We start from the raw sequence: 288,358 nt of genomic DNA on the forward strand, positions 1-288,358 counted from the left end.
AAATGGAGCCTTCAATAGGCCATTCTATCTTTTTATCAAACCAACAGGTTCTAGGTGATGTAAGAATAATGAATTCTATGATATGAGCCCCCAAACCACAGTTGTTTAACTATTAATGAATTCCTTAGTCAATGGTAATGATGTGTGTTATACCATGGAGGTGACAAAGGCAATCTATCGATCACAAATAGCCATGCTAGCAGAAGCTTCATGGGTAAGAAAGGAAAAATCACTCTCCAGGATATGCAACTATTCTTAGGAAGGCAAGTTACTGCCCCTCCCATAATGAGTGGTCCAAGATGACCAACCTGGATGGCTGGTGCCCCCAGGAAGCAGAGCCACATAAGGGCTCAGTGCTGACTTCTTCTGTTTTGGAAGGTTGGGCACTCAGAAGCAGTGACCAGATCAAACATGGTGACAAGAAGTCTATGTTTTTGTTCTCATATATTACCTCTATTTCTGTTCCCATAGCTACTTGGTGTATGGGCCATCTGTGCAAGCATAGAGCTGAGCAGGGAAGAAGGCTCACTGACAGTCAAAGCATAGGCCATCTTGGCCACCTCTTAGTTGGCTTTCCACACAGCGGATGCACTCTGGGGGCCATTGCCCTGAGGTTCAAGTAGCTTTTAATACTTGAATAATAATAATAATAGCAATTCTCATAGGTCCATCATGCAATTTCCCTTCAGGTGATCTTGGCACCAATCTCCCATTCACATTTAAAATTTACCAAGTCTCTGGTCAGTTGACTAATTCATTGGCTACCATCTAGGAATCAGCATATTCCAGGGAAATTCAGGTTCTCTCTTTTTCTTTCATGCCAAGTGGCCAATCAGATGTAGTGTCCAAAGTTCTGTTCATTGGGAGATTTCCCCCGACTTACGGAGCCACCCAATACAAATACTTACTTAAACTGGCCCGTATCCCCCTCTCTTCTCATCAGTTACTCACAGGGATTCCCCATGAGGCCAGAGGTACAGTTTGAGGGAAAGGTGGGAAGTAATAGAAAGCCTGAGTCATCTGCTTTTGCAGGGAAGAGAAATGATGAGAATAGAACTGGGGTTGTGAGGGGATAACAAATAACAGTTCACCCACATATGTGCAAGTTCTCTACCCTTAAGTTTACACAGAATGATTCTTCAGCAAGTTTCCTCTTTATGTGAGAAAAATCCTTATAGATATAACAGCATCCATATCATAAGCCAATAAGGCAATAAAGGAATATCTCAGTATTCTACATATACATATTTCTGACATCGTATTTCATAGTTCTTCTTAAATGAGGTAAAGAAAAAATACGTACAATATCTATGTTTAATTGACTTTTGCCATAAAGTTTATATTGACATGCACAGTTCTGATAAATTCCTTAAGTATGTACTTTTAAAAACAAGTTCTATGTGTTATGCTTTCTTTGTCAGTGAGGGGTAAAATCAGATCAATTCTATAAAATCAGTTTTATACAAGCATTATTATAACTGTTGAAATCCCAAGATGGAGTCTTTTTAAAAATATGTTTTTATTGATTTCAGATAGGAATGGAGAAGAAGAAAGAGACAGAAATATCAATGATACCATAGAATCATTGTAGGCTACCTACTGGATGCCCCATACTGGGAATTGAGCCCACAACCTGGGCATGAGCTCTGACCAGGAATCAAACTGTGACCTCCTGGTTCATAGGTTGATGCTCAACCACTGAGTCACGCTGTCCAGGCCCTATGATGGAGTCTTTAAAATAAAATGTGCTTAAACTAACCTTTATAATAGAAGTCAGGAAGGGAAGCTCAAAAGGATATCTAATGGCTGCTAATGTTGAATTTCCTCCTCTGGGTATCAGTTACATGGGAGACCACAAGCTGTGCACTTCTAATAGATGTACTATTCTATTAATATATGTATGCATATTATACTTCAATAAGAAGAAAAAATGCAATATATTTTATATAATGATAAAATTCTAAAGTTTCCACAAAACTAGATTAGAAAATTTTGTGAAATGCTACACAATTAATGCATTTTTCCAGCTAAACAGTCAGCTCATCAAAATAGTTTATTCAAGGCTTAGTATGAAAGGAATTGCATTAGATATAAACTGTAGCCTTGTGGGAAGGGGAACATATCTACACAAAACAAATACTTACTGAGCATACACTAGTCTAGGCACCTGTTTGCTTACATGAGTGAGCAAAACAAGCAGAACTCCTGTTTTTGTGGAACTGATGCCCAGTCCGTCAGCCACCCAATTAACAACAAACAATAGGTAAATTGCATGATACGCTAGAAGGTGATAAGAGCTACTCACAAAAATAGAGCAGGGTAGGGAGAAAGGAAGTGCTAAAGGGCAAGCTTGCAATTTTAAATAGCATGTTCAGGTAGGCATCACCAAGAGGATGATACCTTCAGCAAGTTTTGAAGGAGAAGATATTAGCCAGGCGTATAGCTCGGGAGGAGAATCCAGCAGAGGGAGCTGGGAGGCAGAAGAGGACCTGACAAAATCAGGCAAAGAAGCCAGTGTGATTAGGATGAGGTGAACAAAAGGAAAAGAAACTGATGCGAGCTCAGGGAGCTGATGAAGGGAAAATAATTGTAGCTGTTGCAAGATTTGGGTTTTTATTTTCAGTGAAATGGAGCACCATTGCAGGAACTTGAGTAAGGGAATGGTGTCAGCTGACTTACATTTTGAAAATATCTGTCTGAATTTTGACCATTGAGGAGGAAGAGTGATAGGCAGGAGGCCAATCAGGAGGTTACTGCACTAATCTAGATGAAGAGTGATGGTGTCTGGGACCAGGCTGGCAACAGTAGACATGTCCAGGTTTGGATATAACTCTTTTATATTTTTTATTTTATTTGTTTATTGATTATGTTATCACATAATTGTCCACATTCCCCCCCCCCCCCCTTTTCCCATTCCAAACCCCTCCCCATGTATGGATATATCTTGAAGATAGAGCTAACAGGATTTGAATATGCCCAGCTGGTGTGACCCAGTAGTTGAACATTAACCCATGAAACAAGAGGTCGTAGTTTGATTCCCAGTCAGGGCACACGCCTGGGTTGGGGGCTTGATCCCTTGTAGGGGGTTTGCAGGAGACAGCATTCCTATATTTCTCTTTCATTGATGCTTCTATCTCTCTATCCTCCTTCTTTCCTCTGTCTCTAAAATCAATAAAAACATATTTTTAAAGATTTTAAAAAGAATTTAATATAACATTCAAGAAAAAAGAGGAGTGCAACACGATTTTGAGGTTTGAAGCCTGAACCAGGGTGGAGCTGTCATCCATCCAGATGAGGAAGGCTGCCCAGAGAGCAGGATTAGGGAGGAAGATCAGAAGTTCAGTGTTGTGCACAGTAGGTTTGAGATGCCCATTAGACATGCACATGGAGAGATCAAGTGGCCATTAAGTATGGATGAGTTTGGAGTCCAGGATAAATGTGTGGATGCAAATGCAGCAATTATATTTATAAGATTGAATGAGATAACCAAGAAGAGAGCATAATACAGTGACAAGAACCAAGGAGCACTCCAAGAGAAGAACTGAGCAAGACAGAAAGAAGGAACAGCCAGTTCTGTCCTAGGGTATTCCCAGCTCGCAACAGGGCTAGTTGACTTAACACTGCTTACCATTGTAATAATAACCTCCAGGAAAATTAAGTCTAAGGACATTTTCCAGTTTCTATGCCAAGCCATGATCATGAGTACCTGGCACACAGGAAGAGCTTCCTAATCATTGCAAATTGTTGAATGAATTATTTCAGGGCTCTGGAGACAGCCCAAAATCTCCTGAGGCTTGAGCCCTTATAAGAGAGACTTGGAAGTATAAGTACATTTAGACTTTTTCTTGTTTATAGCCACCAGGCATATTGGGGGAAGATGGATCAAGATGGATCATATTGAGATTAAGCTGGAAGCTAGTAGGGTATTTCACCCCTTTCCCCAAAATATCTATTCTTCCACCCTGATAAACTCTATCTGGATCAATTCTTTGTGGTCCTTAAACATCTATTCTGCTGTAATCAAACATTCTTGCACCCCAAAGCTTCTGTCTTGTTAGTCCTTCAGTCTGGACCATTTCCCCTTTGAACAGTCTATTACCTCCCTTCTCTAACAATTTGCTTAAGTCATCTCTTCAGAGAAGCCTACTACCACCCTTTGACCTCAAATTGCACTAGTCTTCCACTTATCTTTCTCCTTATACCCCTGACCATACCTGCTGTTATATTATCATATTTGTTTGTTTAGTTCATGGACTTAACGTACCCCTCCTAAAATTTACAAACACACACACACACACACACACACACACACACACACACACAGTATGCTATACTTAGAATGAGAAAACAATTATGGCTAAATGAGGTCAGAAGGGTACATGGAGTCCTGGTCCAATAGGATTAGAGTCTTTATAAGAACAAACACGAGAGAGCCAGTTCTCTCTCTCTGCCCTGCAAGCACACTCCAAGAAACCAAATCAGCCAACGCTTGATCTTATACTTATCTATCTCTGGAACTTTAAGAAATAAATTTCTGTTGTGTAAGCAGCCCAGGCTGGTATTTTGTTATGGCAGCCTGAGTTGATTAATACAGTTGGTTACCTTCTGCCTTTCCTACTAAAACAGTGTCTTTAGAACAGGGAATTTTTCATTCTTTACCTCCATTATATAGATCTAGAACACAGCCTCACCCATTGCAGGCAACTCATTAAAGGTCAATGAATAAATCATCACTCTCAGATATGGTTGAGATGCCACTGAATTAAATAATTATTTTTGTTACCCACCACGTGAAAGGACCTATGCTCAGCATGAGTCAAGGTAAAAATACGTGGTCCCCAGTCCACAAAAAAACCTGCAGTCTGATTGCTCTGAGTCAGGCTGCTCTGCGTGACTGACAGTTCACTTCCGAAAGCTCTAAATTCTGTTTCTTGCTAGGCTCCTGAGAGAGAACAGAGTTCTGCATAAAAACAACCCTCATTTTAGCAGAGATTCCAGGGTGTTTTCAGTGAGAGTCATCTCCAGGCAAACAGAGTGGATTTTCAAAGTAAATTTAGCTTCTCATCTGGGATGAATAGTCTGTATTTTGTCTTCTAAACTGTACCCAGCAATCCTTTCCTCAACCGAGGCCCTTGAAGTGTAGAGGAAATGGGATTTCTGAGCAAACCAGTTTTAGGATGGAAGTTTATTTAATAGACACTTGTAGGAAAGGGTCTGGAGAGAAGCACTCACTCCCTTGTCAGAAGATTCCCAATTCAGGATATTATATCCTTGGTTAAACACTGACTTTGAAAAGTCCCCAAAGTACACACACACACACACACACACACACACACACACCAGAATTAATACATTCAGACTGAAACCAGCTAACAGAATGGCACATTGTGTAGAGGTTGATCTTTATTGTGACCGAACTCCATTGATTTTGGCCATGAGAGCCAAAACTAGCTATTTGTATGGGGAAAGGAAATGATATTATGGGTATACAAAGTTATAAAGAAACCAAAAAAAAAAAAAAAAAAAAAAAAAAAAAAAAAAAGAGAAGAAGAAGAAGAAGAAGAAGAAGAAGAAGAAGAAGAAGAAGAAGAAGAAGAAGAAGATAAGCAATAAGAAAAGCTTTCAGAGTTTACAGCTCAGTCCCCTGTTAGGAGATAAAAGGGTTTTATTTCTGTCTCAAGTGTAGGCCTAGGCAAACCAAGACTTGCTCTTTGTGGTGGCTTATGAGTAGGGTAAATGGAAAAAGGAAAATTCCTGGCAAGCCCTGGGTTGGAGATGGGACAAAACAACCTCAATAAGTATAATGTATTTCCTTCTTTCCTGAATCCATACTAACTTGCCCAGTAAAACTTTCTTTAGCCCTTTACTGATTCCAAAACTTATTTTAATTCTTGCCTTTCACTTCTTATTTCCTCTCCCACAGATGGTACTGGGTAAAACATAAGCCTGTAAAAGTAAAGCTTAAAAGACTTTCTTTTCTTTTTTTGGCTTTAAAATGTTTCACATGACTACATGATAGTCCCACCTCATCCACCCACACTTACATCTTCCCTCTTCCTGGCATTAATAGGTATAAAAACATTCAGTTAGGCAGAAAATTGAGAAAATGGAACTTCATCTATCATTTTGTTGCCTCCTAAAGAAATTTTTAAAATATTGAAGAGGCTCAATTGTATCATAGATGCAATAGAGAAAGCACATTAATTCCACTCTTCCTTTTCCCCTTCTCCTAAAATGCAGCTCTAAAACCTGGACAAAATTTGTGGAGCATCTGCGGACTTGAAAAGTAAATGGTAGCAGGTAGATTGGAGATGACAAAATGAACTTGAGGTTGCCTGAAACCCAGAGTGGGTGCTGAGGCACAGGTGAAGAGACCTGCAGAAGAATTTCTCTAATTCTCACTCAAAAAATGGGAAAGGGAATTCCTAACACTGGAGAGACCAGAGCAAGCATGGCAAACTCATTTATTTAAATGAGGCATGTGGCCCACCGGCCATAAGTTTGACATGCTTAGATTAGAGGAAACCATTATTCTAATTTTTTTTTAAATTTTCTTAATTCTCTCATTCACTTTTAGTCCTCAAGGAATACTCAGTGGTGGCGATACCAAGAGCATGCAAGGGCCAAAACTTTCAGGAAGGGGAACATTCCTCTCCACTTGGAGTTCTGTGGTCTGTCTCTATATTCTTTCATCACACTTGTCTGTCTCTTGTGTTCACTCATCACACTTTCAAAATGTCTAGAATATACTCCGAAGGTATGAAGCATATAAAGAACCAGGAAGTCCACAACTCATTTAGGAAAAGACAATTAAGAGATACCAAAACCAAGATGACATAGATGTTGGAATTATCAGACAAAGGCTTAGTAAAGTGATGGTAAACATTCTCCACCACTTAAAGAATTTTCTTGTATAAATGGGATGATAGGTGACTTTAGCCAAGAAATAGAATAAATAAAGAAGAATCATTTGAAAGGTCTGAACTGAAAAATGTAACAACTTAAAGATAAAAACTCAGTGGATAGTTTCAATAGCAAAAGAGGTTAACAGAAGAAAATTTAACTTAAAGATAATTTAGTAGAAATTATCCATTTTGAATAACAAAGAAAAATGTATAAAGGCTAACATTTGAAACCTCAAAGTCTCAGGAGAGTAAAAAGAGTGTGATGCAGAAAAGATATTAGAAGAAGTAGCAGTAAAAACTTCTCAAATTTAACAAGTAAAATAAACTTACAGTAACCTATCTCCAAAGAAAGATAATGCCCAATAAATCCACTCTTAGACACATTATAATCAAACTGTTAGAAATTAAAGACAATAAAAATATTGAAAGAAATCAGAGAAAAATAATACCTTACTTCCAGGGAAACAATGATTTGAATGAATACAGATTTCTCAACAGAAATCATGGAAAAGAAAATGAAACCATATTTTGAAGCACAGAAGGAAAAGAATTTTCAATTCAGAATTCTATAACCAGTGAAAATATTCTTCAGGAATTAAGGGAGGAGGGGAGACAACTGCTAAGGGGATTTCTTCAGACAAGTGAAATGACTCCAAAGGAAACATATAACATCACTAATGAAGGAAAAGCAACAGATCCAAGAAGTATCTTTTAAAATATTCTATTATTCTTTTATTGAATACTTTAAAACATGCTTACTGGTTAAAAGTAAAAAATATAACATTTTCTGCCTTTCAATGTACATAAGACAACTACAACACAAAACAGGGAGGAAAAGTGTTCCATATGGTGGACAGGTTTCTCTATTCTACTTTAAGTAGTAAATTATTGATTCTAAGTAAATTTTGAAAAGTACATGCATTTAAATATATGAGATTCAGAAAAGCAGTGCTTAGAAGGAAATTTATAGCACTAAATCCTTAGATTAGAAAAAAATGGTTTCATATCAACCATCTAAGTTTCCAATTCATGAGATTAAAGAAGAGAAAAATAAACCCAAAGCAATCAGAAAGAAAAGAAATAATAAAGATAACAGCACATATCAATAAAATTTAAAAACAGAAAAACAATTGAAAAGTCAATGAAATCTAAACTTAGTTCTTTAAAATAAGACACACACACACACACACACACACACACCTCTAACAAGTTGAAACAAAGACATTATCAAAGTTATCACTACAGACTCTAGAGACATTGAAAAGATAATTAAGAAATACTATGAGCAAATCTACATTTATAAATAATTATAAAAGTGGGCCAATTCAAAGAAAAACAACATCAACACTAGATCACCTAAGTAGTTCTATAACTATTAAAAAAAAACCTAATTTCCAGCTTAAAACATTCCAAAAAGAAAATCTATAGGTGCTGATGGTTTCACTGGTGAATTCTACCAAATATTTATAGAAGAAATTATACCAACTATACAAAATCTCTGCCAGAAAATAGAAGAAGTACTACTAATACTTGCAGAATTGCTCTCACATAAGAAACCAATGATAGTGTAAGAAAAAAAACAACAACAACTACAAGTCAATATTTCTCATGAAAATAGTGTAAAAATCCTCAACAAAATAAAATTTAGTAATGTTTAAAAAGAATAATATATACCATGCCAAATGGAATTTATCCTTCGAAGTCAACTCTAGTGCAGTATTGAATATCAGTCAATTCAAGTCACCATGTTAACAATCTAAAAAGTGAAAAACCCATGATACCAAGAACAGATTCATAAAAGAAAAAATTAATAAACTTTTTCTCTGCAAAATACATTAAGAGCATAAAAAGATAAGCTACAAATTGAGAGAAAATATTTGCAAATCATATTTCCAGCACAGAACTTTACCCAGAATATATAAAGAATCTTCAAACATTAACAATAAGAAAATAATCTGCCCGGCCAGTGTAGCTCAATGGTTGAGCATTGACCTATGAATTAGGAGGTCATGGTTTGATTCCCAGTCAGGGCACATGCCCAGGCTTTGGGCTGAGACAGTTGATCAATGATTCTCTCTCATCATTGATATTTTTATCTGTCTTTCCTTTCCTCTCTGAAATCAATAAAAATATGTATTTGAAATTAAAAAAAAAAGAATCTATTTTTTAAGTTGGTAAAGACTTGACTAGATACTTTATCAAAGAGAATGTATGAATGGCAAATAAGCCCACAACAAGATGCTCAGCTTCATTAGCTATGAAGGAAATGCAAATGTAAACCACAATTACACATCTATTAGAATGACTAACATACAAATTGCTGAAATACCAAGTGCTGGTGGCAAGGATGCTGAGCAACTGGAACTCTCATATTTTGCTGGTGAAAATGCAAAATGATACAAGCACTCTGGAAAATGTTTGGAACTGTTGTATAAAGCCAAATATATTTACACCCCTCAGATTCTGGAATTCTGACCCTAGATATTTATCATAGAGAAATAAATATGTTTTCAGAAAAACAACCTTTGTACGTCATTATTTACATAGTGAGCCAACCATAATCACAAAAAATTGGAAACAACCCAAATGTCCTTTAGCTGGTGAGCAAATAAACAAATTGTGGCACATCTAGATAATGAACTACTACTCAACAATACAATGAAAGGACTGAGTCATGTAACAACTTGGATGAACCTTAGCGGCATTAAGCTGAGTAGAAGGAGGCAGTCTCAAAGGTTACATACTGAATGATTCTACTTATAAAATACTCAAAAGGACAAGTCATAGGGATAGAAAACAGATAAATGGTTACTGACCTTTTAGAGATGGGAGTTGGAAGGAGAGTGTGATGACAAAGGGATAACCTGAGTGAGTTTTCAGGTTGATAGAACTCTTTGTACCTTAATCCTGGTGGCGGTTATATGAATTTATAAATGTGTTAAAACGTAACAGAACTATACATACAAAAAAGTTCGATTCTACTCTGTTATTTAAAAAAAAAAAAAATCAGACTAGAAAAAGCACCAAAGATTACACAGGCAGAACATCATCATTTTACTCAATTTTTCTTTTCCATTTATCTGGGATAGAAAACAGTGCAGGCAATGTACTTTCAGATTTAATATTCTACATGTTTGTTCAGTCCCAACGTCCATCAAAGCATGCTTGCAACTTGAGTCATCTAGTGCAGATCCGGATCAGATAGCTTGGGGAAAGGACAGGCTATCAGAAAGTTAATGACTTGGACTGACGCCAGCGTTTCAAGGAACAAGGAGGACATTCAAACCTTAATGAAAGTATTCAGTCCACAAGACAAGGAGACATGCTTTAGCTTTAATCCGCTTTTCCTGCACTAGGTTCCAAGGGTTTGCTGGGTCTGCAAATGACCAACGTCAAGTTCTTAAGTGCATAAAAAAGAGAACCATTACCTTTCTATGTTCCTCCAAACAAAACTCTGTACAACAGAACTGTGCAACCAAGCCCAAAGCAAGGCTTCAGGTGTGTTGATTTGGGGGGCAATGGATGTAGACGGATGCTCCCAGAGATCTTACCTGCCTTATGCACAGCTGTTCCTAATATGAGCACATTATAGATGTTCACTTAGTGTTTATTGGATTGAACTGAATATTAGAAAGTGGCTTTAACTTGCTAGGATGGGTTTTAGGAACCCTAGTTCCAGACTAGGTTAGCAGTCATAGTAAAAACAAGTGTAAGACACCTGGTAGAAAAACGAGGGTCTTGGTTCACTGCTGCCCATGGTTAGAACATCATGTTCCAGATCAGAAAAGGGAAGCATCATCTAGAATTCCACCCACGTGCGTTAGGAGGATAGACCTTGACTCCAGCCTGAATGTTCACAGAGCAGAGGGCCACAAAGATGGCACAGGCAGAGATGGCCACAAATATTAGGCAGAAGGCAATACCTTTTGAAAACATCAGGAGTGGGCTGGACCTTGCTACACCTTAGTGTAGGTAGTTTTTAAGTTACCTCAGGAAAGGCAAGGGCTATCATGAGAATACACATGCATTACTTTTGGAAACGGCCAGGATCAGAGGCAACTCCAGCCTAGACAGGCATCATCTCGGCACATTGGCTGCGCTGAGCTATTTGCTCCATTTTTTTCTCTCTGACCACAGCGTTGTTTGCTTCTGTATTAGCTTCTGGGAGCAGCAGGGATACTAAATAGAGAGATCTCTTAGAATTTTCTAGTTCCAATAGGTTACAGAATGTTCCTGGGTCACTGTAATATGTCAAAGCCTAGCCAAAGAATGGGCTGCCCTTGGGTCATACATGCCTGTCCCTGGGGTCACAAGATACAAATGTGCCACCCGAGGTCTGGGGCTGGGCAGCTCCCTTCACAAGGGCATGTGAGGGGCAGGAGGTGTCATTCCGGGACAGAGGTCCCTCTGGAGTTGGGAGCCAGGGCTGATAGTGCTTGAGTGATTCTCTCCTTTTTTATTATACAGCAGATGGAAGGTGGAGAAAGGCACTGGCTCTCTTTAAGCTGGAAGGACAAAGTCCCAAACAGAGACTGCGGCACATAGCTCTTGTTGTTGGCTGGGTCCCCTCAGGAATGCTGCTGTCCAGAACGGGAGGTGCCTCTGCTGCATGTGTCTTTTAGGGAGGCAGTGCATGTGTTGGCTAAGAACATGAGTGAGGGTGTCCTGGGTTCTAATCCCAGGATGGTCACTGGCTTTGTGATTTTGGATAAATAGCTCCCACTCTCTGAATTTCACATTCTTTTAATTATAAAATGGGAACAATTTTAGCTTAGGTTGTTTAAAACAAAATCAAGACCATGTTATCTTTGCTACCTAAATTCCTGCATGGCTTCCCATTGTGCAAAATTGCATCTCAAATCCTTACACAAGCTGGCAACTCCCAGAACAAATAGACCTCCTTATGTCTAGGACTTCTCCTGTTTCTTGCTCTGTTACAGCCACACTGCCTCAGAGCGATTCCTGTAAATGCCAGGCCTCCTCCTACCTCAGGCCCCTTGCACTGGCTATATTTTCTGCCTGGAAACATCTTCACCTGGACAGCTTCAAGATTCTTTCTGGGATCAACTTCCAATCTGTGCTGAAACACTACTGTCTCAGTAATTTTCCCTGTCTACTCGTTTTAAAATTGTAACCACTCCCCTTCTGCCCTGCATTCTAGATTTCTTTTGCCCTGCTTTATTTTTCCATTTTAGCTCAGTACATAATTAATTATTGATCTTGCTATTTTTTTTCTCTCCCCCAGTAGAATAAAAACTCCAGAGAAGAGGGATTTTTGTCTATTTTCTTCATCGATCTGGCTTCAGCATCAATAAAGGAGTAGGCATGAAATAGCTGCACATGAAATTGCTTTGAGTCTGGCCAGTGTGGCTCAGTGGTTGAGTGTCGACCCATGAACCAGGAGGTCACAGCTCAATTCCTTGTCAGGGCATGTGCCCAGGTTGTGGGCTCTATCCACAGTAGGAGGCCTGCAGGAGGCAGCCAATTGATGTTTCTTTTTCTCATAGATTGTCTCTTTCTCTCTCCTTTCCTTTCTCTAAAATCAATAAAAAACATATTTGAGACCAACTGGTGTGACTCAGTGGTTCAGTGTTGACCTGTGAAGGAGGAGGTCATGGTTTGGTTCTTTCACATACCCGAGTTGCGGGCTTAATCCCCAGTTGGCAGGAGACAGCCAATCCATGATTCTCTCTCATTATTGATGTTTCTATCTCTCTTTCCCTCTCCCTTCCTCTCTGAAATCATCATAACAACAAAAAGTAAAAAAAAAACACATTTTTTTTTAAAAGAAGTTGTTTTGAATAAGCAAGTGTGTGCCAGCTGCCTTCTGACTTCATTTCTTTCCATTGCAACTTCAACTTCTATTGGTCACCTGACTTACCCTCTCATCCTCATTCATTCTTTATTCATTTGTCTCTTCAATAATTATTTATGTCTCTTCTGTACCAGAAATGGGAGGTAGAGCTTTCAACAAAACTAAGTCATTACCTCCTTACTTGCCAGGAAAGCAAGCAATGAATACATCAACTACTAAAAATGTACTCTAATGTTAGGTGCTATCAGATACCAGCATGTGCCATCCCAAAATGTGACTGTAAGAGACCAGAATATGCCCCAAAATATGCCTCTTTGACTTAAGGAAGGATTATTTTGAGCTGATTATTTTGAGAAGCAGCAGACAGAGGAGGAGCTCTGAAAAGAAAGTAAAAGGTACACTTTGGTAAGAGAAACTTACATTTATAAAGGAAATCTCCATTTGTAAGGATGTCTCCTCTCTACTAGGAAGGAAATCGCAGAAGACTCTTATCACAGAGAAGGCACCTACTTAAATCTGCATAACAAACCTTACCCTGTTTACCATACTTTTCCTGGTCACTTTCTCATAATTTGCCTCTCCACATTATCTTTCCTTTGCTTTAGCTGAAGATGGTGCTTAAGCCCAAGTTCTAAACCACCTCCTTGAGTTACTTGCCTCAAGTTTTCCCCATGTATGTATGAGATATAATGTTAATAAATTTTGTAGCTTTTTTTTTTTTTTAATTTGTCTTTTGTTAAATGGCATGATTGGCATGTTGCTGCACTCACCCAATCAAACATCATGCATTGCAAGCTGCTGCTGCTACACCGACACCTGATCGGGCAGACCTCTGCTGGAGATACTCATGTCAGCAGGCAGACATCAGCACTGTAGATCTACCTTTTCAACTCTTGGCTAGTTCTCAGCACTGTTGCTATTGCTCTTAACTCCTGCCACTGGCCTGGCAGCTATTTCAAACATCCACACTTCACCAAACCAAAATTAATAAAATCAACAACTTACTTTTATTCACATTTTCCATGGCCGAGGCAGCATGCTGTTTTTTGTTGTTTTTCCATAGGTTTATCTCATTTAGTTTTCCCCTGAAACATATAGGTTAGATATTGTTATTTTATAGATGAGAAAACTGAAGCTTAGAGAGGTCAACCAACTTGATCAAGGACCCCACTAGTAACTGAGGGAGCTGAGTGTCAATCCAGAGCCAGGCTGTACTCACCTAATCCAAACCTCAGCCCCCTATGAACCAGCAAACTCCTCACCTCATATCTAACTTCATTTGCTCAGAAAACCAAGAGTGTGGAGGTGGTCAAACATGAACCCCCCAGATTACTGACAAAGTTACCAGCCAAATTTCATCAAATCTGAGAAACTATTGATTATAAGAAGCACCATTATCCCATATAACCTTAAAAAATGTTACAATTAAATTATGAAACAATATTAAGACAGTCTTTGTATGAAATGTTTTAAAGTGAAAATAAACTGTGTAGAAAAATTAATGATTATTTTTTATCATTTTAAAACATTAATTTTAATTACAGTTTATATTCAATAATATAGTCTCAGATGTACAGCATAGTGGTTGGACAACCATATACTTACAAAGTGATCCCAACCTAGCACCATACATAGTTATTACAATATTATTGACTATGCTGTACAAATAATTTTTAAAATATGGTACATACACACCCATTAAAACTTCTTCCCTTCCTTTATTAAAAGGTGAAGTATCCTTTCTTAAAACTAAAACCTTTTTTCTATGTTCTTTTTTTTCTCCTCCTTGATCTTTTACCATTGATTTTTTTTCTTTCTCTCCAGTGTTTTCAATTCTAACTCTATCAAACTAAAGCTTCTTCAGGTCTCTTTCATCTTGAAATGCATCTACTTGACTTATGCTATGCCATCCTCTAGCTATTATTCCATTTTTCTTTTTCCTTTCTTATTTTTTCATTCTGTCTGTCTTATATTTATGTGGAGACCTATAAAGGCTATCAAAGACACAGCAGATATTTAGGTCCTTTATAAAGTCTAATATTTTTTTTTTTTTTGCAATGTCTTTGTTATAAGTATATGTTGTTGTAGTTGTTATCTGCCTGAAAGATCTTCCATTGGGGAACAATTTTCCCCACACCATCCCACTGAAACACTGTTTAGTGTATTTATTTCAGGAGCAGTGACTCCCCAATTCCTTCCTTCAAGAATGGGCACATGATCCAGGCCCAGCCAGAATGCTACATCAAGGTTGGCACTGGCCTCAGGTTGAAACACGGATGGGCATATCACCTAAGCCAGAATAATCGGAATTTTGCCCCAAACTTCCCTATCGGTGATTTCACAAAAGATGTACCCTTTCTGCCAACATTGTCCTTGAACTGCTGGTGGCCATTTGCTCACCATGTGAAAGTAATCTATGTAAGAAGTGGAGAAATATATGGATCCCTGAAGTCATTATATGATTTCCTACATCCAAAGATGTTAAAACCAGGCTACTCCTAGACTTTCCAGATACACGAGCTAGCACATTTCCTTTTTGCTCATACTAGTTGATTTGTGTTTTCATTATTTATAATTAAAAGTTCTAATGTATTATTCTATTTTTTTTATGTGATGATCAGTTAAGCATGACTACAAGAGAAGGCATAGGAGAGGCACAAGAAAACAAAGTTCTTTATACTCACAGGTTTAGAGGGGAGCTCATTGCTTGCCACACAGAGTCACAGAGGAAGTTTCAAGCAGAAGACCAGAGCAATGGAAAAGTTGAGGTTAGAGTCTCTTTGAGTTTGGGTAGGAAAGATAAGGTAGTACAGGGTAAACTGTCCCAAATTGGCTAGTTTGATAATTTTGGTGGGCTCTAAACGATAGGGATGGTTTTAATTGCCTGACACTTGGCCTAGAATGACTAAGCAAAGGAATATTGAACCTGGGGTATAGGGCCTGATAGAGGAGTCTGAGCTCTGGATGGGATAGTTTGTACGTCAAGGGCATGCTCCCACCTGGGTCATTTGCTATCTCTAAGAATTTGCTAGCCTCAGGATGGGCAGCCAGAAATGTTATTTTATTTTATTTTTAAAATTTCAACGCATCATAATATACAGGAAATGAAAACTACATCCAAAATTTGAAGCTTTCATACCCATAATTTTACTTGATCCTATAGTGTTGAGAAGCAGGGTATATGTTTGTCTTGCTCACAAGTAAATTTCTGAGAATTAACATGTGCTAGGTATATAATAGGTGATCAAAAATATTTGTTGAATGAAATTAACATTGTGTATGTTATTACTTGCCCCAGTTGAATAAAATAGGATACAGAGACCAGAGAACAAGCAATTGAAGGTTTCTGTGTTGTATATGGGTTGGGTTTGAGTGGACTAGCTTAAGAGAATACTGTATAGTGAAAGCCTACACTGGGAAGGGGCAACGTAGGATGAATTTGGATTACAATACCAAGGTCAAATACATTCTAGTGTGTTTTTTTCTGAAGTTCTACAGCAGGTCTTAACTGTCTCTTCCTCAACTTTTGCTCCTTTACAATCCACTGTCTACTTACCAACCCCAGTGATCTTATTGCAGTATCATAGCAGATCCTATAGTTTCCTTTTCCTTTCAGGGATAAAAGTCCAAATTCTGAACATACATAAGGTTCTTATGACTTGGCTGGCCCTACCTATCCTTTAGCCTCATGTCTTCCTGTCCTTCTCTGTGTTCTCTCTGCTCCAGGCAAATAATCTTCTTTTCATTCTAGAAAAATATGGTTCTCTTCCAATTTACAGCCTTTGCCTCAAATACCCTCTTCTTCTCTGCTTATCTAGCTATTTCCTCCTCAACTGTAAGCTCTCAGTCCAGCATCATTTCCTCCAGAGCTTTCCCCACTCTCATTCTACATTGGCCCTCCTGTCTTCCACTTTGGTTCCTATGTTTTGATTTCATACCACCTAGCAGTTTATTTATTAATTAAGTTGATTAGGGTGTCATTGGTCAACATGAACATATAGGTTTCAGGTGTGGACTTCTAGGTTACAAGATATGTATTTTGCACCGTGTGCCCACCACCTAAAGTCAAATCCCTGTCCAAAAGAACACCAGCATAAGCTTAGAAATGCCTCAGAAGGGAAAGTGAGGAGCCGATATTTATAGAGATCTAGATTCAAGTGATTTTAAGGGGACATAATTGATATTCTTTAATTAGGGTTGGTGAAGTTGGAAAGAGGTCAGAGTCTTAAAACAAATCTTTAAAAAAATGTTTTTCTAATTGTAGTAGACGTTCAATATTCTATTAGTTTCAGGTGTACAGTATAATGGTGAGATATTTATGTAACTTCCAAAGTGATACCCCTGATAAGTCTGGTACTCACTTGGCACAATACATATTTATTACATTATTGACAATATACCCTATGCTGTACTTTATATCCTTGTGATTATTTTGTAACTGCCAATTTGTACTTTTTAATCCCTTTACTCTTTTCACCCAGCCCCTTAACCCTTTTCCCATCTGGCAACTCAAGTTTGTTCGCTGTATCTATGAGGGGCTCCAGTGCTAGCCAAGAGCAGCCACTGCCTGTGCCCAGCCCAAGGCCACCTAGTAGGATCTACAAAGTGATCTGTGGTTGGTAGCTGCCGGTGCTGTACTTGGAGGCACCTGGGAGAGTCTATGATGTGAACTGAGGCTGATTTCCACTTCTACTGGGAGCTGCTTAGCGAGAAGTACAGGCATGCCAAGCCAGCTACTGTTTGTTTGGGGTTTGTGAACCTTTAACCAGTTAACTGCCATGATATGTTGAATTTAATTAAAAAAGGTCCACTGCTTGTGTCTATAGATGCTTATGGTGTACAAATGGTTAAGAAATTTTAGGGAAGTTCACAGCATGGGCCAAGGAGTGGCAGCTTCTGAGGAATAGACACTGGTGCTCAGGTTGGGCAGGGTGGGTTCTCTGGGAACCAGCAGGGTAGGGCGAGTTTGTTTCCTGTCTGCACCTGCACGTTGGGTGGGGAGAGGGCTCAACAACGAAACAATGGTGCCTGCCAATATTTCTGTCTGCACCTGCTGACTGAGTGGGGTGGGGGGATTAACAAAAGAACAATGACACCTACTAGCACTTTAGTCCTGGAGAGCTGCCCCTCCAGCTCTCACCCTGGGACCAGACGATTCAGTTCCTCCCAGGATGTCCCTGGTGCTTTTTGAGCTCCTGCTCCAGTGCTGGAGCTCAGCATGAGTGAGTTCATCAGTAAGTTTGTGCATGGGCCCTTTATTTATTATTATTATTTTTTTAAATATAGATTTTATTGCTTTTTTACAGAGAGGAAGGGAAAGGGATAGAGGACTAGAAACATTGCTGTGAGAGAAACAGCGATCAGCTGCCTCTTGCAAACCCTCCACTGGGGATGTGCCTGCAACCGAGGTACATGCCCTTGATCGGATTCGAACCCGGGACCCTTCAGTCTGCAGGCTGATGCTCTATCCAGTGAGCCAAATTGGTCAGGGCTGTGTGTGGGCCCTTTAAAAGGAACACTCAGGACTCCAGAAGTTCTCCATCTCACCTAGATGTTATCCCCAATGATTTTCACAACCAGATGTTGTGGGACTCCTTTTCTTGACACTGGTGGCCTGGTGTGGGGCTTTGCCTCCTTGATCTTCAGAGGTCAAGAGGGGACCTTTGCAGCTAGATATCCCTCCCAATGTTTAACTGCCACACATTGGTGTGGACCAGCCTGGTTTGCACCTTTGTTCCTCCTACCAGTTTCAGTATGGCTCCTTTTTTATTTCCTTATTTATAGGACTTATATTTAGCTAGTTTTTGGGTGATTGTCAAAGGTGGTTGTTCTATAATTTAGTTGTAATTTTGATGTAGTTTGGGATGAAGTGAGCATAGTATTTACCTACTCTGCCCTCTTGATGGGAAGTCTTGAAGCAAACAATTGCTTGATGAGTGAGCAGTGTGCCAGTTAAGTGACCTATTTTCCTGAGAAACTATTTGAGCATCTAGAGTTCAGATAAGTTGACTTTTTGGAAGTTTCTTAAATAAATAATAAAGGTATTTATTGGTATAGAACCTTAGTTCCCTGCGCAAGAATTACTGGACCAAATAATGAAGTCATGGTATGTCAGTGGCTATATTCCCAGTCAAGGAATATACATACAAATAGTCTCAGTTCACATGATATACCTGTATTTATATCACCCTTTCCCAATAACATTTGTGGCAATTGCAACTTTAAATTTGATTAATGTCTAATAGACTGTTTGCTCTGTGAGGGTAGTTTCATACTGGTTTTGCTCACCATTTTATTCCCTGTACAACACCTGGAACATAAAAGATATTCAAATAATGTTTGTTAGTATTGAATGAAACTTTGGACAAAAGCCTGGATGGAAGGAGGATGAAGAAATCAGAGATTTTTTTTTTTTTTTTTTTTTTTTTTGTCTTCAGTCCTACGTTAAAATGGTTCCAGTAATGCTGAAGAACATACTTGGAAGGGAACGGTAAGAAGTTCCACTTTGGAACAGTGAGTTTCATTATGAAGGGGAAATACACATCTGGAATTCAAGGGAAATAAAGCTAGGGCAATATATGCAATTTTGTAAATTTTATTTATCCAGAATGACTTAAAAAATCAAAGTCACATGGAGTTGTTGAATGACTATCATTGCTATAAATCTGACTTTATCAGATAAAAATCTTCCTGAAAAAATACATTTAGATTAAAAGTTTTCCTCAGTGTGTCAAGGGCCAAAACTAATTAAAATGAATGAGGTTGAAAAGATGATAATAAATACAGCCATAGCACCTTCTGTGTGCCAGACATTCTCTAAATGCTTTACCTCCATTAACTCAGTAAAACCTCATAATAACTCTATGAAGTAAGAACTATAATCATCTCCATGGACTAAGAAGAGACAAAGAATTGAGCAAAAGCTGCTTGCAACTACATGTAAAAGCGACATTAACATAACTTTCTATTCTTGGAATTTCTTGCATAAGAAAATAAAGGTACAATATATCAGTTTCAAAATCATTCTGAAAGTGCCTTTATCTGAAGAAAAGATAATGCAGTGGGAAACCAGATTGTTCATCAAAGGGTTGTGTGCTCAGGGAGAGCCACTTTAAAACCCATGCCTTGCTGAGTTCACCAATCCTAAACCATTATAGCACAGCTTGGCCCTCTCACAAGCAGTCTCCACACTGAAAAATCTCACCTTAAGTTAGGCGTCTAAACCTTATACATATCCATCCTTGAAGCCCCACTATGAGTCACACTGAGACTATGTCAAGATGGTGCTCTCCTTACTGCACTAAACAATAAACTTGGTTTTGCTTGACCAATAGGTTATTTTAGTAGTCTTTTCAGGGAGTCAGCAGTTAATAGAACCAAAAAATTAGTCTTATCCCTGTGCTTTGCTAATGTGTTCCATAATTTTGTATAGAGAAGGAAGTAAGATCAGGATTTGCTATCCAAATGGACACTCACCTCACTTGGGTAAGGAAAATTAAGTTTTAAGAAAATTAGAGCAGAACTCTTTGTATCTGTTTCAGAGTTCATCTTAAAATTAAACTGATTTAAATTTGAACCTAGACTAAAAACGACAGAAGTTAAGACCCTTAAATGAGAATCACCCAAAACAGGGCCAGATGAGAATGAAGGTTAGAATGGAGAAGGTCCCAGGTTCTGTCAGGCACGGAGATTAGTAGCAGGGACTTTAGATTCAGAAATAAGTTTAACTTCTGGCTTCACTATTTACTAGTGATTTGACTTTGGGCAATTAACCTCCCAAACCTCAGGAGTTCACTTGTAAAATAGGAATAATGTTAATACCCTGCCTCATAGAGTTAATTTGAGGACTGAATGAGACAGTGTGTGACAAAAGTTCATCATGGTGCCATTGGTGATATTTACTGCTATTATTATAATTCACTACAGAACTTCAGGGCTTGGGAAAAGATGAGATAAGATCAGTGCTATAATTGAAGAATTCAGAGAAAAGAAACACAATATTTTACCAGGTGGAGATTCAGGATTGAAATTTTCTATAGTCCCTAGTATTTTTCCAGGTAGATTGGTTACCAAAGCCCTGTAATTGCCCAGCTACACTCTCTGCACTTAACATTTAAGCACTGTTTACTTCCCAAGAGGATTGTCTAGGCAGAATTCAGGACTATATCAGAAACTTGACCTTAAAAGTTTAAGAATTTAGAACCCTGAGAGATGAAATCTGTCAATAAGAAACATCTAAGTGTTTTGGTGGGGAAATGTAGGAGGTGAGTATTGTTGTTTTCTAGATGCTATCGTTAGATGCAAAAGAACATGAGCTCCCTGAGCCCAAGGTTGTTCTTTTCTAAACTTGTTTACTCATCAGCCAAGTAGGTCTTGCCTATAAAGATGGAGAGGAGGTACTAAGTGAGCATTGTACTCATTGTAAACCACAGTAGTTTTGTCTGGCTTTCAGCGATTAATAATACTGGGGAAGGAGGCCATTTTTCTAGTTATTTGTAGAACTATAGAGCTAGAGTCTATTTATTTTGTATTTACCTTGTACCTCTAGGAGCTGCTGCTTTGTGTGCATTACTTCATTTAATCCTTCTCACAAAACTTTCCAGGTATTATTTCCCCCATCTTTGAACTCCTTCTTCATTTACTTGTGTTTTCTTAAGTACTCATCAATTTGTGAAAGAATCCTGAAGTCAAGAAAACTCCATGCTTTGTAAGCAGACAGGAGAGATGTGGTGTGGTTTTGGATTGCATTTGCAAACAGAGAAGCCTACAGAGGATCAACAATAATACATTCAAAGTAGAAGTAACAGGACAGAGGGATGGCAGGTGGAAGAGGAAAGGCTAACTATATCTCAACTGTGGCTTTAAGTGGCAACTACACATTCAGGAAAGTATAAACACAGAGCCTTGAGGATGATCTTGAGATTGTGAGACTGGAAAATGGAGAATTGGACAGTTTTCCAGGCCATAAATGAATACTTGGAATAGGGTTAGAAGCTGTAAAATGATACTGTATGTATATTTTCACAACCACCTCCAATTTTATTTTGTGTTACGTGATTTTTAAGTTAACTATCTCAAGATGCAATCCACAGGGGATTTCATAATCCTAATTCCATCTCTTATCTCTTTATAAGAGATAGGAGATGATTTATTTCTGTGCTAATTCATATCAACACTTTCTCAGAAGCAGTCAAAATATAAATAAAAGTTCTTCAAAAGTAGCCCCTGGGCAACGAGCGAACCATGCCAGTGTTGTGAGGTAAACATAAGTCCTTTCAGAAATGTTCTAACTTGTTGAACTATGAATTTCTAAGTTTCAGCTTAAAGAATTCATTAAGCAAATTAAAAAAAAATGCACCCTGCCAAATTCACCTCCTACCTTCTCCAATACAACGTTGCAAATATTCCAGCTTAAAGAAATCAGAGGAGGAAGAGATTGTTAGATGGAAGGTCTTAGAAAGTAGGAGGGATTTAAATTTGGTCTTGGATGTATGAGTGGGAAGGAGTAGGGGTTTGAAGTAGGTAGAATGGTTAATAGGCTATTTTGATTGAAGTGGGAATTATGGCTATTGGGCCCCCACAGGTGCAATGCTATAAACTTGCTGCTTTGCCTTCTAAAGAGGACCATTAAAATTGGGTAGAGGAATTATTTCCTTTGCTGTTACATCTGCTCTCCAGACATACTCTTCACCTTTCTCTTTCTGCTTTCCTCCCTGGAAGTCAAGCCAGTGGAGGCTACAATATAAAGCCTCTTCTGATTTGGTCAATGAGGTGGCTTGCAAGAGATTCAAGGGAGGGCGGTGGGTGATAGGAGGGAACTTATTTTCCAGGCTCCCTTCTTGCAGAGTCAGCTTGGGCTGCTATGACTCACAAGTTTCACAACTTCTCTAGGTCTTTGGGTTCTGATAACATCTTCATCTCCTCTTCTGGTTGGGTTTAGGGTGGGGGGAGAGAAGCCAGCTTGGGTTCTGCCTTATTCTTTCTCTGCACACCTTTGCAAAGAGTCTTTTTTAAATTAGTTTCCTCATGTTTTTGTAAGGTGAGTGTGCTCTCTGTCCTCTGCTAAGTCCTCTATCCAAGAAGCACTGAATATCTGCTCACCTTGATCCCAGAAGGGGCACTATGTTTATGCTCTGGGGTCCCACACTTCCGGTCAAGGATGTTTGGACCCCTAACCCAAATTAGGGCCATCAAGTGTTCTTTTTGGGAATCTGTATTAAGAAGCTTTCCCTGTGAACTGAAGAGATGAACTCAGGAGTGTGGTGTGTCAGTTTTGCCCACTGAGTGGCCCGAGAAGCAGTGGTTTGTAGAGAAATTTACTTGTTGATGTTGTTGCTTTCAGAATGGTTTTTCAGTTCTTGGTTCCAGTCCCTCCACAGGGCCAGGTAAATTCTTGTCCTCGGGTCTCATGAGATAACTCTGTTTTCTTCACACACCCACAAACACACATTTTTCCCCACCAGTTTAAGCACAGTTGAGTTATTTTTTTTTTTTATTACTTGCAGGAAAGAGATGTAACTAATAAAGTACTTAGTGTGTGTGCCCAAGACTTCACATAACTTTTCTTGTTTAATCCTCTCAATCATTCTGAGAAGTAGTATTCTTGTGACTCAGATCTCTCTTGGCTTAAAAGTTCCTTTCCTGTAAGTGTCCCTTTATTTTTTCTGGGTGTCCCCAAAGGGGTGTCACATTCTTTCCCATAAACCAGTCTGTTGTCTCAGTCACCACATAGTCTGTTCTATTCTTTTTTTTCCTTTTTCTTTTTTCACTCACCAATGTCACGTAACACTGAGAAAATGACAATACCTACATTCAAGATCTCACCTGTGGATGCTACTAAGTGTTCTAGTCCTGGGGCGGGGGGTGGTGCTTAAACATCTCTGAATTTCTAAAGAGATAGAGTGCATATTTCTTCTCTCTCTGGGTCAACTCAGCCCTTTTGCAGCTCTTCATGTGGCCAGAGACTCATCAAGCCTCCTGATGAGATCTGTGAACTAATGGTCGAGCTCTCCAACTGTGTATCACCGCACAGAAGTGTCCCACAACTGATTCTCCTGGCCCTTGGGACAGCCTGGTGGGGTGAACGGAGCCCTGGCACTGGCATTTAACCTGAGCAGCTTTTTTTTTTTTAATGAATCCTCACCTGAGGATATTTTTCCCACTGATTTTTAAAGAGTGGAAGGAAGAGAGAAAGAGAGAAACACTGATGTGAGAGAGACACATTGAGAGTTGCCTCCTGCATGTGCCCCAACCAGTGCCAGGGATCAAGCCTGCAACTGAGGTAACTGCCCTTGATCAGAATCAAACCCGCAATCCTTCAGTCCATGGGCCAATGCTCTAACCACTGAGTGAAACAGGTGAAGGAAACCTTCAGCAGTCTTATTTCATCAATCCTAGTGTATTAACTTCCGAAAATAACATGTTCTGAATCTAGCCATCTCCCCCCCCCCACCCCATTTCCCATGCCAACCACAGGGGGATACAAATTCAATTTGGACCAGATCAACAATAGACCTTGTGCATTACTGGCATGCTTGTCTTTCCTATTTTCTGGCCTCTCTTTTTGTTAGAAAACAAAACTTGCAAGCAAAGCAAGAAGCAGAGTTGTGGGTGTGTGTAAGTGAATGTGAGTGAATGGGTGTATGAGGAAGTATTATTAGAGAATAAGAAGTATATTGTCTATATTCTCATTGGCCAGCCCCAAATGTCCTATTATATATAGCATCCCACTCGGGCCAGTGAGGAAACAGTCATTTAGAGTTAGGTCAGTTACATGAGGTCCCATACTAAGGGACAGAGCTGAGATTCCAATCCAGGCCCATCTGGCTCCAGGGACACATGCCATATTCCTCACTCCTGCCACATGCCTTCTTCCCAGTGTTCCACCAGTTAGGATTAAGACCCTCTAATCTCCAGGTAGGGAACAAGTTCTGAGGCAGCCATGGAGGTGCATCTCTCAGAACTGTCTTCAAGAGGGAAGTGCCACAAGGATTGCAAGCAGGCAACAGCCTCCAGTTGCAGCAACCTGGGGGCAGGAAGGCATGTTTGCAGTAAGGACACTCTCTCTAGGCATTTCCAGCATGGCATGAGTGCTAGAGCCTGGCCATTTCTGTTCAACCTGAGACTCCTCTATAGAAAATCTATGACCTAGAACTCCCCAGTGGGCTGGCCAGGGTGGTCTCAGAGCTGCAGCCCGAGGCTCTTCCTACCCAGTTCTCTGTTCTTCCGTCTCTCATAATGTCAGACACACACCCATAGGTATGGTCTAAAGGCTCACCTGCTTGCTCCTGCTCCCTCATCCCTTTACAATTCATAAGCATGACCCCCAATGACTCTCTTGCACTCCTAACTCTCTCCAGTTCCCTGTTCCCTGGAATAAGATCCCTGAGAGAATTGCCATCTTACATAATTCTGTTTATCCCTCATACCACCCGGTACAGAATTTTGTGCAGAATGAGTTTCTTGACTTTATTTTATTTTATGAACAGGTGATTTTACTTGGTGGCAAATGAGTAGTTTCAAGGTCTTCTTATACTAGTTCTTGAAAAACTCAGTGTGATACAAGTCAAGGGTGGCTTAGAGCATGAGACTCACCCACATACTTTATTTAGATGAGGATTACTGGGTCCTCTGTTCAAAGATTCTGACTCTGAGGGAAAAAGGACACTTTATTTTCAGTGAGCATCCCCAGTGGATTCTGAGCCAGAGGTCCTCAGACCAAACTGGAGAAGCACAGCCTTTGAGACGAACTCTTCAGCTCCTAAGGTCTCCCCTTACCCCATCACCATGCTTGGTGGTGTGGTTGGGTGTCCTTGTGAATTTGGGAGAATCTTGGCATATTCTGTGATCAGGATTTTTCTTTCTCCTGGATATGTTACAGTCTGCATTTAAAAATGAAGAGGGCTACAAGGGTAGGGTGGAAAGATAGCCTTGAACCTATAAGAAACATAAATTGGTGGCATTACCAGCTGACATCTGGATGTGGCCTGGGATTATAAAAGGTAAGCAGTTAGCCTCAAGCTAAAATGCAGATTGCTAGTATGTGAGTCATTATGGTTATAGGAGTTCAGTTTATCATCCCAGCAGAATGTTTCTTTGTCATCCCAGCAGAATGGCTTCCATTCACTTCATAACCTTCTTCAAGGGTAACCTTCAAACATTACTTTCTGATTCTTCCAAATACACATCTTCTAACATATTACTGCTGGTACTTCATTCATGGGTTATTTTCACATTGTTTGCTTTATGTATCTTTTCCCTTCATTTGCCTAAAATTATTTGGGAGCGAAGTCAATTTCTTTTCATCTCTCCATTCCAATGCCTACCCCAGTACTTAGAATATGGTAGGAGCTCAAAGGATGGACTGAAGGAAATGAATGGACAGATAATTGGAAACAAGGAAGACTGGGAAGGTGGAAGTAGAGATAAACTAAAAGTGACCAGATACTTTTGCTTCAGTGCTTCATTTCACTTGACTTCCCACACCCATATCCAATATCACTTTATCTTAAAAGTAAAAGATTGTGTCACAAAAATATATATTTATTTTCTTTATTGCTTCAACTGATTCAAATTTACTCCAAGTGATTTAAAATATTTATGAGAACATTATTTAAAAAGTAAAATAAGATAAAAATTTTTTAGTCAAGATAATTTAGATTATAGGAGGAAGTGTGAGGTAGTGGACTCTAAAATCAATTAGTCAGGGGTTAAAAAAATCCCTTTGTCACTTAATGATTACATACTTTCAGCATCTTATATAAAATTGGATCAATAATACTCATACCATAGCAGTTGTATAAACCCTAGCCAAATGCCTGACGCATAGTAAGGGCTCAACAAATATTACTTATCTTTTTCCTCTTTTGCCAAAATTTAATAGAATCCTTGTAGATATAGACCAAACCCATGTCATCATTTTAAAAAATTTCTAAATGCTTACACATATAGTCAGTACATGTTGGATGAATGAGAAAATTGTTTTATGGCTTCTGACTTATCTCAAATTCCAATTTTAGTTCACTTCAGAGTTAGGAAGTGAATTTAAAAGCATAGCAACATGACTCAAAAGATTAAGATTTTTCTATCCAGAAATCTTGATTTAAATCTTCAGTGGTTGACTTTTGAGAAGAGCGCAAATGTTGGCATTATCTTCTTTATTAGCAATTTGTAAAGAACTGGGATCTCACACAGCTGTGTGCAGCTCAAAGATGTACCAAGCAAAGAATAAATTTCCTGCCCACGCAAACTCAAGGCAAAAACCCACAAGCTGTCTTATATTATTCTGACAGCCTGAGCAAGCTTTCTTATTTTTCTCATAAAGCAACTTGACAAAATTATGAAAATTTTCCACTTTGTAGAAAATCTTTACTTTGTGAGGTTGTTAAAGCTGATAATGTATTTGTTTTAGGAGAGACTAAAGACTCAAGAGTTACAGAAATTTACAGCTCTCACTCTACTAATTCAGCAAGTGGATATTCCTTTTTTATGTCTTCAAGTGACCATTGATATGATTTGGACTGGGCCCATTCACGCCCCTCTCCAAAATGCATTTATAGGGTACAAGTACTTTGTACTCACAGTTGCTATGTACTCAAGCTGTGGTCCATGACAAAATGGGCCAGTCCTGTTCCAAACCCAGCTGGAGCTCACCTCTTATTTAAAACTAGAGGCCTGGTGCACAAAAATCATGCACAGAGCTGGTGGCGGCGGCAGGGTGTGTGTGTGTGGGGGGGTTCCCCCTCAGCCTAGTCTGCACACAGGGCCCTAGGGATCAGGCCTATATGGCAGTCAGACATCCCTCTCACAATCCAGGACTGTTGGCTCCCAACTGCTCACCTGCCTGCCTTCCTGATTGCCCCTAACCACTTCTGCCTTCCAGCCTGATCACCCCCTAACCACTCCCATGCCAGCCTGATTAATGTCTAACTGCTTCCCTGCCAGCCTGTTTGCCCCCAACTTCCCTTCCTCTGCTGGCCTGGCCACCCTAATTGCACTCCTCTGCAGGGTTGATCACCTCCAACTGCCCTCCTTTGCAGACCTAGTCCCTCTCAACTGCCCCCTCTTGCAGGCCTGGTCCCTCTCAATTGCCCCCTCTTGCAGGCCTGGTCCCTCTCAACTACCCTCCCTTGCAGGCCTGGTGCCTCCCAACCGCCCTTCCCTGCTGGTCATCTTGTGCTGGCTATCTTGTGTCCACATGGGGGAAGGATCTTTAACTACATGGGGGCAGCCATCTTGTGTGTTGGAGTGATGGTCAATCTGCATATTACTCTTTTATTAGATAGGATAGAGGCCTCGTGCATGGGGGCCTACTGGTTTGCCCTGAAGGGTGTCCTAGATCAGGGAGGGGATTCCCTTGGGGCATGGGGCAGCCTGGGCAAGGGGCCTGTGGTGGTTTGCAGGCTGGCCACATCCCCTCCTCCCCTCCCCAGAGACCCAAGTGGAGACACTGGTATCTGGAATTTACCTTCTACAATTGAAACTTTGTAGCCTGGAGTGGAGCCAAGCCTCCTGCTCATTCCTTGGCTGCCGCCATTTCTGTTTGTATTTGTTTTCCTTCTATAATTGAAACTTTATATCCTTAAGTGGAGGCCTAGGTTGGCCAGGTTGTGTGGAAAGCTTGGCTTCCTCTATTGCTGGGGAAATCCAAGCCTCTCAACTACTCTTTGTGGCTAGAGCCATCTTGGTTGGGGTTAATTTGCATACTTGCTCTGATTGGCTGGTGGGCATGGCTGGTGGGTGTGGCTTGTGGGTATAGCAGAATGATGGTTAATTTGCATATTACTCTTTTATTAGGTAGGATAGGATGAATTGCAATGGGCAAGGGGATTCAATAGAAGTCATTCTGCTCTCAGATCCATTTATTGGAGTCTATCAGCACAGAAGATGAGATTTTGAAAAAGGGAAAGAGAGAGAAAGAGAGAGAGAGAGAGAGAGAGAGAGAGAGAGAGAGAGAGAGAGAGAGAGAGACCAAGCTGAAGAAATATAATCTCAGTAAAGCTAGGTACTAGGCAAAGACCAAGGAATCTCATCTATTGAGCATTAATTCTGAGAGAGGCATTTATTATGTATTTGTATATCTATTTTACTTATACCCTCTTTCCAACAAGAATATAAAGCTGCTTATGAGAAAACACATGGGTTAAGTGGAAATATTATACAACAGAAAATAAAGATGAAGCCAGAAGAAGGGGGTATGCAGAGTACACAGGTTGTGGTCTGCTTGTAGCAGTGGGCTCTAAAGTCAGACTGGAAATTCCTATCAGCCAAAGAATGGTCACTATACATAGTTCTCTCAGTGTCCACAAGGCAAAAGCAAACCTGCAGCTCTAAAACACATAATACCTGATATTGAGATTCAAGGGAGATATTTTCCCCCAATAAGTTTGTGAAGGGAGGGGAGTTCTAGTGTATTATACAACAGGCCAGGTATTCTTGAATGTGACCCTATCAATGCTCAGAGCTCATTCTTTAGGACCCTATAAACACAAAGAAAAATAGTAGAATAGGAATAAACTTATTACTTGATTAAAAATGCTTGCCTGGTTGCTCCTAACTGCCCCCTCTGCCAGCCTGGTCACCCTTTATTGCCCCCACCTCCAGGTTCCCCCACACTAAGGCCACCTGGTAAAAACGACTTTGGGCATAAAGTTAAGGCTTGAAGCAGAGGTCAGGTCTCTAATCTCCTCCTGGAAATGCATATGTAGTGACCCTATAAAAGGGAGTCAGGTTCCCCAAATTTTCCGTCTCTCCGCCTCCCCTACTACATGGAGTGGGAGAAAGAACAGGACAGAGCTAACCTTGGAAGTAGGATGATATTAGTGGTGTAATAAATCACTCCAAAGGTAGAGGCATAAAACAATAATATTCTCTCATTACTATTATCTCTCATAGTTCTGAGGGTTGACTAGGCTCAGCTAGGCAGTTCCTACTCAGAGTTTCTGATGCTGTTTCAGTCAGGTGGTGGCTGGGCTGAAATCATCTCAGAGGCATTCTCACACACACGTGTGGTTCATGCTTACCATCATTTGAGACTGCAGCTGGATTGTCAGCTGGAACACCTATACCATGTGCACTGGACATCTTAGAGCATGACAGCTGGACACAAGAGCAAGTGCCCCAATAGATAGATAGATAGATAGATAGATAGATAGATAGATAGATAGATAGATAGGGATGGAGAGAGAAATGACTAGAGATGGGGCATGAGAGAGAGGTTGAATCATGTGTGACTTCAAAGTTTGGCCTGAGAAACTTCAGGTTGAAGTTGGCATCAATTGAGATGACTATGGATGGGGAGAAAATCTGGAGCTTATTTTTGGAAATGTTCATTTTCAGATATCTATTAGACATCAAAGTGGAGATGTCAAATAAGCCTTAGGTGTACAAATCCGCAGATCAGGAAAGGAGTCTGGGCTGAAAATATCCATTTGTATGTGATTGTTTAGAGATTTGTATTTCAGGTCAAAATGAGATCACCAAGGAAATGAGTAAAAATATAGAAGAGAATCAAGAACTAAGAAACCCCAGCATTAAGAGGAAACCATCCAAAGAGGCTGAGAGGGAGTAGCAAATAAAATTCAATAAAACCAAAGTGTGTAGTGTCTGGGAAGCAAGTGAAGAAAGTGTCATGGAGGAGAATCATCAACTGTCCAATGTGATGACTAAGTCCAGTAAGATGAGGATCCTGGACCTGACCACTGGGTTAAGCAATAAGGAGGGCATTAATTTTTCTTGACAAGAACTGTTTAGATAGAATCGTAGGACTGAAAGGCTGAGTGTAGTGCCTTTGAGAGAGAATGTGAGAGGAATGGGAGATAGTAAAGTTATCTTTTTGAGGAATTTGGCTGCAAAGTAGTCAAAGAATGGTATGGTAGCTAGTGAGTTCCACAAGAAGGTTTATGTGCCCATAGGAATAGATGGTAAAAAAATAAAAGGCTGGCGGTTAAGAGAGAGGTGGCAAGTTGCTGAAGCAATTTCCTCGCATAGGTGAGGGGACCTGGGGTCTGGTGCATAGAGTGTTAGTAAAAACACTTATAATTCCCTGGCAGGAAGCCAGAGTGTATGGGTGCAGAAATTGGCAAGTTCATATGGTGTTGAGGGGACAGTTAAAATTCTCTTCTAATTGATTCCATTTTTCCAGTAAAGTAGGAAGCAAGGTCACAAGCTGAGAGTGAGAATGGGGGAGGATGTACTGGAGATCTGAGCAAAGAGGAAAAGCTGTAGAACAGGCACTTTACAGTGTGGGAGAGAGAATGGATTGGCAAGGTGCTGTCAGCACCACGGGGCCACCTGAGGGCTGTCATCTTCAATTCAAAGTGAGGTCCGTCCCTGTGTTCTGTCTTCTCCCACCATGCCAAGCACAGGTGTGAGCAGGCAGAGGTAGGTTAAACGAGGGCATTATGAAATGAGAGATGGGGATATAAGCGAAGGAGTGATTATAATGACTGACTAAGGAATTTCAACTGAATAAGGAAGGAACGTAAGGACATGTCAAGAAGGTGAAAGACAATGTAAACTTTGTAGGATCATTGGTCTCGGTGGGCAAGGAGCAGAAGAGTGTCAAATTTGAGGACTAACTTTTATACTGGTTACTCTGCCCCCCCTAGTAAAATTCCATTTGATGACTGTACCAACCATGTAACCAATTCTCAGTCTCTTGAGTTGGAATTTTTTTTTAGGGAAAAACACAAATAAGCTTAGAGTGAGAAGGAAGACAGAAATATTACCCTTGCTGGGAATGTTCACAAAAATTAGAGAAGGCAATAAATGAAGTTCTTTGTGCAGTAAATGCAATCAGGAGTTTCACAGAGTCCTTTTCCTTATAACAGCCTTCATGGAAGGTTTCTGGCTTCCTATGGCCAGGAGCGGTGCTGACATTTATATTGTCTGTGTTTGTTCCCCGGAGCTTGGGAACCGCACCCTCTACCCAAAAATGTATCTGGATGTTGATAGTTGAACGCCCAGAGAATTTGAAGACATATGACCCACATTCAAGGCTTTCTGGGAAAAACAGTGCTGCCACCCAAGCTGGGCTGAAAATGGCTGGAGAGAAGTGGGGGTGGGGGAGAGGGTGGCTTCTGTGTGAGTTTGGTTAGGAGGTAGGGCTGGGGTGCGGTGAACTTCCTCATTGGCAGCTCGAGAAGGAAGGCACTGGCTTCCATATAGGCTCGCTCAGACCTGGAGCAGAAAGGCGGAAGGGGGGTGGGCTCTAAAAGCTCATATACTCATCCTTATTAGAAAAATTAAAAAAGCTGTCAGCTGTCAAACATAAAAAACGGAACCCGAGTCTTCATTACAAATATTGCCACCATTCTGTTAGGCAACAAGTAGATGAGGGCACTTACAACCTTATGCTTCGGGGTCAGGATGGAGTTCAAACTCTAGCCCTTTAGCTATGTGATTCTTATCAATTCTTTGACCTTCCGCAAACTACTTCATTTCTTTGCTGTGTCTCAGTGTCCTCAGCTGGGAAAAGGCCACAAATGTAGGTAACTCCTGGGCGGTTGTGAGGCTTAATAATGTTGGTAAACCATTTCACATAGCTTTGCAATTTAGCAAGCCACATGCCAATTTCTGAAAGTTCCCTGACTGACATTTCTATTTCAGAGACTGATGTTCATGGTTGAAGCATGTCATGTTTCCGACGGCTCTGAATATATTATTTCTCAAATAATTTATTTTCTTTAATTTTGGAAGCATTACATAAAACTAAAAGCTAACTTTTACCTTTGTGTTTTGTTCTGTTTAAGCTGCTCTAATAGTTTGTTGTTAGAAAAACAAAACTAAAAAATCAGGGAAGAATCTTGGGTAAATGAAACAGTTTGTGAAGTCAAAGGTTCTTTTAATTTAGATATTATTATTAATTATCTTGGACGTTATTTTCATAGATTCTCTTGTCATAGAATATAGTTAGTTGATTTTGATAAAGTAAACGCATGACTTTCATGTTGTGTATTGGCTATTGGCATTTACTATATGCTCAATATTCATCTGTTCATGCATTCGTTTGTTCATTCATTCATTCATTCAATGTATGGAGCACCAACCTTGTTTGAAGCAATGGGACAGGCCCCAAGATTATTCTGTGTGAACGAGCACATACCAATTCTCCTCTCCTGGGACTTGGGAGTCTGTATAATCCCATACTAACAATCGTGGCTGATAGATGCAAAAGACAGAAACCAACTCTGGAGGAAGAGGCAGTTTTGGAATGATGCTGCGTCACCCACGGATACCATAGGAAACTGGAGAGCCATCTCTCCTAGAAAAGGCAATGCTGCTAAGGGAGCCTGGGCCCCTGGACCAGGAGAAAGCCCGGTCAGGGCAGCCCTGCTGTCCGCACCGAATCCTCTGCAGAATCACGGCCAGCATTCTGCGAACCACAGCACCCAGCACTGCCTCGCTTCTTCATGGCCCTGGTTCTGTGTCCATCTGGGAGCAGCAGCATCCAACTGGCTGAGCCCACAGCCTTCTGTGCACAGTCTTGCTGAGGGATTGAGGTCAAAGTAGGATCTTTTTGTTTTCTGCGCTGGAAGATAGGAAGTGCCCAACAGCCAACCAACCCTCTAAATTAAATTAACATCCATAACACGCACAAAGGAAAGATAATAACGAATGTGAAGGGCTCTCAAGGGGCACCGGCAACAAAACACAGCATTTTGGTGCTTCCCAGTCTTCCCTGGGGCTTGAACTGCTGTTGGCACTGCCTCTTGGGACAACGGTGGCTTCACCCTGGACACCATTTCCCGCCGTCATTCCTGTGCCTCCTTCCCCAGGTGGCCACCTCACACCTCTAGCCACCCTCTCTGACTTAAACACACCTTCCTACTTTATGTATCACAACTGCAAGTGGAAAGCAGCAGCACTGGCCATACAGAGAAGGTAAAAGCAGAATAACTACAATGAAACGAAACAAAGTCCTGAAGATCTAACTAGCTACTTGGCCGAAGGTCCTGAGGCTGTGGTCTCCTGTTGGCAAGTGTTAGCTATGGGAAACAAAGTAGCACCAACCAGAGACTTTACACTCATCCTTATTAGAAAAATTAAAAGAGGATGGAAGAGGGACAGATTTTCAAATTTTGTGTTTTAGTGCTTTTTAAAATGCTCTCTGGGCACAATTTAAAATGAACTTATTTATAACATTGGTAGTACATGTACACGCTTAGAATGACAAATATTAGAAAGTGTGTGGGTTGCCGAAGCCGGTTTGGCTCAGTGGTAGAGCGTCAGTCTGCGGACTGAAAGGTCCCAGGTTCGATTCCGGTCAAGGGCATGTGCTTTGGTTGCGGGCACATCCCCGGTTGGGGATATGCAGGAGGCAGCTGGTCGATGTTTCTCTCTCATCGATGTTTCTGGCTCTCTATCTCTCTCCCTTCCTCCTTGTAAAAAAAAAAAATCAATAAAATATATTTTAAAAAGAAAGAAAGATAGTGTGTGGGCAGCAGAATTTGAGTTTGAATTTCACTTCCCACACTTAGGAGCTCTGATGTTACGCACATTATGTAACCTCTCTGAACCCATCTGTAAAACCCGTGCGATACCAATTTTTCTTGTGTGTTAATAATCAATGTGTCCCAACCTATCTGGTGCATATGAATCACCTGGGGACCTTGTCAAATTGTACTTTCTGATGGGGGAGGCCCAAGATTCTGCATTTCAAATAAAACCCCAGGTGATGCTGACGCTGTCATCTTGTGGACCATGTTTTAAGTAGCAAGGTTACAATTCTGTGCTGTCAATGTGGTAGTCACCAACCACAGGTAACTATCATGCCCTTGAAATGGGTGCTTGTGCACCTAAAAAACGGGATACTTCACTTTAATTTTAATTAATGTTTTAAAACTATTACTTGGTTCAGTTATTTCGAGTTGCTATTCAAAAATAATTTTTTAGTATACTTGGAGCAACGTGTGAATCTGTCTTTTCAGTCATTAATTTTATGAAATCTAAATAACTCAAAATCTATTTCCAGTGAAAACTTAATGTCTGCTTTGAGATATGCCCCAAGTGTAAAATAAACAACAGATTTTGAAGACATTTAAAACACCTTAATAACTTTTCTATTGACTGATTGCATGTTGATAACACTTAGGACATGTTGGGAAATTTACTATTAAGATGATTTCATCTGTTTCTCTGTCCTTTTTTATGTGGCTACTAGAAACTTGAAAATTGCCTCGGTGGCTCTCGTCCTGTCCTGTTCCTACCATTCCGTTCAGACGCAGACCAGTGAGCATGGGGCCCGGCAGTCCCTTCCTCCTGTCTTCCAGGTGGGTGACCTCTGGCTGGGAAGAGGAAGTGAGGTGCTAGGAAAGGACAAAGTCCCTTCCCTCCCGGCAGGAGGTTAGCAAAAACACACCAGCAGCAAGCTCTTGAACTCACAGACTGTGTCTTCTGTGCTGGGCTGTTTCTACCACATTTCAAAGCAGGCTCTGCTCTTAGCAGAGGTAAAAAGGAACATGTCAGCAGTCCCAATACATTGCTCAAACTCGGCTCTCATGAGAAGATGCTTGCTTTACAAGAGTTAAAGGCAAAGGGCCCCCTGGATCCAACCTCCCCCGTAACATGAAGGGGAGTTGGATTAACACAGTGTGGGCTCCTGCAAATGTGTTGCATTACTTCATGGTCGACCCAGCAGTTCCAAAGGAGGCTCAGGTCTAAGGGAGATCAGTAATGAAGACATTTGCAAATTGGACAACCAAGATATGAGCCAAAAGAGGCCTACAGAAATGAAAGTATGCTTTCTCATATCATAAATTGCATTACAGTAACCTCACTGCCCCCTCTCTTGTGAGAAAACTTTTTTTTTTTAACCAACTCAGGCAAATATTTACATGCAAAAATCAGACCTGGCAGCAAATTCAAAGAAAACGATGAAGGCCAGCAAAAGCTGCTTCTGTATCAGAGGCTTGGAGAGAAGTCTCAATTAACCTTTGTAAATAGGAACTGACAGACTGGATGGAAAATGTGGGGGGAGACTAAAATGTTACTGACGAGTGTTTGACTACAAAGTAAACAGCCTGCATAGAAAATATTAAATCAGATGCTGCCTCCACATTCCGCAGGACTGAGCACACAATGAAATGTACTGTACAGTAAAAGGCTGAGATCAAAGGAGTCATGAAGCTATTTTACTCAACTTCACGGCATTAGTTCTGTTGGTATAAGAAAGAGGATTTGTTTTTTCCTAATTATGTTAGATCTTGACATAAAATTGTACAGTTAGAAGTGAAGGCATAACTTTGAAGATGTTTATCTTTAAGCCTTCTTATCCTTTCTGTCACCAAATCAAGCCATGAGAAAATATTTACTAGGTACATCACTTACTAAAGAATAGAATGTTCTTTGGTAACCAGAAACAAAAACAAAAACAAAAAAACAATAAATTTTTCTGCACAAAATAATGCAGTAAATATTCAATTCAGAATTTATTTTGCTTTAGATGGAAGCAAAAGGAGGGTGAGTTTAGCAAATTCCTAGTATAATTATGATTGTAAGGGGAAAGGTTTAAATATTAGGATAGAACATATTAGAAGTACACAGTGTTTAACCATCAGTTTCCAATAATACAACAATCTACTCAACAGTTTTGCTCGTCTGAATGCCTTTGCATATTTAAAAGCATTAGGCTGTTCCTAAACACATCAAATCTTTTTTTTCTATATCTAAAACCCCAATTGTGGCCCAGCCGGTGTGGCTCAGTGGCTGAATGTTGACCTATGAACCAGGAGGTCATGGTTCGACTCCAGGTCAGGGCACATGCCCAGGTTTCGAGCTCGATCCCCAGCATGGGGCACTCAGAAGGTAGCCAATCAATGATTCTCTCATTATTGATGTTTCTATTTCTCTTCCCCTCTCCCTTTCTCTCTGGAATGAATAAAAATATATTAAAAAAACAAACAAAGCAATTGTGGACAGTTCTGAAGACATAAGCAGTGATATTAACTCAGAGAATAAAAATGCTAAATATTTTAAGCCTGGGTGATAGAGTTAAGGGTAGCTTTCTTTGTCATTACTTACCTTATTTAATAACTAGAGGCCCAGTGCATGAAATTCATGCACGGGTGGAGGCGTTGTTTCTCAGCCCAGCCTGAACCCTCTTGAATCTGGGACCCCTCACAATCTGGGACTGCTGGCTTCCAATTGCTCCCCTGCCTCTGCCTGATTGCCCCTAACTGTTTCTGCCTGCCAGCCTGATCATCACTAACCACTCCCCTGCCAGCCTGGTTGACGCCTAACTGCTTCCCCAGCTGGCCTAATTGCCCCTAACTGCCTTACCCTACAGGGCTGGTCACCCCTAACTGCCCTCCTCTGCTAGCCCAGACACCCCTTACTTCCCTCCCTACTGGCCTGATCTCCCCTAACTGCCTTCCCTGCTGGCCTGATTGCCCACAAATGCCCTCCCCTGCAGGCCTGGTCCCTCCCATCTGTCCTCCCCTACTGGCCTGGTCACCCCCTAACTGTCCTCTCTGCTTGCCTGATCGCCCCCCAACTACCCTCCCCTGTAGACTTGATCCCCCCCACCAACAGCCCTCCCTTGCTGGCCTGGTCACCCCTAACTGCCCACAAATGCCCTCCCCTGCAGGCCATCTTGTGTCCACATGGGAGTAGCCCATCTTTGACCACATGGGGGCGGCCATCTTGTGTCTTGGAGTGATGGTCAATTTGCATATTACTCTTTTATTAGATAGGCTGGGCATGGATAAGGTTTATAACCTGAAATAAAAACCAAAGCTACTTATATTTGGGAATGTTTCATAGCAAATATAATCTGAAATCTCCCATATCTAACCCAATGATAAAAGATGATGTTCCAAAAGAAGAAAGTGTAACAAAGTTGTTTTCTTCTCAAATCTACTAGCTATAATTCTCTTGTACTATCTTCAAAGTAACTCAATTAATCACATAAAAAGAGCTTTATGTTTTTACACAACTAATAATGCCTCAGTGAATTACCCATGCCATCTGCTTTCCAACTCCTTTTGGTTTGTTTTCCTTTCTGGAAACTGGACAGGGGAAGAAAACACAAAAATAAAATGATTTAATTCAGTCATTTGTTATTTTTATTAAGTAACATTTTGGAGAAGAAACTTGAAATTGTTAAAAGAAATTTTATTTAGTATTTATTTACTGATGCAACTTCTCATTCCACAGGTAATCAAGAGCTTGGCACAATCTTTTCCTGATATATTAAACTAAATCTACAGCCTACAACATACTAGTAAAACTACCTCCACATGCATATTTTAAGACTGTAAGGCTGTCAAAGAACAAGTTCTATCATATTCTCTGTTCTTGAAAAAATTGCAAAATGCAATACCTTTCAAATGGTCTCTTTATATTTGCTACAAAGCATTGTAGCCAAACAAAAGATAATTTTTTGAAATTATCAGAAAATGCTAAAAATTTGCATTTAGAAAACCATATATTACATGTGTTTTGTAGAGGCAAGAAGTATTGGAGGGTTTACACTAAAGATAATTTGCATTAATTTCATTAAAACAGCGTGGCCGAGATAACCAATCAATGTGTCTCTCATATTGATGCTTCTCTCTCTCTCTCTCCCCGCCTCCAACCCTCCCATCCACTCTCTCTAAGAAAATTCAATGGAAAAAAGAATATCCCCAGGTGAGGATTAACAACAACAACAAAATTAAAACAAAAATCATAAAACTTTAAAAAGCCTAATTAGTACAGAGAGATAGTGCACTACATCTAGATTCAGCCTCAACCCTGTTTCAATCTAGAACCTGGGGCAAGTCACAGTCTTCAGGCATCTTCACTCACTCACCTATAAAATGAAGAAAAGGTAGGACTATCTGGTCCAAAGTCTGTTCCTCAGTCTCTCTAGAATTTTAGAAGCAGCTATGGGTTTCACACAAGGTCTATGAGATTAGGCAGGGATCATATAGGGTGTTCCCCCAAAATGTATACACATACTTAAATAAATGTTAAGGCAATATTTATTAAATACATGTCATTTTTTTTGCCCTGGCTGACTTTGCTCAGTAGTTAGAGCGTCAGCCCATGAACCCAAGGGTCATGGGTTCAATCCCAGTCTAGGGCGCGCACCTCGATTTGCAGGTTCCCCGCTCCAGTTAGGGCAAGTGCAGGAGGCAATTAATTGATTGCCAAATATCTCTCACATAGATGTTTCTGTCTCTCTCCCTCCTTGCCCTCTCTCTTTCACACTCTAAAATCAATGAAAAAATACCCCCCGTGAGGATTAACCAAAAAAATAAAATACATTTCATTTCCAAAACTGATCTATCAGCTGTTAAAGTATATATACATGTTTGGGGATACCTTGCATATGAGCGAAAAAGCCCAGTGAGAAGAATTTTTCTTGAAAGTGAATCCTATTGGTCAAGCTTACATTATTCCACACTTGATAGCAATACAATGTCTCACCTTTGTTAGTTTTACTATGAGAGAAGCAGTAAAAACCACTGGTGAATGAGCGGCGTGGATGGAGCCAGAATGGTGGGGACTGTGGCAAAGTGGAGAGGGCAGGTGAGGCACCAAGCTGTTGTCACCACATGAGAATCAGGGTCTAATGTGGCTAGGTGCCAGCAATTTGGATGTTTTTAGTGAAGTCTACCTGTCAATGCAAGTTATCAAGTAAACACATAGCACCTGATGGGCAATTACTGCGTGGCCAAATGAAACATATTAATGGATCAAATTGGGGCTCACAAGCTACCAGTTTACAACACCTGGTCTACTTTGTCTCCCTAATTGCACTGGGATCAGCACATATTAATCCACTTGCTAATAATTCTCCTTTAGTAAAGTTCTTACTATTGTAACTCACAGACTGAGTTCATTTTATTTATAGGTTGTGTTCTGTGCTCGAATGTTCTGATTTTTCACCTCATTTGATCATCACAATAACCCGGAGTGGTAGGTAAGTATGCAATTATCCCATGTTACAGGATGAAGTAAGGCTCATAAATATCGAATAGCATGCCCTAGTCACACAGCTAAATTTTGACAGAATTGAGTCTAAAATGTTGACATAAAAACATTTAAAGAAGTGTGCTGAATAAAAAATGCAGGCTATAAAAAGTATTATGGTTTTTAAACTGCTTTTAAAAATAACATTCTGAATGATTATCAGTCTATTATGAATATATGCTATAATTATATGTAAATAAGTTCCTATTATTAAAAACTTGAGTTGCTATTAAAATCATGTAGGGGAAGAGGGTGCCAGGTCTGATAAAGACAAAGCCACATGATTTCACTTATTTATGGAATCTAAAGAACAATATAAATGAACAAAAAAATAGAAACAGATGCATAGACACAGAAAACAGAGTAATGGTTGCTAGAGGGGAGGGGAGTTGAGGGGACCGGGTGAAAAAGTGAAAGGATTTAGAAGTACAGATTGGTAGCTGCAAAATAGTCACAGGTTTGTAAAGTATAACATAGGGATTATAGTCAATAATATTGTAGTAAGTGTATATGGAGCCAGGTGGGTACCGGAAATACCAGGGGGAACACTTTGTCAGGTATATGGTTGTCTAGACAATAATATTGCTGTACACATGAAACTAATATAAATAATATTGAATGTAAGCTGTCATTGAAAAAAATTTTAAAAATCATGTAGGGAAGTATTTAAAACTCAAATTTCATTCATTTAAAATCATTAATTGATGGCTTATAGGTCTTTTATTAGATGTCGCCCTCAAAGGAAAGTCTCACTCGTAATGTGCTGCTGGTAAGCAAGGTTTATGTTGGGGAGGAGGAGGGGAAAATGGGGGAGGAGGAGGGGAAGACGGGGGAGGAGGAGGGAGCTACAGAGCTCCTTTCGGACTTTAAGTGGGCACTCAGATCCGCTATGTAGATTTTTGAGATATTTAAGCAATCACCTCTGGGTCAGTGGCCAGGTCCCAGTCTCTTGGGTGGAAAGAAGATGGGCTTCCCCTAGACTGGTAAGTTTGCAGAATTGCAATGCGATTACACAGCTCTCTTCTCAGCTAGAAACTTCAGGAGACTTTGAGGTGGACAAACTGAACTCTGAGAGCTATCCCTATTAGCAGGATAGACTTTGGAGTCCCTTTGTCATAGCAGTGGAACCCCAAATACCACAATTTCAAAATTACAGCTGTCAGGCTACAGGCACAGAGGGATATAACACATCAGAGGAAAGGGACCAGGATGATGATACAACTTGAAAACACCATTTTTATCATTCAATTTAGAACACTTCTGAGAGTGAAAGGGGAGCTCTTTTCACATTGGGATGGCAAGTTCGTACACAGTTATCCCTAGCAACATGGAACATATGGCCACCCTACTAGGAAGAACAGTCGTAGAAACTGGAGATAAGCATGGGGAGGGGTTTAGGAGGGTTGGAGGACATGCCAGCTGCCTTGAAGTATCTGAAAACCTCCATAAACTAGTTTGACATGATCCTAATTCGTGCCCTTGGAGTGACAACCAAGCTGATGGGATGCTCACGAGTGGGTTGTTGACCAGTAGTTCTGGGTTTGAATCCCAGAGTATACTGTGGTCATAGGCGAGTTTCCTCTTTATTATAAAAGGGGGTTAGAGTTGTAAGAATTTACTAAGGTAATATAAGGAAAGCGAGGGACCCAGAATAGGGTCTCAATGTGCACTATGTAAAGTATTGCTAGAAATATTCAAGCATGGGGATAGACCAACAGCTGGGTGATGTTACAGGCTTAACTAAACACGGTTGGAGACAATCATTTTTCCTAGTTTAACTTGGAAGTTTTGTTAGAAATAAGAATTCAACTAGTAATTTTTCCAGGTATGAATAAAGGTAATTTTATGTAAATTATTATTTTAAAGAATTATACTCTTACATATTGTATTATATTTTAATATATATTTAATGTCATCATACAATATGACATTTTCCTGCCAAGTGATACATGCTGTTTACTTTCAACTATGGAAAAAACAACAACAATCGTAGTTGCTAAGAGTACATTTTAAATGGAATATTGCTAGATTTTAAGACTGTTTCTGTAAATATAGACTAGAATTTTAAAAACAAGTAAGTTCTCATGACCTGATATTTGGAATCCTCTCACTTTGCTTCCACAAAACAAACTAGTTATTTAAAAATTGGTCATAATTTGTCTTTCAAAAAATGAGATAAAGTGGTCTTAACCTATTAGTAAGCACATTTCCGCAAAAATATATTTCAAAATAGCTTTAAATCACATTAATTTAAAAAAGCCTGGATTTAATATAATCATCTGTACACTTTTTTTTTAACATTGAATTTTAATGTATTAGAGACAACCTGATTTTTAAAAAGCAGTTTGTCCAAGTAAATAGAGCTTCTATTTATGAACATCATCTTAATGGACAAATGTACAAAATTATAATAGTACTTTTTATTCATTAGTGTCAGCGTTGTAGTTCTTAGTGGTTTCCTCTGTTTTGCCTGGAAGCTCCCAAAAGTTGGCTACATATTAGAGTCATCTGTGCAGTTTTCAAAGCCCTGATGCCCAGGCTACACCCCCACCACATGCCTAGGTGAAAGTCTGGAACCAGTATGTCTTCCTTTGGCATACAGTATCTTACTACTTTCAGCTGTACATCATGGTGATTTGATATTTATAACCCAGTATGTTTTAAAGCTTCCTAGGAGACTCCAATATGCTTCCCAATTATTGAAAAATATTGATTTACCTCATGGTCCAATATGGGAACACTGCATGACCAGGGACAAATAAAGCAACTAAAACTGGGTAACAGTCCCAAACCATTAGTGGGTAGTCAGCTAAAGAAGAATCAAAAAGCTGAGGCACTCATCTGATCACATCATAGATGTGTGAGAGGCAAGCAAGCCACTTCTTTCTAAAGGAGAAAATGTTATCCAGTCAGTGTGGCTCAGTGGTTGAGCGTTGGCTTATGAACCAGGAAGTCAAGGTTCGATTCCCAGCCACATCCCTTTCTTGCCAGCTTGATCCCCAGTAGAGGGCATGCAGGAGGCAGCCAGCTAATGATTCTCTCTCATCATTGATGTTTCTCTCTTTCTAAACAACCCAATCAAAAAATGGGAAATGGACCTAAATAGACACTTTTCAAAAGAGGACACATATGAAAACATCTCAAAATCATTAATCATCTGAGAGATGTAAATCAAAACAACGCAATACCATCTCACACCTGTCAGAATGGCAATCATCAACAAATGAATGACAAGCGCTGGCGAGGATGTAGAGAAAAAGGGACACTCGTTACTGTTGGTGGGAATGCAGACTGGTACAGCCATTGTGGAGAACAGTATGAAGTTTCCTCAAAAAAACTAAAAATGGAGCTCCCATTTGACAGTAATCCCACTTCTAGAAATATATCCTAAGAAACTAGAAACACCAATCAGAAAGGATATATGTACCCCTATGTTCATAGCAGCACAGTTTACTATAGCTAAGATTTGGAAACATTCTAAGTGCCCATCAGCAAATGAGTGGATTAGAAAACAGTGGTACATCTACACAATGGAATACTATGTTGCTGTAACAAGGAAGGAACTTCTACCATTTGCAATAGCATGGATGGACCTGGAGAGTATTATGCTAAGCAAAATAAGCCCGTCAGAAAGATAAATATCACATGATCTCACTCATTTGTGGAATATAATAAACATAAACTGATGAACAAAAACAGATCCAGAGACAGGGAATGCCAAACCTCAGAAGGAAGGTAGTGAAGGGTGGGAGTAAAAGGGAGAGAACAATCAAAGGAATTGTATGCATGCATATAAGTCTAACCAATGGACACAGACAACAGGGGGGTGAGTTATGAGTGGGGGTGGGGTGGGGGGTAACGGGGGAATAAGGACACATATGTAATACCTTAATCAATAAAGAAAAAAATATATATGTAAATGTCTATTGACTAGAAACACTGAAAAAAAGGGAAAGGAAGCAAACTATTATTTCTAATGGGTAATCTCCAGAGTAATCTTCAAAAAGCCTTAAGTGTCTATGAGCCAGGTGGGACTGAAGGGCCCTTTTCAACTCTGAAATGTTCTGTTTAAACCAATGTATTGGGGGGAAGAGCAGGAACAGCTCTTCACAGGATTGGTTCTGGTGCTATAGCACCACCTTGCACTGCCCTTTGTAACTGCTAAAGAGCCTTCACTTCCCCAGTTCATCTGGACACCCAAGGCAGGGCAGGAATCGTGAGCCTCACAATCCTGTTGAGGAAAATGAGGCTCAAGGTATTAGAAGTTGGTTCAGGCAGAATTGGAACCAAAACCCAGGTCTGCCAACTTGCAGGCAAACGCTCTTCTGACAGAGTACTGCCTCTCCTCACAGTTCACAGGGATCCACTCTTTGAGCCTCAGCCCTCCCTCAAGAGGCGATTTTCCTCTGAAAAAAGCACCCCTCCCCATTTGTCCTTGAGGATGGAGGGAGGGCATGTGGTGCACGAACTGTAAAAGTTATAAGGTACAAAAGGGCAAGGGACATGAAGAACTTTGACAGGAATTTACAGGAGGGAAGAACACGTGAACAGAGAACGTGCTTACAACCGTGGAAAGGGCACGTGACAACGTGTGGCCACAGAGTCAAGAAGGAAAAAGCCATTTAAAGGTTTGTTGGCTGGTTTGCTTTTATTTTCTCATCTATTATTATTTTTTCTTTGAGGCAGGATGATGTGGGCAAAGTGGTGATTTAGGAACATTTGAATTATGTGTTGGGTAGATTGGTGATGAGAGAGAGGGTAAGGATGTGAGAACAGTTAAGAATCTGAGCTAGAAGGACCAGAATAAATAATAGTGAAAATAAAGAGATTGACAAAAGACCACTTGAAACCAAGGAAATAGTGTGCAGCAACACAGGAAGTGCAATTGACAGCATTTCAAACCATCATCTACTTATGGATCTGATGGCTATTTGAGTGTATAATGACCACACATTTAACCAGGTGGTCCCTAACTGGTTGAATGACTAAGCTAAATGAGCATCAATACCACGTGGTAGTGGTTCTGAAAAGTAAGGCAAAGGGTTTTGGGAAACCGGTCTTGTCTTCCAGTTTTGTTGTGGTGAAAGAGTCATTTCTATAAGGAGGAGGAAAGCTAACCACTGTCCTGGGCATCACTAAGCCGAGAAGGGTTGAGAATATACTAGATGGTAACGTTAGGAGTCAAAGCGATGAGTTTACTAAAATAGTTCAACACAAATAAATGGAAAATTCTGTTCTTTGGGACCAAAAAGCAATTAACAGGAGAGGCAGATGTCTGTTAAAATATGTGAAAAAATGTAGGTTGGGTTGAATGTGAAAGGTAGAATGGAAAATATGTGTTCAGCCAATAAACATCTTGAATCTTGGCTCTGACAAAAAAAAAGTAGATTTGGAATAAATGAAATGAGGAATAACCCTGAAAAGAACAAGACAAATTAAAAGTCAGTTTGATCATCAGTGAGGAAAATCAGGAAATTAGTATGAAATTTGGTCACGAGCAAGACTGGGAGTTTACTCTAAAGCTGAGGATGGGTCTGAAGTTAAAGGTGGTTTGAGTTTAGGCACCAAAGTAGTGAAATATCAAGGAGGCAAAGCCATTTAAGTAAATGGCAGAGCAGGGGTGAGGTAGCCAACTGGAGTGCATTGGTTAATATGAAGTCAGCAAAGTTAGGCTAGAAAAGACTAGGCAATGATCAAGGAATGGAGACTAGCAGCCATGCCTGGTATAAATGATTTTAGCAGATGTAAAGAGTTTCCACGGAGTAAGAAAAAAAGATAGTTTGGAAGAGATAGCAACTACAGTCTTAGAGACCGACCAGCTGAGCAATGGCCATCTTCTACCTGTGTTTCCCCGAAAATAAGACATCCTCCGAAAATAAGACCTAGCACATGGAAAGATAAGACATCCCCTGAAAATAAGACCTAGTGCAACTTTGGGGGAAAAAAATTAATATAAGACACTGTCTTATTTTTGGGGAAACAGGGTATTTATGACCATGTTGCTGAGTAACATACAGTAAAAATGAAGATTACTGCAAACCATGTGGGAAACTGCATATAGCCTAAAGCAAATGAAAAAAAAAAAAAGGTTGAGTTGACTGTATGCTTTGTGTTATCTGTAAAAACAGGACAAGCACAAAATTAAAACACAGGAAGTAAGGGGTCCACAAGATTCTGTAGAGGTGGGCTACAAAAAAAAAGCAGGAAAAGCTGAGCTGGAATGAGTCTGAAACTAAAGCAAAGCTTTTTAACTGGTTTCTTAACTTCCAATTTCCTTGCTCTGTCGACCAGCCAATGATCTTTCCAAAGGTCCAATTATGTGGCTGCTCTGCTCAAAATCCTCACTGGCTTCCCATCAGGAGCCAAAGTTCCTGCCAAGGCTTATAGCTCTTGTCAGGCCAAGCCTCCCACTCTGCCTCCAAGCTCAGTTCCTACTGGCTCCCCCTGGTTCACCCACTCTGACTACATGGCCTCCTTGCTTTTCCCAACTTGCCAACTGTTACCTACTGGAAGGCTCTTCCACACAACCAAGCAGTTGGCTTCTTCACTTCTTCAGGTCTTTGCTTAATGGCACCAGATCTGAGATGGCGTCCCTGACCACACTATGTAAGATAGTATCATCTCTCCCACTTACTAGAACAAACTTCTCCAGAGAAAGGACCTTTCTTGGTTCTCTTGAGTCTTTAACAGTATGAATTCCCCATGACAGGTAACCAAATACTTGTGGATTGAATAAGTGAAGTGGGAGATGTAAAAAACACACACACACACACACAAAGGGAGGGAGGAGAAAAAGGGGAACAGACACTAGGGTAATGTTCTTAGAAGCTGAGTCCAGACTGCAGAAATTTGTGTGGCTTCCTTGTTACAATTCACCCTCTCCCACCACTTCAGACCCATTCTGAGTTTTCAGCAGTGAGACAGTGAGTTAGATGCTACAGACTTATCCTACTCAAAGTTTGAAGCTCACTGAAAGAGTAGATTTATGGTTAAGGGAGGCCGAATGATTATTCACGAATCATAAGTAACATTAATATAAAATGGTATTAAAACAGTAGTGAGCCCAGCTGGTGTGGCTCAATGGTTGAGTCAACCCATGAACCAAGAGGTCACTGGCTTGATTCCTGGTAAGGGCAGATGCTCGGGGTGTGGGCTGATACCGAGTAGGGGGCAGACAGGAGGCAGCCTATAGATGTTTCTCTCTCATCGATGTTTCTATCTCTCGTCTCCTCTCCCCTCCTCTCTGAAATAAATGAAAACATATATAAAAAAATAAAACACTCGTGAAATAATGGCTACAATTTGATTTTAAAAATTGTTAATTTAAAATCCAGTGTGCTGTAAGACACTCCCTTAAGCTAAATATTAAAGCAGTAAAAATTTTCAGCAAGGAAAATACTGCTGGAGGACAGAATAATTCTTCAAAATATGCAAAACATCCTATTTTTTAGACTCACAAACTTTAATAAAAAATGCAGATTTATAGCATTGATGTAATAAGTTTATTTTCATTCCAAATTATTTATAATATAAAGCAATGGCTTGTTAAATTAATAGATTATCTTAAAAGTATTGAATCACAAAATTCTCTAACAAAGTATGCTACTAAAAACACCATTCTACTGAGCTTTGACTCTTCAGCTAGAGGTCTGATTATAATAAAACCTTGGGTTATATATCATAATTGGTGATTCTTTGCCTCTATCTCTTGAGCTTTCCTCCAGGAAGGTTAAGCCTTTTAAGACCATCTCTGAAGCATTTGGTATCAGAAAGGGAAAGCAGGAAAGGAGCCCTTAAAAGATAAGCACAGATTTTTTACGGACTGAGACCCCACTCAGGTTAACAAGATGGTAGTAGTGCAATAAAGACCAGTAGCCACCAGCTCAGGCTCTTGAGAAGGTCTTTCTTAAGTGTGAATCCCAGTTGGCAATGTGAGCTAGAGCAAGTTCACTTAAACACTTCAAGCCTCAGTTCCCCAATATGTAAAGCGGCAGCATTAGTACATGGTGATTATTTACAGCAGGTATCCATAAATATTATGTTCTGACAATATTCAGGTTAGTAGCTCAGGAAAGGATCAGTACTTAATATTTGATAATCTGTAAAGTAATTTGGAATTGTGTTGCCCTTTTGACTCTGATTTAAATTAAGAGAATTTAAATTAAGAGATTTAAATAACACACCCCTCACCAGGAAGTGTGTTAGCAATTGGGGAACTAGTTTTCCTAGGACATAGTGCCAGTTAAGGAAGTTGTGCCAAAGACTTATACTGTACAGGCATATATGCACACTTCTTACTTAATTTCCTGCCTTGGAACCATTAATCTTATTACTGTTCAATGATGACAATAAATTTAGAGAATATAGATTAAACATGCTTACATTTAGTATATTCATGTGTAAGCTGAACTGTTTTTCTAACAAAAAGAAAATGTTAAAGTAGTAGGTTCTAAAGACAAAAAGCATAAAAGTAAACTCTCAATTGAGAATTTAAGGGATAAAACTATTAATCTATTGAAAAGGAAATTAAATTATATGGATAAGAATAATTTCCTTTTCTGACATGTTCTAAGGGAAGTACAGAACTAACCACAACTTCTGTTACAGCATGAAACATTATTCGTATTTTTGTAATGCTTATCCTAAAAGATTACTTTCAAGGATATTTCAAACATTATTTTAGTTAAATGGCATAATTATGCTAATAAAAGTACTTTTTTTTTAATCTACAAATGAGTATAACACTAGAATTTGAAAGATAAAGTGTGCTATGGGGTTTGGGCATCATAGTCTCAGATACATACATTAAGTGGGAAAAGGCAGCTGAAATACCACATGGCTGCTCTAAAAACACAGGAAGGAAAATGTCAACAAGCAAAGACATATAGTAACTCCCCTTTCTTATTCAGTTAATTTTACAAAGGGAACTTAATTCAAAATTCAAATGTAATACGTAATACATATATAAAACCTATTATAGTTTGAAAAATGAAAAACATGTTATGTCATAATATGGTATTTACATATACTCAATAATTTACTACTAATTTTTAATAATAGAAAAATATGAAATTCATAATCATTTAAAGTTCACTCATTTTAACAAAGTTGCTAATTTATGTTAATAATTTATTACAAAAACCAAATGAGGGAAATTTAATTCTGTTACCATAGAATTCAGGTTATTGCTATTGACAAGTCTGCATTATTTAACAAATGATTAAACTCTATGGTTAATGTGAAAAACTCAACTTTTATAAACCAAAACATTCCACTTCCATGGACTGCAGAAATGACCTATTATGCCACAAGGATTAGAGATGGTGATAGGAGAGTAAGAACAATATACCCACTTTTATTCTAGGGGCAAGATCATGCATATTGAAACACTGATTCACTGTAACACAACCATACCATTTCAGGTACATTACAGAATTTTCATCAATCAAATTTTGAAAATTTTAAGTAGAAAAAAGTAATTCTAAAATATGTTCCGATCAATTTAAATATCCAAAAAGTTCAGTCCCCATTCAGAAACAGATAAACAGTATATTTATTAAATGAGTTAAGACAAATAAACTTTACAAATAGACAAATAATAAAAGGCTCAGTGGCTAAAATAGATGGTAAGCATCATTAAAAGAAATCAACACCATCATGGTATTTCAGTTGGCTTACACGTGTAAAAAGAAATTTTCAAAGAGCAGTTTCACAGAAATGAAGCCAGTTTTTTTCTTATAAACAAATCACCATTTCTTGGTTCAAAACTGACATCTGTTATGAAAATTACCATATCACATATTTGTAAGATGACAAGGAGTAACTCATCTTCAAAGTGCAAGTTAAGTCTATTTACAACCACAAAAAAGGCAATGATGAGGAGAAAGGATTTTTAAAAAATATACAAAGATTAAAAACATTTGGGATGCAAAATTAAACAATTTTTTGGTTAGAGAATAAAAGAGAAAAAGTGATTGAATTACAGATGCTGATTTCAGCTATACATATTATATAATGGGATCCAAGATCTTTAACAGCTTGCTTGCATTTTTTTCTTCTCTACTTACATAATGCTCTGGAAATTTCTGGTAGAAATTAGTATCTCAAAGAGAGAAATACACACTAAGTATGTCTTGCTACTACTTCATGGATGCCATAAGACCCATTTATGGATTAGAGTTGGTGTAAAAAGCCATTGCCTTGAATTGAAAAATGAATACTGTAAAAGCTCAATATAAATTCTCCAAAGCACATGCACTTCTAAATCTTTTGGTAAATACATTCATAGCTAAGCATAACCAAAAATTAAAGAGAAAACAAAATACTTCCCTTTTCTCTGTACCCTATGCCTTGTAGGCTTTTTCAGTTGATAGGGTCAACATTTAGAGTCGAAAGGGTTCTTTGAGTTAGCCTAGTCCACCACCCTCCTTTAGAATTAATGATTTCCCCAAGGTCATGCAGCACGTTAAAGGCAAAACCGATACTATTATAGAAACCAGGTCTTGACACCTAACCTGGTATGCGTTCCAGCATATCATGCTACCTCTTTTTACAGCATAAAACTCGCGTAATACCTGATGAATAAATGTACAATTACAAGTGCTGACAGAGCCAATGTGTTTCTAAGATTGCAGAGGATTACTGCAAAGGATTGATGGAGAAAAGAAGATTTTTCCCCACCCACCAAAAATATCAAGCACCATCAACTAAATGTTTCTTTGCTGGGTCAGATGTTGTAGTAGTCCTCCAGTAAACTTTATGTCAGCCTGAGGATTGGGTATCTGGTGAAATCTGCGCCCTAACACAATGCCAGTTCGAAAAGGTAAAGACGGAGGCAAAAAAGGGGAGAAAGTAGACAAAAGAAAGAAAAGACAAAGAATCCAATTGGTTTAGAAATGGGCATTCCAGCATATGGTTAATTATTATATCTATATCTATATATGACCTTTTATAAATCTTTTCATATAATCTCATTTTACCTAAATTGTTATTTGGCCACTTAAGAATTAAAATAAATGTATCAAAGACAATTGTGGTAAAAAAAATTGTGAGACTATTTTAGACAAACTAAATTCAAGGAAGAATATGTTGAATGGTGAAATTGCGATAATTTTCTTAATATAGTTCTATTAGATTATCACCTAGGAATTTAAGCTGTACTTCATAGGGCTGTTATCACCTTGAAACTTATTCCAATTGTGGGTAAAAAGAACAGACTGTTGCACCGTATATGCAGAATTGAGTAAAGAAGCTGAAATGCCTTTTAAAAAAACATTGCCGTGAATTTATTTAATAAAAGGGCAGATTTATTTATGTTTACAAACAAGTTTCAAAAACAAAAGGAAAACATGTATGCTTCTACTTATTAACCTTTTTCAAAATGCCAACAGCCCTCATGCTGTATGAAGGTTTCTAAGGATTTATTAGAAAAATCAATACAGTTCACTCACAGTTCACCAAGACACCACTGAACTAACATGTTTAGACAAAAACATAAAGGACTAAGGTTCTCTTGTGGCTTGAGAGCTTGATTTACTTTGATTTGCCTGAAACAACAAAAGCATTTCAAGCATCTTTCGGTATGCAGTTGATGTCCCTCATTAAACAATCTACCAAATTCTGAACAAAAAGGTTATTAGCAAGTTTTCAAAAATTTTAAAAATTAAACAGTTGTTTCAAAACCATTAAGTAGTAAATGTATTTAAGAAACTAATTAGAACAGATGCCATAACTTTATTAGAACACCACTGCTCATGTTTTTTTGTTTTGTTGTTTTTTTTGTTTGTTTTTTTAAACAAAGCATTAGTGTTATCTATTTGGCTATTAGTATTAGCAATTTATCTACAATATTTAACAAGGTAAATTGTAGGCAAAAATTTAGTACAGTTTCAATAGAAACACCCTTTTTTAATTTTTCCTGAAAATAGAGCAGTATTTGAAGGACTAATTTTTCTCTGCATCAGTGATAAGGAAGTTTCCCATCTATGAACAGGAACAAAAAAAGTATCTACAAACCTTGTAAACAGATCTGTATCATTTATAAACATAAATAATCCAATTTATTAACAGCCAACAGCAGAAATTAAAGTATTAATTCTATGATCCAGGGCTCTTTGCCTGCCCAGCTTTATTCCTCCCTCTCTCCCATCCAGGGTTGAGATAAACTAAAGCTCTGCTAACATACTGCTCAGGACCATTCTTAGGTACTACTGATGATCCACAGGTCAACTTACGCTGAGTTACTGTTCATCCGTCAGTTCATTTCTCCCACCCCCCAAAAAGCACCCTCAGTCTGGCAGAAAGCTTTGCGTTTTTTTAAAAAAATAAATCTACATTCGTACAAGTGTGTCTTCTGTTGAAGTCCAAAGACAAGAATACTATCTTGTCCGTCACAATATGTGAAAAGACCCAGTTTCAATTTGTTTCTTTACAATGCAGCTAGTGTGTTAACATTCAGCTTACAATCAGAGTGATGTTTCCAAACTATGTAGTGGGCTTCCTGGGGATGAAGAGGTAGCAGACTTGTTCATTTCTATTGTAAGGTAAATCCCGCTGTCAACAGCATTGTTATTTTTGTTGGGAGAGGGTGGAGGACTGGAGTTACGTTTTGTAGGAGCATCATCTTCAGCATCAGTGTCATCAATAAGGGGGATATGAGGCTCTGAATCTTCTATCCTAAACTCAGGATGTGTCATAAAGTTGTGAATCGAACTTCTTGATTCCGGTTTTTCTAACCCTTCATATAAAGAACTACGAAATGCATTCACCACTCGAATCTGTAAACACCAGGAAACAGAAAAATGTCAGTACGCTGTTAGCTTAACTGAAAGGTGGTGCACTTATGAGTTTGAATCCACAAACAGCTAGGTATGAGTGAATCATATTTGCATGTAATGCAGTGGAACTTGCAATACACTGTAAAAAAATGAATATTTTAGTAGGACACTACAAAACAATAAAACCACATACTCTAAGAATTAAGAGATAAGAATTTGAGGTAATATTAAGAAAAATCTCATTGTCACTGGCTAAAATTTAATAGCCATTTTATAGGATTTTTTCCTAAGAAAATAAAATTGAACAAGAAACAAACAAAATAAAAACTTAACCATACACAAGCTTTAGCTGATTTTTTAAAATAAAATAAAAAAAGTAAATCTGAAAACAATTTAAATAAGTTAAACGAAGTCAAGCACAGAGGGTTATTATTTATCATGCTAGGAATTAGGGTGCCACCAACTATGAAAAAGCCAAGCAAATATAAGCTGAATGCCACAATGAACTCACATCTACCCCACTATTCCCATGGGGTGTAAAATAAAAATAAAGACAAAGCCCAAACAAATATCTATAAAATGCCATTAAACAGCTATAAATATTTGAGTATATGCCATTTGTCTATGAAGTGTTTTTCTCTGCAATAGGTTAAAACTCAAAACAATTTATGTATTATAACTCACTGGAAAAAACCGACTTAAAATAAAAACAGGAAAAAAACCCCTCTGGGATTCTTGTGTGAAATAATTCCCAAGGAGAAAACACAAATATTTTTGTATCTAAACATATAGCCTAACAATTCACTCTCCTTCACAGAAGTCTGCTTTATGGATGAAAAGAGATTATTGGGCAAAGTAAATAAAAAAATAGCACCACACAAACTGACATTAGTTTTCATTAACCCACTGTCATACAGACTTTCAAACAAAGTGGACAAAATTCAAATAGTTGAACATCTATATTTCAATCTAAAGAAGAACATTACTTACTCATAAGAGGAATAGCCAACATTGACATTCCAGATAAAAAAATGTAGTCACCAAAATAATCTCAAAATAGTAATAAAACTAATAAATCTCTTCAGACAGACATTTGGATGTATTTTTTCATGAATATTTTAACATATCCATCACCTCAGTTACCATTTGTGTGTGTAGTGAGAAGTTCAATTATACAGTACACTACAGTCACCATCCTGTACATTAGATCTCCAGAACTTACTCATCTTGTATAACTGAAACTTGTTACCCCCTGACCAACATCTCCTCACTTCCCCCTATCCTCTGGGAACAACTATTCTACTCTCTGCTTCTATGAATTTAACCATTTTAGATCCTACTTCTGATAATTTATCCAAAAAGAACAACAACAACAAAAACATCAGAATCTTGAAGATAAACCTGCACTCCTATGTTCCCTGCAGCATTACTCACAATAGATAGGGCATGGAAATCACTTTACATGCCCATTGATAAGTGAATGGATAAAGTGCATGTAAACAATGGGAGATGATACAGCCTTAAAAGCAAGGAATCCTGACACTTGCACCAACATATGCTCAGTTCAACATAACCCCATCTCTCAAAATTGTCTTGCCTGATTTACAAGGTCCTGTGTGGGGTCTGTGTTACAACTTGCTCACTCAGCCCTCTATACCGAGAAAAAGAGAATAGCATAGTTGACGTAGAAAGACAGAGGTGAAGTGCCTGCATGTGAAGTCCAGCTCTGCCACTTATGAACTACTAAGTGATTTCCTCAACTACAAAATGGAAAATAACAGCCGCACCAGCCTTATGGGGTTGTTATAGGAGATTAAATTAGTTTGTACATAACAGTGTCAGCTCCCAAGAATCAACATCAGGGCTTCTCAAACTGTAATGTGAACAGGAGGCACCTGGGTTCTTGTTAAAATGCAGATTCTCACTCAGTGGGGCCTAAGACCCTGCATTTCCAACAAGCCCTCAGATGCAGTCGAATCTCTTCGTCCCTAATTCACACTTTGAGCTGCAATCACCTACTATACTTGTGGTACTATTTTATCACATGCTAATTTGTAATTCTGTCCTATCCTTGTGTTTATACTTTAGTCCCCTCATTTGGCAGACTATTACCAGCAAATAGATTTTCCATTTCCTTTACTGCTCTGTTCCCCATTTACTAGGACGTAGTGTTTTACCTATGGTGTGGAAACAATGCTTACTAATTATACCATTATAATCACTCATTTGTTTTTTTAATTGTGAAATCTTGCAAATCTTAAAATTCTTCTATATATATAGACATTTAACAAGTATCCCAATGGTCCTAATAATAAACTATGCAGTTAAAAAAGCAAAAAAGATAGCTTCCTCAAAAAATAAATAAATAAATAAATATTTATTTATTTATTTATAATATATATATATATATATATATATATATATATATCTGTTGGTGTCAGTGGTCAGTAGGCACAGAGAACGCACGTTGGAGGATCAGCCAGCAAACCTGGTGGGTGATGAGAGCTTTCCAAGAGGGCCCTGGAGTTGTTACTTCCTTGACTTTGGTGGCTTACAATGCTGCTAATAGAGCTGGAGAAATAGTTATGTTTTCTGTTTTGTTTTGAGCAGCGTGGGAAGAGGGGAAGAGTAAAGAATCACGGGGGAAATAAATTAATTTATGGAACATGTTAAATTTGAGGGGCCGCAGAACTTCCTAGTGAAGAAAGCTCAAGAGAAAGGCTGAGATTAAGTTAGTGATGTGGGAGTCGGCAAAGCTCTAGGATGGGCAATCACATACACACATCCATGGCAGGTAAGATTACGTTCCTTTTTAACTAGAAATTTTCCATTAATTTTTTTTTTTCTTTCTGAATTTGCTATATTACCTGAGAACATCAGAGGTTGAAAGGTTATTTGACATACTTTCCCCTAACCATTTTCTAAAGGGTGAAACTGAACAACCAAGACGGGCGGCTGACCTGTCACGTCACTCTTAATCTATATCAAAATGTCTTGGAATTCAAAGTTTCCTGAACTCCCAATTACAGGTTCTTTGAAAGTGAGCAAGAGACATGTGGACGGTAGCATTATAGCTAAATTCACTAGAATAAAATACTTTCTAAGATTAAGGTTAATGCTGTCTTCCTCTGACTTCACTACTTGGCCACATGGTGATGTGACCTGTCAAGGACAGCTCAGAATCCTCCAAAGCAAGGCCATTTCAAAGAACAGTTCTCACATTAGATACATACACTACTATCCTCAATAGTAAAACCTAGATCAATCAGGGGTCACTGAACCAGATTCATTTTACTTTCATAAAAAAAACAATCTTGATGTAAGGCAGTTCAGCTAACCTACATTCGCTGTGATTTCTATGACCTTCTAAATGTATAATTCTCACAGTACAGTAGTAATTCTGAGGAACTAAAAAGCACAGCTATGTGCACAATAGTTTAGGTAGGTAGGGAACTATTTTAACACTATAACAAATTCAGTTTAATCAGAAAAATAAGAAGTAACCTTAATCAGTATTCTTGACAATCCAAGCCTTACTATTTATTTTATCCAGTTTTTTTTAAACAATTCCTTTAATATTTATTGAGATCTCTGATGCAAAGCATAATTATAACTCCTAAAATTATTAAAATTAAGACAAATCCAATAATCCCTATGTAAAACGTATTTTAAAGAGTAAATTCAGAGGAAAACATTGCACGAAGCATATGGCAATCAAACAAAATAATCAGTGATTACCATATCACAAAGTAATTTTAAGAAACAGAAAATGATTATCAATTTAGATTACATACATTAAAGTCATAAAGCAAAACAAAACTATGTATGTACCCTGCTAAACCACCAATTTTCATAAATACAGTCCTAACTTTAAAAAAATATATATATATATATATATTTTTTTTTAAAGAGAGGAAGGAAGAGAGATAGAGAGCTAGAAACGTCGATGAGAGAGAAACATCGACCAGCTGCCTCATGCACACCCCCTACAGGGGATGTGCCTGCCCGCAATGAACATACATGCCCCTAACCAGAATCGAACCTGGGACTTTCAGTTCGCAGACCGACGCTCTACCCCTGAGCCAAACCGGTTTCGGATACAGCCCTAACTTTTGACAGCAGAAAATAATTACATTATTGCCCAAAACATGATGTGCATGGTTAGCGCTATAAATTTGAAACCATTTTAGTCACTGGCTGATATATCTTATCTTCTACAACAGATGGCCCATTTCTAAAATTTATATTCATCATTAGTTTTACTATGTGTACTAACAAAGAACTACAATGTAAAATAAAAGATACTAGGCAACAAGAAAGAAGTTTCTAGGTTGTTTTCCAAAGTTGGGTATTTTCACATCAAATTTTCTGAGTAAGACCAACTCGTGTGATCTTTTACTTATTTGAGATAGAGGTTGGCAAACATTTTCTGTAAAAAAATCCAGAGAGTAAATATAGCTTTTGTGAGTCATATGGTCTCTGATGCAACCCCTGAACTGCCAGTGAAGTGCAAAAACTACTACAAGACGCTACTTAAATGACTGGGCATGACTCTATTCCAACAATAATTTATTTTCAAAAACAAACTACAGGCCAGAGTTTGTCCACAGACTATAGTTTACCAACTCCTTCACCTAGAAGACCAGACTTTCTCTCAATTTCTCCTTTCTAGAAAGATTTAACTATTAATTCAGCAAAAGAATTTACTAATGATTGAGACTGATATTAGGATGATATACTTTATAAATAAAGACAAACTATGGAATGTTTTCTCTCAAGATCTTTAGGGGTAAAACTGACTAACAGGAAGAAAAAGATGATCTCTCTAGAGATGTTTCAAGTGTAGGATATGACAAAGTTGAAATGGATTATTTCTTCCAAAGATTCTAAGACTGTTCTATATTAGGGCAGAAACACAGTGAGATAATCAAACCTTTCATTACATATATTAACACTAATAATTAATTCTATATATTAGCTGATGTTCTGTACTACCACCTAACACAAATCTTCACCAGGAAAGCTAAAAGGCATTTATGGTAACAGCAATATACTTACTGCAACTAGTAGTACACAATGATAACCTCCTGAACAAGAATATATAGCAGTCCTCAATACCCCCTTGTATTCCAAGACACAGAATACAGAATAAAGAAATAACCATCTCAAACCTTGATGAAGCAATAACTACACACTTGCCCACAATATTTCTATCATCCTAGTCACATGCAGCCAGCAACTCAGAAATCCCAGATATATTTGTGCATCAGAAAAGAGCCTGGAGCAGGTGTGGATGGGTATGTCTTGATTTTATTATTTGATATAAGGCCTGGGACACAATTATACAGATAAATATATTAAATATAGTATACCTAAGGTCATGTGATATCCCTACAAATAAAAAAGTTAATAATTAAAATTTTTGCTGATATAAGAATAAATAGAATGCATGCCACCCAGGCATGCAAACTTGTCAGGAAAGTTTAACAGGAAGCTGATCATGATGAAACAAATTTAGAATGTAGGATACTTTACAAAATAATTGGCCTGGATTCTTCAAAGAAAGTAAATGTATTGAAAAATAAAGGTAGGAAAAATGGGTCTAGATGAAAGGAGACTAGAGACACCTAACATACTGTCAATGATCCTTTCTTGAATCCTGTCTCAAAAAAGATATTAAGGACATTTTGGGAGCAATATATGTAAGAGACTTCTTATTCTTAGCAGGTAGACGACGAATTAAATATTCAGAGATGAAATGTCATGATATCTGCCACTTTCAAATGGCTCAAGAAAAAGTATATATTAATATATAAATAAAGCAGGTATCATGAAATATTAAGTGGTAAATCTAGATAAAATTATTCATCTATTAATCTTTCAACTTGTCCATCGGAAATTTTTCAAATGTAAAATTTTGAGTGCAGGGAGAATCTTTTAGGATAAAGTCTCATTTCGGATCCTTCTTACGGGTTATAAACAGATCCTTACCATCCATTCCGGCCTTATTACTCCTTAGTCTCATTACTCTCTTAGTACCAAACTATGTCACTGAAGCCTGCTTCCCCCAGCTGAGCAAATTTTATCAAGAATCAGCTTAGAAGTCATTTTCTTCAGGTAAACTTTCCTGACTTCCCAGAGTATGTTAAAGACTCTATAATAATATTCTGTGTTCTATTACCATGTAGTAATTTCCAACTACTTGTTTGTTTTCCTTACCAGACTGTAAAGTCTCCAGGTCTAGTATAACCCTGGCATCTGGTAGGCTTTCTGCACATTCTACACTAGTGGTAGACGAAGAAATGAGTTGTAATAAGCCCTCTAGAGACAAGAATAATGTAAAACCCACAGATACATGGAGGGAGGGATGCAACTGTCCCAGGCATAAGGTCAGGCATTTACATATACCATGTCTTTCAGGTAGAGATTAATAGGGTAGGTTTTTTTGTTTGTTGCTTGTTTTAAGAATAGTTTATTGATCTTTAGAGAGAAGGGAAGGGAGAAGAGAGAAACATCGATGTAAGAGCACAACACCAAATGGATTGCCTCCTGTAGACTCCCTTACTGGGTATCGAGCTGGCAACTGGCATGTGCCCGGACCAGGAATCCAACCGGCAACCTTTTAGTGCACAGGACAATGCCCAACCAACCGAGCCACGTTGGCCTGGGCTCAGAGTAGCTTTTGAAAGAAAGATTCCTCTCTGTCCTTGTCTGTAAATTTAGTGCCCTGTCCAACATCACAGGGCGGTTTGTCCTTAGAGCACTCGCCTGCTCTGTGCTCTACACATCATGCTGCCTCTGCTTATTAGCCATGAACAAGTCATTTCAGCTCCAAGTCAGTTCTTACAGTACAACTGGGAATAGGACCTGTTCTGCCTGTTTTACAACACTGTCAAAAATAACAAACGAAAATTACTTAAGCAAACAGTGAACAAAAAGGCACTGAATAAAGAGTCCTCCTTAGAACGGCATTGTTTTCTCCATCAACTCATCCTCTCTCTAGCTTTCCAAGGTTCCCCTAGTCCTTAACTGGCTAAAGGCCAAATAACAAAGACAGGTCTCTCCCCAAACGAAGATTAACCTTAGGTATCTCAGCTGACTTTGGGGGTGGGAGTGAGGGGTGCGTAGGCTTATATCTTTAGTGCCTCCAATATACTGAGAATCCACCACAAAATCAAGACCTTAAATCACAGTAAGGACAATATAGGCTTTTGGGGAGTTTGCCATTTACTGAAAACCTGTTATTCTAGTCAGTTAATGGAAAGTATGACATGAAATGGCTCAATAATTAATCAATACTACACTTTCCCTACTTCTTTGGAAAACTTAAAAGATTATTTCTTATCTAGGATACCATTTTAAATTAAATGGATTATACAAATTAAAGAAAAAGGTAAATACCATAGAACTATGAAGCTTACGCAGAGCCCCCTTGCCAAGGGGAAAACAAAAATCCAAAACAAGGCTGCAAAGACTAAGCTAAGAAGGCAAACAATGGCTATATAATGAGAACTTCCTTCTTACTTTCCAACTTCAATAAAAGTCAAAATGCTATTTTCATTTTTAGCTTTAAAAACACAGTTTCTTGATTCTGTTAGTTAAGCTCATAATCACATGCTTCTAGGGCACCATGCAATAGGAACATGTTTAAAGGCATATACTCAAACATTTATAGTAGTTTCACAAATTCTAAGCTACAATTTTATTCTCCATATTAAAAATCAGAGTTAGCATAGAGACAAGCTCACGGATTTCATATCTAATCTTTGGTTTCAATTGTTCCACCTGTTATCTAGCCCTCTAAAAAAAATAAAAATAAAACAACAACAATGACAACACTTTGAGGTCTCAATCCACTTTACGCAAAGAAAGCTTTATGAAAAGCCTGAACATGAATTTAAACATTAAGGAGAAAATGAGAAACGTTAGGTGTGTGAAGTAGGAAATGTTAATTTCATGCACTTAGGAACACACACTCACACCCCACAGTAGTAGAAGCAGTAGAAGAGGAAAACACTACATGTGTAGGGGTAGAAATATTTGTTACATCATGATGCTGGCTGGCGATGGAGGGTTGCCGCCTTAGAGCCCCCTGAATGGAACTTCCACTCTGGAAAGCATTCACTACATCCATCTGCAAGGAATCAAGAGATTGTGACAGCTTGCTCAGCAAGAGAGAGAGAGAACAAGAGAAAGGACCATTCCATCTATCAACATATAAAAAGTAAAGAAAAAAAAAGGCACTTTTTACAGAGCAGATAAATAGGTTAAGAGTAGTATTTTGTGACGAAGGGGAAAAAGCTAGGAAAAAAGGAGCTTGGGGGCATATAGACACATTCTTTCATGATCAGTTAAAACTTTCACTCATTCCAGGTAACAGAATTACTTTTCAAAATAGTAAGTTTTGTGGGTTGGGAGGGCTAGAAAGGAGTGTTCAAACCTCCTCCCCAGGTCCAAAGCCCTGGCTGGCTCCCATACCCATCACCTCTCCTACCTCTCTCCAGGCCCATACCTGCGTCTGGATTCTGTTCAGACCTCTAAACCACAAGATCTGGCCACGCCGCAACTCCCTCTCAGCGTGATCAATCTCTTCCACATCCTCTGCTAACTCCTCCTCAGGTATTTCTTCCTTTTGGGTTCCATGACCAGCTTCTTTTAGGAATTTTAAACGGCTAGTTGGAATTGTTGAAATAAGCTACAACACAGGGGAAAGAACTTGAAATAAATCATATCAAGTACAATTAAACTGATCAACTTTAGCACAAAAGGATGAAAAGATGCGAGCATAACCAACTAACTTCACCAATGAAGCAAAGAGATCCTGTCCATTAGAGGCTTTCTTTCTAAAAATAAGAAATATTCCTCTCTTAGCTGCACAAAAGATTTAAGCCTGAAGGGTAAAATTGTTCCTGAATCGAAATAATCTGATTATAATTTTTCATACTTTAGGACATTCATTATAGTAAATTTAAAAATCATTCTTTGACATATATTTACTTGAACTCATATTAGTTATATTTACTTCAGATAAAATAAAAATGAGAGGTAGTCTTAAAAGATGAAAAAAAAATTCTATTTCATTAGTGCTTTACAAATTCAATGAGAAAAAAAAAAAAAAACATGCCCAAATTCCAAAAATTTCCAAGGTTAAACTAAAAATAGTGTTTTACTATATGCACTTATTTTTATAAAAGCAACTATTTGAAAAATTGTGTTAACACTTATTGATAATGACACCAAATAGGAACAGATGCCCCAGAAAACATAAAGGATATAAAAACATAAACAAATACTTATTAACATATAGATGTTAGCAGCCATTCCTTAAGGAAGTCAGGCTTATCAAGGGGAAACAAGCATGCAATCAGAATAAAAACTGCTTAGGGTATTTCTAGGCCATCCACCTCATTTCACAGAGGTGAAAGGCTCAGAGCCTGGAGAAGACTTGTTCATGGAGTTACTAGGACACTAGGTCGCCTAACCACCAAATCAGTGCTTTCTACCATCGCACTTAAATTCAATGACAATGTCAACCAAAGCAGGTAACTGATGCCTGCTGGGTGTGTAATGCTATACTGAATTTCCTCTTCCTGAAACTAGCCAGATTTGGGGTGAGATTGTGGGTTTTGTTCTGCCTATGAGAGAACATTACATAATAATTAGAATGGTAATGAAAAAAGAAAGGTGGACCAAGAATGGATCCACTTAAAAGATCTATATTAATGAGGTATTCAAAATGAATAAGAGAAACCTCAGAACCCACAAACACAATTTAAAAAAAAAAAAAAAAAAAAGGTGAGACAAATTAACTTCAAGAAAAACCTGGAAGTTGACTAACAAAATGACAATAAATTAGTTCACACAAGTTATATAATATAACATTATGGAAATATTAGTATAGATTCTCTACCAGTTAATTTTATAGTAATGGTAATGGGCTTCAAATGAACAACAGATACACCATTAAAACTTCTCTTTTAAAAATAACGTAATGTACTTGCAAGGCAGCTGCCTATAATAGAGATGAGGTATAGCTCATTTTTCAGGCGTTGTATTTTATATATACAATTTTAAAGCCATTCAATTCAAATAATCTAAAATGCCATTTTGTGGCCCATTTTTTCCAGATACCATTATTTTTATGGAAACATTCTCTACGTAAACGGAAACTCAAGATTGTTCCTATGCTACATTTTGGATTAAACTACATAAAAGTTATATAGTGTAAAGAACATAGTATTTTATATTTTTGTACAAATATTTATTCTAAAAATTCAAAAATAAGTCATAGAGTGAATGATGTAGATATTAGAATATAAATGCATTATAATAATACTGTTGTAAAACTTGTTCTAAAAAACAAGTTAAAAAATGATGTCAGAAATTTAAGGTATTTTATTACTATAGGCATAATCGTAATAAACAGCAAGTGACAGATTAAAGCAAATGTTACATTTAAAAAAACCACATCCCTAAATGCCCATTCTGCCCTAGAACGGTAACTACTTAGAATCAAGTACAGAACTGCTTAAAGAAAATACATACTAGAATTTTTTTTTTTTTTAAATCACTTAAGGTTTGAACAAAAATGACGATGTTTTTACCTGGCCCCAGAGTAACGTTCCCATTCCTAGGAATACTGACCATAGCCACTGTTCTATTGAAAGTTCTGAACAACTGAAAGGCTTTCCACCAAACTGCACAATTATTATCTGGAGGAATAATCAAGAGTAAGTTTATTTAAATCTTTTACATTTCATAATTCAGATACTTCAAAAAAATCACCCAAATTTGTACCCTCTAAAATTTAAGCTAAACAACCATTATTCTGTGGTGACATGTATAATATTCACAGCTGAATGTAAGACAAACAAAACAAAATCCCTCTGTTCAAAATTTTAAATGTAGGTATTATTTCCTGTTTAAATTATGCTTACTAAAAAGTAAAAAAAATAATTCTCATGATCAAAAAAATAACTTCATACTGATTTTCAATGTAATTTCAAGAAACTACATTCTCCTGTATTTAGTATAAATGAATAATTTACGCTTTTCCATAAGAGATTGTACACTTTTGTAGAAAAGACTGTATGGAAAAATGAATATAATATTCAATCTTTATTATTTTCCTTCTAATTGCTATTCACTCCTGTTTAATAATATTTAGATATTATGACAAATATATGGACTGTTAGAGAAGAAAAGCAAGTTGCAAGTTCCATAAAATATATGCTAACGCAGGTGGTATACCCGCAGAAATTTGCTTACCCTTATAAAAAGTCAAATGATCTGCATAAAGAAAATTCATTAATATAGTGATTATGTTTCCCTCCTTATTTTAAAGAACCTAAAACAGTATATATAGGAATATTAAGAGTTAAGCAACATTATTCACCCTGTGTTTGATATGGCAGTCAGTAGTTACCAAATATTGGTATTAAAAATAATTATTTTAGTATTAATAGTTTTTAAAGTTTATTTAAAAAATGTATTTTATTGATTTTTACAGAGAGTTAGGGAGAGGGATAAAGAGTTAGAAACATCAATGAGAGAGAAACATCGATGAGCTGCCTTCTGCACACCCTCTACTGGGGATGTGCCCTCAACCAAGGTACATGCTCTTGACCAGAATCGAACCTGGGATCCTTCAGTCTGCAGGCTGACATTCTATCCATTGAGCCAAACAGGTTAGAGCTAAACTTTATTTTTGAAAGTTATGAACTCTAGTCTTTGTAGCTGTACTTTATTCCAAACTCAAGTGATATGTACTGGTCAGTTCCACTGTTCTTAAAATCAAGATTTGTACCCTTGTACAAATAGATTCCCAACTGTGTTTCTTTTTAGTAGCCCAACCAGTTGATTATAAATGATTTGGTAATTTTGCCTGGATTTTAATAGAGAGATCTATTATATAATAATTTTCTCTTGTGTACCATAAAAGTGAGCATAGAAAAAAACAACAACATTTCTTTGTGTGTTTTCAATTTAAAAAAGAATTTAAACAATACCCCTTTTTATTTTTTAGTATAAATGAGGCATGTGAAAAAGGATATTAAGATATTGGTGAAACAGCCGAGTCCGGTTTGGCTCAATGAATAGAGCGTCGGCTTGGGGACTGAAGGGTCCTGGGTTCGATTCCAGTCAAGGGCATGTACCTTGGTTGTGGGCACATCCTCAGTAGGGGGTGTGCAAGAGGTAGCTGGTCGATGTTTCTCTCTCATTGACATTTCTAGCTCTCTATCTCTCTCCCTTCCTCTCTGTAAAATGTAAATAAAAAATATTAAAAAAAAGATATTGGTGAAACAAATGATTAATATGGTTAGTTATGTGGCATAAGAAATAATAATATTTTAGAGTTGAAAAAAATAAAATTGCCTAATTAATAGTGGAATTTACTTCTAAAAATAAGTTTCCATATTCTTTAATATACTGCTTAGATAGACTACTACTGATTGTGTATTTCAGTGTACTGAAGCACTTCCTAAATGTGTGCTAAGGGAATCTAGCACTAGATGTTGCCTTCAAAATTTACAAGGGGCTGGATTATACAAAGTTCAACGGGTTTCTTGACTGAAGGGTTTCCCAAAGCTTTTGAATGGTTAATTTAAAAAACAAAGAAAAGAAAAAGCAGCAGCTCAGATTTGAGTGTTTTCTTGCAAACACCAAACTCAGAGCTTCAAGTGCAATATCTCTCTTAATGCTTTGTTAGTTCTATGACATGACTTAATTAATATTAATGTCCCCATTTCACAGACAAAGCTTGTTGAGGTCACACAACTACTGAAGCAGCACCTTGCTCTGACCCCAGAACTGATGGACCCCTGTGTTCATTTCATAAGCATTATGATACATGGCTTTAAGAACCTCCAAGAGGTAAGCAGAACAGGCAATATTTCCTAAACTTACTGAGGAGATAAGAGCAACTCAAAAGATTACTGTTTCATAGAACATACTTTGAAAAACACTGGTTTTGTGTTAACTACTACCAAGTAGAAAAGAAACTAAAAATATTTACATAGAGTTAAAGATTATTATGTACTCCATGATCTGTCAAAAAAGGAAGTAAAAATAAGAATCGGCTAGGAAATGAGACAAATTAACTGAAATATAATTTACTAGAGACCCAGTGCAAATTCCTGCACAGGTGGAGCCCAGCCAGCCCACCCCAATCGGGCTGATTGGGATGGACTGGCTAGGGGGAGGGACTGCGGGTGGTTGGCTGGCTGGTCCTGTCCCCTGGTTGAACTCCAGGTGGAACTCACAGTCAAGGGTACAATTTGCATATTATCCTTTTATTATATATGTACCTCAGATCTACAATCAAGACTTTGGCTAGTCTATGTACATCAAGGTTCATGTTTTCCTACCCAGCTGACAGTCTGCAAAAGTGTTATTTGAAGTGCTAATCCATGACAAGAGGATAAGGAACACAAACTAGAGTTTAAATCCATGCCCTATTTGCACAGTGCTGCTGCCACTACTATTACTAAAAGTAAAAATAAAACCCCTCCTTTCCTCGCAACACCACAAAAAAGCACTCTCATCTGAAATACACAGTGTGAGTAGTGAAGGTGTTCATTTATATTCTGGCCCGTGCTCCTCCTCTCAGTGGCTCCTCCTTTGCAGTAAAGTGGCTGTGGACCAGTGGCTGATCCACAGACCACACTGAGCAGCTCTGGCATGTTTACAAGGCACTGGAGAACTGACACCTTACATGAACTGTTTCAGGCATATCAACCTTTGTCAGGATTTGCTTGATACAGAGATACAGGCAGTATCCTGTATTTTAATAAATCTAATTTTATAGCAAGTAAATGCTAAAACTTTAGCATGTAATGAACGATGATTTTGGTAAAATCTAAATAAAATACTTCATAAACAATGTAACAAGCATCATCTCTCCTAAAACTTATAGAAATTGAAAGCTAACAGAAATAGGTCTTATAGAAATAATTAAGTTGAGCATTTTTGTTTCAGTATCCATAGTGCAACAAGATATAGGCTGAATAAAATGTATAAAAAGCTCACTTTTTATTTTGAAATCTTACTGTGCCTACTGACTTCCTGGTGTAATTATGTACCATTCATTTACCTGTTCTGATCCCAAATACTACTATACAATCATTTACACAAAAGAGTACCACAAAATACAAGATGATATAAAAACATAGCTATAATACATGGTGATATAAAAATCATCATATGCAAAGTCATCATTAGTTTGGTTCTTAAAATAATTTCTGACAAATGGGGGAAATTTTCAGTCCTTCCTATTAATTCCCAGTCGCACTCCTTTCTCTACTCTCTCTTCTGCCTTGTTTTGACAATATTACAAAATGAAATACTGACATATCCAACTCAGAATGCAGCCATTCATAATCATATGAAATCTAGACATTCACTTCAAACCTTTTATTATTTTAACATATAAATTAAGTTATAGAAATAAACTATTATTTGCTAGAAGCAATTAAGCAAGCCTAAAAGTAAACCGTAACATTTACCTTAAATAGTATCAAAATTAAAAGTTTTGATAATAATGTTATAGAATGAAATAATCAGAATTAGACTGAGATATCACAACCACAGAACTCATAGTGCAATTAAAGTAGCATTAGCTTAAATGAACACACTCTTCTCATATGCAGAATTTCAGGAAAGGGCAATTTTTCACTTGAGTTATGATATTTAAAACTTTGTAAATGTCATCAAAGCAATACACAGAAGCCCCGCACATTACAGTCAAGTAATTTCTGGAACAAGCCACCTGGTTACCTAATATCTCCCACATAATAATCAAATTTGAAACTATCTTTTCCAATTACCCACCTGTACCACAAAAGTGCCTAACACAATTGTGCAGAAGATGATATTATTAAAGATTCCTTCAAACACATTTCTTTCACCATGAATTTTCCGGGCATTTATTTCGTTGAAAAGTTGCATCAGCACAAATGTATTAAAAACAATAGTGTAATGTTCCGAAGGAGGAGCATGCAAAGGAGCGTTTCTTCCACTATCAATATCAAAAAACTTTTCTCCTAAAAGAATGAAAGATTATTATTCTGTATTGTCATACAAAATTATTTAACATTTTCAAGGAGGTATGCAACAATATAACTACCCAAACCTTTATTTGATGACCAAATGACAGCATAGAAAGAGTTGAAAGGGACCTGGGATTATCTAATTCTCTCTCTTGTTTTACAGACGAGCAAACTGAAGGACTCAAAACTATTATGACATACTACAGATCACCTACCTAAGTTAGTGGCAGAGTCAGGACAAGCAATCAGGACTCCTTTTACTTCTTCCCCACTATCTCTCATACTGCCCCCCTCCACACACATTCCCCTGCCAATTTACTAAGTATACGCTGACAAAGAAAGAAATTAAAGGTAAATGAGGAGTCAAAGAGAACTTATGTTCTTGAAAAACTGGTAACAAATAATCATCTGAAATATTAGCTTAGAAACAACTGAAGTTTTATCAGGCATTGAATTCTTACCAGCAAACAAGAGGGTAAAGACCACTACCAGTTGATAGAATGCATGACCCAAAATATTCTTCATCATCGTGCGTGAGATGAGAGGTTTATTTCTACCATAAGGTTTCCGAAGCAGGAGAGATTCAGTGGGGGGTTCAGTTGCCAGAGCCAGGGAAGCAAGAGTATCCATTATGAGGTTCACCCACAGCATCTGCACTGCTTTAAGTGGCGAATCCTAGAAAAGACAGGTTTCCTGATAGACATTCACAACTATTCAGGGACTTAGCAATTCTCAGGAAGCATTTTTGTATTTAAAAACTTAAAGAACAGAACTGGATTGCACTTTTATAGTAATTAACCTAAAATATTAAGCTTCAACCTATTTAAATATTCAACTACTTTTAAAGGCATGTTATACACATATTTGCTTTAAAATAAGCAAGTTTTAACAAACAAATTGTCCACCTACTTGAGTAATACAGGCGCCTGTGAAAGCAACAATCACTGCTACGACATTAACAGTAAGCTGGAACTGAAGGAATTTTGAGATGCTGTCATAGACATTTCGTCCCCACATAACTGCTTTAACAATGCTTGTAAAGTTGTCATCTGTGAGAATGATATCAGACGCTTCTTTAGCTACATCAGTTCCAGCGATGCCCTATTAAAAAAAATTCTGCAAATCAGACTAAAGCTTTAAAATATAATTTTTAATATTCAAAAGGATAATATTCAATTGATCAACTAAAAACCACCACTGTACTTAATAATTACTGACTTACATTTACTATAAAAGAAGCTAACAGTTATTCTAAGATATCATCTCTCAGAAATTCGGTTTTAGGAAAAATCAAAAATAAAAAAGGAGGGTTTGAAAATAAAATTTAAATTGGGTTTAAAAAAGAGGAACAGACACAGGCATTATCCCAGTTCCTTCCAAAAGTTACACACAAAAATACATTTAAAAAATAAAAACTCAAAGACAAAGTTAGTGGGAAAGAAGATACTGCAAGAGAATCTTAACACATTGCAGATGGATCACAAGAATTCTTGCTTCATATTACATAGTGTTTTACAAAGTATCATACTTTAAAAAAGATATTACCTTGTAAGGACATGTAATAAATAACTTCAAAATGCAATTGGTATTTAATTTTAAAGTGTGCCTTTAACATTTATGTTCAATGTTTTTTGTACTTGTTCAATAGAAACTTATCTGGCCACTGGATAAAGCTAGCAATAAAATCACTTGTCTGCTTAAGAGGTTGAAAAGCAGATAACCAAATATTAAGTAACATTAGCAGACCTCCAGAATACTGAATACAAAGCCAACAGTAGGAGAAGCAGAGACATAGCCGGTGTTTTTACACCATAGACCTCTCCTATGTAAGCTTAGGACTTAGTAGCACAGGTAGAACTGGCAATAGGGGAGAAGGTATGAATAAAAATAGGGAAGATTTCTTGAAAGTCTACCAAAGACACTGAAGAATTACTTAGATGGTCCAAACTAAGAACAATAATGTCCACCAGCCCTAGCTGGTTTGGCCCAGTGGAAAGAGCGTCAGCCTGCGAAATGAAGGGTCCTGGGTTCGATTCCTGTCAAGGGCACATGCCAGGGTTGTGGGCTCGATCCCCAGTACAGGGCATGCAGGAGGCAGCTGATAGATGATTCATCATTGATGTTTCTCCTTCTCTCCCTCTCCCTTCCTCTTTGAAATCAATAAAAATATATTTAAAAAAATAATGTCCATCAATGGTGGGATGGGATGGGTTAATATCATGGATTAATTAAAAAAAGAGAGAACTATGCTATCTACAACAACACAGAAGAACCTAACAAGCATAATAACACAGGAAGTTGGACTCAATATGATTCTTCTGTACAAAGTTCAAAAAAAGAGACTCAAGTATAATCTTCCGAATACTAGTTATCTTTGCAGAGAGGCAGCACAGTAATTAGAAGTGAGTGTGGATGAGCTGGGGGGTATAGGCAATGCTCTATTTCTTGCCTTGCAGAATCCAGATTTGTTCACGTGTGATAATCTAGTCAGTTGAGTACTTATGACTCAGACACTTTTCTGTATGTGTGCTACATATTAATAACAAAGTGATAAGAAAGCTAGATCCTCAAAGTCCCTTACCAAGTCCACACAACCAGGGAATTTGCCACTCCCTCTGATAATGCAAAACAACAACAATAATAATAACAACAACAAAAAAACCCAAACACAACTGCCTGCTAATTTACAGAGAATGTCTGGATTGAAGGATACCAAACACTGTTGAGTACAGAGTGTTAAACTGAAGGGAAAAAAAAAAGGGAGCCCAGCTGGTGTGGCTCAGTTGGTTGATGTCATCCCATGCACAAAGAGGTTGCAGGTTTGATCCCCAGTCAGGGCATATGCCCAGGTTGCTGGCTTGAACCCTAATAGGGGGCGTGCAGGAGGCAGCCCACCAGTGAATGTTTTTTCCTCTCTTTTTTTCTCCCTTCCTCTGAAATCAATCAAAAAAATTTTTTTTTTTTTTTTTTTTTTTTTAAAGGGATGGGGTTAGGAGTACCTGTGTTTAATGAATGTTGAGGCTTTCACCTTTCCTTCTCTACCTGTCTCCCAGGATATCAGTATTCAGGACTGCTCTCTAGGCAGCAGATTTGAAGACTCTTTTATGGGAAATCTGATCATCTTAAAAGAAAGACCTAAAAATACTTCAATTCAAGGTACCCTAAAGAAGTGAAATGACTAAGCCAGATCCCTTTACAGAGAAGCTTGTGGTTGACAAATCTCACCTCAAGGCTCAAGACTTTCCAGCTTTTCAACTTTACACTAGCAAAGCACTAACCTGAAAGACAGACTAAACCAAAAGAAAGTGGAGACAGTCTGCTCATTAAAAAAAAAAAAAAAAAAAAAAAAAAAAAAACAGGGGAGTAGTGCACAAAGAAGGAACAGTGGGGAGGAAATAGGAGAAGTGCCAGGTGATGATGGTGATGAATCAGTGTTAAACACATAGAAAACCAAAGCAAAAATAAATAAAATAAAAAAGAAAGTGAATGAAAAAGAAAACTTACAGGGAATAAAAAAAGTTGTGCAAGGAAATAAAAGTAACTATGTTTATCTGTCCAAAATTATAACTCTGATGGCAGATTGACAGGGTAGGTAGTATGCATGAATGTGTGCTGGGGTGGATGTCCTGTGTGTGTCTGTGTATGTGAGCATGTGAAAGTGCTAAGACGTTCTGTTTCTTAATGAAAAGGCAATAGCAAATACTTTGTTAAAAAATTAAATCAAAAGTACTATAGTCATGTCATTTTGATATATGAAGGCAAATAGTTAAAATGGTTTGTTTTTTTTTTCAGTCAAAAAAATGAGACTAGAAGAAATGTTACGTGGTAGGAGACCTGGGTGTTCTGTTTTTTTAAGTGCTATGCATATATTGTTTTAATAAACACAAAAACAAAGTTTAAATCAAGCTTTTCTTGAAATATTCAATGAAGGAACAATTCCAATTTTAAATTTTAATCTCTAGTTCTTAATCTGAGCATTTTACTTTTAATGTGCAACATATTTAACACATCTAAGCCCAAGAGGTTTCCCTGCCTCAAATCATTCTCCTGTCTTTTACAAATGCAAATCTCATCATTTCTTTGTTCAGAATCCTTCAAAATTTCCAGCTATTAAAATCGTCATGGGGACGTAAATGGCAGCATAAGGAATATAGTTGAAAAAATTGTAATAACCATGTACAAGTCAGATGGTACTGGAAGACTTATGTGGGGAGGGTGAGATCACTTTGAAAGGTATATAAATGTCTAATCACTATGTTGTACACCTGAAACTAATATTGTAATGTCAACTGTAATTGAAAAATAAACTAAGAAAAATTAGTTCCATAAAAATTTTTGGGAAACTTTTCATCAAACAAAAAAAGATGAACAGCTTTTTTATGAGCTTCTGTGAACTGTATGCTAACATACAATTTAGTGTGTTTCTAAACTAATTTTACTCCATCAGATGTTGCCTAGGAAAGAACAAATTCCTTATCTTTCTATTTCAAGGTCCTCATCAGGGGGGGCCCCCAGTCAATCCTCTGTTTCACATCCCATTTCCTCCACACCAAACCCTGTTCTATGGATGTTAAAACCACAGTCATGAGCTGCATAGAAGTGTTTTGGGCAATGACCACATATGGTGGTCCCCAAAAATTATAAGGACGCTGAAAAATTTCGATTGCCTTGTGACATTGTAGCTGCTGTAATGTCATATGCACACGTTACTCACACATTGGTGATGCTGGTGTAAACAAGTCTGTGGGGTCAGTTGTATAAAAGGCTAGCACATACATTTACATATAATACAGAATACTCTATAATGATAATGGTTGTGTTACTGCTCTTTGTATTTATTAAAACAGACATTTTATAGTTATTTTAGAGTATACTGTTTCTACTTACAAAAAAAACCTTTGCTATAAAACATATATCATGTTACTCAGCAGCCTTATCCATCTCCCTGTTGGCCATGCCACTAGACTACATAATTTTCTCGTGTTCTTAATTTAATCTCGTGTTGTTTTGAATAGTAACTGCTGTACAGGTTTGTAGCCTGGGAGCAATAGGCTATACCATCCAGCCTCGTTGTGTAGTAGGCTATGCCATCTAGGTCTGTGTAGGTGCCCTCTATGATGTTCACACAATGACAAAATGGCCTAACAATGCATTCTCAGACAGAATGTATCCATATTCCACCATGCTCACTCCTGTTCGAAGGCTGCCACCATGGTGTGGTTTAGCCTCAAAACACCAGGAGGACAAATTATCCAAATAAAACTGGTATACACAAATATTCTCTTATCTGAAACCTTTGGGGCTAAACTGTATTTCAAAATTCAGCCTCTTATATATCAAAAAGATAATGAGGCTCATAACTTCTATCACAAATTCTCCCAGACGGTGTCAGCACCCCACAAAACATATTAATTTCTCTACAATGGCTACGAATATTCCTAAGACACGAGCATTCTCACATCAGGTCAGGATAAAGTGTTGTAGTGAAATGAGTCCGATGCAAATTTAGGAAAACGAGTCAGTTTTCAGATTTTTGGATTTGAGAATTATTATTATGGACCTGTATTGTCCAAAAATAAAATAAAACTAAATTAAAATAGTTAAATTTTCTATGGCACTGAGAGTGCAAAGATTCATTTCAATACTAAAACCTGAGAGAAATAGATTCAAAGATGTAACAACTTAATTTCAATCATTAAACATTTATGTAGCATATGTATTTAATGACACATATGCTACATATTTAATGATGCATATGCTTTACCAGTACTATGGCTATAAGCACCAAAGCACCAGTACAAAATAATAATCCAGTGCTTTAAATAATCAAATCTAAACTGAGAACTTGGGCGGGGGTAGGGGGCTTCCTATCAACAAAGACTGCAACCAACCAAAGAACTTGTGTGCATATATGCATAACAGACAATAGGGTGGTGGAGGCCTGGGTGGGGGGTAAGGGCAGGTTAGAAGGGATCAATGGGGAAAAAAGGGGACATATGTAATACTTACAATAATAAAGATTTAATAAAAAAGCAAAGAAAGAAAATTCAAAAAAGATTACATATATTAAATACTAGAGGCCCGATGCATGAAGATTCGTGTAAGAATGGGCCTTCCTTTCCCTGGTTGCTGGCACTGCCTTCGCTCCGGCTGGAGCTGCCTTTACGCCTTCCCACACTGCCCAGAGGCCCGGAGCTGCTGGGGCGGTGCAGAACGTCTGTATCCCACCCTGCCCCTGGCTGCTTGGCAACTCTGTATGCAAATTAACCCATCATCTTTGTTGGGCTAATTTGCATACACACTCCTGTTTGGGTGGTGGGAGTCATTAAGGTGCGGTTAATTTGCATCTTTCTATTTTATTAGTGTAGATAAAGTGACAATTACTCTCCTATTTTTATATAAGCACTTGCAAGTTTTATTTTTAAAACTTCAAATGAAACAAAATGAAAACCATGAGATATATTTTGTCAATTGAACATTTTAAGTTCATATATAAGTGGGGGAAGGTAGAAAAGGGTAAAGGGGGGAATATATGGCGATGGAAGGAGACCTAACTTGAACAGTCAATTACTCAGATTTCACTGCATGAGCGTATAAACTAATTATATTTCTAAGTCAATTTAGGCTATAAAATATTCTTCACAATATTCTTGAGAGACAATATGTAAAATCAATTGACATTTAGTAAAAAAAAAACAGCAAAACAAACAAAGAAAACTCAGCCAGTAAATTACACCTGATTAGGTAAGCTCCTACCATTGCAAATCCAACATCAGCTTTTTTCAGTGCCGGACCATCATTCGTACCATCACCAGTTACTGCTACAACCTGACGCTGGTCTGCGACTGTGCTGTCAATTATACCTAAAATAAATAAAAGTAAATATTTGGGCTGTAAAAAATTCCTTTTAATTAAAAAGGTGATTCTGCAGAATATCCGGAGGAGTCAATTTTACAGACTCAAGGTTAAAAATAAATAACTAAGCAAACATAAGGAATGGAAACTGCCGAGAGTCTGGGTGAGGAACAACTCCAGAAACAAAGGTTCCATTAGGAGCAATATCCTGTTTTAATCACTGAAGATTAACACCTTTACTTAAGGTGTCAAAAAGGAAACATATTTAGATTTTATTGTGAAAGATGATATTCATGATTCAACCCAATATTCCATGATTTATTTCTATTTCAGGAAACTGAAATAAGATCTACTTACCTTTAACCAGTGTATGTTTGTCAGTAGGAGATGATCTTGCAAGTACTCGAAGTTTTGGCCAAATCTTGTCTATCCGCTCTTGCTCAATCTATAAATTTTGTCAATGTTAAAATAAGCCCAAATCTAGTTTCATAATCTCAAATTAGTGATCTACAATACATATGAGTGGTTCTCAAAGTGTGGTTAACAGATTAGCAGCACCAGCAATTCCTGGGAACTTGTTAGAAATGCAAATGCTTGAGGAAGGCCCCAAATATTTATCTTATTAAGTACTCTGGTGTGGGGCCTGCCTATCAACATTTTTTTGAAAGGCTTCCGAGTAACTCTGACGTATACTCAAGTTTAAGAAGTAGTGCCATATATATAAGATCAAATTTTTAAAATCTCCCCACTGCCTATGAAAATAGAAGCTCCTTAAGTTAACAAGGAAAGTTCAGAGAATTTGGGGACCCCTAAGATATATTTCATATCAACCTTTCAAAACTCATCTCCTATGAGTCACTTGCTTACAAATACTGTATTTCTGAAATTGGCCTAAACTTAAGAAAAATATTAAATGCTCACAAATTTGTACCTTTTATTTCCTAACATGCTTGTGTTTTGTTTGATGAGGTGCCAGCTGCATACTTAATGTCTAACACAGTGCATACTTAATATGCATTTGTTGAATGAAATTTCTAATACATTAAAAACACTTAAAAAAAATCAAAACTCGTACCTCTCCTTTTTCATTTCGTATTCTTCTGTTGAAATCTTTACCTTCTATACATAGGAAATCTTCCCCAGGGTGTAAAATACCACATTTGCTGGCAATAGCCCGAGCAGTATTAATATTATCACCAGTGACCATCCGCACAGTAATTCCAGCCCTCTGACATTTTTTTATTGCATCTGGTACCTGGTTTACATGGAAAAAATAAATCCATATTACAAAACGCAGTCAGTATTCCCAGAGAGAAAAATCCCCACTGAACAAATATGCATTACCTCAAAGTCCCATAAATGACAACCTTAATTCATTTCAATATTCAGTATGTCTTGAATTATTCCCAATAATCTCTTCTTTCCTCTTCTACTGCCAGTCCTAGCTCAGGCTTCATTTTCAGTTGCAGTCAATTTAACCTGCTTGCATTATTTATTTACTAAAGGCTTTTAAAAGCACCTTTCTCCCTGGCAACCATTAGGCAATTCTCTGGATGGCTTCCTACCTTCCTGGTTTTATTGTCCATACATACAACACCAGAGTAAATGTTAGGGTTCTTTAGAATTATGGGTAGCTCACCTGTTCTCACACCTTCAACAGCCATCTGTGTGCTAGAAACTTTCAAGTCTCTATCTTTCCATCTCATTTTGAGAGCTGGATTCATAATTTCAAAAGAAAAGTGAGTATCAAACTTTGGGTGTCCTAATTTTGTTTTCTATACCTATTATCTAACAGAGGCCTAAGGGTCATCGGACCTCTTCTATCTCTTTCTTACCTTATATACCTTGAAGGGCTATAGATTTTATCTTGTCCCCACTACTTGCTGCTTGAGCTATTGCACCAGCTTTTTAAGTCATATCCCTGTCTTTATGTTTGTTACTCCTTTAAAACATCTGACATACTTGACGGAAGAGTTCTTTTTCTAATCCACTTTCTTAGAAATATTTGATTCCCCTACTGTTGTATTAAAAACCATAATGTTCTCAGCATAACAGTTCTACACTTGAGCCTCAGAATACTTTTCTAATTTTACGTAAAATATTTCTCTATTATATATAACTTGATAGATGACTGGTCTACATATTATCTATGTGCCTATTTCTGCAATTTCATGCTCTTCTCTAACCAAAAAATGCATGCTGATCCTACCAGAGCACAGGTTGGAAATGCAAGTGCAAAAGAAGGCTAACATAACAGAGGTTAACATAAAAAGGAAAACACTCTGAAAGTGACAAACTCTTAAGATGAATACCCAATAAAAGCTACTCAGCGCTAGTCTACTTTTACCATGGGGAAAGGAGTACCCAATGTTGACAGAACCTACACTTTCAAGAAAAAGCAAAAACCCAGACTTGTGTGTGCTCTCTCAATATTTAATGTTTTAAACACACACATGAATAAAGGCTTAATTTTGCCTATAAGCTGTTTGACTTATATTGTAAATATAGTTTAAGTGTGATATCTCTGGGAGCTTTCATGGCCTACTCAGACAGAACTATATCATACAGACTTCATTACATCATACTAGAGTTATTTGTTTACCTAAGTTTTTGAACCCTTAGTTTCTCATGCTTGGATCACCATTGCCCAGTACAATGCCTTTTGTTCATTTAACAACTAAGTGCCTGGCATGTAAGAGGAGCACAGTATTTGTTGAACTACTGAATTCAACATCTTTATGAAACATTCACCCTTGAGTAATTTTCAAGGAGGAGCATATCCTAGTCAGGGTATCATTATGTCTTAAAACATGTGTAATTTAATTGCTCGCAACATAAGTGAATCTCTAAGTTTTAGGATTTACAATATAAAAGTATATCCCTCCATTCTGTCAACTCTAAGTCATTCAAATCATTGGAAACATCATTTACATCCACTTTTAATATTTACTGAAATCCAGCCGAAACTGGTTTGGCTCAGTGGTAGAGCATCGGTCTGCGGACTGAAAGGTCCCAGGTTCGATTCTGGTCAAGGGCATGAATGTTGGTTGCGGGCACATCCCTGGTGGGGGGTGTGCAAGAGGCAGCTGGTCGATGTTTCTCTCTCATTGACGTTTCTAGCTCTCTATCTCTCTCTCTTCCTCTCTGTAAAAAATCAATAAAATATATTTAAAAAAAAATATTTACTGAAATTCAGGCAGTACAAGTATGCTGGATACTGGTGACCCAGAGGTGAGTGAAAGGACAGAGATTGCCCAGATTATTAAAAAAATAAACCAGTACTTGATTTTAAAAACACTGGTCTACTGTATATATGTCATATATACCCTAATATCCCATTTGAAATATATAAAATGTAACCCAAATTTGTCCAATTAAGCACTCAGTGATCTGGGATTATTCTGAGATCACTTGGATTAGGGGAATAATTAATACGAGAAAGAAACTGGTCTCAAGTTAAAACTATGTGGCAAATAATATTTAAGAAGGGCAAACTAACATTTATTAATTGTCCACTAACCACCAAATACTTCCAGTTAAAATTTAAACCACCTCCACTTTTACAGATAAGAAACTGAAGAGAGGCTAAGTACCTTGTTCAAGTACCTATGCATATGCAGTAAATTTCTCCTAGATAGCTAATTAATCCAGATTTTCTACATGAGAACTGCATAGTGCAGAATACTAACAGAAAGCTGTTTCACATTACACGCCCTCTTTTAGTATAGAAGTGCCCATTTGATTTTGTAATACTGAGAAAATAAAGTGCCAGTTACATATTTTAAAAAGATAAAACTCTCCATTTACCTCAATGCCAAGAACACAATAGTAATACATTTTCCAAAGGACAAAAGTTGTAGACATTCTCATTTAATATTATATTTAGATAAGATTTAAGCCATAAGTCAATGTATAAAAGTTTGAATGGTTTTCCTCTGACCAAAGGTTGGCAAAAATTATCCACTTTGTCCAACTGGTGTGGCTCAGTGATAGACTGTCAACCTATGAACCAGGAGGTCATGGTTCGATTCCCAGTTGGGCACCTGCCTGGCTTGTGGGCTCGATCCCCAGTGTGGGGTGTGCAGGAAACAGTCAATCAATGATTCTCCCTCATCACCGATGTTTTATAAGCATTGGTGATTTATAAGCATTCGAAACTCCTAAACTCCACACTGAATTGATCTTGATCTCTAAATATGCTGCTTCTTCTGACTCTCTTACTACCATCTCAGACCCTCTTTTTATGTGAGAGACTGATTTCCCCTCTTCTAGAAGATGTCTAATTGTGGGGACATGGCAGTTTTAAATTCTCTTTAGCTAGACACTTTCCTCAGAGATCTCCCTTAACCTCAAATGTGCATGCTTCAGCCTCGACCACTTTCAGGCTCCTAGGTTCAAATGCCTACTTGACATTTATTCTGATGTTTCAGACATCTCAACAAAGTTAAAACAGTATATCCAAACCCAGCCTTACTCATTCCTATTGGTCCCACCCGCTTTCTTTTGAAATCACCCTTTCTTCCTTCTCCCCGGCCACATCTGTGGTTCTAAACTATGCTAATCTCTTGCCTGGAATTTCGGCAATGACTTTACTGACTTCTTTGCTTCTCTACCCCTCTTTCTTTCCAGTTCATTTCTCACCCAGTACCCTACATAATATTTTAACATGAACCACATCACTTCCTAGCCAGAATTTCTTTAATTTTAGAATAAAATTCAGAACTCTTATTGACTAGAAAGGCCAGGGATAATCTCATCTGGCCCTTCTTGTCCAGTCAGCCACACTGACCTTCCTTCCATCTTTGAAATAAATACTGTCTCATGTTCAGGTCTCTGCATATTTTGTCCCATTTGCCGGAATCCTCTTCTTCCAGCGATCTACACGCTGCCTCACTTGTAGCCGTCAGACCTCAGCTCAGAGGTCATAGCCTCAGAGATTCTTAATGTGGCCTCTCTGTTACCTTATTTCATCACCCTGTGTTTATTTACCCTTTATAGCTTTTATCACATGTGTATTTGTCTTATAATGTCACTGCTCCCTCCCCGCCCGGACATCCAGAATGTGAGGCCGAAGAGGGCAGGGACCAAGTCTCGCAGGATGTATTTTTCACTTGGCATATCTATAATTTTGTCTGTTTGGTTATCTTACTTCTCTGAAAGTTTCCTGGTTACTGCAGTATTTCCAGTTCTAAAATAGTGCCTGGGGGGAAAAAAAAAGAGTGGCTGGTACTATACACTGAGGGTTGAATCAATTAGTTCATGGTGAAAAAAGCTGTCTGTGCTTTCACTCACATTGCTTCTTTGCTCAGGATGTGCTTACCGCTCTCTCTCCTGGTTTAGCTTAATAATCCTCATCCTTTAAGACGCAGATCAGTTAATTAACCTGTAGGAAGTTTAACTTGACCACTCCAGTGCTTAATATAGCACAGTGGTCTTCTTAAGCATATGTTTTAGACAGAGCCAGGACTTAAATACACTAGCTCTATGTTTTAAAGGTTACCTTTACATATCTTAACTTTTTTTTTTTTTTTTTAGTCTGTCAAATGAGAGTGGTAATAAATCACACAGGTGAAGAAAAGAAATAATGCATGCAAAGCACTTGGCACAGTATCTGGCACACAGTAAGAACTCAAAATATGCTTTTAGACTAAGTTAGGGGCTCATGGTCTGCACTCATGTAACATGTTCTCTGTATATCTAACAATGTACTAACATCTTGAATTATAATTATCATATGTTTGTCCACCCCCTACTCAGAAAGTGACTTCTTTAAGGCCAGAGATCAGATCTCAAAAATTTTTATGTTTCTAGTTCCCTAGTATAGTACCTGAACACACTAGTTGCTCAATAAACTTAAAAAAAAAAGGTAAAAGGAAGAAAAGATAAGTCTATAGTTACATGCTATCCAATATGGTAGACAGCAAAATGCTTTAATTTATATAAAATAAAATAAAAAATTCAGGTTTTCGGTTCTATCAGCCACATTTGAGAACTCGGCAGTCACATATGGCTACTGTACAGAACAATATATAGAACATTTTTATCATCACAGAGTTCAACTGCACAGTGCTAGTCTAGAGACTAAAAACAACTTAAAGGTATCTGTTTTTTATTTTAATATAAACTGAAAAACCTGCTCAGTTGAAGGCACTATGCTAGGTTATAGTTCTATAAACATATCATCTCAAGGACAAGCTGTCTAAACTATAAATATCAAACAAACAAATAAGAAGATACACTATAAACAGTATTGCATCACAAGCAAGCACTATTACTTCACTTATCTTGGATTCACAGAGAAAAAGTAAGATCATCGCACTGAGAAGTTTACTAGGAAATTGATTATAGTTAGTGCCTGGGTCCTCTACAGTTAAAAGATTCTGCACATGCAGAACACAGAATGTTTCACCACCTCCGGTCTCACTGGATCTTCAATCCCCACAACAGCAATGCATGTAAGGCCGGTGACAATGTCATTTTCATTATCCCAGTCTGGTTCTGGTTCTCCTGCTGGGAAATCTCTGAATGCAAGACATATGGTTCTCAAGCCTTCTGATGCCATCGGTTCAATCACAGTTTTTATAATATCATCACGGTCCCTTGGTCTGAATACTTTTGCCTCACCATTAGCACTCAAGATTTTGAAACACCTAAAAGGAAATGTTGAATCCAAACATAAATAATCAACAGAAATAATTATGAATGGCATTTAAGTGAACTGGAAGGGCTAGAAATTATGGGATATGATAGCTGGATTTAGAGAATTCCATTATGTTTTATTTTTACAGACTTAAATCATATTCACTTTTCACTCTCCCCTTTATAAAAGTTACAATTTTTATAGCTTTCCATTGATAGCTCTCCACTTTATCAGTTACTCTAGATATTACCTAATCCTCTTTTAGAAATGCAAAGGTTTTAAATTTCACAAAAAACCCCGAGCAGCAGAAAAGAATAAACTACGCACTTACGGTACCCATTTGGGTACAGAGTTAGACATTAATAATGAATTAACACAAAATTAACAAATATTTTCTTTTTTTAAAGTAAAAAGCCAAGTTCAATCAATCCTTTACCTGAGACCTTGTTTCATCACCTTAAAATAAGCATTCTATTTGAATGAGAGAAATGATGCCACAATAGTTTTATTGTCAGTGACACTAGCCACAACCTTTTAATTATGTGGTAAATAAAAGTTACACTGTGGACTTCCCTAATTAGTTTATTTTCACACAGCCTCTCTATGCTCTTCTCCCTTGTGATGCTACCTCCTCCTGCTTCTAGGCAGGTGACTCCAAAATCTACATTTTCCGTGTTGTTTTCCAAAGCTCTCCATCACTGCTGAAGAGTACCACTCAGAAGTTGTACCTGTACTTTAATCTTACTGCATGGGAGACTAAAAGCTGCCTCCTCACTGCCCATTTAACAGACATCAAGAATACCCCATGGTTTTAATGTACATGAAGTTCTAAACCAACATCATCAACAGCTTCTGTGACTTGAAGTGAAATAATGTATAAGGAAACCAATTTTACCACAGGCTAATTGATACAAACCAAGATTAAATTCCTATGGCATCTCATCATTGATATAACAAATGATGTTGAATGAAACAATGTTATTTGAAGAGCTGCTATAAATCTAAAATCTCACCTGAATACGTTTTCCTTATCTATATATAGATATCGCTTCGAAAGTGCTACATATTTATCCTCTGAACTGTCTTTTGAATGGTGCTTCTTCTTTCTCTTCCTCTTGTTAGTGACTTCTGGCTCTTACCTTGAACTAGAGTTATTTATAATAGCCTTTGATATCTGTCTCTATACCCTTCCCTCCTCCCCAACCCATTTTATTTCCTGATGTAGAAATTATCTTAAACTACAGCTTTGATCATCCCACTATCTGATGAAAAAAAAAAAAATACTTCAGTCACATTATCTGACCCTACTTAAGTTTTAATTGCTCAGCCTAATGTTTAAGAGCCTCTACAATGAAATGTAAATATCACTTGGATGTTACTGTATACTTATTATATATCAGACTTCATGCTATGTTTAAATGCATTGTTTTTTTTACTGTTATAGAGTTGGTAGTTTTCACCCTCATTTTCAGCAGAGGAAATCAAAGCTAAGGAAAAAATTTGCCTAAAATCCCAAAGCTAGTGAGTTCCAGGAAAGCATCAAAGCCTGATAGTTTCTTGATTTTAAAAATATGCCCTGTCTGCACCTTCCATCTACTACCTACCCTGCAAGCTATGGATGCAAATTTCCTAAACTTCACACTGAAATCTGATAACCAAGCTTACTGGGAAGGGAGAAGACAGCTCTAGGTGGCCTGTGTGCCACAACAGCCCATGTCTGCTCAGCTAAATTCTACACTTGCTATTCCACTGCACACAGCCTGCATACCCACCGCCTTCCTCAGACATGGCTTCCTTTCACCTTGATGCACTCATTTCATACCAAAACCTATCTCAAATGCTTCATCCTTCATAGGAGAAAATATGAAGGATGAAGCATCTTTCATCTTAAAATTTTACACACCTTATCATTAATTTTTATACTTGTCCCTTAAGCCTAGTAGACCATAATCTGTCAAGTATTCATTAAAATAACACATATTATAACCCATTTAAAAGAAAATTAGAAGTACAGTATTCTAAATGTTATAATTTCAAATGAGTTCTATATTTCCAAAATTGCTCTTAATTTTTTAAAAGTTCTCTACTGTAATTAACCAAAATAATTTCAATACTTGTGATAACACACAAACATTGGAGAAATTATAAACATTTAATATTAAAATTGAAGCTACCTGTCTGTATAAGGATAGTAAAAGAGAAAGATTACCATTCAAAATGATAGGAGATACTTAAATATGACACTACAGCAGCATAATTGGATAAAACCTCACTTTGATATAAAAAGAGAATTCTCAAGACCTACTTTTAATGCTTTGCTATTTTAAAAACTAATCTATAATTCATTCATCACATTTTTGAGTCTACTGTCTACAAGGCAGGGTTGAATATAAAAACTTCAGTTTTTCTTTATAGGAGTCATATTTTTCATGATCTTATACAACAATGATATCAACATGTTTAAAAACATGTATTAAGATTTACTTTACTAAACCTACCAGACTGGATATAAATGAATGTAATGGACTTACTTCCCCTGTAGCAAAACACTAAGAAATAAAAGAAACTGGAGTATAAAAATGGCAGAATACCATGAGCTAATATCGAGATACCATTAAAGTATGCTAAAAGCTCTGAGATGCCATCAAATGCTCACGCGCACACACACACATACACACACACACACACACACAGCAATAACAACAACACAATAGGTATTTCATAAAGCAACTATAGTTAGCAATTTATTCATCTCAGCACTTTACTCTTACTTTTTCAGAATTATCTCGGATGCACCCTTGCTGAATATTCGAAAACTTCCATCAGAATTTTTCAGGACAGTACTCATGGACTTCCTAACAGAATTGAAGGTGTAGACTTTGTACAGTGATTCTTCTGGTATTTCATTTCTAACATCCTGATAATCCCGTTTTAAATCCAAAAGAAATCCCAACAAGGCACATTCAGTTTTATTACCAACATGACGAGGTAATCCACCCTCTTTCTCTGGGGGCTATAATAAGAGAAAAAAGGTTTAGGCGCTAGCTAGTATCATCTTGTTTCTCTACGACAGTTTAATCTATTACACATAACACAAAATACAACATTTTAAAACAAAATTACATAGGAAACTTGTATTGATATAGGGATTTCAGAGAGGGTCACAGAATGATGAGGCAGAAAGGAGTTCTGGGACTAGAATGACATGGATTCCAATCTCAGCCCTGCCAGTTACTAGCTATGGGGGACTTTCCGCAAGTTACCCAATGGTTGTGGCCCTTGGCTTCAGCATCTGAAAAACAGGAGCACTTATGATGCAAGAATTAAATAAATGGTATCCATTACATGGGTAATGGGACTTTAATTTCTCTCATCTTCTCTTCCTGTTTTCACTCAACATTTTATTAAATAATTCAAAATTAGATCTACTTTACAATTTTTATAGCTTAAAACAAAAGTTTATGTGTTAAAATGAAGCACTAATGCCTTAAATGTATATAAAAACTTTATTTTTACATAGTATTGTCACAAATTTTACCTCATATAATCATCACAGATGTATTATGGGCAGATGTAACTGTCTTAATAATTAAAGAAAGTAAAGCTCAGACTTTCTGCTAGTAAAAGGAAAAGTTAGATCTAGAACCAATATCTCTATTAACTTCCAATTCAATAATCAATTGGTGCATTTTTCACTGAACAACTTGCAGTAATAATTTTGTTCATGGTCTTCACATGTAAATCACTAGAACACATATCAAGTGAAATAATTTCATGCTTTGTGTTATAAAACTTTTAAAACTTATAGTTAAAAAAATCTTACAAAGTTGAAAATATTTTACTCTAAGGTAGTGTAAGTCTAGAATTACTTTATTGAATTAGTTACTAAAGGTCAAGAATCACATTATACATAGGATCTATTGAGAAACCAAAAAAGAACATATAGCATGCATAAGAAAACATTATTGTAAATTGTAATTTGGCTTCAAAATTTTCTCTAGAAAACTGAGAGTTAACTTTCTATAAATGTCTTTTTTTTTTTTTTAGACAAAATAAAAACAGCCTGGTCTTTCACAAAATGAGTTTAATAATAATTTAAAATTAAGGACTTGTTCTGGTTGTAAGGCTTAAGAGTTTCTAAATACAAAAAAAATTAAAAATCTAGGAGAGAAAGTTACAGGTAAAGAAAATGTTTATTTTGACCAATAGCTCTTACTTACAACACAAATTGTATCAAAGGAACTTATAACATTTTATAGATATGTGCTGTTTAAAAACAACACAATTCAGCTGTTCAATTTATATATAAAGGTAGGCCTGAAGATCTACATACAATCTAATTATAAATAAATAAATTTTCCTGCATAATTTATTAAAGAAACCTACCAGTATTTTTGATGTATAAGCACAATTCACTGAAATTCCTGTTACAAGATAAGACAAGATATTTGGTGGAATAGCTTCCGGCTCAGGGACCTTTTTGTAATGCTTTTCATTTATATAAGCTTGAACAACTGTCATTCTGTTCATTGTCAATGTTCCTGTTTTATCTGAGCAAATGGCTGTGGCATTTCCCATGGTTTCACAAGCATCCAGATGCCTTACTAAGTTATTATCTTTCATCATTTTCTAAAATGACAAAAAAAAATTAGATAAGCTACATATAATACCCATAGCCTATTACATTAAAATCATAAACTGCTTTAAAATCAGAATGAAAATTCCCAGCTATATACATATACACAATATAAGTCAACAATTTAACCCTTTGCACTCCGCTGTCCCCTCTCAGGGAACATCGGAATTCTAGCATATCACTCGGATGTCCCCTCTCAGGGGGGACATTGCAGTTTATTAGTGATTACGGGGAATTGAGTTAATTCAACGCACGTGTCCGCCGCAACGTAGCGTCGAGTAGCTGGTAGCCAATGTCCAGAATGGTTCAGAGTGCAAAGGGTTAATATTGGAGGATTTTAGTACATTTGACCTATTCAAATAAGCTTTCTTAGGTTTCAATAATTTGACCACTGCATAACATAGTCTAGTAAATGAAAACAGTTACCTGCACCCTTCTGCAGATCACATCGACTCTACACTGCCTCCAAAAGCTTCTGCGAAGGGACCTCACATTATAAGAGCATTGGTAATCTGTTCTCTAAGTACAGATGTACTTAGAGCAGTGTCGGAATATGATACACTTAAGCATTAAGTCTCTTTATAAAGTAGAAATGAAAAGATTTTTGTATCAATCACCAAGGAAAATGTAGCTTGTTATCAATTAAAATATATAGGTTGTCGGCATGTAGTTGCATGTTTTTGTTTTGTTTTGTTTTTGTTAACATACCAAAAACAGAAAGAGTCCTTTTTGACTTTTCCATATGCTAATGCACTTGATATTCTCACTCTTTGGATCCTCTAATTTACAAGAACAAAAAAGATAGTTTCTAAAAAATTAAAAAATTTCATAGTAGCCCCAAAAGGCATTTAAGTTAAAATACTTGATGTTAACTTGCAAAATATATGTGGAATGTGTTAAAAATAACAGTTTTTGAACTACTAATATGCAAAATATTGGGGGGGGGGGAGGGGAAGAGTGATTTCTTGAAGAAATAAATATGGGGAAGAGCCAAAACCGGTTTGGCTCAGTGGATAGAGCGTCGGCCTGTGGACTGAAAGGTCCCAGATTCGATTCCGGTCAAAGGCACGTACCTTGGTTGGGGGCACATCCCCAGTGGGGGGCGTGCAAGAGGCAGCTGGTCGATGTTTCTCTCTCATTGACGTTTCTGACTCTCTGTCCCTATCAATTCCTCTCTGTGTAAAATCAATAAAATATCTTTTAAAAAAAAGAAATAAATATGGGAAGAAAGGTGTTTACCTCCCATTTTACTTGTAATTTAAATTAATATTAAAGGTTAAAAGAATTAAGTTCTTGCCTGTCCTGTGTGGCTCAGTGGTTGAGTGTTAACTTAAGAACCAGGTCACCCTTTGATTCCTGATCAGGGCATATGCACATTTTGTGGGCTTGATCCCCAGTAGGGGCATGCAAGAGGCAGCTGATCACTGATTCTCTCTTATCATTGATGGTCCTCTCTCTCCCCCTCTCCCCCTCTCCCTTCCTCTCTGAAATCAATAAAAAAAAAAATATTAAAGATAAAAAAGAATGAAGGTCTTTTTACAGTAAAGAAAATGTGTTTGATTTTTGCCAAGAGCTAACAGAGTATCCATAAAGACTACACCTCAGTGAAATGAACAATAGTTGGTAACATTTAAGCAAAACATTTAATAAAAGCTTAAAGTAGTTACAATGCTCTCATTTTCTACTGAAGGAATACAAATCATTTCTGCTTATAGCTTTTTGACTAATTGAAAAATTAGTATCATTAATGATTGTTCAAAATGAACTAATGACAGTACTGGTAAAATGACTGATCAATGTGTCTAAAATGTTTATCACAATTATCTATAACTAGAGACCTAGTGCACAAGTTTGTGCACAGGTGGGGTCTGGCTGGGCTGGTCCCAATCAGGGATGATCAGAGCCAGGCCTGCTGAGAGGAGGAGATGGCAGGAGGTTGGCAGGACAGCCCACCCCACTGGGGCCCGATCAGGGCTGGGCTAGTTGGGAGGAGGGGCCATAAGTGATTGGCTGATGGGCCCCACCCCCAAATAGAGTGGGGGTTTTGATCAGCTGCAAGAGGGGAGGCCATGGGAGTTTGGCTGGCAAGTCCCACCCCCAATTAGTATGGGGGCAGCCAACAGGGGAGGAGCTGGCTGGGGAGAGAGGCAGCAGGCCGATCAGGGTTGTGGGGGCCCATCAGGTGTGGGTGGAGGGGCTTCAGAATTCTGGCCCACTACCAGATCAGGCTAGTTTGCTGGCTGCAGTGGGCATCATAGCAACTGGTTATTCTAGTCATTATGATGTTCTGGTCACTGGCTTTTTATATATATAGAGGTCTTGGGCACGAAATACATGCAATCAGGGGGTTCCCTCAGCCTGGCCTGCACCCTTTCATAGTCCAGAGAGTCCCCGAGGACAGTCAGACATCCTTAGTGCTGCTGCGAAGGTGCGAGAGACTCCTACCACCACTGCTTCTGGCAGCCATGAGCCCAGCTTCCAGCGCACTGACCACCAGAGAGCAGCTCCTGCATTGAGCATCTGCCCCCTGGTGGTCATTGTGCATCATAGTGATCAGTTGTTCCACTGATTTGCATATTAGCTTTTTATTATAGAGGATTATCTTAAAACATCAAAAAAGTACGAATAGATAAGTATATTGTATTTCATCATCACTTTGATACATTTACTAACCATTTTATTTTTTAAACAAGCCATTAAGTGTCTGAAAAAGAACTCAAACAATAATAAAAAAAATATTCTTATCATGACACGTCTACTGTAAAATACTCAAGAATACTGGAGCTAAGTGCTAGAACAGAAACTATGACTAATTACATTATGTCACTCAATGTCAGCAATGCTACTTAAGCAGTACTGCTAACTACCAAAATAAATTGACAAGAGCAGTATTCTTCCAGCAAGTATTAATTTTAGTTGAAAAGGCATTTTGAAAGACCAAAACTGTTCAAGCTAAAACCTTTTAAAATCACCTTTCCCATATAAAGTATAAAATTGAGAAAAATAAGTTAATAATTATTACTTTAGGAAAGAAGCAGTTAGTAAAGCCATCAGAGCACATTTTTTTTTTTTTTAGCATCTACTAGAAAAACAAGGACTGAGCTACAGTAAATCGAGTAGTCAGAGAAGGTGACATGTGAAGAGACCTGAGTAAATAAACCAGATCAGCGGTTGCCAACCGGTGGTCGGTGAGGTCTGAAAGGTTGGCGGTCGCTGGACCAGATGATTCGAAGGAAGGGCATGTGGGCTCTGACGTGAGAGCATGGCTGGGATATTTGAAAACAGTAGGAAGTCTGGTGAGGTAGACCGGAAGGAGAAAGGTGGATTAGCACCAAGAGGTAAGCAGGAGCCAGACTGGGTAGGGCCCTCAGGTTATGGGAAGGAGCTGGAATTTTATTCTTAGTGTCATGAAAAGTCATTGAAGTGTTATGCAAGGAAATAGTATGATCTGAACGACTGTTTTAGGAACATGAATCTGCCCACTTAGGGAAGGCTAGACCATGAGGCAACCGGAGTTGAAGAATGGAAACAAGGTGGCTTTACAACAAGGGTGGGGAACCTTTTCCTGCCAGCGGCCATTTGGATACTTTGTAACAGCATTTGTGGGCCATACAAAATTATCAACTTAAAATTAGCCGGCTATATTTGGTCAAACATTTAATCGACTCACCCCTAATGCTTTAGCAGGGCCAGACCAAGTGATTTCAAGGGCCTTATACAGCCCTTGGGCTGGATATTCCCCATCCTTGCTTTAGAAGGCTGGACCGGAGTGAACCCTTTCTTTGCTCTCATACCACAGTAAATGACATTCTTACTCTTACAATGAGAAAAAGGAGGGAACACAACTTGATAACATAAATACTATACAATAAAAATTAAGCCACAAGTCTGCCTAGCAGAGTTGTGCTTAGTTTTGTGGCAAGCCTGTCTTCCAAGATCCCACCTGGTGGTCTGTGGACCACTAGTGGTTTGTGAGGTCTGAAAGGTTGGCGACCATTCCTCCAAGGAACATACAGGTCTCTATGTACTGGGATCCTCAATTGGGGGAAAGAGATGAAGTCAAGGACAGCATTTCTAAAGCAAACAAGTGCAAACTGATGAAATTCTCTTCCTTTCAGAATGAAAAACAAGAATAAACAGACATGCATTTCCACCCCAGCTGGTATTTTAAACTTAGTGCATCTCCTTAACCGTTTCTACTTACCTTGACTGAATAAGCCAATGAGATAGTGACTGCGAGTGGAAGACCTTCTGGCACAGCTACCACTAAAACCGTAACTCCAATAATGAAGAACTTCACAAAATATTGTATGTAAATCGGTGTGCACTCAGCAAGCCATTGTCTCTTCTGAACCCAGAATGTATCAATTACAAAATATAACACTAGAATGATAACTGTGATGGCAGACATCAACAAACCTTTCAGTATACAAAGAAAAGAAAAATGTAATTATTTAAATATTCCAGACACTATCCATCATCAGTTACAAACTGGCCACTGGAAGAATTATAGCTGGTTTAGTAACACTTATTTTAATTTCCTTGGGAAATTGTTAATATCCTTTTTTGCACTTGACATTGTCATATTTAATTTTTGCTTCCAAATGTAGTCTTATCCCTAGGAGAACTGGGAAAAATTGTTTAGAATTCTTTCTTATACTTAACTGTATTCTCCTTGGGCTTCTACTAAAGCTGAGACAAAATAATAGGCATTGATAAGAAAATATCAACAACTTAGCATAAGCTGGTGCTTTACATATTGGGAACTTACTTGTTGCTGAAAGATAATCCAATAAGCATCTGATGAATGAGAAGACGTGAAATTAAATATTCAACCCTATCTTTTTAATTAAAAATATTATCTGAATCATTATCTTTAATCTATCCTTATTACTTCATTAACTTAGAAAAACAAGAGTTAATCATATAATATGAATCATTTACCTCTCTATTTTGTGGGTTATTTAGCCCCATATAAATGAATATTAAAAAATAAGGTAAGTCCACATATCTGGGTCTAATAACCCAAGTCAATGCTTACTAAAAACCACCACTATCTTAAAATCCACCCTTATCCCCAACACTATGGAGTCAGTATTATCAGTTGCTTTATTAAAAGAAGCATATATTTGCTATTAGATAACAAACATCTTGAGGACAAATGCAAAAAAACTTAACTTTTCTAACATATTTCTAGGAAGTGATAAAATAATGCAATTTACCTGATTTAATAACATATATTGATTTACAAAGGTGATACCGGTGGAGGACATGCTCGGTTTACTTTTTATTTTTTAATAGAGTGGTTCTCTCAACATGTGTTTTCTAGTGATGACAACAGTTTAGTAATTTCAGTCTTATCAGAATGATGAACTACTCCATTTAATTAACTAAACTATAACTTCTAGGAAAACATACACCTAAATTTTTCATAAATAGTAAAAAGATGAACAAAATGTGCGGTAAACATTTCTTTTAAGTAAAATATAGTTGGGTAAACTGCATGGAGTAACCTCTCTGCTAGCCCTCTCTATTGTTCCCAGAAATTCAGAGACGAGAGCATGGGCCTGTGAATTGGTAGTCTTACACGCTAATCTACCCCCTTATTAGCTAGCTGACAGAGGACGTGGCCTCTATGAAATGTGGGGATAACAGCCTCAAAGCAATGAAGAGGATCTTCAATAACTCGAAAGACCTGGTATATTGTGGATAAAACAGAAAATATTTCTAACTCTCCTTCCAGTTACAAAGCAATGATTTCCCAGCCTTAAGTATGCCAAAAGCATTTTTTTAAATCAGGAAGTTAGTGTATTTTAAAATAAACACCTTATTTTCCTTTATGTATCATACCTGCTTTGCCAATCTGAACAGCCAGCTTTGTAAGTTTCCCTTGTAAAACAGATTTTTCCTTTTTTGGCAAATGTGACTTCTTTTTGTCTTTTTCATCACCATCTCCACCATCTTCACTCTTTAAAGGCTGCATTTCCATGGCTGCACCATCCTGGGCTTTTGCTGCATTTAAGAGGAAATGTAATTTCACTACATTTTAAAGGCACACACAACTTGACATTTTGAAGCAAGTTTTGATAAAAATCAGTTTTCTTTTAGAAACTAGAAAAGATTTAAACATTCAGCTTCGTGTGTTCACATGTTGTATGTCTTACCCAGGGAAAATAAGCCAACAGTGAGACTTGGTTGTGAAACTCTGTACCAGACTTGAGAATGTTGTGCTACATAATACAGATTAGGCATAGAAAGGAAGAAATGTAGGGTCCTTAAACTAAGAACTAAACACCAAATCACTTCTCTTTCCCTGTGTTATGTTAGGTAATGAGACTTATTCCAAACATCCCAAGTCCCTTCTATATAATTTATACAATAATGTAGAATATTATGTATCATCTTACACATAGAGTACAGACTATGTGTACAGACTATTAAATAGATGCAAAAATATATATTTTGTTTCTTATGCATTTTTGCTAGTAGTGACATAGTAGCCGATTTATACCACCCAAAATGTTTTAAGTTGAAAGTTACGATACCTCTGGATTTTTCTACACTTACCAGCACAAATTAAAATCTATTAACACTGCAAAGGCAGTACGACTGGGGCACTAACAGGAAGAGAGCTTAACCCAAGTTAACATATATTGCTGATTTTCCCTGCTACGTGGATCTTACACTTTTGGATGAATATAGTACACATTAGATATATTTTTTGGATATGATGAAAAGAAGCTAACTATTCTTTTATTCTCCTGAATTTACCTTTGTTGCGATTCTCAATAGCTCCATCTTGTTTCTTATCTGTAGGAACAAAATGGGAATTAAAGCTTTCCAAAAGAAATGAATACAGCCATGCTAAATTATGCAAAGGTAGTTCACATTTCTATAACAGTGTTGTTACACAGTGCTATGTGTGTTTGTGTGTGTGTGTACAGATTAGGAAGCATCTAGTTTGTAATGACCTACTGGTCAATTACTCCCTGGTCTTAACCATAGGGGAATACTCCAAAATAATTTGGGCATCTATACTTGTTTAATTTCTCCATAAGACTTTACTCTTTTACGCTGCAATAAACCCAAATACAATACAAGAGGTTTTCAAACTAAATACAGAGATACCGTACTTCTAAGAAGGCAGAAAAGGACAGGGGTAGAGAGGGAGGGAGAAAGATCATAGACATACAATAAGCAGGCGAGCTTTGATGGGAATGAGAACAAAACAGTACCTATGTAGAGGCAGCAGAGGCAAGTAAGAGAAACTAGAACATGAACACACTGTCAGTAGAGTTCATTATAATAATTGGCTTAGACCTGGAGAAAAGAGAAAGATGAGAATGTCAGAAGCAATAAGGTCATCAAGGAGGGAATGGGTTTAACGTTTAGAAGTAGGTAGGAAAATATTAGAAAGGATAGAGAAGCAGCAGGATCATTCAGTCTATTTTTCTTCCAACTTCTCTATCAAGAGGAGCTATCTTCAAACTGGAAGACGTGGAACAAATATGGTCAAGATGGAACAGAGGCTCAAGATAAATGAGGAGATAGTAAGAGAACACCTAGCTACTTTCAATGACCTCAAGCTGGAGGGAGACCAGAGAGCCACATTCCAGACGACTAAGGAACTGAGACAGATTAATCTGCCCCGGGCTGCCTGGGACTGAAGGAGGGCTGACGTCCTCAGATGAAAACTGGTGTCTCGTTCTATTAAAAATAACAACAACAAAACTCAAGAACAAAAAATGGTAGACAATGAATTTGATATTAATTCCTGGGAAGACCCTTGCCTGGATTAAGAAAAACAGGTTTGTAAGACATAAAAAAGGGTGCTTACTGGAAAAGACACTGTGGAGGAACAGGAACAAAGTCATGACACAACATCCCTTATCTTTTAATAGGCCTCTTCACTAGACTCTTTTAAATTAGGATGCAGCACAGTGTATGAGATAATGCATATAAAGCATTCAATAAATGGTATCATTATTACTGGTTTTCAAATTGCCTTTCATTCTTAAGAAACCTAAAGGAGGCAGATGGGAGGGCTGTGGTGAGGGAGAGGAAAAACCTAGAATGTGGAGCTTGCTACCCTCACTAACAACAAGAACTTTTCAAACACTTTTTTGTTGGAAATGAAGGTTTCACAGCTAAAGACAAAACCTAAAGAACAAAACACCTAAATATTTAAAACACTGCTGTAGATAGTACACACCATATTTTAGCAAGAAATTTATTTTACGAGATCTCAAAATATGTCTGTGAGAGAAATATGGGCTTACTACTCTTAAGTAAAATTAAATAAATCTAAGTCATTAAACCCACAGTAAACTGCTGTCAGTTTAAAGGGAAAAAACTCTGGAGTGATCCCAAGTGGAAGAAAACTGCCATATAGCAGACACAGAAAACAGGGTGGGGAGGACTTTTACAAAAAAAGTATCACGCTGTTCAACTAAGTGATTCTGAGTTGTCTCACTATGTATGATGGAGTTTCTTATAAGATTCTTGTAGGTGAGCTACGGTTAACAAGTTTGCTGGATAGATTACTTGGAGGGATAGCAGATACAATGGATAAAATAAAGATCTTAACTAATGATGAGCTGAATATTACACAACAAACATAGTACCGTTTCCCCCAAAATAAGACAGTGTCTTATATTAATTTTTTCTCCCAAAGTTGCGCTAGGTCTTATTTTCATGGGATGTCTTATCTTTCCATGCGCTAGGTCTTATTTTTTTCGGAGGATGTCTTATTTTCGGGGAAACACGGTAGGTGTCAAAGTGAAGTCTTTGACACCTACATAAGTACAGAGTGAAAGCTCAATGAGTCCAAAATGTAATAAGGCTGGCAAAGAAGGCTGCTACTAAAGTAGTAGGAAAAAATATGCAGATGGGAAGCGAGAGTTTACTTCCTTTTCTTGTCAGTTGACAGGGAGAGTTTAAAACTAGAGAATATACAGAATAAAGACAATGTTCAAGAAGATGTTACCCCACAGTAATGGGGACTGATGCAATCACTAAAAGCCTTTCATGGACTATTTAACCTAAAAGAAAAACTTCCCCTCCACTAATTCTACCACTTTATAGGACAATATTGGGCAATACTGCAATTTTTTAATAGAATTTTTCATATCAAACTTCATAAAAGAAGTGTATGTTTTGTATCAGTTCTTATAATTTAGTTGCCATATTTTCAAAATACCAATTCTTATAGCAAATTGCCATTCTTACTTTTCTTTTCCTTTTTCTTCTCATCTTTCTTTTCTTCCTCTTCACCTCCAGCTCCAAGTAAGGTAAAGATAATTCCAGTTTGAGAATTTATACCTACAGCAGTAACTACCATTCTTCCAGAGCCTTCCATTACATGAGTACCTACAACAGAAAACTTGTTTGTTTTTTAAAATTAGATTTTTGCTCCTATTATCAAATTTTAGTAACATTGTCTTTAATATCCTTAATATTATAAAATGAACTCAAAGAAGACATTAAATAAAACCTACATTCTTATGCTTAAGGTTTTAACTCTGCAATCACTCATATCTGAGTTCAATACAACTCGACCAACTCATTTATCATGTGATATTGGGCAAATTATAGCATCTCAAAAAATGGCTATAACAGATCTAGAGTGAGACTCAAGCCTATAAATGCAAAGTGCTCAGTATAGTGCCTAGAATTTGTTGAAAATAAATGCTCAACTTAAAAAATTATAACATCATCATCAGGACCTATTCTTGAGAAATACATTGCTCATAAAAGAAGTGTGCTTATACCAAAGGGATTCCATAGCAACAGATGTCCCATTTCCCACACTCAAACCCACAACCTCTACCTAACCCAGACCCTCATCCCAGTGTGCAGAGATTACAACAGCCTCGTAGGTTCCCAGTCTATGTTTATAGTTCATCCCGAAATTAGTTTTAATCTTCCTAAAATGTGATTTTTTTCCTAAGCCTCTCATGGCTCAAAAAATTCTGAGGCTACACTGCCCACTGGACTAAGTGCAAGATCACCTTGAGATCAACCAACCTTTCAAACCTTTTCACACACTACTTCAATATAACATTCCATTGCAGAAAGCTAGGGAGAAGACTTGGGAATACTGATTGAATTAGACCAACCCTCACAACAATGTCCAGAGTTGGAAGACATGCTTATTCTTATTTCCTAGAGACATGCCCAAGGTTACACCACTATTAAGCCGTGCTCTGTCAGAGGACAGAGGACATAATCTTCCTACACTGTAATGCTCATAAATTTGTTTACAGTTCTCCAACTTGTACACCAATATCTCTGCACCTTTTATCATTCATTAAAAGGTTTCCTATTTCTCTAATATTTTGGTTAACTTTAAGTAGCTTTTGAAACTTAACTCTTTTTTTTAAACATTCAAATCTTCTTCAGCTATCACTTATTTATTTGATCTCCTAGTTCATAGCCGTTGGAGGGACATGGTCTACAGCATCTACCACCATCTTATGGTTACAAGTCAATGCTCAAAGTTTATTTGTTAAATCTATGTATATATAAAAGCCTAAGTGACCATTCCATCATTTAACCAGTAGCTATGATGCACACTGACCACCAGGGGGCAAACGCACAACACACAAGTATGAAACATGGAACTGACTGATGAATCTGAAGGAAGGGGGGTAGAGGAGGGTGGAAAGATATTAATCAAAGATCTTATATGCATATTAGAAGCCTGGTGCACGGATTTGTGCACCGGTGGGGGTCCCTCAGCCTGGCCTGTGGGGATTGGGATGAAACCGACAGTCTGACATCCCCCAAGGGGTCCCAGATTGCGAGAGGGCACAGGCCAAGCTGAGCAACACCACTGGTGCACGAATCCATGCACCAGGCCTCTAGTAAAATCATAAAGCATATGTACTTTCTTCAGTACTTAAGAATTTACACTTAGCTATTAATTATGGAGTAACAAATCCAATAAGAATTTTTTAGGCCTTTGATTTTCTTGCTTTAACAACCTATATTCTAAGTATTTCACTAATCATTAGTTTCTTTGCCAGTGAAAATGCAAGGGAAATAATAAGTGAAATTCAGGACAGCAAAACAACATTTATTGGGCAAGCTCTATGTGTAAAAGACAGTTTGTTTCTTTGAAAAATTCTGGCTTTCAGCAGATTTCAACTTTTTATGTTCTGTTCTTCCTTACCACAGGTAATCATATGTTGGCAGTTAATGTGCTCAAAATAAACAGTTCTTGTTCTAGCCATAGCCCCACTGCTAACTAAAAACTGCTTTTAAAGATCTAAATTTAAGAAGCCAAGAACAGCAGTAAGAGATGGCATCATGAGAATAAATTTAAAAATAAAAGCATTTCATGTTTTTTAGTACATTTTTGGAATAGGGAAATAAATACAGAAAAACTTTCCCACCCTTATTGCGATAAGGGACTCTACAAAGCTATTTCAATCTTTTCCTAAGCATGGAAAATTTATAGAGTTTTCTTGGTATATTTGGTGTGTTAGGAACCTGAGTCTACATAAACTTACCAGCCATTTCTGTAAAAACAGGAAAGGACCAAAGTTCAGTTAAAAGATTTCAACCTGAAGAGTTAAGCACTAGGTAAATAAGCTAGATGTACATAAAAGTACATGAGTAAAAATGGCAAAAGGAGACCATTTTATTTTAGTTCACCAAATACGGCCCAGTTAGTCTATGGAGATAGAGTAGGTTACACAGCTTTCCTCTCCTCTGGAAAGATTATGGATTTTATTTGTTTAACATTAAATACCGTTTCTTAGAAGTATGGCAAAGAATAAGTAAAATAAATACACTGAATGTAAATGCATTATTATTATATATCCAAAATATTTCTGTCTATTTGGAATAAAACACAAGCATATCAATATAAAGAAAAACCCAAATAGAGTACAAATATTCTTAGTATAAAATATTGAAGGCATACAGATCTCAAGATTTAAAAAACAAATAAAACAATGTCTATATTACAGCTGAAACTTTTACCCTATTAATAATGTTCATAAATGTACATGCATGTAATTACTGGTTTTTTTTTATAGTTTATTGATTTTTGGAGAGAGAAGAAGGGGAAGGGAGAGAAACATTGATTTGAAAGTGACAGATCGATCAGCTGTCTCCTGCACACGCCTCCCTCCCCTCCCTTGAGCCCCGGGATTGAGCCTGCAACCCAGGCATGGGCCCTTAACTGAGAATAGAACTGGCAACCTCCCGGTCATGGAATGATGTTCAACCAACTGAGCCAACTAGCCAGGGCTAATTATTCTGATTTTTAGTAGTGTGATGTTCTGCAATATCCTTTTTTTGGCATCTATTTTCAAACTTTCAAAAGGTAATAATTAAACTTAGTTATGTGCTCCAAAATTGTGACTCTAACTTAACTGACTGACCCTTGTCACAGGTTTGACTTAAGTTTCAGTAAAACCATGTTCAAACAATTGAAATACAAAATTCACAGAGAACAACTGAAAAATTATAGCTATCAAGTTTTTGAATAGTTAAATCAGTAGGAATCTCCTTACCACATATAAAAAGTGTTAGTATTTTCATTAACATCCTATATAATCCTATTTAATAAAGAAGTAATATGCAAATTGACTGTCATACCCTCACAAGATGGCCATCCCCATGTGGTCACAAGTTGGCCATGCCCAGTTCATCACAATATGGCCGACACAAGATGGCTGGCAGGGGAGGGCAGTTATGGGCCATCAGGCCAGCAGGGGAGGGAAGTTGGGGGAGACCAGGCCTGCAGGTAAAGGTAGTTAGGGGTGACTGGGCCATCAGGGGAGGGCAGTTGGGGGGAATCAGACTGGCAGGGGAGCGGTTATGGGTTGATCAGGCTGGCAGGGGAGTGGTTAGGGGGTGATCAGACAGAAGCGGTTAGGGGCAATCAGGCAGGCAGGCAGGCAGGCGAGAGGTTGGGAGTAAGCAGTCCTGGATTGTGAGGTGGATGTCTGACTACCGATTTAGGCCTGATGTATCATCCCCCCAGGGGTCCCAGACTGGAGAGGGTGCAGGGTGGGCTGAGTTACACCTCTCCCCCACAGTGCATGAATTTCATGCACCAAGCCTCTGGTCTCTGAAAATAATAGAAGACAAATGGACAACATCTTGCTTCCTCCAAACTCTAGTATAATTCAATTACTAGGAGGCAGCTTGTTTATAATTATTCCCATCGTCCCTTCCATTTCATTTCCAATTAACTATAGGTCAAGCCATTATAGTCAGGTTGTTATAAGAATCTCCCAAGTAGACAACCACCTCCTCCCTTTTTTCAAACAGAGTACCTTCACCCATACAAATCCTGCTTTTCCTATTCTCAGAACATGTCTTAACCATGTGCAAATGTAATCCTGCCTAGTAGATGTGGTGCTACTCCTGGACCTACTATAGATTAATCATATAATCATTAACTTGATTTAAATACATTCCTCAATTTTATACTTCAATAGGCCACATGTTAGTTTTTTCAGTATACTAAAATTAGCTTATACTGACTCTCAAATATTTTGCTTTTTTTGGACTCAGTTACCTCATTTGTAAAATACAGCTTTGGATTCAAAGATCTCTAATGTCTTCAACAACTTACAAAAAATAAAAATAAAAATCACTAAGGATTATAAAGATTAAGCCAGCACAAAATATATAATACTCTTTACATTATAGGCTTTTAGGGAAACTATTTGATGACAATGGTATACCGTTGTGAGGGAGAAAAGTTAAAAGTTATAAAAGAAATTCATACCTGATAAAAGTAAGGGATCCTTATCTAAAGATTTTCTAACATGATCAGATTCACCAGTCAATGAGCTTTCATCAATTTTAAGATCATTGCCTTGAATAAGTATGCCATCAGCTGGAAGAAGATCACCTAAAACAAAAATTAATAATATGCTAAACTGTGAACATGATTATAATAATTGTTCATCTAGTATCAGAGCCATTTTCTCCTTTACTTACCATATTTCACTTGAGCAATATCTCCAACAATAATGTCAGCTACAGGTATCTGAATGACCTGACCACCCCTGATGACTGTGAACTTCTGTTCTTGTTCAATTCGACTCTGCAAACCTCTAAACTGTTTCTCCTTACTCCAGTCATTGAAAGCCGTCACTAACACCACACATACTACTGACAAGAGGATTGCAGCTCCTTCAATCCAACCAGTTTCACCTTCATCTTCTTCTTCTCCAACAGAAGGTTGTCCACAAACTATTTGGAAAGAAAGAAAATGCTCAACAAAAAGGATTCTGAATTAATGGCAACACTATGCAAATAAGTTAATTATGAGCTTTATGAAACTAGTTAATTTTACTCATAACTTCAAACATCTCCCTGAACTCAAAGCACTCCAAAAATGTTTACAATGTCAATTTCAAGTTTTCTGCCTCTGAAGGTTCTCAACCTCAGGACAGGGAGGCACTCTAGGGTACTACTACTTAAGAGTAAGGACTGGAAAAATTTAAATCCCAACCTTAAGGCAAGTTTCTTCATCTGCCCAATTAGGATACCACCACTAGCCCAGTGTTATGGTGAAAATTCAGTGAGAAGACATTTGAAAGTAGGTAGAGCAGTGGCTGAGAAATCCTCCACACTCAATCAATATTTATAATTACATATGGTAGGCAAGACACACATAAAAAGTATTATGTGCTACCCAAGAACATATTTACTATATTAACTTTACTGGAGTACGATCAAATATTGGCTTTTGTAACATGAAAAGTTAAGGAAAGAGCTTATTAATTCAACTATTTGAGCACCTACTCTAGGTGCCAGATACCATTTTTAGAGCTAAGGATTCAGCTGTAAATAAGACATACAAGCTTCCATTCCTCACAGAAACCATATTCAGATTGGTAGGTGTGGAAGAAGTATGAAGAATTCAGATAATAAAACAGAAATAACGTCAATTATAAGTCCCATGAAGAAAATAAAGCATGGTGATGTGCTTACAATTGAAGAAAGAGGTCTAATTATGTCTGGATTATCAGGAAAGGTCCCTCTGAAGTCTCCATGATATTTGAGTGAGGAGCCAAATGATAAACAAAAATTAATCATATTGCTCTAAAGTAGGGGTGTCGAACTCAATCAGAGAAGGGGCCAAAATCTAAAATCCAGCCTAAATCGCGGGCCGAATGGTTTACTGAAAGGTCATAAACTGTCATTGTGATGGAAACGCAGCGGAGTGCTGTGATGACAGCGCGGTGCGGGCCACATTGCAAGGCCTGGCAGGACGGATTTGGCCCGCGGGCCTTGTGTTTGACACATGTGCTCTAATCAAAACCTCAAAACTGTAGAGTCAATAATGGTAAAGAAAGAATAATGGAACAGTGCTTCTTGGACTTTGGGCTATAATTTATTTGTGAGTCTAAAATCAATTCAATGGCTCGTGACCAGCATTTTGAAAAATAGTGAAATAGTAAAACAGAAAAGTAGTAAAGATACATATGGTTTCTTGAAAGCTTACTTTGGTTACTTATAAATTCTCATGAAGGCATATGCTCTTCTGTGTTCCTATATAACTTCTTTCTTAATTGAGGGTTGAGCTGAAATCTCTGAAAGTCAACAGTTCTCTTATAACAAGAAAACAGGAAAAAGATGATTCAGAAGAAAAGAATGAATAAATGAATGACACTAGAAATGATTAAAGCATATTTCAGCCGAAACCAGTTTGGCTCAGTGGCTAGAGCATCCGCCTTTGGACTTAAAGGTCTCAGGTTCAATTCCAGTCAAGGGCATGTAACTTGGTTGCGGGCACATTCCCAGTAGGGGGTGTGCAAGAGGCAGCTGATTGATGTTTCTCTCTCATCGATGTTTCTAGCTTTCTATCCCTCTCTCTTCCTCTCTGTAAAAACTCAATAAAATATATATATATTTTTTTAAAAAAAGCATACTCCAGAATAGTGAGCATGAACAGAAGAGGATGCTGAATAAAGATTAACCTGGAAATTATGTGAGACAGATGCAGGGAGAGAAAACAGAAGCTAGAATAAGACCAAAAGGATGATGTGAATTCACAAAAAAATATGCCTCATATTTCATGAATGTGTAGTGGAATTTTCCAAAGACTGCATTATATGTGCTAATACAATAAAATGAATAAAGAAGCATAAGAGAATTGTTATCTTCAATTAAGCAGACATTAAAGAGATATAATTTAAAAAAACACTACTCTTCATGATTTCACAACTTCATTAATAACAATTAAACATAGTAATTAAAATTATTTATTAAAATAATACTTAATTATTTTAAAATGCATTGCTAAGTATTTTTTTTAATTTCTCAATTTTAATTCAGAATACAATAAATATCTAGATATAACTCACATAATCAAAGCTCTTTGGGGTCCTCAATACTTTTTGGTGTATAAAGGGGTCCTGAGACCAAAGATTTGGAGAACCACTAGTAGTAATATATACACTGGTGACTAAAGATTTCTTTAAGATGTGGTTTATAGTGCTTCCTTTTACACCAAACTGTACCAGTAGGAAATTTTGATAGTTCAGATTTCTGTAACTGTTGATTTGCGATTAATGGATTTCCTTTTAAGCAAAGTACTATGAGACTTAGTATTAAAACACAACATAATAAAAGATACATGAAGGACATTAATAAATGTTAAAAATAATAAAGTACAAACACTAAATAGCTTCTCATGGAGCAAACATATCTTTATGTTTTATTAACACTTTCTAGTAGATTCTGAGTTTCTTTAAAGGGCCTTATGACACTGACAACTCTAAATCATCTTCCCAGTTGGATCTAATGCCAGTATCTCCTTAAGCAAATTTGGGAAAGGGCCTGCAAATGAAGCAGTCCCAATTCCATGAAGATTTGCCCTGACCTTATTAGTAACAAAATCCAGGCCTGTTGAAAATACTTTTCAATTAAAAAAAAAATATTTTTATTGATTTTTAGAGAGAAAGTAAGAGGGATGGAGAGATAAAACATCAATGAGGAAGAAACATCACTGATTGGCTGCCTCCTGCATGCCCCTAATTGGGATGGAGCCCTGACTAGGAATTGAACCAGTGACCTCTTGTTTCATGGATTGAAGCTCAACCACTGAGCTACACCAAAATATTTTTCTTTAGTTTTCTTATAGTCTTGTGGGGGAAAATGTTAAAAGTAAAAAGTTTTTAATAATCTGCTAACTCAATTGTAGCATACCAATTCCCAGTGATCTATAATGATAGTTGTGTAAACTGAACACTAATGATTTTCGCTATGTTGCTAAACATGATATGACCTTCCTTTTCAGATAAAAAGATATACATTTACACATCCTCACACATATATGAACATACATACACATCTATACAAAAACATTTTTAAAATATGAGAGGATAAATATATCAAAATGGTATGGCAGTAATTTCTAAGAAGTGGGATTTTCAGTGAGCATTACTTGCTCTGAATTTTCATATCCCTCCTAATACTCCCACAGCAAAATATGTATTATTTTATTGCATTATTTAATAAAAATAAACACATTTTTAAAATAAAAAGAAGTTTTTGAAATAATTTGACTTAGTACTGACAAAAATATTGCCTAAATTCTTTCTTAGCTACATTAATTATTGTCAGCCACGGGCAATTTTGTCTCCTTTGGGATACTGGGCAATGTCTGCACACCTGTTTGATTGTATTCTCTTGGGAGGTGGTCTAATTAACATGGCAACAAAAAATGTTTCAGTGCAAGATATCATGTGTTGCTGCTGAGAAACCCTGAATTCAGATAAATAGGATTATTCTGTGACCAACTTTCTTCAAAGGAAAAAAAAAAGTTTTCACATGAGCTATAAGCATACTTTTGATGAAATGACTTTAAATGATTACCTAAGTCAACTTTTAGAATAAGCAAATACACATTCAAGTCTTCTTAACTTGAAAGGCACAAGAATGAAGTTTTCACAAATAATATTTTGTTGAATCGCTTTCCATATATATAAAATACTATTGGTTTACTTTATAGCTATTTAAATATAGCTGCCAAAACCCAAGCTAGATTTCCTAGCAGTTGCAAAACATACTGTCTGAAATACCCATTTTAAAATATATGTTTTAAATGGGGAAGAAATTTAAAAGAGAAATGAAGGCTATAAAAAGGTGGGAGAAAAACAATACCATTTGTAGCTACAAGTTAAGGTAGATCTACCATTCTATAGTGTATTTTCCACTGGTCAGGATACTTTGTAGTATAAATATATAACTTCCTTGAATGGCAAGCAAATTACCCAAATTATGAACATAACAACAACACATTTTAAGAACTTCAAAAGTAGTAGATTGGGGAAGAGAACAGAATTTTGCTTTCATAATGATTTTCTAAGAGATTTTAAAAAATCCAAATAAAAAATTATTTTACAATAGTGCTCTAAAAAACTTGAACACAGTGATGGCACAGGCCATATCACATATATGGCTTAGCTCCTTGCCAGACACATAGTATGTATAGATGGGCAGGTGATTTAACCTGTCTCACTGTAAAATGGAGGTGACACTATCTATGTCATAGGTTATTGTGAAAATTATCTGAGGTAATATATTTCAAGAACTATTAAAGGCACTGGGCATTGTTAGAACGGTGTCTGATACATAGCAAACAGTCAATAAATGCTGGTCTACTATTATTATTATGTATTAGATAAGCTAATGAGCTTAACTTAGCATCGCACATCAAACTCTTCTTTTTCCTTCCCAATTTACTTACGTTTATTATCCCCTCCTGGAGGTCGATAAAAAGAAAGGCCCAGTGATACTATGGCTGCAATTTCTAATATAATTAAAGTGACATCTTGTAATGCTTCCCATACTAATTGAAGAAAGGTTTTTGGCTTTTTAGGAGGTATAAAGTTCTTTCCGAACACTGCTTCTCTTCTTTCTATATCTACAGGATTTCCACTTAAACCTAATAAAAAGAAACAAGATTTCAGTGAACAGTTTTACTATTTACAAATGAAAATATTTTATTGAAAACACATTCATTCTTTACACTTTAGATTCTGATTCATAAGGGTCTATCAGAATGGTTCATTTTTGTGTGTTAGTCATGTTCAGACTTTAAATCAATGGAAACATGTGCAGTGCTTTAAAATTACATTTTAAGCAAGATAACTAAAAATTAGATTAATAATTTTCACTTTTCCAAACTGCTTATTTTTTTCATACTATTTTATTCCACCTTGTAGACTGCTAGAAACCAGAACTGATATGACACTGATCATTTTTATACTGGAATTAAACATTTCCATGATCTTTACTGACAATGTTTTTCCTCCTCAAATGGAGAATTATATAAAGATATTTATTTTGCTTTAATTATTGCATCTTGCACAAAAAATATAATCAGTGAACACCTTTGATTTTAATTTGTATTTGCTGAAGAACAATGAAAAGCCAATCTATCACAAGCTCTGAACTCTTACCAAAATGTCTGTTACACTGGGATTGATAAAAGATTTTCAAGTCCCAAAAAATAGGAGACTTAGAATGACCTTTATTTCAAGTTTTACTTAGGATTTATTTCCAATTGAAGAAACACTGACTGAGTGCACCTCCTGTCACTGTAAGGAAAATAGTATTATGCCTAATGTGTGGAATTAGAAAGTTATGAGGGATTGGTTGGGTGAACATCAATTTTGCCTTTCCTTCATTTTATCAAACAAGTCCTCCTCTGATTTAACCTGTTGATCCTGTCAAACCTAAATATATCCAAATTTGCTCATGCAAAGTATGCACACATTACTGTGAGGGTATGAACACACAGCAGTGACAAACATCAGTTTTCCTTATTTGGTTTAAGAATATCAAAGAAGGGGGCAGAGATACCAGGGTGAGATGACTTTTAATTTATCACCACAAATTTAAATTTATAATTAATTTCAACTGTTTTGGGGAGGGGGGCAAGAACTCATTCTAAGAGAACATAGAAGGAGGAGGACAGGAAAACAGATTACTAGAAGGCTCTGGGTTTTAAGCGAGTTAGCTATTAATCTCAATGCAGAGGCAGGTGAAAAGTATAAGAGTGAGAACAAAGAAAGTATATTGTTAGAATACACAATGAGAAATAAACATATAGATTTTAAAGTGATTATTTACTTTCTTAAAGGTACTAAAACTATGCCAGAGCATATTTTCACTAGCAGCTCTAACAAAGTTGGTCCATGCTGGGCAGCTCAAAAAGCACGGTAGATTTCTGATGACAAAAGTCATCAACAGAAAGCTTCCACACAGCTCTAGGCTTTGAGGCAGCGTTGGTGGAAGGAAAAACAGTGTAGGATTGCAGCAATTGTTACTAGGTGGAAAAGAATTATGAGAAGAAACTTGCAAATTCTAATTCAGAATCCACACTGTTTCTTCAGACTAGAGCAGTGATGCCCAACCACACCTGGCTGCACACTGTTAACAATGGTCCATGGTTCACTGGATGACAAGAAAAATCAATGCAATAAGGTTTTCCACAAAAGTTTTTTTTGTGTGTGTTGTTTTAAAGAAATATACTTTGAGATGCTATTCTGAGATTATGTGCTTGCTGCTTTTCAAATTAATGTTCTTTCTTTTATGAAAGATTATAAGATGCTTTGTATTTTAATGCCCTTACTAGCACAAAAAATAAAAGTCTGTTATTTCTCCTCCTGCTAGTCCTCAATGTTTTCTAAGAAATTTCTTTGAAGATACTGCAATGTTCTCTCAGTTTAGCTTACACTTACCAGAGCTCACCATTAATTACATATACAACACAGGTAGTTTTAAATAACACCACTGTAACTATAAAAATAATTCATCAAAAACTCATGTACTAACACAGGTAGTTTTAAATAACACCACTATAACTATAAAAATAATTCATCAAAAACTTATATTGGTTATAACAAGGGGCAATATTTTATGTTAATGTTGAAAACAACCACCACAGAGCTAAAGGTAGCTTAAAAATTTGCCCTAGAGGGAATCTGTGAAGGAAAAAAGCAGCTGGTCCTCAAGGTTATTATAATTCTTCTATCTCCACTCATACAAGCACACACCTGGGCTATTACACCAATCAAGTGGTCTGGTTTAGGAATTAGAAGACCTACATGCCAGTTCATCTACTGAAATCCTATGCAAGTCACTTAACTTCCTTGGGGGTTGAGGGAGGGCATTCACATTTGTTAGTATATCATAAATAAGGTTATTTGGAAGAACCAAAGGGAAAAGTATGCAGCATACATATCATAAATGACCGGGTAACAGAGTTAAGAAAAGGAGAAGTTACAACATGAACACTACAGATTTATTCTAAGTACAATGGAAATCACAAGAGCAGAAGAAAAAGATCAGTTGGGAAGCTGCTGCAGTACAAAGTAAGAGATGATGGTGCACCTGGGTTTTAGAGTTAGGGGCAAACTGACTAGATCTGTCAGGTGTCTTGCAAGGAGATCAGACAAAATTTGCTGAAGTATAGGGTATGGATGAGAGAAAGAAAAGAAAAAAGATGTCATATAGATTTATTTATTTTTTGGGGGGGGTCCATGCATTTAAGTGGATAGATGGTAGAGACATTTACCAAGAAAGAGCAGGCTTGGGAAATTGCAAAATTGGGTGGAAATAGGGAGGCAGGAGTTCATGGTTCTGTTTTACAGGTTTAAACATGAGATGCCCATTAAACATACAAGCGAAGAAGTCTAAAAGACAGCTGGCTATCTGTATTCGGAACTCAGGGAGAGATCTGAGTCAAAGTCATCAATATACAGATGATTTTGAGGCCACGTGCCCAATAAGAGCTTCTGGAAAGCTAGACTAAGTAGACAAGAAGAGAGCAGGGCTGGGGCAAGAACCTTGGAACAATACATTTGGTGATCAGATAGGGAAAGAGAAGCTAAAAACAACTAAGAAGAAAAAGAAGGGTGGGGAAAGGTATATGACTCATAAACAGGTTCATGCAATAGTAGGAAAGTCTAGGAAAGAAGAGTTTCTTAAATGTAGAAGATAATATAGCTGACTGTATCACTGGTGTTACAAAGGTTGAATAAGATGAAGACAGAGAATGGACAACTGGCTTTCACTAGATAGAGAGGCTGGTGACTTTGATAAGGAATATTCCAGTGGAGTGGTATATAAAGAAAGTCTGATAAGAAAGACCTGAACAGAGAATGAAAATGAGTAGGTGGAAACAGTGAGTATCGATAACTTTTTTTCCAGGCGTATGATGCAATGGGGAGAAATAAAGCAGTGAAGGTGAATTAAACTGGATAAATACAACCCCATTTTGCTTTTTAAAAGATGAGTGATAGATATTAAGACAAGTTATTTACCATGGAAATGATAATGCAGAGACACTGATGATAGTGCTCAAGTAAAGCCTTTAAAGAGGCAAGAGGGAACAGGATCCAGGGCGTGGTGTTAGTTTATTACAGGTATAGGAAGAGGCTGCCACAGTGAAGAGAAAGCAAACTTTGTGGGGAAGAGATTTTGCTAAGCTGGTGGAACTGGTAATGAGACCTACCTAGTCTGGGTTATAAAACTAAAGTAGATAAGATATAAAATTGTTTAGAACAACTTATGAATAAACATAGTGAGAAATCTTCTGCCTAGTCCTGTTGGCTCAGCTGATTGTGGTGTTAGTAGCAATGAGGCCAAGGGCAGGCGTTGCATTGATCTCCTTATGGCCCAGTTCGCTTCACAAACAAACAACAACATCAAAAGCAGCCTCAGAATTATATGCTTTTCGGTTCTGGATTCACCATGTGGGAAGTATAAATAAAAAGCCTGTATGTATTTTATAAATATACAATGGCTTAAGAATATTGTTATATATTTGAAAAGGACACAATATGGAATAAAATGCAAATTGTATCAACAGGGTAATGTTTTACAATAAAATGTAGCATCCCAACTGCTGGGATTATTAAAAACTGTCTCAATTTAGGAAATGAAGAGGGGAAACAACTGGAATGTAGTAAGCAGGTAGGCTGAACTGAAAATCATGGCTAATACACAGCACATACTATAGTCTTATAAAATTCTGTACTTGAAATTATGTCCTATATGTATGTATGCATGTTCTACATGTGTCTGTGTGTGGTGTGACAGTGATGGTGATGAGGGCCACAGGAAAACATGCAGACCTAGAAAGCATGCAAAAGTATTTTTTAATGTTCATTCTTCTTGGGAAACAGATAATACTCCTATCATATCCCCAATTTCAAAAGACAAGGAGACCAACCCCACTCAAAATTTCAGAATTACTAATCTAATGTCAAACTTACACATCTGTTCCCAAATGCCGACCTACCACAGGCCCAGGTACTGTGATAGACACTTAAGCACAGGGAAATGAATCAGACAGGACGTCTTTCTCTAGTACCTGTCCTCAAGAAGCTCAGTTTTGTGGGGCAGACTGACAAGCAACCCAGTGTGTTGAATGTTAGGATGGCGGTGCTGAGGATGTTATGGGAGCACACAAAGGGAACTGCAATCCAAAATTTAGGAGGTTGGGGCGAATAAGGGAATTCCAAGATACCTAACTTGAAATCTTAAAAATAATTTAGAACCCTAACCAGTCTGGCTCAGTGGACAGAGCGTCGGCCTGAGCACTGGAAGGTCCCAGGTTCCGGTCAAGGGCATGTAACTTGGTTCCAGTCAAGGGCATGTAACTTGGTTGCGGGCACATCCCCAGTAAGGGGTGTGCAGGAGGCAGCTAAATGATGTTTCTTTCTCATCGATGTTTCTAACTCTCTCCCTTCTTCTCTGTAAAAAAAAAAAAAAATCAATAAAATATCTTTTTAAAAAAAGAATAATTTAGAGATAAAAAGTCATAGGAAGGATGAGGTAAAGCGTTTTAGGTGAAGAGATTAGTATAGTAATAATATGTATGAGACCCAGAAACAATAGTAGTTAAGAAATAGTAGTTAAGAAAACTAAAAACTTTGCTATGCCCAAACACTAAGGAGCAGAGAAAACAGAGTTGGAAAGAAGAGGTTAGGTTGGAGAGGTAAGTAGGAATAGATCCCACAGAGGTTTGCTAACCGTAGTGAGAAGTCTGAATTTCATTCTAAGGGCAATGTGAAACCACTGCCAGCATTAAGCAGGGAAGTGAAAGGCAGCAAGAAGGAGACAGAAATAACACCAGTTAATATGCTGTTACCTGAGTCACCACAAGAGAAGACAGAGGCCTCAAACAGGATAGTGGGGATGCAGAGAAGCAGACACCCTTGAATGAAGACATTAGGACTTAAGAATTTTCAAGTCTTGCTGACAGAAGTAAGAGTGGGTGAAAGATTCCTGTCAAGATCAAGGGGCCACCTCACAAGATGGATAACAGCTTCACTGGAAAGGGGGAAAAGGGATGTTTTCAGGAGGGAAAGGTTGAGAAAGTAAAGATTTCTAAAATGAATCAAGCTTTCAGCCTCAAAGCTTGGGTAAAACACTTAGATGGTGGCTACACATGTGGGAATCTGCAGCAGACGACATGTGGAATCTTAGGAGTGGACAACATCACCCAGGGATGTATGTGAAGAGAAATGTGTGTGTAGATGAACAGAACCCAAGGCCCTGTCAACATCTAAAGAAAAGCATAGGAGCTGATGAGACTTGGCCAGATAGGAAGAAAGAAAACCCTAAGAATACAATGCCATGAAAGGCAGAACAGAATATTTTGAGAAGGAAATAGGTCCATTATACTTAGAGAACAATTTTTTTTTTAAAAACCCTAAAACTATGATGTTTCAGACTCTTTAGGTATAACTTGATACAAAGTTAGAGTAGTCAAAGTTATAACTATCTTCAAGAGATAGATAAGCAATGAAAACTGTGACCAGAGCAGGTATTAAACGTATAACTCTCTATTCCTATTACAGCAGCAATAAATTTCTAGCACAAGGTCATGCAGAATCATCAACATAAAACCCTTGTTAGTAACTAAAGACATATGAAAGCACCCATGGCTGACATACCAGAGCCATGTAAATACTTGCTGAATGCCTGCAAGGCTGTGCCAATCTGTATAACCAAGTACGGACATCAGAGCATTCTTGTAGCATCCAATAGGTCAATAATGACTTATTCTGGGCAAAGGGATGATTTTTTCGAGTTACAATAGATTTTCATGTGTGAATGTTAGATTTATAGTATTACAACATGAAGATGTGGTCAAACATCAATACTAATAACCTAACTTCTTCTATGAGTGCAAATATAAACTACCATTTGAAACCTTATGGACGCATTAGTCAACAAGGGACAATTGCTGTTGACACTACTCTGCTTCCTACCACATACCTGTTTCTTTATATCACTGTTCCTTTTCTTATTTCTTTTGTTTTTTCTCTTCTACCTAATTTTAGCAGCTACCATTTTAAAAGCTTAGTGTCTCAATTGCTTTATTGCTCTTCACAAATTGATGAAGCCATACTTCCTACAAAATTCCAGTCAGTGCCTGTCTTTTTTATAAATTCATTTTTACTCTTTGTTTACTACAGTACTAAATGAAACCAGGGCCAGAGATATGCATTCTAGAAATCTTATTATTTGAGAGTCTAGTCTATCATTCAATATAAAATATAATATGGGTAACAGGAACACATTAAAATGGAAAAGATACCAAAAGCTAGTGTAAAATTAAAAGGATCAAGAAATATGATTTAGCCAAAACCAGTTTGGCTCAGTGGATAGAGCGTCGGCCTGCACACTGAAAGGTCCCAGGTTTGATTCCGGTCAAAGGCATGTACCTTGGCGGTGGGCACATCCCCAGTAGGGGGTGTGCAGGAGGCAGCTGATCAATGTTTCTCTCTTGTCAATGTTTCTGACTCTCTATCCCTCTCCCTTCCTCTCTGTAAAAAAATCAATAAAATATATATTTTTAAAAAGAAATGATTTAGCCGAAACCGGTTTGGCTCAGTGGTAGAGCGTCAGTCTGCGGACTGAAAGGTCCCAGGTTCGATTCCGGTCAAGGAGCATGTACATTGGTTGCGGGCACATTCCCGGTGGAGGGTGTGCAAGAGGCAGCTGGTCAATGTTTCTCTCTCATCGACGTTTCTATCTCTCTATCTCTCTCCCTTCATCTCTGTAAAAAATCAATAAAATATATTTAAAAAAAACTGATTTAGAATAGGAATAAGAAAGTAATGTTGGAAAACAATAGAGAAAACAAAAACTGTAATGGTAACTTCATGCATTTAGGATGTCTTTAGCAAGTTATTTTGGCATAAAAGTACATCCTTAGATTCTGAGGACAAAATAGGTGTTTACTCTCATAGAAAAAACTAAAAATATGAAGTTATAAGTCTTAATTCCTGTGAACCTTGAAATTTATATTTCTAATTCTTTAAAGAGTAAAGATGGCTAATCAGAACCACTGGGAAGTTTTTAATTTAAAAATCACATCTGGCTCAAAACACTTCCTATTGTTCAGGATGCAGTCAGTAGGCTTCAAATCAAGCTAAAGGACTACTCTCCTAGAAAACAAGCAACAGATAGCATGCCAAATGAAGGAGCACACAAATACAACTTTCTGATAGGGCATATGTATTTTAAAGACTGATTGATAAACAGAAACTTAAATCAATCCTCCTTCTTCCCTCCCCCCCACCCCCCTGTTATGTAGTTCCTGCTGTCAGAAAGTACTTGCTGAGCCCGGCCAGTTTAGCTCAATTGCTGAGCATCAACCCATGAATCAGGAGGTAAAGGTTCGATTCCTGGTTAGGGCATATGCCCGGGTTGTGGGCTTGATCCCTAGCAGGGGGCGTGCAGGAGGCAGCTGATTAATGATTCTCTCTCATCGTTGATGTTTCTATTTCTCCTGTCCTCTCTTTGAAATCAATAAACTAATATTTAAAAAGAAAAAGAAGATACTTGTTGAGAGGAAAGAACACAGGTACCTCTTTCTCAATATTCTTAACTCTTCTAAGGTGTATGAGCTATAAACTTTTATAACAGGAAGTACAGCAAAATAGTTAAAAGCGTGCTCTCTGTAGCTTGAATTCCTTCTCTGTGCCTATGAAATGTAAGACTATAGATAAAAGCATGTAACTTTTTGGTGGTGTGGGTTCTTTGGCTGAAAAAATGAGTTATTATAAGTGCTAACAACCAATCTGGCACAAAAAGTGTTATGTCCTATCTGTCATTTTTGTTGTGGTTTTTAAGAAATGTCTTAAGTTGCTCTTCCAGATTTTCTAGCAATCTGATATTGACAACCTCAATATATCTGATTTTGCTTCTCCACTCATTTTTCTCTAAAGTATATATCACTATTGCACTGCACATTTCACTCGTCTTGTGATTTTGTCTCCCCCATGCAAAAATAAGATGGGAATTTTTGTTTTATTAATGAATGTATGCTCAGAGCCTTAAAAAAAAAGGACCTGCCACATAACATACCTGAGAAAAACCATATTCCAGCAATTCTGAGATGGACATATTCTTACAATTTACTAACACTTCTGTAATTAGGATGTAATTTAATTATACTCTTAAATTATCTTACAATTAAAACTGGCAACACTAAATTTTTTTAGAGATATATAAAATATGACAATTAACAACCTAAATTTGATGAAAGAGTGTGCCAGAAACAAATTAATGAATGAAAGAACTAAAAGGTTAACTTTAGCTTTACCTAATCAAAATTCATGTATTTCAAGAAATTGTTTTAATTTTTTCTAGTACTAGTGTCTAGACTATTTTCTTGGACAGATAAACTGCTAGCAGATTATCCCTGATGATTCATTTATTATCTTTTGCTTAGTTGATCAGTGATGAAATGTTCATTAGCTTTCTGATTGAAATGTTTCCAAATTAAATTAAAACTATTACTTTGGAAATAATACTCTTGTCAAGACTGCTACTATTCTAATTCTTACAAATGTAAATACAAATGAAATGCATAAAATGGCCTTTTTCACATTCTTTAAACAATATTTAAAATGGACAAACTATATATAAATAGTGAAGACAACAGTTCACACAAATTTAACAAAAATTAAATTCACAATACTAGAAAGATGAGCAAGAATTTTCTAAGAATGAAAGAAGAAAAATGTTGCACATATTTATTTAAGAGCATAAAGCAACAGCAATGAATACGAAATTTTGAGGGTTAAGCGGCAATATCTAGAGATTATTTGCAGCTTCCAAAATGTTGTCAAATGGGTACTAAACGACCCCCTCCCCAAATTTGTAAAATGTACTAGATGCAACATTTTCAGTTAACTTAATAAACTTCACTAATTACATCAAAATCGATGTAAGGAGCACTGCCAAAAATAATAACACAAAAGAAACTCCAGTGCAAATTAATGAAAATCATGTCTATAAAAATGAGAACACATCATGGAAGAGTAGTTACTTATTAGAAGGTTAAGATTTTAATAATAGCAGAGGAATACAGACATGCTTGGGGAAAAGCAGTTAAATACAGATTTGAAACCGATTTTCGATTATAATTTTTATGAGCATATATTGAGGGCTTTTAAAAACTGTTAGTGCCTCCTATTAATTGGTGATCATGAAACATCCATCAATTAGGTTTTAGACTAAACGTAATAAAAGTATATATGGTTTACTTAATGAATGATAACAGTGTATTAATGTGCAAATCTCAAAGGTGATCTAAAGTTAGCTAACATTTCAATATAGGTTTGCATAATGAATTCCAAATTTTGTCAAATTATTATCTGTTAATTAGTTTGATACTCTGAATTTATATCAACAACAAGGATCCCAGCTACTTGGGATTCTACAGTAAATTGAAGAAATAACTACAAAGAGTCCATGTTTCTAGTGGTTCTGTCTTGAGGAGAAAATCTGAAATGTTAACTGGTCTTGCAGAAAAAAGAATATACTCCAAGTGATGCAGAAAGTCCTTTTAGGATATGTGTGAATACTGATACTATCTTACTCAAGATTATGCTTCCTCAGAGAAATCAAAGTAACTACCTACCATTGAGCAATTCACATAAAATTATATAAACATTAAAAAAATAATTTTAATATTATTTAAAATTCGTTAACAATTTTAGAAATAACTTCAGGCTATTAATTTTATTTTATCACAAGTAGTAGCATGGCATGAGTGTTTTAGGAAAAAAATAAAGAAAAAGACTTCTGCATAATTTCTCTAGAATTGGCTTTGCAATAAAATATATACTAATACACTTTAGGTTTAAGCACTAATAATTTCCCATCCTTACTAAAATATAGTCATCACCAAACATTCATCTTCATGTATTCTCCCCCTTCTTTTGCAACTTGAAACTACCTGACATCAATTGTATGTTCAACATGATTAATGTACAGAAAGCCATCCTCCTCAAACCATTTCAAAGACCATAATGTAAAGAAGTCATAATTATTTTTCCTTTCTTGATGTCCATAAAGAAACTTACTACAAATCAAAATTAATGAAACCAACGGCTTCTGTGAGCACAGGGAAATGAAACGCATTTCCAAGACTGAAAAATACTATTTTTAATCAAAGGAAATGCCTGCCCTATCAAAAATTACCATGTACTCTCCAATTGCTTTAGTACCATCTGAATTAGTTATTCAAGTTTAGGTTAAAAACAAACTCAGTCAGGTATTAGCAGTGACAACTACTTGAAGTCATCTGGCAAAACGAGAATCGCCAGCAGGGCTTACTTCCACTGAATGCCCTGAGGGTTTACCGAGCCTGGTTCCATACTATTGGCTCAAGGAAAAAGACAATCTAGCTGTCATACACAAGCAGCAATAGTATGTACAACAGTACAAAATATTTTCTCCAGTCAGCCAAAAATATATTAAGTAATTTACAACATTATTTCTTGATTTAAATGTACCAATCTAACAGTAAGCCTACCTTTAAAGTCACTGAAATTATGGTATAATTATTACAAATAGCCAAGACGATATAAACATGTTCATTTATGAGCCGAATATACAGTACTCTCCACACAAAAAACTAAAATCAAATGCAATAAAGCTCACCTTCATTGGGAGATGTTTTCAACCTGGTGCAAATTCCATAGACATCTCCATAGCTTTCCTGTATTTTTCGTAAAGCATCGGTAGACCTGAGATCCATGAGAACTCGCAGTTCTGCGAGCGTAATTCCGAAGTCTCCATCATGATTAGCTTCCTTCAAAGAGTTTTTAACTCCACTATATAAAACAGAGTTGTTTGCCATGTCGCCCATTACAAGTATAATTTTTTAGAAGGAAAATGTTTCCCAAAAGATTCTAATTTTCACTTGATATATTTCCAAGATGAAAATCTTTTAAATATGAAAATCGTTCTTAAACCAAACACTCATTGTATGACTTTGTAAAGCAGCATCAGCATTTCCCAGAGAAGTATCTTGACCTTTGGCCCATGACTAGTTTCTTCTCATCAATCATGAGATATACACATCTGTAAGAAGAAAATACAAGTTACTAAAATACATCTCAGAATATTGTGCATGTAAGCAAATATCATCAGGTAAGTTAATCAAAGTCTATCATTTAATTACTAGAGGCCTGGTACACGAAATTTGTGCAGGGGACCCCCCCCCTCAGCCCAGCCTGCACCCTCTCCAACCCAGGCCCCACTGGGAGATATCAGCTCTCACAATCCTGGACTGCTGGCTCCTAACCACTCACCTGCCTGCCTGGTAGCCCCTTACTGCTCCCCTTGCCAGCCTGATGGCCCCCAACTGCCCCCCTCTGCTGTCATGGTCACCTCCAACTCCCCCCCCCCCCGCCCCCCCCCGCTGGCCTGATCACCCCTCACTGTCCCTCCCACCAGTCTGGTTGCCCCACACAGTCTGCTGTTTGGTCATCCCTCACTGCCCACCCCCCACCTCCCGCTGGCCTGGTCACCCTAACTGCCCCCCTCTGCCAGCCTGGTTGCCCCATGCAGCCTGATGTTCAGTCATTTGGTCATCCCTCACTACCCTTCCTGCCAGCCTGGTCACCCCACGCAGCCTGCTGTTCAGTCATCTGTCTGATTGTTTTGGTCATGACAGCCCCTGACTTTTTATATATTAGGATAAAATTATCTTTAGCTGTAATGTTATGTCTTTAAAATACTTTGCATGCTAAAAGATCAAAGTATAACTTCTAAATAAAACTGTGTATCACATGACTAAACACAACTGCATTTCACATGACTGAATGCTGTTTCATTAATACTATTATTAATGTCAGTTATCATTAAGTAATACATTCAAAGCACAATTGCTAGTTGTTTTAAATTCCCTCTTATTTTAATCATCACAATTTAATCCCACCAGGTTTTATTACTCATTACTCTTTTAAGAAGAGTGAGCTTCAAAGAAAGAGGAATTTCTGCACAGCTAACAAATGCCTGAAAATTGATGAACTGGGATATCTCTAAGTCCATTTTCTTACCAATACACAGACCTCTCTCTCCAACTATTTTATATAGGCCATATAGACCTCACTCTCCAATCATTTACCCTGAAAGGGCAAAAAGCATGACAAACCCTCTAATATGCTTTCCTGCAATTCCTCCTTGGCCAATCTGTGACACCACCATCTTTTGGCTTCCTGAAATTGTCTCCCACCAGGATTTTTGTCACATGTAACTACCTCCAGTCTTCCTTTGGCCAAGCATCTAAGGAAAGTCTCAATTCCTTAGTCACTCTTTACTGTTACTTTCTTTGCTGGCCCTTAGTATTATCTTGTTTCATTTACTGTTGTAGTTGTTTTTTATTTTGTTTTGATTTCTTCTTCCATAATAAGTCTAAGTTCTGAAGGTAGGGTTTATCTGTTACTTTATCCTGAGAACCTAGAACTGTGCCAGGCACATGGCAGACATTCAGTAAACATTTGACGACAGAATGGATGATGTATTAATTGTCTTCAAAACACTTTCAAGTTCTCCTCTTATTCTATACAACTTAAAGATGAGGTTTCAACCCTTCTCTCTCCATCTGTTCTTTAAACAATCACTTAAAAATTAACGTGTCCAATAATGGTTTCATTTTATTCACACATTTTCAAGTCCTTCCCTCAATCACCATTATCCTAATTACCTAGGGATGAGATTTTAAATCATATTTTATTTCATCCACTTTAGATTCAGTCACTGAGTTGGGTTAACCCTTCTTTGAATAGCCTCTTCTGTCACTCTACACAAATTATAATCACTATTCCTCAGGTTCTCTCTCCTTCTACTATCTTCTACGTCCAATTCCTTTTGCATTCTGCTGCTACATTTTGTTTTTTAAATAGACATCAACCCATTGGATGAAAATACAGTCCTATTCTCATACCTATTTGTCATTCAAGCCTAAGCTCTATTTTAACCTATTTAACCTCACAACCCATTAAATACATGTCTCATTAGGAACTAGAAAATATTACTGGCAAATGCAATTAATCTTCATCTGTTGCTATGGGGATATTTGCAAATCATGGTATTTCATAGTTCAGTATCCATCAAAGTCACCTAGAGAGCTTATCAAATATACATTGGTGGGCCCCACACCTCCACAGTTTTAGTTTCAGAAGGATTAGAACATGCTCCATAATTTGCTTTTCTAACAAATTCTCAGGTGATACAGACACTATTAGTCTAGGAAGCACACTGAAAACTGCTGGATTGGAGACTGTGCTAAAAACTTTGAATTTGTACCAGCTGGATGAGGATGGCTGATGAAACACTTTGCCTGCCTTGAGTTTAATTTGCAAGCATATGATAGTTATGGATTCTGTAAGACATTATTTTCATTGGCTGCTTCCTCCCATTTCATAAGCCCTTATCCTTGCCCAATTATTACCAATTTTACTCATCTCCTAGGCAAAATGGGTTTCCTCCTACTCACACATCAATTATTATAATAACCCAATTTCAAAAACTGGTGAGGGTGGTTGTTTGGTAATCTTCCTGAGTTTTTACACCCAAAATTTGTTTGCAACTGAACATCACACCAACCCTACATTAAAATTACTTAGAGATAATATAGTAAGATTCGTAAATCTGTGTGTTGAGGGCATATATGTAAGCACTTCTCTGGTTTCGACAAAGAGTAAATTTCCTCAACATTTTCTGGCCCGGGACTCCACCAATTACTACTGAGGTAATATGAACTTTCTGAATAGAGATTTTCAGAGTGCAACTAGACATATGTAACTTCTGTATCTCTCAGCCTCCTTTTGGGAGCTGGATGTCTGCAGGACTCAAGCATTCTGGTCTCAGTTATTAAGGGGAGATTTAAAAACCTATTGTTCAAGTGCCTGGGCTGGAGATGAATAACGGTTTAGATCTGGGTTCAATATTAGAGCCTCACTGTTGTCACACAAAAACCAAGTCCTTCATTTCAGTTATTGTCAGTAATAAAACTAATCTTTTTATTCCAATGTGTCAATCTTCATCTTTTCTCTTGACAGAAGTCAAGCAAGAGAAAAGAGTGTTATTTATTGGGTGCCTTTAACTTTCTCAACAATAAGGATAAATTTCTCAACATAATAGAGCTAATTCTTGATAGAGCTAGACTCTGAATCTCTATTTATACCTCTATGTATGCCCCTTCCACTATACTGTCTCCACTTTAAGTCTTCACTTTTATTTGGTTGAAATGAAAGTTTCTGTTGGTCAAACACCCCCCCCCCAAAAAAAAAAAAAAAAAAAACAAACAACAACAACCAGTTAAATAATGCTGAATGTGCCCATTTATATAATAAAATCAGAATTTAATAGACATTATAAGTAGTTATTTGCCAGCTCAGCATTACCCCACTCCCCCATTTTTCAGCAATAGCTCAAATTCTTGTTTAGAGATCTGCCCTTCCCAACTCTCAATGTAGAATGCCCTCATATCCAGACATCCCCTGGTTCAGGAATGAGGATGTGATTACAGGGCCATTAGGTGGCAATGAGAGCTCTGCTGTGACTGGAGGGAAGACTTGTTTCTTCTTACTGAAGTTAAATCCAAGAAGTGAAAGTCCTCTGCAAGAGGAGGAGCTACAGGGGATGAAAGGGCAGAAATGTGCCTATCAGGGCTGGTTCACTTTGGCCTTTGGAAAATCAACACCTAAAGTCTGTCCTATCCCTGATCTTTTCAGTAATTTGTCCTTTTGGAGATGGGTTTTCTATCACTTTCCGACCCATAGAGCTTTAGTAAGTACATGGTTACCACGGTTTAAAGAAAGGGATACCCTAACCGGTTTGACTCAGTGGATAGAGCATCGGCCTGCGGACTGAAGGGTCCCAGGTTTGATTCTGGTCAAGAGCATGTACCTCTGTTGCAGGCATATATCCCTAGTGGGGTTGTGCAGGAGGCAGCTGATTGATGTTTCTCTCTCATTGATGTTTCTAATTATCCCTCTCTCTTCCTTTCTGTTAAAAAAAAAAAAAAAAATCAATAATACATGAAAATCCAGGAAAAAGCACCAAATGCAAACGAGCCATTTTCCAAAAGTGGCTATTTACAAATCACCTGCCAATTATATATCAGGGTGTAGTCTATTTCTAGACTGTCTATAGCCTCTTGCATCCTCTATTTTCCTCTCTACCTACTCTTCATTCTTCCATTCACCTAAGTAGTGGATTGACAAAAATGCTAAGGACAACAAAAAAGTCTGGCCTTTCACTTGTAAGCTCCACTACCTTTTTTTGCTTCTCTTTGTTCTATGAAAGCTTCTGATCTTCCATTTGAAAAGTTTAAGAAGAAATGTTATGTAGCCGAGGCCCCAAAAGAGGGGGATTTTACAGGAAATACACAGCTACTTCTCATAGCCCTTTTGGACTACATACCTATCTCAGAATTCCTAAATGACGTCTGTGACCAAACCACTGTTGGTAGTCTTGAGGGATGATGGTAAGAAACAGAGGTGATTTAAGACTAGAGTTAGTAAAAAAAGTAATTACAATCTTCAAAATGAATAAGGTAAATTCCAACTGACACATAAGCTTTACAGTGAATGGACAAGGCACAAAAGAAGACAAGAGGATGACTGTGAGGTCCTAGCAATGAGTGGGGCTCACAAAAAAACAAGTTTGTCAAACAATACAATTCCAATTTCCTCTTCAACTTATAGATCCAGTCAATGTATGGACATTACCTAGACTCAACAGTGATACAACAAAATAACATTAGAAAAACTAAAATTAAGAAATAGTTAAAAATTATGATTAGAAACATGGAGCTCTACAAATGATTATTAATACTACATAGTAATGAAATTCCTACAGGCAAGGTAGAAATATATGCTACTAATATAACTAAGGAACAACCTGGAAGGTGATTTTTAAATGCATTATTGGGTTTCTAATTCTTAATTGTTCTAACTTTAGTACCTTGAAAACAAAGAAGTTATACTTCTCCAATCTATAGATGACTTGAAGCTAGGTAAATCAGCAAATATATCAAATGACAAAATTGGATCCAGAAAGGTGACAAGAAGCTAACCTTAATTGGTATGAAGTATGATTTCTCAATTTAATTCCAAACATATAAAAACACTGGAGGGCTAGTGCATAAAATTTGTGCAGGGGGCAGGAAGAGGGTCCCCTCAGCCCAGCCTGCACCCTCTCCAATCTGGGATCCCTTTCACAATCCTGGACCATTGGTTCCTAATTGCTTGCTTGCCTATCTGCCTGGTTGCCCCTAACTGTTTCCCCCTCCTAACCTGGTCGTTCCTAACTGCTCCCCCCACCCGCTGACCTGGTCACCCCTTACTGTCCCCATGCTGGCCTGGTTGCCCCCAACTAGCCCCCTCTGCTGGCCTGGTCACCTCTTACTCCCCCCCCCCCCCCCCCCCGCTGGCCTGGTCACCCCCAACTTCCACCCCCTTGCTGGCCCGATCACTCCCAGCTGTGCGCCGAGCCCCCACCCCCACTCCCCTGCAGGCCTGGTCTCCCCTCATAAACCCCCCGCCAGTCTGGTCACCCCAGGCAGTCTGCTTGTTCAGTTGTCCTCACTAACCCTCCTGCTGGCCTGGTCATAGGCAGCCACCTTATGAGGGTATAAGTGTTAATTTGCATATTACCTCTTTATTATATAGGATAACTGTAGAACTATCTTACCTAATAACAGACAAACATGTAAACTGACCATACCTCTACTATGCCCACAGCCAATCAGGAGTGACTATGCAAATTAATCCGACAAAGATGGTGGGTAAATCTGCATACGCAGGCATGAAGTGGCTGGGCAGGGTGGGACACCTGCTGTGAGGGGGAGAGGGTGGAGGGAGCTACAGAAGCAATGCTCTGGCTGGGAGCAGGGACTTGCAGGCTCCTGGGTGGCAGGGGGCAAAGCCAGGGGAAAAGGCCTATTCTTGCATGAATATCATGCAACAAGTCTCTGGTGACATGTAAAAAACTAACATATTAGTTCTTTATGTTATAGTATATATTCAAAGACAAAGGTTCATTTTGCTCAAAGCTCAGTATACATTACCTCAGTTTTAATTAACAGGATGTAAGTGCTTTCCTCACCCATCCCCAAAGCTGTTTTGGATAGTAATGACAAGAGTCTAACAACCAACAAAGAAAGATAACAGACCTATTCCACTTTGCCTTGTACGAAGACACCTAATATAATGTTACAGGTTCATCTATAAAATACAGACACAATAACAGTAAATACACACCTCATTAAATATGTTAATATATATAAAACTATTTGAACTTAGCTTGGCACACAGTGAATGGTAAGTACATGTTATCTTTTTTTTGTTTGTTTGTTACTTAAGAATATTGGCAGATATATTCTATAGAGAATACCTCTCCCATAAGGGGGATTCCCCAGCCATTTCTGAATGTTTACAGAAATATTTCTAAACCTAGAGGAAAATAGAATCTTGATTACAGTCTAATATAAATGAAGCTCTGTTATGCAAATAAAACATAGGGTGACTGAATTTATCAAAAAGACTAATGGCCCAGCCGGTGTGGCTTAATGGTTTAGCACCAACCAATTAAGTAAGAGGTCATGGTTTGAATCCCAGTCAGGGCACATGCCCAGTTCTGGGCTTGATCCCGTGAGGAGGCAAGCAGGATGCCTTTGCCAGATCAATGATTCTCTCTCATCATTGATGTTTCTCTCTCTCTCAATATATTAATTTCAAAGAGGAAAGGAGAGGAAGACTAATGAATAAAGGAGACACCAACTTTTTATATATATATATATATATTTTTTTTAAAATATATTTTATTGATTTTGTACAGAGAGGAAGGGAGAGAGATAGAGAGCTAGAAACATCGATGAGAGAGAGTCATCGATCAGCTGCCTCTTGCACACCCCCTACTGGGGATATGCCCGCAGCCAAGGTGCATGCCCTTGACCGGAATCGAACCCGGGTCCCTCAGTCCCCAAGCCGACGCTCTATCCATTGAGCCAAACCGGTCTCGGCTTTATATCATTATATATATATTTTTTATTGATTTCAGAGAGGCAGGGAAAAAGAGAGTAGAAACATCAATGAGAGTGAATCATTGATTGGCTGCCTCCTTCATGCCCCCATCTGGGGAACAAGCCCACAACCCAGTCATGTGCCCTTGATTGGAATCGAACCCGGGACTCTTCAGTCCACAGGCCAAACTGGTCAGGGTCAGAGATAACAAATTTTATTTGTATTACAGATAACAGGCCCACTAAACTTTGCATTGGTCAGGTCTGAGTTACTATGAAACAAATTCTGTGAAGTAATTAATAAGGAAAATGTTGAAGAATCAGAAAAGCAGTCCACTGAAGAACTAGAAGGAATTTAGTCTACGGGAGGAATATGACTTATGATAGCTATCCTCAAACATTTGAAAATTTATAGTATATAAATGTGACTGGATATATTCTGTGGAGTACTGGAGGGCACAAATAGAATAAAATGAAAGTTACAGAGAGGTAGATTTTGGGAAAGGCAGAACTCTGTGTCAAGTTATTCAAAATTGGAATGGGTCTATATTAGTTAATTTTAAGTCAATGTGGCTGGATTAGGGGTGCCCAGATATCTCACTATACTAGTACATTATTTCAAGTAGTATCTGTAAGGATTTTTCTGAATGAGATTAGCATTTGAAAAGGTAGACTAAAGCAGGTTGCCCACTCCAATGTGAGTGGGTATCATTCCATCCATTGAGGGCCTAAAAAGAATAAGGGGATTTCACACCCATTCTCTGCCTGAAAGCTAAATTGAAACATCCATCTCCTGCCCTTAGACTGGAAATTACACCATTGGTTTCCCTGGTTCTCAGGCATTGAGACTTGGACTTAACTCAACCAGTAACGTGCAAACAGAAAACGCTCAATAAAAAGTCTTGGATTTTCATTTAAGTGTTAAGCCAATTTTCTATTTACTAGATCTATTATTACATTTTCAGTAGAATTTTTTAAATTAATATTTACAAAATTTCTTAATCCATGGGACCACAAATTATAGATCCTGCTATGGTTTTTAAAAAATCCTCTAAAGATAGCTTTTTTTTTTTTCATTCACCTAAGAGAATGATTGTTTATAAGTTTCTAAATCAAGCTCAGCTGGAGTGCCTAAATGGTTGAGCATCAACCTGGAGAACTAGGAGATCACTGTTCAATTCCTAGTCAGGGCACATGCCCAGGATGCAGGCTTGATCCCCACTGTGGGGCACGCAGGAGGTGTCAGCTGATGAATGATTCTCATTATTGATGTTTCTATCTCTTTCTCACCCCCTATCCTTCCTTTTTGAAATCAAACACGCCCCCCCCCCCCCCACACACACACACACACTGAGTGGCCAGATTATCTCTGAATGCATAATAATCTTGCCACTCTCTCTCTACACACACACACACACACAAATGCATGGGCGCGGTCCGGCCAGCCTGGGCAGGGGGAGGGGACATGGGCGGTTGGCTGGCTGCCTGCTGGTCAAACTCCTGGTTGAGGGGACAATTTGCATGTTAGCCTTTTATTATATAGGATATACACTGAGTGGCCAGATTATTATGGGTGTTGAGATCATAATAATCTGGCCACTCAGTGTATATATTTAAGTTTCTAAATCAAAATAAAATATTAAACATAAATACGTTTTTAAAAATCCATCATTCTGTTTAAAAAATGGTTACAAAAGAATTGAAGAATTTAACAGCTAAAAGGGATATTGGAGATCACATGCAATTAATCATGTTATAGCCATTAAAACCAAACAATCATCTGCTTCCAAAAAGAATACAGATACATGTAATAAAAGAAAGCAAGCATTAAATACTCACAAATCATTAAAAAGAGCAAAAGATGAACATTTAAATCATTGGATAAATCATAACAGTGGATAGGTTTTAAGGGAGCTTACAATCAGGGGAATAACTGGCATTGTACTTCAAATAAATACCAAAATCCTAGCTGTTAGATGTACAATTTGAAGGACCAATAGCTAAAAAATAGTTTTTGACTGCAGCATTTTATTTGTTTGAAAAAAATATATTTTATTGATTTTTTTTTACAGAGAGGAAAGGAGAGGGATAGAGAGTTAGAGACATCGATGAGAGAGAGACAGATGAGAGAGAGACATCAATCAGCTGCCTCCTGCACACCTTCTACTGGGGATGTGCCTGCAACCAAAGTTCACGCCCTTGACTGGAACTGAACCTGGGACCTTTCAGTCTGCAGGCTCACGATCTATCCACTGAGCCAAATTGGTTTCGGCTGACTGCATTTTAAAACAGAACACTCAAGAAATCTCCATTTTATTAGTGTTTTTTTTTCTTCTTTCAACATAAAAATTAATTCAACTTCCACCCTGGCCAGTGTTGCTTAGTGGTAGAACAGCAGCCTGAGCACCAAAGAGTCATCATGGGTTCCACCACTGGTCCAGGCAAATTCCTGGGTGCCAGGTTCTTCCCCAGCTGGGGTGGGGTGGAGTTCAGGAGGCATCCAATCCATGTGTCTTTCACATAGGTGAGAGGCAGGTGGTTCTTTACCTGCTGCCTCCTTCCTCTGTCTCTCCCTCTCTCTCTCTCCCTCTTGAAAAATAGTGGCAACCATATTTTGGTAACAACTGCTGTTTGAATTTTAACCTTGCTATCTGACTTTGACCTTCGGATTACTTGCTTAAACAATAGGGTAGTTACAGGAGATGGACTCCCACTGACTCAGTAGCTTCAGGGGTAGAAACTATAGATAACCTTTAGTTCTGCTTTTGTATTATGGGCAAGATAGGGCCACATTCCAATGTCTAGCAGGATGTGACTGGGAACGGGCTGTCCCCAGTCTTTAGAGTTTAGTCTTTAGGATTTAGAATTTAGAACAAAGGAAAATTCCTGTGGTTTGAACCTTTAAAAGGGACTGCCTACCCCTGAAACGGTGCAGTCGTGTGGAGACCACCTGCATGTGGTGCTCTCCCTGCTGTCCTGGCCAGTCCATAAATCCTTGCCTGCTTTTTTAATTAATCAGCCTCCGGTGGTCTTATTTTGAACCCAGGGTTCGACCCCACAACACCTCTCCCTCTCTCTAAAAACCAATGGAAAAAAAAAATCCTTGGGTGGGGATTAACAACAACAACAAATTAATTCAACTTCCTTTATAGACAAGCAGTTGTGAGAGTAGGTAACTAGTCTTAATAGCTGTTTCACTGTGGCTGCTATTGACAGAAAGCACTATTTCATAAATTAAGAAACTCAGCTCACCCCACCCAACTAGATGTTAGCAGTAACAGTTCATGTGGACAACTAAAACTCACTATAAGGTTCTTCCTCCTCCCAACTGGTGGGCGGAGTTATGACATTACTGGCATCTGTCACAGAGACATCTCCAAGACATTGAGCCATCAATCAGCACGTGCCAAAGTGTCCTGGAGCCCACCCCTTCCTGTTCTGCCCTGGGTCCAACCTTCTCCTGTTCCTCCCCTTAAAAAGGACCCCCAGACCAGCCACGTGCTGCTGAACCTCCATGTCCAGGTGGCAGCCCGGCTGGGTCCATCTCCCCTCCCAACTCCTTCAATTCTGATTTCTCTACCTCTGTAATGAGTCCTGCTCATTACTGGGGAATAAACTTTACTTTAAAACTCCTTGGTGGTCAGTTTCCTGCGCCTCAAACCTTACACTCACCACCTTAAATAGCCCTTTGGGGGGTTGGATAGTACAACTATTACATAGCTAAGCCAAGATTTAGGCCTATTATATTGAAAGCTTATTTAAAGGCAAGATCATGCCTTTTCTACCTTTGATCTCCACACCTTAGCAAGAGATACTACAATATTTCAATGTTCTAATATAGTGACTTTCTGCAGATTAAGACAAAAAACAAAAACAAAACAACCCACCTTTATATCTGGTTTCACACCCTGTAATTTAAAAATCTTTGAACATTAAAATAATTTTTAATAAAATGTACTATAAACTACTAAATATGAGAAATGGAGTGTAATATCTCACTCTAATGGCAGAAAGAGCAGATTGATGTAATGTTTTTCTAATTAATGTATATCAGTATATCAATGAATGGTAGGGGCTTTTTTTTTTTTTTAAACAAACTTTTATTATGTTCAAATTATTTTATTAAAACACTCCAAGGAATCAATTTTAATATTACTCAGAACTCCCATCTTTCTCTTTTTAAGTGGGGCTTTAAAAAAGCATATAGTACATAGTGAATAAAAAAGCATCAACAGTATAAAGCTTGTTTAGAAAGTAATTATTGATCGAGTAAAGAATACAAATAAAACAAGATGAAAAGTCACCAAGTAGGATTTATTTTATAGAACTGATAAAGCAGGAAAATAAGCATTGTCTTCAATGCCTGATTAATCTCAAAGGATCATGATTACTATTCATTGCATGTGGACTAAAATTAGTCCCACTCCCCTCAATTCCCTTTTTCACCTACTAGCTAGAGTCTCCCAAACGCAGACACTAAATACAATACTTTGAAGGGCAAGTTACAGCTGCTGCCAGAAATAAATTTAGATGACCATGTCAGCAAATCTCTCAGGGTGGGAAACAAGTAGAAGAGTGGAGGACCATTTGTTCTTCCATTGTAGCGATTTTCACCCAGTGTGCCTCAACAATTTTTAAACCACAAAAAACCTGGCTCTTTAGTCAGAGGCACTGACCTTTCTACCCTTACACTGTCAAATTAAAAATAAATAAATACATATATAGCAATAGCCAACACAACAATACCAGTCCAGTGGGAATGAATCTAAATCATACCTACTTTTTGGGTTAGATTGGCCAAAAATATATTTTTTAGTGTGTGGCAAAATGGTAGAAATTAGTTTGTGTGTCATGAGATGAAAATGGTATAGCTTTTTATCACACAGCTGCAATGATTTGTTACCTCTCTGTCTTCAATAACTATGATCTCAAGGAAGATTTGGGTCATTTATTTTTAACCTCGGCACTGTTTGGAATATAGTAGGTTTAATGTTTATTGAATAGAAATGTTTCTGTTTAAATCTTAAGCCAAAAACCAATTTGAAAAACAGGTTTACAATAGTAAACAATGACAATCCAAACAGCTGAGCAAAACCAAACCTCATAACCCTATATTTAAAATAATATGCTAGGCATGTAGTGAGTTAAGAGAAAGTCATAGCATTCAAGCAGTTTTCAAATCACTTTAGTGTACAAGATACATAAACCTAACATTCCTTTAAATCCTTTTAGACAAAAGAAGTTAAAAGGTATTTCCGATTTTCAAGTGAATTGTACAATGACTGCTACATGACAACAGTCTTTAACCAGGGTTCTAGATCCTCGAGGCTACACAAAGTAAGAAGGCTGAGTTTTAAAACCCCTGGAGGAAATGATACATTTACTTGAGAGATAATTTGTTAGGCTTATCCATGCTAAATTAAAATGATACCAGATCAATCATAATAAAGTGAGCAATTAGGCCTAAATAATACAAAAAAATCTTACCCAGTTAAAGGCTGTTGTTATCCTCCACTCTGAAATGTGCCATTTCTACTTTATCTCCAACTCACAGATCAACACATTTCAGCTTAGCTTCTACTGGGCTGCTCTGAAACTAGTCTTCCAGGTGACCACTGGCTCCTCTTGGTCCTGTATCTAATGGACACATTTAGTCCCTCTTATTTGACCTACAGGCAACCTTTGTTACTGCTCACTACTCCCTCACTCATGAAATGTTCTGTTGTCTTAATTTCTCTGATTTTGACTCTTGTTCCCAGCACACTGTCATCTCTGGCTGTTCTCGTTTTCCACTGCTTGTTCCTCTTCTTGAGTAACTGTCAGGAGAGTCCGGGGGAGGGGTTGGGTGGCACTGTAATCATAACCACAACTGTTTTCTGTTTTCATCTGTTTTTAGGCAGCAAGCATGAGATCAGGTTGCAGATGATAGTAAAAATGTATCTGCATGTCCCTTTACAAGGTTTATTTTTTTCTTCTTCTGATCCTCTCATAGTTTAGAATTTCACAATTTAATTAAACTGATGAAATGACGCTACAGCAGTCTGGATAGTGAAAGTGTGAATAGAGCCACCTGGTTTCCTTGTCCTAGGCCCACACACAGCTCCTATTTCCCTTGAGTTTATAAAGGAATATGTCAGCCCAAAGCAGAACAGGTTCTAGAAATTGGTGATTCATCCTCCTCCCTGAGGTTGTAAGACAATTACTCTTGCTGTTGATTAACTGTCATTTCCAGCACAGATTATTTGTTTATGCCAGCAAAGTACTTTATTAGGCAGAGTACGTGATAAAATTTTAATGTGAATGATCCCAAACACAGATCTTGGAGTTCACTATAGACATTCTTGCTTTATGGTTAAGTCAGTCAGAATCATCGTATTTCAAACACTGATGTCACCTGTAACTCTTGAAAAGTTATCCTGACTTTGCAAGGTTGTACTTACAGAGCCCAAAAACATAATGTTTCTTAATTTACCACAACCAGGACAAATGTGAAGTGCTGAGGCACATACTGGATAACTAAAAATCATTTGCGTACGAATTCTGCATGCTATACAGATCAGTGGTGGCCAACTTTAGCTTGCATCAGAATCACCAGAAAAGCTCCTCAAAAACAGATTGTTGGGTCCCATCCCCCGAGATTCAATTTAACAGATCTAGGGTAGAATACACTCATTTACATTTCTAACAACTTCTCTGGTGATGGTGGTGCTGAGGCTACTGGTCTGGAGACACAAGGTTGTAGATCACATGTGTCAAACACAAGGCCCGCGGGCCAAATCCATCCCGCCAGGCCTTGCAATGTGGCCCGCACCGCGCTGTCATCACTGCACTCCGCTGCGTTTCCATCACAATGACAGTTTATGACTGTTCAGTAAACCATTCGGCCAGCGATTTAGGCTGGATTTTAGATTTTGGCCCCTTCTCTGATTGAGTTCGACACCCCTATTGTAGATAAAGAGTGTGCCCTGAATTCTGACTAAGGAACAAACTGTTGGATTATCACCTTAATCCAAAACTTCCTGACAACAACATTAGCAAATTACTCATGGTTACTTTGCTGTTCCTAATTTGCAGAAATAACTGAAAGCAGATCATATTCTAAAAATATTCTGAGATGTTACTTTAAATTGTTTTGATGTTTAGTATCAAGTACATTAATGGTTTTTACTTAAAACCTTACATTATACTAGAGGCCAGTGCATGAAAATTCATGCACTGGAGGGAGGAGGGAGGGGCGGTCCCTCAGCCCGGCTTGTCCCCTCTCACAGTCTGGGAGCCCTAAGGAGTGGGAGGTGACCTGGCAATCAAGGGAAGGCGACGCCCCCATCACACCTCTGCTGCTGCCACTGCTGGCAGTGCAAGCCTCGGCCAGCCCTGGTTACATAAGCCTTGGGCAGCAAAGCAGCTACTATCCAAGGCTTGCCTGCGCCTTGGGATGACCCTGGGAGGCTGGAGGAGTGGGTGGGGATGGGACGGGACTGAGGGGACTAAGGGACTCGTAGGCAGGCGTGTGGAGTGGTTGGAACCGCCTGGGGGTGGGTCCGGCCGTGCTGCACACCTGCCCCCCTGTCAGGGCTGAGAGGACTGGGCACCACCATCTTGTGGCTATGGGTACCACCATAGTTGAGGGTGTGGCAGTCAATTAGTATATTCCCTCCTTATTGGCTGTGGGTGCCATCTTTGTGAGGGTGTGATGATCAATTAGCATATCCCCTCTTAATTAGATAAGATAAATACTGCAAATAATTTCCTTCATTTAAATTAAGAAATGCGGCCAAAACCGGTTTGGGTCAGTGGTAGAGTGTCGGTCTGCAGACTGAAAGGTCCTGGGTTCAATTCTGGTCAAGGGCATGTACCTTGGTTGCAGGCACATCCCCAGTAGGGGGTGTGAAAGAGGCAGCTGGTCGATGTTTCTCTCTCATCGATGTTTCTAGCTCTCTATCCTTCTCCCTTCCTCTCTGTAAAAAATCAATAAAATATATTTTAAAATAAATAAATAAATAAAGTAAGTAAGTAGGAAATGCGGAGGCTCATATATGGCTACATTTTGAACATATTAACACAGTTAACAGAAGATTGTAATTTAGATACCCACCTTCTGCTCTCCCCCAAATTAAACTACCCTCTGTTTTCCTCCTATTCTATTATTCTATTTAGACATTTTAGAAACTTTTAACCTAATAACAGTTTCCCAGTAAAAGAAAAGCCTTTAAAAGCTCCAAAATAAAGAAAACTTATCCTGTGCAGCTTACCACCAAATAAAAGAACATATTATAGCCCTAACTGGTTTGGCTCAGCAGATAGAGCCTCAGACTCCGGACCAAAGGATCCCAGTTTTGATTCCAGTCAAGGGCACGTACCAAAGTTGCAGGTTCTTCCCGAGTATGGGCCCTGGTCAGGGCACGTGCAGGAGGCAACTAATAGATGTGTTTCTCTCACATTGATATTTCTCTCTGTCTTCCACTCTCTCTAAAAATCAATGGAAAAATAACCTTGGGTGAGGATTAAAAAATAAATAAATAAAAGAGCATATTATATCTTCAGTTAAATATGCGAACTAAATGTTCTATCATTTTCCAGGCTCACTGGTTTTGAGAATGTCAGCTATAGTTAAGAGATTTCTAAATTAAAACAGTGTTGTTTTTCCCCCTTCTGTTCAGAAGCTAGAAGGCAGTATGAACACTTGAGTGTCACACCAGCTGCTCTATCAGCCTACTCAGTTCTGAAGAGCTTCTATCATGTCAGTTCAGAAGAACCTACACTTAAATGCTTAAGGAAACAGGATGCTCATTATGTCACTGAATGAGCTCACAAAAATAAAGTTGGCAATATTTAGGGAGCATAACTCTTACCTGTAAATCTACCATGAGCTTTCTGTTTTCTTAATTAAAAATTCTAGATTTCAAGAATTATATTCATTATTTAAACCAACTAATACAGAACTATGAGCAGAAGACACTTTCCACTTCTCTATCTCCTTTTCCTTTATTTACACAGTTTGATAGATGATCATCTTTTGTATTTCCAGCTGTGGTTACTAAAGAACAGTTCAGTAAATCAATACTCACTTTTGCAACAGATTCAAAGGGTCTGGCTGAAAATAAGGTAAACTACACTTTAAGACGATGTTGAGGCAAGAATTCTATTTATAGTTAACTCAACAAAGTGCAAACAATGGACATGAGGGGATGTATTGAAGCATAAGCACTCCAACCCATCATATTGATGATCCTTCCAACATTCTGGTTTCACAGTTCCTGATTTTCATTCTAAGACTTTTGATTTTTACTGTGACTGCTATACAAGAGTAGAGCCATACATTAAAAGTCATCACTTGAAATGGTTCTATTTTCAACATTTCCTCTCTGGCACACCTTCTGTTTCTCTTCACTTATACAGAATCTTATACATACACTAGAGGCCCAGTGCACAAATTCATGCACAGGTCAGGTCCCTCAGCCTGGCCTGGGATTGAGGCCTATTGGGGGACTGCCCTCCCCTCAATCGGGGCTTATGGGGGGAGGCGGCTGGCCAGCAAGGGGGAGGGGCCACAGGAGGTTGGCCAGCCAGACCATGATCAGGGTGGGGAGGCCTGATCGGGGGTGGGACCAGCTGCGGGGAGGGCCGATCAGGACCTGGACAGGGCTGGTTGGCTGCTGCAATGAGCATCATAGTGACTGGTCTTTCCGGTCATTCCAGTCTTTCCACTGTTCAGTCGCTAGACTTTTATATATATATAGATTCTGATCTCTAGGTTCAAAAGCAGTCAAGATCCCTTCTGATAATACTTGCCTCCCTAAAAAAGCTAACTTCCTAATGGTCAGGAACTTCAGTTTTGCTCTTATGTCTCACTTGCTCTTTCATCCTCCTACTGTGTCCATCTAGTTAATTGGCTACCCCTGAAATGACATTATATCTGGCGGAGCAATGCTGATTAAAATGTTTAAAAGTGAGTTCTTAGCTCCATTAGAAATTTATTTTTCTTAGTCATAAACGATCCACCAACACATCTCTAACTTACTAGCATGTTCCTCTTTCTATTTCAAGTTTCCTAAATTACTCTTATCTTTATGCAGGCTACTCAAGCCTACCTCAAGACCTAATTTCCTTGATTGCCATTACGAGATACCACCACCACTTCATACTGGCTCCTTTACTTCACTCAAGCAATATTCATATACATTCTACCCCAAATAACAAACCTCTCCTAGATTGAGTTAACTAAAATAAGTTATCCTTTTCTGCTGCCTTTTCCCACACCTCTTAAAAAGGTCTATCTCCAATGCTTCTTTCTGACAGTCCACTAGCCAGCTGGATCCACTCCCACACTCCTGAGCTGTCTCTCTGGTGGATCAATAATCTCAAGCTTCTCGGTCCTCATCCTCCTATATATGCACTTTGGGTCATTTGACAGTACTCTTCCCTCTTAGTACTCATTATATCACTTAATTAGTTCTCACAGGTCTCGAACCAATCCTTGTCAGCCCGCATTCCTTAGCTTTTTAAATCTTTCCACACCCTAAATGAGGTTATCACTCTTCCCTACAACCTCTCTCTTGGCAGCTCATACCACCTCATGACCTACATCTAATGCCTTGATCAAGCTCCAGGCCCATTTTTTTCCACTGTTAACAGACATCTCCACTGGAATATCTTGCAGGACAACAAACTCAATTCTAAATGTATCAATGTCCCTCCCAAACCTGTTGTCCTTCTCTGAAATTCTTATCAATTCCAAGCATATATGAGTAAGCCTTAAGTCCAAGGCTCTTTCTTCAACGAGGGAGAAAGACAAGTACACAAGCAAATACAATTAAATATTATAGAGAGCATCACCGAAGGTCAGTGAACAAAGGATGAAGTGTTAAATGGGTATGTGGGTTTGAGAAAGGCTTTACTGTCTAGCATACACCTAAACTGAAGTGGAGGGGGTCACAGGTGGGAAAGGCCTGAAAACAAGGCGGTGTGATTGCTTGTCTGATATACTTGAGCAAAGGAGAACAGGGAGGCAGCACAGGAAACATCTATTTTTACCTCTAGAGGCTTTCTTACCAGTAAAAGGTTGTGTTCTCTCCTCAAATGCAACTTAAGCTTCCTGAGGGCAGTAGCTACAAGTCTGTGCCTTTCATAGCTCTTACAGAGGCTAAGAGATTGCTCAACTGTTCACCAGACTAAAAATGGGTAAGAGTAAAGTTTAAATGGTAAAAGCTTAATGCATTTAAAATCCTCAAACTCCCCTAACAGAAGATCAAAATAAAACAGGCAAACACATAAAAATAAAAAATAAATAAAACTTTACGTTAATATAGTACGTATGAGAAGAAGGGAACATGCAGTTTTTCAAAAGCTCTTGACTTCTCAATTCTGATATTTTAATACAGATGACTTAAATCATCTTATAAAATGAATAAGTGATTTGTATCATCACTGGAAAGAGATAGAACATGTTTAATATTTTTGTAGCAACTGCAGAAAGTAAAGTGAAGGAATCGGGAAGGTGATCAGAAGGAGGGATTACTTTTAAGGTGGTGACAGACACTGGCAGCATCTAGCTTATAAGCATCTCCTCTCTGCAGAAGTCTTCAATAGAAGACAGCTTTCAGCATGGGTGTCAGAAATCAAATCGCATCCTCCACCCAGTCATTTATTTCAGTATTGTTCTCATTCTCTATACTTTACTCTATACCTGGGTTTCTTAGTGACTACTACAGCAACAGCACTTGCCCATAGGAAATGCTCAATACAGGCTAAATGAACTGAACTGGAGTATATGGCAATGCACTAAAGACAAACAGTTTAGAAGGCCCATCTCAGGTGCCTGCAAAAGAGATTGCCAATTCCAGAGAAGCAGCTTCTTTCAGCATTCAAGAGGATGCCTGGCTCACCACCGAATCATAACTATGATGGTGGCAGGTCCATAATTTCTTAGATTTCATTCTAGCACTTTGCCATGCTAGATGAGTGACCTTTCATTGCTTCAGCTTCCTAACTTGTAAAATAGGAATAACACTATTTACCTCATAACTTTTGAGAGGTTTAAATAAATATATGAAATATCTTAATATAATCTCAATATCTTATATCTAAGTAAGCTATCTGGCACTTAAAAGTAAGCACTCAGCCGGGACCGGTTTGGCTCAGTGGATAGAGCGTCGGCTTGGGGACTGGAGGGTCCCAGGTTCGATTCCGGTCAAGGGCATGTACCTTGGTTGCGGGCATATCCCCAGTAGGGGGTGTGCAAGAGGCAGCTGATCGATGACTCTCTCTCATCGATGTTTCTAACTCTCTATCTCTCTCCTTTCCTCTCTGTATAAAATCAATAAAAAATATATTTAAAAAAAAAAAAAAGTAAGCACTCAATAAGCTATAGTAACTTATTTAACTGTTAAAATTAGAAGTAATATTTTAATTAGTTTCCAGTAAATTGTCATATTTAGCATACACTATATAATACTTAAGTTAGCCTATTCATAAACAAGGCTTATAATATATGTCAAACAAGTAAAGACTTTAATTCAGTATTTGAATGTGATATATTCAAGAATGAAAAAGCAAGAAGACTGTATCACACATCCAGAATTTCATAACAGGGGATCTATAAACTAGATTGGTCTACTTTAAAAAGAACATGAGAGTGACATCCCAGGGGGAGAAAAAGGTTTTTTCCCCTCACAAGTAAAATTAGATGATTTCCCTGTCCCGTGTGCTCAGTTGGTTGGAGGGCTGTCCTTTATACAGAAGATTGCTGGCTTGATTTCTGGTCAAGGCACATACCTAGATTGTGGGTTCCATCCCTGGTCGGAGAATGTATGGGAGGCAACCAATTGGTGTTTCTCTCTTGCATGAATGTCCCTCCCTCCCTCCCTCCCTCCCTCCCTCCCTCCCTCCCTCCCAAATCAACAGAACATATTAAAAAATTAATTAATTAGAGACAACAAATAATAATTAAGAAAACTAAAGGCCAACCTGCAAAACTCTGACATAATTTGCAGGGCAAAAACACAGAAATATAATCTATCCAATGATTATAACCATACAGAATCCACATACCATAAATGGACAAGAACAAGAAAATATGTGGGGGAAATGAGCTAATTTGTCAGAGTAGCCTACAGATTTTCTTTTTTTCTAAATGCTTTGGATGTTATTTACACAAATTAAAACTGAAGTATTTCTCTTCAATTGTTAGTTGTTCTGACCTTGACCTGTCAGCAGTACAATGAAATTCTAATGCAATGAAAGAATTTGTCAATTCTGGTACTGACCCACAATATCCTTACCAAAACTGCGAACATTTTATTTTTTTTCCATCTTATCTTCTAGCTCACTGATGCGGTCCTCTGCTTCCTCTAGTCTACTCTTGATGCTTTCGATTGAGTTCTTCATGGTAGCGATGTCATTTTTCATTTCTTCTTGGTTCTTCTTCAATTCCTCATGGTTCTTCTTCAGTTCCTCATGGTTCTTCCTCATTTCTTCTTGGTTATTGTCAAATTTCTCTTCCATTCTTTTTAGCCATCCTATGATCATTATTCTGAATTCTTGCTCTGGTAGGCTGCTTACCTCGGGCTCGTTTACTTCCTTTTCTGGTGATGCCTGCTTTTCTTTCATGTGCAGACTATGTTTTTGTCTCCCCATGGCCTCTCTTCTCAGGATGTCTGGTTATGTGGTGTTCCTTCTCCTTTCTGTGGGTGACCGAAGAACTCCCCGGATTCCACGCGCCGTGCCGATTCGGGCTTCTCAGCTGCTTGATGGACCTCCCCGCTGTGTTTTTTTTCCAGGCCTCAGGGATGCTCCTCCTTTCCTGGTAAGATGGCGCTGCCTTCTCTCCGCGAGAGCTCGCTGGGAGAGCCGCCGCAGCCGCGGCAGTGCTGGCCTCTTGGTCAGGAAATCTTGTCCAGCGGACCTTTCCTTACCTTCCTAGAGAATTCCGAAGCCCCTTAGCTGCCAATCAACATTCCCTGAGCGACTCAGACGCTGTTTCTATCTGTTCTGGGACCAGAGTCAGAACAAGTCCGACTGTTCAGTCGCCATCTTCAAGCTCCGCCCCAAAACTGCGAACATTTTAAAGTTAATGCCTATGATCTAGGTTGTCACATGCAAACTGTGCGTTGAGCAGCAAACACTTCATTTAAAAAATACACCATGCAAACTATCAATCAAGGAGGTACAAATAATCAATATTCAAAGCTGGCCTGAGCAAATAGGAGACTAAATTTAAAGAGAAGAGAAATAATGACAAACCATAACAATGATTTTCAAATCTTCATCTCATGGCACACACAAGTAATTACTAAAGTTCTACGGGTATTTTTGACAACCTGATAAAAATAGGTAAAATTTATATTCACATTGGATGGCTACTATTATGTTGGCTGTTGTCATTTTTAATATTTGAAAGTCTAAAGGAAAAGATGTCAGTGCTCCTGACTAAATAGTGGGGTACTGCAGGTTTTAAGAATTCTTGTGATAAGTCGGTTGAAAAGTGCTATGCCCCAGGAAAGCCACAGGTGCAAATACAAGAGCAGAACCTCCTCAGAATCTGATCACAGAAAAATAAGTATGATGATGCAGCCCCCTGAATTTAAAAGCTTCAGAACTCACTAACAGACTTAGCTTCTCACAATAGAAAACTTTAGGAATTAAATTCTAAAATCAGTATATTAGATTAAACCACATGACACTGTTATTTTTGTAGATAAAAACCAGTAGAATGTCAGCAATTTCATATGGTTCAACCTACTGTAACTGATTGAGCAGAAGAACATCCAAAATGAGCATCCTAAAGAGAATAAAATGGAATCCAGGACTCCAAGATCTGACATAGGCTTAATGTAGAACATGATGGAGAAAAAAAGCACTCAATAGTAAAAAATGGGCTGGTCAACCATAAAAGCACAGGCTAAGGACAAGTAGAACAGGAAACACACAAACACACACACACACACACACACACACACACACACACACACTGGCTTTTCTCATTCATGAAATGTTTAAAGGTAGAGAGTATTCCAAGCTATAATGAGGTTCTAGTAGTATTTGTATCCTAACTGTGAAGAATTATAACATTGAGAGTAATTATCAGACTAGGACACCTGAGTAATTTATAATACACTGTACACCAGTCATTCTACCTAATCTTCCCAACACCCTATGAACAAGGTACCATTATTACCTCCAAATGCCAGATGAAGTAATTGGTCTTTGAGAGGTTAAGTGCAGTCTGATTCCATTACACATTCCAAACATATTATACCACTTGTTCTGCCTACAAACTCACTAAGCAACCTTCTAATTATAATGTGGATTCCCATGTGGCAAATCCAGGGGGAAGAGAATGTGCTAGCCAGGACTTGAGAGTCTGTTTTCCAATGCAGTTTTTTCTCCCCTGTAAATTAATAAATTGACATTCTGATTCGTACATCCATCTCATGAGTCTTGGTAATACGAACCTGATCCCAAAAACCGACTGAATGTAGGTGAACTAGATTTCAGGGCCTGCAAGTCTCGGACTCTTTACCATGGCAAATCTACTAAGGCATGCAGTCCTTATCCTGGGAGGGCCCTTTTGGGAACAGCCAATCCTCTTCCTCCCAAGAGAAGACATAGCTCAACGTCATCATTAGCAGTCTCTTCTTTTAGGAAATCTCTAGAGTACAAAGAGGTAACAAAGAAGGGGTGAGATTCTAATCCTGACTCTGCTGTGCTAACATTTAATCCTGAGCAAAGGACGTTATCTCCTTCTTCAGTCTCATTCTTCTCATGTATAAAACAGAGGAGTTGGGACCAATAATCTTATATTGATTTCTTATCTAACATCTATGGCTGCCTATTTGGTAAAATACTCTTCCCATGTGCAATTTCTAGTTTCCTCACTCCCCCCCTCCCCCATCTCTGCATTCCTTTCCTGTGTTTTTGACTCCTCGTTCCCCCCTCACACACACCCCTCACTCCATCTCCCCGCTTCTACACACACACTTTCCGCCTCTACATGCAAACAGTGAGGTCTGGGGTCCTCTATTCTTATCTCACAAGCACTCACAGTTATGGCTCTAGATTTGTATTTATAAATACTATCTGTACTTTTCATTATATGACTACTATGGATCATACAGAGTATACTAAGATTTTTGCATGCACTTTAGGTTTTGAAAAGCTGTGTGGTTTTATCTAAAAGATCCAACATGCAATCTAATAGTCTTGGGTTTAAGACTATAACCGGGCATTGATACTTTCTTTTTCAAGTTTTGTCTCTTGCTTCCACTTAGCTTACCTACCAAACTATACTTCATTTCTCTCTCATCTCCAAAACCTTGATGGTATTTTAGTTTTTCATTCAAACCTTAAGCCCAAACCTTCAAACTCTATTCGTATAGCCAATCCCAAATTCCTCCAGACCAGACTTTTTCAAACTGGTGTTCTCGAGAAGACCTCACAGTATGTTGATAGTTATGGACTAAAAAGGTCAGCACAGCAAACAGGTTTCTTTGGTCAAAGACTTTTCATAGCCTTGCACATTTGTGAAATCGACAAGAGGGAAATATTATATGTAGCATTTCCTGAACTTATTTTTAACTACTCTTTTTTTTTTTTTTTTCCATGAGGCACCTATTAATATCTCCTGGAACCAGGGTTTCACAGAATACTTTAGGAAACACGGTTCTATTCCTTCTTGTTTCAAAAAAACAGCCAGTTAAACTAAAAAAGCACCTCTGATTTCTCACTCTCTCCCCAATAACCAATCTGTAGCTAAACTCCTTTCCCTTTACAATCTTATATTCATCCTTTCTATTCACTCTGAAACACCAAATGCCCCACCCTGTCATACATAAGAGTCATAAATCATGTCACATAAATATTAGATGTATTGCCATCAACCCTCAAGGCTGTCATGAGGATTAAGAGAATGAATATGACATCTTGAATAATGTGTCTTTCATAAGCATTCAACATTTCTTCCCAAGTTACTTGATATTTGTTCTTTATCGTGGCAAATTTTAATTCAAAGTTTAAGGATATCCATCTCTTTGATGAGACTAGCAATAGTCTCATAAATATCAGCCATGACTTAGGGCTTTTAAATGAAGTAAAGAAGAAATGTGGGTAATACAAATATGGTGTAAATAACAACAGTGCCAGAGTGGGTATAATGCCCAGCACTGGGTCACCACCCTCTTCAAAACATAACCAGGAGGTACAGAACAGGTAATAGCTTATAGCTAGTTCCTCATTTATTCAAGCATTCAAGTTGGTGGGGTTTTTTTTGTTTTTTTTTACTCTGTATCTGTAAATTGTGCACCTCCCTCAATGAACCAAAGTTTCAGAAGAATTGAAGATCATCATTCCTATAATTTGTAATCCCTTACTAACATTGGCATGAAAACAAACAAACAAACAAACAAACAGGTATCCAAACATTATTCATTATTTCCTCATTCGAGTTATATCTGAGTGCTAGATGTTAGAGACAGCAAGTGAGGTCTCCACAGAACTTACATTCTTCTGGAGGATATCTACCTACCTACTTAGCTACCTACGGAACGACTAATTATATAAGTGTTTAATGACAGTTCAGGTAAGCATACATTGGCTCTTTTTTAAGCTTTGGTTATTATTCATAATTCAGTAAAAAGAAAAGGGGAGGGGGGCATTAAGCTCACACAGCGTTCAAAACAGTGTATCTTATTAGAGCCTTTTGGAATTGGCCAGAAAATGAAAAACAAACATAGGATATTAGGGGGAAGATAGGGATGGGGAAGTGGAAAACTTTTGGCCGTAAGACAGTGTTTAAAGCAAATTCTTTGAAATTGTGCCTATGATGACAATTGCTGCAGAATAATAACTTTTTGGCTTGCTGCCAAATGTAAAAGAAAACTGCCCAAATTTGAATGGTTGCTATAGAGAGGACTGTGCTATCATCAAGTTGAATGGTTATGATAATGATATTAACAATAATAACTAACATTTAAAAATAACAACTACCATTTCAATAGTGTGTTAGTTCGCTATGGCCCTATGAGATTGGAACTATTTCTCTCCATTTTGCATTTGAGGAAACCGAAGTGAAGCAGGTGAAGTAATTGATTGGTCCAAGATAACAAAAGCTACTAGGACAGAGCTGGATTCACACACAGGCATTGTGGTTTGCTCCTCACCACTCTGCCCTAACTGCTTTTACATGTATGTGCATAAAGGCATGGGGCATGACCTCTCTGAGGTTTTCATCTATTTGCAAATTCAACACACACAACTAAAATTCCCTGGGAATTTTAATTCTGAATATCCTGTGTTTAACACACCAGGAATTTTCATCAATATTTACTAAAGCTCATTATGCAAAAAGCTTTATATTACATTACAAAAATATAAGGAGGCTGATAAAAAGAAAAGGTGCTGTTCAGCTTTCAATTCAAGAGAAGTCTTTATTAAAAACAGACCAGACGTGAGTTCAGTTCCCGGTCAGGGCACATGCCCAGGTTTTGGGTTCAATCCGAAGTTGGAGTAAATGTGGGAGTCAACTGATAGATTTTTCTTTCGCACATCAATGTTTCTCTCTCTCCCTCTCCCTTCGTCTTTTTCCAAAATCAATAAAAACATAGCCTCAGGCGAGGATTTAAAAAAATAAATAAAGTAAACTAGAAACCTCAATTTGCTCTAGCAATTAAGCTAATGATCATGGATTTCACAAGTAAGGTGTGCCATGGTATACATGCAAATCATCCTATAGAATAAACCCTAATATGCAAATTGACCAAATGGCAGAACCACTAAAGAATGACTGGTTGCTATGATGCACACTGACCAGCAGGGGGCAGATGCTCAATGTAGGAGCTGCCCCTAGCCCGCAGGCCCAGACCAGCAGCAGTGGCGGGGGGGCGGTGCTGGTGAGCTGGAGGCACCAGGCTAGCCAAGGCAGGTGCCAGTGGGGGCCCCCTTATCGCCCCACCAGTCGCCCCACAGATGGGCCCTGATCACTTGCCAGGCCTAGGGACCTTACCTGTGATTGAATTCCATGTACCAGGCCTCTAGTATTACATAAATGTCAATTTTTCTCTTTGAGAGACAAAATATTCAATACAGTTACTCTGAAGGAAGAGATACTTGTATTCTGAAGGCAGCATTACTCATTACATATTCTTTTAAAGATTACTCTGAATGTTGATAATATTTGTATTATTGCTATATTACAAATGGGCTCATCTTTTATCCCTGCAGTGTGGTATGTAATCTGGCACAAGGAAGGCACTTAAATGCTTGCTACCTAAACAAACATTACTATTTTACTATAATGCTAGAAAAAGCATGCAAGCTCAGCCAGTGTGGCTTAGTGGTTGAGCACTGATCTATGAACTAGGAGGTCATAGTTCAAGATTCCTGTCCAGGTTGCAAGCTTGAGGCCCAATGGGAGGACATGCAGGAGGCAGATGATGAATAATTCTCTTTCATCATTGATGTTTCTATCTCCTTCTCCCTCTCTGAAATCATAAAGATCCATTTTAAAAAAAGAAAAAGCATGCAAGTATGAAATCTGTACCTTCCCCCACAATACCTTATTACATATCTTACAAGTGAAGTAATGAAGTGCTTTTACTATCCAGAAAAGTGGCCCCCACAACCAAGTTCATTATCTTCAAAATATTTCACATGACTCAACCATTAGTTACCACTATAATAAAAGAGGTAAGAAAAAGGTTCTTGTCAGGCTGCCTCAGAATTCATTATAATCCTGGTGGTAGATGTGCTGTTTGCTGTAAATCTTTTAGGGAAAGATGCTGCTTTTACCTAACCTAAAGCCCTAATTTGACAGGATTTACTTTTTAGGTATGATTATTTCAAAACAAATGATAAAAGGTTCTTGGAAAAATTAAGTTACTAAAAGAATACTTAACGAATCTATTTAGGCCAGAGAATTATTTTTACAACCTCAGAAATCCAAAAGTTTCCTCACTGTAGGGAGGGGTTTAATTAGTAGAAAGGGCAGCTGAACCCAGTCGCTTGAATGTCTAATATATAAAACACAAATCCAAGCTGAGGTGGGCACTGAAAGGACAGGATGAAGAGCCCCCAGTCTCCTCTTTCCCACTGCAGGAGCTCTTCGGGGTGCAGATTAAAAGGGCTAAAACCAATTTTCTCAATTTACTCTCAAAATAAGTATTTCCTGAATTCACCTTGGATACACAAGAACCATAAAAAGTATTACAGAAGAATTACAGACACCATTTATACCGCTGATGGTTGGCAGATTTACTGGTGATATATTTTGGTTGACTGTCTGGCAGCATCAGAAATAACTGCATATGACTTGGAATACTCAGTTTTAAAAATTATAATGTTCTCCTAGAATAGGCCTAAAAAACAATCATTTACTATATTTCAATTTTTAAAATGAGAAAAGTGTTTCTGTTGTGGATATTATTTACAATAAATAAAAGTGTAACATGCAAATGGATTGGAGAACGACTTTCCAGACAAAGTTAGGGCTGCGAGGGCGGCTGAGGCAATCAGGGCTATGAGGGCCTCTCACGAATTTCGTGCATCGGGCCTCTAGTTTACAATAAGGTGGCATACAAAGTTGGGGAATGTAGTGTACTCTTACTGAAGACAACTCTTTAACTAAGGGTATAAGAATTGCAAATAGATGCAGCAAATTCGTTTTCTAGCTATTGCCACATTCTCACAAAACAAAACAAAACTTTGTGGCTCCACATTCTTACAAGCTAATTACCCTTCTCAATTCACATTTTTTAAAACAACTGTAATAATTCCAAGATTTGCAAAGCAGCCATTTATTATTATTACAAATCAAAAACAAAAGAAAAAGTGTGCTTTTCTTTTTAGTTTCAGATCATGTTCTCTGCTTAGAAGAAAACTTTAGGAACTGGTATCCATTATGAATTTAAAAAATGTTCAGAAGTCACTCTCTCTGAAAAACAAAACAACCACCAAAAGTAAACCAATCATTGCGCTACTCTGAAAAATATTTAACTATGTTAAATAGTAACAACTACTTTGTATAACCAGTAGAGCCAGAAAGCAACACAGGACTAAATGAGTTTTTCTTTATCATTGCCTAGTGAATCTGAATACGGACCCTGCAGGATATTAAACACCACCTTGTACTTTCCAAGGGTCCAGGGCCCAGCTTTTGTGGGACTAGATAGAGCCTAGATGTTTTGACTGATTTACCCAAAGGACATGGGATTCAAAGATTATATTCTCCCCAAGTCTTTCTTGCTAGAAAATGAACTAATGAACATTTTAAGGGCTAGTTTCCAACTGAAATGAATTCTCCCCCTATTCATCAATATCTGATTTATCATACTTTCCATGGAAGAATACAAAACTAAAAGAATGAAACTTAAGCTTTACCCATTTTAAGATTGAAAACACCACAGAATAAATGTACACTCTCTGCATCCTCCTCTACTGTCTTCACAGGACAACTGTACTGGAAATAATACTACTTACACTTCCTTGAAAATACATGAACCGTTTCCTTTACCCTTTCTGCACTAGCTCCTGGTACCAAATTGCACCAGGGTTCATTTTTCTCCTCTAGAGCATCAGAAAATCAGATGTGGCTATTCATTCACCAGAAGTAGACTGTCAATCACATTATAGTCCATTCTGTTCATTATTTTTCCCTCAAAAATCTGAAGGAAAATATAAAAGACACAATTTTCAAATGGCACAAGTAGGGAGAGATATCATATACCAGATTGGGCATATGAATGAGAGTGACTTCTGAACATTTTTAAAATTCATAATGGGTACTAGTTCCTAAAGTTTGTCTCAAAGAAGGAAACAAAAAGAAACAAGATGAAATTTTATAAATACTAAAATCTACATAAAGATGTCTTAAGGGGGTTAGTCATATATAAGTACAAAACAGAGAAATCTTCAAAAAAGAATAATTTAGAGGTTTTAGTTCCCTGCAAATTTAACCTACCGTAAGCCTGACTGTATTAACATTACATCAAATAAGCAGAGAAGGAAGGCAGCTGTGGGTCTTCAAAATTTTCCGAAGAAACTAATTAAGGAAAAGCATTATTTGTCTGAATAGGTCTTTGATACTGGGAAAACCTGGCCAGTTTTAGAAGCTCCTGATTATATAATCATGTGGAAGGGGGCACCGAGATTGACTGAAAGCACCAAAAAAAGAGCTGCCTTTTTGAGAGTCAATGGCTAAGGCAACTTCAAGGTGAAGTCATTTATACAGAAATCTAAACTCATGTGCTCTTATGGAAAAGCACAAAAACCATTCTCCTGTTTAAAAACAACAAATCAAAACCATCCTCCTCTTGTTCTGGCAATCAAACAAGGGTACAGGTAAATGCAATGCTTTATACTAATTATCAAGAGTGAACCATAAACATTTTATAGACAATTTTCTCAGTTATAGTTACAGAGACACTATTATGTTTAAGCTGGAATGTTCTTGCTTTGAATAACATCGCTCCCACAACCACCATGGATCAGGAATAGTAAAGGGCGTGTAAGAGGTACCAGCATGCACATTTCCAAGTTCAGCTGGATTAGCCTTTATATTCCACAGAAAGAAGTGGAGTTGGGTGGGGTTATGACACCATTGTTCATATTTTATCAATAATGAAACATATTATAAATGAAATAAAATCATACAGACTGGCAAAAACTTCCATTTATTCCTCAACAGGGGTGTCTACTGTGTGTGAGGCAATATTTTAGGAAGCCAGAACTCAGTGGCGAACATGATTGTGTTCCTCCCCAAATGAACTTTGAATTCACTAATTATCAGTCTCTTCCATCTATTTTCTAAGAATAATAAATACCTGAAAGAAGGATAGTGTACAAGGGAAGGGCACTATTTTAGTGAATATGAAGAGTATTCGAGTCTCCTCAATAATGACAAGGAAGCATCCTCAAGAAGAAAGGGAAGAAGAGCATTCCTGGTGGAGGGAACAGGAAGGACGCGAGGTAAGAACAAGGCTGAAATGTCTTAAAAGGACAGAAAAAGTACAGTGTACATGGCAGAGACCAGTAAGGGATGAGTTGAAAGAGCTGGAAAGGGTCAGACACTGAAGGCCCTGTAGGCATGGCAAAGAGTTTGAATATTAATTACAATGTGATACTGTCTGATTTGTGCTTTATGATTATTCTGGCTTCTATGAAAATGAATCAGAGTGGGGAAAGGAAATGAGAGAGAATCATTGATTGGCTGCCTTCTGCATGCCCCACACTGGGGATCAAGCCCGCAAACCAGGCATGTGTTCTGGGCTGAAATCAAACCTGGGACCCTTTAGTCCACAGGCTGACACTCTACCCACTGAGCCAACCTGGCTAGGGCAACCGCATCTACTTTTGTCCCTTTTTCTTGTTAGGCAAGAAAATAAAACTTACAACATCTCCAAAACAGTGGAAGGAGTCAAGGACAGACACTGCATCAAGCAAAACTAATGATCTATCAACTGTCTCTCCCTCCCCAACAATGAAAGAGTTGGTATAAAAGACTTTAATTATAAACACTGACCACATAGATGAATGATGATGATAATAAACAGAATGACTTGGGACCTAAAATAAAGGTGACTAACATAGTGCTTTAAAAACAAACAAAAACCCAAGCTTCAAACCATAGTGATTCCACAATGGAAATCAATCTCTTCCTGGAATATAGAAGGATTAAATGATGTGACTCTAAAAGTTTTTAAGGATCTTTTTTTATTTAGGTGGCCACCTGACCTCCATTTCATGTTTTCTTCTAGTGGGTAGAGAAAGAAGGACTAGTCAGTAACATTCAGAGATGGCTCAATGACTAATGGGCCTGGTGATTAAGCCTTCTTCATTTCTCACCTTTATACTGTTAATCATATTATTTATCCTTCCAAAAACATTCTTTGCTCTTAAAGCCTATTTACAATTGGCTGGAGAATCAGAAGTGGCAAGAATGGGCATCCATACAGTAAGATTTTACATACCTTCTCCAATACATTTGGACAGTAACATAACAGCTTTATGACTAAGAACATGCCCTCTGATCATGAGAAGTAGGAATCTATTTTGTGTCTCTGTCTTACCCACATAAATCAGGAATTGTGTTAAGAAAGAAGTGAACTTGTATACTGCCAGAAAAGTTCAATATCAGCTGTGCAAAAAGTCAAAATAAATTTGGTATAAATTTTTAAAATTTAAGCAAATAACTCTAGAGAAATTATTTGCAACTTATTCTCCAAGGACTCCTCATCCACATATTTATAGACATTGTGGTAGTCAATATGCTTAGGTACCCATCAAAATGTAGTACTTTTGTGAAATCAGGTATTTTACAGGAATCATGAAGTTCTTTTGTTGAAGCAGCTAACTGGTGACACTTAACATTTATAATTCCCATTTATTTCATAGTTACTTCCATGCTTCCTTGGCTTCTACTTAAAACCATACCTTGATTTATACTCCTGAATAGATCCAAAATGCTTAAGGCATTAAAAACATTCCTTGTTTCATTTTCTCAGGAAAAGGTAAGCATTGCACTTACTTTCAAGCCAAGTTCAGGAAAAGCATGTGAAGGTGTTCTATGGCAGGAGTTAGCCAACATCACCCAGACTGTTTTGTTAAAGCCTAAGACTAAGAATGAATTTTTAAAAATGGTTTTAAAGCGTTAAGAAAAAAAAAAAAATGCAACAAACACTATATACATGCTCAGGAAAGCCTAAAAATAATTACTATCTGACCGTTTACAGAAAAAGTTTGCTGGTCTTTGGTCTGAGGCAAGCAGTTTCCCAAACCAGCTCTGTATCCAAATTATTGAAACACACACACACACACACACCATAGTCCTAGGCTTCACTCCATAACAATAAAATCAGAGTCTCCAGGGCTAGGATCTAAGAATCTTAATTTTAAAAGCTCCTCTGGAACTTCTGAATCAGGAGGGATAATGGTAGAAGCTTGAATCCCGATCTCTCCCTCCTAAAAATATAAAATCACAAAGATGCAAATAAAACCACACATGACCTCTGTTATGACTAGGAGACAGAGTACCACAAACTTCAAATTACCTTTAAGTAGAGAAATAAACACCAAAACCCAACAGAGATCCCACTGCCTCTGTGAGGATGTGGGTACACAGAGCAGGAGAGACTATGAAAAAGAGAAGAGAGGAGCAGATGACACAGACAAAGCACAGAGAAAAACTGCTCACAAAAAAAAGGAAGTCTAACATCAGATCAGGTGTTAAATACTGAACACCAGAATTTAGTAGTTTACATCAGCTACACAGAAAGAGATTAAAAGGGAACAGCAAATGCTTCCAGGGGAAACACAGATCAATGGAAAAGGGAGGTGCTCATTGGAAATATTGCAGTGAAGGAAAAAATAAGAATACTGCATAAATCAAAGAGAAAAAGAATCAAATTCCTGCCTAATTCCCTTCACTACTCTCATCCATTAAAAAAGCACTTTGCCATTTTGACAGGAGACATTTATCAGCTAAGAACCTTGTCCACAAAATACCTAGGAAGAGGGGGCAGGGGAAATCAATCCAAGTCCATAAAAGCTACTGGAGGAAGAAAACAGACAATGCAAATCACAACATTTCAGCTGAGGAACATTCTCCCCACAAGACAACGATAACACACACCAAAAATAATGAAAGATTTGAAATTCTAAAGCAACACTTCAAATTGAATTAAATAACCTCAAGCAAGTATTTGGAGATACAACCTACAACCAAAAATTCAAAAACTAAAAACTGAAGCGAATAAAAATCCAGTAAGAAAGGCAATAGAAATTGATCAATCTTTAAGTCAGAATGAGAGAAAAAGAAGACAAAACCATTTGTGAAATTAAGAATAAATTAAAAAATGCTCAAGGGGTGAGTGAACCTAAGTGAAAATCTAATAAGAGATATTGAAGAAAGGAAAATAAATAAATAAGTAAACGAATAAATAGGAGAATAAGGTAAAGAATAGAGTAAAAAGGTTCAGAAAAAAAGCACTGAAAAGTAACACATGCAAGAGATCCAGCATTGTATAACTGGAGTCCTTTAAGAAAACTACCCAATAAAACTGAATTATTATTTAAAATTATAATTCAAGAAATCTTTCTAGAAATGAGAGAAAATCTAAACCACACTTGGTTCACTGTATACCTGGAAAATTTAACCCGGAACAATTTACTTCAAGATATGTCTTAGTGAAGATACTAGCATTGAAAGACAAAGGGAAAAATCCTGAGAGCGAAAAAATAACTTTCAAAAGTAATAAAACTAGACTTCAGAAGCAATACACACACACACACAAGCAACACACACCCACACCCACACACACACATTAAAAAGACAACCGTGGAACAGCATTTTCAAGAAAATTAAGAATGTGGGAGCAAAGCTTTCCTTCAAATATCAAGTGTGTGTGGGGGAAACAATTTTGAATATACAAGGACTCAAGAATACTATATACACATGCTGTTGCTAAAAACTTACAAGATACCCTTCAACCAAGAGATACCTGGAAAGCTTTAGTAAAGGACAAATGTGCACATTCAATATATTTAAATTTAGACCTAAAACAAAGCTGGAAACATGGTTACAAGAACAGACTGTACGTCTTATATATAACACTGACAAAAGAAGAATGCATGATACCACAAATAAAATGACAAAAGAGGAAGTAACTATTTATGCAGAGGTAATTTCAAAAAACAGGTTGAAAACCTATATGAAATGGTTAATTTCCTATCAGCTTACCAAAACTGACTATAGCAGAGATGAGAAACCAAAAAATCACTAAAAAAAAAACCTCCACAAAAGAACATCATCAGGTCCAGAGGGTTTCATGAAGGAATTGTATCAAACCTTTCAAGCCTCAATGCTACATAAATTGCTTCAGAGACTAGAAAGTAAAAGAAAACATGCACTGTTTAAAAAGTAGCTATAATATCAATATCTAAACCTAATAAAAACAGATTAAAATTCAGACCAATATTAATTTTGAATATTAATTCTAACATTTTATTTAGGGTTTCTGTAAACAGATTTCCAATACCATGTTAAAAACAAACAAAAACAGCATGCCAGAGTGATATTTACAACAGGAACACAGATAGTCCAACATTAGAAAATTGGTAAATAGGAATGAATGAATACTTCACATGATAAATTATATGTTACTCAATCCTAAAGTCAGTATCTTTTTAAAAATATACATATTTTTACTGATTTCACAGAGGAAGGGAGGAGAGAGAGAAATTGAAACATCAATGATGAGACTCATTGATCTGCTACCTCCTGCATGCTCCTTATTGGGGATCGACCCACAATCAGAGCATGTGCCCGGACCAGGAATCAAACCATGATCTCCTGTGTCACCACTGAGTCACACCAGCAGGGTCTAAAGTCAATATCCTAATGGGAAATACAAGATGCAGGTCAGAAACAAGAAAAGAATGTCCACCACATTCATTATTATTTAACATCATTCTAAAGCCAATGATTAGACAAAAGAAAACAACTAGAGATGTAAAAAGTGGAGGAAAGTAAAATAATCCCTATAAAAGATACGATAATGCATCTCAAAAACCCTAGATTCCAGAACCAAGAGAATTAATGAAAACTAACTTGAAACAATTAAGTCATAAGTATTAAAATTAACATGCAAAAAACAATGGCCTTTATATAAACAACTAATAATTAGAAAATGTAATGGAAAATTTCATCACAATATCTATAAAAAAAAGATTAAAAATCCCTAGAAATAACCTTAAGAAATGTTTAAAATCTATGTAAGAAAATCCTGTAAACACTCTTGAAAGATAATAATGCAGACCTGAACAAAAAATGGAGAAAAGGTTCCGTGATCATGACTAGGATATATCAACATCATCAAGAGGTCAGTTTTCCCTGAGGCAATTTATAAATTCATGCAACCCAAATAAGAATAAAAAGATTTGTGTGTTTTTTTCTGGAACTAGACAAGTTAATATTTAAGTTTATATGGAAAACTAAACATACAAGAATAGCCAGGAAACTGCAGCAAAGGAAGAGCTATGATGGGAAGATCAGCCCTACCAAGTATTAAAACATACTGGAAAGCCCCTATGAATAAAACACTGTGGTGCTGATATGTGAAAGACCAATGGACTAGAATAGAAAGTCTAGAAATAGACCCAACTACATATTGAAAGTTGCATATGATAATGGTAATAACTCAAAATACTTGAGAAGGAAAGTAAGCAAAGATAGGCTTTTTCATAAATTGTGTAAGGACAACTGAACAGTTTAAACATACAAAAATTAGATCTATAAGATCTAAGACCACATAAGAATAAATTCCAAATGGATCCAAGTAATGATTATACAAACTAAAAGAAAACTTAGGTAAAAAGGAAAAGTTTCCTTACTATGACTTAAAATTTGGAGGCATTAAATAAAATTAATTTGATCAAAAAATTAAACTTCTATATGGGCCGAAACCGGTTTGGCTCAGTGGCAGAGCATCAGTCTGCGGACTGAAAGGTCCCAGGTTTGATTCTGGTCAAAGGCATGTACATTGGTTGCAGACACATCCCCGGTAGGGGATGTGCAAGAGGCAGCTGGTCGATGTTTCTCTCTCATCGACTTTTCTAGCTCTCTATCTCCTCCCATCCTCTCTGTAAAAAAAATCAATAAAATATATTTAAACTTCTATATGGTAAAATACAACATAAGTAAAGTCAATCTCTTACCCTTTGAGACAGCATGGAGGGACCTGGAGAGTATCATGCTAAGTGAAATAAGTCAGTCAGAGGAAGACAAGTATCACATGATGGCACTCATATGTGGAATCTAAGTACAAGATGTACCAGTTAATGCGGATTTTTTTCAATAGATGGAGTTACATACACATATGTTGATGTACATGCAATTTGATATGTATGCTATTTTGCTGTATTGACAGCAAGCTTCAAAACTTCATATGTCAAATTTGCTGAAGGTGTTATCATAGATGTTTTTTACACTTAAAAAAATGTTGAATTTCATGCCAAAAAAAGAGCATTTGTGGGAAGTTTTAATTCATTACTTCATTTTGAAGAAAAGTGCTGCTGAAAGTTACATACTTCGAGAAGCTTATGGTGAACATGCTCCATCTCAAGATACTTGTAAACGCTGGTTTAAACGCTTTAAAAGTGATGATTTTGATGTGAAAGACAAAGAACGTTCAGGTCAACCGAAAAAGTTTGAAGACCAACAATTACAAGCATTATTGGATGAAGATGGTGTCAAACTAAAAAACATCTTGCAGAAAGATTAAACGTTGTTCAGAAACAATTTCTATTATTTACAAGCAATGGGAAACATTTTAAAGAAGAAAAATGGGTGCCAAATCAACTGAACGAAAGACAAATGGAAAACCGAAAGTCATCAGTAAAATGTTGCTTCAACGGCACGAAAGCAAGTCTTTTTTGCATGGAATTGTAACTGGCAATGAAAAGTGGATTTATTTTGAGAATCCCCAATGCACAAAATCATGGGTTGATCCAGGTCAACCATTGAAGCATAGCGGTCCCTCCTTTGGAAAAACTGTTGTTTAAACTACTCTGTTATTCTTAGGCTCTTATTCTGTAGGTCAACTCTGTTATTTTTAGACTGTAAAACAACTTTGTTTTTATCTTGAATAATAGAAAAGATAAACTTAACTGTCTGACCTTGGAAGCTAGCCATCTAAAGGGGCTGATACACTGTTACTGATAATAATTCCCATATTCCGCCAAGTGTTAGTTCATCCAAGGTTACAGGTGTCTATATAAATATGTACTCAAAGTTACAAGTTGTCTGTGTAGATATGACAGGTGTCTGTTAGATACAATATATACTCAAGGTTACAAGCTGTCTTACATAAAGATCTAGAAGGATATAAAAAGGAAAGACTCCCTCATGTGTTCAGAATTTGACAGAGGTAATCTGCTCTGCATGCAATAAAGATGACTCCTTACTAACTGGCTGATTAAGGTGTCTTGTCCAACTCGCTGATTTGCAATACAACATCAACATAGACTGCAAGGTCAAATCGCTTCGGAAAGAAGATAATGCTCTGAGTTTGGTGGGATCAGGAAGATGTGGTGTATTATGTGCTTCTAAAACCAGGTGAAACAGTTAATACTGATTGCTACTAACAACAAATAATCAATATGAACTACACTTTAATAGCGAAACGACCAGAATGTGCCAGAAGACATGGCAAAGTAATTTTGCTTCATGATAACACACCATCACACACTTCAAAACCAGTTAAAGACATGTTAAAAGATCTTGCCTGGGAAGTATTAACCCACCCACTGTATTCACCAGACCTTGCTCCTTCAGATTACCACTTGTTCTGACCAATGGCACATGCACTTTCTGAGCAGCACTTCAAAACATACCAAGAAGTGGAAAGTTGGGTCTCTGAATGGTTTGCCTCAAAACAAGAAAAGTTCTATTGGGAAAGTATCCACAAATTACTTGAAAGATGGGGAAAATGTGTAACTAGCGAAGGACATTACTTTGAATAAAGTACTTTTGATGTTTTTCTTGAAATTATTGTGTTTTCTTTGATTACAAAATCTGTATTAACGAGTACAACTAGTAACAAAATAAATTGATAAACAGAGTGGATCCAGAAACTCAAGCATGGAACAGGGTGTGGAATCTCAGAGAGAAGGTGGAGGAGAATGGGTGGGAGGTAATGAACCAAAGATCTTATATGCATATATGCATAACCCATGGACACAGACAATAGGGTGCTGAAGGCTTGGGAGGGGCGGGTTGAAGGGGTTCAATGGGGGGAAAAGGATACATATATTATTTTCAACAATAAAGAATTAATTTTTTAAAAAAAATATGTAAGTAGAAATATGGAAATGTATTAGCAATATCACCGAAAAGGGGCTACTTCCCCTAATATATTGAAGAAAATTTTAAAATTTTTAAATGAAGAAACAGACAAAATATCCTATATAAAAATGAGTAGAAGTCACAGACTATTCTCAAAAATAGCCCTTAAAAGGGGGGAAAGATATTCAATGTGACCAAGAGAAAAGAAAATTAAAACTATGGTGAAATATCATCTCTCAACAACCACATTAACAAAAACCCAAAAGCTGGAAAATGTACTGTTTATAGTGAGGCCTTGGGGCAACAGATAGATTCATGATCCATTTATGCAAAATGTTTGCAGCAGCTTTAAAACATAGTCATAAATTTTTTGACACTAGTCCCATGGAGAGGTGGTGTTCCCTACCTTTAATCTGGGCGGATTTGTGATTGCTTCCCCATACTGGGTCAGAGAATCAGTATTATGGAACTTCAAGCTAGGCTACAAAAGGTTGTGTAGCTTCTGTCTGGTTGTCTTGAAATACTCATTCTCCTGAAAATCCTTCTAAGAACAGAGGCTGCCAATTCTGTGAAGAAGCCCAAGCTACACCGAGAGACCACCCTGGTTGACAGTCTGAACTGAGTCCAACTTTAGTCTTCTCAGTCCAGTCTGCCATACAGGGCGAGGCAAAAGTAGGTTTATATCTATATGTGAAATGGAGTTTATTCTTATATTATTTATGAATTACTTTACATACAAACTATAAACTTACTTTTGCCCCATCCTGTATAATTCTAGCTCCTAACTATTCTCATTGCCACCTCCCAGCCATCTGAGACTTTCCAGTGGGATCTACAGACACTGTGAAGCAGAGACAAGCCATCCTGGTGTCCTATATCAAATTTTCTGATCTAGAAGTAAGACTATAATTCAAGGATTGTTTGACAAGTTTGGGGTGGTTTGTTAAGCAACCAATAGACAACCAGAATGTGGCATAGCCCTACAGAAGGGAATCTGACAATAGCCAATAAAAACACTATTAATTTACTCTTCATCTCGGCAATCTCACTTCCAAGAATTTATTTTGAAGATATATCTTAACAGTATGAAAATACATATGCACAATGTTATTCACCGCAGCATCATTTATCACTTCAAAATCTGGAAACTATCTAAATGTGCCAACAGAGGAGAGTGGTTGCACATTCAGCAGAACATCACACAGCTATTTAAAGAAGAATGTTGACAATGTCTACAAGCCACTATGGAGGGATTTGCAGGATACATTAAGTAGGGAAACAACCAGAATGCAAAACATACACTATTTCTTATGTAAGAAGAAACAAGAAAACCATACGTAAGTCAGTTTATTTGGGGGGAAAGAAACACAGAAAGAACAAACCAAAACAAACAAACAAGAAAACTGAGGACTTGCAAAAGAAGCAGAGGTGGGCGGGGTGAATGGAAAGAACTGACAATTTCAAGTATACATTTTTTATGCGTAATTTTTGGCTTTGGGAGCACACTAGCGTTCTACCTATTCAAAATATAAAATTGAAAGAAAAAGTGTCTGGGAAAGGGGCTAAAACAGAATATAACATAAGCAAATGAACCAATCTGTATCTCAAACAAATAAAGTGACCACTCTAAGGAGGAGGGGGAGAACCCAATGCAAGTTACTTTTAGACACAGTATATTATGTTTACTATACATATACTAGAGGCCCGATGCATGAAATTCATGCAAGGACTTGGCCCTGGCCCCCGCCCACTGCCAAGGCCCATCCCCCCCACCACCCGCCCGCTTTGGCTTTGTCCAGAAGAAAGGACATCCGGAAGGACATCTGGTCTAATTAGCATATTTAGCTTTTATTATTATAGATAGACTTAGTCTGGAGATGGGAGGTGAAGGAGTATAAACAAACATTAAATGTCTCAGTGCCTTTGTCTGTCATAGTGGCATGGATGCAGAAAGTTCTCAAATATATCATGTATAGACCAGTGGCCGGCAAACTCATTAGTCAACAGAGCCAAATATCAACAGTACAACGATTGAAATTTCTTTTGAGAGCCAAATTTTTAAACTTAAACTTCTTCTAACGCCACTTCTTCAGAATAGACTTGCCCAGATCATGGTATTTTGTGGAAGCGCCACACTCAAGGGGCCAAAGAGCCGCATGTGGCTCGTGAGCCACAATCTGCTGACCGTGGGTATAGACTAAGCAAAGAATTAAGTGTTCATGTTGGGAGCCATGGTTTTCTCTAGAAATAAAGACAAAAAAGGGAATGTGAGAATCTGGCCTGAAATGAAAGCTATCAGTATGAATTCATATATGTATTTATACATCTGAAACATGAATACACACATATACCAATAGCATACACGTCTACACGCTTCTTAAAAAATATCTCTAAGAATCTCTAAGGAGGAAAATATTGATCATTTACACATGACTATAAAATGAATTAGGACTATTTCAAGATCCAGCTAAAATCAGCTACACCAAGAGAGGAGCACTTCTTAAAAGAAATGTTGGTTATACTGGAGCGCCTAATACAGATGTTCATTTTATGTTCACTCACACAAACTTAATCTTCTTTTAGTCCATTTGACATGAATTGAGGAAAGGGAACTTTGCTTCCTTCCTTCCCTTTCCCTCTTATTTGCTATCCCATATTAATGTAATGGGAACTCCCAGAACTCAGGCTAGTAGTACTAGTGACTTAGCTTCAATTTTGGATTTTGTTGACCAATTATTATAGTTTTATTTCTATGGGGGGGGGGGGGGGAATGTTTCCAGTTCTAAATCAACAAAAAAACTTTTGGGGTACAACCCAATTTACTCATTACCTACACTTTACCCAAATGGTCCATTTAAACTAGGTACACATTAAATTCCGAGCTTCAGGCACCACTCTACCCAGTTTATATTTTTCACTGTAGCCTCTGTCTTTGCCCTCTATTGTTGGGACAAAATCTTCCAATTCCTAGATGTAATTAATACAATGGTCAGGACATGCCTCACCAAGATGGGGAAATTCAACAATGATTTGAAGGATGTGAGAAGTATTTTGGAAATTAAATTCCTTAATGACAAAGTTGAGTGTCAATTTTTCCTCCCATTACAGACAACAGAAATGCTTGTTTTCAGCTTCCTATCCAAATATCTCTTTAACTCATTTAACTGAGACTAAACACTACGGCCAGTAAGTAAAACCAATATTTCTTCAACATTCCCACTACATCTTCGATTTCCCACTTTAGTCCGTCTCATTACTTCCATCCCCCATGAGAGAATTTCCCCTATTTCAGGGGGGCAATTCAGCAACTTCTCTCAATCAAAACAGAGAGTATATGACATCAGTGATTTTCAAAGTATGGTCCCCAGACTTAGCAGAATCAACATACCTCGAAGCCTGTTAGAAATGCAAACTTTTAGGCCCATTCCAAACCTCTTAGATTAGAAACTCTGCGGGTACGATTCAGCAATGGGTTTTAACAAGACTTCCAGGTGACTCCGATGATTACCATGATCAAGCTTGTGAATTCCTTTGCTTTCCTAGTTATAGACTGAGTTGTGGCTCCTCAAAATACATAAATTGAAGCCCTAACTCCCATTGTGACTTTCTTTGAATAGAGGGATTTTTAAAGAAATAATTGGGGTTAAATGAGGTCCTAAAGGTGGGATCCAATAGGACCGGTGTCCTTATAAAAGGGAGAGACATCAGAGAGGAGCACAGAGAGGAAGGCCATCCAAGGACATAGCAAGGCAACCATTGACAAGCCAAGACGAAAAGCCTTGGGAAAAAAGAAAACCTCCCAACATCATGACTTTCGACTCTCAGCACCCATAATGGTAAGAAAATAGTTTTTTGTTGTTTAAGCCATCCGGCCTGTGGTATTTTGTTATGGTGACCCTAGCAAACTAATGCATTCTCCTTTTCCTCGAGCAATATTTACTTTTAATGTTTTTTTTTCTCTCTAGGTATGAACTGCAAATACTGGCCATTGTGAAAAGAGAATTCTCTGAACTTTCCTTAAGCATCTGCAAAACTCATTCTTTGTAAATCTTTCACCCATTTTCAATGACAAAGGAATGGTTTATAACCCACTCCCCTGAGAAGATAAATCAGAAGTCTATCCTGATTAACCTATGAAAAATCTATTTTGAAGAAAAAATGGTACTGTTTAAGACATCTACAAATACATTCTTAAATGTGACTTTGGTCTACTCTTTACCCTAAGCAAAGAATACACCACTTTCTCAAACTTTTATCCACTATTCTCCCCTAATACAAAAATGCCAGATAATTACTATGCTTTTGAGCGCACTCACTTTTACTTTAGTTCATAGTTAAGAACTTTTTTCTTTTATCCAATGTAATGGAACACACCATTAAACCTTCCACAAAAAAAAAAAAAAAAAAAAAAAGTAAAAGGCCATTTTAGAAAAATAGTGCTGCACTGAGTACACTCTTCATTAAAAAATATTAATGTTAGTATTAGCTGCCTAGCTGGTTTGGCTCAGTAGATAGAGTTCAGCCTGAGGACTGAAGGGTCATGGGTTTGGTTCCAGTCAAAGGGATATAGCTGGGTTGTAGGCTCAATTTCCAGAACGGGTGCATTTGGGAGGCAACCAATAAATCAATGTTTCTCTCTTTCTCTCGCCCTCCCTTCCACTTTCTCTAAAAATCAATGGAAAAATCTTGAATGAGGACACACACACACACACACACAGGCCAACCATATTCCTAAACAACTTAACCAGCCCAAGAGCACTCTGCAGACACAGGCCTTTCCACACGCTTCATTATGCTCATAGCAATGCATGGCCTATTTGTGTTTAATCTCAACATGAAACTACATGATTAGAAACAGTTTCATATTTCAAATGTGTGTGTGGGGTGTGTGTATGCACAGATTCATTTAACAAATTTAGATTAGCTACAATGATAATATGTACCACTGCAGTGGCCACATATATACTGAGACAACAAATAGGTACTAATCAAAATAAAGATAGCATCCTGTCTCTACCAAATATCCATAATTAATTTACCATACCCCCTTTATGTTGTTACTTGTATCTTCTATAAATAAAAATGATTAGCCTTTTTCAACTTAAAACTCTAAGCTAATCACCTAGTCCTTTTCTTAAATAACTAGAGGCCCGATGCTAGACATTTGTGCACTGGGTAGGGGTCCCTCAGTCTGGCCTGCACCCTCTCACAGTCCAGGACTCCTGGGGGATGTCCAAATGCCAGCTTAGGCCTGTTCCCCACCCACGGCTAGAATTGGGGAGAGGCCCTAAGCTGGCAGTCGAACATCCCCCAAGGGGTCCTTAAGCACTGCTGCGGAAAGGCTCCCACCACCACCACTGTGCTCACCAGCCATGAGCCTGGCTTCTGGCTGAGCTGCATTCCCCGTATAGGAGTGTACTGACCATCAGGCGCAGCTCTTGAATTGAGCATGTGCTCCCTGGGGGGTCAGCGCACATCATAATGACCAGTTGTTCTTCCATTCAGCCAATTTGCACATTAGCTTTTATTATATAGGATACTGACAATATAATTTTCTTATAAAGAAACTACCACACAAAATCCTTTTAAAATAATATAAAACTAATTTACTAGAACATAACCTGAATTATTTAATTAGAAATTTCTGACTCCAAGTTAAAGAGGCAGTCAAGTTTATAAATGAGATCAGTTTTAAAAACACATTCCAGCCGAAACTGGTTTGGCTCAATGGATAGAGCGTCGGCTTGGGGACTGAAAGGTCCCGGGTTCGATTCCGGTCAAGGGCATGTACCTCGGTTGTGGGCATATCCCCAGTAGGGGTGTGCAAGAGGCAGCTGATCGATGACTCTCTCTCAACGATGTTTCTAACTCTCTATCTCTCTCCCTTCCTCTCTGTACAAAATCAATAAAATATATTTTAAAAAAAAACAAACAAAAAAAAACATTCCAAACATTATGGGAGAAATACAAAGGTCATTCTTCTTACTATATGTCAGCTGATGAAGAATTGACGGGTAAGAATTATAATACTGGGGAACCTAGTTAAAAAGAAACACTAAGTTTTATCCATACCCTTTATTTGTTAAAACAGAAAAATACTAACTTATTGGGTATAAGATCAACAGAGAATGAAGTAAATGTTATTCACTCAGCGATTTTAGTTGCTAAAATTTACTATTGACAATATTTGCTTTTTCAGTGTTTACATCAAACCAAGTATGCTTCACATATCTATTTCAAGATCGAAGATGTCAAAATAAGGAGGCAAAACTCAGAAATACATAAGAGCATGCTCTCCATCAATTTTGAGATATGCAGAATGTTAAGTCAGGTTTGTTTGTTTGTTTATCTGTTTAAAAAACAACACATGTTTAAAAAACAACACACACCCAAGGCATAAGAACACTCTCCTTTCAAATGAGGGGAGAAAAACCAGGACCAGAGTGCCAGTCAGCACTGATCAATTGAGAGCTCCTATATAAGCACCCAAAGGCAACCACTTCTTACAAATTAGCCATCCTTCCACATCAAGGTTCTTGGCAAGCATCTAGCCCAAGACGACGAGGTCTGATTTTTGTCTGTTCACTGCACAAAGGGTATGAACTTATAGCACTTTCTTTCATATAAACACAAAGGTCTCATCGGTGTTACTCTCCATTACAGAGGATAACTGAGTGAATTATAAAGAAACAATTAAAGCCTATCAGTTGCACAAATGTTTTAGGTTATATAATAGCTGGATACCCAAATGAATTTTTGCGCAACTATTACAACTGCAAAACAGGAGAGTGCATTACAGAGATCAAGACTCAGGTCTAGTTCTCGACTACACATCCTAATGAAACCATTTTATTCTAAAAGTCTTGCTCATTTAGCACAATTTACAATAAATAAATGGAAAAACAATAAATTCCTATGTATACAGGACAGAAACTACCTGCTTTAACCAATCTTATCCCTGAATCTATACTTGATATATACTTGATATAACATCAAGCTAGCACTCAAATATTTTGTTGAATGAATACTGTTTCTGTCAAAGTTTAGGAAAGTTAAACACTGAACAGTGGAATGAGCACTACGTTGAGAGTCAGGACTGGGTTTTCATTCTCAGTGGGTGATTTAGGGCACGATGCAGTGTCCCTAGGTCTCAACTTTCTCATCTATAAGAGAGATGGACCAACTTTATCTCTAAGATCTCCTAGCTCTAAAGTTCTTTGTCTACCCTCAAAATGTTGCCCTCTCTTACTTTTCCCAGTCCAAGTGCAAAACCATCAGTGTTGTCATCCATGAATTTAGGGCTACTCCTATCTTCTGTATATGGTCTCCTCTACCAGAAAAGATACAAAGAAGCCTTAAGTTGAGCCACTATTTAGATTCAGCATCAAGTTCTCTTTCATGATTCAGAACCTTGGTTCACTGTATTGACTTCAGTTGTTTCCATCCTGAACTTCAAAACCTCCGTAACTTCCCTATCTGTTGTGATTGGCAATAAACTGATAAATGCTCTTCAAACTTTGTTTTCAATAGTGGCATCCTTTTTAAAACCTATGTATGCTTTCACTTCCTGTTTTCCCATTTAGACAAAAGATTGACTCCATTACTGGCCCTCTCTTCAGAACCTCACAGGGTTGCCAAATAAATACAGGCCACTCAGTTACATCTAAATTTCAGACAATTAGTTTTTTGTTTGTTTGTGTGTATGTGGGGTTTTTTTCTGTTTTTTTGTTGTTGTTTTTTGGTTTTTTGTGTTGTTTTTTTTGTGTGTGTGTGTGTGTGTGTGTGTGTGTGTGTGTGTAAGTATAATGTCCCATACACTAATTAGGATACACTTTTATTCACTGTTTATTTGAAATTCAATTTAACTGGGTATCCTTACTTTTTATTTGCTAAATCTGGCAATGTTGGTCTTGATTTCCTATTATATACTACCAGTTTTCAAAGAAACACAATTTTTAAAAGCAGTATAAACACTAAGTATAATTTAATTTTTGATTCAGAAGGAAATTGGGCCCTGACTAGTATGGCTCAGTGGATAGAGCGTCGGCCTACAGACTGAAGGATCTCAGGTTCGATTCTGGTCATAGGCATGTACCTTGGTTACAGGCACATCCCCAGTGAGGGGTGTGCAGGAGACAGCTGATCAATATTTCTCTTTCATTGATTCCTAACTCTCTAACCCTCTAACTAAAAAAAATCAATAAAATATATATTTTTTAAAAATAGAAGGAAATTGAATTTTCCAACGGCTAAGCTTCACCTCACTCTGGTCTCCCAATCTACACATTTATAAAACACTGGGAATGAAATGTCAAAATAGCCCCTCCCATCTGCCCCCTGCCCCTCCCTGGCCCCAGATTAATAGAATTAATAAATTTCATCCTTAAAATATGGAACTTAAAAACATCAAATTCCCAGTATGTAGCTCAGAGGCTATCTTATTCTGAATGCTTATACTCAAAATGGTTTCTTAATCCTCACCTATTTTTTAATTTGCTTTAATTAGTACATACATTCTTCTATCTTACCTAAATCATAAACCACTAAAGGAGATAATTCTCTTCAACTCCTACCCTTCACCACATACACACAGTGCACAAAGTATTACGTTTAAAATATTTTAAAATTTAAAATCTATGTATGGTTTAACAAGTGTTTTCTAAATATTAAATGTCATTGTAAAGTTGTCATAGTCTACATCGAATTAATACTAATCCTACCACAAACCCAAATTTCAATTTTTGAAATAAATTCATATCGACTGCTTGACTATCTGTAGATTAAGTACAAAATGTACAGAAATCCTAGTGATGAACTTTCTAGATACTTGGATTATTACTAAAAAGTAACTACTGAGAATCTATCCTAAATGCTGCTTACTATGCAGTATGACTATCCTATATGATAAAAGGCTAATGGGCAAATAGATGGAACAGCAGAACAATTGGTGGCTATGATATGCACTGACCACCAGGGGGCAGACGCTCAATGCAGGTCATTCAGCCACAAGCCCCCGCAGCAGCACTAATGATTTTGGCTGATGGCTTAGGCCCGCTCCCTATGGGAGGGCACTGTGGGGAGTGGGCCTAAGTCATCAGACAGACATCCCCCGAGGGTTCCCAGACTGCGAGAGGGCACAGGTCAGGCTAAGGGACCCCTCCCCCCAAGTGCACGAATTTCATGCACTGAGCCTCTAGTAAAGTAATAACTGATACTCCAGAATATATATCAGAACATATAAAGCCTAAAAGTGTTTATTTTTGCAAATTATGTTAGGTCATTTTAATAAGTGTCATTTCTGGAAACATCTTAAACACTATTTTGAAATTTTCTTTAATGCTTGGCACTTTTAAAAGAAAATATCCTCAATGACAGCATATCTTCACTTTTTTAAACATATATTATCAAGAGTAATTCTGTAAGTTTCACCAATAAGTGGGTGGCTTACACACTATATGTTATAGAGACATTGGTTAAAAAAAAAAAAAGTGATATTACGTAAGTTTTTTTATCCCAGGCAAGTGCATGAAAGGTATACTCTTCTCAGTCAATTCATAATGTGAATATCCTAGGCCCAAATGAGTTGTTCAATCTTATGAGATGAGTTCAACAGAATTATGCTTTTAAAAAAATTAATAAACAGCCGAAGCCGGTTTGGCTCAGTGGTAGAGAGTCGGTCTGCGGACTGAAAGGTCCCAGGTTCGATTCCGGTCAAGGGCATGTACATTGGTTGCGGGCACATCCCTGGTAGGGGGTGTGTAAGAGGCAGCTGGTTGATGTTTCTCTCTCATCAACATTTCTAGCTCTCTCTGTAAAAAATCAATAAAAATATATAAAATTAATAAACATGAGCTTTACCATTTATTATTTACCACTTATTAGTTTTGACACGAGTGCTTTCGTGGATCTTGAGGGTTATATTTTTCTCCTACAGACCTTCCTTACCTGTCCCCCACCCCCATCATCACAAATACCACATTTCATCAAGAGTTACTATTTCCTCCTAAAGTCTCTAATAGCATAAATTCTCACTTTAAGATCAGGATAATATCAAGTTTTCAGTGTTTGGTACTTTAAATGTGTGGCACAATCTTCCCACAACCTAAGCAGATCTAGATTTAAATTTGGCTTTTTTCAGTCAATAAGAATAAACCAAACCCCTTACACATTTTTCCTCAAATCTTAGGTGAATAGGTAAGCACTTCAAGAACTTTTTAAATGCAAGAAAAGAGAAAGAAAGAAAAAATTCTAGCTCTTGGCATTACTTTAACCTGATGGTAACATATCAGACACTCAATTGTGTACTACAGCGGAAAGAGCAGCTGACTAGGGAGTTAAGAGAGCTATACCCACCTGCCAGCACTAGGGCAGAACTGACTTATCTCTATGTACAGAGAAAGAAGCCTTCATCTTATTTGCAGAGGTGCTATGCAGAATAAATAACAACTGTCACATGCAACGTGCTTCTGACAATCAGTCCTCTTCTATAAAAAAAAATACACAACAAAAAAACAAACAGGTTCTTATCCTCATGACCTCAAATACTAAAGCCACTAAGCCAAATTCATTTTAACTAATACAATGATCTGAAGTCTGTGGCAGTCACTAGCGTAATACTCAAGCTCTTCATGTTGAAAGCCCTTATTCTTATTATTCAGCAGAATCGGGTTATGAGATTTGTGCATTAAGCTGAAGCTTATCCTTATAAAGATAAAAATTTATTTTAAATATTTTACACAAAAATCTTCCAACAATATACCACAAAATTAGCTTGGACAATTTTAAAAAGTCAAACAAACCAGTAAGTAAATCACTCAGGATTACTACTCATCTTAAAACCCACAATATGCCAGGGTCCTGGGGATATAACTACCACCTACCTAGACCTTGCCCTTGAAGAACTTTCTCTCTAGAAAGAGGGACTTTCAATCACATAAATATGACAAATGGTATTTTAGACATATTGCATCTCCCTGGCTCAAATATATTACAGGAATCATTCTTTCCACTTCCCCGCATTTTTAGCCCATAAAACGGAAAATTCCATCCTTTGTTCCATGTTGTTGATAGGAATTTGAATCCCTAATTTTTTCTTACACAACCTTTCAAAAGTCTATAATTAAGAAGTAACACTGAAACCAAAAGCTAGTTTATACACAAATACCTGTCACATGCCAGGCAAAGCAATTAAAGGGAACAGAATTTGCCACCTCTGGGAAAAATCACAGGATTTTCAAACTAAAAAAGGGTAGTGTATCCTTTTTATGCATTAGCACTTAGAGTTACTATTATGGTAAGGACAAAACAAACATTAAAAAGACAATTTTAAAAACTGAGTTTAAGCAACAGAAAATGTAAACAAAATCTACATACTTAACTAAGTCTCAAAGGTCAATCGTGTTAAGGAGGTTAAGATCAGAGAACAAAGGTTATAAAGCAGCATGTTATCATGCTGTCATTCTTAATCCACGGCCAAAACGAATCAGATAACTTAAAACTCAGAAAGCTTTGGACTCAAGATATTCCTATGTTAAAGAATGTGCCTATTAGATGCTTTTGTCAGTAAGTACAACTATTTATGTATATCTAATTTTAATTTTATGCTCCACAACTATTATTAAATGGATAACTTATTTTCTAACAATGTTTCAGAACCAAAGAAATGCTGACTTAACATAAACTGATGGCAACATTCACAGAAATGACCCTGCCTAGGGAACCTGGGGAATGCCTCATTAAAAAACAGATTTTTTAAAGTTGTCTTGCAGGAAGAGCAGTATTTTGCAGTGTGGGGATTTAGGCAAGGGGAGTCTGATATACAAAATATATCACAGCGTGGGCTGGTTTGGCTCAGTAAATAGTGTTGGCTTGTGGACTGTCAAGAGTCTCAGGTTTGACTCCGGCCAAGGGCACATATTAATACTTCAGCTGCAGGATCCTCTCCAGCTTGGGTCCTGGATGGGGCTCGTGCAGAAGACAACCAATAGATGTGTTTTTCTCACTTTGGTATTTTTCTCTGTCTTTCTCTCCCTATTCCATTCTCACTAAAAAAACAATGAAAAAATATCCTCGGGTGAGGATTAAAATGTCCTATAGAATAAAAGCCTAATATGCTAAGTGTCCAGTAAATGCATATACGGTCTTAGTCGGTTTGGCTCACTGGGAAGGCCTCAGCCTGCGGACTGAAGGGTCATGGATTTGATTCCTGTCATGGACCTCGGTTGCAGGCTTGATCACCAACCCTGGTCAGGGCACGTGCAGGAGGCAACCAATTGATGTGTCTTTCTCACATGGATGTTTATCGCTCTCTCTGTTTCTCCCCCTCCCTTCCACTCTCTCTAAAAATCAATAAAAAAAATATGCTCAGGTGAGGATTAACAAGAAAATAAAATACATATAAATTGATATATTATCTACTAACTAAAAAAAAAGACTCATCAAGTCTATAATCTACTCTCCCTCCCTATACATCCCACTCCTACAACTGTCATCTTCAAATCCTCAATACAACTACAATTTTGTAACTTTGGATGATGACTCCAAATTCTTTGAGTACATTTGCAGCATTAAGTTAAACGATAATCTTTCTGGACACCCCCCCAAACCACTCAACATTTCTTCCTTTCAACTTCCTGTGGCACCCGCCTTTTGGGGCTACCTAGGACTGCATACTGAGGAGGAACATGGTCAAAGAATCTTCTCAAAGGAGTTTTCTCTCCTTCACTTCATGCAGCCTCTGCCTGGGGAAACACTCATACTAAATCTATAGGTATACATCAAGAAAGAAGATAGTAGGGGCAAGTCCAAGATTATGACGCAACTCAGAACTCAAGCCTGGCTCTCTACCTTGGCTGTAGGTGAATATACAAGCAGAGCTCAGAGCAACTTAAAAAAAAAAAAAAAAATCCTTCAAAATAATAGGACAGACAGCACTATCAGGAGACCATGATAGCTAAACTACGGAGATTTAAAGGTTTGGCAGCTGACTCCAAAATGCCTTGCTTCTATGTTTAAGAATAGCTGGAAACAATATATCCCTTTTCATTATAGTCGAGATCAAAGACCAGGAAGGGGACATGTGCACACACTTACATTGGTTCCTTGGAAGCATACAGCACCTGATGAATCACTGCACAAAAAAAGAAACAGAAGGAACTCTAGACACACTGACTGAGGCCGACTTGAAGCTCTGCATAACAGCCTCTCTTGGCAGGTCACAATTGTTACTGTCTAGCTCAGTGATCACAGAAACAGTTTTTGAAGGAATATATTTATCCGAAACTTTAGGTTTTCCACTCAAATTCTGAGGATTAATGGAAGTCAGATACAATGTCAGAGAAAGTGTCTGCTAGGACACTTTCCTAAAACTTCTAAGTCTTATTTCATATACAATACAGAACCTTCACTCTTTTGGATTACCTCTTAACTTATATTTGCATTTAAAAGTTTATATGTTCAATTTTTGTAGAGTTGTCTCCTCTATAGAAAAGAAGTATATTAATCTGTAAAGAAGTATTTTAGAAAAGCTGTTTATTCATTTTGAAATAAAAGTAACTTGCATTTCTATAGGACTTTTTAGTATTATATTCCACTTAGTAAAGTCTACCCTATCCTTAAAAAGCAAAGATGGTAGAATTGTGTCAGGAAGATTTAAATTTATGTAGCCTAGTTTTAACAAAATATTTCTCATCTTTAATAGTATCATTCAGCTAAAGTTAAAAAAAAAAAAAAGATAAAAATACCTAAAACATATTACAGTTTCTTAGGAAAGACAAAACAAGGGTTATGCTGGAGTCCGATGTAAGTAGATTCAAATTCAAGACTAGACACAAAATGCTCATTCAAGAGTTATTACGAACCTCACAGATATAAGGCATTGTGCCGGGGCAAGCGACTGAAAGATTAACAATCCCTGTTCTCAAAATGAACATCTCATGGAGATGTCACACACATAAACAATACCAAAATGTGAATTTTTAAAAGTGCTATGATAATTTGAGAAAGTAACTAGCAGAGACCTAGAAATGAGTGGCATGAACTATACATACAGCAGGAAAAGACAATCCCAAATACCTAACAAGCCTCACAGAAAGGAAGCTGGAATGAAGTTTTAGCAAAAAGATATCAAACCACCCAATTCTTTAACCCAGTCATTTAAAAGGAAACAATCATAATTAAGATAAACATCTACAAATAAAGATGTTCACTAGAGGGTTATTTAACACAAGAAAAACTCAAAACCCAACATCCAACAATAAGGGAATAGTGATGGGATAGAATATTACATTCATTAAAATGGTGTTGATGAAAAACATTTAATGACATAAGAAAATTATATAAAGCTTTTTTAATATAAAGCTTTCCCAAAGCACACATTTACACCCACATTACTTCAAGCATGGTACTAGGTGTACAAATTTTTTAAGAGATCAAAAATAAATCAAAATGTTAAAGCTGAGTAATTTTTCAGAGATAGAATTATGAATGATCTTGTTTCATTTTTATGTTCTATATTTTCCAAACATTAAAAATCAGTATTGTTACATTTTTTTGTTTTTATTTTTTTATATATTTAATTGATTTTAGACAGAAAGGGATAGATTCTCTCTTATCAAATATCAATGATAAGAGAGAATCATTGATTGGCTGCCTCCTGCACTGCCCCTACTAAGGATCGAGCCCACAACCCAGGCAATGTGCCCTTGGCCAGAATAGAACCTGGGACGCTTCAGTCTGCAGGCTGACACTACCCACCGAGCCAAAACAGCTAAGGCTGTTACATTTTTAATTGGTAAAAAGATTATGTAAGCACTGTATTTTAGGAGTTCCCTTTAAAATCATTAATGACCTTCTCATATTTTTTCAGTAGAGAATATCTCTCCCCAAATTACACAGAACCCACTCATTTTTTTAATTTATTTTTTATTAAATTATTATCTGTATACATATTTTAACATTGCCCCCCCTCCCATACCTATCCTCCCTCCCCAGAGTTTTGTGTCCATTGGTTGTACTTATATGCATGTATACGAGTCTTTCGGTTGATCTCTTATCTCCCCCAGATCTCCCTACTCTCCCCGCTGTAATTTTACAGTCTGCTTGTTGCTTTACTGTCTTTATATCTGACTTTTGGTTTGTCAGTTTATAATGTTCTTTAATATCCATAAATGAGTGAGGCCATGTGGTATTTCTCTTTCATTGACTGGCTTATTTCACTCAGCATGATGTTCTCTAGTTCTATCCAGGTTTCTGCAAATGATGAGAATTCCTTCTTTTTTATGGCAGTATAGAATTCCATTGTGTAGATGTACCATAGTTTTTGGATGCAATCATCTGCTGACGGGCACCTAGGCTGTTTCCAGATTCTAGCTATTGTAGATTGTGCTGCTATGAACATAGGGGTGCATATATTCTTTCTAGTTTCTTGGGAAATATTCCTAGGAGTGGGATTACTGGATCAAATGGGAGTTCCATTTTCAGTTTTTTGAGGAAACTCCACACTGTTCTCCACAGTGGTTGCACCAGTCTGCATTCCCACCAGCAGTGCACAAGGAGAACCCACTCATTTAAATAGACTAATATTTGTAAGTTGATTAAAACAGTACCTAGCAGATAGAAAGTAGCTGCACAGGTATTAATTTTAAATTTTCAGTAATTTTAAATATCTTTTATCTGAGTATCTAGTGTATTTTAGAGGTAGTCTATTTTTCATGGCACTTTGGCAAAAGAACATTTTTCCCCTTCTGCAATCTAACATCCTTTAAGAGATGATTGCTGTCTTCCTCTGAGATTCCGTTTCCTTCAGAGAAAGCAAGAGGAAGACATTCAGTCAAGTACCAAGTTCCTCAAAGGGAAGACAGGAAATTAATGATGGGTCTGAAATTTTAAAATATGGTCAATTGTAAAGACACACCTACAAAAATGTACTCAACAGACTTATTAGAGTCTCTCAAGTCAACATTTCATGGGATTAAACTCTTTAACACTAAAAAGAATATACACTTATCCAGAGAAATGAAGAAATAATATATCAGACTCTTAGAAGAGAAAGAGGGCTATATGTAATTAGTTGGAAAACAATGTCTTCATGTGTTCTTATGAGCTGCTTCGGGTGTTAGAGTGGTGGTAGTAGTAAGGAACATCTCAGGGGAAACTGAAAAAAAACCACAGATGGCAACCAACTGTTCCACATAAATAAAGGAATGATGAATTTGAACTTGCAAAGTGAAGGACAACTTAAAGAAGAAATCGAGGCTCTTAACTTGTCTGTTGATCGTCTTTGCTAAAGTAGTAGTTTTCAGTCAAGTCTACACTACCCACTTACACTTTTGTGAAAATGGTTTCTTTTATTCAAAGTAATAATGATTTCTGCAGAGACACAAAAACTGAGTGACAGGTGACATATTCATTTTTGGTTTTGACAAACTTACACATGCATTGTTTGTCTTTTTAAAATATTAGTTCTTTCAGTACCCCTACTTGGCTTTTGCCTCAGAGGCAAGAGGCAGGCACCTTTCCTTTTAGTACCTAACTCCATCTCTATAAATAATACCATGTTCCTGCTTGCTTTTTCAGTTTATTTTTATGTATATACTAGAGGCACAGTGCACAGAATTGGTGCACGGGGGAGGAGGGTGTCCCTCAGCCCAGCCTGCACCCTCTCCAATCTGGGATCCCTCTCACAATCCAGGACTGCTGGCTCTCAACAACTCACCTGCCTGCCTTCCTGACAGCTTCTGCCTACTAGCTTGATCACCCCCTAACCACTCCCCTGCCAGCCTATTTGCCCCTAACTGCCCTCCCCTGCAGGCCTGGTCCCCCCCAACTGCCCTCCTTTACTGGCATGATCCCTCCCAACTGCCCTCCTCCTGCTGGCCATCATGTGTCCACATGGGGGAAGTCATCTTATGTGTTGGAGTGATGGTCAATCTGCATATTACTCTTTCATTATATAGGATAGAGGCCTGGTGCATGGATGGGGGCCAGCTGGTTTGCCCTGAAGGATGTCCCGGATCAGGGTAGGGGTTCCCTTGGGGCATGGGGGGCCTTCCCTGGGCGGGGGGCCTCTGATGGTTTGCCCCCTGGCAACCCAAGGGGAGGCCTTGGTATCTGGGATTTATGTTCTATAATTGAAACTGTAGCCTGGAGCGGAGCCAAGCCTTCTGCTTGCTCCATGTTGGCAGCCATTTCTGTTGGGATTTATATATCTTCTATAATTGAAACTTTGTAGCCCTAAGCAGAGGCCAAGGCAGGCCAGGGCAAGCAGAAAGTTTGGCTTCCTCCATTCCCAGAGGAAACCCTAGCCTCCTGCTCGTTCCAGCTCCGTGGCTGTCGCCATTTCTGTTTGGATTTACGTATCTTCTATCACTGAAACTTTGTAGCCTTGAGTGGAGGCCTAGGCTGGCAAGGGCAGGCAGAAAGCTTGGCTTCCTCCATTGCCGGGGAAACCCAAGTCTCCCTTCTGCTCTCTGTTTCTATAGTCATCTTGGTTGGGTTTATTTGCATATTCACTCATGATTGGGTGGTGGGTGTGGCTTGTGTAGTGGAGTGATGGTTAATTTGCATATTACTTTTGTATTAGATAGGATAGGTTATCCCCCCAAAATGTATACATACTTTAAATGATTATAAAGTCAGTGTTTATTAACATATATTTCATTTTCAAATTTTTAAAAATTCTAGAGATATTAATAATTTTTGTTGATACCAGTTTTCAAATTGATGACTGACTGTTCTGGTCCAGGCACTGCTGATAATGCAAAGCAATGAAATCACAAGCATCATTTCGTTCAGTAGTTGTGTGCCCTCAATTCAACTGTTGCTGGTTCTGTACCATAGACTTTATCTTTTATATATATCCCCATAATAAAGTCTAGTGGGTAAATTTCCTTTGTTCAAAGTTTAGCCTGGCTTTACCCATTATTTTAAATCAGTTAAATCTGAAAAGGAGTGAAAAGTATGTGAGTTACCAGTTGTTAAAGTGTGTATATATATGTTTTTGGAACACCTTGTCCACAGTTTTAAATACCGTTCTTCCTCCCACCCTCAGTACAAACACAAATGTTCCCCAAAGAACAGCTATGTAAAGTATATAAAGTACAACTCAATAATAAGACAAACACAACCTAGTTAAAAAGGGATAGAATACCTGAACAGACACTATACGTTACTGAAACCAAAAATGTGAATAAACAAATTGTGGTATACCTATACAATGAAATCCTATCATCAATAACAAAGATTGAACATGTTACATATATGTAACATGGATAAATTCCAAATAATTATGTTGAATCAATTTCAGACCAAAAAAAGAACACATACAATTCCAAGTACATAAAACTCTAGAAAACTCAAATGATCCTATAATCACAGAAGCAGATTAGTGGTTCCCTGAGGAAAAAGCAAGGTGAGAGAGGGGAAGAGGGGAAAATTATAAAAAGGCACAAGAAAATTTTAGGGGGATGGATGTGCTCATTAATTTGATTGTGGTGGCAGTTTCACTGCAGTATACATACATCAAAACTCAGGTTTTTCTCTTTAAATATGTGCAGCTTACTGTATCTCAGTTATACCTTAATAAGGCTATAAATACATAAATCTTCTTAAGAGTTCTGGATTCACATGTAGGGATTTCTGACTATGGGGTTCATTGTAGGGTGACTGGCAAGACATTTTCTTTTTTAAATATGATTTATTGGGGTTACATTGGTTAATAAAATTACGTAGGTTTCACATATACAATTCTACAGTACATCATTAGTATATTGTCTTATATGTTCATCCAAAATCTAGGCTCCCCTTCTTTTATCATTTATCCCATTTATGTTCTTCTAATCTACCCTCCTCCCCCTGCCACCTTTTTTTCCCTCTGCCAATCACCATACTGTTGTCTGTGTCTACAAGATTTCTGTTTGTTTGATATTTTGCTTAATCCTTTCACCTATTTCACCCAGCTCTCCCTTCTCCTCCCATCTAACAGCTGTCAGTCTGTTCCCTGTACCTATGAGTCTTGTTTCTATTTTATTTATTTTTTCATGATTCCACATATAAGTGAAACCTAAAGATATTTGTCTTTCTCTGACTGGCTTATTTCACTTAGCATAAATACCCTCTAGGTCCTTCCATGCAGTCCCCAAAGGTAAGATTTTCTTTTTTATGGCTGAGGAGTATTCCATTGTATAAATGTACCACAGCTTTTTATCCACTTATCTATTGATGGGAACTAAAACTGTGCTACTGTAAATATGCTGCTACAAACACAGGGGTCTATATGACATTTTCCTTACACAACCCCCTCACACAAGCACAGAGCCAATGTCAGACTCTCTAGCTCCTTTCCCTCAATATGGTCAGAGTCCTCAGAGAAGACAAACTCTGGTCAACATTTGAAAGTTCAGGAAGGGAAGAAGGCTAAGAACCTTAACATAAATATGTAAACTCCACTTCCTCCCACTGGAGGATACTTTTTGGCAAGGAGCTGAGTTAAGTGCTATATCTTTAATTGGAAATCTTATAAATTTATTGAAAAGCTAAATTACCTTCATAGCAAACTACAAGATGAAACATCAAGCGATAACAAGATAGTTAAAAGAAAATATTGGAAGGCAAAACCTAAAAGAATTGAATGGTTGAAAATTTGGGGTGGGAGTAGGGTGAAGACGACCTACTATGTCCGTACAATTTTTTTTTTTTAAAGACATCCTTCTAAGAAAGAATATTAATAAAACTCCCTGACTTTATATTTTGTACTTTGGGGGGGCAGTAACAAAAAAACCAAGTGATTTGTCCAAGGTCATTTGGCCTTTTAAAGGTGAGGATTAAATTCAAATTTAAATCTGGAGAGAATTTAAGATTAAAAACAAAAATACAGAATAGAAACCAAAATCAGAAGTTTTAGGTCCAGTGGCACAAAGAATACCATACAAATACATAGGCTCTGAGAAAGGTTGGCATTCCTAGCTAAAGGAATGCTGTGGCAAGAGAATCAGGTAAGTTACAATGTTCAATTTCGTATGTAAGAAAAGGGAGTGTAAGGTCAAAGGCAGGTGATTTAAACCTTATCGTAAATCCATTATACTTGCATTGAATGAATGACTGCTGTTTGTTTTTCTGATACCAGACATCAGAGGGTTTGATGCTAGAGGATCTCCTTTTCCTGATGTGTCATCACCTTCCCACTTCACAGACTCGAGTTCCTTGTTTTCAACCCGCTTCCTATTAGCACTGGTGCCCTTTAACTCAGTTCTCCACCACAGTATTAGTTGTCAGGAGTGTCCAAAGTAAGTGTCTGAAGTTTGTGAGTCAGCATAAAGCATCACTCATTTGATTTGCGGCATGGGCATAAGCAGAGAAGAGGAGGACAGAATTATAGCGAAGGAACTGAAAACCTCGCATAGCTCTAGGTATCAGCAAGGTAGGACAGAGTATATGCTAATATCATCCTCATGTGTGCCAATAAGAAAATGTAAAAATTCAATATTCAATAGGAAAAGATGTAAAAATTCAATTCAATAGGAAAAGACCAATCCTAACCCATTTCACTTTAGCCGATTCCACTGATTTCTGCCTTCACAGATTTCTTTTTATTTTTTTCATTACCCAAAACACTGCACATCCCTCTTTTGATCAACAACTTTATTGTAATAATTACTTCAATGTTAAAGAAAGAGTAGGTCTTAGAATCCCATCTATAACACCCAACCAACAATTAAGTCTATAAAACTTAAAAGGATCAGAAGAACATTCAACAGGAGTGCACCTATACAGTTTCAGCTGTGCTCTTTCTGGAGAGCAATCTTTCCAAGCATTTTTTTTTTTTACAATAATGGCTTACATATTAAATACCAGCATATATAAATATTAATCACTTATATGTTTAAAATTACATATACATTCAATAAGAAGTGATAAAATCTAAAAAAAAAAAAAAAAAAAGAGAGAGAGAGAAATGATAAAAGTCTAGTATAGATTTTCCTTTCTGGACCTAAGGAAGGCAGTTAGAAAAACAAAACAAAACAAAACATATCATTATGATTTAAACTTTAGTGGAGACCACATACCTACACTTCTTACTGACACCTATAGTGATTCTGCACCAAGTCACAAGCTAACAGTTAATCCTCAGTTCATGGAAAAGATCTCTCAGAAAAAATTATTAACCTGCAGCAAACAGAGATTTAAAAACTGAGCCCCATGATATTCTGATCAATGAAAAGCAATTACAAGAATGTCATATTTTAAATTTTAAACCGCAGTATATGATTCAAATTATGGCATTTTACGTACTGCAACATGCTAATTGATCACATATCCAACACATTTTTAGAACAGCAATCCAGATGAAAGGAAAAGAGGTCACACCCCAGTGAATAGTGAAAGTGGACATTTTAAGATATGAACTTTAACTATTATAATGCATATAATCAGAATAAACTCTAAAGCAAATTAGTGACTGCATTGGAATTCAGAAATGGAAAAGATTTCCAATACAGAAGCTAAATTCTATTATCCTAACGACATTCTATGAAATGTAGCTGTTCTCCAGAGTAAAACAGGTTGTCCTATGAATCCATCTGGGCAAAGTTAAAATTTCAAAGGTAAGAAGGCTTTAGAAAATCTCCAAGAAAAATTCCTTAACCTCATCTGCTTTACCTTAACAAATGCCTAAGTCCTAAAACAATATGGCAAAAAAATACCGATTCAACATACTGACCAAAACAAAAGGATATATAATGAATGGGAAGTGTATGGTCCAGATTACAAATGTAGAAAACTTCAGTTAAAAAAAAAAAAAATTACCAGTAATGACAGAAAGGTGTACTAATGCTGACTTTTGAAGGATGGGAACATTTATCAGGTGACAGGAAGAACCCACTTAAAGTCACAGCAAAGGGAATGAGCAGGATTGTAGGTAGGACACTGCCAGACTATGTGAGTGTCATGTAAGTGAGCAGTCAGCAGTACCACAGTACTGCAACACTGCTCTCAATTCCCAGGAAACTTGATTCATCCTGTGTTCTATGTGAGTAGTACCCCATGAAGGTGTACAAAGTGATGATCCTGGTTAGGTAATATATAAAAACATCAGGTGAGATGCTCAACTCAAAGAGATTCTGTGAAACTGGGGAGCAAAACACGAAATAGATTTAGGTAGATTCAGTCCATATTAGCGTATCAAAGGATGGGTGAAGTCCCAAATAAGAGAACTGCATAAACCAGCCTATCTTGGATTTTGGTTTTGCTCCCTGTCCCCACAAAACCTCTATTAATATTTTTTAGAACCAGTATTCTAAAAAACACTTTAGAAAACACTGAGCTATTTTATTAAAAGCCTCCAGAGTCAAGTTGCATGTTGATAAAAAGAAAAATGAGGAACCACTGAAAGTTTTAGTGGAGAAATGACAGCAGAAAAGCTACAACAAAAAAATAAATTCTGACACAAGTATGAAAGGTAGAGAGACTAAAGCGAAGATTGTTTGAAATTCTTGAGAGAAAACTCACTGAATAAAATGAACAATAAATCTACATTGTTAATAATCAATTGTTTAAAAAACATTTTTTAAACAATCAAATCCTTTTTAAGATTTACTTTAAAGAAAAAAATAACTTTTACTCCTAAATGTATCTTTATAGTAGTTATACCAGTTCACAGTTAAACAGTAAAATCTCAGATTTCACAGTGTAAGCAAGCACTGGTCCATTCAAACCTATCCTTATTCCTTCCCCAGAGGCCTAGGTGACAGTAATATAACACAAAGCAGGTATCCAACATTTTGAGAAACCATATTGTCTGAAATTATCTTACATAGAAATACCAAATAATATCCTTAATAAAGAGGTAACTAAAAACATTGCATACTGTTTGAAATAGGTGATACACTCCTAGAAAAACCTTAATTAAAAAAAGAGTTTAAAAGAACTTGGTGAAAACTTTATCCATAGTTTATCTGGATTCCACTGGCAAAAAACTTTATTTAAATTCCTACAATCATCTTTAATTATAACCCATGATTCCTAAATATATCCTAAGGCATAGCCAAGAAACCTTTGAAATTAATTTCATTACAATATGTATTTTAAATATATCGGGTCTAGTAATAATTAATGTCGTTTTTAACATTCGTTTAAAATCTTGCTTGGCGTTGACTTGTATTGACATAACCTTCAAACACGTGGTAGCTACAGAACGTGTGAAGTGCAATTAACAAGTTTTGCTTGAAAAAGTTTGTGTTTGGTTTGGTTTTTGTTGCAAAACTAGGGCTAAGAAGATGGCGGATGAAGAGCATATTCGGCACTGCATGCTTTACGAGTTCCAATTAGGAAGAAAAGCAAGTGAGGCTGCAAAAAACATCTGTAGTGCTCTTGGTCAAGATGCAGTAAGCGCCAGAAAATGCCAGCGTTGGTTTGAGAAATTTCGCGAGGGAAATTTTTCGTTAGGTGACAAGAGTGGTCGAGGCCGTGTGTCCAATTTTGATCAAGAAGCTCTTCAAGCTCTTTTGGTGCAAAATCCTCAAATTACCCAACAAGAGCTTGCGACAACTTTAAATTGTTCACAAAAAACAATTTCCAATCAATTGCGTGCACTTGGCAAAGTCCAAAAGTTTGGAAAATGGGTTCCTCATGAGTTGACCGACAACAACCGTAATCAAAGAGTCACAATTTGCAGTTCGCTCCTCTCTCGTCAAAACCGTTTGCTGTTTTTTAGAGCCAATTGTTACCGGAGATGAAAAATGGGTGCTGTATGTTAATTTGAAAAGTCGGCCTCAATGGTTGGACAAAAATGAGGCTCCGCAGCCCACGCCAAAACCTGACTTGCATGTGGAAAAAAAGTGATGTTGTGTTTTTGGTGGAATTTTAAAGGAATTCTTCATTATGAACTTTTACCATCTAACCAAACCATTACAAGTGCAGTGTATAGTGCCCAATTGGAAAGGTTAGCCCAAGCTTTAAGAGAAAAAGAACCCGCGCTGATTAATCGGAAGGGCGTAATTCTTCACCACGATAACGCATGACCGCATACTGCAAGAATCACTGCTGAAAAACTGCGCCAGTTGGAATGGGAAGTTCTCCCTCAACCTGCATATTCTCCTGATATTGCCCCTTCCGATTACCATTTGTTTCGCTCTTTGCAAAACTTTCTTCTTGGAAAACAATTTAATAATGAAGAATGCCTCAAAAATGTATTGACCGAATTTTTTGCATCAAAATCACAAGAATTTTACAACAGAGGGATTAAAATGCTTCCTGAGCGTTGGGCACAAGTAGTAGAAAACAACAGCAACTATATTGTTGATTAAATTTTGTTGTATTGTTTAAATAAATTCGATTTTAAAAAGTATTAGAAAACGACATTAATTATTACTAGACCTAATAGATGCAACTATTTACTGTATTGTTATAAATGAAGCAAAAGCAACTGCATTTTAAAACTGGTCTTAAATAGAAAGTAATTCATATGTGTATATACTAGTAGATAAAGCAGTTCAAAAAGTCAGATCAGTTTATAACAAATGGACCTTACAATAGATTACTGAAGTATAATCTTAAATTTACCATTTAAGTGAAATAGCAGTAACTTCTGTTTTAATGCACAGAATGTTAAATTATCACTTAGTCTTACATCATTAATAGTCTTTAAAGATAAGTAGGTACTAAGCTGCTGTTTTTGAAGGAACAGCTCCTTTTTTACTGAAACTAGTAAGAATCACTACTTATTCACCAGTTTATGTCCTTTTAGTTTGAAGGAAGCCAATGTTTTTTCTGCTAACAAAAATAAGAGCTAAACTAGGAGCATAAATACACATAAGTACTATCTTGACACAGCATGCATTATTTTTACAAAAATAAGCCCCCATTCAAGTCACTTGAAAATGGCAGAGACTGAGGCATGAAAACAACAACAACAATTTCTGTCTAGGAGTTTACAGTGCTTAATAAGTAACAATATACAATCACAGGTGGACCTTCTGAAAGAAGACAATGCATACCTATAATGAAAATATTTTCAATTTATCAATTTTACAATTGTCACAAAACCACCAAATATATAAATCAAACCTGGCTATAATAGTCAAAACTTTGAAAACACTGATTCTGCTACGTTCAAAGTAAAAAAACAAAACAAAAAAAAAAAACAAACAATGATGTCCTGCTAATTTATAAAAACTTCTCTACTACGTAAGTTCAACTTAGTTATAAATTCAAAATCGATGTTTTTCAAAATGCAAACTAGTAGGCCCCACCCAAATATGCTGAATCAGAACTGCAGAAGCAATGCCAGGGAATCCGCACTTTCAGTAACGCCCCCAGGTGATATTCCTGCACACTGATACTGGAGAGCCACTGCCTTCCCTGTTAGACTTATAATAAGGTTTTAAATTTCAAGAACTAAAATCTCCTGGCTTAAGAGCCTTTTAAACTAAATTTCATTCACAGATTAATATTTCAAAAAGATTTAGGTAATAAACATGTTTTGGGGGGGAAAACAACAACAACAAGGACACAAAAAATTTATAGCAGGAATTAAAAGAAGAAACTTATAGACCATTTTATTTTTGACTCAAGATTTAAGAGACACCTAAATAATTTTATAGACCAACGGGTGTTTGAAAACAGAACTGCTATCTTAAAAATAATCCAATCCACAATATTAAAAGCACAGTATTTCAAATATGTTCATATTTATTTACTCAGATGTTAAGTAAATCAGGGCATGAACTGTTTACATTATACCAATTACAAGCAATGATTAAACTTATAAAGCTAAACCTAAACAAACCTGTTTATATTCCACTACAAAATTTACTCTGGTCAGAAACTGATTTTTCATCCATTCATATAACTTTACCCAACTTACATAAACATGTATAATGGAAAGAGCAATGGAGCAAAAACCAGAAGCCACCTAAAGTAGCTCTGGGTAATCTGGAGGTTAGCTATATGACCTTAGGACCTAGACAAGTCATTTTACCTTCCAGGGCAGCCGCAGGGCTGGGGGCAGGATGGTTCAACTGATTACTCATCTCAGGATCATATGTTGTGAGAATCATATAAGATACTATGTCAATACATTCTTAAACATTGTAAAGCAATTTATAAACCAAAGGCATTATCAAGAGAGCAAAATTTTAGGGGCACAGCAAAAAAACTAACCCTTCAGATTCAATTAGATATAGAATACTATTTGTTATATTCTGTAAACTATAAATATAAGAAATCAATTCAGTTACCTGTCCTATGTTCCCATTTCTAACATCTATTGTTTAAAGATATAAATGATATTAGATAGACCTGTGTTCGGCAAACAGCTTGGGAGCCACATTCGGCTCTTTGGCCCCTTGATTGTGGCTCTTCCACAAAATACCATAGCCATTTCTATTTTGAAGAAATGGCGTTAGAAGAAGTTTAAGTTTAAAAAATTTGGCTCTCAAAAGAAATTTCAATCGTTGTACTATTGAGATTTGGCTCTGCTGACTAAGGAGTTTGCCGACCACTGAGATAGACCATGAATTGATAATTGTCATAATTGGTGTTTTCATTCTCTCTCTCTACTCCCATATATTTGACAATTTTCATAATAAATTTTAACAAGGCAATGTATGTTTGTTTACAAAACACCTGAAAAGCTAAAAAATATCTCATTATTTATTTTTTTAAAATTATTCCCAAAATTATTTTATCATTTTCTTTCAATGTTATCTCAGATTCTATAAATTCCAAAGTAATCTGCACTCAGTACCCTTCTATTGAATAAATATCATGACACCTACTAGAAAATAATTACTCTTTTTCAACTAGGTGAGTAAATATTCTTAACCAAAATATAATTCTTAAGTTTCCGCTTTCTGATCTTTATTCCTTTTTTTCTTTGTGGATTTTTTCTTTTGCTCAATCTTTACAAAATTCCAAAATTAAAAAGTGAAAACAACTAGTTTCAACTGCATGTATGTGTAAAAATATAACAGGAAATAAAAGAGCAAATAACTCCTGTTTTTCTACTAGTAGTATTGAAAAAGACCAGTGTTAGTTGTAATTAGCCATTCCTCTTAAAACCTGTGGAACTATACAACTCAATTTATATGGTAAGAGTCTGTTTCATCCAAAATGAAGTTAACATGTCTGTAAAAAAAAATGATATCCCCAAATAAAGGATTTTATCAAAGTGTGCATAATAATGTACAATTACTCTGCATATATCAAACTAATAGCTCAAATAATGTCCTTTAACCTGGGGCCATATTCTGCAGATTGAAAAAGCATAAACCACCTTTCACCTCAAGCAGATTTGTTTAGCTTTAACTTAATAAAATTTATCTATAGCTAAATAGCTCATGTTTTATTATAGTTCGTGAAGGAATCAAGTGTTGAAACTTAAATGCAGACAGGACAATAATAGCTTGTGATTTATAATTAAAACTGTATTTGGGAATATCCACACATTAATTTATTCATTACTTGAGAGCTAATAAATCTGTTTCTTCTGTGCCTAAAGAGATAGTGTACCTTAATTATTTTTACTTGGGAGGGAGGGGGACCGAGCAAGTGGGCAGGGAAGGAAACTCATCAGTTCAACTGTCACTATACATTTGATTTCTAAGCATTAAAAACTCCATTTTCTTTTATACGTAATATATGAGAAGATACATAGAAACCACTTGTTTCAACATGGTCTTTAATAACTTTGCGTATTAGTCCTGCTGCAAGTCCTTATCTGTATTATTTAAAAACAAATAATTGTAAAACTCAAGTAAAACCAGGAAAAGCAAACTGTTGGAGGATGAATAACAAAAAGAATTACTAAACCTTATTCAAGCAAGGTTAATAATTGCACATGTTTACTTTAGAATGTTAATAGCACACAAGCTAAAAAAAATAAATAAATAATGGTAAGACCACCATGATGCTGGTAGGTACCCTTATTTGGTGTCCATGCTAGGTGCCACTTACAATGCAGTTATTGCTTTCCTTATTTCTTTTTCTAAGTGTCTAGATATCACCAGCCCTGTTATTTTTATCATAAGCATAAATCAAGTTTCTCACCTCATCTCAGAATCCTACATTTAATCCCAAGCCTCAATTTAAAAACCATGATTTTCCAAATAGTTGCAGAAATCCCCCTAAAGGAGTCAAGAATTACAGGAAAATAAGACAAAACAATCATATACATCTAAATGAGGATGCCAGTAATGACAACTGCAATAAAAATCAAGAAGGCGTACTCTGAATTTTCACCATTTTAATAAAACAAAATCATGAAATTTTAAATTAAATGTGGCGCTCTGTCCTCAACTCACCCGATTGTGACTCACTTTTGCAGACTATATGGTAGGCAATAACACTTTTTCAAAGATCTTAGCAGTTACACCCAAGCCAAAATCAGGACAGAGATTCACCCTTAATTACAGCAATTTAACTGTCTCACCCAAAGCAAGGTAGAAGCTAAAAACATCCCCCTGAAATCATGGCTAAATAAGCCCATTTCATATACTAGCTTTCAAAGGCTCCTCTAAAGAACATGTTTCTATTTGCTTCAAATTTGAACTCATCAGGTGGAAAAAGGGAAAGAGAAAAAAAAAAAAAAAAAAAAAGATGGGAGGAGGAGGACCCAGCAGCAGAAAGGCCAAATACAAAAAGAGATTCCCCTCCAATCCTACTAATTCCCCCAATCCGTCTCTGCCACTCACTCACAGGGATAAGGAGCCTGGGGAAGGCTAGCAGCAGGGCAAGCGGTGAAGGCCCTCCACTCACTCCTGCGGGCCCCCATCCAAAGGGTTACACACCCTCTGTTCAAGGGAGAGCCTCATACAAAGCAGATCCTTACAAGTACTTTCTTATTATAAAACACGCCCACGCCGCACAAGAGCGTTATTTTAAAGTAAGACTGTCCTCAGGTGGAGGAGGTTAAACACAACAAAGGCTTCCATGTTGAAAGGCAGACAGCCCAGACTCAACCATATACCTACACACACGTATGAAAAGAAAAAAAATCCATAAGTAATTTATCATGAACAGCAATCGATACCAATAGGAGCCATTAGATTATTAATAAACCCAGAAAAGTGGAATGCATAGCAGCTCAAGTGGCTGGCTGGCTGCTGCGATCTCACCCCAGAGAAAGGTAAAAAAAAAAAAAAAATTAAAAAAAAATACGCCTGCGGAGGAGGTTCCAGCCCTCGGCAGATTCAGAGACCCCTCCAGCCCACCTGAGCACCCCCTACCCTGGACGTCCAGCCGGCTGCCCCGCACAGGAGGCGAGCCCCGTAGAAAACTGGTGAATGAAATGCGCACCCAGACCCGCCTGGCTGGTGACCGAGGCGCGGAACCAGGGGTCGCTAACCAGCTCAGCCACAGGCTTCTCCTGCAAGATGTAACCCACGGAGCACATCCCAGCCCCGCACCTGGAGCCCCGTTCCTTCTCACTGACCCTTTCCAAAAAGGGGTGCAGGATGCAGGGTACCCCCCCCCCTACCCCCAACACCCTAAACTAAATCGAAAAAATGCGAATCGGAAGCAGCCGGGCACATCCTGGGGAGGGAGGCTGGGGAAGACAGGAGACGCCGAGGGAAAGGCGAGACGAGACGGCTCTCCAAGTCCCCGGGAAACGCCGTCGTGTGATAAGAATCAGTCAACCAGCCCCACACAGAGGCTGGCGAGGGGTCCCCGTCGGAGACCGGGGAGGGGGGGAGGGAGCAGAAGCCGGGGATTAAAGGGGTGACCCTCTCGGGGCGCGGGGAGAGAGCGCCGGGCACCGCTGCCCTGAAGGTCACCACGCGCCGGGCGGGGGCGGCGGGCGGCGGGATGAGCCACTGCTGAGCCGCGGCGGCTCGGAGGGGAGCGGGGCGGCGGGTGTCCACGCCGAGCCCCGCCGGGCCGCTCCCCCGGGCCAGGGCGGGGACTCCCGGCCGGACCGCGCTCGGGCGCACCCCGGGCACCCGCTCACCTTTCCGATCGCGCGTGTGGGTGCAGCAGAACGCAACCTGCAAGAGGCCCCCCGAACGCCCCCGCCAACTTCTCCCGGACCTGCAGAAGCCGCGCTGGGGCGCGGGGCTGTCAGGACCCCCCGACCCCCGAGTTCCGCCCAGCCTTCCCGCAGGTGACCTGCCCCATCGCCCCGGCCGCGGGCGGAAGGCGGCCGTCACTCACCTCGCCCGGCAGCAGGAACCATTTTCCAAAGGAGACAAGGAAGGGAGGGGGGGGGGGGGGGATGCAGGGGGTCGGGGCTGGGTGAGGGACAGCGGGGAGCGCGGAGGACCGGGGCTCGGTCCCCGGCGGGTCCGCAGCCCGCTCGCAGGGCTCAGCGCGCCGCGCGGAGGTGAAGGTGCACCTCGGGGAGGAGGCTGCGGAGTGGAGAGGCTCAGCGTCCACCAGCCGGGGCTCCCTACTCACGCTGCACAGAGAGGAGGCGGCGGAGCAGGAGGCGGCACCCGGCTCGGCCCCCGCCCAGAGCCCGGCAGCCGCCGAGTGGCCGCCCGGGTCCCCGCAGGACCCGCCTCCCGGGCTCCGCAAAGCCGCACACAGGGCGCGCCGCGCTCCGCACGGGCAGCCCCGCCAGCCTCACGCCGCCGCCATCCGCAAAGGCAGCGGCGGGCGGGGTGCAGACCCCTCGGGGAGCACCGCAGCCCGGCCCGCTAGGGGCGGGGCCCGCGGCCACTCGGCGGACGGCCGAGCACGAGGGGGGCTGCTCGCAGCGTAGGGCTGGAGCCCCGTTTGCACCGGGTGGCCCGCCAGATCGAGGGAGTGGGCAGGGGGAGAGAACTCTCACCCGTTCCGGTCTGGTGCTCCCTTCTCTTCACACCCACACGCCTCCCGCTCCACGCCGGCGGCGCAGCTGCTCCCGCTGCCACTGCCGCCGCCGCCGCCGCCGCCGCTGCCGCCTCGGCTGGGCGCGGTCACGTGACGCGGCCCGCGGGGAGCCTGGGGGCGGGCGGGAGCGCGCGCACGCGGTGGGAGCCCGGCGGGGACCGGGACTGGGAGCCCGGCGGCGCGGAGGGGGCGTTTAAGGGGAGGACCTAGCGAGCGCGCCCCCAGCCGGCGAGCGAGCGCGCGCCCGGCGGGGAGACCTTGCCGCGCGGCCCGGAAAGGGTGCTGCTGGAGTGCGGGGCGGGGGGCCCACGCCTCCGCCCGGCCCTCCCTCTCTTCCTTCCCAGAGCGCCCCGACCCGCCGCTGCCCCCGCCCCCTGTCTCAAGCGCCTTTCCTCCTGCCGCCGCCTGCGATTGGCCGCGCGGCTCTGACGTCCGTGTTTCCATGACGTAGCGCGCGGGGGGTGCGGCGAGGGCGGAGGGGGCGGCCGGGGCGCGCGGGGCGGCGGCGACGTCAGTCCCAGCTGCTGGGCCGGCGGCGTGGGGCCGGGTCTTCCCGCTGCCGCGGAGGCTGGAGAGCGCCGACCGCCGCGGGCGGACCCGGGCGCTTCCACCTGGGGCCCCGCCCGAGCCGCCCTCGGCCCCGCGCCCCTCCGGAGCCCGGGCGCGGGGCCGCGGGCGTGGGAGGGCGAGCGCTCCAGGCCCGGCAGGTTCGGGCTGACCGTGTTTGTCTGCGGGTTTGAGAGGCTCCTCGCCGCTTCTCTTCACTCCCTACTGGACTCGTTGTCCTGTCTCGGGCCGTGACGCACAAACCGGACAACACCCCAAGTGCCTCCCAAGGCGTTTCCTTCTGGGAGAGGAGAGCCCCCCTCCTCCCCTCCCTCCCTATGAGTGCCCGACGCCCCTGCCCGGTCGCTGGGGGCCGACCTGGCCGCCGGGGATCCCTCTGCAGCGCTCAAGGGGTTAAGCGGCGTGCCCGGTGCCCGCAGGCCACAACGGACCAGAGCTTAAAACCCCCGCGTCTTCTTCCTTTGGGTTTGCCTTTCCTACCAATGCCAAACTGTTGGCTCTTAGAGTTCACTGGTACCGTCTTCACCCCATCACCCTTGCATATAGGGAAAAGACAAAAAAAAAAAAAAAAAAAAAAACACCGAGTAACACGCGGAATTTAGATGCTTAAAGGGTAGTTTGCTTTGCCCAACCTTCAAGAGATCTTGCAAGTTAATCAGAACCACCCATCTTGACATCTACTTTAAACATAAAACGGTTTTCCTTCCTACACACAGATGCACAGATATGTGAAGATTAGTGTCTTACCTAAGACGCCGCGCTCCATCTGCTCTATTTGCACTAACCACCGCGGCTTCATGCAGAGACCTTGTCAGAATTGTTTTCAGTACCACTTAGCCAGGGCAAAAAGATGCGTTCTGCAGTCTCCTCCTTTCTCTTAATTCCAAGACTGGAAAAATTACTATTTGTAACGTCTTCTTTAAAGCATACCGGTGATGTGAAAGAATATATTAGGCATATTCACTCTCTAATAGCTTTTATTTTTAAAGGCTTAGAAACAAAACATGTAAAAGTTTAGAAAGCAAAAACTCCTAGTTAATCCTGTTGAAAATAATCCTTTTAATTAATTTGTCTTACCAGGAAACACATTACCAAGTTGTGAGCTGTTCTCTTGACCGGCAAAGTTAGCACTGGGCAGAATGACACAATTTTTCCTTTCGTTAGTCACTGTTAAGGAATTGGTTGGTGTGGTACAATAGCCCTTCCTGACATTATTTAAAAAACTTAGCAGAACATATTAACTTTTCAAAACAGCCTAGAGACATTTAAGAATAATTGGCTTTTGTCCAATTATTTCCTACAAGGAAATGACAATAGAAAATTGAATTATGTCTTCCACTGCAATCAAGAATGTGACATTAAAGTAATATACTGTATGTATGTATCGTTGCTATAGTGCACTAGCGAAATGGATAACAGATTAAACTAGAATCTGTTCACTTTGTGGGTTTGTTGCAGCTCCAAATTATAAAATATACACTCAAAGTGTGGTGGTCATGAAAAATTACTCAGCGTGTTCAATTTAGAACAAGATTTCAATGGAGATTTTACTTATAGAGGTTATATACATATATGTATTATTTTCATGAAATGTGAGTCACGATAATTTACAATAGTAGTCAAGATGATTGTACTCTGTAGTTTGATTTCTATATTTTCATTCCTTAAGTTACAATAAAGGCTGAAAGCAATATAGAAATAACTGCACATTAGGAACTTTTTTTTTCTCCCTAAGGTTTAGTATTGAAATCTCCTTATGTTTCAATGCCATATGTCTCAATGTAAAAATCAATAAAATATTTGAACACTTAATTAGCATTTCCTAAGAAAAATGGAGCTACTGGAATTCAAAGATGCTACTGGATATATAACCATATCTTCTTAATGTTTGACCTCATCCCATAGATTTAATTGATCTATCTAATTATTATTGCAATAATAATGCAATGTATTGTCAGGAGATTTAATTTTTAAAAATTCTCTTACTACTCTTTGAATATCTTTTTAGTTACAATGCATAATTTCTAAAAATATTTAAATCCTATGGCCAGTTACTATTTACGTTGTAAACATTGTTTGAAGATAGGCAGTATATTCAAAATAATGTATTTTGCAAATTATTAAAATAATTCCTTCTAGAGGAATAAATCTAAACTGTTGACATCGTTTCTGATAAGTTGATCAACATGAACAAATCATGTGTAACTCATGGAGACAGTTTTCTAAAATCCTCAGTGTAATCAAGTGTAGAAGAAACATTGAGATTTTTATTCCCTCAAGAATCTGTTACAGCCGAAACGGTTTGGCTCAGTGGATAGAGCGTAGGCCTGCGGACTGAAAGGTCCCAGGTTCGATTCCTGTCAAGGGCTTGTACCTTGGTTGCGGGCACATCCCCAGTGGGGGGTGTGCAGGAGGCAGCTAATCAATGATTCTCTCTCATCGATGTTTCTGACTATCCCTCTCCCTTTCTCTCTGTAAAAAAATCAATAAAATATTTTTTTAAAGTATCTGTTACATATTAACTAGAAACATGACAAAATAAAGACATCCAATAGCAGAATATTTGAAAACTATATCATTTCTTCAAATAAACACACACACTCACATATGTGTGTGTGTGTGTGTGTGTGTGTGTGTGTGTGTGTGTGTGTGAATGCCTCAGTTCTGGTCATTGCAAAGTACTAAAGAGAACTGGCAGGTATAGAGAAGCAGAGGAGGAGGAATATTAAATGCTTCATTAAAAAGTAGTTGTATATGTTCTCAAATTTTCATCAACCTGGATAACTAGAGAGAAGTCAAGAGAAACATTTCTTAGCTGAAAACCACATAGTACTGTTACCTATTGGCAACAAATTAATTCCATTTGCTGCATTAAATGAAGTATGATTATAGGAAAGCCTACAATAAGGATTTTCAGGTCACATGGAAAATTTTTATAGGTGAAAAATGCACAATGGTTAGATGTCATCATTTGATAGGAAGTATTTAGCACCATGTATTCTTCTAGATATAAAGCATTGTTTTCTACCCCAAATATTGTATAATCTAGGTCATATAGAGAATAGCTCTAAATCCAAATTCCAGAGAATCGAAAAAGGGAAAGCTCATATTTAAATGTTCTTGAGGATTTGAACTTGATTTGAGGATGATATAGAGGATTTAAATTAATGCAAAAGAGGATAGGCAGTAGAAATGCCAGGAAAACTACCTGGTAATTAAGAAGTTTACTACATTCATGTTCCTATCCTTTCATTATTCATGAAACATATATTTGCTACCTTTGATATCCTTCACTTACCAATTTACCAGTCATCCAAAAGCCAAGTCATTGAGGGCCAATTTTTTGACTTATGTATTTTTGATGGCAGAGAAGAAGGAGGTCAAGGGAAATGAGCTGAGAATGTTGGGGAATGGAAGAAGTCAGAAGAAGGTAGGATTTAAAAAAGATAGAGGTGGTTAATTTGGGGAAAAGGGGAACATCTTTTTCTCTGATATAGGTGAAAGATGCAAAAAAAAAAGTGTGAAAGAAAAGTAAAAGTTGAAGTTTAGAAGAAGGAGGAATTAAGATCAATGGCATCCTAATATTCCATGTATAATAAGTACTTACAGTGACCAGCCAGAATTGAGGAAAACTAAGGACTAGAATGGACAGATTAAATAAACTGAAGTATGAGCAAACAATAAAATGTTATCCAGTGCCTACATAAATTTAGAGCATGATTTTATAGCATGATATTCTCAGGTGAGTCAGAATTGGGGTTTCCCCTTACGATTACTATTGACAGTTTAAGAGTCTGGTGCAGTAGGGATAGACATGAATACTGATAACAGTCTGCATTAGTCTGTTAGGGATGCTATAAAATACCACAGACTGGATAGTTTCAATATGTTTTTGTGTCTTTGTTTTTGTTTTTCATTGATTTCAGAGAGGGAGGGAGGGAGGGAGGGAGGGAGAGAGAGAGAGAAAGAGAGAGAGAGAGAGAGAGAGAGAGAGAGAGAGAGAGAGAGAGAGAGGAGAGAGAGAGAGAGAGAGGAGAGAGAGAGAAACATCAATGATGAGAGAGAATCTTTGATCAGTTGCCTCCTGCACACCCCTTACTGGGGATTGAGCCCGTAACTTAGGCATGTGCCCTGACCAGAAGAATCAAACCCTGATTCACAGGTCAACGTTCAACCACTGCACAACACCGGCCAGGGGACTGGGCGGTTTAAAAAACAAAATTATTTTTTCACAGTTCTGAAGTCTAAAAGTCCAAGATAAAGGTGCCTTAAAGGTTTGTTTCTAGTGAGACCTCTCTCCCTGGCTTATAGACAGCCACCTTCTTGCTGTGTTCTTTCCTCTGTGTGCATGCATGGAGCAAAAGATCTGAGGTATCTCTTCCTCTTCTTATGCATCCTTTAAGATTAGGGCCCACGCCCAGCTAGAGTGGTCAGTGGTTGAATGTTGACTCATGAACTAGGAGGCCATGGTTTGATTCCAGGGCAGGGCACATGCTTCGGTTGTAGGCTTTTTCCCCAGTGGGATGCATACAGGAGGCAGTTGATCGATGATTACCTCTCATCATTGATATTTCTGTCACTATCCCTCTCCTTTCCTCTCTTTGAAATCAATAAAAACACATTTTTAAAAAAATAGAGAGAGAGAGAGAGAGAGAGAGAGAGAGAGAGAGAGAGAGAGAGAGAGAGAGAGAGAGAGAGAGAGAGAGAGCTTAGGGCCCCATCTTTGTGATCTCCTAAATGCCTAATCTCCAAATATCATCACACTTAGGGATTAGAACTTCCACATTTAAATTTGGGTTTGGGAGGACACAATTCAGTTAATAATAGAGACTTATCTGGTGAGTATTTTTCAGAATTCACATATCAGAGTCCTTCCTCAGATCTACTGGACCAGATTTCCTACAAGTGGTAGAAATAGAGAACTCAAAAGTAGAGCAGCCTTTTGTGCACAAACAGATATCAGCCCAGGTGATTACTGAACCTGGAAATGAGTCATAACCATGGGGTTTTAATGATGAGAAATGTAGCCAGACTTGAGTGAGACAGGGAACTGGAATTGAATCCCCTGTAAAGCTGGAATCCTGCCTTCTAGCCAGTGATATTCTGATACCAGTTCCTACCAGTGGCCTTGCTCAGCTCTTCCCCAAACTCCCACATGTACCTGCAAGAAAGTCAGTATTTGAATGCCTGCCATGCAGAAGACCTCAGCTGCCAAAGAGGCTTGCAGTGCAGTGTATCGAAGAAAAGAGACTTTGCCCTTTTCTCTTCCTCCATCTTCCCTATTCTCAACACTAAAAGAGCCACAGCTTCTGGAAGGGAGGGAGGAGGGGAATAAAAGTGCACAGAGACAGTGTGGGGGAGGGGAATCCTTTGACTCAGATGGAGATTCAAGTTTGTAATAGTAGTGACCTAGTAAATTTTCATAGTTGAAAAGTCCCAGAAATTTAAAGAATCTCCACATATTGTTAAAGAACAGGTTTGAAGGAATCATTTGATCATGGTTGAAATTACTTGTTCAAGAAAAATAATTCACTGAAATGAGTTGAAGCAATTATCAAAATAAAGATAATCGAGTGAGTGAAATGGAATATAACTGACAGGTTTCTAGAGATAGGGCTAAGTAGACAGGTAAGGAGCTACTTTGTGGTAGAGACATGGAGGGAGCACCAACTTTGAAATTTTATAGATAAAACTGCTAAATTATCATCACCATAAAAATCTGGCAATAAGCTGTGTCTGGTCAGATGCATCTTCCTATTTCTGCTTAGGCCTAGACATACTGATTTATTTCTGAAATTTCTTCATAGTAATGATGGAGAAACTTCTGGGATATAGCTTATCACAGACTCAAAATGTGTTGTTTTGTTTTTTTTCTACTCTACTCTCCTGGTTATTGTGAGTGATCTGGTTCCAGACCACAAGCCAAGTTCAGACTATTTGATTTGCATTTCTCCTTTGGAACCTATGTCATCCAGGTTCTGATTCTTTGTTGTGAACACTAGTAACTGTGTCTTAATCTTCTGCTGGACTATCTAATTTCTGACCCAATGATTAGACTTCCTTCTCACGTCTATTTATATTCACTTCTACTTGCTTATGGCTTAATTTCTGACCTCACTGGTTCATCTTGAACTTTAATTGTGCCTGTTTCTAAAAAAATGTCCTGGTGGCTGATTCCTATGCCTTGCAAGATTGTAAAATTCCCTGCATTTCTGGCTTTCCAAGTTCTAAATTCTAGACCTCTTTTTAGATGCATTACTATCATTACACACAACCCTGGCATTTAGAGTTACGTGTGTTTGTCCATTATCATTTCACTTTTTATTTTACTCATTTTTTTTTAATTTTGCAAATGCCTTGTTTCAGTGTAAGCTATATGAATTCACTCTACCACCGAACAAAGCATTTTTCACAACAAAATTGTTTTTCCCAAATAATAATGTCTGTTTATAGGACTATAAGAACACTTCTATACAAAATAATTTGCCAGAAAATATGAAAATGTGATCATTTTGATTTGGTCATGCTAAGTTTTGTTTGAACTACCATTAGTCTATTGCTATAATAGCATGTGTATATAACCTGTATTCATGGTAATATTTTGGAAGGTAGTTCTATTTTAACTAAAGATAATAATGTTTTAGTTCTCCCATTTTCTTAAATATGATGCACCTTTCTATTATAATATTAATGCTTGTCTTGCATACATTTTGCCACCCCTTTCTGTGGTATACATTGTCACTCACTATTTTTTATAATTCCTCTTCATGTCTTAAAAATGAAGTGCTAAATACTTAGAAGCCTCATATCCTTCTTATTTCTATGCTTTAGTTATATTTTCTAAGACTTTGAAATTTTATCTATTACTATTATAAACAGAAAAATAATTAAATTGCTGCATCCACTTCATTCTTTTTTTATCTATAGGAAAACATACTTCAAAACTAGATAGAATCATATAAATGTGTATGCATCTTTTATATATTTCCCCTAATATCTTTTATATTTTGGATGTTTATAATTATAGTTTAATACTAAGTATAGATAATTATCTACTTGTATGTATTTATTCCTTATGAGTAGTACCAAAGTTATATAATTTGTCTAGGGTAGTAATTGCTGTGGAGGCATAAAAGGCAGTACAGAATATAATGTCTGCACTTAGAGAATATATACATCCAGTAGACCAGAAAAGTCATAAAAGAGCAAAAATATCCAAAGAACTTATAAATATGTGAGAGTATAATACACATTGAATAAATCCAATATATAAATTGAGACAATTAAATTCATTGGAAAAATTATTATAAGAAAGATAAGTCTTAAACTTGGCTTTGAGGAGAAGGCAATGTGACATTTAGGAAGAGCCTGAGATTTGAAGTAAGGCAGGCCTGGATTTAAATTCCAGTTCTGCAAGGAGCAGGTTCCCCGTGACCCCTCGAAGAGCAGCTGCCCCACGACCACCTGAGAAGCAGCAACGGCCCTATGACTGTGAGAGTGGTGATTGCATGACCTGCCACCAGGCCCTCCACTGCAGCCACAGGCCCAGTGCAATTCAACATCTAGGACCTTCAGTGAGAGCAAAAATGGGTAGACAGAAGAACAATCCCCAAAGAAAGAAAAGGAAGAATTGCCAGAAAATGAACTAAATTAAATGGAGACATGCAATATGTCAGGAAAAGAATTCAGAATAAGGATCATACAGTTCATAAACCAGATGGATGAGAAAATCAACAACCTTTGTAAAAATAAAGAAGAAATAAAGAGTGATGTAGCTCCTATAAAAAACACTATGGAAGCTTTCAACAGTAGACTAAGAGAAGCAGAGAATGGAATTAGCGAGTTAGAAGATAAAGAAGCAAAATACACCCAATCTGAACTGCAATTGGAGAAAATTATTAAAATACAGAAGAAGAGCCTGAGGGAGCTATGGGACAGTATGAAACAAAGCAACATGCATACAATATGGGTGCCAAAACGACAAGAAGAGGAGCAAGAACTAGAAAACTTATTTGAAGAACAAATGTCAGAAAACTTCCCTGATTTGGGGAAGAAAGAAGTCACATAAGCACAGATAGTCCCAAAAATATAAATCTGAAAAGACCCACACCAATACACATTATAATTACAATGGCAAATGTTATTGACAAAGAGAGAATCTTAAAAGGTGCAAGAGAGAGTTAACTACAAGGGATCTCCCATTAAATTATCAAATGATTTCTCAACAGAAACACATCAGGCCAGAAAGGAATGAAAGGGAGTATAGATGGTGTTGCAAAGCAAGGGACTGAATCCAAGAATACTCTATCCAGCAAAGCTATCATTCAGAATTGAAGGGGAAATTAGGAGTTTCACAGACAAAAAAAAAAAAAAAAAAAAAAAAAAAAAAAAAAGGCGGCTAAGGGAGTTTTCCATTACCAGGCAAGCAATGCAAGGAAAAATTAAAAAAAGCAGGGATGGGGGTGTTTGGGGAACCATAGGCAAAAAAATAAAAGTGTCTACAAACAAGTACTTAACAATATTAACTTTAAATGTAAATAGACTAAATAACTAAATAATGAAATAACTAAATGCTCCAATCAAAAGACATTGAGTGGCTGAATGGATAAGAATACATGATCAATATATTTTCTGTCTACAAGAGACATAGCTCAGAACAAGAGACTCACACAGACTTAAAGTGAATGGATGGAAAAATATCTATCAAGCAAATGAAAATGAAAAAAAAAAGAAAGAAAGAAAGCTGGGTTAGCAATACTTATATCTGACAAAATAGTCCTCAAAGTGAAGGCCATAACAAGTGATAAGGAAGTCCAATTCATACTACTAAAGGGATTGATGCAACAAGAGGATGTAATTCTGGTAAACATATATGCACCCCATGCAAGAGCACCCAAATACATAAAACAACTTCCGGAAGATCTTAACGGAGAGACCAAGAGCAATATGGTCATAGTAAGGGACTTTAATACCCCATTGACATCACTGGACAAATCCTCTAGACAAAAAATCAGCAAAGCAACAACAGCAACAACAACAACAACAATGTATCCTAAATGACTCACTAGATCAGATGGACTTAATTGACATCTTCAGAACATTTCACCTCAAAGCTAAGAATATACATTCTTCTCAAGTGCACATGGGATATTTTCAAGATAGACCACATATAAGGTCACAGGCAAAGTCTCTCCAAATTCAAGAAGATTGAAATCATATCAAGCATCTTCTCAGACCACAATGGCATAATATAGAAATCAACTATAATAAACACAATAAAAAAATTCAAACACTTGGAGGTTGAATAGCATGCTATTAAATAATGATTGGGTTACCAAAGAGATCAAAGAAGAAATTAAAAATATTCTGGAAATGAATGACAATAAAAACACAATAATCGAAAACCTATGGGACACAGTGAAAGCATTCTGAGAGGGAAGTTCATAGCATTACAGGACTACCTCAAAAAAAAAAAAAAAAAAAAAGCAAGAAAAAATAGTGATAAATCATCTAACTCTACATCTCAAAAAATTAGGAGAGCAACAACAACAAAAAATGCCCAGAGTGAGCAGAAGGAAGGCAATAATAAAGATCAGAGTAGAAATAAATGACGTAGAGACAAAATATATAAAAGATTAATGAAAACAAGAGCTGGTTCTTTGAAAGGATAACCACATTGATGAACATCTAGCCAGGCTCAACAAGAAGCAAAGAGAGAGGACCCAAAAAAAAAATTAGAAATGAAAGAGGTGAAATAACAACAGACCCTACAGAAATACAAAGGATTATTTTAAAAAATGCTATGAACAACTCTATTCCAACAAACTAAATAACCTAGAGGAAATAGACATATACGTAGGAAAATGCAACCTTCCAAAACTTAATCAAGAAGAATGAAAAAAAATCTCAACAGGCTGATAACTAAGAAGGAAATTGAAGCAGTCATCAATAAACTTCCAGCAAACAAAAGCTCAGGGCTAGACGGCTTCACATGGGAGTTTTACCAAACATTCAAAGAAGAACTAAAACCTATTCTTTTCAGACTATTGCAAAAAATTCAATAGGAAGACTCACTAACTAGCTCTTTCTGTGAAGACAGCATAACTCTAATCTCAAAACCAGATAAAAACACTACAAAGAAAGAGAATGACAGGCCAATATGCCTGATGAACACATGCTAAAATCCTCAACAAAATCCTAGAAAATTGGACCCAGTATTACATTATAAAGATCATACATCATGACCAAGAGGGATATATTCCAGGGATGCAAGGCTGGAACCATATCTGCAAATCAATAACTGTGATATATCACATGAATAAATTGAGAAATTAAACTCACATAATTATATCAATTGATGTAGAAAAGGCATTCAACAAAATCCAACACCATTTCCTGATAAAAACTCTCAGCAAAGTGGGAATAGAGGGATCATACCTCAATATAATTAAAGCTTTATATAACAAATCTTACAGCCAACATCATATTCAATGGGCAAACCTAAAACCATTTCCCCTAAGAACAGGAATGAGACAAGGATGCCCAATTTCAGCAGTCTTGTTTGAAATAGTACTGGAAGTGCTAGCCATAGAGATCAGACAAGAAGAAGAAATAAAAGGCATCCAAATTGGAAAATAAGTAAAATTGTCATTATTTGCAGATGACACGATATTGTACTTAAAAAATTCTAAAGACTCCATAAAAAAACTACTATTATATATTTAACAAATTAATTTGGCAATGTAGCAGGATACAGGATTGACTCCCAGAAATATATGGTCTTTTTATATACCAATAATGAACTCGCAGGAAGAGAAACTAAAAAAATAAAATAAAATAAAAAAATAAAAAATCCCATTTACCATTGCAACACAAAAATTAAGGTACCTAGGAATAAATTTAACCAAGGACGTAAAGGACCTATACTCAGAAAATTACAGGACCTTGAAAAAAGAGATAGAGGAAGACATAAACAAATGGAAGAATATATAGTGTTCATGGATTGGTAGAATCAAGGTCCTTAAAATGTCCATACTACACAAAGCAATGTATAAATTCAATGAAATACTCATTAAAATAACAATATCAGCTGAAACCGGTTTGGCTCAGTGGATAGAGCGTTGGTCTACGGACTGAAAGGTCCCAGGTTCGATTATGGTCAAGGACATGTACATTGGTTGCAGGCACATCCTCGGTGGGGGGTGTGCAAGAGGCAGCTGGTTGATGTTTCTCTCTCATCAGCGTTTCTAGCTCTCTAACCGTCTCCCTTCCTCTCTGTGGAAAGTCAATAAAATATATTTTAAAAAATAACAATATCATACTTTAAAGATCTAGAATAAACTCTCCAAAAATTCATCTGAAATTCAAAAAGACCCCAAATAGCTGCAGCAATCTTGAGAAAGAACAAATTTGGAGGGATCACAGAACCAAATATCAAGCTATATTACAAAGCTATGGTTCTCAAAACTGCTTGGTACTGGCACAAGAAGAGACATATAGACTAATGGAACAGAAAAGAGAACCCAGAAATTGACCCAACCCATTATGCTCAATTAATATTTGACAAAGAAAGCAAGAGCATACAATGGAGTCAAGACATTCTGTTCAATAAATGATGTTGGGAAAATTGGACAGATACATGCAAAAAGTGAAACTAGACCACCAAATTACACCATACATAAAAATACACTGAAAATGAATAAATGACTTAAGTGTAAGGTGGGAAACCATATAAATTTTAGAAGAAATCATCTGCAGCAAAATAGCAGACATTTGTCGTAGCATTATCTATACTGTTATAGCTCCTACGGCAATGGAAACTAAAGAGAACATAAACAAATTGGAATACATCAAAATAAAAAAGCTTCTGCACAGCAAAAGAAACCATCAACAAAACAAAAAGAAAGCCCATTGCATGGGAGAACATTATTTGGCAATGTTATCTCCGATTAGGGTTTAATTTCTAAAATCTACAAGGAATTCATACAACTTAACAGAAGGAAGATACATAATCCAATAAAAAAAAATGGGCAAAGTACCTAAAGAGACACCTTTAAAAAGAGGACATACAGAAGGCCAAGACACATATGAAAACATGCTCAAAGCCACTAATCATCCGAGAGATGCAAATCAAAACAACAATGCAGTACCATCTCACACCTGTAAGAATGGCTATCATCACCAAATCAACAAATGACAAGGGCTGGCAAGGATGCAGAGAAAAAGGAACCCTCTTGCACTGCTGATGGGAATGCAGACTAGTGCAGCCACTGTGCAAAAACAATATGGCGTTTCCTCAAAAAATACAATAGGGACCTTCCATTTGACCCAATAATCCTACTTCTAGGAATATATCCCAAGAAAACAGAAATACCAGTCAGAAAGGATATATGCACCCTATGTTCATAGCAACACAATTTGCAATAGCTAAGATTTGGAAATTGCCTAAGTGCCCATCAGCAAATGAGTGATTTAGAAAACAGTGATATATCTACACAATGGAATACTATGCTGCTATAAAAAAAAAAAAGGAAAAAAAAAAAAAAAAAAGGAATTCTTGCCATCTGCAACAGCAGGGATGGACCTGGAGAGCATTATGCTAAGCAAAATAAGTTAGTCAGTGAAAGATAAATATCACATGATTTCACTCATTTGTGGAATATAATGAACAACATAAACTGCTGAACAAAAATAAAATCAGAGTCATAGAAGCATGGAATAGACTATCCAACCTATGAGGGAAGTTGGGGAGTAAGGGGGTAAGAGATCAACCAAAGGACTCGTAAGCATGAATATGAGGGGTGGACATAGATGGGGGTGGTGAGGGCATGTGCTGGTGGTTGAGGACAGGTGCAGGGAGGTCAATAGGGGAAAAAGCAGATTTATGTAATACATTATACAATAAAGAATTTAAATTTAAAAAAAAATTCAGAAGAACCACCAAGATGGCAGCATAGGTAACTCCTATACTTGCTGCCCCTCACAACCACATCAAAATTACAACTAAAGGGCAGAACAATTACCACCCAGAACTGCTGGAAAGCTGGCTTAGTGGAAATTCCACAGCTAGAGAGGTGAATAAAGTGCATTGAGACTGATAAGAGGGTTAGAGGCACCGAAAGTGCTGACACCTGGATGTGCTGCTCTTTCAATTGGGAGGGAGATACATACTCCCACTTGCTCAGTTCCAAGTGAGACTCTGGGGGACCCAGACACATACAGGGAGAAATTGGACTGTCTGGCATCAGGACAGGAACTCAAGGGTTGCTTTCTCTTAGAGGTGCTCACAGTGATCATTGTTCCTACATGGGGATGCAGGATATGTAGACCCAGGGACCTCTCCTGTGCAGGGCTGACTGGCAGCCATTGCTGTTTGCTCCACCCTGGTGATTCCCAGAGACCTTGCCCCATCCAATTTACATCCCCACCAAGCTATGTGCATCGGTTTTTGCATATGAATGGCCTGTCCTTTCTCTGCCTAATATCTGTCAAACTGCAATTGGGTCAAAGAGCCCCAGAGCTTCCAAAAAAAGGCCCAAGGCCCAACAGCAACAGCCCACCTTGCTTCACAGCTGGGTCTTGTCTGGGCACTTCTAAATCCCATACAAGGAGAAGGAATTTGCAGATGTCTCTGTAGCTCCTGTTGGGCAGCCTCAGACAGTGGTTGACTTTGCATCTCTCTGGACACCCAAGAGCCAGGGTACCCAGTGGTCAGAGTGAGACCATACCAGAATACAACTATTCATATCCATAAGAGATACACTCAAGGGGCAGACTCACTGAGCACCAAAATCCCACTTTGAAGCTAGTCCTGCCACTGGCCCTAGGAACACCTACCACACAAGGCCACTCTGTCAACTCCAGGAGACTTAGCAGCTATCCAGTACATAGAAACAAACACAGGGAAGCAATCAAAATACAGAGACAAAAAACAAGTCATGAATGAAAGAAATGAATGAAAGCAAAATATTGGATATAGAGTTCAAAACCACGGTTACAAGGTTACTCAAGAATCTTCTAGAAACCTCCGAGAAATTTAGTGAGACCTTTATGGATATGAAAAAGGACCAATCTGAAATGAAACATATACTGACTGAAATAAAGAATAATATACAGAGATTCAACAGCAGATTAGAGGATCCCAAAAATAAAGTCAAAGATTAAAAACATGAAAAAGCAAAAAATACCCAACTGGAAGATAAAAAATAATCCAAAAATATGAAGATAGTGTAAAGAGCCACTTCAAGTGTACCAACATTTGAATTATGGGTGTGTCAGAAGAAGAGAGAGAGCAAGATATTGAAAACTTATTTGAAGAAATAAAGACAGAAAACTTCCCCTACCTAATAAAAGAAATAGATTTACAAGTCCAGGAAGCACAGAGAACCGCAAACAAGATGAATCCAAAGAGGGCCACACCAAGACACATCATAATTAAAATGCCAAGAGCAAAAAACAAAGAGAGAATATTAAAAGCAGCAAGAGAAAAACAGCTAGTTGCCTACAAGGAAGTACCCATAAACTGTCAGCTGACTTCTCAACAGAAATTATGCAGGCTAAAAGGGAGTGGCAAGAAATGTACAAAATGATGAATAGCAAGGACCTACAACCAAGATTACCCTACCCAGCAAAACTATCATTTAGAATTGAAGATCAGATAAAGAGCTTCACAGACAAGAAAAGGTAAAGGAGTTCATCACCACCAAACCAGTATTATATGAAATGCTGAAAGGTATTCTTTAAGAAGAGGAAGAAGAATAAAAAGGTAAAGATAAAAAAATTATGAACAACAAAGTGACAACAATTACTTATCTATCAACAAGTGAACTTAAAAATCAAATGAATAAAAAAACCTGATGAACAGAATGGACTGGTGAATGTAATAGGGTCATGGAAAGGGAGCAGACTGACAATTCTCTGGGGGGAAGAGGTTGTGGAGGATGCGGGAAGAGATTGGACAAAGAGCTGACACCTATGAAGTCAGGGAGGAAGGCCTGGAGTGGGGGTGAAGAGGAGCTATGGGGGGAAAAAGAGGAACATCTGTAATAATATGAACAATAAAGATTTAAAAAATTCAGTTTTGAATTTACTAGTTGTATGATCTTGGGCAAGTTCCTTAACTGCTCTGATTCTTTAGTCCCTCTATCCTCCCTCATGTAAAACTAGAACAAACTTGTACAGTTGCTATGAGAATAAAATTAAATAATAGAGCTTTCATAGTATTCACTCAATGACAGGTGTTTGTATTTTTCACTAGTCAAAATAATAACTCAAATTATCTTTTTTCCTTAATATTTTATTGATTGTTTTATTTATTTTAGAGGGAGAGAGAGGAAGGAAGAGAGAAACATTGATGTGAGAGTGGAATATTGATCAGTTACCTCCTGCACATCTCCTACTAGGAATCGAACCAGAAAACTTTCTGGACACAAAACAACACTAAGCCACACTAGTCAGGGCTCAAATTATCTTTTGATCATTCAGGATCCTTCTGTATCTAGAAGATTGCCATCATTTGTTATGTTAAGGTCAAATCAATGACTGTACAGTCATGTCAAGAACACCATAAGAGTTTCAGAGTAATGATTAAGCAGGAGAGCAGATAGTCTTTCCCTGAAAACAAAGACAATCAATTCTTTAGGAAAGCTTAAAATGGCCACTGAACTATGAACCAGAGCCCAAATAATGAATACTGTACCAAGCTACTTCCTCAACAAGAAATGTTATCCCAGCAGTGCAGCTGTGAGCTAATTAAAACTCCAGATCCCTGTGCTGAACTTTAGCATTGCACTTACAGAATTAATTCAGAGGACATGTTATTAAAGTCTGGGGTTTATCAGAAGAAGGCAGCCTCTTTTTTTTTTTTTAAGCAGCATTAATAATTAACATATTGGATAAGTCACTTATTATAGATGGAGCCTGTAAGATCTTTCATATAGATGCAAAAACTGAGCAATGAATTTCCAAGCAAAATAATGAGGCTTTTAGACTTTGGCACTACATCCAAAACTAGTGCATTAGATACTTTGAAAGCACGTTCATAAATAAATTTATATTCTATATGATTATTTCTAAGATTCTAAAAGTCATTTTAATGACTACTAATACACTAAAATCTAATAGCTAGATATGTATCTGAAATATGTAGCAATTTTTTAGTAATTAACTTAGAAATAAATCAGTAATAATTGGAATGTGTAAGGCAAGAATATTTTAAATTTCTGTAAAGTTTAATGCTTTTCCTCTTACTCATAATAGTTGAGCTTTAAAATTTGTATCTTGAAACCTAAATAATAAAAGAATCTACTTTTTTAATAATTCTGAAAGCTGTAATTATATATGTTCTTATATGTGGATCAGTAAGGTTAGAAGTAAGATAGGAAGACATTTAAATGACTCAAAATGTTTTGGAGGCCATAAAATATGTAACCTCAATTTAGGTACCTTATTGTAGTGATTTAAGACAATGTGGAGTCCTGGCCAGGTGGCTTAGTTGATTGGAGCTATGTCCCTTACAGAAAAAAAGGTTGAGGGCTTGATCCCCAGTTGAGGCACATATCTAGGTTTCAGGTTTGATCCCAGTTGGGGAATGTATGGGAGGCACCCAGTCAATGTTTCTCTCTCTCTCCCTAAAAAGAAAATAAGAAGAAAAGAAGAGATGGATTAAGTAAGGAAATTCTTTACAACCCTCTCCACTCATTTCTAGAATGAAGAGAAAAGCACTTATATTCCTTTCAGTGCTTCAATTAAGTAAGATAATAACTCTTGAATAATTGAATAGTTTTGGCATTTATGATGTAACAGGTAAAAGTCATTCTGAAAAAACCAATAGGAGCCTAGGTAAATACTTCAGACTGACACACAAATGAATCTTACATAAAATATATATTATTTTAAAATTTAATGCAATGGGCAATGTGAGGGATATATATATATATATATATATATATATATATATATGTATATATGTATATATGTATATATGTATATATGTATATATGTATATATATATGCATGCCATTGGTTGAGGATTAAATATTATATATTTATATATCATATAATATATAATATTGAGGATTAAAATATTTAATCCTCACCCAATGGTATGCTTTTATTAATTTGAGAGATAGAGAGAGAGAGAAGCATCAATGTGAGAGAGAAACATTGATCAGTTTCCTTCCACACTCACCCAGACCAGAATTGAACCTGAAACCTTTATGTGCATAGGACAATGCTTCAATCAATTGAGCGCCCCCTGTACCCCTCAACCCCTGAAAGAGCTCTACATTTATATATTTAAAGTTATTTTTAATTTTCATTTTGAATTATAAAAGATGTTAAATATATAAAAAAAATAAAAAAATATTATAACTAATTTAAACTGGGGAGCTAAAGAAAATCTGATGTAACCTTTTTATCAGATTTAACACTTTTTTATTTTTTTCTAAAGCAGTTATACCAGGAGTTTTTTAGGAATACTTGCTGAGTTCAAAGGGAGACCTTTTGAATGAGGATCTGGAGTTAAGGCCAAAAGACAGAAATAGCCTTCCAGGGAAAGTGAGGTATGGTGAGAAGAGAGATCTAAGTAAGAGACAAAAGCAGGGGATTTCTAATTAGAGGAAATTAACAGTTTTTCTAAAAGACAGAACAAGTAGCCAAACAAAAGTGACTGGTACAAAAGAAGGTATATCTATCTGTTCTTATAATTTCATATAAGTTTCAGCAGAAGATTACTTTAGAGATAGAAGAACAAGTACTTCTCTAATTTAGTTGTGCCATAATTTGGTCAAGTAGTTATTTTCCTCTCTAGATCCTCCAAATGCCTTTCTAAATAATTCTAAATAGGAATGAAAGACTTTCATAAGGATTGGTCTTTCAAAGCTAATTAAATGAAGAGAGAGAGAGAGAGAGAGAGAGAGAGAGAGAGAGAGAGAGAGAGAGAGAGAGAGAGAGAGAGAGAGAGAGAAAGAGAGAAAGAGAGAGAAAGTTGATGAGCTTGGGAGGTTTCCCAGCAATCTTAACTTTTTGAGCTAAGACACGTAATTTTATAAATATTCTCTTTAGTTCATTTTAGCCAGACACTCCCTCAATAAGCCACAATGGTATATTCTTGCCCTTGTTTCCCAAATATTGCCGGAGCTGGTTGACCTAAATGTCTTTCCACATTTAGGATGCAGCTTGCAAAAAGGCACTGAGGCAATGATTATGACTTGATAAAGCGAGGTACCAGCAATTTTTTTTTCTTGGGAAGGGTAAATTTAGGAGTAACAGTTAACAGAGGAGGTAAGTTATTCAGTTGCTGTCTAGTTTTACTCTTAGAAAATGAGTTAGATACACTTTAGATGATAAAGACTTTTTGGAAGTTGAAGGTCAGAAAGCAAGATAGCGGTAAAAAAGAAAAAATCTGTCCAAAAAGAGTCTGTATTACTAGAAAGTTAAACCATCAGAGAATTATCTTAAGTGAACAATTTATCTAGAAAAAAAGAGTCCATAGGTTTTCCCATATTTCTTCAGTAACTTACCAGGCAATAGGGCTTTTCCAATAATCTTGTAGATATAATTCCTCATCTAGACAAGAGTAACTGCCTAGACAGATTAAGTATCTTAAAATGTCCAGTTTTAAAGTTTAAAATGTGCATATACATCTTTGTCTCTTTTTGTCTCTCTGTCTCTCACTAAATATTTATATATAACATATATTTGAAAAGTCTATATATACAAAAGTTTCTAAAGTATATGCACTCTTTCTGAACCAAGAACCAAAGGTTTAGGTAAAAATATATTATGTATTTGATATTAATCTGTGTATTCAGTCTCTTATGTTATTATATTTACTCCATCTGAAGCTGAAAGTTGTCATAATCAATAGCCATTAATGGTGATTAGAAAGAAATTAATCTGAAAGGAACCAAATGGCAAAATTACTTCCAAAAACAAACCTTTGTTATAAATACACAAAACACAGCAGGCAGCAAAACCCATTGAAGCCAAATGGTCAACTTAATTAATAAGACAAAGGAGAGAAAAGATCAAACTCTTACTCCCTTTGGACCATATTCTTGGATATATTAGGAAGAGCTATTTTGGTTGCCTTTCCATACGCCCCACTCCCCACTCCCCCACTCCATCCCGCCCTTTCTGTGTCATTTTTTTTTTTTTAATATAAAGAAAGCATGGTCATATTGCTCATGCTCCTTCTTTCTGGCCACTTCTCAAAAGACCTAAAGGCTTCCTTTCCATCTGTAAACTTAAAGTGATACATGATGGTGTGAATTTTAGACACCACAATAAGTGGAAGACTTTTGCTTAGAGAACAGGCACTCCTTTGGGTGGGTGTGAAATCATAAGAACAACCCAGGAGCTACCTACATTTATATGTGTAACACTTTCCTTCCAGAACTGCTCCGAATGATATTACACCTGAGTTACCAGTCATTCTTTTCTATGCAAACACATATCTATCTCTTTGTCCCTTAAAAAACAAAACAAAACACCAACAAAATAAAACAAGAAAAACAGGCATGTAGCAATTGGCTGGTTCATTTTCTTGCCACAGTGATGACTCAGGACACTGCCGTCACTTTTCCACTTTATCTCTGTATCTCATTTAGTGGGTGTTCTAATCACAACAATCCTAAGTGCAATAATTTGTAAAATTTTCCATGACAGTGAAGAGCCATAGAGTTTTTACAGCATTTGAATATCAACCATGATAAGAAGGTCCGCTTTCTTTTGATTTTTATTTTCTTTGGCTGCCAAACTTGATGATGGTAACTTAGAGTGAAGGCAAAGGGTAACCCATTATCCCTTTAATTGGTCTTCACTGGGACATTTATAGAAATGCGCTTGTGTTATAATTAACAGAGATTTTTGTCTCCTTTGTGACTCACTGGCCATAAAAGGCTTTAACATTGTCCATTGCTTGTTCTGTTGCTGTCACCCTCAGACACTGTTTCTTTCTCAAAGTCTAAGCAGTTTCCTTAGTCTTCCATGTTTGTTTGTTTTTTTCAGGTTCTCTCTGAAATCTATTCTCCTCAAGATTCCACCAGTGCTTCTGCTGGTCTCATTTGTAAAAACTAGATTCATATTTTCATGAAGATTGAAATAATCAGACTTTGTTTCCTTCCCCCTCCCCCCCCAAGTCTGAGTTTGTAACAGAGGCCCCTATAAAATATATGCTAGGGAACAGTTTTGCTCTTCAAATGAGGTACTTGTAAATATGGCAATATTAGAAATCAGACTCTTTCCATCTTTTGTGTTTGTCACATGTTTGTTCTATGCTGTACTAGTCTGCACTTGACCTCAACTACTTTTCCTCCTTTCTAATGGCCACATTTTTTCCCCTTAAGTCACTGCAAGCTGTCTTACTTCTTAATTAGTCTAATGGCACGTTTATGTCCTGTTTACTTGGGCTGCCTAATTGTTCTCAAGTTGATTTCTCATCCTTCCCAGAGTACAGAATTAGAGCATGGTAAATGCAATCAATAATTTAAGACTTAAAATAGTAGTGTAAATTATTATATATAACAGTTATAAGTGGTTCAGTGCTGATCTTGTGCTTTTAGCTGTAGAAAAGGAAATTTTCTTATAAAACCGTGATTATATATTCAAGCTAATGGTGGTAGGAAGATTCTGATAGTTAGAATGCTGATATGCTAAAATCAACATTTCTTCTCCCAACGTACTTAGTACAGCATGAAATTAGATACTAAACTTAGAGCTTTCTTTCTTTCCAATATCATTTTATAGGTCATTCTAATTTTAACTAAATAATAAGCCTTTTCTAAAACTATTTCTTTTACCAATAAAAAAATTGTGTTGACAGATTCTTACTACTTTGTTAGGTATAACCATGCTTTTGTTAGAAGAGTTGATTCTATTGTCTGTACCAGATAGGGCAGAAACTGAGCTTATTGAAAGATACAGATATATCTAAACTTCTGGAGCATCTTTTTTTTTTTTTCCTTCTCAGTATAAATATTTAATAATGGAAGGAGAAATTCTGAAAAATTTGATGTGGAATGGAATTGATTCCCCCTATAAGTAGAGCACTTATTATGTGTCTGAGAAAGACATGAAGATTCTTTTTCTTCTTTTTCTTTTGATTAGTGACTAGAATAAAATTTTTATCTTTGTTATTAGGCAAGATGTCTATATTTGATATCTTTCTTTTTATTTTTCCATTATAGTTTATATTAAATATGATTTTCTATTCGTTTCAGGTGTGCAGCATAATGGTTACACAGTTATACAATTAACAAAGTAATGCCCCTGATAATTCCAGTACCCACTGGCACCACACATAGTTAGTACAGCATTTTTTACTATATTTCATGTTCTGTACTTTACATCTTCGTAACTATTTTACAACTACCCATCTATACTTTTCAATCACTTCACCTTTTCACCAGCCCACAAACCCCCTTTCCTCTGGTAACAGTTTTCTGCAACTATGAGTCTATTTTTGTTTTGTTTGTTCATTTAATCTGTTCTTTAGATTTCACATATAAGTGAAATCATATGGTATTTGTCTTTATCTGTCTGACTTATTTAACATATCATAAGACCCTCTAAGTACATTCATGCTGTCACAAATGGCAAGATTTCATTCTTTTTTATGGACAACTAATATATATGAGAATACTTGTTAAGTCTTAGTGATTTCTCTGTTCTAGGCACTTTAAAATATTTACTTTCATCTTCATTGACTGCATCCTAGAAACTAGCTATTATTATTCTATTTTGTAAATGAATAATTTAGGTTAAATAACTTGCAGTTATTACCAGGAAGATTCAGGGTTATGATACAGGGCTGATTCTAAAGGTCATGTTCTTTTCACTTTCTTAAAATAGGTCCTTCCTGCTCATTCTTAGGGAGAAATATCAGCCTTGAAATATATTATGATGCCTACCTTGAGAGTCTTATAGTTGATGAAAAAGAATGGGCTCTGAAGTTGAACTGCCTGGGTTCCTATCACTCCCTAACTATGTAATCTTGATGTCTATGTGCCTCAATTTCTTCATCTATAAAATGGGGATGATTACAATAATACCTACTCGATAAAGTGGTTTGTGAGGACTAGATAAGAAAATACATGAACAGTACCCAACAGAGTAGTCAATATGTAATAAGTTTAATAAATATTTTTTTTCAAGAGTTTGATTTCTTTGTAAAAATTGTTCTTTTGTGAGTAGAGAAAAGAAGTCTGGGTTGTAATTTCTTCTCTTCTTGGCTACTCATGTCTGGCTCATTCAGCAATCAGTGTTTTATTTAAGATCTCTACCCACTTTTACATATTAAGTTTTTTTTTCTTCCTTCGTGCAGTGTAGAAGATTAAAACATGGCAGTAAATTGCTTGCTAATTTTCTTTTGGACAGATAGTGTCTATAATTCTTCTTCTCTAGAATATGGGCTAGACTTAATGACTTTCTTGATGAATAGAATAGGACAGTTTGGGACTTTTGAAGCTAATTAATGGGAAGTTTTGCATATTCTGCCCGTACCTTTTTAAATGCTTACTCTGGGAGCTTTTAACCATGAAGTGAGAAGTCTGACTGTCTTGAGACCTCCAAGCCAGTGAGGTCATGTGTAGGCACTCTGGTCATCTGGTCAACCTTGGCCCAGCTAAGCCCAGCCTTCCAATCTTCTCTGTCGAAGAATCACTAAGTAAAGCTCCAGACCAGCCTATTCATCAGGAAATATCACGGAAAGTTCTCAGTTGCCAGAAGATGGACTCTTCTGCCCTAATTGCTCACCCACAAAATGATGAGATATAATGAAATGGTTGTTGTTTTAATCCACTAAATTTTGGGGTAATTTATTATACAGCAGCATATAACTGAAATGTGCATTTATTTATTTTAAAAGAAACAATTGTACCAGCAATTGTTGTCGGCACTGGGGGGTGCCTCCATAAATAACCTAGACAAGGCCACTGTTCTCATGAAGGTTGCACTCTGTTGAGGAGACAAAAAAATAGACACTTAAGCATATGCATAATTTCAGATATATATAAGTAAGTGGAGAAAAATAAAGCAAAGTTAAAAGCCAGACTCTTAGGATAGGTGTGTATGGATACTTTTTAGATAATCTGACTAGAAAAAGTCTTTCTGAGAATAGCTCAGTTAAGCAGAAATTTTACTGAAGTTTTAAAATTAGACACTCACTCACTCATTAATTCATTTATCTAGTCAATGAACAAGTGATAATTAACCATTGCTCTGTGTCAGGCATTGTGGTAGATGCTGAATAAGAATCACAATGTCTTGTGAGGAAAACAGACATATAGAGATAATGACAGCAGCATCTGAATAGTATACTATCAAAGAGATCTGGACATGGAGCTTTCGAGGCATAATAAAGAGGCATTTGGCCCTGACCAGAGTTCTCAATGGTAAGAGTGTCTGCAGGAGAACTGTAGGGTCAAAGGTTTGATTTGTGGTCAATGGTGCATACCTGGGTTGCAGTTCACTCCCCACACCCCAACTGCCCACTCCCATCAGGGTGCGTGTGTCTCTCTTATGCTGATGTCTCTCTCTCTCTCTCTCTCTCTCTCTCTCTCTCTCTCTCTCTCTCTCTCCCTCCCTCCCTCTCACTCTCTCTGAAAAGCAATGGAAAAAATATCCTCGGGTGAGGATTAACAACAACAAAACTAGTCATTTGCCCATGTGGAAGCCAGAAAGATATTATAATGCTCTTTTAAGAAATATGTCTTTCAAAGGAGTCAACTGGGGAAACTGAATACTTATTCAAATAATGTATATTCAAATGCTATTGCTTATACACATCAGGAGCTTCCTTTTTGCTATTGTGCACAAATGAGCAAGTGCCTGACCCGTAGACACTGCAATATTTGTTTAATTAAAACTGTTTTAGGATTCAGTTTTAAAGCATATAAGAAAATCTTTCTAGTTGCTACTCCTCTTTTTTGAGACAAAATGATCATTCAACTTCCTCATTCATCAGACTTGGCCATGAATATTTTTTGTTTCCCCATCAAATTTATCCTGAATCAATGAAGAATTGCCATTACCGAGGACATTCAAAAGAATATCTTATTCACTTTCTAAAGGATAGCCCAAAAAAGGAGTGAAGGAGTATGAAAAATATTTTTAGCCACAGTAGCAGCATTGGGGACTCATTTGAAAGAGGCATCATTAATTTGGATGTTTAAGAGGTATTGTTTTGTTTTTTAAAGAAGCAATAGTGTTACTTTATAGTCATGCCATGTTTTTGCAGATGTTTATTAAATTGAGCTTGATGTCATTTTTGCCCACGTTTTCAAATATCTTCTATGCTATTGATTCCTTCAATTATGTCTTCCACTTCAAATTTCAGCCAATTTCTCATTTTTCTATGCCCAAAAGTTTCTCTAAACCCTAAAATTCTGTTTTCTTAAGCCTGGCTAATTTTCTTGTCTTCCCAAACATTTAGTTCTCTTTTAATCATTAAGTAGTTCTACTTAATGAATGGTATTATCACCAGCCTAGTTGGCTAAGGTGACAATCTGGAAGACCTTTTGGACACATTCTTCTTCAATATTCACAAGTAATCTCTCAAAAAATCTTGTTGATTCTACTTTCAAAGTACATCTTAAATTTCCAATCACCCTCTTCCAGTATAATTGCCTTGATTGAGAATTTTATTAGTCTTTTGCTAGATTACTGTCCCTTCCATCTGAAATACTCCTACCCACCTTGACTACCTTCATAAACACATTCTTTAGCACTTAGGTTAAACTCATCTCTTTTGTATTTCCTAGCATGTTGCTCATGCTTCTGTAATACCACATTGTTGTATTACTCATTTATGTTAAGTCTGTGTTCAATTTTCTGTTTTCACAGCTTACATAGCATTAGATTTATTCATTCAACAAGTATATATTAAACATGGGCCAGGCATTCTGGTAGGTCCTCCTATATAAAACAGACATGATCTTAGACCTTATGGGGCAAATAATATAGTGGGAGAGATACATAATAAAATAATTAAAGTATAATTAGCATAATGATAGGTAGATGATAATCAGACATGAAAATATATAATGTAATGATATGGGGTTAGAAAAAGATTTTCCTGAAGCAATAACATTTAGTCTGAGAACTGAAAGATGAGTTAGAGCTAGCCAGATTTAGGGAAAGTGGAACTAGGAGAGGAAATATTCCACTTAGAGGAAATAACATGTGCAAAGGCCCATAAAGCCATTGAAGGAGCTGATAAAACGCTCTAAGGCTATCAGTAAATATCTGATGAATAAATAAAGTCTGGGCACATGAGTCCCTCTGTTATGCTGAGTTTTCTGAAGAACATAAAAATCCTTTTTTTTGTCTTAATTATACACCAAACTTTTAAAAATAGTTTGGGGCCTTCCCTGAATTCTTAAACAAACACCATTTAATTTCACTTTTAGTTGACAATTTAAGATAATTAATAATAATTTCAGTAATTGCATTAATGTGACAGTCATTGTTAGGTGCCTCTGTTTATATCCACTCCCACCTCTCTTCTCCCTTGGTTAAAAAAAACCCTGACTTGATTGGGCTGGCAAAGTGCTCTCTGCCCAGACAATGGGTGTCATTGCTTTATAGTTTTGCTATCCAATATGGAAACTGCTAGTCACAAGTAGCTACTGAACACTAGACTGCTACTGAGGCTAGTTCACATTGATGTGCTGGAAGTATAAAACATACACTGGATTTCAAAAACTAATTAAAAAAAAAAAAAGAAAAGAATGAAAATATAGCTCATTAATTTTTACATTAACCACATGTTGAAATAATAATATTTTGAATATACTGGGTTAAAAATATATTATTAAATTAATTCACTTGTTCATTTTACATAAAAAATATGCCCACTTGAAAATTGCATACGTGGCTCACACAATATATCTACTTGACAGAGCTGATGTAGGCTATTCATAATAACGTTGTTTTCCTTTTCCTTTATCCAGCCTTCCTTAAGGTAAGAATGGCCATGTCACCCAATTGTGGCCAATGAGCAGAGCAAAATTCTCCTGGAGATTTTGTGTGTGTGTGTGTGTGTGTGTGTGTGTGTGTGTGTGTGTGTGTTTAATTTAAAAAAAAAATAACTCTTGGTAAGAAAAGACTGAAACCACATAGCTTTTATTTCCTCTTCTAACTTCTTTCTCTCTTAACTGTGGATAGATGGATAGATCTTTTGCAGTCATTTTTTAGAACAATTTTAGCCTGACCAGTATAGCTCAGGGCTTGATGTTGACCCATGCACCAGGAAGTCACCAGGTGTATCCCTGGTGTGTGTGGCATGCATGAGGCAGCCAATTGATGTTTTTATCTCTCTCACTCTCCCTTCCTCTCTCTGAAATCATTAAAAACATATTTAAAAAAACACAATTTAAAACTGTTTTGTAACGGCTTAATATTCATGGGATAAAGGTCAAGAGAATCACAGAGATTTTTGTCTGGATATGGTGGTTATGGTTGCATAAGAATATGAATTTATTTAATATGACCGAATTGTACATCAAAAATAGTTTAGATATTAAGTTTTATGTTAGGTGGATTTTACTACATTAAAAAATTAAACAACAAACAAAGAAAAACCCCCACAAAAAAACGAACAGATCTAAATAAATGAACATATAATTTAATTCAAAGACTATGAGTAACTCTAGCAGGTTTGGCTCAGTGGACAGAGCATCATCCTGCAGATTGAAGGGTCCTGGCATTGATTGCAGTCAAAGGCACATGCCTGGGTTGTGGGTGCAGTCCCCAATAGGAGGTGTGCAGGAGGCAGCCTATCAACGATTCTCTCGCATCATTGATGTTTCTATCTCTCTCCCTCTCACCTCATCTCTGAAATCAATAAAAATATATTTTTAAAATAGACTATGAGTACTAAAGAAAAAATATCTTTATTTCTATGGACCTTATAATCTAGCAGGGAGAGATAGACAATGCATAATTCAATTATTCATATATTAGAAGGTGATAAGTGCAATAGACACAAAAAATCAGAACAGTGTAAGGGGGAATTAGGCATCTGAAATGGGCTGATATTTTATTCATTTATTTATATTTTAGTTTTCTTTTTATTTTTAATAAATCTTTATTATTCAGATTATTACAGTTGTTTCTCTCCCCTCCCTTCCCCAGCTCCCCTCCACCCGGTTCCCATCCCACTCCATGGCCTTACCCCCTCCCTACTGTCCTCATCCATGGGTGTACGATTTTTGTTCAGTCTCTTCCTGCACCTTCCACACCCCCATCCCCCAAGAATTGTCAGTCCACTCCCTTTTTATGCCCCTGCTTCTATTATATTCACCAGTTTATTCTGTTCATAAGATTTTTTATTCCCTTGATTTTTAGGTTCACTTGTTGATAGATATGTATTTGTTGTTCATAATTTTTATTTTTACCTTTTTGTTCTTCCTCTTCTTAAAGAATACCCTTCAGCATTTTATATAATACTGGTTTGGCGGTGATGAACTCTTTTAGCTTTTTCTTATCTGTGAAGCTCTTTACCTGCCCTTCAATTCTGAATGGTAGCTTTGCTGGGTAGGGTAATCTTGGTTGTAGGTTCTTGTTGTTCATAATTTTGAATATTTCTTGCCACTCACTTCTGGCCTGCATAGTTTCTGTTGAGAAATCAACTGACAGTCGTATGGGTACTACCTTGTAGGTAACTAACTTTTTCTCTTGCTGCTTTTAAGATTCTCTCTTTGTCTTTTGCTCTTGGCATTTAATTATTATGTGTCTTGGTGTGGTCCTCTTTTGATTCCCCTTGTTTGGTGTTCTCTGTGCTTCTTGGACTTGTAAATTTATTTCTTTCACCAGGTGAATGAAGTTTTCTGTCATTATTTCTTCAAATATGTTTTCAATAACTTGCTCTCTCTCTTCTTCTGGCACCCCCATAATTTGGATGTTGGTATGCTTGAAGTTGTTCCAGAGGTTCCTTACACTATCTTCATATTTTTGGATACTTTCTCCTTCTTCTTTTCCTTCTTCCCCTTTTTCTTCCCCTTCTTCTTCTTCTTCTTCTTCTTCTTCTTCTTCTTCTTCTTCTTCTTCTTCTTCTTCTTCTTCTTCTTCTTCTTCTTCTCCTCTTCCTCCTCCTCCTCCTCCTCCTCCTCCTCCTCCTCCTCCTCCTCCTCTTCCTCCTCCTTCTTCTTCTTCTTCTTCTTCTTCTTCTTCTTCTTCTTCTTCTTCTTCTTCTTCTTCTTCCTTTTTGGATGTTTTTTGCTTCTTCGTATTTCAAATCCTTGACTGGATTCTAGTATACTGCTGGATCTTTGTATATTATTCTTTATTTCAGTCAGTGTATGCTTAATTTCTAGTTGGTCCTTTTTTTAATTTTTATATATATATCCTTGAGGGTCTCCCTAAATTTCTCTGAGGTTTCTAGAAGATTCTTGAGTAACCTTATAACCATGGTTTTGAACTCTATATCAAGTAGTTTGCATTCCTCCATTTCTTTCGTTTGTGACCTGTTTCTTTGTCTCTGTATTTTGGCTGCTTCCCTATGTTGAGAGAGTGACTTTGTGTGTTAGGTGTCCTCTAGGGTCCAGTAGCTCAGCCTCCCCAATTAACTGAGGTGGACACTCTTGGTGCACCCCTTTGTGGGCTGTGTGCAGAGTCTTTTTTTAGTTAACGCTTAATGGCTGTTGGTATCACTGGGAGGAATTGGCCTCCAGACCAATTGTCTGTGAGGATCAGTTGTTGCTATGATGGGAGAACTTCTGTGCTGGAGACACCCTTATGGGGCAAGACTTGCTTCAATGGGTTTTGGTGCTCACTGAGTCTGCTCCCTGATTGTGTCCCTTATGGATCTTCAGAGCTGTAATCTACATGGACCCACTCTGACCACTGGGTACACTGGCATTTGGATTTCCAAGGAGGTGCAAATTTAGCCTCTGCCTGAGGTCAGCAAGCAGGAGCTACAGAGAGATCTGCAGATTCCTTTTTTTGTTTGTTTGTTTAGGGTTTGGGGTGCCCAGATGAGGCCCAGATGTGAAGCAATGCAAGCTGCTGTTGAGCCTTGGGCCTTCTTTTAGAAGTTCTGGGGCTCTCTGACTAAGCTGCAGATTGTTAGGTAATTTTAGATGGCAAAAGGCCAGACCATTAATATGCAAAAGCCTGTGTGTACAGTGTGGGTGGGGTTGTAAATTGGGTGGGGTGGGGTCTCAGGGAATCAACAGGTCGGAGCAAATAGCAATGACTGATCCTCAGCCCTGCCTTAAGAGGCCCTTGGGTTTCAGTGTCCCTTGGTAATCACTGCAAGCACCTTTGAGAGAAAACCACCCTCGTGTTCTGGCCTGATGCCAGACAGTCTAATTTCTCCCTGTATGAGTCTGGGTCCCCAGAGTCTCATCTGGAACTGGGGTTCAGAACAGTTGGGAGCTTGTGTCTTTCTCCAGATTAAAAAAGACAACAGCGTACTCAGTAGCCAGTCCCTTTCTTCATGCTTGCATGCCTCCGTACCTCCGTACTTCACTTCCACACCTCCTCTGAGTCTCAGTGTGCTTTTCTCTTTTAGTTGTAGAATTCTTACTCAGCCAGCCTTCCTGTGATTCTGGATGATGTCCATTTTGTCTTTTAGTTGTAGTTTTGAAGTGGTTGTGCAAGGCAGCAAGTTCAGGTGTTTACCTATGCCACCATCTTGGTTTCTCCTGGGTTGCTATTTTAAATAGAATTGTTAGAGTAGGCTTTATACTAGTGCTAAGAAGGTGACTTAAGCAGAGACATGAAGATAATGGAATAAGCCAAATGAATATCTGTGGGGAAAGCATACTAAGGCAGTGGAAACAACCAGTGCAAAAGTCCTAAGGTTGGAGCATGTTGAAGAGACCACAAGGTGGCCAGTTTGGCTAGAGCAGCATAAGTGGGTGGGGATGGGGAGAGTGGTAGAAGTTGAGGCCACAAAGGTAAGGGGAGACCTGGCTCAGTGGATAGAGCGTCAGCCTGTGAATGAAAGGTCTTGGGTTTGATTCCAGTCAAGAACACAGGCTCAGGTTCCAGGCTCAATTCCCAGTAGGGGGCATGCAGGAGGCAGCAAATCAACAATTCTCTCATCACTGATGTTTTTATCTCTCTCTTCCTCTCCCTTTCCTCTTTGAAATCAATAAAAATATATATATTTTTTAAAGTAAGGGGACTTCAGATCATTTATGTTCTGGGGATCATTTAAAGGACTTAGTTTTTATCTTGAGGGAAATGGGAATCATTGCAGATTTTAAGGAAGAAAATTATATGATATGACATGTTTTAACAGGATAATTCTAGGTAGAGAGAACAGATGCAAGGAAGTAAGGAGACCTGTGAAGAGGCTTGGACCAGAGTAGTAGCAGTGGAGATGATGGTAAATGATTAGATTTTTAAATATATTTTAAAGTTAGAGCCAACAGAATTTTCTGAAGGAGTAGAAGTGGGGTGGAGAATAGAGGAGTCAAGAATGACTTCAACATTTTTGATGTGAGCACCTGACCCAAAGGATTTCCATTGTTGGGGAGGGGGTGTATTTTGGTGGTAGGATTTGGGCAGTGGGAGAAAGCAAGGGTTCAGTTTTGGATACACTCAGTTGGCTCTGTTATCACTACAATTATTATTATTTTTTCTTAAGTTGCACAAGTGAGGGCTCTGGAAAGCATGAGTCAGTGATATAGCATTTGTCACATAGTATTGCCTCAGAGTAGGCGTGTTCTTTTATATGTGGAAGGAAAAAAGAGGATGCAGGATTGTAAGAGCTCTGTGATTGACTCATGCTTTTAATGGCCCTCATTTGTGCAACTGGAAAAAATGACCATAATGATAAGTTCTTGACTAATAATGATTGAGTTATTACTGTGTACTAGCACATGGCATATTAACTCATGCCTATGTGTATAATTGAAGGAAATGTTAAGTTTCACTTAGAAGTTATTATGATGGGGCGGGGGGGGGGGGGGGGGGCGGAGAGTGTATTTTCTTTCCCTATCCAAACTCATGGAAACCCTGCCATCTATGCTTGGACTCCAGGTTATTAAGAATCCTGGAGTTCTTGAAAGTCATAAACACACCTTTGTGTACATTACTTATCCTTACAAAATCTGGAGGGGTAGATTAGTGAAGTTGTCCTTTTCGTGTTCAGAGGGCTAGAGTGGCTTGTGTGTGTTACATGCTATTGAGTCTGTTCTGACTCCTGGAGACCCTATGAGTGAGTGTTGTCCATAATGTTCTGAGCTCAACAACCCTGCTCAACTCTGTGGACTCAGGCCTATGGTTTCTTTTATGGAGTTAAATCATCTCATACTTGGTCTTCCTCTTTTCCTGCTTCCTTCTGTTTTTACCAGAAAGAACCCTGCCTTCTCATGATGTTCCCCAGGTAGGACAGCTTCAGTTTTGTTATTTTTATTTTTACTTTTTTGCTTCCAGTAATGTTTCTGGCTTGATTTGATCAAGGGTGTTGAATAATGACTCACTTGTTCAATATTTGATTCTACTTTACTTCCTATTTTGTGTTCCATTCACCAATAATTATCAACATGTCTTGGTTTCATATCAACTTCTTGAATACTTGGATTTAAAACTTTCTATTTTATCTTCTTCAGCCACTGCAGTTGGAGCATAGACATGAATGATGGTTATGTTAACAGGTTTTTGTGAAAGTCTGATTCACATTATTTGGCCAGACCTTGCATTGTAGCCCTTAACTGCCTGTGCTACATCTTGCCTCAGTGTTAAAGAACACCTTACTTAAGATAAAAACACTAGTTTGAGATTTAAGGTCCTCTGATTTTAAGGTCAATGATATTCTACTACCACCTTGCTTTTCAACTTTTTATTTAGAACACCTTTAAGCTAATGATAATTTTTGAATACTACAACAACACTTGTATACTCTTCACCAGTGCACCAGCTGTTATTTTGACAAGTTTATATCTTTACACACACACACACACACACACACACACACACACACACACACCACACACACAGTTTTTTGGTGATCTATAATAAGTTACAGATGTCCTGTCATCTCCAAGTATATATAGCCTGTATCTCAGACATACAGATTATATACAGGTTTCCTACAATCTTTTCACACCTAAGAAAATAAATAATGAGAATTTAATGACATCATCTAATATATTTAAATTTCTGTAGCTGTCTCAAATTGACTTTTATAGCTCTATTTTTTTATTTATTTTTTTACATTCTAGGAATCAATCTAGGATCACAAATAATATTTGAATATTTCATCTTTAATCTCTTTTAACTGAACAATTTGCCCATTTTTTTTTTCATGCTATTATCTTTTTTGAAATAGGTCACTTGCCATGCAGAATGTCTCAACTTCTGATTTGTTTGATTGTTTCCTCACAATTAGATTTGGGTTAAAATATTTTGGCAGGAATAGTGCAGAGGTGAATGTCAGATTCCTCCCCTGTTGGTGATGCTTAGTTTGATTACTTCATTTAGCTGGTGTGTGTCAAATTTCTCTGTTGTAAAGATAAACGTTCTCTATTTTAATTGATGTTATTTGTTAAATAATACTTTGAGATGGTTTTAGTATCCATTGATGATATTTATCTAAATTAGTTACTCCATTGGTTACTATAAAACTCCCATTATCTCCCTGTGATACTAATAGACCAGAAATCTTCTTCTAAAGCTTTATTTCAATAGGCAGAGACCACTGTACCTGGTATATTTCCCAATGGACATGGGATGGAAGGAGCAGGAAGTGACCCATGGGATCACATAGCAGATCAGATAACAGGTAGGTGATCACTGTGTTCCAGAAAGGCGAGCTAGGGCATAGTATTGTGAAGCAAGAGGGCTGCTTTGGTGACAGAAAAGTTTCAGTTCTGCAATTTTTGGGTGGTTACATTTGTGTTTTACATAATTTAACCAACTTGTCCTTCAAAATAGTTTTTTCTAATAGGAAAAAGAATTAAGGCAACATATACAGGGTGGAGCATACAGTTGTAAGTATGCAAAAACAGTTTATTCTTATATTGTTATTTATTAATTACTGTATTATTTTCCATGTGAGCAACTATATATACTTTTGCCCCACCCTGTATTTGATATAAATCTACCTTAACCCCCTTTATTATTGTTATCTATCTCTTTTGCCTTCTTTCCCCCCCTCTTGTTTTCTATTCTCTTTATTTTCTGTTTAGAAACCTTTCTTCTTTTTAAAAATCTGCTTATAGTTTCTGTCAGAATTTTTTGTATTATCAATTCACCTCTTCCAATGGACCAGTCTCAATTGTTTTTTCTAGTTAATCTGTCCCTCTTCAGAAATTATAAGGCAACTAAATTATGACATAGGCTGCCCTATGTTCAGCTCCTTATATAATATTTGATTTTAGGAGATCATCATTTAAAAATATATTACAATATATTCTCAAACAACCTGTGGTGGATTTAATTGTTTCAACTCTGGTTATTTTAAAATACACTGTTTTGTTAACCACACCCTTTTCCCTTCTATAACTGAGAAATAGGAAGCTTTTTTTTTTTTCTTGGTAGTTTCTAACCACATTTTTGCACTGAGGTAAGCAGTTGTTGATAATCAACTGATAAGTGTTGTTATGTACAGAAGTTATGTGTATAAATTATGGAAATGAGTAAAAAAAAAAAAAAAACCTTTCAGAAAAACATATTGATTGAGCTCTCCAAACAAGTTTCTATGGGAAGAAAGACAAATAGATTTTCTCTAATATACTCACATGTTCCACAAATAGCCCTTTGATCATTCAAACATTATTGTCATAATTTGCTTTGTAATTTAAAACAGAGTAAAGATTAATTTTTTTGCCTCCATGTGCTTTAATTATAGATTGTAAGGGGCCTCACAGGCTCTACCAATTCTCTCCTGAATAATTTATAATTTTAAATAATAATAGCAATACTATAACATATGGCATAGTTTTAAATTGCTAATTGTAATCTTGCTGATTGATGATATTTTAAATTTTCTGAACCAAAGTTAGTGATAAGGCTCATGCACAGGAATGGGAAAAGGCCTCTGTACTGGCAGTACACAAACCTGCTTGTACATCTCTTCCTTTTTATTATTATTTCCTTATTGATTAAAGTATTACATATGTGACCTTATTCCCCCCATCGTCCCTCTACCCCCACCTCCCTGCTAGTGTCTGTGTCCATTGGTTAGGCTTATATGCATGCATACAAGTTTGTTGGTTGATCTCTCCCCCTTCCCCTCACTCTCCCCTGCCTTCTCTCTGAGGTTTGACAGTCTGATTGATGCTTCTCTGTCTCTGGATCTGTTTCTGTTCATCAGTTTATGTTGTTCATTATATTTCACAAATGAGTGAGATCATGTGATATCTATCTTTCTCTAACTGACTTATTTCACTTAGAATAATGCTCTCCAGGTCCATCCATGCTGTTACAAATGGTAGGAGTTCCTTCCTTTTAATAGCAACATAATATTCCTCAGTTTTGTTGATGTACCACAGTTTTCTAATCCACTCATCTGCTGATGGGCACTTAGAATGTTTCCAAATCTTAGCTATAGTAAATTGTGCTACTATGAACATAGGGGTGCACATATCTTTCCTGATTGGTAATTCTAGTTTCTTGGGATATATTCCTAGAAGTAGGATTACTGGGTCAAATGGGAGTTTCATTTTCAGTTTTTTTGAGGAAACTCTATACTGTTCTCCACAGTGGCTGCACCAGTCTGCATTCCCATCAGCAGTGAAGGAGGGTTCCTTTTTCTCTCATCCTCACCAGCACTTGTCGTTTGTTGATTTGTTGATGATAGCCATTCTGACAGGTGTGAGATGGTACCTCATTGTTGTTTTGACTTGCATCTCTCCGATGATTAGTGACTTTGAGCATGTTTTCATTTGTCTCTTGGCCTTCTCTATGTCCTCTTTCTTTTTTTTTTCTTTTTTTTTCTTTTCTTTTCTTTTCTTTTCTTTTCTTTTCTTTTCTTTTCTTTTCTTTTCTTTTCTTTCTTTTTTTTTTTAAAAATATATTTTATTAATTTTTTACAGAGAGGAAGGGAGAGGAATAGAGAGTTAGAAACATCAATGAGAGAGAAACATTGACCAGCTGCCTCCTGCACACCCCCCACTGGGGATGTGCCTGCAACCAAGCTACATGCCTTTGACCAGAATTGAACCTGGGACCCCTCAGTCTGCAGGCCGACGCTCTATCCACTGAGCCAAACCGGTTTTGGCTGTAGGTCTTCTTTCAAGAGATGTCTATTTAGGTCCTTAGCCCATTTTTTGACTGGGTTGTTTATCTTCTTTTTGTTAAATAGTATGAGTTCCTTGTAAATTTTGGAGGTTAAACCTTATTGGAGATAACATTGGCAAATATGTTCTTTCATGAAGTGGGCTTTCTTTGTTTTGCTGATGGTTTCTTTTGTTGTGTTGTTCATCTTTTTCAGTGGTTAAGAAAGAAAGAGTTGAGGGAAACTTTTGCTCTGTCCAATGACATCCCTGACCCTATCCCTGCCTTGTCTATCCAGAGAAGGCAAGCTGTTTTCTTTCAAATGGTAACCCAATCCTTTCATAATCCTTGTAAGGCTAGAATAGGTTTGGGGGAAAACATATTTTAGAAGAATAAGGTGTCTAAAGATCTGCTCTGAAGACTGTCTATGATTAGTCAAGAGTTTTCTAAATTGTGTTGACCCTGGAAATTATCCTATTGAATTAGTTAAACACAAAAGATATAGTCAGCAGAGAACAGCTGGAGAAGAGAAATTAATTTACTCCATAAGGACAATAAAATAAGTTTGTGCCATTGTATGGCAAAATTTTAATGACCTCTATCTAATCATGGAAGTCCTTATTGACTTTTTCTCTATTTTTAAAAAAGTTTTTTTTTTTTTTTTATTTTTCAGAGAGAGAGGGATAGATAGAAATACCAATGATGACAGACAATCATTGATTGACTTCTTTCTGCACACCTCCTACTGGGGATAGAGCCCACAATCCAGGCATGTGCCCTGACTGGGAATCGAACCCTGGACCCTTCAGTCCAATGCTCTATTTACTGAGCCAAACCAGCTAAGGCTTTTCTTAATACCCTTAATATCTCTTTCTAAGTGTGTGTGTGTGTGTGTGTGTGTGTGTGTGTGTGTGTGTGTTTTAAATAAAGCCTAACATGGACAGACTTTTTAGTCTTTGGAATAAAATGTAATTTCCACATTACTAATGACCTGCACTCCATGTTTTTGAAAGAAAATCCATGGTTTAAAATGCTGCATTGAACTCAATTTTTCTTATTTACAGTTCTTTGTAATTAATAGTTATTTTGCTCTTATAACTGCTTTTTCCTATTGCAAGTATCTAGTTATAAAATTGAAAAATGGAAGGGTTGTCAAAGGCATCATGTGTTAGATATTTTTGATAGTGTTTCTTGAAGTCAGGAAGATGCCTTTGTTCACCATCAGTGGCTTCATTTCCTCGGAGGAAATCACCTAGGGCACGTAATAGCCAGCTCAGTACATTCTTGTTATTTATTGATTACTTGATTAATTTCAAAGAACAGAAATAATGAAGAAAGATATTTCCATTTGAGATATGAATTAAAACAAAAAACATTAATGATAACATGACCTTAGAAAGTTACCTAATTTCTCTGTGCTTCTGTGACTTTTTCTACAAAATGGAGATAATAAAAGTACACATCTCATGGGGTTATGAGATTAAATGAGATGTTCCATTAAAAGTGTTTGTCAGAATATCTTGCATGTAATTAAGGCATAATACATTTAACCTTTATTATTACTGCTATCTCTTCAGATTCATAGCTTAAGTCTTCTGGCATATTTTAGCTACACATAACATCATTCATTTGTTCCTTGCTGTTTTAGACTAGGTCCTTTAGAGAAGCAAGACTAACCCTATAAAATAAAAGGCTGCCCTAATAGGTTTGGCTCAGTGGATAGAGCGTTGGCCTGTGGACTGGAAAGGTCCCAAGTTTGATTCTGGTCAAGGGCATACACCTTGATTGTGAGCACATCCCCATTAGGAGGTGTGCAGAAGGCAGCTGATCAATATTTCTCTCTCATTGATGTTTATAACTCTTTATCCCTCTCCCTTCCTCTCTGTAAAAAATCAATAAAACTATATTAAAAATAAATAAAAGGCTAATATATAAATTGTCCCCTTGACAGGGAGTTCGACTGGGAGTTTGACTAGGGGGCAGGTCCAGCCCACCAATTGCCCGGGGCCCTCCTCCTGACAGGCTCCAACCTCAATTGGACCCAACTCCTTGATGGGGGGCATGGCCAGGCAGCCAACCCACGTCCCCTTCCCCCCAGCCAGACTAGCCCAATAGGCCCAGTTGGGGAGGACCGGCCAGACCACTCCTGTGCATGAATTTGTGCACCAAGCCTCTAGGAGAATATAATGTGTGTGTGTGTGTGTGTGTGTGTGCGCGTGTGTGTGTATGTCTATATCTCTATATCTGTCTATCTACTGGTATCATATATCTATCTATCTGAAATTTGTTTACATACCATTGCAAAGGCTGAGAAATCTCAAGATCTGCAGTGAGCAAGCTGGAGACCCATGATGTAGTTCCAGTGCTTATCTGAAGGCTTGAGAACCACGGGAGCTGATGGTGTGAATTTCATTCGAGTCCAAAGGCAGGAGAAGACCAATGTCCCAGCTCTAAGACAGTCGGGCAAAGAGAGCAAATTCTTCTTCACTCTGCCTTTTTGTATGGTGATTGGAAGTGAAGAGCTTAGAGCCCAACCAATTGGACAGTTATCTACAGGTCTGGTGAAATTATCAAGAATGACAACAAAATTGGCAATGAAGAGTTGGTGAATCTTATGCTAAGTATACCATGAAGTTCTCATTCTTCTTTGAATGTGCCATGATTTTCTTGTTTCTGGGACTTGCACATACTATTTCTGTTTAGAATATATTTTTCTCCTCTGTTTTGGAAAATTCCATTCATTCTTACAGTTTAGACGCCACTTTCTCTGAAAAACCTCTACTGATTTTTCCCATATAGATTGCTTTTTCTTTGTGATTTCAACACATTTCATAACTTCTTCTATTATGTCACTTACCAAATTATAGATGAAGCTTTATTTAAAAATCTGCCTCTTCATGCAGATGTCCCATAATGCAGAGAACATCTTGTGCATCTTTGTTTCAATTCAATAAACATTTGTCAAGTGAATGCTTTCTTATTAAAATATGAGCAATTTCAGGGCATTTTTGTATACCTGGTTCATGCTACAGTGTACTTGTATTTTTTTCTAAAGGAGAGTCCCAATAAATACTCATTGAATAAGTTCTATTACTATTTTCTAAAGAACCCCCCACCCCACAAGATTCATTGACAGTGATTATTTTCAAGTGTCTATAGTAGTCAATACTTGGTAGCATGAGCAAACTCAGTTAACATATGGGTTAACATTGTATAATTTATGATTACAATAAAATATGAATCATATTTGAACTTTTCTGTCTACAAATGTTTAAGCCATACCAGCTGACTAATCCAAGGTAAATGGAAAGTTGAGCTGAAGTGAACATTTACTAGTACAGTTAAACTTTAGGAGAGACTTGGAGGGATTTAGATTCAAAGGTTGGGTAGGTTTGCATTGGAAATATGCTTGGAATTTATTGCAGCTGCTCAAGGATAGCCTGCAGGTGTACAGATTGTGGAGCGACAGCTGCTTTGTGAGCAATTAAATTGAGGTAACTCTCCTTAGTGGTCAAATATTCTTTATCAGGAAGCACTTTTGTTTTCAAAAGTTTGTATGACAATATCCTAACCAATTTCATTCCAAGAAAGTTCACTAAAGGACTATTTTTGTGTTGCTTATATCAGAATTCCAATCTTGCTTGTGCATGAGAGTCATTTGTGAACTTTTTTTTCAAACAAAGTAACCCAGGCTGCACCTCCAGAAGTTCTGAGTCAATGAGCATTTTTATAAAGCTTCACAGGTAGTCAAATTCCAGTGAAGGATTTTATTGTGAATTATTTCTTCTTTGAAATCTAACATTAACTAAAATATTTTGTGCTTATTAAATTACTAGAGGTCCAGTGCATGAAATTCATGCACGGAGGTGTGTGTCCCTCAGCCCAGCCTGTAGCGTCCCCAATCTGGGATCCCTCTCACAATCCAGGACTGTGGCTCCCAACTGCTCGCCTGCCTGCTGTCCTAATTACCCTTAACCGCTTCTGCCAGCCAGCCTGATCACCCCCTAACCACTCCCCTGTCAGCCTGATTGATGCCTAACTGCTCCCCTGCCAGCTCGATTGCCCCTAACTGCCTTCCCCTGCCCGCCTCATCACTCTTAACTGCTCTCCCCTGCTGGTCTGGCCCTCACCAACTGCCCTTCCTTGCAGGCCTGGTTCCCCTCAACTGCCTTCCCCTGCAGGCCTGATTCCCCCCTCCCCTGAATTGCTCTTTCCTGTAGGCCTGGTTACAGCCAACTTCCTTCCTCTGCCAGCCTGGTCACCTCTAACTGCCCTCCTCTCCAGGCTTGATTGCCCCCAACTGCCTTTCCTTGCAGGCCTTGTCCCTTCCAGCTATCCTCCCCTGCAGGCATGGTCACTTCCAACTGCCCTCCTTTGCTGGCTTGGTCCCCCTAACTACTCTCCTCTGCAGGCCTGGGTCCCCCCAAACTGCCTTCCTCTGCTGGCCCGGTTACCCCTTAACTGTCCTCCCCTGCAAGCCTGATTGCCCCCAACTGTCCTCCCCTGCTGGCCATCCCCTGCTGGCCATCTTGTGTCCACATGGGGGCAGCCATCTTGGGTTTTGGAGGGATGGTCAATTTGCATATTACTATTTTATTAGATAGGATACTATAATAAAAGCTATATGAATGTGATCAATCTCTCTATGATAATTGATCTGATAACTGAGATGACTACCAAGTGACTAACAGGCAGGACATGTAGCAGTGTAGAGACATTGGACAAAGAGATGATTCCTATCTGATTGGGATGGAGAGGAATGGCATGAAGTGTTGTCACTCAGAACAGTGCACAATTTAAAATTTGTAAATTTCTTATTTCTGGAATTTTTCATTTAATATTTTTGGATTGAAGTTAATGGCAGGTAACTAAACTGTGGAAAATAAAGCCCCGAGTAAGGGTGAACTGCTGTATTTTAAAATTGCAAGTTTAAAAGAAAACTTTTGCATGAAAGTCCTTATGATGTATGATTAATCTATTAGAAAGAAACATTTTTCTTTCTGTAGTGCTATCCAGGTCAAACATGTTCATTTATGTAAACAAACTCCCTGAGTTTCAGTTCTTGAACTTCCTGAGGAAGTTGTTGATGATGGTCCTGTACTGAGGTAAAGGCTGAAGAACATGTGTGGTGAGGTAGAGAGGCAATATAAGCACTTGACCTTCATATGAAAAAAAATTCATACACAGTTTCTAAGTAATATGGAAAACATTAAAATTTTTCAGACTTAAAACACTTTATCACGTATTTTAATCATTTTTTTAACCTCAGGAAGTACTGCTAATGTTACCACAGAATGTGAGATAAATTTTGCATTCTGTGCTAACACATCATAGATAAAAAACAGTGCTATGCCACTCTGACAGCATGTTTCCTTTGCATATTTTTAACATATACTTAACCAGCTTCTATTTTATCTTATCTTAACATTTTCCTATGTTCCACACATGCTTTTTTTCTTTAAAGATAGAGGTGTCTTTTCATTCTTGGTACCTTTTCCTCATTTTCTATCTTATAAGGACATTTTATAGCAGGTCCTTCTTTTCTTCCCTCCCTCCCTCCCTCCCTCCCTCCCTCCCTCCCTCCCTCCCTCCCTCCCTCCCTCCCTCCCTCCTTCTTTCTTTCTTTCTTTCTTTCTTTCTTTCTTTCTTTCTTTCTTTCTTTCTTTCTTTCTTTCTTTCTTTCTTTCTTCCTTCCTTCCTTCCTTCCTTCCTTCCTTCCTTCCTTTCTTTCTTTCTTTCTTTCTTTCTTTCTTTCTTTCTTTCTTTCTTTCTTTCTTTCTTTCTTTCTTTCTTTCTTTCTTTCTTTCTTTCTTTCTTTCTTTCTTGAGCAGAATCATATCCTTTTGCTGAACACCAACTTTAAAGCAGAAGACCTAGGTTACACTTGACCTCTGCTATCCATACCCTGATCTTACTCAATCTCTTAGACACTCCATTTCCACATCATTAACATTCTTATCGATGGCAATAATTTGGCTCCCTGGAGCTGTGAGGAGCAAAATTCATCCAGATGTCTGCATAGTAGGTCCCTGATGTCTTTGAGTTTCTTTTCTTTTTTTCATTGTAAAGGATCCTTAGAAATCTAGTTCATCCATGGCAACTGGATTCTTGGTCTTGTTCCTATAGCCTCCAAATCATTTGCAAATTATAAAACTTTCAAAACATGCCCTAGTTTTGTATATTAAGGTTATAGTAGGAAGTAAGACATTTTTTATAAAAGAGTCAAACTGATCACAGCTCAATCCTTTGTCTCCAATTTAAAGAAACTACCTTACAGTAGGCCATAGCCTGTTTTCAGTCAAGGGGAAGCCAATTTACAAAAATTACCAACTGCACTGCCCTCTGCTCCCAAATACACTAAAACACAGTCCTACAAACTCACTTTCTATTTGGTCGATAGCAACTCTAATCATTGGTATACCTTTATCCTTTGTCATTTGCATTTAACAGAGATTGGTCACTGTGTACAAAATGGTCTTTGGTTTCTTTTTTAATGACTCTGTGTTCTCCCTAATATAAGGCTTCACTATGTCTGTCTTATTTTACTTATTTTTTATTTTATTGATTTTTTTACAGAGAGGAAGAGACAGGGATAGAGAGCTAGAAACATTTATGAGAGAGAACCATCAACCAGCTGCCTCCTGCACATCCCCTGCCAGGGATGTGCCCACAACCAATGTACATGCCCTTAATTGGAATCAATCCTGGGACCTTTCAGTCTGTCCTCAGACCAACGGTCTATCCACTGAGCCAAACTGGTTTCGGCTGTCTGTCTTAATTTAATGGAACTTTTAACTAATCTCATGCCATGCTGCTGAAGTATCTTTTCCTTCACCCTATCTCAGTGTGATTTGCTGAATCCAGGCCACATTTCTTGTCTGATATAAAGCTCTCTGAGACCTTTTTATCTCTTCTGCTTTGTCTATCACTATCAGCTGCTATTCTCTGATATGAGTGTTCCACCCCCATGGCACGCCAGATTGGTCCATATTTCACTACCTTCACGAAGATGCCTCACTACCATTTTATTTATGTTGGCCACATGTGGAATCCAGGCTTTTCCTCATCTGTTTCTACACATTTTAGGAATACATTTGTGTTCTGTGTTTGAACATGTGAAGTTTCAACTCTTCTCCGAAAGTTTTTCTTTCCCACCAAAAAAAGCCACAAGTATTTTTAAAAAATATATTTTATTGATTTTTCAGGAAGAGAGAGAGATAAAGAGTTAGAAATATCGATGAGACAGAAACATCGATCAGCTGCCTCCTGCACATCCCTCACTGGGGATGTGCCCACAATCAAGGTACATGCCCTTGACTGGAATCGAACCTGGGACCCTTGAGTCTGCAGACTGATGCTCTATCCACTGAGCCAAACCAGTTTCGGCAGCCACAAGTATTTTTATTACTTTTTACCTGATGAATATCTGCTATCTTTTATTTTCATTTCATGCCTTATTTGTCTGCCTTGTTTCAAGAGGTTTTAAGACAACATTTCTGTGAAACTTTTGCCACAGCAATGAGTCTGTACATCATTTAAGAGCAGAAAACCAGATTTGGGTCTCAGCTCTGCAACTTACTATAATAGTATGACTATAAAAAATTTATTTAAACTGTAGTTTTACTTGGTTGGTTGGTTTTAATCTCTAAAACAAGGACAGTAACACTGGCCCTACCCAAACTAGCATACAACATTATTATGTATAGCAAATGAAACTTTATAATTGAAAAGACTTTGTAAATGGAGATAACCTATGCACACTTAAAATATATTAGTTTTAACTTCTTTGTATCTGTCAAAGTTCTAACATAATTGTAACCCCTAACTAGGATTTAGGGGTTACAAAATCTGATTATTGTAATATTAGTTGGCGTATTTAATATACTAACAAAAGCCGAACTAACAAAGATACATGCAATTATAGCAAAGTCATTCCAACTATTAGGGTTTATTTTATTAGAAAAACACAAAGAAGTGGATATTATATGCTATTAAAATTTAACTGAATCATTCATAATAATATGGAGTACTCCTATTGGTCTTGTGTTATGAAGTAGGTATTGCGGTTCCTGCTACTCTAACATAGTAGTTGCTCACTTGGATTGGTAGTGGAAAATCCAAGTTCCTCTGTGTGACAATTGGAAAAGAAAAGGTATAAACTGATTCATCCTTGATGATTTAGTAATTTTCATGATGCTTTCCTCTGCATCATGAAATAATTTTTCCTTTTCATGATATAATTCTTTACATAAGAAATCACTGCAAAGTCATAATTTTTTATTGTGTTTGCAACTAGCATGTACATGGAGTGAGAATAAATCCTAGATAAAATTCTCAATGGGATCCCAGCCTTTGATCACCAATGCTTTAATTTTAAAAGTGTGATGAGATGATTATATCTTGGTGCCAGGCATAATACAGAATTGAAAGCTGCCATGAATTCTGCTACTTAGGCAGAATATGCCCCTCTGAATCATTAATTGACAATGAACTAGAATGTTAACTAAGAAAGTTTAAGGTAAAATCAAGAAGAATAAGTTATTTGGAATGCTGTCAAACACACTGTGGACTTTATTAGGTACCAGATCTTGACTCAAATTAGGAAATAGTGAAAAATTATGACCTAGACTTAGTAGAAGTCCCATATATAACTCCAAATAATTTTATAATTATCCCTTTCACATATCTAATGTTAAATAAAAATGAGCAACGATGTTTCAAAATCCACTAGCATGTCTGAATTAAAGAGAATTGTTTAATTGAGCAAGCATTCTGAGAGAATAGTGGATCAACATAAGACAATTATTATATCTGAAATAGGGTGGACCAAAACGATGCCATGCGGCCACCACCAACACTACCACCCACAACACAGCATAAAATCCAATTCCAGCTGACTTTTTCTTTTTTTAAACCATTGAATTTTTTCATCAAAAGAATTAAACTTTCATCAAAATCTTAAAATAGAAGCTATGTACCTACTTGTTGATTCAACCCTCCCTAGGCTTCTGGTGCCCCTTGCCCCCAGTGATTGTTCACCTCTCCACCTCCCTTGTCCAGGAGTCAAATAGTTTTGCTCATTGTCTCTATTTTCCTGGGAATCTGCTAAGCTGACTAATTGCCAATTTTCAGACTCTACAATGGGTTGTTCAATTATTGTGTTACTTATTCCTCTTCCTCCTTTTACACCATTTGCTTTTCAGTAGGATCTTTTTATTATAAGATAGTAATAATAATAATAACAGAAAAATAATAGCTAATTTAGTTGCATTTACTACATGGCAAGTACAGTGGTGCCTCGCATAAAGAACGCCTCGCACAGCGAACGCTGCACACAACGAACTTCATTTCATGATTCATACAACGAACTTCGTTTCACACAACGAAGTCGCCCGAGCTTCCACGACCGCTTTGCCCGAGCTTCCACGACTGCTTCGCCCGAGCTTCCACGATCACTGCCGATGTATTGCATCCTTCCGCGCAGGCACTGCAGGCAGTCGTTAGTCACTGCGCTTAACTTAAGTACGTATCGCGGCAATCGTTCTTCATTATGAATTAAATCACGCACGTATCACGGCAGTCGTCCTTTTAAGTTAAACTCAATATTTTTTTTTATATCATGGCTTCTAAAAAAAGCAGGAAGGTGATTTCTGTTGAAATGAAACAGGAAATAATTAGAAGGAGTGAATGTGGGGTAAAACAGTGTGACCTCGTCAAAGAGTTTGGCCTCAGCAAGACCACCATTTTCACCATTTTGACAAATAAGGATGCGATCAAATCAGCCAAAGTAGCCAAAGGAGTATCAAAACTATTTCATGAAAAACATAGGTCTTCAATCCACGAGGAAATGGAGAGGCTATTAGCGATTTGGATTAAGGACAGGCAGGTGAAAGGTGACGTAACAACCCAAGATATTATCTGTCACAAAGCCAAGAGAATTTATGACGATCTAAAGAAAAACGTCCCTGGAAGTAGCAGCAATCAAGATAATGAAGAAGAATTCAAAGCCAGCAGGGGGTGGTTTTTTAGATTTAAGAAAAGGTGTGGAATCCACAGCGTTACTATGCATGGTGAGGCTGGCAGTGCTGACAAGAAAGAAGCAGAAAAGTTCTCTATTAACTTTCAAAAATGTATTAAGGATGAAGGATACTGCCCACAACAAGTGTTCAATGCCGATGAAACGGGTCTTTTCTGGAAAAGAATGCCGAGCAGAACCTTCATTACAAAAGAGGAGAAGAAATTGCCAGGACACAAAGCCATGAAGGACAGACTTACCCTTATGTTTTCGTCTAATGCCAGTGGAGACCTCAAGATCAAACCTCTATTGGTTTATCACTCTGAAAATCCAAGAATTTTCAAGAAAAATAACGTTATTAAGTCCAAACTGCCCGTCCATTGGAAGTCCAATCAAAAAGCCTGGGTGACCCAAGTTATCTTCAACGAATGGATTCTGGAAACCTTTGCTCCTGCCATGAAGAAATTCTTGCTGGAAAAAGAACTGCCGCTCAAAGCCCTTCTGATACTTGACAATGCCCCTTCTCACCCAAAAGACCTAGAGGAAATATTGCAGGAAAATTATCCTTTTATCAAGGTGCAGTATTTGCCACCAAACACCACATCCATTCTTCAGCCAATGGATCAGCAAGTTATTGCGAACTTTAAAAAACTCTACACTAGAGCCCTCTTTAATAAGGTGTTTGAAGAATGCGAGTTTGGTGGAGACAATATGACTGTCCGAAAGTTTTGGAAGGAGAAATTTGATGTCCTTATGGCAATACGACTTATACAGAAGGCCTGGGAAGAAGTGTCACAAAGGACCCTCATTTCTGCTTGGAAGATGCTTGTGCCTTCGTGGACCCAGGAAGAAGCAGTAGTTGATGACACAGAAGTGGTGCAGGACATCATCACAGTGGCCCAAAGGTTGGAATTAGAGGTAGAGGAAGAGGATGTAGAGGAGCTTATTGAGGAACACGAAGAAGAGCTGACAACTGAAGAGCTCCAAGCACTTCTGGTCCAGCAACAGGACAATGCTCAAAGGAAAGCGTCATCTGATAACGAGGAGCAACAATCAAACAATCAACCAATCCCAACTGCTGACATCAAGAACATCCTGGTCAAATGGAAAGCAGTTCAGGAGTTTACCAATGCCCACTATCTGGATTCAGCCGAAGCAAACAGGATCAACGATCTTTACTCCGATACTCTTGTCCGTTATTTCCGGCAGATGTTGGAGAAAAGAGAAAAACAAACGACTTTGGACAGGTTTTTCATGAAACCATCGGCCAAAAAGCAGAAAATGGATGAAGATGTGCAAGATTTGGTAGACTCTACTTAGTCTGTCTTAAAATTTAAAAAATGTGTGTTTTTTTTTAAAAAAAATTATGTTTTTAGATGTATCTAAATAAAAATAATAACAAAAATTTATCTTTTTTTATGTCATCTTAGCATATTTTATGCTACAGAACGAATTATTTTTTTTAACATGTATTGTTATGGGAAAACGCGTTTCACATAATGAACTTTTTGCATAACAAACTTGCTCCTGGAACGAATTAAGTTCGTTGTGTGAGGCACCACTGTATTATTCTAAGCACCTTACACATACTGGCACATTCAATGTGTATACCAATTTGATGACTTATATACCATTATTATATCCATTTTATAGATCATGAAGCTGAAGCATTGTGATGTCAGGTGGGCCATAAACTGGGAAATGGTTTTGAAACTAAGCAGTTTAACTCCACAGTTCCTACTCTGAACCACTGGGCTATCCTGCTTAAATGTGGGGGTGGAGGATAAACAGCTTATAATGGGATATATTTGTGTGTTAAAGTCAGAAATACCTATTCAAATTCTATCTCTGCCTTTTATTGGCAGTGTGGCTTGGGTAAGATATTGAATTTCTCTGAAATTAATTTTCTTAGGTGTAGAATAATGACAATTGTACTTATATAAAAAGTCTACTATAGAATTTGATAAATTAATGCATATAAAACACCTACCACCAAAGTATAAAGCATTCTTTACATGTTTGAGTGTATGGCTGAATGGAAGTGGGGAAGATATTTTTTGTACAAAGGGATTTTGCACAATTACAGTACTCAGTTGGCCTTCTCAGCCTGGGTATAGAGTAGGCAGAAGTGGAACACTTGTAACAACAGCATCAGATAGGTCAGCTAGTGCTTGTCAGTAAGAATTAGGAGAAGGTCAAGAGCACTGGGAATCCAAGAGAAAGAAGCAACAATTACCATTCCTACAGACCAGAGCATATACCAATTATAGTGTGCATGAGACTCTCATATTGACATGCATTTGTTGCTAGCCAGTTTTAAGGAGATGAACTTATCAAGCAGAGGTTTTTAAAAGGAGGTTGTGTCCTAAAACCAAATATAAGATATACTTTCTCTGTAAGTTTAAAATTTATACTTATGTAGACTATAGAAACCACTACAAATGTTTTAAACTGTCTTTATATTTGACTAGAGGCCCAGTGCACAAAATTTGTGCACAGCCCAGTCTGCACCCTTTCCAATCTTGGAACCCTTGAGGGATGTCTGACTGCCCGTTTAGGCCCAATCCTGATAGGAAGTTGGACATTCCTCTCACAATCTAGGACTGCTGGCTCCCAAATGCCTGCCTGCCTGCCTTCCTGATTGCCCCTAAATGCTTCTGCCTGCCAGCTTGATTACTCGCTAGCCAATACCCTGCCAGCATGATTGCCCCTAACTGCCTTCCCCTGCAGGTCTGGTCACCCCTAACTGGCCTCTCCTGCATGCCTGGGTCTCCACCAACTTCCCTTCCCTGCAGGCCCATCACCCCCAACTTTCCTCTTCTGCCGGCCTGGTCTTACTCTGAACCACTGCCCTCTTCTGTAGGCCTAATCCCTCCCCTGCTAGCCATCTTGTGGAGGCCATCTTGTGTCTGCCTGGGGGAAGCCATTTTTTACCACATGGGGCAGCCATCTTGTGTGTTGGAATGACAGTTAATTTGCATATTACTCTTTTATTAGATAGGTAGAGGCCTGGTGCACGTGTCAAGGCCAGCTGGTTTGCTCTGAAGGGTGTCCTGGGTCAGGGTGGGATTTCCTTGGAGTGTAGGGTGGCCTGGGTGAGGGGCCTGTGGTGGTTTGCAGGCCAGCCGCACCTCCGAGCAACCCAAGTGGAGGCCCTGGATTGGGATTTATTTATCTTCTATAATTGAAACTTTGTAGCTTTGAGTGGAGGCCAGGAAAGGCCAGGAAGCTTGGCTTCCTTCATCACTGGGGGCAACCCAAGCCTCCTGCTCTCTCAGCTCCGTGGCCACAGCCATTTTTGTTGGGATTTATTTATCTTCTATAATTGAAACATTGTAGCCTTGAGTGGAAGTCAGGGCTGGCCAGAACAGGTGGGAAGCTTGGCTTCCTCCATTTCTAGGAAAACCCAAGCCTTCTGCTTGCCCTGTGGCCACAGCCATCTCTGTTCACTACTTGGGTCCTGTGCCACACTCCCTGCCTCTGCCTGCCAGGTGCCCATCCCCCAAGCCCTTTTTGCTGTGCAGCCTTGCCCACCCACCACCCACCTTCCTGCTTCCTCTTTGAGGTGGCACCCCAGCCATCCCCATGCGATCCTCCTCACTGCACGAGCTGCGAGTCTTGGCCTGCAAGAGGTGCTCCATGTACCTCTTGGTGACCCGTAGTTTGGTTGTGATGCTGTCCATGGGCCCTGCCTCTGCCGTGCTAGCCTTGGGTCCTACCTCTGCCACACCAGCCCCACAAGCTCTGCCTCGCCACACAAGCTGCAAGTCCTGGCCCAGGAGTGGTGCTCCATGCACCTCCTGGTGATTCATTGTTTGGTTGTGATGCTGTTAACAGCCTTTTATGATATAGATTAGCTAGAAAGTGAATTACAATTTTTTATACTTTCTTCATATGTTCCTTAGCATACAGAATTTGATCTTAGTTTTACCTGGTGGTAAATTCTTTTTTAACTTTACATGCTAAAAGCAAAATCTGTTAAGAAGATCTATTCATTCTAATTTTGTAAACATCAGAAAAGATGTTGTATGTAACAGATTGTCATGTGAAAGAAAAGAGCAATATGCTAACCTGACAAGCTCAGGGAAGGCCTGCATGGCAATCTTGCAAACCCAGACATCTAAGATAACTGCAAAAGATGGTTTGAAAATTAAATATCTAACAGGTTATAGTAGGTAGTCATATCCAAGATATTTTCCCAAACAAAGATAAACTTTGATCTTTTTACTGAGCCCATTTGCTTTTTTGCCTCTAAGATAACATGTCTATGAGATGTCTGGGTAACTTGTAACTTCCCTTTTTTCCGGAGCCCCTGGGGAACAACCAAATGTGGTGAGTGCCAGGACAGATGCCTCAAATTCCTTCATTATCATGTTAATTGTTCCTGCACTCACCTGAGTACATGTCCATCATTTTACTTTTTATCCAATCCCAGGAGTTTCCCACCACTTTGCTTTCTCCCGCCTCCTTACTCCATCACCAATGAATTTCATGTAACCCACCTATGTCCCTCCTTTGATTTCAGTGTATAAATAGAGAAATGTAACCCGCCATTATTCGGAGCATCATCTCAATCCATTGAGGGTCTGCTTCCCAGCATATGTCAATAGTAAGGCTCAAATAAACCCACAAAAAATTTCTTTACAGGTTTCAATGTTTTGTTTTTTTTTGTTTTTTTTTGTTAACAGTCACATGCAAAAAAAGTCAAGAAATTTATATTGGCTGAGACAGATCCAAGATGGCTGCACAGGTAAACACCTAGCTGCAGCTGCACACAACAATTTCAATAAAATACAACTAAAATATAAAATGGACATTACCCAGAACTACAGGAAAGTCGACTGACTGGAAATTCTACAACAAGAAGCAAGGAGAAAACCAGAAGGAAGAGTGGAGGAGCTGTAAAAGCCAAAGGTATGGAGACACGCTGAGTGCGTGGTGAGGACGAAGCCGGAAAAGAGGGAGGCTGAGTGCCTGGCTGGCGTTCCCTAGCAGGAAGGAGATAAAGCTCCCACTGTGCTGGGCCCCAGTTCCGACTGCTCTGAACCCAGTTCTGGGCCAGACCCCGGGGACCCAGGCTCAAACAGAGGGAGCTGGGCTGTAAGGCATAACCCCGGGGGAGCGGCGAAAGGAGGTCCCGGAGGCCCGCACATTGCGTGCAGAGAAGGGATGGTTGGCTGTGCCATGGGATTGCCCTGGTGGAAAGGAGACTTGGGGCTCTGGACTGCTCTGAACGCCACCTCCAACTCCACTCCCAACTGAACTGAATCCCAGTTCTGGACTCATTGGGGGAGAGCCTAAACTGTTTGGTAGCAGGTGAAAATTGAGGGCACCTTTCTCTCAGAGGTGCTTGCAGCAAGTACTGAAGGACCCTGAGATTCAGGAGCCGCATAGGGAGGGGCTGATGGAAGCCAAGGCTGTAGGCTCCACCCTGAAACTCCACCCCATCAGGGAAGCTGCGAAAATGCGACAACGAAAGAGATCACAAACCAAAGAAATGGAGGACAAAAAGCAACTGAATATAGAGTTCAAATCCACGCTTATAAGGTTTTTCAAGAATTTCCTAGAAAAGGTCAATAAGACCTATGAGGATATGAAAAGGGATCAACTAGAATTAATAAGGAATCAACGAGAAATGATAAGGGATCAACAAGAAATAAAGAATACATTGTCTGAAATAAAAAATATTATACAGAGTCCTAAAAACAGAATGGAAAATCGCAAGAATCAAGTCAAAGATTTGGAACATAAAAAACCAGAAGACACTCCTGCGCAGAAGCAAGAAGACAAGAGAATCCAGAAAATTGAAGATAATGTAAGAAACCTCTGGGACAACTTCAAGCGAACCAACATCAGAATTATGGGGGTCCCAGAAGATGAGAGAGAGCAAGATATCGAAAACATACTGAAAGAAATAGTGACAGAAAACTTCCCCCACCTGGTGAAAGAATTAGACTTACAAGACCAGGAAGCGCACAGAACTCAAACAAAAGGAATCCAAAGAGACCACACCAAGACAAATCATAATTCAAATTCCAAGAGCAAAAGACAAAGAGAGAATATTAAAAGCAGCAAAAGCAAAGCAGGTAATTACCTATAAAGGAGCACCTATACAATTGTCAGCTGATTTCTCCACAGAAACCATGCAGGCCAGACGGGAATGGCAAGAAATATTCAAGGTAACAACCTACAGCCAAAGATAATCTACCCAGCAAAGCTATCACTCATAATCAAAGGCCAGATAAAGAGCTTCACTAATAAAAAAAAGCTAAAGGAGTTCATCACCACCAAACCAGAATTATATGAATTGCTGAAGGGGGTTCTTTCGGAAGAGAAAGTAAATAAAGATAAAAATTATGAACAACAAATACGTAACTATCAACAAGTGAATCTAAAAACCAAGGAAATTAAAAAAAAATCTGATGAACAGTATTAACTGTTGAATATAATAGAATCAGAGGTATGGAAAGGGAGTGAACTGACGATTCTTGGGGAAAAGGGGAGAGGGGGATGTGGGAAGAGACTGAACATAAACTGTGCACCTATGGATGAGGACAGTGGGGGGTGGGGAAAGGGCAGAGGGTGGGATGGGAACCTGGTGGAGGAGAGCAAGGTGGCGGGGGGGAGGAACATTTGTAATAATATGAACAATAAAAATTTATTAAAAAAGAAAAAAAAAAAGAAATTTATATTCGCTAATGGTGTCATGAAGACTAAACTCAGAGAAAACAATTCTCAAGAATTGGTTATTGAGCTAATCATACTTAAAATGTTTGTCTTTCAAAACCAAACTGTAATAAACAAAACGAGTCATTATTTTAAAGATTATTTTGAAAGAGTGTAAAGAACATTTTGTATCTGATACATGTCATTAATAGTTTACATTAGCTCCCCATATAAGGGAAGATACTATCCTACTTTATAAATAGGTCTTTGGGAAAATTGCTTCTTCCCTGTGGTTAAACAATCTGACATACATTTTTAATGTAGGGATAGTCTAAGGCAATTTGAAAGCTAACCCATGTTAGATTGTAACATGCCAAACCCTTAAAATAACAAAGACTTCATCATTGATGGTCTTTTACAGATCCATCAAGTTTGGCCTTCATAATTTATGGAATACATACAAAAAATAGGAAGTGTACTAAAACCCCCCAAATAATATTTCTCAAGAGTTATAAAGCAGACAATAGCTAAGTGGGATAAAATGTCATATAGAAGAGAACTGTTAGGTATAAATTCAAATAAACGTAAATTGTTAAGAGGCAGGTGACAGTGATTACCAGCTCCATTCATCCCTAATTCATTAAGGATGGAAAAGGAAGTGGTTTGAAATTGCAGTAGGAGAGATTTAGGTTAGATATCAGAAAGAACTTCCTAACTATGAGAGCTGCGGATCACTGAAAAAAGGATATATTACATTCTTAAAGAGTTCCCTGTGTTATTGGTGGGGAGATCTCCATGTTTCCACTGGTTGCTAATGGAAGTGGGCTTCTTGTGATATCCCGAGAAAAGGAATTTTCTGAGACTTACAGGCGAGAGAAATTGTAGAAAGCTTTATTTCTGTGGAACCAAACCCCTGAGTTCCCAAGGTCCCATTTTCCTCAGTACCACCATAGAAAAAGTTTCATTTTGCTTTCAAATAGAGCTAAAATCAAAGCCAGTGTCCAGAGTTTCTGTCTATGTTAGGGAATAGTCCAATCCAGCATCAGACTAGCTTACTCTGTGTTTCCTGCTGTAGTCCCTCAGTCCATTGCATGGGGGGTCTGCATGGCCCATGGCTACGGAGGGAACCTGGGCAGGAGCAAACCAAAGGAACTAGAGAGCCAAGAGAGAGAGCAACTTTGTCTATGGGATTATGCATTCCCAAACTTTTGTGGGCTTGCAATGGCCTACTCTGGCCAGTCCATGGTTCCCCAGGCTTGACTGAGAGTCACTTTCCTTTTGTCACCCTGACTCATTGTTCATGTGCCCATCTTCCCCTTTGTAGTACTTCTTCCCCCAGTGACCTGCAGGGCATGAGCCAGTGGTTCCCTGGGGAGTGTGAACTTGCAGCTTCCTGGTGAAGCTGCCCAAATAGCCATGCTTATCATGTCTGGCCTCCCCTTTGCTCCTTTCCTGTTATTAATACCTCTCTAACTACAATGGCATCACTTATAGACATTTGAGAATGGGATATAAACTTGTTCCTTAGGATTATTTAAAAGCAGACCCAACCAATCAGAGTAACACTGATAAAATTATATTCTGTAGGTTTTTTTTTAGGCTCATCAATGAAAGTTGATCTCTTTCTCTCTCTTTCCCTTCTCTCTCTCTCTCTCTCTCTCTCTCTCTCTCTCTCTCTCTCTATTTTACTTTATTTTTTTATTAATATTTTATTGATTTTTTACTGAGAGGAAAGGAGAGGGGATAGAGACTTAGAAACATCGATGAGAGAGACACATCAACCAGCTGCCTCCTGCACACTCCCCACTGGGGATGTGCTCGCAACCAAGGTATATGCCCTTGACCGGAATCGAACCTGGGACCCTTGAGTCCGCAGGCTGACGCTCTATCCATTGAGCCAAACCGGTTTCTGCTGTGTGTGTGTGTGTGTGTGTGTGTGTGTGTGTGTGTGTGTTTAAAGGTGAATAATGTAATTCATGTCAACTTGTAAAGAATTTTTTTGAGTTTATTGAGCCAACTGATGACAACTGTAAAATTTCAACAGACTGAGAAACTGCTCAGAAAAATAACAGTTTTACCATTCATTTAATACATTAGAACCAAAAGTAAGACAAAAGGGGGTTACATGAAATTCATTGGTAATATATTAGGGAGGTGAGAGAAAGCAAAGCAGGGGAGGGAGGCTCTGAGATTGGATGAAAAGTAAAATGAATAGACATATACCTCTTTTACATAGGTCAGCATAGATAGTTAACGATAACAATAACAACTAGGGGGTGTGTAGTCTCCACATGGTTTTGCTTTGAGGGCTCTGGAAAAAATGAAATTACTTTGTTATTCTTTAGGGGTGTCGAACTCAATCAGAGAAGGGGCCAAAATCTAAAATCCAGCCTAAATCGCGGGCCGAATGGTTTACTGAACAGTCATAAACTGTCATTGTGATGGAAACGCAGCGGAATGCAGTGATGACAGCGCGGTGCGGGCCACATTGCAAGGCCTGGCGGGACGGATTTGGCCCGCTGGCCTTGTGTTTGACACATGTGTTCTAAAGGAATGGTTTCAGGTATATTATCCTATATGCAAAAGGTGCTTTTACTAGTAGTTAGTTAAAAAGGTTTAATTTCAGACCATTTTTGTGTGGTTACTTTCAGTCTTTGAGTTTGTAAGTCTGACCTCAGGCCTCCCCTGAGCTTGTCAGGTTTAGTAAGTGGCCCTTTTTTTGTTCACATTCATGATGACAAAATAAAGCAGTGGATTCGACAGTACAGTGACAAAGTTACATGGCATAATAAAACTCAGATGCCTTGTGAAGATGGAGAGTGATAAAAGAAAGACAGAAAGACTTAGTTTATGAAAATTAAGTACTATCTTTGAGCTTATTATAAATGAGATAAGTGTAGTGAGAGACAAGTGCACCAATCTTCTTTATGAAAATCATGAATCTGCCACATGAATCTGCCCTCTTTGCTCTGACTTGAAAATATCATTGAAAAACTTCAAACTTGTAAATGAAACAGAAAATTAGAATAATTCTTAAAATAAAATGTCAGGGTGCTAAATATATCAGTTCGAACTCAGCTCTTCCACTTCCCTTTCATCTAGATAAGGAAATAAAAACTTAGGGCAGCTGAGTGGATTGTTTGTGTTCACTGGTTAGTGGCAAAGCCTCGGCCAAACTTCAGCAGCAAATAGGGCACAGTGCCCCGATGCCTCTCCCACCTGTCCCACTTTGATGGGCTCACTCTGTCTGTTGATAGCTGAGAGTGTTGGTGGCTGAGACAAACAGCCAGTTTCCTCTCCAAGAATTCCTTCTTTCTCTAGGCAATGTCCTCTGCCAAAGGGAGCTGCTTTGCCCAAGCCTATGCCTCCTCCCTACGGACAGCCTGCAACTGAATGGACTTGGGGTTGGAGGAAATTCAAAGGACCAGCCTTTTTGCGTCAATTCAGGACAACTCAAAAGGGTCATTCCAGCCCCTGAGCTCCCCCAGGGATCAGCTTTGATTCAATTGCAGTTCAATTTTCCACCTGCCCAGTCCTGGTTCTTCTACTTCAGTTATGAAAGACACAAGAGCTTTCTGGATGCTTGTGTTTCTTTCTGTGCTTCTGCTGTAGAAGAAGATAGAAAAAGGAAGCAGTTACTGGTAAGGGTTAAATTGAAAGTAAATTGTAGCTAGAGAAGGCAAAAAAGAGGAAGTGAAACCAACCTAGATACTTCCTTTTTCCTTCATCTCAAGCTCCAAGATGAGCAGATGGACTCAAATTTCCTCCTGATTGGAAGGTTCTGATCATATTTTGCCCTATGTGGCCAGAAGTGATTTAGGGTGACACATTTGGAGTGAGGGTCTAGATCAAGCCAAGTTTTAGGCTCTGTCAGCTTCATAAACAATTCAGCTTCCATGATCAGTTAGAAAGTCTGTAGTCTTTACTGTGTCCTAATCATGTTGGCCTCAAAATGACCTTTGTCCCTTCTTTGTCCATTTCATTGCCACCATTCTTAATAATCATAAGAATACTGACAATTAAAAGCTACTTAGTTTTTTCTATGTACCAGATATTATATACTTCTTATTATATATATTATCTCATTTAATTCTCATAACAATTCCATGAGTTCCATCTCATTTTACAGATGAGAATCTTGAAGTAATCAAGTGTCTTTCCCAAGGCAAACAGTTGGTAAGTAGCAGAGCCAGGGTTTAAATCAATATTTGTCTGATCCTAGAGCCAATCAACTGCTAAATTACACAGCCTTCATCATCACAGACTTAGGTGGCTGGAAAGCATCTGGATGTTTACTTGTTCTTATTTTCTTCCAATTATAGTTCATACTGGGTACTATTGTCAGACTAATTTTTCCTAAATTTCACCTATCTCCTAAAAAATCTTAATGTTTCTATTTTGTTCTGGCCTTTTATTTAACTGAGTTTTATTGTTTTATTTTTATAATTCATAAAAATGTGTAATTTCTAGTGTATTTCAAAATGCATAACTGATGACTTTTACTTTTAAGAAATATATTTATTTTCTTATTACTGTATATGTTAGATCATGGCCAGGCTTTTAGAATCCTCTATGACTTCTGCATTCAGCCAACTTAAAGTTCATCTTTTTGTTTTATTAAGCATCTTCTGCTTTTAATCTTATATTTCAGGAATGTGATTATTTTTAGAGTACATGCTAGGCTCCACAATTGTTTACTTAATCGCATATTCCCTTCAATTGCCTACTGACATTTTGTACTTATTAATGAGTTTAATAAACACATATTGAATGACTAAAATAAATTTAAATTATGCTTCTAAATTTTGCCAGCAAGAAAGAAGGCTAGAAATATTGTTTTATGGGAAATACAAAGTGACCAGTCTTTTATCAAATAAATACTAAGATTTTGTTATCAAGTACATCTTTTGAGAACAATTGTTTCGAGATAATCTGTATGTTACACAATATAAGCTTCCTTTAGCACTTAGCACACCAGGAAATATATTTTATTTACAGCTCTGGCTATAAAGTGTCCAATTGCTGGCAAGTATATTTTTGACATCATATAAATCTTAGAAGAAATTACATCAAAATTAATAGAAATGCAACTAAACTTTGGCTTCTCCGTAGAAGAAGCTTTGGAAAATGCATTAATTCCCCAAGAATGTCAGCCTAAATATAGCTAATGGAAGACTAGGTTTACATATGAGAGGAAAGGGAGGGAAGATGCAAGAGAGTAGATATTGAGCTGTCTTTTAGAAAAGACAATGTCCTATTGGAAGTTCACTGACTTGAGTTTGGAGTCAATTTTAAGATTTAAGTCCATTTTTTGCTGCTTACTGTGACCTCTGTAAGTCTTTTATCCTCTCTGATTTTCATCCTTCTCATCTGTAAAATGTGAACAATGATAACTGTGGAGGACAAATTAATGACTCCCCCACCCCCAAAGATGTCCACGTTCTGATCGCTGGAACCTGCGAATGGGTTACGTAACAATGAAAGAGGCTAGACAGATGTGACTAAAGATATACACCTTGAGATGGGGAGATCATCTTGGATTATTCAAGTGGATCCTTTCTAATCAAACTAGCCCTTAAAAGCAGTAAACCTTTCCCGGCAGAAATCAGAAAGATGATAGATGAAGTAGGAAAGATTTGAAAGGTGAGAGGGACTCATCCTAAAGTGGCTGATGGAGGAAAGAGGCCATCAGCCAGGGATTGAGGCAGGCTCTAGAAGCTGGAATGGGTCTTAATTGACAGCCAGGAAATGAGGATCTTGGCACCACAATGGCAAACAACTAAATTCTGCCCACATGACTGAATAAGGAAACAAATTCTCCTCTAGAGCGGCCAGAAAGAAATAGCCCTGATGACATCTTGATTTTAGCCTGGTGAGACTCTTTTTGGATGTCTTATCTTTAGAACTGTAAGATAATAAATTTGTGTTATCTAACTCACTAAGTTTGTGGCCATTTGTTATACACAATAGAAAATAACACAATAGCCGAAACCGGTTTGGCTCAATGGATAGAGCCTCGGCTTGGGGACTGAAAGGTCCCGGGTTCGATTCCAGTCAAGGGCATGTACCTTGGTTGGGGGCATATCCCCAGTAAGGGGGTGTGAAGAGGCAGCTGATTGATGACTCTCTCTCATCGATGTTTCTAACTCTCTCTCTCTCTCCCTTCCTCTCTGTACAAAATCAATAAAATATATTAAAAAAAGAAAGAAAGAAAGAAAATAACACAATGATGCTATTCCATCTGCCTTATGGGGTTGTTGTGAGATAATGTGTGTTGTGCATTGTAAAGCAAGTTTATACAGGCTAACTGTCATCATGAATGTTCTCAGCATTATCAAGCTCTATCCTGCTTTTGAATTGCCAACTTTTGAAATGACAAGTTTAGAAAAGAATAACTTGCATCTACTCTGTGCAAGATATTCAACATCTGGCATATCATTTCATCTGTACCATGACCATATGAAATAGAAAGCATTATGCCACATGAGGAACCTGACCAGAAATGTGACTCTGTTGGATATTATAAGATTTATATACTTATTTTATAATTTAAAATGTTTTAATTTTTAAATGTTTTACTGAGAAATAATTGGCATGTAGCATTCAGGTACGAGTTCTATTTTCAAAGGTTTATTTACTTTCAGAAAACAATCAGCATAGAAAAGTTTAAAAATGTAGTTCCAGTGACAAAGTAGGAGGAGAAATGATTTTAAGTTTTTCTTTGCTCTGATGTGATCACTAAAAAAGAAAATGAAAACTGAAGTTATCAGAGAGAAACAGATGTAGCACTTGAAGTGATTTAATGTAAGCTATTGTTCAGAGTGGTGTTCATGAGATTATACCAGTGCACAGTTTACCTTTAGATCCTGACTGGGAAGATCCCTCCTGCTAAGCTGTGGGCTGTGATCAGACATAGGTCCCAGTGAGCTGTCTACTCTGTGCACACTCTGTGTGATGAGAAAAATTCAAGAAGAATGCTCAGTGTGAAGAGGAGGCTTAGGGTTCATGGCTTTGAATCCTACAATCCCAAAAATATCTCCATGGAAGAAAATGTTCTCTGAAAATTAATTGAAGACGTTCAGCCTTGTGCTTGGAAATAATCTCGCAAACAGCCGCAGACTTCAGTCATGTTCTTCCATGTAGTCAGAGAAATTGCTGTTATGAGAGAAAGATGCTGCTAGAAATGGCAGGTTGTAGGAAGGTAAGCAAATATTCTGTGTTACTTAATGATTTTTGATGCTATTGATGTCAGTGTTCTGAAATTTCTAGTAATTATTTGTGTCTCTGTACTCCTGTTCTTCAGCTCTCTGATGCAATGTGCTTGTGTTAAGTTTAGGAGATACTAATTTTTAAAAGTTTTGGAGAAAATTTTCTTGACTGGACAAAGTTAAAGGAAACATACCCATATACATGTGACCTTAATTCCGAGGCTGACCTTAGCAAAAGATCTGAAGCGTAGGCAGATTTTTCCCCCCTCCCCCCAGGACTTTGTACTTCTCTATTCTCTGCTCTTTCCTCCATTTCAAACTCTCCCACTCCCAGGCCCCCAACACTCTTTATGTTATCCTCATCCTTCACAATATTTAATAAGCTGACTTGCTGTTCCGTATACTTGACATAATTAGGGGTATTTGCAATTTAATGGAGACCTTCGTAGGTGCGGTTATTCAAAGGAAAGAACTTATAATGGAAACATTGCACAATTTATAATAAAGTCCCCATTAGAGTATCTCAAAACACTGTTTTAGTATCCAGTTGCCCCTTTCACCTCAGTATCATCCCTTTCTCAGCCCAGTAGCTGAGTGTAGATGCAGCAAAACGTCCTGGACACTGGAATAGAATCCGCCAATATTTAGTGGGTTCTAGTTATATTCAATGTCTCACTAAGGCTGTAAGTTAAAAAAACAGATATGCTTTAACTAATATTCATTAAGTATTTAAATCCATATTCATGGTTAGCTTCCCCAAAATTACACTATTATAAGAAATATGGCAGAAATATTGTATCAGTGCCCTTAAACCACTATTTCCTGCAAAGTGTATTATATCCATAAATCTGACACTGACTATAAAGTTGATGCTAATGGTAAATGTTCAATACACATCCGTTGAATAGATCATCCCTTAAACAAACACTTGGGATTTGTATGTATCCTGGAATAAAACACATGGGAACTTGAGGGAAGAACAACTTTCCTTTATCCTTTCTGGCTGGTCTAATGATCAAATAAACATTAGGTAATTTAACAAGAGAAAACAATCAAGTTTAATACATACATATGTATGGGAACATCACATGCATGCAGGGCTCTGAGATAGAAAGGGGGATTGAGGTATATAAGACTTTATGATCTAGGGATGAGATAATTTACCTTGGAGACTTTAAAGGGTTATTGCAAGATGCTAAGAAGAACAGATGTTCAGTAAATACATTTTTTTCCTGTCATATAGGTGGGTCAAAAGGTTATCTCTTATTATGATCAAGACCCCTAATTCAAGTTCTTCTAGGCAAAGAGAGGAGCAGAAGTTTCTCATGAGCCTAAAGCTAATATTGCCTTTAGCTCAAAACAAATTAGTATTCTACAGAAGCACATCTTGAGTGGCTTGTTTTGAATCCCATGCTTCTTTCTTCATGGGCTCGCTGGCCCATGTTCCTGGACAATATGACACTGACATCAGCAGGGTTTTCAGTGGCATGAGCTGCCAATAGAAGCTCCATCCATTTTCTTCAGATTGATGAGGTAGACACCATCACTTTTTCTGTTGAAGATTTACTGCTCCATTTTTCAAGACAAGGTTGGTGCCACCTAAGTGGGTTCTTGCTGCAAGAAATTTGAGGAAATACTCATCCTTCACTTTTAGTACTTTAAGTGCTTTGAATATTGTGAAAGTTTCCTTTTACGTTACTTGGGAACTGAGAACAATGGGTGATGGGCCCCTCTCTGGGTAGCACAGTAGGTAGGGAAACAGGCAGTTTTAGTTCTCAGTGATTCCAAGTCAATGGATGGAAAAATGTAAATTCAGTTGAAGGGTTGCAGACATATTTTAAGAAAACTAGAAAAATTTCAGAAAATAGTCCAGTTTGAAGGTAGGATTAAAAAACACACATTCAAAAAACCCTTAAGCTAATTAACAGCACTGTAATATCCACAATGGTATAATACAGTTTCTATTGAAACAAATTAGCTCTGTAAGATGACACTCATTTTTATCAAAGATAGCCAAATTAAGACCATTTTCAATAAACTTGGCCTGATTATTAGTATAAGACCAGCAAGAATAGTAATTATGTAGGCTCCTTCAAATTTGCTTTGTTGAGTCAAGACCGGTTTGGCTCAATGGATAGAGAGCGTCGGCTTGGGGACTGAAGGGTCCCGGGTTCGATTCCGGTCAAGGGCATGTACCTTGGTTGCGGGCATATCCCCAGCAGGGGGTGTGCAAGAGGCAGCTGATCGATGACTCTCTCTCATCGATGTTTCTAACTCTCTATCTCTCTCCCTTCCTCTCTGTACAAAATCAATAATATATATATATATATATATATATATATATATATATATATATATAAATTTGCTTTGCTGGAATTTTTCATAAGGAATCTTTAGATTGAACTTTAAAAAGCCTCAAGCTTAGGAATCCAAGCTGCATAGTACTTGCCATCAGACTTAGCCCACAATACCTGGGGTTAATTCCTCTGTTCTTGAGGTCCCCAATGTATTTTGAGGTCTTTCTTTGCGTATCCCAGGAAGCAACCTTTATTTCTTACCTGGAAAGATTGCTTTAAACCATGTAATCAAGGCACCATGCTGTTTTCCCAAGGGGCTTTTATTGGCTTCCAAAGTCAATTTTAATTCCTTAATACTTTCTGGTCATATATGAGCCTATGCTTGTCTTTCTCAAATATGGCATTCCAGTCAAAACCTTATAACATTACCATTTTCCAATAGTGTCCTGTTATACAAGGAACAGATTCTTATGGAACTTATTGAAACAAACATATTACCATGAGAATAAAAATAGTCACTGAGAGTTTAGAGGGATAAAATTGAAAGAGACAGACAAAAAATAATGTTTTACTACTACTAACAAAGGTGTACAGAAGAAAAAGTCTTGTATCTGGAAGACAAAAGATTTTTAAAAATCAGCAATATATCAAATAAGAGTCATAAAATTATAACCTCATCAGTTCATTTAATCCTGTGTAATTAAAGTTATTCTACTTGGATCTAGTTTTTCCATTAGTTCTCTTGATTTTGCCTGATAATTAAGGGTATTAGGGTCAGTGATAATTCCAAAAAATTCCCAGGCCATCAATCAAGGCTTGTATGGTTTACTCAGTGAAATGCATGTCTCAATCATTAGAAATTTTGGAGATATATCCCAAGTGGGAAACATTTTTCTAACACTTTCTTTGCCATTATGAGGGCATCAGGTCTGTGGCAGGGGAAAGCTTCAATTCATACACACACACACACACACACAAAATACACATAACATCAAGGACATATTGATAACCCAAACTAAGTGTCAGTTAAATGAAGTTCAACCTAAATGTACTAAAGTGGGTGAAAAAAAAACACAGAAACTGAAAAAGTTCCAGGAAGCTGGGAAGAACTACGCAGCAGCTGTCTTGGGGTTCCCATAGCCTGGACTGTTCATTTGTTTTACAGCCAGTGTTTACCAATCTATTCAGGAGCATTCTGTTGCCAAGTTATAAGGACATAAGGATGACAAAAGTCAGGGCTCATTCTTGCAAAACCAGAATGGATTTCATCCATATGTACCATAATCTGATACTCAGGTTCAGTTGCTTTTATGTATCCTTCAATTTTAATGACAGACATCTTATGTCAGGACATCTCAGATTTCCAGCAATTTCACATATATTTCTGGAAAATTTACAACATACACAAATAGAGCACAAAGAAGGTTCAATGTTATTTTTTTTATTTGGCAATGCTTCCCATGTAATTTCATACACCTGAACAATTGTATTAGTTTAATATTTGTAATGAGAGACTAATCTTTTTGAGGTGTTCCGTGGTCCTTTCTGGAAAACCCCAAAGTCATTCTCAGGTCAAGACTCTTATTTGTAATTTAAATATTTGAAATTCTGTCTAAATATATCAAGAGGTTTGGACATTTGATTAAATAGGATCATAAGTTATTATGAAGTCATACTTCATTATCCATTTAACCAAAGTGGCAGTAAAAGAGTTCAAAGAAACCAGAGAAGTTTACATAATTGTGAGCAAAAATTTATTTCTTACTATTGAAGAAGATTCAATTTTCTTAAGTAATCAAGGACCCTGGTTAAGACAACATAAAACATAAAACACAGAATCTTTTCTTTCTAGGCATAAAACTTTTTCACAGTATCAATAGCAGACCAATAGTTCTTTTAGCAGAGAGAGAAAACAAAACTCTAAATTTTGCATCAGCTTACTTTTGATATTTAAATTCACTTAATTAAAAATCTCCCCCCCCCAAATTCCTTCTCCAGAGCCCTCTACTACTTTCCTTTTTACATTTAGATTTTTGACACCCCCCCCCCCCCATTCTGAAGCAACCAGCCTATTTTAGGACAAATTAATTTTCTCTTACTTAAAAATACCTCTTAATTTTTCATATCCTTTTTTGTTAAGCCAAAATACATCCCATTTTTGTTATATACACAGTTGTTTTCCCTGATATTAATTTTTATAGTTTTAATTACATATATTAAAATTCTTAAACTTTAAAATAACTTAATGAAAACTTAAAAGTAAGCAATTGTGAAGTGTCTGTTACACCAGTATTCTTTAGATTGCTACCTTTATGAACACTTATTGTTATAGGTATATGGTTTGTGTGCCAGATGCTTCTAAAGAAAGACCAATATTCAATGCATCAGAGTTTGGAGTAAGGAAAAGTTTACTAATCAAGAAGGCCCAGATTGAAAAAATGGGCAATCTAATTCTCAAATCCAGCTTAAGAGAGTTCGAAATTCAGGTGTCTTATATATCAAGGGAAGGGGGAATGGGTGAGGTGAAAAAATGGTGGAGACTGTTAGACAGCCAGGCCGAAAAGGGATTCAAGGGAAAGCTGGAGAAATTACTACCGGTAAATCCCTTTGTTCCTAGTTAGTTTGTTGACCCCCTGCTGATCTGAGTCCAGTTCGGAAGTCATTACTTTGTGTAGACTTCCCCACCTCTTCCTGAGTAAGGGGCTGCTCAGGCTTCATGCAGAATTCCTAGTTAATTAGCATATCTATAACAAAAGCTATTAGCCTGAAGGCCATCTGAGAGAAGGAGCATTTCACTCTGTTGCAATATTATAATTTCTATAAATACATATTTTCTCATAGCACACTTTAAAAAATATATATATATATATATTTTATTGATTTTTTTTTTTTTACAGAGAGGAAGTGAGAGAGATAGAAAGCTAGAAATATCAATGAGAGAGAAACATTGATCAGCTGCCTCTTGCACACCCCCCTACCAGGGATGTGCCCTAAACCAATGTACATGCCCTTGACCGGAATTGAACCTGGGACCTTTCAGTCCACAAACCAATGCTCTACCACTGAGCCAAACCAGTTTCGGCATCTCATAGCATACTTTTAAAAAATAGGACACAAGACACGTTCACTAATAGGCAAATATCTTTCTCTATAATAAGAAGCAGAAAGTAGATGAACTGTTCAATAGTTAATGTTTCTTTATTTTATCTTATTTGGAAGTAGCTGAGACATTCATGAATATCCATTTACTTTTTTCTAGCAAAACTTTAGTTTCAAACTTACCAAAGAGATTTAGAAAACAAAATTTAAAAAAATAAATTTTATTTTTCAATTATACTTGCTGTGCAATATTATATTAGTTTCAGTCGTACAATCCAGTGAGTAGACATTTATATAATTTATGAAGTGACTACCCCCCAAAATTGAGTACCCACCTGGCACTATACATATTTATTACAATATTGTTGACGATATTCCCAATGCTATACTTTACATCCCTGTGACTATTTTGTAACTACCAATCTGTGGTTCTTAATCCCTTCACCATATTTACCCAGAACCCCAATCTTTTTCCATCTGACAACCATCAATTTGTTCTCTGTATCTATGAGATTTTTGATTTGATTGTTTTCTTTTTTAGATTCCACATATAAGTGAAAGCATATGACATTTGTCTTTCTCTGACTTATTTCACTCAGCACAATACTCTCTATGTCAGTGGTTTCCACCCTTTTTTTTGGGGCATGCCCCACCTGAGCATCTCTAAAATCTTGATGCCCACCCCCTGTGACATATATTTCTTATTATTCAAAATGTGAACTCCTATTTATGTGGAGGAAGCCTATAAGGCCAATAACTTGGTCTAAACAAGCTCCCAAAGAGCAGGCATCCATGAAAGAAAAATAAAAGAACAAAAGGACAGTTGAAATGATGATGAAGAAATAAATAAGAAATTGGTTAAAAAATGATATGAAAAAACAAAATAAAATTTTAAAACATAATAGAGAACTGAAATGTATAAATATGTCACAATATATATTTACTAGAGGCCCAGTGCATAAAATTTGTGCAATGGGGAGGAGGGTGTCCCTCAGCCCAGCCTGCACCCTCTCCATCTTGGGACATCCCTCTCACAATCTGGGACTGCTGACTCCAACTGCTCGCATGCCTAACTGCTCCCCTGCTGGCCTGATTTCCCCCAATTGCCATCCCTTGCCAGCCTAGTCCCCCCAACTGCCCTCCCTGCTGGCTATCTTATGGCAGCCATCTTGAGACCACATGTGGGTGGCCATATTGTGTGATGGTGTGATGGTCAAGTTGCATATCACCTCTTTATTATATAGGATAAACTATATATGAGGCCCTTAGAACCATAAGAAATACAAAAAACTCACTGTTAATAGCTCATTCTCAAATTGCCCCCCTTAAAAATCAAATTGCTCTTTTGTGGGTTGTGTGTGCTTCACGTTGGGAACCACTGCTCTAGGTCCATTCATGTTGTTTCAAATGGCAAGCTTTCATCTTTTTGTATGGCTGAATAATATTCTATTGTATATGTGTACCACAGTTTTATCCATTTGTCTGTTGATGGGTACTTAGATTTGCTTCCATATCTTGCCTATTAATACATATAAAAGGCTAATATGCAAAGTGTCCCCTCGAGAGTTCGACTGGGAGACCCGGAGTTTGATTTCTCACTTTATGTGCATTGACCAATAGGGGGAGGCCTCAGCCGGCAGCCTGAAGGAAGGCCCTCTATAGCAGCTGGAAGGTCCTGATTAGCTCTGATTGCTGGCCAGGCATAGGGACCCTACCTATGCAAGAATTTTGTGTACTGGGCCTCTAGTTGTAAATAATACTGCAATGAACATTTGGATACATATGCCTGTTCAAATTAGAGTTTTGGGTTCCTTTGGATAAATATCCAGATGTGGAATTCCTGACTCCTTTATTAGCTCATGTTATAGCCTTTTTTTTTTTTTTTTTTTTTTGTCTATGTTGTCTTGTATAAGTATTGCTACTCCAGCTTTTTTTGTTTTTCATGAAATATTTTTTCTATCACTTTACTTTGTGAAGTGAGTCTTTTGTAGACAACATATGTATGGGCCTTGTTTTTTTTTTTAATCTATTCAGCCACCCTGTGTCTTCTGATTGGAGCATTTAATCTATTTGCATTTAAAGTAACAGTTGATAAATATGTATTTATTGCCATTTTATTATTCATATTTTTGGTATTTTTTTCTTCATCTTAAGGAAGAACCTTTAACATATCTTATAATATTTGTTTGGTGGTGATGAACTCCTTTATCTTTTTCTTGTCTGGGAAGCTCTTTTATCTGTCCATTAATTATAAGTGCCAGATTTGCTGGGTAAAGTAATCCTGGTTATAGATCCATGCTTTTCATCACTTTGAATATTTTATGCCAATCCCTTCTGACCTGAAATGTTTCTGTTGAAAATCTGTGGAAAGTCTTATGGGAGTTCCTTTGTAGGCAACAAACTGCTTTTCTCTTTCTGCTTTTGAGTTTCTCTGTTTATCTTAACCTATGGCATTTAACCTTTGTCTTTAACCTTTGGGTTCATCTTGTTTGAGATTCTGCACTTCCTTGACTTGTGTGTCTATTTCCTTCACCAAGTTAGGAAATTTCTTTCATTATTTTTTTCAAATAAAATTTCAATATCTTGCTCTCTATCTTCTTCTAGCACCCATGATGTGAATGTTGGTATGTGTGATGTTGGTCCAGAGCCGCATTAAACTGTCCTGTTTTGGGATTCTTTTTTCTTTTTGTTGCTCTGATTGGGTATTTTTTGCTTCCTTATATTTCATATTGCTGATTTGATACTCTGCTTCAGCTAATCTACTGTTGACTTATTTTTCTGTATTCTTCATTTCAGTTATTATATTCTTCACTTCTGACTTTTTTTTTTTTTAATGTTTTCTATCTCCATTTGATGTTTCCTATTTCTTTGTCCAAGTTCTTGCCATGTTGATCTATTCCTCCTCTAAATTCTATGCGTATCCTTATAAGTAGTGTTTTGAACTTTGCATCTGGTAGATTATTTGTCTCCATTTTGTTTAGTTCTTTTTCTGGAGTTTTGTCCTGTTCTTTCATTTGGGACACATTTCTTTGTCTTTTCATTTTGGCAGCCTCCCTGTGTTTGTTTGTATTAGGTAGAGCTTCTATGTCTCCTGGTCATGGTAAAGTGGATATATATAGTAGGTGTCCTGTAGAGCCCATTGGTTCAGCCTTCTTGGTCATCAGAGTAGGGTATTCTCCAGGTGTGCCCTCCCCAAGTGGGCTACATGCACCCTCCTGTTACAGTTGAGCCTTGATTGCTATTGGCATTCATGGAGGAGAGTGGTTGGTCCTCAGGCTTCAAGAACCAGCTGAGACTACAGTAGAAAAGCTCCTGTGTAGGGGCCCATCCCACAGAGAAAGACTTGCTTTAGTGTGTTTCTGGTGCCTACTGAGCATGCCCCTGTTCACAAGTTGTTCCTAGAGATGGTTGGGTGGTGATTCTGTGTGCCCTAAAACTGTCCTCTAGGTACAAGTTCAGCCCCTGCCTGTGCCCTGCCTGAGACAACCTGGACGAGATACAAAGCAATCTGCAGATGCTTGCCACTTGTGCTGGGCTTGGAGGTGCCAGAAGAAGGGCCAACCTGAGAGTCAAGGCTGGTTGCTGCTAGTGCTGGGCCTGGTGCCACTTAGCAAGAAGTGTGGGGCATACTGAGGCCAGATGCTGCTTGTTTAGGGTTTGTGGACCTTTGTGTGACTTTTAGGAAAGTCCAAAGCATGAGCCAAGACAGGCCATGTATATGGATATGACACTGGAAGTGGTTTGAGTGGGTCTGCAAGTTGGATGGGCAGGGTCTCAGGGAATCACCAAGATGGGGTGAACAATGTTAGCCAAGTTGATAGAGACTCAGATATGGTGCCTGCCTCGGTGAGGGCTCAGCAAACATACAATGGCTTCTGCCAGCACTTCTGTCTGAGAGAAAGCTGCCCCTCCAATTCCCTCCCAGAAGCCAGACAATTCAGTTAGTCTCTTATGTGCTTGGTGCCTTTTGAACTGCTGCCTAGCGCTGGACCTCAGAGTGAGTTTGAATAATTCCGTATGTGAGCCCTTTAAAAGCAACAACTGGGACCCAAGCAGCCCTCTGTCTCACTCAGTCATAATCTCTGCTGGTGTTCAAAGCCAGAAGTTATGGAGACTTTTTCCCCCCCTGGCTCTAGAAACCTAGGCTGGGAAGCCTGGTGTGGGGCTGTGACTCCTTGCTCCTCAGGTGAGACCTCCTCAGTTGAGATAGCCCTCATGGGTTTTAACTGCTGCAGGTGTGTGTTGGTCCTGCCCATCCTGCTTCTCTGCCCCTCTGATTAGATGAAGCAGAGTATCAATCAGTCTTCATGTGGCTGCTTCTTATTTGTAGGACTTCTGTTCAGCTAGACTTGAGATGGTTTCCAATGATGACTGTTCTGTAGTTTGGCTGTAATTTTGAGGTGGTAATGGGAGGAGGTATCATGTTTACTTATTTTGCCAACTTGACCAGATTCTAGGAAGCCTTTTTAAACAATGATTATCACAAAAAAGTTCATCTAACAAAAGCCTATTATCCTGCTTACATTTATTTAATTTACCTGTTCCTAACACGTAACTTTAGATTGCTGATGAAAATTTCATCATATCAAGTTGCTTTTCTTGCTTACAAATTTAGAAATAAGATGAATACACATATTTAACTAATAAACTCAGGTAGAATAAAATGTTATTTAATGCTGATGCTTCTAAAGATATGCCCATTTAACCAAACCTAACTCAAACCAGTTTTAATATCAACTATTTTCCAGCTCATGTGATTCTTAAAAGCATTTAGGTTAGTTTCTGTTATAGTTTTGAAAATTCTCATATATGCATTTTTTTAAAATTGTTTTAATAGAGCTCCTTTAAAAATAAATAAATATTTCTGGCAATATTAACCAGTTCTATGGATCCAAGAGGACACAGAGGTTATTGTGTTCTAGTCTTTCCTTCTAATAGCCAAAATAAAGAACTGACAGCCTTCATATACCAGTTTCCCAGTTAGACAATTTGCATTTCCACAATATAATCAGGTAAAAGGGATGCAACCAATTAAGGTTGACATAATTTAAAAAACAACAACATAAAACCTGTTTAGCCGAAGCCGGTTTGGCTCAGTGGTGGAGCGTCGGTCTGAGGGGTCCCGGGTTCGATTCCGGTCAAGGGCATGTGCATTGGTTGCGGGCATGTCCCCAGTGGGGGGTGTGCAGGAGGCAGCTGGTCGATGTTTCTCTCTCATCGACGTTTCTAACTCTCTATCTCTCTCTCTTCCTCTCTGTAAAAAATCAATAAAATATATTAAAAAAAATAAAATAAAATAAAAAAAAACCTGTTTAAACATTACAATTTTTGTAATCTTATCATTCTAAATTTCCATATTCTTTTAACATAACTATAGCTTGACTCAGGACTTCAGTTTTGGTACCACAGTTCAGGAATTCCCACATCAAGGAGTCAGGGGAATTTCTCTTTTATCTCCTGATCCTTATACCACGCTTGAGGAAAAAGGCTATGAGTCCCCAATGAGGGATCAAGCCAAGGGACTCTGTTGTTACCAATCTTTAACTGGATTTAACCAGCTTGATTTAAATCAAGTGATTGCTGGTCAAGTTTCCTCTTTGTCATAGCTCCCTTCCAGTCTTTTAACTTTTCTACATACTGGGATAAATAGAAAAATTTTCCTTCATATTGGGGTCCTTTAATTTTGAGGGGCCAAAATGGGGTCAACTTGGTTCATTTAACCTTTGTGCTCCAATAAACCTTTGATTTTAACTCCATCAATGTCTGTTTTACTTAACTCAATATTTTAAATTGGCACATTCATCATAATAGCCATTTTAATTTTAGATTATAATTTCCTTGAGGAATGACAGTGGTTTGGTAGGACCCCTAACCATAAATGAAGTTTTGCCCATATTTCTGTCTGATCATATTTTAAAGTTTCCCATCTGAAAGATACCAAGCCAAGTTCTTAGGATTAAAAATTTAGGCTATCTTTTAGGAAGATTTTACCATTATTTTTTTTCTTAAGTGCAGGAGATTTGTATTTCAAATGTTCCGATTTTTAAAACATCCGCAAATGTCTAAATGCAAATGGGAAGGGGTCTGAGAAGACTTTGATTTTTCTTCTAATTTCTGTCCTTCCATCTGATTAAGAGAGTCTTAAAGACTAGCTATTATAAAAAAAAAAAAAAAAAAAAAAAAAAAAAAAAAAAGAGAGTTCTCTAAGAAAAATGTTTCTTTCTTTTTAATTTAGAAGTTTTTTCCAATTAAAAGGATCCATCATCTGGCCTTGATGGCAGTATCTATAGCAATTTAAAAGCAAAACTATGGATGAAAGCAGCATCCCCAAACGAGAGTGGGAAAAGATGCACAAGAGAGTTTATTCACAGAGTTAGCTGAGGAAAGAGAAGAAGCCTGTGTTCTTTAAATAGTTGTTCCCAAACACATGGAATCACGCGCTTTCCCCACTTGAACAAGAGGCTTAAGATTCCCAAAGATTGGATTCACAGCTAAATTGGCTGCCCACCAGATGCATATGCATCATCCAACTGGTTTAGATAATAGACCATCTATGGGAGAACAAGATAGACACAGAAAACTCATTGGAGTGCTTTTCTTGGCTGCAGAGAGCAAGGTGCACTTTGGCAAGTGCACCCTCTGGATGGTAGAGGCCAGAGAAAACGTTCATAGGGCCAACACTGCAGGGCATATGTATAAGAAGACAAAAGGAAAGAAAGCAGAGACAGAGAAAAACAAAACCTATGAGTTCTCATTCCAAGTAACCAAGAGTCGCTAGCCAAAAAGAATAGTTTCACAAATATTTTCTCCTGCCAATCTAAAGACAGAAAAAGATTCTCATCACTTTTGTTTCCACTAGATCCCACAGACAGAGATCTGGGGGCGTGCTGGTATGGTTAAGAATCCTTAGCTTCTTCTGGCTTGAGTCAGATACCCAGATTCTCCTCATCTATAGCAGCGTCTTGGGGGAAGCTCAGGATTCCAGCAGTGAGTTAATTCTGGTCACAGAAGGATCACGGAAATGGTGCTAATTTCTTATATCCATGGCCATTAGTGAATGATAGATACCCATGAGATGTGATTTTCTTTATCATGTTTTACATGAACATACTAGTGGAAAACTTTGGAATGTTCTTTCTCAGAACTTGCCCCACCTTTCCCCTTCTTGCCTCAGTTCCATTTTCTCCTAGGTGTGAGTTACTTTTGGGTTCAAATGTTCGTATGCTATTTAAAAAGATCTCTAACTGACTTTGCACCCCAGGAAAGATTGGAGAAGAGGGACTGATTTGTCAGGGGCATTCTTTTTTTCCCATGCTGAGTAAATTCACAATTTTCCTGGGGAAAGAATTAAACTCTTATTACAATTGATGAGGTAAAAATTTAGGATCTACTTTTGGCTCCATTAATGTTTAATTGATTATGTCACTTCAATGTCAGAAACATAATAAATAATTTATAGAAATATATATTTGGATTATTGTAGGCAAGGTTCATTTAAAGTATTATTCAAACAATTCCTGCTAAAAGTACCAAGTGACGATCTAGTATTATGTGGTTGTCAAAGCCACAAGTCTATTGTCAATATAGACCCCTCACATGTAATTCATCACTTAAATCTTATCCATTTTACCATCCACACATTCCTTGTATATGTCCCTTTCTCTGTGGTCTCACTGCTACTGCTCTAGTTCAAGCTCTTATTATATTTTTACATTTATTTTGAAATAATTTCAGATTTTAAAACATTGCAAAATAGTGCAACTCACATGTATCCTTCATGCAAAATCCCCAAATATTACAATTTTATCACATTTCATTTTTTCATTGCTTTCTCTCTATGTATTTTTCCTGATCTATTTGAGAGCAGATCTGAGACATCTTTACTCTCCCCAATACATCATATTATATTTTCTAAAAACAAGGACTTTTTATTCCATAACCACAGTACAGGAATCACAAATTGGGAAAGTAACATTGATATAATACTGTCATCTGACTTAAAGACCTAATACACATTTCACCAGTTTGCAACTACCTTCACAGTGGGGTTTAGGATCTGAAGTAGGGGCTGAAGCACAAATGAAAATGGTATACAAGAAATATGAATTTAGAAGGCATTGGGGGCCATGTGGAACCTCTTTCTTGAAGAGACATGAACTTCTGGACTAGTCTGTCATTTATTTACTTGAATACACCTTATTCCTTTAGCAATGCATACAAACATATCAAAGGTGAAGTTTGATTAACAGTAAAGGATTATCAGCTTAGGGAATTGCCTTTAGCTACCACTATCTCAATGTGGAACAATTGGTGCTTAGTGTCAGCCCTGCTAACACCCATGGTCCATCAGCCTTCTGCATTCCTTGGTGCATTCTCATGATAATATTGGCAAGTGGTGGCTTCCCTAAACTAGTAAGTCCCATATGTTCTTGCAGCAGAAAATCCTGTATCATGCACTGCACTCAGTTGTCATGTCTCTTAGCCTCCTTTTACCAGGATCAATTCCTTAGTCTTTCTTTGTTAAGACATGGACATTTTTGATCTGGTTAATTATTATATTTTTCAGACTGTCCCTCAATTTGAGTTTATCTGATGGTCTTCATGATACATTTTAGGTATGCATTTCTGGCAAGAGTGCCAGTGTTGTGATGTTGTGTCCTCAATGAATCATATAGAGAAGCACATGATGTTTATTTTCCCATTACTGGGATGTCAACTTGATCAACTGGTTAAGGTAGAATCTGCTAGCTTGTCTTCTATAAAATTGCTATTTTTCCTCTGTAATTAATAAGTATCTTGTGGTTCAGCCCTTGATATTTTTCACCAGAAATGCATATTAGCTCTGTGTTGGATATCTTCTGTTACCCCTGCCACATCCCAATCCAATCCTTGTCCATCCTGTTCTATGGCCTATAAGATTAACCTGTGCGTACTGTGTTACCCTGGTTCTCTGGTTTCTGGTTGAATTTGGTCAATTGGAAATCCTCTATGATATCCAAAAAGGGTTGAGAATGAAGTCCAGCAATCTATCCTATTAGTCTCCTCTCCATACCTTCCCTCTTGTAGGACATGTAAGGCTCCCCATTGGAAGGTCAGGGCATCTCTCAGGAGACAACTCTGGGTTTTGTAACTTCCCTACCTTTCTTGTGTCAAGGCTAGTGGTGGGGCACACATTCCTACAATTTTCCCACACTTTTATAAATTCTCCTTTTCCCCCAATATGAATTTCATCCATTTTTTACAAGGAACCTTATGATATATTCTTTTATTGCATTGTTACCTCCTTTCTTTCCTATTTTCTTTCAATTACAGCAATTACAGATACTGCTGGTAGTTGATAGTCCCAATATTGAGTTCTTTTTAGGGCAGTCCTGACCCATAGTGTACTTTATAGAAAGTACATTCAATGCCATAGGCATCTGTAGCCAGTCCTCTAGCATGCCTGGGGACTTTCCCTCACTCCCACATCTCTGGCATAATTTCTGTCAGCAAACTTCCTAGCTTCCTTTGGGGGTGGAGTCCTCCACTGATCTATTTTTTTTTTTTTTTTTTTTTTTTTTTTTTTTTTAACTAGAGCTCTACTTCACTCTGCCAACTACTTTCTCCTCAATGCTGAATCAGCATGCCCAGACTCCCACATATTTTCTGGGATCCTGTTTGGAATAGAATGCTTTCCCAGGTGGGCTATCATTCTTCAGTTTGCCCAACAAGTCTCTCTCCATAATTTTTCACCTTGTTTCTCCCTCCACTCTATATAGCGATGTATAGGTACCTACCAACTCTTGCCTTCTGGCTTCTGGCTGGGGTTGGCCAATGGGGGAGCCCTAGTGGAAGATACCAGGAAATGACTATGTGTATGGGGGTATTTAAGTCACAGTTTCTTCCCTCCTAGATTACCTTGAGCTGCTCACTTTCTTCCACTGAATGTTAGAGCTCTTCTCCAGGTGGTTTTCTGCTTCCACATTCCAGGATTGCTTCCATTCCTCATGACTTCTGGCTTAAGGGTGATTACAGCTTGACTGGGCACAGGGGTATTATATTTTCCCTTGTGGCTTAGTTATGCCTTTAGAATAGTCCCTTTACCAAACCACTTTGAATTATTCCAACCTGAGTGTGACAACTACTTTCTCTGAAACCCTGACTGATACAGGTTCTATAGCAACAGACACATTTGTCTTTGCAGATCATCTAGTGTCTGAAACCTCATTTTGTCAGACTTTACCTGCTCAGTGCATCTCAGATACTGATGATTGCTGCAACCAAGCTGGAGGATCACTGTGCCCTTCTGGACGAGTCATTTAACTGTAGATTACCTCCTTGGGTGCCAGTACTATACCTGGGTCAATTTCTCCCAGCTTTGTCCATGCCCAGTCCTGGCCTGTTTCCCCTCATCACTTACACTGTTGAAGTAACAGCATGCCTTGCGCAGAACCAATGCTTGCCCAAATGCAAACACGAATCTCCCTGTTTGTAAGCTATACGAAACAGACTTTCAGTCTAGACCTATCCCTTATTATGGTAGGACAGACTCCAGAAAAGTAGCCTTCTAATCCATTTCTCATACGGATGCAAATATGTATCTAAAATATTTATCTGTACACCAACAAGGACATGCTTTCCAAGATGATTATATAATATAGTTTCTTAATTTAAATTTGTGGTTGTTTTATAATAGATATTGAAAATGAGTAAAAATGAGCTTCATTTTGCTAGGATTTACTGCCAAGAAAACCCTGTACCATAACTGTATATGTCTCTTTATTTATGAAGACATTTAAAAGTGTTTTAAAAATTGAGCTAGTAGCTCATGTGATATTTTACTTAATATTTCAATATTAAGTTTTAATATTTTATATTATACTTTAATATTTTTAGCTTACTGTTGTTTTAGGATAATAAAAATTTCACATAATCCAGAATTGTGTCTTTGTGAATATATAATTTGTAGAAGAAATGTCCTAAATTACAACATATTACTTTGAAGCATTTTTGGTTCAGATTGCATGATGAGATTACTATATTTAGAATTTTCTAGTATGTTATTTTAATAGTATGTTAACTTGTTTGTTGGTAATGTGTAAGCTCTATACCTTTTAAAGGGATATCACCTGCTAGGACATTTTGGATTTGCTAATTATACTCAATTTTGAGATGGTAGGCTTGTGATTTGGCAGGCTTTGCTATTTGTCTTATGTTAAATGATTGATGGTCTAAGTCTAGTTCCTAATGGGCTTCTGTTTATTTCTGTTGAGGTTGGAATTAATAGGTCTCAGCAAAGATGCCAAGGACTGACCTGGAATAGACTCTAAATTAATTTTCAGCTTTGAAGATGTTCCTTCTAGGTCAGGATTGAGGCCAACTAGTAGCACAATGGAATGGAGCAGATTTATTGTAACTGCTGTGCTTTTTCCTCCCTGCTAATTAGAGGGGGCTATCAAAACTAATCAAAGATATTAAATAAATTCATTAGTTAGAAGGTTAGCAATATCTAGGATCTCACTTGGAATATTTAAAGCTCAAACCACCTATATTAAAGATAGATAGAGGAGGAATTTTCAATAGAGTTCATAAGCAGTTATGTGGATTCCAAATTATAGCCATTGCTTTAATATTCAGAGACTAGCTGTATGGTTTCCCTTCCCCTCAATTTTATTGTGGAATAACTGACAAATATAATTGTATATATTTGTACAATGTGATTATCACATATATATTGTGGAATGATTACTAATATCAAGATAATACACCTATCACCTCACATAGTTATCTCTCTCTTTTTTGAGAATGATTAAGATCTACTCTTAGTAACTTTCAAGTATACAACAGTGTGTTACTAACTATAGTCCCCATGCTGTACATTAGATCCTCCGAACTTATTCTTATTATAGCTGAAAGTGTGTACCCTTTAACCTACATCTCTTTTATCTGTGCCATCTATTTGGTCCTTCTTTGCTATTCTTGCAGTTACCAAAGAATAAGTAGAAATAAGAGAAAACATTTGGGGCAGAAGAGCCTGAAATAAATGTGTAAAATTAGGTTTTAGTATTATGAGTGGTATTATATTAGGTATAGTATTTTCACCCAGATAATTCAAGAGCTTCCTGCATCTGTTTGCCATTTGAAGTACAAGCATAGAATATTTATACTTGAAGGAACCATAGAAAGGATTGGTGGGTTCAACCCTGATTTATAGATTAGGAAAGTATTTGGACAATTCACAGTTTCACTAGGCCTCACTCAATATTCTCATAATATTATCCTATTCTTTGTGATAAGTGACTGTGACTGTGATAATATGATGTAATAATTCTGTTTGAAAACAGTGACTGTGATAAGATGATGTAATAATTCTGTTTGCAGATGTGTTTTTGAAATTTTTAGTTGGGGGCAGTCTAACGTTTCATTAATTGTTGTTTTATATACTTTTTTATATACTTTTTTATATACTTTTTTTTATATACTTTTAATTGTTGTTTTTAATACTCGACCAAGCTCATGGTAATGAAGTAGAGCATAGCTGTATAAACATCAGGAGCATGAAAGAGGTAGAAATAATTAAAACATAGGATTTCTTATTTCTGCTGCCTGGGTTTTATTAAAATTTTTGTTCCTCTACTGCTTGACTTCTTGTAGACTTGGTCTAGTTTATTGCTAGCCCTCGACCTGGGAATCTATGCTATTTAACTTTGTTGTGTTATACAATATAGAAGGCAAGTGGAAAAATAAAAAGGAGCCTTGTGCTAAATGAGATTTGGACTCTCCCAGACATCTTTATCTAGTGGTGCAAACCAACCTGCTAATGGAAACACCGAAAGTCCTGTGCCCGTATCTTAGCTTCCAGATATAATGTGGCCGTGAAGTGGCAGGGTCAGGAAAAAGTATCAGTTCATTTATAGAAACCTTTCCTGCTGTTTTGATATCTGAAAATTGAAGGCTGAAGCTTTAACCACTGACAGTGAAGATGTTGTCATGATGCTAATGCTCAAGCAGGTTCCATTCTATCAGTTATGCTGTTGTGGAACTCTATCCCTTCGTCCACCACAGGTGACACAAACATAAGATGATGCCATGACCTGGAAAATAACTTCTTCTCAGATTGAATGCTTAGGTGACAAAGTGACAATATATGTATTTATGGACTAGGCAGTAGTAGGCCCCTTTGATAATAGAATTGAGAAACTGCATTGCTACTCTAATTTGGTCTGCCCCTAAAGTAGGTTACTAGTTTCACTTTAGGGCTAAAGTCCATTTAAATAAACATGAGAACCCTGGTTGAAAATGCCTCCAAACTCCTAACAGTGACTTGCCCTGACTAATGGAGCTGAGCCGCAGGCATTTGCACCCTGCATCACTTCCTTAATCAACCAACCTGCAGGCTTTTAACACATGATAATTGGAGACTAAAATGTTGAGGTCAGGGAAAAACTGGTCCCCAGCTAAAGCTGAGTATGTTTGGCATTCTGCTGATACCTTCCTGAGGCACCAACCCACTGACCCCAGCTTTAGGAAACATAATAATTTTCAACCCTAAGGACAAGAAATGTGTTTTGGGTCTTTTAACTTGATGTTATTACATCAAATTTAGTTTTGCATTATCTGTGAACTGTCATAACTAATTGCCTTAGTTTGTGAAAATGTGGCTTTAAAACAGAAGAATATAGATGACTAGTTACAAAAATTATATTACTAATGTCTTACATTTGTAAAATGATTTTTCATGGATTTTATCTGATTTTCCTAATAATACAGCAGGACAGGCCAGAAGATTTTTCTTTCTTTCTTATTTTACTGATAAAAAAACTGAAAGCTTGAAAGGCTGAGAGGTTTTCCCAGGGACACTACAAAGCTGATACTTGATATTCTGGCTTCTTGTCCACTGCCTTTCCACTGTGCTGTACGGGCTGTCTGAGAGAGACAGACTTCTACCAGCCAGCCAGCCAGTCAGTCAATCAGCTAAAAAGGACAGAGCACAGAGTATCCAAAACACTGTACTAGTAATTGTGTCAAAGGTATATATTGTTTTTCTCTTTGTAAATCTAAAAAGACTAGGTAAATAATTTCTGTTGATTTAAGAGTATGTAATATAGCAAATTTATAAATTTATTATTCTGAACAATTGAGATTAAAAAAAATTATATTCCATGTTGTACAGAGGCATATCATTTAAAATATTTTTGTTAAGATTTTCAATAAGACTATTATTTTAATTGTTTTTTGATGAGTAAAATGACTCAACTTCCTGAAAGACTAAATATGTGTTCTCTCTCTCTCTCTCTCTCTCTTTCTCTCTCTCTCTCTCTCTCTCTCTCTCTGTGTGTGTGTGTGTGTGTGTGATGTAGCCCAGGTTTCTGCATTTGTTAAAAATAAAGTTCCGTTTAGTAATCAGAAAGGTAAATCATTTTTGGTCAAGGAAAGGGAAACATGAACAAACATAGAATGAGAAAAGAAAGAAAGAAAGAAAGAAAGAAAGAAAGGAAGGAAGGAAGGAAGGAAGGAAGAAGGGAAAAACTGGACAAATAGAAGCCTGAGATCAAGGGTTTTGTCAAGTACTTATTCTGTAATTTTAAATGTCAGATAATATACAGACATTAACTTTGCTATTCATGGACATCTTAAGCATATTCTGTGTTTCCTATAATTTCTATATTGTGTTAAGTTTTTGCTCCCTGAAATCTTCTTTCTTTTCCATAAATGTAATTTCACATCTGGTATAGCATTTGCAGTACCTGTGTTTCACTCAGCCTATAGGACATTCCACAATATTTATGAAAGATCAGTCTGTCCAATTATTTTCTGACTAAAACTCTAAAAATCAAAGATCAGAAAGCTGAGTTTTAGACTTGAAAAGTAAGCATAGGCATCACCTTATTAATGCAGGTGTAATTAATATATTACTTTCACAAGTTACCAAGACCTGAATACTGAAGAATGAGCATCGTAAGGATAGCTAATATTATGGTGACCATACCTGGCCTCAGAAAACTTAAAGACAAACAGAGATCACTCACCAGGAAAAATTTTAGAGAATTTTACTTAACATATGGTGTTTACTATATAATAAAGTCAGACACTAACCTCAATTAAACTTGATTCTAAGGAAAAATTTCTCATAAACATTTTTGATTTGTGCTTCAACTATTTAAAAACAAGATGTGTGATTGGTGCATTCAACTAGAACTCTACATGTTCAGACATGATAGTATTATTACCACAGTTCAGGGAATTATCATTTAAGTAGATTTTTGTGGGGTGCTACAAAGACCTAACCATTAGATAAAACATTGAAAAATTACAAAAAGGGTATACTGGCAGTTTCTCATTGACTGTATGCTGATAGGAGCACAGATTGAATTAATTGGTGGAATAAAAAATTGTCATAGTAGTTCTCTGTAATTAAATAAAAGGCAGTGTTGATCAGAAGGGAAGAGCTGGAGATGAGCATTAAGTCTGAATTCTAAATTTTAGGACAGGACATGGACTGATGGAAGTCACTCAGAGTCTGGGCACAGCTGCAGAATGTCCAAGAGAAGTGCCCATAATTTAGCATGTCAGGAATTCCAGTCAATTAGATGGACTACATTGGCAAGATATTATAGTGATTAAAACTCTTGTCCTATTTATTTGCTTGTTTATTTAATTTTTGTGCCTTGAAAAGTAAGCATAGGATTACTTTTAGTAATTTAAAAAACTAAAATCCTAAGTAGATCTTAGGATTCTTAGGTTACTTAAAGGGACATGACAACTATTTGGATGAGATTTTCTCAATCACATGATGGTAAAACAAGTTCTTATAGTTAAAGCAAATATAAAAAATTTTTTTTTTCCTTCAGCTAAGACAGGAGATGATTTATTGTGCACGTTACATTCAGCCACAACTGAGAACAGAACCAGTCCAGAGTGTCAGGGGTCCGGGGCAAAGATCCAAGAGAGACTTTTTGGAAGAGCAGGGTGGGACTCTCAAAAGGCGGCCGCGGTGTTCAGGTGGCCCGTATGCATGTTCCAGATCCCACGGAGATGATGTAGGCCGGCAGTCCGACAGCTTGGACCGGCCCCGGGCCTCTGGCCTCCCTCTTCTGCTCCCATGGCTTCCCCGGTGCACAGCTGCGGTTTACTTGGACCTCTGCCTCATCTTTCTTCTTTTGCGCTTCAGCCTGCGCATTCGCTTCTTCCTCCACTTGGCTCTCATGGCGCAGAGGTTTCTAGGAAGATGGCGCTAAGGCCGAGAGCTAAAGCAAATATAAAAGTTTTACAAAGAATTTTAAAAGACTAATATTATAGCCTTCTCCATTCTTCTAACTCCATGCCCTCCCCTGGTTATTAGGGCGACCCATTTAACAAAAGCTTTTCCAAGGACTGAATTATTCTTTGTTACTTACAGCTTTTCAATGTCATAGAATCCTGAGTTATTGAAAGTTTACATATAGATTTCATCAGAGACAGCTGATGATACCAGAAATATTCAAAAGTTGGGGTGTCAGAAACAACAAAACAAACTTAATAAAACTCACTATCTGGCCTTAAACTTAGCTCTCTGCCTTGGTATGACAACTAACGCCTTTAACGCCTAGCAAAGACCTGGAAGAGGGGACTCAGTTCTCCACTTCTTTTCAATATTAAAAATTTAATTTCTGTGAACTCAGACATATAAAACCTTAATTTGGCAATATTGTCCAACATTGACAATGTCTAAAATCAATCTATGGCAATGAATCCCAGGCAACTGCTCTGGATTTTAGTCTCAAAATGAGTGGGATTAGTTCAAGGCTCATATGGAAACATGGGAGCAATCATAAATGTAATTATATAGAAATGTATGATTTGAGGATTGAAGTAGTCACTGACATTGCCTTGAAGATGATGAGAATTCACTTTTTTACATATACTGAAGTGAATTTTTGGCAGCAGGAATCAAGAATGTCTGCTGGGCATCAAGAGTCTAAGGAGCTTTGCTTGTATCTCACCTCTCAAGGTTATCTGTGTAACCTCTCAGATTCCTGCCAAGGAGGTGTATCAGTGTTTCTTAGCTTTTTTCTTTGACTCAAACGCTTTCATTAAGTTTATAATTTTTCAAAGTACCCTATAAATTTAAAAAAGGTTAAATGTGCAATATATAATACGAGATTTTAAAGGCAAGTAACATTTTCAGCTCCATATGTCTTTAAAGATTACTGTCTAAATTTCTATTCTTTTTCTTAATATTGGTTTTAAATACATTGTACATTAGCCATGATATATGTAAATATACCTTTTGGCTTTATAAGTGTTTGATTTTATTTAATTTTCCTGAATTTTATTGTACGTGAAAAAGCATAATTTATTGATGAAACAATTAAAATAATATTATGTAATGTTTCATTTGGAACTGAATAGATTTAAATCATATAGTAAAATCTAAATTCCTATTATGCACCAAACTTTGACAAAAATTGTTTTGTACCTATATTTAGAATTCTTACATTTTGTTTTTAAAAATTGCTAGCTTATTTTGGTAGTTTTTGCTTTTTGTTCTAAATGGCAGAATAAAAGAGAAGGCTTCAAGCTGCTATTTCCAAGCACTTATGCACAAATAATACATTGAGAGTTCAGAAGGTCTGTTTTCCTCTACCAAATTATAAGTCAAATGGAATAAAACATTGCTTTATTTTCTCTTTTCAACAATGTTTTTTTTTTTTTTAAATTACTAGAGGTACATTAATGTCCCATTTAAACGTTTTGACCAGGCATGCAGTTTATTAATTCAGTGTTGAATTAATTTTTCAGAATTATTATTTTTATATTTTTAATTAGGATTACATGTGGCAAACAATAGAAACCTATTCTTGATAACTCAAGCAAAAAGAATATTGACTGGAAGAGTATAGGGTGACTCACAAAATCAAAGGAAGCTCAAGAACCAGGTTTGAGAAAGAGCAAGAATCTGGGGAGCTCTTAGAATTTCATGAGCAGTAGCTGAAGTGTCATCACAGTGATGAATCAGCTTTGGTCATGCTTTCCTGTCCTTGGCCATTTAGGTAAAATTCAAAGTCCCAGGAAAAAGAATTGGGTTGGCTTATTGTGGGTCACATGCTCATTATTTAGTGCTTAGCTTCAGGGAAGTGGGACATCTTGATTGACAGTCCCACTTACATGGTACCCATTAGGGAAGAGGTACGGATGTTCTCCCATAAGGAAATTATGGTGCTATCATCAGAAGATGCTGGGTGAACATGAACAACACTTGTTAAAATGTATGTGTTTCCATCTCCAAAGAGTCTATTATAGATAAGTTAAATTACACAATATTTGACTAGGAATAACAATTATTTAAAGCTGAAGAACAAGTAAAACATTCAAGGAGTAGTATTAACCTGGATAGTAAATTGACTGAACGAGTGAGTCATGAGAATTATCTATCTGTCTCTTTGACTAACCTGAATGTTCATTTGATAAACTCTTAGAAGCTTAAAAATGCTTCTGATTTAAAGGAAAACATATAAACAACAATTTTACTTATCAATTTATTAACACCTCCCATGTAGCAGACATTTGCTACATTTGCTACATTCCCTAATGGGTAGCAGACATTTGCCATGTTAGGCTTTTTGGCATTCATTGTACTTTCTCATGGCAATAGTATCCTAGTTTTCCATTTGTCTCAGGAGAAAACAACTTCATTCCTAGCTCCAGGGATAGGTCCTGACTGACTGAAGTTCATTCTCCTCATCACAAAGATTATGTCCCCTGCACTAACCTGGGCTGTAGAAAAACTAGAATATATTTTTTTGAAAACTTCTAGAAAAAGAGTTCTAGTTTCTCCTCAGAATTTATCTGGAGTGTTACTTTCTCTGGATGGTATGGGCACAGATATGAGGCCTGCTGTTGCTGCAGCCATTTTGTTACAACAAAAGATGTAAAGTCTGCCATCAAAGTTGACATACAAGGAGAGTAAATTCAAGAGAACTGCAGAGAAGTGGAGTTGGTGCACAAAAGATCACTCTTTACCTGAAGTGGTCATTACTGGTGGACCTTAAATGAGCCCCAAATGTATTTGATCTTATATGCTAGTTTGAGTTGGCATTGTTATTATTGCATTTGAAATGGTACACTGCTAGAAATCCTTTGTGAGTCCTAGGGTCTATGAATTAGATTGAAAATTGTTGGATTCCATGGTATCTATGGTCAGCTCTAACAGAAGCATTTTGTGCTTTTTCTGGTAATAGGGGGTAAATTGAAGGCAAGTTTGAGAAATGCATGTTGAATGATTGAACATGTATTCTGCAATAGATTGCAGCCTTACTATTGAAGTATATTTAGTGTTTTTTGTTTTTGTTTTAGCTATTTTTAATTCAGAAAGAGGAACTTTTGTGATCCATTTCTGTTTTTTGTTCTGTGTGGTTGAATATTTGTGACTTTCATGGCTTTTTCTTTAAACACATCATCTTTATGCAAAGTTTCAAATTTTATTAGTAATCTCAATTTTTGTCTTTTGTTGGGCAATAGGAGATTCCAAAGCATAAGAGGTAGCTAATAAATGCATGTTTAATTAAAGTTATGATTTTATCAATAGCAAATTCCCAAAGCAGTAGTTCACGTTACAATCAACCGGATCATTTTAAAATAGTGGTTCTTAAAGTTCACAGTACATCAAATCACCTGGTAGACTTGTTGAAACAGATGTCTTATGCCAATCTCATTTCTGATACAGTAATTCTAGGTGCTCGAGATTTTTACATTTCTAAATAGTTCCCAGGTGATACTGATGTTATCAAGCTGGAGACTACTGTTCTAAAAATAGTATCACATGATCTCACTCATATGTGGAATCTAATGGACAAAATTAGACCCAGAGACAAAAAGCATGGAACAGACTATTAAATCTCAAAAGGAAGGCAGTGGAGAGTGGATGGATAGAAAAAGATCAACCAAAGAACTTTTATGCATTTATGCATAATCTATGAACACAGACAATAGGGTGGTGAAGGCATAGGCAGGGAGGAAGTGGGCTAGCAAAAATCAAAGTGGGATAAAGGGGACACTTGTAATACTTTTGACAATAAGGATTAAAAAAAATTATCCTAGATTGTGTAAATCAGAATCTCTTTGGTGGAGGTAGTTTTTAAGATCCCCCAGATAATTCTGATGGAGAATCAGGTTGAAAATCACTGTACTAAACAGAAAGAGGATGGCTGGCTTTTATCTTCTGATTAAGGATGTACAGAGGTCATTTTATTATTCCAATTAACTAAACTCCTTGACCGACAGGTACTATCCACTAGGAAGAGCTAACAAATTTAAATTAAAAAAAAATACAAGGGGCTGTGGGGAAGGGAGAAATGGGGAGTTATAGGTGAATGAACACAGAGTTTCAGTTGGGGAAGATGACAAAGTAAAAAAAAAAAAATCACTATTGTTCATTATTTAGAAGAATCACAGTCAAGTATTAACTATCTCTTGACCCAGGAAGATCTGCAGATCACCTCAAAAGAACATCTGAAATTATTTTATTCAGAAAACAAATGGTCATGCATGGAATTAGGAACTGCTGGAGGGACAAAGTTATCAGAATCCAGTGGCCTGAGTTACCCAAGGGAAGCTGGAACAAGGATGGGATTTTCAGTTGGTAGCTGGTGTAGGGGTCCAGGATGAGTCACCCCAAGATGCACCTCTGGATATGCAGATTGTTTTCAGCTAAAGGTAACTTTAGCTTCAGGCTCAAGATAAACCTCTGCTCCTCTCTCCTTTTTTTTTTTTTTTTTTTTTTTTTAATTTTTATTGATTTCAGAGAGGAAGAGAGAGATAGAAACATTGATAGTGAGAATCATTGATCAGCTACCTCCTGTATGTCCTGAGGACCAGAGAAGAAACATAGGGCTGCAAAGGAGCAAAAGTATAAAGTTTAATTTAATTGTTTATTTTTTTATCAATGATACCCAGTGGTTTAAAAAGTCAAAAAAAATTTTTTTACTGGATTTTTAATACAGTTTTAGTAATCCCTGTCTACCTTTCTGAATTCCAGATTCCTACTCCTCATAGATATTCTAACAATTTCTTCTGGAATCTACTTTTTATTTCCAAACAGCATACCTGTATTTCTAAATAGCATGCCGATGTTGTTATATCTTGTGTTTTTCTATTTTTATTTATCTTTGACTTCTTTCTGTGAAAGATGAAAACATATCTCTTCTCCATTCTTTCCTCACTGATGAACACCTTCACATATTTCTTTTCTCAACAATTTCTTTGTGGATATCAAAGTTTTATTAGAAAGTTTTCATGTTTACATTATTATGACTATGTGAACATTATTTACAGCTGTACTATGTAGTTTATAAGACTTACATTTTCTTTATCATAGATTAAAAGAATTCCTTTGAGGTAATAATTATCTTGCTTTTGAATTTTACTACTAATTCAAAGGTTTCTTATTTTCTGTTATACTTATTGAAACAATCTGGGTTTTTTTTTCCTTTTATTGTTGTTAAGAATTTTTCTTGTGCCAAAGAATTTGTCATAAGCCCTCATGTTTATGTGGTTTCTGCTTACTCATCCTATTACAAGGTGTTTGCCAACAGATAGGGTCTGTGGCTAGCTTCCTATCTGGTATATGGCTTATTGACTGTCAGTAGAGTTACCTTTTTAGATTTCTAGTTGTGAAGCAGATTAATGTTCATGAATTCTAGACTATTTAAATGTTGCAGGTTGGCTGAATTGCAATGTTTTCCAAGACATCCTAAATATCTGTTCAATACTTTGAATCAAGGAAGTAAAAGCCAAATTAGAGTCCCCATAGTTGACTAACAGGATTGTTATTTTCATTTCTGCCCATAGTACCTTACTCGTTTAAAGCTATATCTGAAAGTATATCTTTTGTCTCCACCACCTCCTCTTTCTCTTCCTATACACACACAAACGCATACCGCATACACTTTTGTTGTGTGTTTTGGAAGTATCATTCTCTAAATAAAGGGAGGTAATAATTAAGGCCAGGTTGGAGTGTAGCATGTTCTTACCATGCAAAGATTGTTTGTGTACAGTGGCTAGCACTGATCCTGTGTCTTTGATCTGCACGATGTACAGAGAAGGATAAAACAAAGCTCTTCCTATAGTCTTTCGTTTTGTCAATTTTCCCTATTTAAAGTGGCTAATTATGATTATGATTCATCTCCGTAGCTCCTGCAGTCAACGGAATTTTCTCTGTTTCTGGTTGTAAGATGATTGTCATTTTTAGTTTTTGTTGTCCTCAATTTTTGTCTTTTCTTTGCCTTCATGGGTATTTTAGCAAGCTGTTGGGACAGTCTACAGTCTGGACTGCTAGTCAAGTGCCAATTTTTAAAATATTTCTTTGGATTCCAGTTTTTAAGCATTTATTGTTGAAACTATTACAGATGTCTTCCATTTCTCTGCCTTTACCCACCTCCATCCATGGGCTATGCATATATGTTCTTTGGCTAATCTTTTCACCTTCTTTCAGACAGGCCCCTCAGCCCCTTCTCCTATCTCTGTCAGTCTATCCCTCTGTGTCTATCCCTCTGTGTCTATTTTGTTTGTCAGTTTATTTTGTTCATTCACTTTCACAAATAAGTGAAATCATATGGTATTTGTCTTTTTCTGTCTGGCTTCCCCCCTCCCCCCCCCACACACACTTAGCATAATAATCTCCAGGTCCATCTATGCTGTCTCAAGAGTAAAAGATACTTTTTTTTTTTTTTTTTTTTTTTTTTTTTTTTTTTGCAGCCAAGTAGCATTCCATTATGTAAATATACCAGGATTTTAATCCACTCCCTACTGATGGTCACTTGGGCTGTTTTCAGATTGTGGCTATTTAAATAACGCTGCTATGAACAAAGGGGGGTATATATTCTTCCTGATTGGGGTCTTGGGGTTCTTATGATATATTCCCAGAAGTGGGATCATGGGTCAAAAGGCAGTTCCACTTAAAAAATTTATATATATATATAAAATTGATTTTAGAGACAGAGGAAGGGAGAGAGAAAGAGAAATAGAAATATTGACGAGAGAGAAACATTTATCACTTGCCACCTGAATACCTCTACTGGGGATTGAGCCCAAAACCTGGGCATATGCCCTGACCAGGAATTCAACCAATAACCTCTTGGTGCAGCAGACAATGCTCAAACCACTGAGCAATACCAGCCAGGCACACTTTTAATTTTTTGAGGTAACTTTAAATTCTTTTTTGTCATTGGCTGCACCAGTCTAAATTCCCACCAATGGTGCACTAGGTTTCCATTTTCTCCATATTCTCACCAGTACTTGTTTGTTGATTTATTGATGGTAGCTATTCTGACAGGTGTGAGGTGATATCTCATTGTGGTTTTAATTTGCAGCTCTCTGATGATTAGTGGTATTGAGCATGTTTTCATGTCTATTGCCTATCCGTATGTCCTTTATGGAGAAGTGTCGATTCAGGTCCTTGCCCATTTTTTTAAATTGGGTTGTTTGTCTTCTTGGTGTTAAGTTCTTTATATATTTTGGAAATTAACCTCTTATCAGATATATCATGGGTAAATACATTCTCCGTGCAATAGGTTCATTTTTCATTTTTTTGATGGTTTCCTTTCCTGTGCAAAAGCTTGTTAGTTTGATGTAGTCCCATTTGTTGATTTTTCCTTTGTTTCCCTTGCCCTAGGAGATATATCAGTAAAAATATTGCTCTAAGAGATGTCTGAGATTTTGCTGCCTATGTTTTCTTCTAAGATTCTTATAGTTTAGTGCCTATTTAACTTCTTTTAAAATGCTAAATGAAGTCATTAATATCTGAGAGGGAAAAAGATGTACTTATGTAGCTGTGTGAACTTGGCAAGTTATTCACTCTCATTAAGAGGTATATCTTTCTCCATCCTTTCTGTTGCTTTGGATAATAGAATACCACAGAAGCAACATTTTGCCAGCTCCTAGTCTAGACCCTGGGAGGTCTTGCCTGCTTTCTTTCTGAACTCTTCTCATTTCCATGTGAATAAGCCTGCTCAATGGCAAGAGGAAAGTGACCCAGGTGTCCCCATTACTCATCCTGACAGTGAACTATCTGTTGGACACATGAATGGAGTCATATTAGGTTATCCAACTCCCAATTGACCAGCCAGCATCTGACTGCAGATGAATTAGTAATCTCCAAAAAGACCAAAAGAACTACCAGTTGAGCCTAATCCAAACTGCCAAACTATAGAATTGTGAGCTCAATAATCATTGCTGTTTAAAGCTACTAATAGGGTAGCTTGTTATGCTGCAATAACTGATATATAGCTTTCTGTTGACCTCAGAATGAATTGGACCTCTCCTACCTTTCTGATGTTAACTTCTCTATTATCTTCCTTGCTCACAGAATTTCTTTATAAGCTTCTAACCAACCAAATTTATTCCCCATGTTAGGGTTTTACACTTGAAAAAAAAAATCTACCTAGAAAATATTTTTTCTGTTACTTCTACCAAGAAAACATTTCCCAAAATCTTTGTGTGACTTATGGTTTCATATAATTCAGGTCTCTGCTCACAAGTGAGTCCCTCCTAATCACTCAATCTAAAGAAGCCTACTCAGATACTCTCTAATGTACCTATCAATAGATTTTATTTTCAATCTGTTTATTGATATTTCTTTTATACTCTTCTCCCAAACTCTAGAATTGTGTTGTTAATAGAAATACAATGCAAGTCATATAATTTTAAACTGTTGGGAGAAATGTAAATTGATCTAGTCAATATGGAAAACAGTATGGAAGCCTCTTTAAAAATTAAAAAAAAATATGATCTAGCAATATATTCTGTGAATATATCCAAAGGTAAAATAAAACAAAATGTGGATTCAAAAACATATCTACTTTTATGTTAGTAGTAGCATTATTTACAATTGCCAAGACATGGAAGAAACCTAAGTATTCATCAATTTGTGAATGGATAAAGAAGTTGTGATATACAGGGTGTCCCCCTAAAATGTATACACTTAACAGTTGATAGCTCAGTTGATGTTTGTTTCTTTTCAGATTTAACCCATTGGAATTAATAATTATTCATAGTGTGTATACTTTGTGGGGGACAGCCTATATATATACCTACATAAAATGGAATATTATTTAGTCCTGAAAAAAATAAGGAAATCCTACCATTTGCTACAACATGGATTGACCTTGAAGGCATTACTCTAAGTGAAATAAGTCAGACAGAAAAAGATAAATATTTTATGATATCACCTATATGCAAAATCTAAACAAAAACCAAAACTTCCAAACTCATAGAAAAAGACATCAGACTCATCTGATAGGGTAGAAGAAAGAGGAATTGAGGAAAGTGGTCAAAAGGTACAAACTTCCAGTTATAAGATAAATAGGTATTGGGGATATAATATACAACATGATGGCTATTGCTGGCACTGCTATATGATATATGGGAAAGTTGTTAAGAGAGTTAATCCTAAGAATTCTCATCACAGGAAAAAATGTTTTTCTTTGTTCTTTCTTTTTCTTTTCATTGCATTTCTATGAGAAGATGGATGTTAGTTGAATGGTAATCATTTCACAATATATGTAAATCAACTCATCATGCTGTATACCTTAAACTTATACAGGTTTCTATAGTGGACCAAATAAGGAGCTTTTCAATAACAACCAAGAGAAATAGTTTGAGAGTGGTAGTGAGCACGGCAAAAAAGACAAGAAAGTAGAATTGAGGGAATTTGCAGAATTGTTTGGAAGGACTAAAGTTTACAACTTTGGCAATGAAATACATAAAACTGGTTTTCATGGAGACAAGTAGTAAGTGATATGAAGGTTGGTGGGATTTAATACAATGCAGTTGGTTTGGGTCATGTTGAAACTATAATACATGTAGTACTAATGCATTATTTGTGATTTATTTATTATTATTATTTTAATATATATTTTTATTGATTTTAGAGAGGAAGGAAGAGGGAGAGAGATAAAAACATCAATAATGAGAGAGAATCATTGATGGGCTGCCTCCTGCATGCCCCACACTGGGATTAAGCCCGCAACCCAGGCATGTGCCCTGACTGGGAATCAAATTGTGGCCTCCTGATTCATAAGTTGATGCTCAACCACTGAACTATGCAGGCTGGGCTGTATGCGATTTATTGATATAAAACCCAGGCACGGAGACAAAGATTTGAGAAACCTTAAATCATTGGTAGTCATTGAAGGTATAGGCACAGATAAACTTTTCTAAAAGAGTGTGTACAAAGAAAAAAATAGTTGACAATGGAATATTGGGGAATAATAATGTTGAGGAGAGAGAATAGTATGGAGGGAGATCATCTACGTGAGAAGGAATAAGTAGGGAAAATCTCGGAACCTTCAGAGGATAGAACTTTAAGGAAGGAGTAATTTATCATGAAAAATGCCAAAGAGAGCTCAAGTAAGATAAGGAATAGAATAATACTTCGAATTTGAAATTGGTATATGGTATCAGCAACTGACAGGAACAAGCTCAGCATAATAGAGGGGGTGAAAACAGAGTGACAGTGTGAAAAAGAACGAGGGGAGAAGAAAAGGAGATAATGACTCTGGGTTCTGTAGGGAAGGGAAGAGAGGATAGCTGTAGGGGCACACAGGAGGAGACAGAGTTGTTTTAACATTGGAACTGATGATTACCATTTTACCTTGAGGAAATCTGCAAGTGAAGAGTGAATATTTGATGACAAAAGCCCCTGATGTGGGAGAGGAAATGGGACTTGGCACAGGTGGCAGGAGTTTCAATTCTGTTGAAACTTTATACAGCTCCACAACAATAGGGTAACTTATATGTGTTCTTCATCAATTAGTAATCTTCATTTATAACCAATGAGAATTTCAAGAAATGATTAATTTTCACCACACTTTCAGAAAGAATAATATCTTTAGTTGTGACCCTCATAAAATCTCCAGAGTCCCTTTTCTCCTCTACTCATTCTTCAGATTTTATGACACATTAGAATCTGTTCTCCATTAATTTAGCCAAAATTATGCTTTATGTCAGGAATATGGTGATGAATAAAATGCAGTGCCAGCTTTTGAGACCCTCTAGTTGCACAAGGAGCCGAGGAGCTACTCTCAAGATCCTTGTGATTGCTGCTGGTGACAGTGACATAATGGTCATTTACTGGTGGTGTTATATGACCCTTGGTCCATTTATCCATTTAGAACAATTGTGACAAAATAAAGTATCAACTTTTCCTTTGCTTTTAGAAGTTCCATAAAATATCCCTGTAGAATTCCTCTTATTAAAAAAAAATGAAGTAGTATTATTACAGCACAGACCAACTTTTCACTTGAAAAGTGCTTTCAAGAATGTCAGGCTTTTTGTTGTTTGTTGTTGTTTGTTTATTTTACCATTAATTGAGTGTCTTGAGGACAAGGATCTTCTCTAATACTTTCCTTTACAGATATGCTATCCTGGGAAGTGCAGTGTTTCAGATTCAGCATACCTGGGTTAAATGAATAATCAGCCATGTAACTTAGAGATCTTAACAGCATCTATACCTTATTTAATAGCACCTAGAAAATGACAATAACACTTGTCCTACTACTTCTTATGTGTGTGTGTGTGTGTGTGTGTGTGTGTGTGTGTTTAACAATCCAATAAATGAGAAAAACAAAATTTTAAATAACCTACAAGTATCGTGCTGATGGATTGGGAGGGTCCCTGAACCCTCATGTACTTTGGTTCCATTTATACCTAAAGTTTTTCATTTAAGGAAGATAGTAACTTCCCAGTTTTGCTTAAACTAATGGGTTCCTGTACTTTGTAACAGAAGGGATTCTGTTTTCTCTAGAATTTAGGCACTTACATCATCTGCTACTTGGTGTGAAACAGATGAAAGTTGGTAACAAGGCACAATAAGACTCTCAGGTATAAAATGCCTCTGGGGAGCAAGCACAGAGGGACTCCCCAGATGCAAGGGTGGTGATGTGGACTGACACATGTGATGCTGACTGACTGTGGAAGCTGAAGACAAAACTGTACCGAGGCCTTGTATGCATGTGCTCAGACTGAACCTCTGGATGCCAGATCTTCTGCCCCCTGGAGGAACACGAATGTGTCCTTATTATTGGTAGAAAGACATGCTCCTCACATTATCAAGATTCAAAATTATTATTTAGAAAATCAATACATGTATCAAATTGTAGGCATTAGGAATTCTGATTGATTGGGGGAGCAGATTAGAAGCTGTAGAGAAAAGAAGTCAGGCTTCCTTGTAGTAAATTAGCAACCACAATCTGGTCCATGGTCAGGTGAGAAGGAATCATCCACAAGAGATGGATCTCTTAAGAAACTAAATACCTTTGTTATCCAGGTTACTTTTTCAGTGGGCATTAATGATTGACCTTACATGTAGGATGATCCGAGTTATACATCAGCCTGTAATTAAAGTTTTCTTTTGCCCTCTCTTCACTTCTACGATTTGTACTGCTCAACATTCCCTTCTCCACATTTTTGGGCCTAGGATTTGGGAATAATATCAGCAGCTTCTGTATTTTGAAAGAGCCTAAATCCTAGATTACGATCGAGCATTAACTTTTTGTTAAGTACCTGGCAAGGCATACCCATGGAGATGCTTAGTGACCAGAGGTAGCATTTGCCAGGAGCTCATTGAACCCACAGAAAAGCCTTCAGCATTCAGATCTATCAAGTAATATCTATCTTAATCAACTGTTCTCAACAATTTTATTTCCTACTTTTGGACAGCTTCATCTCTTTTCATATCACCAATGCAAGAAAATATAAATAGTAGTATAAATCGTAACAAAATAAGTAAAATTTCCCCACAAAAACCTGTTTCTGTGGAATCCAATGAAGATTATGCATGAATACGTTAGGACTTGCTGCCTGTCTCCCTCCAGACATGCCTGATATGTTATGCCTCGCCTAGTTCCCTGGCTTGTGTAATTGATCCTTACTGAGCAGCCACAGCCCTCAGATGGCTGTGTGCTTTATCTTGTGGAGGGTTAACGTCAGGTTCACCTTGGCAAGTGTTGTGTTATATTCGGCAGAGAGTGGGGCTCTTTGGATCATCTTATCTTATGTGAGGAAGTATCATGGGATTGGTTAAGAGCAAAGCCTCAGGAATCCTGCAGAGCAGGATCCAGACACAAACTCTGCTTTATTCTAACTTTTAATCAGGGCAAGCCACTTTGACCCTTGAAGCCTCAATTTCTTCACCCACAAAATGAGGATTACTTGAACTTCCTCGTTGCTGTAGGATCAGATGATAAATCTAGGCAAATAGCTTAGCCCAGAGCTTTCCACAGACTAATCTCAGATAATCACTGCCCACGATCATGGATGGTTCAGGGGGTAGGTAGTACAAACCTCCTATGACTTCTGCAGAATGTACTGCAATTGGTCTCTAAGTTAAATCAGTTAAATGGAGGATAACTTTGCCCACACTCCAAACCCCTCACCCCTGGGAACATCTGGCAATGCCTAAAAATTTTTGGTTTCCCCAGCTCATTGGGGTAAGTTAGGGGCTGCTACTGACATCTAATGGGTTGAGGTAATGGGGTTGTTTTGCTTCCAAACATTCCACAATGCACAAGCAACCCCCACCCCACCCCTCCATCTCAGAGGGAAGTTACTTGGTTCAAAATGTCAGTAGTGCTGAAGTCGAGAAACCCTGAAGTAAACGGAAGGAAATCCTTCCATAGATGAGTTATGATTATATCCAAATCAAGAAACCAGTCTATCAACAACTATTTGTTGCCCTTCTGTTCCAGGTCTAATATCTTTAGTTTATGTAGCATCTTTATATATATTAAACTATTAATTCTGATAAAGATCTTTGAAAAACAAGCTGGACTGCATTAACCAGTACCCCCTCCCCTTTCTTTTCTTTTGTAAATGTGGAGAGAGGTTGACTTTCTCACAATAACACAGATGGTAATTAAACCCAGATGTTTAAGTCCCAAATACAGTGCTTCCTCCACTCTCACAGGCCCAGCATTGCATTTCTGTGGGATTACAGGAGACATTTTAGACATGGTCCCTCCCCTAAGATTCTTAGTCAGCTGTTAAGAGATTTTCACATGAACACTTATTTATACCTATTGGGGCTATAATAAAGGCACGTTGCCTCTCCCATCCCCACCCCTTCAGTGTTGGAGAATATTGCAAGGCAGCTAACTGGAAACCGGAGTGTTCTCTTTCTTCCCAGGCTCAGAGGGCTCATTTGCAACATAAGTGTAGTAACTTGTCTGCAAAACAACAGTGCTACCCTTCTCTACAATCTGTACTTTCAGAGCATATGCCATCATGTTCCCTTTCCTCCACCAGCCCTCCTACAGAGCCCAGATGGTGCCTGGCCTGATCTTGCAAACTTCAGATTGCCTCCATTTCTTTTTCATCCCCGTCCTCTTCTGAGAACCGAGGGTGAGGAGCTGAGGTTGACTGATGAGAGCATGTTTAGCTTGACTCCCAGGTGTTACCATTTTCCAAAATGCAACCAGTTTTGACATGTGAACTCTGTTCTTCTCAGCTCAGAGGCTATTCTTATGTCAGCACCTACAGATTATTTCATGAAGTTTTGGGAAGCGCTGATTTTGAATTCGGATTTTATATAAACGTTACAAAAATTTATTTTAGAAAAATAATAGACATGTGATGCCTAGTCATTGCCTAGCTGCCTGCTATATCCAAAGAACAATGTACCTTCATCACTTTGCACATGCTGTGTTTATGTTGTCAAATTAGCTTGAGATTGTTTTGACAAATGAGTACAACTGATCCTAGCTAACAGTCATGAGGAAGTTTTAATATCTAACCCATTAAAAAAACACCCCAGCACCAGGAAATAATACTGTAAAGGAAAGAAATAATTCATGATTAGTTTCATGCATATTTATTATAAAAAAGTTACTAAAAGACTTTTATTTTTTATTATTATTTTTAAAATATTTTTTTTATTGATTTCAGAGAGGAAGGGAGAGGAAAAGAGAGATGGAAACATCAATGTTGAAAGGGAATCATTGATTGACTGCCTCCTGCACATCAGAAAAAGTCTACAACCCAGGCATGCGCCCTTGACTGAAATTGAACCGGGGACCTTTCAGTCCACAGGCTCTGTCCACTGAGCCAACCTGACTAGGGCCCCAAAGACTTTTAGAGATTTTTTTTTTTCATGAAGAGTTCTTTGATAATAATAATAATAAAATTTGCCCTGGCATTTCTTATTCAAAGATGTATAATCATTATCAATACAAACATTAGTAAGTATTATATCAGTATATAACATTTCAACAAATAATATAAAGTTGAAAGCTCTTTGTACCCTAAATGGGAGGTTTTTGTTTGTCTGTTCTCATGCTTATTGTACTTTGAAAAATGATGAAAGTCATTGAAAACTCATTAGTGCTTCACAGATAAATGCGCACTGGCAAAGACATGGACCCGCATGCTGGCATTCTTCCTGCCTAAGGACATGAAGAGAAGTGAAGTGAAAAACGCAGTCTTTCTTGATTTATTTTCACTTGGGTGGCTTTGGGAGTTACTCGAAACTTATGTGCTCCATAAAAGACAGAACTGAAAGTGTACAAGATGCAACTCAAGCAGAAACTACCAGCTAGAAATATTTTCCAGAGTCTGTCCTCTCCCCACATGGTGGTTGGTGAAGTCACCCTCAGAGCTGATCCTAATACTAGTAAAGACAGGCTAAGTTAAGGCAATGCAGGAAGGATGCAAGTGCTGCTTTCCTCAGAGGGGCCCTTCCTTATGTCATTCCCCTGCTCACAGCTAGTCTAGAGCTTCCATTGCTTTAAAGACTTTAATTCCTAAAGTCTTCTTTCCAGATCTGGTCTCTGACTAGTTGTCCACTCTCAACTGACACAATCAAGCAGGCAGGTGTGTGCAGGACCCACCAGCAGCTGATTCATCACATATTTGTGGAGTGCCTATTCTGTCCCAGGCATAGAGATCAACAAAGCTTGCCACTCACTGTTAGAACATGAAGAGGGAAGCAGGGTATGGAGGCCAATAGAACTGGCAGGGCTGTTGGGACCAGTTATGGAGGCTTTCCGTGTCACTGTAAGAAACTTTAACTTCATTTCATTGGTGAGAGGGAATTCTTGAAACATTAACACTAATTTTATAAAAGAAATTGCTTTGGAAGACTTAGTGTTTACAATTGTAAAAAGGCTGCCATTTAACATTTGTTTTAAAAAATGGCATGCCAACATAAAGTAATAAAATAATTTTCCTTTGTGACCTCTTTTTGGGTATCAATTTATTCACTGAACAATGTTTATTGAGAAGAGCCAGGCACAGAAACATGTACTCATGATATACTATAGGACAAGCCATTTTGATTCCTTCCCAGAGGAGCATGCAATCAAATGGGAGACAAATAAATATAAAATTGACAAATTATGGTTGGTATAAAAAAGACACAAACAGAATTTTGAAGTAGAAACTATGAAAATAACAAGGAGGTTCACACTTCTGACAAATTACTGGATAAAGCCTGATTGAGGAGGTAATCTATGAGCTGAGTCCCAAGAGAGAAGTAGCACCCATTCAAAGAGAGGAAAGAGGAGCATTCCAGGAAAGGGAGCAGCAGGGAGGATTACATATGGTTGTGGAGCAGAGAGATCAATGTGGCTGGATTCTGTAAGGTAAGGAGGAGCAGAGCATGAAATGAAATTGCAAGGACAAAAGCCAAAACATGCAATAAGCGGTAAAGTCTGCTAAAAGTCTAGATATTATTTTCATATATCTCTTTGAGGACAGGCTGTAGTGTTTTATTTACATGATTATATAGATCTTTTTACATGCATAATCATATATATATATATATTTATTTGGATAATAAATCTTAAAAATATTTAAAAGATTTTGAGAATGATTATAATGAATTCTTCTGTAAAGAAAGAGCCTGAAATGTCTTAAAATGAGCTATCTTATCTTTAGACTGATTGGACAAAAAATAAAAAATAAATGCTATTTTAATTATTTGTCTAGTAAAAACTAACATCTTAACTTAATCATTAGTTACTGAGACTATAAAAGAGGGGATTTTGACTTCCAAAAGAAAATTTCTGAGCAGGTTTTGGTAAAGTAATCTGAAAATTATATCTTTCTCCTGGAAGCTAGCGATTAATTTTACCCTTCAGTGTATGTCATACTTAACAGAGAAAACAATTCAGTGGGCCTGTATCCTAGTCAGGGAGGCTGATATCATTTACAGCACAGCCTCTTAGGTAAGGTTTCATTCCCATTGCTGCAGGAGGATGTTAGGTCTCATGGAGCACCTGGACCATTGTGATTTGACCATGGTAGGGTTCCCCACTGGCGGTGGGTAGACTGTAGATTTCAAAGAGTGATGAGAAAAATCTGTACAAATCTTATTTTTTAAAATATCACCCCCCCCCATTAAAAGTATTGGCTGCTTTTTCTATTAACTGGAAAACACAGTGTAATGATTCTTATATTAGCTAGTAATTAGAACAAGAGCTAAGTTTGTCTAAAAGCTAAAAGGCTGCCTAGATAAGTTAAAAACTCATTTACCTACATCTGGAGTATATTTATTATAGAGTGAAAAAGAGCAATGACTTCAGCTTATCACTAAGAGCTGAATAAAAATTACCTGCCATCAGATTTAAAGCTGTGTTAGTTCAGCTAAATTTATAACTAAGCTATTAAATCATATGAAAAATGATAACATCTTTGATATTCTTTTATTCCAAACTTTCTCATAGGATTTTTTCTATTTCTCTTTGTTATAAAAAAATAATCTTATACTGAGAAAACTTTATTCCATTATCATTTCCCTATTAATGAGATTCTGGTTTAATAACATAGTGAAATTATAATAAAGAGTGGCATGATTACAAGTTATCCTGTATGTGAGTTATATAATATGTTGAGAAGATCCCTACAAAGCCATACTTATCTAATTATAATGAGGCCAACTCCTTGAAGAACACATGTTTGTGTCTCATATAACTAATTAATGAAGACTGAAATAATTGATGGTGAATGTAACAGAAGTATACTAGTAGATACTGAAGTTTATCTCCTTTTTCACCATTGGTTCTTTATCTGTGGTACTAATATTAATTGAGTAATTTGACAAAACAATAGTTTTGTTTGCTTTGTATTCAAATGACACAACATTCTTATGAAACACACTGTATGAGTGAGATTAAACACTTGAAAATAAATTATTATGAATGGGGATTACTGTAGAAAATTAAAATTAATGACAGTCATTTTTTAGTTATTTTCTTGACTTTCCAGATATAGTTGTTTGTTTTCATGGTAAGAAAGTAGTCTAAAATTCCAAGCTCAGTTTATTCTTACTTAAATGATTGGAAATTTTACTTTCATTAAACATGATACATAAGGTCTGCACTGATTGATCCTTCCAGAAGTGAGACACCTTCATTTCCACGATTTGAAGAAATTCTAAATAAATTCTAAAACTCTCTTCTGTAGCAAGACAATAACATAAGTTGGTCAGCCAAACCTGTAAGTATTTATGAAAGTGCAATGTTAGATGACTGGATTTTTAATAAAATTGAATATTGGAGATAAAGATAGAAATAAAATATATTGCATATATAAATAAGTTTCATGAGTTATGGACTACCTACAGTAAATAATAAAATTGCATTAGCTGAGAGGCAAAACAGAACAGAGATCCCTTAGCTATAAAAAAGTTTTATGTGACATTACATTTTATGTTTGCAAAGCAGTGAGAGATAAATGATGCCAGTACTAGCATCTACACATGAAACCATATGCTGGACAGGTGTTTTTTTTTTTTTTTTTTGTTTTTATCAAATGAGCCTTTTATCCTGCACATTTATGTTTCCTTTCCAATTCAATCTTGGGATTTCTTTCTAAACGTTTAACTAATTGAGTCAAAACACTTTTAGCAAAGATACAACTCTGTTACTAGAAAATCTAAGAATCTTTCCTCAAATAGTTATGTATATGTTAAGATCTTACATCTTTTAATTATTATGTTAGCTTGTGTTTTTCAAATTTGCCCAATCTTTTGGAAAACCCTCATTGTATTTATGCAGAGCTTTTCCTCAAAAGATCTTTTGCAGTCCTTTGCAGTGTGCCACTTTGTTGGAAAGTAATAGAAACTAACCTTTATTTTTTATTTTGAGCTACTAAGTTTTTCATTTTGAGGAAAATAGAATAGGCTATAGGTGATATTAATCTTCTTGGTCTCCTCCTCCTCCTCCTCCTCCTCCTCCTCCTCCTCCTCCTCCTCCTCCTCCTCCTCCTCTTCCTTCTCCTCCTCCTTTTCCTCCTCCTCCTCCTCCTCCTCCTCCTCCTCCTCTCCTCCTCCTCCTCCTCCTCCTCCTCCTCCTCCTCCTCCTCCTCCTCCTCCTCCTCCTCCTCCTCTTCCTCCTCCTTTTCTTCCTTCTTCAGACAGAGAGAGAGAGCTATGCGAATTTCTGTATCTTCCTTTTATTTACAGTACAAAGATTACCTTTTCCAAAGTGTCTGAATTCAACTTTTCAAAAGTGGCTGAGAAAAGGAGTCAAGAAAATTTTGCATCAGTGATTTATTGAAATATATGTACAAGCATCAATATCTACTTTGGTGAAAGAGAGACCTACATTCATCTTTTAAATTCTTATGGGGTGACTGTAGTACTAGAGAAGACAGTTGCTGCTAAATACTCAATGTATGAACAGAAATATTTTAACAGTTATTTGGTAGAAATGAAAACCTTGAATGGCACATAGTTCTTATAAAGAAACTAGTTTGTAAGTAGTGTAGCTTTTTAAACTAAAGTTTTCAAGTTTTAATAAAAAAATTCAGTAGGAAAATTGCAATTTTTTTAGCAGATGTATTTGCAAAAATTGCAAAATGTATTTTTTTTGTCATAGATAAAAAGCTAAAAAAAAAAAAATCCCACAAAAAATAAAGCAACATTAAAAGGTTGATTTATTTCACAATGTGGACCTTATATAACAAGCTTCATGAACTTTTGATTCTTTGTTGTTCTCAAATAAACCCCAAATTAATTATAAGGTAATTAAAAACTTCACACATTTATGTGGAGTATGAATTATAGAAGATTTCTAGAACTAAGCAAAATGAACACAAGTTCTGTGTACAATGTCATGGTAGGTAAACTGCCTGTTAATTTTTTCCCCCCTAGATCAGCTTACATAGTGTAACTATAGCTTTGTTTTATCTACCTTTAAACTCAATTCACCCAACAGTAAAGGATCTGAACTGGTAACACAGTCTAGATAACAGATAAGATAGTGCCACGTGGTACAAATGGAAGTTTCATTCTCTTTTTTTTTTAAAGAAACCTCTTAAGACAGGAACTTGTCTCAAAGACACTTTTACACACCACAGCCAAAGGCACAGTTTATGACCCACTGATGAAAAAAATAACTTATTTCAAGCTGAAAAATATTTTCTTCTATAGGATAAAGACAATTTTACTCATGGACAAAATGCCCTGTGGAGGGGATCCTATAACTACATCACCCATTATCATAATTATCAAATGCATACAACATCCAAGTTCAGTTAATGGAAGATGGGACTGCATGGACTTCTGTTACAGTGTCATGGTAAGAAGATAATGCTTTGTGTCTGCAGTTCAAGTGCTTTAGAAGCAGTAAGCTTCCCAGTACCTTTGTGAACTAGGTAAGCAATTTTCTTCTTCCTGCTTTTCCTTTATACCTCAATATATTCACGGTAAGTCTCTTGCTACTGATTACCATTGACTATGTAATGATGATTATGAACTTTAAATGCTAACTAAATTTCTTCATGAGGGACCATATCTAATTCTGTATTTTACGTAATGTCTTAATGAGGAAAAAGACCAAGTCTTGTCATCATATCACGTCCATTGTGTCTTAAAGTGACCTCATTCACAAAGCAAACGCTCAGGCAAAGGCAGCTTTTAGCATGCACACACGACAGGACGACAGGACGGCTTCCAGGTGCTCGAATGGCCTGCTGCTGGAAGTGGGAGAGAGGAAGCACTTTTAATGCAAGGGGTCAACCCAGGTGGCTTTGCCCTTGCTCTCTCTTTATCTTGCCTGTCTCTGGGGTTAGGAAATAGGGAGGAGCTGGGAGCTGGCAAGAACCAGTGGACATGTAGACATAATGGTTTTGTGACTGTGCGTTCAGGGAGTCTCAGTGACATGAAGTGAAAATGTTGCAAGGTGGCAAAAGAATACTTGCTTTAGGTGAATAAATAGCTGGTAAGGCTTTTGAGCTCAAGGGGAGAGTTGAATACACAGACCTCGTGTAATTGTGTGCAGCATTGTATAACTCTGAGATGCTGAGCCAATTTGGCTTCATGGAAAACATCTGGATAACTACATTATTTTATGGCTTGACTGAGTGGACTTGACATTCCAACATATTTATACATATAGTGTAACTGTTAGCTAAATGAAATTTTGATTCTATTGGAATATTTGTAGATATTAACTGTGATACCTCTGCAAAAATCACTATTGCTGAGTTATACTTTACAGTTGCCTTATTGACTTTCATAGGGGCCTGGACCAGAAACCAGGCAGACAACTTCACTTATTTTTTTTTGCTTGTGAAAGTGCTTTTTAAGTCTGAGGTTGTTGATTGATTATTTTTTCTGCATAAACCTAATGTATTACATTTATTTTAAAGTTTGTTCCAGAAACAAACATTTTGATACAAGAATTATGCAGCCTATCATATTTGCTTAGTTGCTCTCAGGAAACTTAAAGAGAAATAATGATAGTAATGATGCAGTCTTGACATAATGAAGTAATTTGTTTTACCATTTAAATAAATGTAGTCAAATCAGGCATAACTTAACATTTGGGTCATGTAAGCTATTGTGCTCACTTAATGGACATATTGATTGGACTACCCATATGTTGGTAAGACAAAATTTGTTTTGATTCTGAGAAATTGGCTGGCCAAATCTTTTGGTATTAATGTGACCAACCCTTACTTGAAGAAAAATGTAATGACAAAAAGAATGAAATTAGAGTCCTCTTGTCATTAATAGAAGACAACACAGTATCTGCTGGTGAAAAGACCCTAGATTCTGAGTCAGACTGACTTGGATTTGAATGATAGTTCTTCCACTTTTATTTGTATGATTTGGGGTGTATTGCTGTCATTTTTGAGTTTCAGTATTTTATTGGTGGAATATGTGAGGTTCTTAAAATGGTGCCTAGCACATAATAAATATTGAATAAATATTGACTACTATTATTCATAATAATGATAATTATTGATTAAAGCTTAGACTAGATAATACTGGTTAAAACTTGAAAGTAGGTGTTTCTAGATGATTCTGTAAGAGATACAAAAGAAATATTAATAAAATAATGAATAGTTTCTATTTTAATGTAGAGGTTTTATAAATATTTCATTATTTATAAAATTATATTAAAAACTTAATAATTTTTCTTTTACTTGTATAATATGAAAGTCTAAAATATGTATAGAATTTTACTCACTGTCTAATAATATTTTTATTTAAGAATGCTAAAACTATAATCAGTGTTTTGACAGGACAAAATCTATTAATTAAAATTGTCAAAAGTAAAACAATTAATGATTATAATTAAAGGATATCCGAAGGTTTCATAGTTCCCCAAATCCAGAAACTACAGTATTGATTTTTAGAGTTTACATGTCTACTGTTTAATCCTACCCACCGATTTATAATTATGTTGTCTTCTAAAAGTTTCCTTATAACTTGTTAGTTTGTAAATCAGAATGATTTTTTCTTACAGAAAATATATTGCTAGCTTTTTTTCAGTTTAG

General features: G+C 37.6%; 1 protein-coding gene and 1 long non-coding RNA gene across 12 annotated transcripts; one reads left to right on the plus strand and one right to left on the minus strand.

Annotated features, from left to right (window-relative positions):
• Nucleotides 1-49,207: 49,207 nt before the first annotated feature.
• Nucleotides 49,208-184,669, minus strand: ATP2B1 (ATPase plasma membrane Ca2+ transporting 1). Of its 11 annotated transcripts, none has more exons than XM_036458665.2 (22): nucleotides 184,558-184,669; nucleotides 115,591-116,013; nucleotides 104,360-104,557; nucleotides 99,598-99,852; nucleotides 99,383-99,508; nucleotides 94,861-95,001; nucleotides 92,404-92,442; nucleotides 91,483-91,644; nucleotides 89,837-90,051; nucleotides 85,383-85,625; nucleotides 83,768-84,009; nucleotides 80,769-81,006; nucleotides 75,432-75,611; nucleotides 74,714-74,801; nucleotides 74,258-74,364; nucleotides 68,411-68,602; nucleotides 67,963-68,176; nucleotides 67,284-67,495; nucleotides 63,059-63,166; nucleotides 60,967-61,149; nucleotides 60,502-60,588; nucleotides 49,208-52,454 (listed from the first exon to the last, which is right to left on the minus strand). In XM_036458665.2, exons 2-22 carry the CDS (start codon nucleotides 115,796-115,798, stop codon nucleotides 52,143-52,145), a joined length of 3,750 nt encoding a protein of 1,249 aa, XP_036314558.1. In that variant the 5' UTR covers nucleotides 115,799-116,013; nucleotides 184,558-184,669; the 3' UTR covers nucleotides 49,208-52,142. The 11 variants fall into 11 exon arrangements, with proteins under 11 accessions (XP_036314558.1, XP_036314565.1, XP_036314559.1 ...); XM_036458672.2 differs by having other exon boundaries at nucleotides 60,437-60,588; XM_036458666.2 differs by lacking the exon at nucleotides 184,558-184,669 and adding an exon at nucleotides 183,939-184,189.
• An 80,766-nt stretch (nucleotides 184,670-265,435) lies between these two features.
• LOC123653213 lies at nucleotides 265,436-282,164 on the plus strand. The gene is made up of 3 exons (XR_006742886.1): nucleotides 265,436-265,641; nucleotides 271,589-271,596; nucleotides 282,153-282,164. It is a non-coding gene; the product is annotated as an uncharacterized LOC123653213 (long non-coding RNA).
• The last annotated feature ends 6,194 nt before the right edge of the window (nucleotides 282,165-288,358 follow it).

This window comes from Pipistrellus kuhlii, unplaced genomic scaffold, assembly GCF_014108245.1.
Source record: "Pipistrellus kuhlii isolate mPipKuh1 unplaced genomic scaffold, mPipKuh1.p scaffold_m20_p_3, whole genome shotgun sequence".
Taxonomy (NCBI): domain Eukaryota; kingdom Metazoa; phylum Chordata; class Mammalia; order Chiroptera; family Vespertilionidae; genus Pipistrellus; species Pipistrellus kuhlii.

Coding starts and splice junctions, on each gene's coding strand:
- ATP2B1 (XM_036458665.2), bottom strand. CDS start 115,798: ATGGGCGACATGGCAAACAACTCTGTTTTATATAGTGGAGTTAAAAAC. Junction 99,853..104,359: donor TCCAGGAGGGGATAATAAAC/GTAAGTAAATTG, acceptor CTTTCCAAATAG/TTTGTGGACAACCTTCTGTT. Junction 67,496..67,962: donor CTTTACCCTCTTGTTTGCTG/GTAAGAATTCAA, acceptor TCATTCTTTTAG/GAGAAAAGTTTTTTGATATT.